Here is a 288,358-nt window from a genome sequence, read left to right as displayed (position 1 = left end):
CTGATCATGTGATATAACGGAGCCGTTAATCGGCTATTATTCCTCCTCGCGCTGACAGCGCCAGGAGAAAAAAAAAAGCCGATCACCGGCGGCCGTGATCGGGAAATCAGTCCCGATCACGGCCAGCCCTGCTAGCGACCAACTGCCCCCTGCCAGTGCCCACCTGCCCCCTGCAGTGCCCCACTTATTAAAAGTAAGTGCCCCCCGTCAGTGCCACCCAGCAGTGCCCATAGTGCCACCCAGCAGTGCCCACAGTGCCACCCAGCACTGCCCACAGTGCCACCCAGAAGTGCCACCCACAGTGCCACTCAGCAGTGCCCACAATCTGCCTCAAAGGTGCTGCACCCCAGTGCCGCCCATCAGTGCCCAGCAGTGCCGCCCATCAGTGCCCAGCAGTGCCACCTATCAGAGCCACCTATCAGTGCCCATCAGTCCCATCTATCAGTGGTACCTACCAGTGCCCATCCGTGCCACCCATCCGTGCCACCCATCCGTGCCACCCATCCGTGCCATCTTATCTGTGCCCATCTTTGCCCATCAGTGCCGCCTTATCTGTGCCCATCGGTGCCGCCTTATCTGTGCCTATTAGTGCCGCCTTAACTATGCCTATCAGTGCCCACCAGTGCAGCCTATCAGTGCCCACCAGTGCAGCCTATCAGTGCCCACCAATGCAGCCCTCTGGAGGATGTCGTAGTGACGAAACGCGTAGGGCGTGGCCACGTTGTGTGCACTCGTTTGAGACGAACGGCTGAGTTTTTCCATACGCATATGCTTTTAATGTCAAATGTGAGTAGTTTTTAAATACTAATAAACGAACGATCTGGTTAAGAATGTATTACACTATGGATATGTCTTTCCTCATACATAATTAATGTTGGATACCATACGGACGGAATAACGAAGCTTCACCCAGCGCACCAGCAGCAGCCAGAGAGCGGCACAGTGGCTTACATTGTGAAGGTCCATCCAGCCCCATAAGGGGCATTAACTCTGGTGAGAGCATTCACATACTATAAGCACTGAGTGACGCACCGGGGATGAAGTTCTCTAATTGAAAACCCGCACTATTTGCACGAGTGAATCAAATATTCCCTATTGACTTTATGCATCAATTACAACAATAATCTGAAGAGGCAGTATCATTAAGCCAAACATTAATTTTGGACTTACATTGGACATAGATGCGTCCTCATGCGATTATTGGTTGAATATATTTCTGATCCCTGGTTGTTCTGATCCTTAGTTGTTTTTTTGCACATATTTTGCGTCTTCATGCGATTATTGGTTGAATATATTTCTGATCCCTGGTTGTTCTGATCCATAGTTGTTTTTTGCACATATTTTGCACATGTTTGCACAGTCTGTTCTGAACTAGCACATTGTTGAATGCAAACAACATTTTCACCATTTTGCATACCTAAATGAATGTTTACATGTCTTTAGTATCCACCCATAGTAGGCTGATACGTATAAGATAACTTAATATCCACTTTGATTATAATTATGATGGAACACGAATGTTGATTCCACATTGACCACACACACATTTTTTAATTAGGATAAAATTATTGTTTGCACGCTACTGCCAACAGTTTTTTCTTTTTATATAAAAAATTAAACACCAGGTTTTGATAGGTTAACCTATCACATCACCGATAGGGTTTAGTGCCATAACCTTTTTATTCTACACTTTTCATTTCCCTCTCCTCCCTATTAAGGAAGTGAGGGCTTCAGGCACAGGCAGCTCTAACCCAGTATATTTTCTTTTCTTTCTCCACTTTTTATTTATTAACTTTTTTATATTTCTATCACATTGGAGATCTAGTTTTGTTTTGGTTTTTCCATAGCGCGACTTTATTTATTTATTTATCCATACAGCTAGAGAACTAACCACACTTCACTCTCCTGCCTAGTGGTCAGTTTTTAATAGGAAAGCAGAGGGACTGCCAGAAACCCCATGGATTTCACACAAAGGTAGCAATACAAAGAGAACAGGATACTTTTTCATACAAGTACATTGTATAGCAGGCACATCTCAGAAATAGTACATGTTGGGTTTACATATTCATTCTTATTCATTCTTTTTTTTTTTTTATTGAATTATACATAGATTATTGAACACCACAAAAAAGCTTCTACAAAGAGATTGAAGATGCTACAAGAAATTTTAGACTGTATTACAGCATGTGTAACTGTAAAAGAGGCTTGACAGCCTTACAAACAAAAGCACAAGTAAAGAGTTTCAACTGGTACAAGAATGGCAATGGCCAATAGCAACACTGGTATCACTTCATATGGGCAAAGCATATTTAGTGGGATACAGCATGCTGTCTGAAGACAATAGAAAGACTGAGAAAAGTAAAAAGAAATAGAATAGAGGAGAGGAGGAGGTAAGGGGGAGGAGGGGATAGGTGAGGGGCGTGGGAAAAGGGAAGGGCCAGATTAATGTAGGGGCTATTGGAGCTGCAGCTCCAGGCCCCTACCTTAATATAGGCCCAGCAGGGACAGACTGATCAATTGGATACTGCACTGCATGAGACGCTCCTTGTACCTCCTGCAGCAGAGGGAATCTGAAATTTGGGGGGTGATCGGTGCGGTGGGCAATCACAAGCACCATCACCATGACAGCCTCCCTCTATGGCACTCCATGAAGCAGCTAAAAGCCACTCTACCTCCTCTAGAGGGAGATCAGTGCTTGTAATTGCGCCCCCCTGTACTGATCACCCCAGACTGTCCATTAGATTCCCCCTGTTCTGGCCCCCCCCTGTGTATGCAGTACTGACACCTACCATTGCTCCATTCTCCCCAAAAAGTATTGTGAAAAAAAAAATGTAAAAAATAAAAAAACAAATAATAATAAACTAAGAAAATAATTAAAAAATGTAATAAATAATTAAAAAAAAAATTAAGGGCTCATTCACATGGGTTCTCTTGCATACAGTGTGAATGAGTAGCTTGAGTTTGTTTAAAATATTTAATTTACTTTAACAAAAAAAAAAGTTTTTAAAAATTGTATTTATTTCCATAAAAAGGCCCATCAAAATCCTCAGCACCAGGCCCATGATACTCTTAATCTGGCCCTGGAAAGGGGAGATGGTCAGGAGGGCTCTGAGGTAGAGCCTTGTAAGATAATGAGAAATCCAGGGGGCCCAAACCCGTTTAAATATCAAGATAGTTCCTTGCAATTTAACATAAGCTTCTCATTAACTCAGGACCAAGTGCATATGGGCTTTGACTTCAGCTATACGTTTTGTTTTATATAACCAGTAGGGTTGAGCGAACTCGAACTGTAACCTCCTGCGCTATCACCCTCGGAGCCATCCGCATTCTCGGAGGGGGCAATTGCCCCATTGCCCCCCCCCCCTGGATCCGCCCCTGCCTGCATGACCAGTCATCTAAGTGCAAAGCATGAGCTGCAGTGGAGTAGACACCTCAAAAACAAAGAAAGGTCTCTGGCTCCTCCTGCTTCCTCTTCTGCTGCAGTCTCAGCCTCTTCATCCACCTCTGTAGTGACAGTGGCACTTGCCAACCTGCAAACAGAGGATCTGCCAGCAACACTACCACCTGGGTCACCAACCATCTCCACAATGTCCCATGGAAGCATTCAGCTCTCTATCTCCCAAACGCTGGAGCGGAAGAGGAAGTACCCCCCTAGCCACCCGCGATCCCTGGCCCTGAATGCCAGCATTTCAAAATTCCTCGCCTTTGAAATGCTGTCATTCCGTCTGGTGGAGACACAGAGTTTTAAAAGCCTGATGGCATTGGCTGTCCCACAGTACGTCGTGCCCAGTCGCCACTACTTTTCCCGGTGAGCCATCCCTTCCCTGCACAACCAAGTGGGGGACAAAATCAGGTGTGCACTGCGCAACGCCATCTGTGGCAAGGTCCACCTAACTACGGATGCGTGGACCAGTAAGCACGGTCAGGGACGTTATATCTCCCTAACAGTACACTGGGTAAATACAGTGGCGGCTGGGCCTGAGGCGGATAGCAGTTTGGCACATGTCCTTCCACCACCGAGGATTGCAGGGCGCTTCAGTTTGCCTCCTGTTGCTAACTCCTCCTACTCCGCTTCCTCATCCTCTACCGCCTCCTCATCCGGTCAGCGGAATACCTTCACCACCAACTTCAGCACAGTCAGGGGTAAATGAAAGCAGGCAGTTTTAAAACTTTCCTGGTTTGGGGAAAAAAACCCACACCACGCAGGAGTTGTGGAGGGACATGGAACAACAGACCGATGAGTGGTTGGTGGCAGTGAGCCTCAAGCCCGGCCTGGTGGTGTGCGATAATGGGTGATATCTCATAACAGCTCTGGGCCTAGGCGGTTTGACGCACATCCCTTGCCTGGCGCATGTGTTTCGACATTCTCACCCTGCTGCTGTTCGCCTGTCAGCGCTGCAGCATGACTTCGGCCTTCCCGCTCACCACCTCATATGTGACATGCCCACAAGGTGGAACTCCACCTTGCACATGCTGGCCAGACTGTGCGAGCAGCAGCAGGCGATAGTGGAGTTTCAGCTGCAGCACGCATGAGTCGCTCTGCGGAACAGCACCACTTCACCACCAATAACTGGGCCTCCATGCGAGACCTGTATGCCTTGTTGCGCTGTTTCGAGTACTCCATCAACATGGCCAGTGCTGATGACGCCGTTCTCAGCATTACTATCCCAGTTCTATGCCTCCTTGAAAAAACTATTCAGGCGATGATGGAAAAGGATGTGGCATAGGAAGAGGAGGAGGAGGAAGAGGGATCATGTCCAAGGCTTTCAGGGCAGTCATTCACAAGTGGCTATGAGAGTGGGTTCCTGTACCAACAAACGCCAGGTACACAATTGTCCGGCAGCAAGGGCACAGTTCTGGAGGATAACGAGGTGGAGGATGAGGAGGAGGAGATGTAGGAGGAGGAACCATGTTCACAGCAGGGTTGCACCCAGACCAGCTCATGGCCATCACTGGTTTGTGGCTGGGGGGATACAGAGGACACAGACAATACACCTCCCACAGAGGACAGCTTTTCGTTGCCTCTGGGTAGCCTGGCACACATGAGTGATTACATGCTGCAGTGTCTCTGCAACGACCACCGAGTTGTCCACATTCTAACTGGTGCTGATTACTGGGTGGCCACCCTGCTGGATTCCCGTTACAAGGACAATGTACCATCCTTAATTCCCTCACTGGAGCGTGATCGTAAGATGTGCGAGTACAAGCGTGCGCTGGTAGACGCGCTGCTGGTGGCATTCCCACCTGACAGCGGGGGTACGGTGTAAGCACAAGGCAAAGGCAGAGGAGGAGGAGGTCGCCAACGCAGCCAGAGCACAGCCAGCACCTCAGAAGGCAGGGTTAGCATGGCCGAAATGTGGAAAAGCTTTGTCAGCAGGCCACAAGAACCAGCACCACCAGCTGAGATGGAACGTCTTAGCAGGAGGCAGCATTTCCCCAACATGGTGGAGCAGTATGTGTGCACACGCTTACACATACTGAATGACGGGTCTGCCCCCTTCAACTTCTGGGTCTCCAAATTGGGCACATGGCCTGAGCTTGCCCTTTATGCCTTGGAGGTGCTGGCCTGCCCTGCAGCCAGTGTATTATCTGAATGTGTATTTAGCACAGCCGGGGGCGTTATCACAGACAAGCACAGCCACCTGTCCAGAGCCAATGAGGACAAGCTCACGTTCATACCATGTGCAGAATAGACATGTATACCGGTGTTCTGACAAAAACTGTCTGGCCATCGGATAGTGTCCGGCCCGAGGACAAGGAGAGTCCGAAAATCTCAGAAGATGAGAACGGCGTCTGCGCAGTGAGTGCAGGTTCAAGCCCCACCATCCAAATGGACATATGGTAGCACATAGTAACAGGGCCCCTCATGGGCTCACTTCGCTCACCACGCTTCGGGCACAGCCTCGCTTCGCTCGACTTGAACCTTCGGATGGTGTGGCTTGAACCTGGACTCACCACGCAGCGCCGTTCGTCTTCGGAGATTTTCGAAATCCCCTTGTCCTACATACTGAGCAAGTGCAGTACAGGGTGGACACTATCTGATGGGGGACAGAATTCGACACATCACCGGCCTTACCCATCCATTGTTGTATTTTTGAACCAGTGTTGGCTACCTCATCCTCCTCCAACGCCGCTTCCACCTACACCGCTACATCCACCGCCACCTTCAACCTCCTACTCCATATGGACCTTGTCCTCCTAGGTCAAGATTATGATTTTATATTTTTAAAATTTTAAAGTATTTTATTTTCCCACCAACTTATCCATTAAATTGAATTTTTTTTTTCCAGAAAGGGCGTATTCCATGTCATTCCCACCATATGTGTGGCATCGTGCCGTTGAGTTTCTGAGGTTCTTAATCACTTCCTGTACCTCTTCTTCTGAGAAGGGGGCCGCCAGCATATATATATTTTTTTATTTTATTTTATGTTATTTTAAGTTATTTCCCTATCCACATTTGTTTGCGGAGCACTTGCCATGCTCTTAACATTTTGTTGCCATTTGCAGTCCTCATTGATTTCAATGGAGTTCAGGTTCGGGTCAAGTTCGGGTCCCGAACTCAACCCTTTTTCCAAAGTTCGGCCGAACCCGTTGAACCCGAACATCCAGGTGTCTGCTCAATGCTAATAACCAGGCCTTCGCGATCATCTGGACAGCCGCAAAAGAAAGAGGATGGGTATGCTCTAGCTCAGGGATCTTCAAACTACGGCCCTCCAGCTGTTGTGGAACTACATATCCCATGAGGCATTATAAAACTCTGACATTCACAGACATAACTAGGCATGACGGGAATTGTAGTTCCTGAACAACTGGAGGGCCATAGTTTGAAGACCCCTGCTCTAGCTATTCTGGCACTAAAAGGCAATAAAAAAGAAACTTATCTCAATCACTGCAGCCTGTCTAGAGCTGGATTTGGCAGTATGTCAAATTTCAGTCAACTCCTGGGATTCCATTTTTTTGTCCAGATCTCTCTCTCGGAACCGTACATAATAAAATGGGGTGAATGAGAGATTGGAGATAAAAGTGGAATGCAAAAAAAGATACTAGGCCCAAGGAATGTGGGTCCTTAAGACATTTAGACAAACGGAGTGAAGCTTGGCCTATCCCCTCAGAACATCAAGGTTGAGGAGATATAATATTTTACATGCAGATAGCAAAACAGTTCAGATGAGGGTAAATTGATTGGAGATTAGGAGATTGGTGAAGGACTTCACTCCATTGGAAGTTATCAAGGCATGAAAACAGGTTAATTTCAAAGCAGTCCAATGTCTGAAAGCCAAGGGAAATTCAAAACCAGATGGAAAGACTGGGTTATGCAGAAATTACAGTAAGGGGAGGTGTGGAGACAGCAGTCCCTCTGAGTAATTGAGGTCATCTCAAATTCTCAGACAGTGGCGCGAAAAATAAAGTTAAAGATAGAAGCTCTGTTTTACGAATGCATCCATAGCTGATTATAAATAGGTAACGGAGCACAGTCCTCTGCCTCTAGATAGACCCGCAAAGGGGGTCTCATGACTAGCATGATATTTGGTTATCTGGGAGATCTGCTGCCTGGAAATACCTTTGAAATGTGGGACTCCCAAGCTTCTTCAATTGTGAGACTGGTATAGAATTTGCTTGGAGATTCAGGGACTACAAAATTGTAGCACTTGTCTTTGGAGATCAGTCATGACAGGAGTAGGCACCCGGACATCCAAAAGAGGTATGTATGTCACACTACATGTTGGCATTCATGGTTCCCTCAATGAAATGTAGCTCCCAAGTGCCAGCAGCACTCATGCAGCCCCAGACCATGACACTCCCAGCACCATGCTTGACTGTAGGCAAGACACACTTGTCTTTGTATTCCTCACCTGGTTGCCACCACACACATTTGACACCATCTGAACCAAACAAGTTTATCTTGGTCTCATCAGACCGCAGGACATGGTTCCAGTAATCCATGTCTTTAGTCTGCTTTTCTTCAACAAACAGGCTTTCTTGTGCATCATCTTTAGAAGAGGCTTCCTTCTGGGACGATACCCATGCAGACCAATTTTATGCAGTGTGCGGCATATGGTCTGAGCACTGACAGGTTGACTGCCCCACCCCTTCAACCTCTGCAGCAATGCTGGCAGAACTCATACATCTATTTCCCAAAGACAACCTCTAGGATGCTGAGAACGTGCACTCAACATCTTTGGTTTACCATGGCGAGGCCCGTTCTGAGTGGAACCGATGTATGGTCTTGGCCACCGTGCTGCAGCTCAGTTTCAGGGTCTTGGCAATCTTCTTATAGACTAGACCATCTTTATGTAGAGCAAAAATTCTTTTTTCCAGATCCTCAGAGAGTTATTTGCTATGAGGTGCCATGTTGAACTTCCAGGGACCAGTATAAGAGAGTGGGAGCGATAACACCAAATTTAACACACCTGCTCCCCATTCACACCTGAAAACTAACTAGTCACTTGACAGCGGGGAGGGAAAATGGCTAACTGGGCCTAATTTGGACATTTTCCCTTAGGGGTGTACTCACTTTTGTTGCCAGTGATTTAGACATTAATGGCTGCGTGTTGAATTATTTTGAGGGGGCAGAAAATTTACAGTGTTATACAAGCTGTACACTCACTACTTTACATTGTAGCAAAGTGTAATTTCTTCAGTGTTGTCACATGAAAAGATATAATAAAATATTTACAAAACGGTGAGGGGTGTACTCACTTTTGTGAGATACTGTATATTGTTCAAATGTTGTTTTTTTACATTTTGCACTAAATATAAAACATCTGTATTTAACAACTAAAAGTTTGATATGAGGTGCACAAGATTCAACATCAGGGGTTTTCTAGAAAGAGAATACAACAAAGACTGTTATTTTTCAGACTGTCCCTAATTCAATCTACATTGAGCACCATCTAAACAAAGAAGACACAGAAGAATAGAGAGCATTGGAGATAAGTCACTTCTCTGACTTATTAAGTGGGAGTAAAATTAAACTTGAACTATTAAGCTCTGTAGACAACAGACCAACAGAAAAGCTAGGAAGAGACAAATAACTTTTCAGTAGGACCATAGAGCTACTACTGCTAGCTGTAAATGTAGAAGCATTAAAGCAGGCAGACTCATTTAAAGGGCGTTTAATGGGAAATGTGTAGTCCTATCCAATGTAGATTTTTTTTCCTGCCATAGCAACTGCAGGAATCTTGAAGCTTGAAACTTAAAGTGATTGTAAAGGTTTTTTTTTAAATAACCAATCTGTCATACATACCTGCTCTGTGCAAGGGTTTTGCACAGAGCAGCCCTGATCCTCCTTTTCTGGGGTCCCCTGGTGGCCCTCCTGGCTCCTCCTCCTCATTGAGTGCCCTCACGAAAAGCCGCTTTCCATGAGGGCACTCGTGCGTCCATTGCAGAACTCGGCACTGACCCCACTTAGATGTGTCACTGGATTTGATTGACAGCAGTGGGAGCCACTGGCTGCTATCAAACTATTCCAATGAGGATCAGAGGCTGGAGCTGCTGTGCTCATCCCCGTCGCTGGAATAATCATGTTAAGGTAAGAAATTAGAATTAGAAACTGAGAGATTGAGGGGGGTGGAGCACCATGAGGTAGGCGTGTGTAGTGGATGGCTGCCTCTTCCCCAGCCTCCAACATCCCCGCGTAACATCGCAGCCCCCGGACAAACGGTGAGCGTGACCGGCGCCAAGCCCATGGCCGAGACGCTCGCAAGGATCCAGCAGTAAAACATCCTGCTGTGGACAAGCCCACGTGACGGCGCTTCCGGATCAACTGCTTGGTGGAGGGGAGCGGAGAGAATGGATCGCTCCGGTGGACGGTGGAAGGAGTGACCGGCGAGAGCCAGCCACCCGGAGAGCGGAGCGAGTGTCCCGCCCGACCCCCTGAACACACCCCGCTGGGACTAAGGCATGAAAGGGAGCCCCGCCGAGTAGACAGAAGAGCGGTGAAGTGGAGCAAGGAACCAGGCTGCGGAGGACGAGGCTCCAGAGGAAAGGTACCTGACGGGGGTGGGGTGAACTGCTGGATACGGTGTGCATACAAACGGGCTTAAAACTGTTTTAAGATGGAAGTAATACATGGATGACAGACACAGAGATTCTGCTGTGGAAACGCTGATGGTTAAAAGTCAAATTGTTTGATCTAAGTAAACTAGCAGGAAAGGGAAAAAGTAATCACCCCCCTCCTCAGGTCACTGGAAAGGCAGCGGTAGAATTAACGCAAAGATATCCTCCTCAAGCCGGTGCGGCTCAGGAACATCAAACAAAAAGTAATAAACCTAAAGACTGGGGCCTGCCTTGACATCATTTAGGCTGACCCGGACGTATCGCCGGTCTCTGTATATGCACTTAGAAGACCTTAAATCCCATCCCGACTGGACACAGTCCCAAGAGTAAGGGTACTGCGCACGTTTGAAAGGAGTAAGAGGGATTGACAGTCGCAAGGAAGCGCTTCTCTGGGACCATTAAAGTGAAGGAGTCTGAGCGCCTGCACCCCCGCTGGCCCTTTCTGGACTGGAGGGTTCCCCTCTCTCGCATTACTAGGGACTGACGTGGAGGTTTTTTTTTTTTTTTTTTCCTTTGTGTCCATCTCCCTGTCTTCGCTCTAGAAGAGTATTTAAGTCCCTATCAAGAGGTAGCAGTAATAAAGCAGTAATAAAGCGGAGACCTGCGAGGGAGTCTTGTTCACAGCATAGAAGGACTCTACCCCTCTTCCCTAGCTGATGGTAGAGGTACTGAGGACAGGGGCAATAAAAAAACCCCATTCTAGGAGGAAGGAAACGTGAAGGGGATAGGAGAACCGACGGTTGGAAATAGAAGAAGCAAATGAAGATCTCGCTGCCCCTACATTTCTTAGAATAGTCCATTTGCATTGGCCTTCGGCCCTCCTTAGAAGACATTCACCAGTTCTCAGCCTGACTGCCCATAACGGGTTTATCCCCCCTTTTTTGTGTAGACATTTTTTTTTTTTTTTTTTTTACTTTGAATGTGTTGATCTTTATTATTCTGTATTTAGTTGCATTTATTTGTAAGGGGGTCACTGGTGGATTGCAGGAAGGGCACATCCCCAGAGGCCTACCCGTTTCCCGCTGAGGAGACGACTTGGTTATAGAAAGGTGGGACAGACTTAGAAATAGGTGGGGAAAAAATAGTAGGGAGGAAGAATGAGGGGGAAGGCAAAATCAGGAAAAAGCGCCCCACCTGCATCCAGCCCCGGAGGGATTCAAAGATACATGGCAAGTAATATCACTAATATCAGTGTGCTAGAAGAGGGACAGGAAAGCCCAAAACAAGGAGTGGGAAGGAGGTCAGGCCTGAACAGACAGAAGTTAGGAGAGGATGGTAGAGGAGCGAAAGCGAATGGGGCTAAAAGTGGGGGGACTAAAGAGACAAGTCCCATAATACAAAGCTCGGTCAGAGGCCAAAAGGATAAAGAGGGGGAGAGAAAATCAGGAGAGCCGGCGCTCGAAGAAGAGATCTTGCGACCAGGTCCCCAAATAGAACCTTCGCTGATAAAAGAGATGCTTGGGGAAATGTTCGCAAAAATGGAGGCGGCCCTAAAGATAGAAATAGCTGGAGTACGTGAAGATATAGGTCGAGTACTGGAGAGGGTAGAGGAGATCGAAGATAGAATTGACAACCAAGAGCTCAGGATAGATGTGATAGCAGAACAGGTACAGAGCCTCCAGAGAGCAAATAGGTCCCTCCTTTATAAATTAGAAGACCAGGAGAATAGGAGTAGGAGGAAGAATATACGCATTAAAGGTATTCCCGAAAAATATGGTGCCGCAGAGCTAGGTAAAGTAGTGCAGCAGGTCTTTAACCCGTTACTACAAAGAGAGCCTACTGAAAGCCTAAAGTTAGACAGAGTTCATAGGAGCGCAGTGGGGGGGGCAGCAAGTAGGGAAGCTACACGTGATGTGATAGTCAGGTTTCACTATGCAGAGGAGAAAGGGCAAATAATGGAGAAACTTAGGGCATTGCCGGAGATTTCCTTCGAGGGGGCGGAGCTGCGGGTGTTTTCAGACCTGGCCCCGGAAACGCTGAGGAGAAGGAGACTGCTAAAACCCTTAACGGAAGCCATGATCTCGGCGGGTATCCCCTATCAGTGGGGCTTCCCAGCATGCTTGAGGGGACGAAGAGATGGCCGCTTAGCGGTACTCCGGTTCCCTGAGGACCTAAGAAGGTTCTGTGAGAGTTTAGAGATTGCCCCCCCTCCGTTACCAGGCTGGCAGGAAGAATCCGACACGAACCTTCCCCAACGGAAACTAAGATGGCAGAGAGGGAGAAATAGAGAGACAAACGATAGGGAAGGAGACAGTTAGGGTGCAGCAATGTTGAGGGCTTGATGGGTCCGGGGAGGGAAAATGGGGGAGGGGGGTGGGGCGGAGGGAGTCGTCTTTGCTGGGCAGGCTTTACCAGGTGTGAACCCCCGGGTAAATATGAAGCACAGACGTTATCTGAGAGATAAACGTCGGGTTCATATACCCACAAATGAGAAAGGGAAGAGGAGAAAAGAGAAAAACGGGGGAGAGACCCCAACCAACGGCTGCAGTGGCAGAGTTGGGATGGAGGGACGGAGGGGGGAGGGGGGAGGGGGGGAGGGAGTGTGTGGGTGTGCCTTTCTTTTTTTTTTTTTTTTTGTGTGCAGTGCCCTTCACGTCCTCCTTGCCCCCTGGAAGGGTAAGCCCCCGCTGGGTCAGCACTCGTTGAACGATAGAACAATATATTAGTTGCAAATGGTTCTTATCAATGTGATAACATATAATGTGAGGGGGCTAAATACAAAAGAAAAAAGATATAAAATTAACAAGGAACTCCAATTTTTGGGGGGAAATGTCATGTGTCTTCAAGAAACATATATAACCAATAACTCAGGGATAAAATTGACATCATCTCAATTCCCAATGTGGTTCTATGGAGACACACCCTCTGCGCACTCCAGAGGAGTAGCCATTGGCTTTGACAAATCAGTAAGGTTTGAAATCGAGGAACGACTGGCTGACCCAGAGGGGAGATATTTATTCTTAAAGGGTAAACTGGGAATTATGCAATGCACCATTGTTAATATGTACGCTCCAAACAGAAACCCTGATACATTTTTAAAGAGAGTACTAAGGAAACTGGAGGAATTCAGAACAGGCATGGTAATTTTAGCCGGCGATTTAAACTGGTGTCTGGACCCTAAGATGGACTCCTCAGGGGGCGGTACACGGGGGGCAGAACAGCGATATAGAAAATTAAATAAAGCATTGATCAATGCCCAGTTACATGATGCATGGAGGATCAACCACCAAAAAGATCGGGACTACACCCATTTCTCCTCAGCCCATAAAACCTTTACAAGACTAGACTACATATTGATAGGACAACAATTAGTGGCCAACTTAAAAAAATCAGAAATTAAGTCAATCACCCTCTCCGATCATGCACCTGTAAAAATCCAACTAGATATACAGGGTCATATGGGGACAGGAAGTGCTTGGAAACTGAATGACTCCCTCATTCAAGAACAGGATGTGAGTATAAAAATCTTACAGGAATTAAGCGACTTTTATGAAGTAAATGATACAGGAGAGTGTTCAAAGGCTACTATTTGGGAGACACACAAGGTGGTTATTAGAGGGATCTTGATCGGAATTGGCGCCGGGAAAAAGAAAGAAAGGGATAAGGTGAAGGTTCAGCTCTACAAGGAGGTAGAGGAATTAGAACAAATGACCAGGCCTAGGGGGCTCCAGGAGACCCAGGAATTATTTAAAAAAAAAAGAGAGTTAGAGGAATGCCTGGAACAAGAGAGGAGGACAGCTTTCCATAAAATAAATAGCGAGAGACACCTTTGGGGTAATAAATCTAGTAAGTGGCTGGCAAGAAGGGTAAAGGAGCAGAAAAATAGGACCTACATACCGAAGATCAGGAGCAAAGAGGGGGAGATGAAGTTTGCAACACCCGATATTGCAGAGAACTTCCACGGATATTACAGCGCTTTATACAATATAAATACTAGAAGGGAGGACGGGGGGAAAAGGAAAGAAGCTTTTAGGGAATATCTTGAGAAGCTCGACTTCCCAAAAGACATGTGTGACGAGATGAAGGAGTTAGAGACCCCTATCTCAGTAATGGAAGTAGAAAGAGTAATTAAAGATACAGCTCTAGGGGGAAGCCCCGGCCCAGATGGCTACTCCATTTTATATTACAAGAAATTCCGAAGTTTCTTGGCACCAAAACTGTGTGAATATTTTAATGAGGTGGGAGAAGGGGGGGCCCTTCGTGAAGAGGCCCTGCTCGCACACATCACATTGATCTTAAAGGAAGGTAAGGACCCCGCAGCACTAGAGAGTTATAGGCCGATTTCATTGTTGAACACGGATGTGAAGATCTACGCAAAAATCCTGGCAGAGCGATTGAAAACACTCCTCCCCGGGTGGATCCATACCGATCAGGTTGGATTCATTCGGGGACGAGAGGGGAGGGACAATTCCTTGAAGTCAATCATGCTGATCCAGGAAGCTTCTAGAAGAGAGACCCCCACGCTGCTCTTATCTGTTGACGCCGAGAAAGCTTTCGACAGAGCAGACTGGGAGTTCATAATGGGGACGCTAAAGCATATAGGCCTAGGAGAGAGAATGATGAAGTGGGTAAAAGCGTTGTATAACAAGCCGACAGCCAGGATTAAGGTGAATGGTTCCCTGTCCCGCCCCCTTGAATTGTTCAACGGGGCGAGACAGGGATGCCCACTGTCCCCGCTTCTCTTTGTGATTGCCTTGGAGCCGTTGCTGGCAGCGATCCGGGGCAACCGGGATGTACGGGGAGTCGAGGTGGGAGGAAGAGAGTATAAGGTCTCTGCATTCGCCGACGACCTGCTATTATATATTACACACCCCAGAATATCGATTCCGGCTGCAGTGAAGGAAATGAAACAGTATGGTCGACTCTCTAATTTTAAAATCAACTCATCCAAAACAGAAATATTAAATTTGAATCTACCTGAAGAGGAGCAGAGAGACCTGGCCGCTAGCTTACCCTTTAGATAGAGTGGTGGGGAATTGAGTTATCTGGGGATAAAACTTACGGCACAGATGGGGAATTTGTACGAAGCTAACTATATACCTTTACTTAATAAAATCAAATTACAAATGAAAAATATGAAACACAAAGGAATATCTTGGATGGGTAGAGTGAACGTGATAAAAATGTTCATACTGCCCACGGTACTATATACATTACAAATGATCCCCATCTCGCTGCCGGGAGGTTTCTTCAGAAAACTAAAATCTATGGTCCTCGCATTTATATGGCACCCAAAAAAAACCCGCATTGCGCATAGGTCTCTTGTAAAGGCAAAGGAAAGAGGAGGAGTGGGTCTCCCAGACTTTAAAAAATATTATGAAGCCATAGTATTATCTAGGATAACAGATTGGATCCATAATTTAAAGGAGAAGAGTTGGGCTGAGCTGGAAACTAGATTAAGTGGGACGGAGTTGGCAAAAATGATCTGGATACCCGCTCAGGCACGGAACTTAGGAAAACGCATTACTATAATCACAAGAAATACACTTAGAGTATGGGATAAAATAAATAAGTTACACAACTGGACATATAATTCTCCACTCATGTCACTACTTGACACAAAACACTTTTTACCAGGAATGGAAGAGCGGCTGTACTACAGTAGATGGGCGCAGAGAGTAGAAGTAACACTAGGAGAGGTGATCAAAGGGGATAGGATTTTAACGTATAGGGAAATCACCCAAGAATGGGGACACAGACCATTAGATAGATGGAGACACAATCAATTATTGCACTTTACACAAGGGCTCCCACAGCCCCTGCGAGGAATGACTGCGTTAAGGCCACTAGAAAAGTTATTTAAGGACACACAGTGTACGGTGAAAAGGGTTTCTAAATTATATAAAATACTAAGAGGGGAGGGAGAGGGGGAGTTCCCTGCTTATTTAGGGAAATGGGAAGGGGAATTGGGGACACTTAGAAATGACGAACACAGAATGAAATTATTAAAAATGACATATGCACTATCAAAAGACTCAAGAACACACGAAATGGCATACAAATTAATAGCGAGATGGTATATGACGCCCATAAGAATGCAGAAGTTAAGAGGTGGAGAGGAACCAACTTGTTGGAGAGAATGTAAGGAATTGGGCTCTTTCAAACATATATGGTGGGACTGCCCAAAAATAAGACCCTTCTGGGACAAAATAATTGAAAATATATTCCTGATAACTGGAAAGAGGATTAAGAAATGCCCATGGGCGTGTCTATTCCACGACACAGACATGGGAGTAAGGCAATATAAAGCTACGCTCACCCCTTATCTCCTGAATGCAGCCAAAGCTTTAATCCCAAACCATTGGGGAGACCCTCAGGAGCCGTCAATCCTTGAGTGGGTGAGGAGGGTGGAGCAGATCAGGCTGATGGAAGAGTCAATCGACAAAATTGAGGAGCTAGAAACTGAAATTCATGGGAAGTGGCAAAAATGGCTGACATTCTTAGAGAGTGGGGGCGGCTATGTCTGATTAGTAGGTGAAGGGGACAGGGAGGAGGATGAAGGACACGGGAGGAGACAGGGGGGCAGATCTCCTCCCCCTTTTCTTTTCTTTTTTTTTTTTTTTTCTTGGTTTTTGCCCGAGGGGGGGAGGGGGGTTTGGGGTTTTAAAGGTATTTTGTAAAAAGAGGGGTATAAGGAGATTGTTGTATAATATGGCAGAATTACTTTCCCCTCAAGAACTGTATAAACGAGTTTGTATACTGTATTAAAAGGAAAAAATAAAGAATATATAAAAAAGGTAAGAAAAAGGGGGGCTCTGGAGGAGAAGCTGCAGTGCAGGAGGTATTTCACCTTAATATGCATTAAGCTCCTACTGGGAGAAACATTTTAGAAGGGGTTCTCCCATGGGTAGGAGACCAAGCTGAAGCCATTTTCCCCAAGAGGAGCTCACTATATGCCTAGGCATTGTGCAGACAGGTGCCATTTTGTTTTCATCCTCGATGTGTCTGACAAGACAGTATTCAACCCAACAAGCACCTGCAAACATTATGGCCTGTCAGCTGGGATAAAAGATTGAGGCATTCAAATGGTATCAATTTTATTTGGTGTTTGGTCTACTAAGGGAGAGGAAGGAAATGTACACACTGCAGTGTTAGCTTTCCCTTGCATTGTGGCGAGGACAAAATAAAGCTGTCTACAGAGTTCGGCAGTCATTGACGCTTTGCAACCGCCTCCATTGACTTCTATTGAAATGCACCACAAGTCCACCATAAACGTGCCTATTGCATTTTTAACATTTCTAAGATGTATTTGCAAATGTGTTTATTTACTAAAGCTAGAGAGCGCAAAATTAGTCACACTTCTGCAGAATTTCCAGGTTTTATTGCCAAAGCTTAATTGAACAAGCTGAGGATAGAAGTCGATTGGTTTCTCTGTAGAAGTATGACTAATGTTGCACTCTCTAGTTTTAGTAAATAAACCCCAAAGTGTCAAAAGGGATCATTTCTCATTTTAGCCTTGTAAAAAAAATGAAAAACCACATTCACAGGAAGTTTGAGGAGCATCGCCTGACAAGACTGGAACATTTCTACAACACATCCAAAATACAAATTGATGCTATAGGTGCACGTTAAGACCCCTTTTACACTGGGGCCGTCCACACATTAGTGGTAAAGCGGCACTCATTTTAGTGGCACTTTACCGCTGTTTAAGCAATGCTTTTTGGCCGCTAGACCCAAAAGAAGGGGTTAAAACACACATGTTGCGCTTCCTAAACGCTTTTAAGGCACTTCTGAAGTGCTGTCCATTCATTGCAATGGGCAGGGGTTTTTCGCTCCCAAACCACCCCAAAGATGCAGATTTCAGGACTTTTTCTACCGCCCCGCAAGCGCACCGTTCCGGTTTGAAAGCACTCCGGCTTTCACACTCGGTTGGCATGGGAGGCAGTTTTCAAGCACTTTACAGGCGCTATTTCTAGCACTAAAATGCCTAAAAACTGCCTTGGTGTGAAAGGGGGCTAAAGGCTACATTAGATTTCAATGCCTATGTGAAAAGGCCCTAAGAGCCCTTTCACACTGGGGCGGTTTTCAGGCGCTACAGCGCTAAAAATAGCTCCTGTGTAGCGCCTGAAAAAAACAGCCCCTTTCACTCCAATGTGAAAGCCGGAGGGCTTTCACACTGGAGCGGTGCGCTGGCAGGATGGTGAAAAAGTCTATACCGCCGGCAAAGCTTGGGTGGTTTTAACCCTTTTTTAGCCGCTAGCGGGGGTTAAAATCGCCCGCTAGCAGCCGCATACCGCCGCTAAAATTACGGTAAAGAGCTGCTAAAAATAGCGGCGCTTTACCGCCGGTGCCCACACCACCCCAGTGTGAAAGGGGCTTAACTGATCAGCGCAGGGGTGCTGGATTGCACTAAAAGGAGAATGCTTCTGAAACAGTATGTTAAGACTTTTTTATGGCATGTTCACACTAGCAAAGTTCACTAAAGAGCAGTCCGTGTCCAGATCAATCTTCAGAAAACATTTGACAAGTAATTGGGAGGTGTTGTTTCACCTCCTTTAACCCCTTGATTCGTGTAGAGTGGTGCCATTCATTTGAAGAGGTCATGTTCAACATGCAATAGCACCCACTGAAAGGATTTAATCTCTGCCATAAAGCAAAGCATCACAACCATGTCACAGCCATGCCATGTGTACATCACCAGCCACTGCCTCTGCAAATAAAGGTTAAAGGGGTAGCAGTTAGGGGGCATGGAGTTTTACTACCCCCCAACCACTAGGGTGAAAAAATTTACATCTTTACATTTTAATATGCAATAGTTTCCCTTTTATTTGACTAAAATTCTGAATACATGAATTTATTAAAATAATACAATTACCTTATAATTATATATGAGGAGCAGTTTTGTAAAATTATTTACGCTTTAAAATAATCCCTGTGATGCATTTTCTACAAGTGATGCTTGCACTTATCAGGACATGTCTTTTTATCTGCTGAAAGCTGATAGTAATCTGATACTTTAATACATTCTGGAGGATAAGCAATATTCTCGGTGTGCAGTTATTTCGTTATCCTGTTTGTTACCATGTACACCTGTTCATGGGTCAGCTGAATGATAGCACCGATACTCACTGCTCCTCATTTACTTGCTACTTGGGAAATGGTTAGATTTACAACAATTTTACCATTCTGACTGCAGAAATGTAAAGTAGCTGACACTCACACAAACTGTTTACCTGTGCCCACCCCTCCACTATGATGAACAAATACACAGCCCATGCTGACTCAAGCAAAGACAGCTGCCAATCCGTTCTAAACTGGCATCCTAGGAACTTCAGATCATACCTGTGAGTCTGATTTGTCTGAGTGTACTAGTGTGACTTATTTACAAATGACATGTGTACATATAGTAGCACAATGTATTAAAAAAAGCCTATACATACTGCATTGTTGGCTCCTAGAATTGGACTAATACTGGTCATATACTTAAATGTATATACCCGAAAGCAAGAATGATATATATTGCAGCTTACCAATCCTTGGCCATTTTGTGGGAAATTCCATTGTCCTGGTGCTCCAGGGCCTTAAAAAGTGTAATAGGTGGTTGAGAAATGAGATGTGCAATTTATGCTCGTAGAACGCCTGAAGGTGCTACTTCAATGTTGGGCCTCTGTATGTAGTCAGGCTGTGTAAAAATCCCACACATGTGGTATCGCCATACTCGGGAGGAGTAGCAGAATGCATTTTGGGATGTAGTTGCAATTTTGCATATGCTGTGTAAATATGACAAGTTTGTGCAAAAAAAAAAAAAAAAAAAGTCTTAATTTTCCCAAGAATTGTGGGAAAAAAAATTACAACTTTAAAAAACTCACCATGCCTCTTAGTAGTAAATACCTTGGACTGTCTACTTTCCAAAAAATGGTAATTTGGGGGGTATTTCTACTTTCCTGGCTTGTTAGGTTCTCAAAAAATGAGATAGGCTGTCAGTATATCAAATGAAATTAAATGTGATCAGATGTGATCAATTTTAATTTATTGGCACCATAGCTTGTAGACTCTATAACGTTCACACTGACTAAATATTATCCACTAATTTTGGTTATTTTTACCAAAGATATAAGGTATCTAGAAGTATAAATACATTTGGGCCCGAATTTATGAAGAGAAATTACTTATTTGCAAAATTTTACAATAGAAACTAAAAAAAAGTGTTTTTTTTTCAAAATTTTCACTGTTTATTCGCTTATATCGCAAAAACTAAAAAACCCAGTGGTGATTAACCCTTTCATGACTAAGGTTATTTTTGGTATTTGGTGTTTACAAGTTAAAATCCATATTTTGAAAATTACTTGGAACCCCCAAATATTATATATATTTTTTTAGCAGAGATTCTAGAGAATAAAATGGTGATTGTTGTAATATTTTATGTCACTCGGTATTTGCGCAGCGGTGTTTTAGACGCAACTTTTTGGGAAAATGGACACTTTCATGAATTAAAAAAAAACGAAACAGTAAAATTAGCCCAATTTGTTTGCATAATGTGAAAGATAATGTTACGTCGAGTAAATAGATACCAAACATGCCACACTTTATAATTGCACGCACTCGTGGAATGACGACACACTACAGTACCTAAAAATCTCAATAGGCAACGATTTAAAAAAAAAATCCGGTTACCAGGTTAGAGTTACAGAGGAGGTCTAGTGCTAGAATTATTGCTCTCGCTCTGAAAATCGTGGCAATACCTCACATGTGTGATTTGAACACCGTTTACATATGCGGGCGCGACTTCCGTATGCGTTTTCTTTGCTTCTCGGGCTCGCGGGGACAGCGGGCGCTTTAAAAAAAAAATGTTATTATTTATTTGAAAATGAATAAATAGTTTTTAAAAAAAATAAAAAAAATTTGATCACTTTTATTGCTCTCACAAGGAATGTAAACATCAATTGTGGCAGTAATAGGTGGTGACAGGTACTCTTTATGGAGAGATCGGGGGCCTAAAAGACTCCCGATCCCTCCTTTACACTTCACGGTATTCAGATTGCCATTTTCGGTGATTCTGAATAGTGTATTTTTTTTTAATCCGGCGCCATTGGCAGCCGAGTAAACGGGAATGACGTCGCTTCCATGTTTACCATTAGGAGACTGGAATGAAGCCGCTTACGGCCTCATTCCAGTCCCTGCCCAGCTGCCGGAGGAATCAGATGTGCGATCGGTGCTCCCGACTGAACGGGAGCACCGCGGGTAAGAGCGGCGGGAGGCGGCAAGAGGGGGGGATGTCCCCTCCCGCTCCTCCGGCATAACACCTGAGCGGCTAAAAGCCGCATCGGTTGTTATGGCTGGAAAGCCAATCGCCCGCTCTAAAAAACAGTACTGGGATGATGCCTGCAGGTGCGGACATCATCCCGGTAAAACCCCCAGAAGCCGAGTACGCACATCTGTGTACGTTCGGCGGGAAGGGGATAAATACCACCAAAAGAAAGCTCAATTTGTGAGAATAAAACTATAAAAATGTGTTTGGATACAGTGTAGCATGAAAATTGGTCTGGGTGGCAAGGTGCGCAAGTGCCTGGTATTGAAGTGGTTAAAGAGCCGACGTACAGCTACAACGGCTCACGCAGGGGAGCTAACCTGTTGCAGTATAACTGCGGCGGCTGGTCCGGAAGCGGTTAAACAGGGGGGATAGGAGCTTTTTATAGAAGTGGCTTAACAACCATTTTAATTATGTTTTCCCCATTGTTATTTATCGTCAAATTTCGATTTGGTTTTAGTCATAGTCTTTTTGACTAAAATGCCATCTTCGTTGTAGTTGTATGTTTGTCATCTTAATTGTTTTAGTTTTAGTCCTATTTTAGTTAAATAAAATCGAATTGGGTTTAGTTAAATTGTAATGCATTATGTAAAGTGGATGTAAATCAGATTCATGAAATTTGAACTAGGCACATATATCTGTAGTGTTTACTTATCTCTCTCCAAAGCCCTGAAACTCGTGTCTTTCTGCTGTTATGTTCCTCTGTTATCAGCATGATAACTTCTGACAAGTTCTCCAAGAAGGGATATAAAACCTGCCAGAAATTTGTGTCAGGATGGGTGCTATAAATAGAGAGCTTGTCTTGTCACGGCACAGCTCTGAAAGTATCTTCATTCTTCTGCCTAAGTGGCGGTGGGTGCCTTTCCTTCAATCAACTGTCACGCAGTGTAAGCCCAGGCACCACTCCTACTGCAGAATGAGGAATTAAAAATTCTAACACGATGTAAGAATTCTAGAGAATATAGCAAGCTAAAGACAATAGATATACATGTAAAACTTATGTAGGGCTATTTGTTTCATCTCTGTGTATTATCTGAGTCTGCTTATTGGGTATAGAAAGGATTTACATTCAAAATTGCCAAACTCATTATACATTCCTGAAGTAAAACGTTAAAAACATGTTATTATTTATGGTATTAAAGTGATTGTAAAGGCAGAAGGTTTTTTAGCCTCATCCATTCAATGGATTAAGATCAAAAGCTTTCTGTGTGCAGCAGCCCCACTCAGCTCCCCTTATACTTACCTGAGTTCCCCTCTCGATCCAGCAATGTGCACCAGTGTCTCGGCTGTCCAGGACTCTCTCTCTCCTGATTGGCTGAGACACAGCAGACAGGCCATTGGCTCCACTTGCTGTCAATTAAAACAAGTTAGCCAATGATGAGAGAGAAGGGACAGGGCCGAACCACGGCTCTGTGTCTGAATGGACACAAGGAGCTATGACTCAGCTCAGGTGCCCCCATATCAAGCTGCTTGCTGTGGGGGCACTCAACAGGAGGGAGGAGCACAGAAAAGGGACCCCGAGAAGAGGAGAACCTGGGCTGCTCTGTGCAAAACCATTACACAGAGCAGGTAAGTATAACATGTTTGTTATTTTTCTAGAAAAAAAGAACGAGATTTTAGTATCACTTTATGGTTTAAACACGCACTACAGACACAGATTTAGCTGTTGTGATGCTGCATAGAACGTCTTTATAAATGAAAACAAGTTTCATAAACAAACAAAAATATTGCTTTTTGACAAACAGAAGTGCAACTTTAAAATATATATAAAAAAAATTGACTGTAAACTCTATTTGCTGTAATGCCATTGCACATATAATGTGAATGTATTACCAACAATAAATATTAAAGTGGTTGTAAACCCTTACAATCCACTTTTTACTACAGTTCTATAATAAGGCTTACCTGTAGCTACCCCGAATATCTCCAAAACCTGCACGGTTTAGGAGATATCCCCTGTATCTATATCAGCATGTGCCAAAATCATTGGCACATGCGCACAGAAGCAACGGCTCGTTTGTGCTGTTGCTTCAGCTGATGTGCTGTTACCGGCGGCTCCTGCACGCGATCACAGCGATGGAGCCCACGATACCCGAAAATAACTCCAGGAGCAATGTCGCTGGCCTTTTTTTTTAGAAGAGTGGGTCTACAACCACTTTAAAGTGGTTGTAAACCATTACAAACCATTTTGACCTACAGGTAAGCCAAGAAATATCTCCTAAACCTACACAGTTTAGGAGATATTTACAAAAAGACAGGCAACGCTGTCTACGGCGCATACGGCGCATGCGACGTAGACAGCGGCGTGCATGCGCACTGAGCATGCCGCTGCTAGCGGCGTTATGCTGTTAGTGGCGGCTCCCTGCGCATGTGCGGGAGTGATGTTTTCACTGTTCCGGTGCTGTGAGTGGTCGGAGTAGCGATACCCGGAAGAAGATGGACGCTCTGTGCTACAGGGGACACCTGTGTCAGGTAAGTGAAACATAATGGACTACTATGCGATGCATAGTAGCCCATTATGCTTTACCTTTGCAGCTTTTATCCAAAAAAGATAACAAAAATGGTTGCTGTAATGGCTTAAGAGGTGTTAACTGGATTTGTTAAAGAAGTCCATCTAAATCTGCTATTGCGTCTAACACTTCCCTCCACACACTGACATTGCTGCTGTCCAGTGTCCACGGATATCTCTTGTTGCTCCTCTGTAGAGTGTAGCCACCCTAAGATAGGAAGTGAGTTATGAGGTGAAAATAAAGAAAGCAAGCCTAAAATGAATGCAGCCACCACATTTAAAGTGTAACTAAAGAAGGCATTTTTTTTCTTTTAGTTTTGGATAAAGTTTTTATTTCTGTCTGCCCGATTCACTTGCTCTATTTGTCCTGTTTATCACTGAAAATGAAAGTGAAATAAAATCCCAAATTTTGGATTGACATAAGAACACTAGTAGAAGGGAAATCCAATGGGAACACAAATTCCGGTGACATATCGGGGTTTCCCTTACTTTGGAGGAATTTCTTCTCACTTCGTTTTTTGGCTACGGGATAGGAAGTGACGGGCCATAGATGGCAAAAAAAAAAACTGATAAGGATAGTAATTCTCCTTTACTTTATCTAAAATGTAAAAAAAAAAAAAAAAGATTTTCTTTAGTTACACTTTAACCACTTAAGCCCCGGACCATTTGGCTGGCAAAAGACCAGAGCGTTTTTTGCGATTCTGCACTGCGTCGCTTTAACTGACAATTGTGTGTTCTTGCAACATGGCTCCCAAACAAAATTGACATCCTTTTTTCCCACAAATTGAGCTTTCTTTTGGTGGTATTTGATCACATCTGCGTTTTTTATTTTTTGCGCTATACACAAAAAAATAGCGACAATTTTTAAAAAAAAACACATTATTTTTTACTTTTTGCTATAATATATATCCCCAAAAAATATATAAAAAAACATTTTTTTCCTCCCTTTAGGCCGATACGTATTCTATATATTTTTGGTAAAAAAAATCACAATAAGCGTTTATTGATTGGTTTGCGCAAAAGTTATATCATCAACAAAATAGGGGATAGTTTTATGGCATTTTTAGTGTTTTTTTTACTAGTAATGGCGGCGATCATCATTTTTAATTGTGACTGCGACATTATGCCAGACATATCGGACAATTTTGGCGTGCTTTTGGGACTATTCACATTTATACAGAAATCAGTGCAATTAAAAATGCATTGATTACTGTGTAAATGTGACTGGCAGTGAATGGGGTTAACCACTAGGTGGCGCTGTAGGGGTTAAGTGTGTCCTAGGGAGTGTGGGGGGGAAGGGCTGTGTGTGACACAACACTGATTACCGCTCCCGATTACAGGGAGCTGTGATCAGTGACAGTGTCACTAGTCAGAACGGGGAGATGCTTGTTTACATTAGCATCTCCCCGTTCTTCCTCTCTGTGAGACGATCGCGGGTATCTCCACAGACAACGAGTCAGCGGGGTCCGTGATAACGGTCATGGAGCTCCCGGCGGGCACGCCCAAAAGCCGCCTCTTAAAGGGCAACGTACAGGTACGTTAATCTGCCTGTTTGTGCCCTTCTGCCGCAATATATCTGCGTGAGACAGATGGGAAGTGGTTAAAGTGGTTGTAAAGGCTAAAGTTTTTTTTACCTTCAGGCTACTTTCACATTGGGGTAGGGTAAGGCTTTAGCGGTAAGGCTTTACTGCTTTTATAGCCACGCTTTTTGGCCGATAGCAGGGCACTTTCACCCCCCGCTAGTGGCCAAATAAAGGGTTAAAAGCACCGCAAAGTGATGTTCTTCAGATGACTCCCCCACAATGCATGTAGGTAAAGAAAAAAGAATCTAAGTGCTCTCCGTTTAAAAGGTCAAGTGAGTAGGATATTTATTCAAATAAAGTATTGACCTACATGCATTGTGGGGGAGTCATCTGAAGAACATCCCTTACTTCCTGACTGCATTTACCCCTAAGGAGACACAATCTGTTGACTTCCTGTCAGGGGTCCAACTGCTAAGGTAAGCGAGCAAGCATCTCACAGGTGCAGGGATTGTCATTTCTTTGTGGTTCCTGGATCTCCCCGTTTCCACTTGTGGAGGATCTATGTTGTTTCTCTATGTTGTCTATGTTGTGTCTTGAACTTTTCATTTTTCATCATTTGAATTGATTTAATTTATTTTATGTATTTTGCACTGCACTTTCTATGTTTTGCATATTATTATGTTGTGTTTTAGTTACTGTACTTTCTAAAAGCATGGTACATTATTCCAATAGTCTATACTCAATATGTATGGCTATCCACGTTGCCTTGTGCCCCATTAATTATGGGCATCACACTGAGAGCTCAGAACATTTCTTGTCTAAGTCTGTCACAATCCAACGACAGTGGAAAGAAAGGATGTGTCACAAATTGACATGATAACCATTCACTCCAGAGGCATCACATTGAAATATGGATTTTACTATATTTAAATCCGACACAATGAGACCAAAGTGAGATTTTTGTCACTGGCACCTTTTTCATTATCCTCGGATATGTGGGCATTTAGTACTGCCACTAAAATATTTTTCATGCCACATAAACACTGCAGCTCGATATATGTATAACAGATAGTTGATAGTTATGCATAGTAAATTTTAGGTAAATCTTTTTAATAGGCATTCACTTCTAAAATATATTGAAAAGAAGGATTCCTTACAAATATGTAAAGGTGAAGTTAGCAACTGAATGGTTAACAGGTCCTAGAGTTCAACAAAAAATGTGTAAAGGAGTCCATACACACATCGATATTATCATTGATAATTCAAACAATCATTCAGTGTGACTTATATGATCAAATTGAATAAGACTGTAAACCACAGATCCTCCATTTGAGCAGTTTAGTAAGCTTTTGTTGATCAGCCATTGTGGAGATTTATCTGTCCTTTATAATTGATTAAACAAATATTTGCACTTGTGTCAGACAATCAATCATAATACAAATTATTTAACCACTTGTTTACTGGGCACCTAAACCCCCCTCCTGCCCAGACCAATTTTCAACTTTTAGCGCTGTCACTCTTTGAATGACAATTGCGCGGGCATACAACACTGTACCCAAATGACATTTTTATCATTTTTTCCCACAAACAGAGCTTCCTTTTGGTGGTATTTGATCACCTCTGGGTTTTTTATTTATTGTTAAAAAATTAAAAAAGGCAGAACTTTAAAAAAAAAAATACAAAACTGGTTTATATTTTGTTAATATATTTTGCAAACAGGTAGTATTTCTCCTTCATTGATGTACGCTGTTGAGGCTGCACTGATGGGCACCAATAGGCTGCATTCATGGGCACTGATAAGGGGACACTGATGGCCACTGATAAGGCGGCACTGAAGGTCATTGGTGGCACTGAAGGACACTAATAGGTGGCACTGATAGGTGGCAGTTATGGGCAATGATGGGTGGCAGTGATGGGCACTGATCGGCACTGATAGGTGACACTGATAGGCAGCACTGCTAGGTGGCACTGATGAGGCACTGATTGGCACCACTGGTGGGCATTGATAGGTGACACTTGTGGGTACTGATAGGTGGCACTGATTGCTGGCACTTATGTACTGTGGGCACTGTGGGCACTGATTTGTGCCACTGGCAGGTGGCATAGGCAGGCGGTATTGGTGGGCACATGAGGCTCTTCCTCTTCGGGACAGATGTCCCTGCAAACAGAAGCCAGTGATCTGCTTTTTTTCTCCTCAGGCCGCGTACACACGCGGGGACTGTTCGCCCAACTTTGTCCGTCAAACAGTTTCAGCGAACAGTCCGCTCAAAATTAGCATGGACGGACATGGCCACACACGACGAACGAACAGTTTGCTGAAACCGTGCGCGATGACGTATGTCACGTACGACGGGACTAGAAATAGGAGGTCCAAGGCACAGCAAAGCACCCTTTGGGCTCCTTCTGCTGACTTTGCGTTAGTAGAAGTTTGGTTAGAGACGATTCGCGCTTTTCAGACTCCAGCTTAATTTGTCCGTTCACTGCGGCGCAGTCTACCTGTGAGGTTTGTATCTGTCTTTCGATACGCGTGGATCAGTTGTACCTGTTATTAGGCGCTTCTGGTGCGCTCGTTTCTGGGTTTCAGGTCGTTCTTCATAGGTCTGGCTGTTCTTCAGTGCGTTCAGTTGAGCTTGTCTGTCCAGCCGACCGTTTCAAAGCCATGGAGTGTGGACGTACTCGGGAACGAGTTTGTGCTATATGGGGGCTTGGTGTTGGGGTTAATACTTTGACCCGAGCCCAGTCTGTGAACAGGGTGAGGAGGAGTTCATGGACAAAGAATTGGTTGCGCCAGCGTGACCAATTCTCTCATATGTCTTTACTCCGTGAGATCCGTGAGAATAATCCTGATGATTTCAGGAATTATCTCAGGATGACGGACCCCGTTTTTCACCGTCTGCTGGCTTTGCTGACCCCTTATATACCTGCATGCGGCAAGCCATCACTCCGGAGCAGAGGCTCGTCGCCACGTTGCGCTACTTGGCGACAGGGAGAAGCCTTCAGGACCTCAAGTTCTCGACAGGCATCTCCCCCCAGGCTCTGGGGATCATTATTCCAGAGACCTGTTCTGCCATTATTCGGGTCCTGCAGAAGGAATATATTAAGGTAAGTTTGTTATTTTAATATTGCATTGTATGTTTGTATTAATTTCATCATGACTTTTAATATCCATGACAGGAATATGATGTGAATGTCCCCTTTATATGAATGCATGCACTTTTTTTTTTTTTTTTTGGTGTCATTTTTTTTCTTTAAATGTTTTTTTTTTTTTTTTTTTGGTGTCATTTTTTTTCTTTAAATGTTTTTTTTTTTTTGTGTCATTTTTTTTTAGCTTTTTACCTTTTTTGTGTATACATCCTGTGTGTGGGGAGAGAGAGAGAGAGAGAGAGAGAGAGAGAGAGAGAGAGAGAGAGAGATAGAAAGAGAGATATAGAGAGAGAGATATAGAGAGAGAGATATAGAGAGAGAGATATATAGAGAGAGATATATAGAGAGAGATAGATAGAGAGAGAGATATAGAGAGAGATAGATAGATAGATATAGATAGAGAGAGATAGATAGATAGATATAGATATATAGATATATAGATAGAGATATGGATTGTCAACTCATTAATTTAATTATTCCCCCCACTCAAATTTGGTTCATGTGTTGTATACTTAGTAATTAGTCCCCCCCCCCCACCCCACTTACCCACCTAATTTATGTCCCCTGGTCCATCAGAGGGCTGATTAATCTGTGAATTGGTCCGCCTACTTATTTTTTTTTGGTGTCTTTCTTTTTCTTTAAATGTTTTTTTGTTTTGTGTCATTTTTTTTTCTTTAAATGTGTTTATTTTTATTTTTTTTGTCTCTTTTTTTTTTAGCTTTTTACCTTTTTTGTGTATACACCCTGTGTGGAGAGAGAGAGAGAGATATATAGAGAGAGATATATAGAGAGAGATATATAGAGAGACATATATAGAGACAGATATATAGAGAGACATATATAGAGAGAGATATGGATTGTCAACTCATTAACTATTCCCCCCACTCAAATTTGGTTCATGTGTTGTATACTTAGTAATTAGTCCCCACCCCACTCAAATTTGGTTCATGTGTTGTATACTTAGTAATTAGTCCCCACCCCACTCAAATTTGGTTCATGTGTTGTATACTTAGTAATTAGTCCCCACCCCACTCAAATTTGGTTCATGTGTTGTATACTTAGTAATTAGTCCCCACCCCACTCAAAGTTGGTTCATGTGTTGTATACTTAGTAATTAGTCCCCACCCCACTCAAATTTGGTTCATGTGTTGTATACTTAGTAATTAGTCCCCACCCCACTCAAATTTGGTTCATGTGTTGTATACTTAGTAATTAGTCCCCCCCCCACCCCACTTACCCACCTAATTTATGTCCCCTGGTCCATCAGAGGGCTGATTAATCTGTGAATTGGTCCGCCTACTTTTTTTTTTTTCTTGGCAGAAAACAAATTAGCAAGATTTCTGTTTAACTGTTGTTCCAAAATGTTTTTGAATTTTCTTTGTTATGAATTGTTTTTATTTAATGACTAATTTTTTTTTTTTTGTTTCAGCTTCCTTCAACGCCACAGGAATGGCAGACTGTGGCTTCCCAGTTCGCTGCCCGTTGGGACTTCCCCAACTGCGGAGGGGCCATCGACGGGAAACATGTGAGGATTGTGCCCCCACCCCATTCGGGGTCCTACTATTGGAATTATAAGGGGTTCCATAGTGTGGTGCTAATGGCGGTGGTGTCGGCACAATGTGACTTCCTTTATGTGGATGTGGGGAAGAACGGCCGGATGTCTGACGGAGGAGTCTTTAGGCAGACCGAGTTCTGCCACCGTCTTACCACTGGTGGCCTGGACTTGCCACCAGATGCCGAAAATGTGGAGGGGCTCCCGTTTGTTTTTCTGGCTGATGAAGCGTTTGGTCTGAGTGAACATCTCATGAGACCCTTCCCCCAAAGGACCCTCACCCCGGAGAGGAGGATTTTTAATTACCGGCTGGCCAGAGCAAGAAGGGTTGTGGAGAGTGCCTTTGGCATTATGGCCAGCTGGTTCTGTCTGTTGCTGACAGCCATCAACCTGGCAGAATATAAACTCAACTATGTTATTCTGTGCTGCTGCATTCTTCACAATTTTTTAAGGAAATTTTCTGGTAACCAGTACCTGCAGCCTATTGGGCCTGAGGCCGGACTCAGGCTTCCAGAACTGACAGGGCTGGATCATGCCCTTCCTGGCTTAGCCCCCCAAACAGCACGTGAGGTGCGTGACCGCTATGTCAGCTATTTTAATGGTAGGGGGGCTATTCCAATGCCAGCTGACCAATAAAAAAATTTTTTTTCTTGAAATATGTCTTGTCTGTTCAAATTTTTAAGTTTGGTTCTTGTTTGCTTTTCACGTTGCTTGTATCCTACATTGACCTAATTCAGGGATATGCAATTGGCCAACCTCCGGCTGGTGCAAAACTACAAGTCAATCATGCCTCTGGGTCTCATGCTTGTGGCTGTCAGTCTTGCTATGCTTCATGGGACTTGTAGTTCTGCAACAGCTGGATTTCCACTAATTGCATATTCCTGTCCTAGTGCATTTGTATAGCAAAGTGGTTTTTGACAATAGGAAATAAGGCCCTTTGTGACAGAAAACACAAAATGACTTTCCAAACTGGTATTGAGTATTGAAAGAAGTAGACACACACATATTTATTTATTTTTTTTGATTTTTTAATAGTGCACATTCCAACCAGTGCCTCTTATTTAGATCTTTTTTTTTGTGTTTTTTTTTTAATTCTTTTTTTTTTTTTTTTGTGAAATTGGTTTTTAAAAAATAATTTTTTTTATATTTTTTTTTTGTTTTTATAAATTATTTTTTTTTTTTTTTTTTTTTTTTGGTAAACATAGAAATATATAAATATATCAAAAATGCAATTATCACAAAAATTTAAAATAATAAAATCAGATTTTTAACTATTTACATAAAACAAGGGGTAAAGCCAAATTTTGAAGATGCTATGTACCATCATGAGTGATCAATGGACGTGTTTGGTGTGTGCAATCCCTTCCTCTCTCATACTAGAAGGAGGAAGGGTTTGCAAACACCAAATGCGTCCATTGCGATCCTCTGATGGCACATAGCACATGTTGACACACCGTGTGCATCTTCAAAATTTGGCCTCTAAAAATCAACTAAAAACCTTAAAAACTTTTTGGCAAGGAAATGAAGGACATGATCGATTGTGTTTTAGGGGAAAAGGGGCTTATATTCTCCCTAAAACATCGACCATGTCCTTCATTTCCTGCCTCATAGGGACCAGTTGTTGTTGAATGCCCTGGATTCGTTGTTGCGTGGCCAGGATTTGTTGTTGCATGGCCTGGATGTTGCTCTCCATTAAGTCGATCCTGGCATTCCAGGCCATGATCTGCCCTATCAGCCTCTGGGCACTGTCCGCTGAAAAGGGCTCCGCAGCTTCTCCTACCACCACCAGATCATCACCTAAAAACATGTGTAGATAAAAAATTGGTTAAAATATACAGCCATTAATTGTTTACCTTAGGCTGGGTTGTCAGACACTCACTTTCACTTTGTGGGGTGTGTAACTCCACCTGCTCTTCCTCCTCCACATCTAGCCCTGGGCTGGGCTCATCCAGTGGAGCTACGGAGCTTGGTCCAGCGGAGGATACCGAGCTTGGCTGCTCCCTCGAGGACACTGGGCTGGGCAGCTCCAATACTGACGCGGGGCTGGATGGCTCCATCACCGACACGGGGCTGGGGCTGGGGCTGGGGCTGGGGCTGGGGCTAATTGCCCAATCAGGCTGGCGAGGTCGGGGGGTCCTGGGCTGCTCCGCCTCTTGTCTGAGTCTTTGTTTCCCTATGAGAATGAAAAAAAAAAAAAAAAAAAAATACTTTTAAGCATAGTGATATTTGAGTTCAGAAATTTGAATATGAAACATTGGTTTGAAGTGGTGTAAAATTATTAGCTGGTTATTACAAGATCCTAGTTTAATACATCCTTAAAATGACTTTTTTTTTAGTTAGGCTGTGTTCAGACTGCTGCGATGTGTGAACGCTGCAAATCTACTGTGGTTTCACGCATCGCATGCGGAGTTCGCACTGCCCTATGTGACCTGCTGGGAGTATCAGTGTAAAGTTTTATTGACACCTCCAAATTAGTTCTCATTTCACAGTGCAATCTTTAAACTCGGACAGGAATCGGACCACATGGTGTGAACACCCATGTGATCCGATTTGGCTGTGGACTAAAAAAAGGGCCATGTACAAGTTTGGTCCGGATGCGATGTAAATTCAGCCATACTACATGCATGGCTGAAATCGCATCACACAGAGATCACATGTGATTTGCACTGCAGTGCAGTGCAAATCACATTTGATCTCGTACATTTCAGCAATGTGAACCTAGCCTTTAACCAAACTGTGATACTGTATATCTTTTGTCCAAGTTTCACAGACGGACACACTCGAATCAACGCCTGGAGTACCTGTGTGTGATTATGTCAAAAATGTTCTATGAAGGCCCAAACTACACTTATAAAAGTTTCCTAGTCCAGATGTTGAACCAGCATTTTATCTATCTATCTATCTAATTTTTTTAATTGAGTCTACATTGCACTGAATAAATTTATGAAACTTTATTAAAAATTTATATCCTATAAACTGAGCGTGACAATTCAGTTTATCATGAACAATACAAAAAAAAAAAAAAATAACTAATTAAAATCTAATCCAACACCAGATAAATTTACACCATACACAAATTCATGCTATTTACGCCCACATATACGAACAACCATATGCGCCATATTTTCATAAACTACCTACACGAACGATTACGATCTAATCCGCAGATTTACACCGCCTACACGAACGATTAATATAAATCCGCCAGTTTCAGTCACTATCTACATGAACGATTACGATCAAATCCGCCAGTTTTACATACATTATCTATACGTACGATTATGATCAAATCCGCCAGTTCTACATACACTATCTACACGAACGATTACGATCTAATCCGCCAGATTTACACCGCCTACACGAACGATTAATATAAATCCGCCAGTTTCAGTCACTATTTACATGAACGATTACGATCAAATCCGCCAGTTTTACATACACTATCTACACGAACGATTACGATCAAATCAAACGATTATGTCCGACAGTCACGAGAAACGCGGAGTTTACTCACTTTTTTTCAGGACCTTTTTGATGCGGTCATATTGGTCCGGCTCCCTGGACTTGATGTCCGACCATCTTTTCCGCAGCTGGTCCTTTCCTCTTCGTACCCCAAATTTTGTCTCCAAGGCTGTGACCACCTCGTCCAAGATGGCGCTTTTCCTGATATTCGGTTTTGGGTAAGGGCCATGTTCCCCATCATAGTCCTCCCTTTTAAGGATAGCCACCATCTCCACCATCTCTTCGAAGGCCATATTGGTGGCCTTGTATCTCCTCCTTGCTCCTGAAGCATGGGGCCCATGCCTTTCCTCCGCGCTGCTCACGCTGCTAATTGAACTTGCATCCGCCATTTTCTACTCTCATACACCCACAGCGGAAGGAGGGTAAAAGGGGCGGGGAAACACGGTCGCAAGGAACGTCAGGGGCGGGCGACGCAGGCGGAGCCTGAGCGCATGCGCCGTATATAAAGCGTTACCACGAGGCCGTACGCTTGTCCGAACGGGAGCAGCGAGTGCTACACGCGACGGTAAGATAGTTATCATTTTATTTTCGGTTAATTTAAAGCCTGCGTTAGGGATATGCATATTGAATTTTATTCTTATTGATGTTTAATTGATTTCTATGTGGGTTGGTGGTTGAGTGGGCTTGGTGTTTTGTGTGGTAGTGTGGGGGTGGGTGTATAGGGGGTGGGGCTAGTGTGGTGTGTGTGTGTGTGTGTGTGTGTGTGTGTGTGTGTGTGTGTGTGTGTGTGTGTGTGTGTGTGTAGAGTGTGTGTGTGGGGGGGGAGTGTTTGTGTGTGTGTGTGGGAGGGGTAGTGTGTATGTGGGAGGGGTAGTGTGTGTGTGTGTGTGTGGGGGGGGGTAGTGTGTGTGTGTGTGTGTGTGTGGGTTAGCGTGTGTAGTAGTGTGTGTCTCGCCTACATTGTCACAATATAGTGTGCATTTGGTCTGACTTTTTTTTATTTTTTGTTGTTTTTTTTTTTATTTATTTTTTTTTTTTTCAGAAAATGCAAAAGTATACTGCAGACCCCTTTAAAGAGGAGGCCTTCCTCTCCACCTTTCTAGATTTAGTGGAGTCCCACAGCAATCTGTGGGATACAAAACACCCCCAATATCCAATCCGTGCTGCCCGGAAGAAGACACTGGAGACAGTTTTGGCGTTTGTGAAAACCCGACTCCCCCAGGCAGACACTGATTTTGTGAACAACAAAATTAAGAACCTGCGTAGCGCGTATAGGCGGGAGCAAAGAAAGATCCTAGAGTCCCAAACATCAGGATCAGCAGCAGGTCAGGTCTATGTACCTAAGCTGTGGTATTATGACAGGCTGCGTTTTCTGGATGACACGTCAGAAGCCAGGCCGTCACTTTCGACTCTTCCGTCTACCCGTCCCTCCACCCTTCCCTCCGCCTCAGGTGAGCCATCCCTGGAAGATCCAGACCCTTCCTTGCTGGACGAGGTTGATGCGCCCAGCTGGAGCCAGGTATATTTTAGTTTCTAACGTTTGGATTGCTCAAATATTAATGATGTCAAGTTCAATGTTTGAATTGCTTCCAAATCTAGGATTTCATCACAAATTAAATTAGATAGAAGGATACAGTAGTTTACACAAATGTGGCTCAAATCTTAATGAACTGATGGAAAAATGATGGTGTCAAAATGATAGCCTTTTGTATTTCAAGACAAATGTATTTGCAAGTGAGAACTGTAAAATTGTTAGTGATTGATGATTTCTAAATATAGACATATTTTAGTTATTGATTGCTTTGTTTTTTTACACAGGATGAGCTCACCCAGGAGGAGGCCGGGACCAGTGGTATGGAGGAGGAGGCCGGGACCAGCCACACGCAGGAGCTAGCTGGGCCCAGCAGGAGTAGGACTGAGAGCCAGGTCCCTCCCCTCCGCCTAGCCAGCAAAAGGCCCAGGAGGATGTGCCGTACAGAGGAGGAGTCCTTGGTGCTGATACAGCGAGCCACACAGATTTTGTCCAAACCCCCCAATCCTGAGGAGGCCTATGCCACTTATCTGGCTAGCAAGCTCCAAGAAATGGACAAACCCCAAAGAAACATGTGTGAGGCAATCTTTTTTGATGCCATACAACTGGGTCTGAAGGGTGAGCTCACACCCACCACTAAGCTCTACAAAACAGACCCTACTGCTCCTCCTCCTCCTCCTCCTCCTCCTCCTACCACAACTCCACCACCAGAGGCACAGCCTCCAGCGAAGCGTGGAGGGAAGGCTAGACGGAAGAGTCGCAAGTGACTGCCTGGCTTCAGTCTGCTCTGAAAGAAGACGCAGGCTGTTGTAGTACCACAGTCTGGGGACATAGATCTCATCTGCTGCTGTTCCTGGTCTTTGGGATTCTAGGACCTGGTTGTGCTCCCTATGTACATGCTACGCAGGTTCGGAATTTTGGTGTCCACTCACTTGATGTGTGCCTGGGGGACAAAAGGCTTCACAAACGTCAAAATTGTCTCCAGTGTTGCCTCCCTTTTGTTTTTTGTTTTTGGTTCTGAGGAAAAATAAAAATTTATTATTTCAAAAAAATCTTGTATGTTTTCATTTTTTTTTTTTATCAATATTTTTGTATAATTTTGGGTTAAAAAAACAAAGTTTATTTGTGAGTAGGCAGATACATGTCAAAAGACTCTGGGGGTTATTTACAAAACACATGTTCATGTAAATATGCTAACTTCAAGTGCAATTTTTAAAGCACTGCAAGTGCACTTGGAAGTGCATTCGCTGTAAATTTGAGGCTTAACATTTGAAATGAGGGGAAGCTCTGCTGATTTTGAACATGCAATCATGTGTAGGCTAAAATGCTGGTTTGGGTATCTATCTATCTATCTATCTATCTATCTATCTATCTATCTATCTATCTATCTATCTCTACTTGCATAGTCCTGCTTGGCCCCAAAAAATGCAAGTCCATCTTGTTTCAAACCCCCCACCCAAAAAAAAAACAATAAAAAAAAAAAACAATAGTAGTTCCAAAAATATATAGTAATAGATATTTATTTTTTCTGAAATAAATAAATAAATAAATAAATAAATATATATATATATATATATATATATATATATATATATATATATATATATATATATATATATATATATATATATATATATATATAATGTGTCTATCTTTAAAAAAAAAAAAAAAATTTGACAATGGTAGTTCCAAAAATATATAGTAATATATAAATTCTTTTTTTTTTCTGAAATATATATATATATATATATATATATATATATATATATATATATATTTTTTTTTTTTTTTTGGGTTGGTTTGTTTTGTTTTTTATATAAATTGGGAATATATTTTTGCTATAATTGGAAGATTAATCATGGGATGAGGATGAATAAAAACATGTAGTATAACTCTGTGTGAATATAAGCAGCAAAGCTACTTCACTTTTCTTGCATTACGAAGAAGAAAAGAACGGGCTATATTAAAAAAACCACAAAATTAGCAGCATGACGAATATGCTAGCTTCAATACGAACACTAGTTTTACAAGACCGAGCGCTTCCGCCCTGTAAATTCTTTCTGAGTATGCGCGGAACTTAGTTTGACGAACAAGCCTACACACGAGGGGACTGTTCGCTGAAACAAAGTTTCAGCGGACAGTTTTTCGGAAATTCCAAAAAACCTTGTTCAGCGGACTGTTCACTGAAACTGTCCGCTGAAAGCCCACACACGGGCGGACTGTCCGCCGAAACACTGTTCAGCGGACAAAGTTGGGCGAACAGTCCCCGCGTGTGTACGCGGCCTCACTGTCAGCGTAGAATGGGCAAAAAACAATAAGGAAAAGAGATGGGTTAAGATGGAAAGCACAAAAATATGGTCACATTGGGGAAAATAATATGGATCCCGACACAATATAGATATCTTAGTAAAAACACTCACATCATCATGAGTAATGCATTACAAATATGGGGCAATATACACAAAAGAGAGAAACAGAAATACAACTCACCTTTAATACCACTGAAAAATACAGAATATTTCACGCCAGGAATAGAGACACTGTTTGGTAATTGGATAATACAGGAGAACGCACAACTAAAAGATATAATGGAATTAGGTAAAATATACACCTATCAGGAACTAAAAAATAAAGAGGAGCTGATAACTATAGATGTATGGCGGTATAGCCAACTGAAACATTGCCCCAGCCTATTAGATCGTTAATCTACTCCCCTTGGAAAAAATATGTGTGGATAAAGGAAAGAAGAGGGCAATTTATAGGATCTACAGAGTGTTGAATGATCGGATAGGTACCGCCATACATCGAGAAGTGGGAGAGGGAATTGGGAATATCAATAAATGAGATGGAGATCAGGAAAATACTGCGGCAGGTACATATTACGTCGGTCAATAGTAATACGGTAGAGTTCAGTTATAAGTGCTTGGCCCGATGGTACATCACCTCAATAAGGCACACAAATATCAAAGTGAAATATGGCAATTATGTTGGCGAGGGTGCAAAGAAATAAGAACTATGGCCCACATATGGTGGCATTTCCCTGAAATCAAAAAATGCTGGGGGGGAGAGTATTTTAAATAATTAGGGAGATAGCCAACTTATAGGTCCCAGATGACCCTTGGGGATGCCTATTCCATGGGATAAGAATGCCAAATAAGCAATATATTGGGAGCAATATAAGCTTATATATTGCTCCCACAGCCCTTAAATGCGACTAAAAGCCTCATACCTAGACATTGGCAGGAATCAGAAAGGCCTACCATGAAGAACTGGTTTAATAAAATAAATGAAATCCAAAATATATACCTCAGGTTTAGTAATGGATAGGGTATAGAGGAATTTGAAAAGAAATGGCAGGAATGGGGCGACTACAATTTAACAATAAGATTCGCTGAAGTAATGGGAGCATAAGGTAAAATTCACAGTAGAGGAATTAATAAGATAGACACACAGAGAGAGAAGAGGAATAGTGGAAAAGAACAGGAAAGATCTGGAGGGAGAAAGGTAGATGGGGAGGGTACAAGGATGGAGTGGGAGGGGGGGGTGGGGTTAGGTGGGGGGTTGAGGGAGGGGGTTTGTGTTAAGAATGTATTAAGAATCTGTGTATATTTATGTTACAGCGAGGTTGCACCTAGGCTATGTGTTATATTTTTTACAGATACAAACTAATGAAGAAATTGAAATAAAAAAAAAAGTTGTGAGGTATGCATTCACATTAGCCCCTGCCCTCCAGGAACTTTGGTTTGTGGTGCTCAGATGAAGTGTAGTGCAACTTGATGAATAGCCTTAATGAATAACCCAACGTCTGCTGCAAAAATAACATTTCTGTGAGTTTCAGACTCATGGGTCCCCCTTGGTGCTCAATAGTTCCTCCTTCTGACTCCACATCACTGTGGAGTTTTCCAGCCGACTTCTAGGAAAAATGTTACAACGTTGAGTGTTGTTTGATGGCACAGGTATTGAATTAAGTATTTTCTGCTTACTTTTATAGGTTAAAAAAGTATGTCATTATAATTTATCGGTACAGGGTCACTTAAAGCATTCAGTTGGAACATGGAGCAGTGGAATTTATAATGGAACACTATAAGGCAGGGCTTCTCAACTAGGGTTCCTCTATGGGTTACTAGGAGTTCCTTCAGCAATGAGCAATTTCTGACTCTCAGATAAGTTTCCACTGATACCATTGATCTTTTTAGCTATCTGTAAGGTGGTCATTTTTACCAATGACCACAAGTGTTAGGAGCATTCTTCCCACTCTCTATCACACGATAACAAGTAGATTTAAGCAGGGGTTCTGAGACCAGAACGTTTTTTCAAGGGGTTGAAAAGGTTGAGAAAGGCTGCAATAACGGAAAATTTGATTGGTTTTATTAATAATAATTCCTGCTACAGTCAATTTGTGAAGTGAACCATACAAAATTCTGATTTTCTATCCTAACTGAGATAATTATAACTAAGCACATAATCTACCATTGCCCTGACAGTATAAATATATGTGGAATCCAGCAAAAATGGCTTCTGCTGCATAATTGTATAATTAATGCAGAATAATATATTCCAGATACCTGGTTAGGGCATACATTTTGTTGGGATGTAATGACAAATGTATAAAATTCTGCATTATAACAAAAGATGTGTCATTATGCTAGGAGGTATGGATTAAGGGATAAATGTTCACTTTACCGAAAATTCATAATTGTCATTGAGAGTTGTGTTTTCCAGTAAGAACATAATAGCTTCCAATCACTCTGCACATTTAATTATTCTGAAGATATTTACAGCTTTTTTTATTTACTTTTTATTGTGTTACAATTCACTTTTAGCATTGTACAGTCACAGTGTTACTGGAAAATGCAGCAGTTACAGTCAAGGGAATGGAAAACCTATAGTACACTCTTCAGGGACCATACATTGGTACACATCTTCAAATACTATGGTTCTTGCCAGTGGATGATAGACAGGAAATATAAAGGGCTCTAATTAGAGAAGAAAGGAGATGGTGTACAGACAAAGCAAAATCACATTATCACAACTCACCAGCAAAACATAATTACTGAAAACAGAAGGTTCCTAAAAACTTCAAATTTAGTTTATTTTAATCATAGTTACATAGTTAGTCAGGTTGAAAAAAGACACATGTCCATCCAGTTCAACCAATAATCATGTTTATGAATTAGGATTTGGTTTAAATTGGTTGTAAAGGCTGAAGGTTTTTACCATTATGCATTCTATGCATGAAGGTAAAAAAACATTGGTGTGCTGCTCCCCCACACCCCCCCCCCAATACTTACCTGAGCCCCTCTAAATCCAGGGATGTGCACAGGAGGCTTGGCTGTCCCGGGTCTCTCACTCCTCATTGGCTGAGAGAACAGCGGGAGCCATTGGTTTCCACTGCTGTTAATCACAGCCAGTAAGCTAATGAGAAGAGCGGGGGCAGGGCAGAGCCGCATCTCTATGTGTCTTATGGATGCAAAGAGCAGGGCTTGGAAGCAAGCAAGCACCAGTGCCCTCATAGCAAGGGGCTTGCTATTGGGGGCACCGGTCAAGTTGGAGGGGCCAGGATTGTAGGCAGGGGCCCGAGAAGAAGAGAATCTGGGCTGCTTTGCAAAACCATTGCACAGAGCAGGTAAGTATGACATGTTTGTTATATAAAAAATAAAAAAACGTTAGTATTACCTTAAAGTGGTTGTAAACCCCAGTCATTGAATTTGAACTATGCACATATATCTCTAGTGTTCAGATATCCCTCTCCAAAGCTCTAAGTGCCGTTTCTCTCATGAGTCATGTCTGAGAAGTTTTTCTGACACATGAGATAAATTTGTGTCAGGAGGGAGGGAGGGAAGAGCTCAGAATGGAGATTATTCACAATACAATTCTTTTTTTTTTTTTACCAAAGATTTTTTATTGTTTTCGGAAAAAACAACATTCAGGGAAGAAGAAAAAATGACAACCAAGAACTGATTAACATAACAGCGAGTAAGTCAACAATACAGGCGATCAGATAATATTAAGCATCTCACTGTAAGCATAGATAACTGCAACATAAGGTTATCTGCTCAAGGTACCAGGCATATTGACAGATATCAGTAATTACGCTAGGCGGAAAGAAAAAAGGGTACAACTCCCTGATCAGTGATTATGGAAAAGGGTTCAACAATGAGCATAAGGAGAGAGTATCGATGCAAGGTAGGCAAAAACAGAAAAAAAAGGGGAGAAGTAGGTTAGGGAGGGGGAAGTAATAGATAGAAAGATAGATCGCTAGAGAGCTATATAGATAGATAGAAAATTAGAGTGGGGTTTTACAACTTGTGAGGATAGGGATATATAAGGCTTGCGAAGGGGGGGGGATGGGAAGGAAGGAGAAAAAGAGAGGATAAGGGGGAAAAAAGGTGCAGGAAGGTATAGGGGTGAGAGTGGAGACTGTATCCAAGTGGGTAGGCAAGTTAGGCTGTTAGGTGGGGCTACAAGTAGGTACTCCGCCACTCGCCGTCTAGAGATCTTGCTTGATGTGAAAGAAACTTTCTGAGGGCTATGTGGTAGAGGTGGTGGTACAACAGGTACTATGAAACCGGTCCATATAGAAAGGATCTAGGGAACAACAGGTTACGAGAGTTCCTATTACAGTATGATGGTTTATGTAGAAGGTTGTGTCAGACGGTGGAAGTCATCAGAAGTTCTGAAGAGCTGCCAAGGGGCCCATTTCGATGCATATTTGGTTGGTGTGTCAGTATTGATGTGAATGAGTTCCTCCAGTTGAGCTATTTTATCCACTCTCCGAATCCAATCTCTGGCAGAGGGAACAGTAGCAGACTTCCAATGAATTGGGATGCATTGTTTGGCTGCACTAATTAAGTGAAGAGTAAGAGACTTACAGTAAGAAGTTTGAAGGGAAGCATCATGGTGCAAAAGATAGAGAGATGGTTGAAAGGGCAGCGTTGTACCTGTAATTTTGGTAACAAGTGAATGAACGGAATTCCAAAAGGGTTGGATGGTCGAGCAGAGCCACCAAAGGTGCAATAGAGTGCCACGTTGATTGTGGCATCTCCAACACAAATCAGAAACTTGAACATCCCAAGAGTGGATCAGAGCAGGGGTTCTGTACCAACGGCATTGAAGTTTGAACCCATTTTCCTGAGTGGATACATTTAGAGTGCCTTTATGAATACGGAGAAAAATATTTTCCCAATCTTCACTAGAGATAGAGAGATTAAGGTCTTTCTCCCATGCCTTGCAAGCCAAAGAATCCCCGGGGATGTATCTTTGGTAAAGAAGAGAGTGAGTTAAGGATATGAGGTGTGTCAGAGGTGTGGTGGAAGAACAAAGTTTTTCAAAGGGGGTCAGAGGTCTATTACAGACCTTTTGTTTGTTACTGCAATGAAGGAAATGTCGAATCTGTTGGAAGGTCCACATGGGGATAGGAGGCATTTTCATGTCCGCGGCCAATTGTTGAGCTGTTAGGAAACGTCCAATTTTGTAGAATGATGAAATCTGTAGTGGTATTCGTGACCAGTGCTTAAGGAGAAAGGATCCGTGCAAACCCGGGGGAAAATCCGGGTTCATCTTGAGAGGGGTCAGAGGACCGGGTACGGATGAGATATCGTCCTTTGTACAGGCAGTAAGAAAGCAGAGTAAAGTCGGGGCAATGAGTGGATGGGACTTGATTGCGGGGGAAACGTGTTTGCGTTGGATCCAGGGAAGGGAGCAGAGAGGAGAGTCTACGAAAGATGCTTCTAAGTCGACCCAGTCTTTATACGGTGAGTGAATGTTCCAGTCAATTATCCTCATTAAGTGTGTAGCTTTGTAATAACTGGAAATATCTGGGAGGCCTATACCGCCTGTACTCTTGGGCAGGGAGAGTTGAAGATAACTAAGTCTTGGTCTATGTGTACCCCAGAGAAATTTTGAGCAGGTCTGTCTGTAGGATTTGAGGAAGGCTGGGGGGAGTTTTATTGGAACTGCCTGTAAGAGGTACAACATGCGAGGGAGAACATTCATTTTTAAAATGGATGCTCTGCCAAACCAAGAGAAAATGGGCTTATCCCATAATTTTAGGTCGCTTTTGATCTTATGTAAAGTAGGTATATAATTTTTGCTGTAGAGGTCGGTCAGGTTTTTTGTAATCTGTATGCCCAGATAAGTAATAGCATCGTCTGTCCAATTAAAAGGGAAGTTGCGTTTACACTGGTCTGTCGTGGCGCTGGGAAGGGATATGTTTAGGGCGTAGGATTTGTTAAAATTAATCTTTAGGTTGGATAACCTATTGAATAGCTCAAACGATTTCAAGATGGATGGAAGCGTGATCAGGGGGTTGGTCAGAAACAACAAGATATCGTCCGCATATGCTGCAATTTTGTATTCTTTTAGTTTGGATCGAATTCCAGCGATATCTGGGTTTCGTCTCAAGTGATTCAAAAATGGTTCTAGAGTGAGGACATATAGGATAGGGGATAGGGGGCAACCCTGTCTGGTCCCGTTTCGGATGGAGAAGGCATTCGATAGGGTATTGTTTACTCTGATTTTCGCTCTAGGGGAAACGTACAAGGCATTAATGAAGCATAACAATCGTGGTCCCAGACCAATGGCTTGTAGAACAGATTGCATGTAATCCCATGCAACCCTATCGAATGCCTTCTCCGCGTCGAGTGACAGGAAGAAGCCCTTCTGCCCAGTGGTAGTCATTAAGTGGTGCAGGTTGATTGCTTTGGTCGTATTGTCCCGTGCCTCACGTCCCGGTATGAATCCTACTTGGTCAGGGGAAATCAATGTAGGGATGAGTGGGAGGAGTCTGTTGGCTATGATCTTTGAAAAAAGTTTCAGATCGGCATTAAGTAGCGATATGGGTCGATAGTTTCCAGTCTGGGTCGGGTCCTTGTCTCCTTTCGGAATGACTACAATGTGAGCCTCTAACAGGTCTTGGTGAAGGGGTGTGGCGTCAGAAATAGAGTTAAAGGCCCTCCTAAAGGGGTCTTGTAGGACGTCTGAAAAGGTCTTATAATAGACCGCGGGCAGCCCGTCCGGGCCCGGACTTTTGCCGGATTTCGTCTGCTTAAGGGCTTTGGCCCATTCAAGGGAAGAGATAGGGTTATCCAGGTCAGAGATAGTATCTGGGTTTTGAATGGACGAGCAAAATTCATCTAGGAAATGTTTTATCGATAGTTGCCTGGAAAGAGTGGCGGATGGGGAGGTGTCAGAACGTTCAAGATTATAGAGATTAAAGTAAAATTTTTCAAACTCTTTAGCTATGTCCACGTTAGAGGTGAGTGTTTTGCCCGAGGAGGTATGCAAAGAGTGTACGTTATTTTTTGACTGTTTGACTCGCAAGGCTCGGGCCAAAAGATGGCCACTCTTGTTGCCGAACTCATAAAAGAGTTTCTGGGAAAGCATATATTTTTTCTTAATGGATTTGCCAAGCTCCTCTTGAATGGAGAGGCGAACGTTTTGTAATTCTTGGAGGGTCTGCTCGGCCAACGAACGTTTGTGTGCAGTTTCGAGAATTTTAAGTTTCGAATAAAGGTCTGATAAATGGCGTTTCCGTTCTCTATTAAGTTGGGCAGCAATAGACATCAATTTACCGCGTATTACACTTTTATGTGCGGCCCACTGAGTAATAAAGGAAGTATCTTGTGTGTTGTTTTCTGTGAAATAGTCGCTAAGACATTGTCGGATCTGTGAGGCTCGTGTAATATCAGTTAAGACGTTCGGATCTAGTCTCCAGACGGGTGTTCGTTCGTGTGGTACAGGGAAGGTCAGAGTGATCGCCGTGGGGTGATGGTCCGAGAGAACCATGGGTTCAATAGTTGCTTGTGTGAGAAACGGGAGATCAGACTGAGTCAAGAAAATATAGTCAATTCTAGAATATCTGTCATGGGGATTGGAATAAAATGTAAAATCCCTCCCTGTAGGATGGAGGGTTCTCCAGGAGTCGTGCAAGAGAAGGGATTGGAGAGAGAGTTTGATTTGCCTGAGGGCTCTATAGGGGAGGCGGGAGGAACCCGTAGAAGTGTCCAATTTAGGATTCAGGGGGACATTAAAATCACCCCCTAGGATCAACATACCCGATTGAAACGTCGCTAGTTGATTCGTAATCGACCTAAAGAAGGGAACTTGCGCCGTGTTGGGGCTGTATACGCTGGCCAATGTAATAGGTTTGTTGTGCACTGAACCTCTAAGGAAGACAAATCTGCCTTGGTCATCAATCACCGTATCCGTTATCTGAAGAGGGGTCGTTTTGGAAACTAAAATAGAGACACCTTTTGTTTTGGAGTCGGGGTTGGTAGAGTGGTAGCCAGTTGGGTAATGGTGGTTAGAAAATTTGGGAACCGTTTGAGAGCAGAAATGTGTCTCTTGGACGAAGACAACATCCGCTTTCATAGCTTTCATGAGAGTTAAAAGTTGGGAGCGTTTTTCAGGGGTGTTTAGACCTTTTGCGTTTAAGGACACTATCTTGAGGGAGTTAGAGTCCGGGGATCGGCGATTGACACGGGGGTGCATGATGATGAGGACGTAGTTTGGGTTAAAGGAGCGTAGACGACGAGTGGCGGAGATACAAACGGAGCAGCGGGAGAAGGGGTAAGGAAAAAAAGGGGATTACAGAGGGGGGAGGGGTAAGGGGGCTACCAAAAGAAGTCGGAGTAAACAAATAAAAGGGAGGCAGGTGAGTAGAAAAAGAAAAAGAGAAAGTGAGGAGGGTGAGGGGGGGGAGAGAGGGAGAGGATGTATTGAGGTGAGGTGAACACTGGGGTCAGGAGGTTTAATTAGAACCTACCTGACAAAACACAAAACCAGTGGAGGTCAGGGATATCTCACAGAGACACCTGTGGTGGAGGGTGATTGGTGGTCGAGCGAGGATGAGAGTGAACTCTATGTCCCTTGAGGTCAAGAGACGGGGTTGTGGGGGATACCCGCCAATCAGGCGCCTGAAGAATAACGGATGGGGAGTGGAGGGATGGACAGGGAGGCAGGGCAAAATTATGGAGGCAGCAGCGCATCCGCGTGTACGCAGGGAGAGAGGATCGTACCATTGAAGGGAGCCGATCGTACGGTGTGAAAATGGGCAGGGGTCATGTGGTGGAAGCAAGGGTAAATCAAGGGGACCCAGGGTTACCTATGTAAAGGGGGGTGTGGGGCAGAATTAACCTTAGTTGAATGGCAAGTGTTACGTATAACTGGGGGAAGGGATAGAAAGGACCCCCATAGGATGGTTACATAACCCCAGGGCAGTGACTTTAGCACAGTTTATACATACAGTTAAAACATCTGAATCTGAAACCCAAACATGTCAGCAAAGAACAGTAGAGAATCGTTTCGGATCTGTATTATATAAGCAAAACATGAAAAAGAAAACTGTGGGATCATCATGAAAGCAGTTATACCGTCACACAAAACAAAACGTAATAAAACAATCTAAAGAAAACACTCTAAAACAATGGTGGGACAGATCCTGATCGGCCACCAAGACATGAAGGTGGTAAGCTTAGTAGCAATAGCAATAGTAATGGCCAGGAAAAGTCCAGCGAACCGTCCAGTAATGCTAGAGAGGGGATCCAGCTGACAAAATGGGTTAAGTAACAGCACATGTATTATAACGCATTGTTATTAAGGCTGCTGGTTATCGGACTAAGCAGAGCTAGAGAAATGGAAGAAGTACAATTCAGAGCAGGATTACAATACCTTTACCATTGACGTATGTCCCTGGAGACAAGCCAGTGCTGGGAAAATAAAAGAAAAAATATAGAAGAACATAAAGATGCATAAAAATAGCCATAAAAATAAAACTAAGCAAGGAAGTGCAATGAAGGATGGCAGAGCACTCAAAGTACAATTGTGCACAGCTGGGGTATGAAGTTGTTCCCAGCAGTTATGGTGGTAAATTGGGGACATAAGTTCTGCAAACATGGAGCAAGGACGTGGGCCTAAGATTGCGGCAGAGGCAGAAGAGTAAAGTGTCACAATAACCGGTATCAATTGGGCAGCAGGTAACAAGTCACTGACAAACTCTAATAACAGGGGGATCCCCCTTTCAGGGCGTTAGCAGGGGAAGGTAAACAGGTGTGGACGGCATCAATGCAACTGAAAAACAAAGTGGGGACCAGTGTGAACATGGTTCAGGTGGTGACGGCAACGTTGTACCAAGTGCAGCTTACTGTGATCCAAAATACAGGAATGGCATCGGAAGAATCTTCATGAGCGTCTCGGTTTTCTATGGTCGGGAGAAGCGGTGGGGCTATGATTGCGTAGGTTGCCCCGGGCCCTCGGGGGAGAGGCAAGGGGGTGAGCTCTTCTGCGCCTGCCGATGTTGAAGTTGCCAGCTTCAGCTATTCCCTCCATGGAGTCAACTCTGCGGAGCAAGGGAAGGCGGAAGTCGCTATACCAGTCTGGTACTTCCATAGGTGGCAAGTTGAGAGTGTGGCAAAAATGTTCTAAGTCCTCAGGGACCCTGAGATTCACAGTATGGCCGTCATGTGTAACAGACAGGCAAAGAGGGAACTTCCATCTGTATGGAATTGCGCGGGCTCTTAGTATGTCCAGTATGGGTTTCAATTCCCTCCTTCTCTGCAAGGTAATCGCTGACAAATCCTGAAACAATTTGATCTCAGTACCTTGGTGGTGTATCCTACCCCCATTCCTGGCCTTTCTCATTATTTCTTCCTTTAGGAGATAGTCAGCAACACAGCATATGACATCCCTAGGGGGGTCCGTGTCCCTTCCCCTAGGTCTCAGGGCCCTGTGTATGCGCTCCAGCACAATAGGAGTGTCAGGGGGCCTTTCTAAGAGGCCATTAAAGATGGCCGTAACAGAGTGAGAAAGTTGTGAGGGTTCAATTGATTCTGGAAGACCTCTTACCCGCACATTATGTCTTCGTCCCCGGTTGTCGAGGTCTTCCAGGTGGCGATTGACGTCCCTGAGGTGGATCGCGTGGGATTCGGTGACTTGCTGAACATGGCAGAGAGTAGCATCATGGCGGGTCTGCGTCTCTTCAATGTCTTCCACCCTTAATACCATGGATTGAAAATCGGCGCGTAGTTCCGAAACTGCGGCTGCCAGGGCCCCTTTAATATCCGCTGTCATGGCCCGTAGGTCTGCTAGGCTGAGGGCCTGTGAGGGTGGTGGATCCAGGGAGTGATCCTGCGGACTTCGGCTTCTAGAGCGGAGGGCGCCTCTGCCATGCGGAGAGGGCTCGCGGTGAGCTCCGTGCGCGTCCGGCGCCGGGCCTCTAGGCCGCGCCCGAAAAATCTCCGGGATTTGCGGGCTGGTGTGTGCGTCCGAGCCCCTAGAAGAGCGGGGGGTTAAGCCGGAGGGGTTTTGCGGTGTGCTCCCCATAGTAAGCGTAGTGTGGGTATCCGCTAGAGTGATCGCAGGACCTCCGGGAGAGAGAGCTCTAGCAGCGTGCGTCCATCTTCCTCGGACACCAAGCCACGCCCCCCATACAATTCTTCTGCTGTGTGGAGATGGTGTGTTCCTTTCTTCGAATTAGCTCTCACACACTGCAACTGCAGTTTCTCCCCCCTCTGCTTTGTGCTGCTGACACAAGTAAGACCTTGTAGGAGGATTTTTTTCATCTCTGTGTATCAACTGGGGTTGTTGACTTCACTGGGTATATGTGAGGGTTTACAACCACTTAAAAGTGGTATTCAACTACTTGCTTACTGACACTTAAATCCCCCTCCTGTCCAGACCAATTTTTTAGCTTTCAGCGCTGTCGCATTTTGAATGACAATTGCGTGGTCATGCAACACTGTACCCAAATAAAATTTTTATAATTTTTTTGGTGGTATTTGATCACCCCTGCGGTTTTTATTTTTTGTTAATTTTTTTTTGAAAAAGACCATATTTCTAAAAAAAAAAATTTTTTTTTTATATTTTGTTATAAAATTTTGCAAACAGGTAATTTTTCTCCTTCATTGATGTATGCCGATGAGGCGGCAGTGATGGGCACCGATAAGTGGCAGTGATGGGCACTGATGGGTGGCAGTGATGGGCACTGATTGCTTACACTGATAGGCAGCACTAGCACTTATTGGCACCACTGGTGTGCATTGATAGGTAGCACTTGTGGGCATTGATAGGTGGCACTCATAGGCATTGATAGGTGGCACTGGTGGGCACTGTGGGCACTGGCAGGTGTCAATGACAGGTAGCACTGGAAGGGGGTACTGAATGGCACAGAAGAGGCAGATGTGCCTCCTTCCTCTTCAGGACCGATGTACCTTTAACATAGGCCGTTGTTTGGCTTTTTTTTCTTATCACGCTGTCAGCGTGAGGAGAAAAAAAAAGATCACTGAGCTTTTGTTTCATTGGCTGACAGCTGATCACATGGTAAGGGGCCGGGACATGGTTAAGATGGTAAATTATATGCAGATGATGGCAGCTCCCCTTTAAACAGGTACCTAATACACATATAAATAAGCAAATGTAAATGCAGACTGTTATAAGCTATATTTTTGTAAATAAAAGGTAAGAATTGCATTCGTGGGAATTACCACTGTGTGTTCCATCCTTGATGATGCAGGCTTCACCCAGGCTGTGCCGGCTAGTGGATTGGGCAGCTGGTGTAACGTGGATTGATGTACACAGTGTCTGTGAAGCAGGCAGCGGTTAGAAGAGGGTGTCCAGACTTCTGTGGTGGTGGCGGCTAAGGGAGACTGGAGCACAGGCTGTAAAGCTGCATGGTGGCTTCTGGGTCCTGTGTTCCTCGACCGGCGGTTGGATGGGTGGGTTTGGGAGCTATTAGGTTCCTAGAAGTTGGAACGCAAGGTATCCTACACTGTAGCAGTGGCGTACTCGGTATGGATCAATCCACGAGTTTGGGTGTTGTTAGGAATACATTGACACCTACAGCAGATCACATACCCAGGACACTTTGAACACAGTACAGTAAACACAAAATGTGTGTTTCTTGCACCGAATTCTTTTGTAAATGACCCCTTAACTATCTTAATTTTTGTCTGTGCTGCACACTCCCTTTCTCATTGTTTTTTTTCCTGTTAATCTTTTTCAATGTTTCGTGCAGATAAAAAATACCAAAGTAGAATTTTCTGTAGGATCTTCAACTTATATTATTTTTAAGGTAACAGAGATACAGTCTACAATGCAAAAACAGCATGCTTTTTTTAAATTTACAATATATTACAGTTGAGATGTTCCTAATGTGTAACAATAGCTGCAAAGTTGGGGGCTGTATAGGAGTATTTATAGTTACATTGTATAGGATTTCTATTGTTAAACCTAACCTGAGTCCTCCCAAAACGAAATTATCGGGTAAGGGCTGTCTTACCCTTTTATCATTGTACTGTCTGGCTTGCTGCAAGCTTTTATCCTAGGTCTTGTGAACAATGTGAAATAGTTCATATCTAAAATCTTTGAAAAGTCATTGAACAGGTCAGTTGCACAGAGAATTCTGATCCCATCTGTATTTCTATCTGTGATTATTTTCTTCGATGTTCATACCTGTCACAACTGTCCATGAGACATTGAAAACGCAAAAATTTAAAAAATGGCAATCCCTCTCCCTGAATATTCCATAATGGGGTCATTCTGTGCAAGGATAACAAGGTCACAGCAGTCACCTAAATGAGCTTTTGGGATAATTTGCCATCTTATATCTGCAGGTTGTTATCGATGTGTGGCTATATATTAGAGGATACGCAAGATGAAGGTGGAAGGTGCAGGCTCTCTGCATTCTGTAAAGATAATTGTGCTTACTGTTATATATATAGTATATTGTTAGTGGGATTATTCTGCTTTTCATGAGAGAACATCCACTCCAAGTTTAAGAAATAATATATGTTTATGAAAACAATGAACTGAATACAGAATAAATTAAACTACATTAAAAGGTGGATTAACAGTAAGTTACAGATTTATATTAAAAAAAAAAGAAAAAAAAAAAAGAGTGAAGAAAATATGAACAAACAAAAGGAAGCAAACCTGAAACTATTTATCTTTACTAAGTAATCAAACATTATTTAGATTTGTTTCTTTGGATACCTGACTGGGTTTTCTCAGCATACAATCAAAAATGCATGTTAAATGTATTTAAAGCATACAGTATCTCACAAAAGTGAGTACACTTCTCACATTTTTGTAAATATTTTATTATATCTTTTCATGTGACAACACTGAAGAAATTACATTTTGCTACAATGTAAAGAAGTGAGTGTACAGCTTGTATAACAGTGTAAATTTGCTGTCCCCCCAAAGATATAATAAAATATTTACCAAAATGTGAGGGTTGTACTCACTTTTGTGAGATACTGTATCTATTGTCAAAATCTAAAATGATATATTAATTTACATATTGTATTTCAATTATACAGGGGGGGGGGGGGGGCTTATCAAAGGATTGGATATAGTCTATGGACGAAACATGCCAGGAAGTGTCAGATGTTGAACCTGGCACTGGAAACACCCATTGCACCATCTTGAGTATTGCAAACCTGCATCTCTACCTATGTGAGCAGCTTTATTGTAACTAAAGTGTTTTTAATGAGGATTTCTTCTTTTATCCTTTTATGTCCTATATATCATTCATCCATTGGGAGTCTGTGCAATAAGGGAAATGAGAGAGTGACATCTAATAGGGAAGGAAATAGCTTAGGGATATAATGGTAGTAAAGCTAAATGTGTGCACCCTCTTGTTGATGTCTCTGATGGGAGATAAGAGATATCCATATCCTTCCTTGACATCTAATAGGGTTATCAGATGTGATATCACTCAACCTTGTGCCTTAGGGGCTGAGTTTGATAAGGAATTTTGTGCACATGGGGGGCGGTGTATGGTGACATGTATTGATGTATTTGCAGCTTTTGCACATTGTGGAGCATGGTTTAATGTGAGCACAATTTATCTAGAGAACATTAGTTGTGATGATACTACACTATTTTGCTATTTTCTTTTTGCGTGACACTGAGAAAAGGAGGATTCTGGGGAGTAGAATGTGAATTTGGAGTAAATTGATAAGCCTTTTAAAGTGAATGTTTGGTAAGAAAATAAGCAGGATGGGTGAGAAGTCAAGTATTGCTGGTGATATTTCACTCTTGATTGTCACACATACTGTTCATGTGAGTACAATATCATAACATTTTATGATTAATTTATTACTGCACTATATTAGCTTTTTACTTTATGGAGGATGTACACATTATGAGCTGAAGATTTCTGTGGAGGATGGAAACACTGAAGTAAAAGCACTATTGGAAGGAACAGAAGACACAGAGATGGGGTGTTGCAAAGCTTTATTAGACCCATTTTGCTACACGTGGGTCGGAAAATACAGTAAGAGACTGGGGAAGTATCAGGTGAGTTTCACCCTTGAGTGTCATCAGGTGAGTTTTCACCCTTGACAGTTAACGTATTCCTTAGGTGTTGGACTGTTTTTTTCATCTGCTAGGGTTTGACATTGGGAGCACTAGTTGACATTTAAAATTATTGTTTGTATTGTTTTTACAATACTGATATTATAAAATGGCTATAAAATAACTGAAATGCAGAGAAATAAAATAAAAGGAATAAATAAAAGGATTTTGGCACGCATGAAAAAAAATGGTATTTCACTGATCTTTTCTACAGGATATAACAGCACTTTAGCCACATTTTATACCCTAAAGGGTTAATTTTCCAATTCTGTGATCTTTTTCATATATAGGACTTCTGACACATATTGTCTTTAACTTGAAGAAGGGGCATGCCCTCGAAACACCTTACCATAGTAACAGGAGCATGCTATGTATCAGTGGCCACCGGCAGCTCTCTCTGCGTCTGATGTCCATTCTGTTTCCATATATATACATATTCACCAGCACACCACAGATCATCCATTACATCCAAATCTTTATTGGAGAATGATCACTTCACAGAAGATATAGTGCAACATTTCCGAGCAGCACAGGACCCCTTTGTCAGGCATGTGAAGGGGTCCTGCGCAGCACTATAGCTTCTGTGACGTGATCATTCTTTAATAAAGATTTTATGTATGTTTTCCAGTTCCAGCTGGTTGTTGCTGCGGCACTCCTAAAGCATTATCCAGGACAAAATGTGTGATGGGGATATCAATACTATCAATATCAATACTATTCTGCTTCCATGTAGCTTGAGAGCGAGGCTTGTTTCTCCTCACAAGCCATGTTATATTGTCATTGAGCACACTGCAAACCTCTTGCCTTGGTGCAGTGGAGGCCGCACAGTGCACTCCACATTCCCCTGGTTAACTACTTGCCGACCAGCCGCCATCGTTATACGGTGGCAGGGTGGCTCCCCTACGTGAATCTCCGTAGCTGTCGCTTTAAGCGCTAGAGGGGTCCATTGCGTGATGCCGGAGCATGTGGCTGGAGGCTGCAATGTCTGCTGGTGACCTGTGATTGCTCCTCAGAGAGCCAGAACAGGAATCTGTCAATGTAAACAGACAGATCCCCGGTCTGTCAGTGAAGTAGAGAGAGATCTGCGGTTCATAGTGATCAGAAACAGCGATCTCTCGCTACTCCCTGTGAGTGCACTCCACCCCACAGTTAGAAACACCTCCCTAAAACACACTTAACCCCTTCATCACCACCTAGTGTTAACCCCTTCCCTGCCAGTGACATTTATACAGTAATCAGGGGCTATTTTTAGCTCTGATTGCTGTATAAATGTCAATGGTCCCAAAAAAAGTGTCAAAAGTGTCCAATCTGTCTGCCGCAATGTCGCAGTCTTGCTAAAAACCACTGATCACCACTGATCACCACCATTACTAGTAAAAAAAAAAATTATAATAAAAATGCCATAAATATATCCCCTATTTTGTAGACGCTATAACTTTTTCTTTTTAACAAAAATATGTAGAAGAATACATATTTTCCTAAACTGATGGCATTTGTTTTATTTCATTTATTTATTTTTTTGGGGATCTTTATTATAGCCAAAACTAAAAAATATAGTTTTTTTTTCAAAATTGTCACTCTTTTTTTGTTTATAGCTTCAAAAAAATGCAAATGTGATCAAATTCCACCAAAAGAAAGCTCTATTTGTGGGGGAACAAATGTGTGGGTACAGCATCGCACGACCGCACAATTGTCAGTTAAGGCGACGCAGTGCTGAATGACAAAAAATGGCCTGGTCAGGAAGGGGGTAAATCCTTCCGGGACTGAAGTAGTTAAAGGAGGAACAAACGGGCATGGGGACGCTATCTTCTGTAAATTCAGGGAGTGCTTAGCTACATGTGGGACACTGATCCATTACCCGAGGGTGAGTTTATCTCATCAGATCTCATCTTTTGCTGACATGCTTGTTTACTAATCACAGAATGAGTTATTTTTACATTTTAATTAACTTACAATAACATAATTAACTGCACCAGGGTCTGCGCTTCCCTGTTTCTTTGCCTTTGTTCTTATAGTTTGTCCTGACCCACAGACCATCGAAAGATGCAAGACCTGTTTACTGTTGACTGCCACCATGTTTTTGAAGTGACTTTTCTGCACTATTTTCAGGAAGTGACCTAGTTGGTCTAGTGCTAAACTATGCTTTTTATATTTGGCTTTAACCATGTAGACTGCTCAAATACAAGACATTTAAAAGTCTAAAATGTTTAAAATACCATCCACCGATAATAATTTAGTCATAACAAATATTTCATCTATTTCTGGATGCAGACAGATTGAACCACCCGTTGGCTTTTCTTCTTGAGGTCAGAAGGAAAAGCCAATGGGCGACTTTTCTTTTTGAAAAATTATATTTTATATGTTACCTTTTTTGATCAAATGATCTTTAATGTTCAAAATCAATAAGCAACGCACCGAGTGACTTAGCAAAAGCCAATTACTTTTTTAATTTGCATTTCATACTTGTAGTGATCTGGGAATAATATGTGATGTGAAAAATACCTTTCAAATAGGAATAATCGTGTGTCAATAGTCCATCGATATTTTGAGCTTGTGATGGAATAATCTGCTCGAGCCTTCATATTACCATATGTTTCCTGGGTTATATTGATTTTCAGTGATTGTCATTGCAGATTGGTTTTTCAATTACATTTAATGGTAAATGAAGAGGAAAGACAGGAATTAGCCAATCCACTTGGATCTATTTAAAGTGGACCGTATGTATATATAAAAAAAATTACTAACAGTACAATCGGTTTTGCACACTCAGATGTGCCAAGTGATATATGGAAACATATTGACTGGATTATGTTCTGGTGCAGAAAGATTGCCCACTTACACGTATAGGGATTTGCCATTGCTGAGAAAATAACCCGTCATTTTTTCTAGTATGCATGTAATTATTGTAAATTGTATTGCCTACAATATGATAAGAGAATATTCTTTTTTCAGACCAACATATTATTTTTTTTTGTCAGAACTATGTAGGACAGAAAATTGTAAAAACAGATCAGATCCAGGAGAAAATGCACATTACTGTGTCTGGGATCCTTCTAAAATTCCAGAAGAAGGCTCAGTGACACCACCCTCACTTTGGTGAAGCAAGGTCTTAGGTAAGTATTTTACCTTTTATAGGTGATGTTTTTTTTTTTTTTGAATGTGGGGCAGGGGGCTGAAGAATAACAAATCGTACTTTTTGATGGAAGGTCCACCCTAAAGTGGTTTTAAACTCAAATGGCTAAAATTGATCTAGCCTCCATGTGTTTGTTCATTAAGCAGTGTAGTGTGCTTTATTTTTATTTTTTCCAGTCCTAAATACCTTTTTTTTGTGCTCATTTGTGGTCACGTCCTCCCTCTGCTCTGTATCCCGATCTAAGGGAGCCAAGTGGGAGGGGCTGAGATTCCAATTCTGCTTTACATAAACAGTATAGTCAGTGAATGAAGTCTGGAGGAGAGGGGAGGGGCTGCGCAGAGAGGGGGGGGGGGGGGGCGGTGAGATTGGGTTCTCATTACAAATTACGGAGCTGACAGGGAGAGAGGAGGGGGGAGCTGCAGAGACACACAGATACACAGGAGAGAAGCTAGATGATGGGGGTACATACACTGACCACGATTTCATGACTCAGCCGCAATGATAAATGGGGTCAGCTCACAGAGAGTAAATCAGGACCAGGCGGAATCAACCAGGTACCATAGAAGATACAAAGGGGTAACTGAGTAGGCAAAAGCACTATGTTATAGCTCGTGCCTAAGGCCGGGTTCACACTGGTACGACATACTCTCCGACTTTGGGAGCTCATGTCGCATGGTATGTATAAATCAATAGTTCCCTTTAAGAGCTACATTAAACTGGTCCGACACAAGTTGGCCAACTTTGAAAAAGGTTCCTGCACTACTTTGGTCTGACTTTGGTCCTACTTCAGCCCATTGAATATCATTGAAGTCGCATCAAAGTCAGATCATCATCTTAACTGATCCGACTTTGGCATGCGTGCTCTGAGGATCTTGAAGGGGAACTCCATATCAAAATTTTTTAAAAAAAGGGTGTAGGGTCCCCCCCAAGATCATACCAGACTCTTCGGTCTGGTATGGATTTTAAGGGGAACCCCCATGCCATAATTTTAAAAAAACGGCATGGGGTCCCCCCAAAATCCATACCAGCGCCCCCCTGACCATACCGGCCGATATGCCCTCAACATGGGGGAGTGGGTCCTTTGGGACAGCCTCCCCCCCAAAGCACCTTGTCCCCATGCTGTCCTCAAGACTCAAAGAGCCTGCTATTGTTGGGAGCAAAGTCGGATCCCATTCATTGACATTGGGCATGAAGTTGCAGGGTAAAGTCAGATCTACAGTCGCACAACTGTCGTTCATACCAGTGTGAACCCTTAAAGGGGCCTTAAAGGGACAGGAGCATGATTTATTTTTTGAAAATCATTTACAAAAAATCTGTACAGTGAACTTACACTGAACCACCTTGCATTGCATCTGGTTCAGCTAACCTGGAGTCTGGGGATCACCCGTTCTGACAGATTGTATTGGCACTTTGCCAGTCCAGGGATTTGAAATCCCCATGGCTTTCTCTCCTCTTCGCCTGTAGTGACAGGATGGTCTATGCAGGTTCTAATTGGTTGGCGCCACCCGTGTGATGGCACCGACCAATTAGAATGCTTCTAAACGTACCTCGTGATGACGTAAATTTTGAAAATTAAGCAGAGGAGATTTCTAAGCCCCAGTCCAGTGAGGCGGCTATACAAGGTCTCATAGTGGTTGATCACTGGGCTCCAGGTTAGTGGGGCTGGGGGGATGAGCAGAGGGTCCAGTGCAAGTTCAACTTACAGATTTTTCTGTAAAGGTGAACTTACCCTTTAAGTCTCAACAAGGGTGCATAATTCCAGATATTCTTACTTATGGACAGGTGGAGTGTCTTAGCAATCAATACAGTTTAGCTGCCTGTGTGGATAACCACAAATTACAAACTATTAACCAGGATTTGTCTTTTATTCATAGCCTCATACACACGGACATTTTAAAGAACGAGCTGTAAAGCTAGTACCGATGCCAGGAAAAAAATGGCTTTAAAAATGTATTTTTGTTACTTTTTTAGGTGAATGGGTAGGGGTATGATGTACCCCATACTCATTCACCTAGGGTGGGGGTGGAATCTGGGGGCCCCCTTGTTAAAGGGGGCTTCCAGATTCCGATAAGCCCCCGCCCGCAGACCCCAACAACCACCGGGACCTTGTCCTCATCAACATGGGGACAAGATGCTTTGAGGTGGGGAGTACAGAGCCCCCCTGCCCCAAAGCACCCACCCCCCATGTTGAGGGCATGTGGCCTGGTATGGTGCAGGAGGGGGGTGCTCGCTTGTTCCCCCCCCTTTCCTGACCTGCCAGGCTGCGTGCTTGGATAAGGCTCTGGCATGGATCTTGGGGGGACCCCCATGGCAACAAAATAGCGTGGGGGTCCCCCTCAAGATCCATACCAGACCAAAGGGTCTAGTATCATCTTGGGGGGGAAACCTCATGCAAATATTTTTTTTACATTTTACCGGGGTTCCCCTTCAAGATTCTCAAGATTCTCAGCACACAAGTTGCACCGCAAGTCAGATCATCTTGATCCTACTTCTGGTGCGACTTCTATTCAAAGCAATGGACTCCCATAGGGAACCACTGATTTTGAATAGAGGCAGAGAAACGCCGGACAAGGCTTAATGCCGTGTATACAGCGGTAAGCCTAGTTAAACCGCGTTTAAAACACCTTTTACCGGCATCTGACGTTTTTTACAGCTCTAGTGCTGGATCCTCAGAAAGCGCTGGTCCTGGGGGTTTTTTGGAGCTTAAAAACGCCAATGACTGTTACTGTTCAAAAACGTCATGGTGTGTATGAGGCCATTGAATAACATGGAGTGGTGTTTTTAAGCTGCAAAGAAAGCTCAAAAACGCTGCTGTTAAAAAAATGGCGGTGTGTATGAGGCCTTATAAATCTAAATTTGATTGGTTGCTACAGAGTACATTATTGAACTTTGCATTTCATCCTTGTATTTTCCACTATTTTAAACTGAACACTGCACATCATGAACCCTGCAATGTTATTATTTACTTTCCACTCGCTCCCTCTTTGCTAAATTCCTCTTATGGAACCAGGCACTGAGCACTGCATAGTTGGAGGAAGGGGAGGGAGATACATGTTTCCCCATTGTGTACTATCCGGTTTTTAGGAGGTCCTGATGTGTGCTTTGCGTAGTAATTTTCTCTTCATACAAGCCAATGGGAATGCAAAACCAACTTGGAGCAGGTTGATGCAGCTTGGAATAGGTCAATAAGTCTGAAGGAAATTGAATCAAAGCACCTAAAAGCAATAGTCTGTATTAGGTATGATAGTTAGTTGTAAATGTTGATATTCGCTCTTTCGTGTAACACACACAGTATAATGCAACTTTTTCGAGTAGACATTAACCTCTTGCCAAACACCCAATGCATATGTGAAGTAGCAGAATGCATGGGCCTTAACATTCAGGTACACACATTCTGTATGCATCCATGGTATGGCTGTTTTGTGCTGCGAATGTGCTCACTACAACGCTCTCAGCACACTGACCGAGCTGTCACTGTCAACTGTCAATGTTAGTGATCAGGAACTGTTGGGAAGGGCATCTGATCATATGGGGCAGCCAACCACAGTGGTCACATAACCAGGAACTCCACCTCTCATCATTTAAAAAGGCTTAACGGGCTGGTGGGTGGTATTGGCAAGGGGTTAAAGAAACATTTTTTATAGCTATGATGACTTCCTACATGAAAGACTGCAAGAAAACGTTGGCTTACCATTAAAAACTATTTTCTGCTGCAGCACTTTATTAGAAAGCCTCATGCACACTAGGCTTTTGCTTTTCTCCTTTTAACACCAGGGTTCCTGACAGGAGAGAAGTTGCTTAAAAAAAACATGTATTGCACATGCAAATAAGCACATCAAGTGTTTTGGTGTTAAAGCGTAAAAAAAAGCTGATCCTTAAAGCATGAATAACAGCACAGTGCTTGTGTTGTGCAATTTGCCCCCCTTTATCACCTGAAACACCTGGCTGATCCTGTCTGGTTCTGTCCTCCCCCTGTAAACTGACCACAGTTTACCATGGCTGCTGAGCCCTGACACCGTTCTCTATTTACGTACATCCACCAGCTGCAGCTCTCCTGTGTCCTCCTCCCCCTCCCCTTCCTGCCTGTCAGCTCATACCAGGCCCCCCCTTCTGTCTGCTATCATAAGTTAGTGTTGCTACTATCCTCTTTGTTATAATAAATGCTGTGCCCCACTGCATGCGTTTTATAAAAAAAATCCCTTATTTTATAGTGCTGCTCTGCACTCACGTGACCGGCAGTCTCTCTCCTCCTCACCTCTCCTCCTCCCAGCTGACATCAGCAGGGGTTGTTGGCTTCATCTGCTTTGCTCTCAGACCTGGATATATATATATAGATAGATAGATAGATAGATAGATAGATAGATAGATAGATAGATAGATAGATAGATAGATAGAGAGAATTGTCACTGCTAATTCACAAGCCTATAAGTAACTCGTCAATGAGCACCTGGCTACACCTAGTTCTGTTCGCTGCTTTCTGGATTGACATCAATGCCTCTGTTACTAAAACCCTCCAAGTGTGAGCTGCAGTGTCTGGCAGGGGGAACATGTGAGACACAATGAATGAGAATTTTGCTCAGTAAGGGAAGATTTTGTTTACTTTTTAAACCTTATGCATTAGAACTTGGCACTTTATTAGACTGAAATACCGTAGCCTTTAGATCTACTTTAATTTCCCCTTGAACATATTGAGTATATTTGCCAGCTTTGTCTATTTTTAAGTGACATGTGCTAATGCCTATAATATTTCAGTACTAGGACAACTAACACTAAATGCTGATATATCTCTTCTCGGCTTAATGGCAGGAAGGCAATCTTCTGGTCAACTGCCTTTCCACATCAAGTAAATTCCTGACTTATCTATGATGAACAACCCGAGTTTAATGACCCACATGTATGTAAGTCACATTGTTTTTCCACACCTACAGAAGCATTACAATGCTGTCCAAATATGTGTGCCTGTCAAAATATATTTTACAGAGGGAGGAAATGTCTCCCCTGGGTGGTTGTTATCTCTTTGATAGTCTCCATTCATCCTACAAGACAGCTAACCTTTCAGATGAAATACATCAGGCACAAATAATTTATTGTCTGTGACTTCCCACTGTATCTCTCACCTTATGAAACAATGACCTGGTTACTTATAAATCTGCTCAACATCAGCATGCAGAGATAACTTATAGGTTACAAGAGCGGTATAGTACGGTTTAAATCTGTCTTTACCTCTAAGGAAAAGCATACAGTGTGAGGAATACAAAAATTACCTAAAAGTCATTTCTGTTTTCTCAGTGTACAAATAGTTTATTGTAGGAAAGAGCTTTAAAGGTGTAGCCTTCTATACAAGGGGTATTGCATCAACATTCACAGAGGTATGGGCAGTAAAATGTTCTTCCAGCAGAAGTCTAAATCTCCTGTGTGTGCTATGATTACAGATTCTTTATATCATAGCCCCCCTTTACATCAGTAACCTCAATCTCCCCCTCCACAGCAAAGACCCCTTCACATTACAGGACCCCTGTTACATCACAACCCCTGCTTTGTCCTCAGTCCCCCCTTAACATCACAGTCCCTCCCCTACATCACAGCCCCTTTTTACATGACATCCCCCTTTTATAGGCTCCCCTTTAAAGCAGTGATGGATTAAGACTCAGATATGTTCATTTGGCCCCATCGTCCCTTTAAAAAATGCAGAGAAAAAAGAAAACCCATGTTGGGAGTATGGGACTTTATGGGTGCTTGTTTCAATAAAATTAATATATCACAACAAAGTATGAAAAAATACATTATTTTATTACAAAAACATGAAAAACAGACAAAGACAATAATCACATAGAAAAGAACAGGGGTCATTTTCTCTATGCACTATATCCACATATATGTTAAATCTTCCACACATGAATTCTACATGTTTCGCCTCGCGGCTTCCTCAGGAACATGCGCGGACATTCTCTAATGGGTGGATAAAAAAATATATATATTAAAGCGGAGGTCCACCCTAAAATGGACCTTCCGCTCATCGGATTCCTCCCCCCCTCCGGTGCCACAATTGGCACCTTTCAGGGGGGAGGGGGGTGCAGTTACCTGGATAATCCAGGTAACTGCACCCACTTCCGGGCTAGCTCTCTGCGGAAAGGGGCGTACATTACGCCCCTTTCCGCAAGTGTCCGCCCCCTTCCGCAAGTGCCCCGCTGCCTGCTGGGAAACACACAGATCCCAGAGGCAGCGGGGACCGTCCTCATTGCGCAGCGCGGCTCGCGCATGCGCAGTAGGGAACCGGGAAATGAAGCCAAAAGGCTCCATTTCCTGATTCCCATACCCAAGATGGCGGCGGCAGCACTCAAGTGTCGATCTAGAGATCGGCTTCGGGTGCCGACATCGCGGGCGCGCTGGACAGGTAAGTGTCACTATTTTAAAAGTCAGCAGCTGCAGTATTTGTAGCTGCTGACTTTAAAAAAAAAAAAAACGCGGAGTCCCGGTGGACTCCCGCTTTAATTATACAAATCTCAGACTTGGAAAAAAATACATATTCCAGCTCTTCCCTAGTCGGTCTCTTTCTCTATCACCTCCACTATCTTCTCTTCTTTCCTCTTCTTTCTATTCCCTTTCTCCGAGGGCCCACATCCACATTGACCCAGCCAATCCTGATGGTGGGTCAACTAGCAATAATTACCATGAAGTGTCCACATATGTTGTTTTGTGGTATTTCGGCAGGTACCGCTTCTCACCTATCCATCTGAATGATGCTATGCGCCTTGACATAACCTCTGAGCTAACTCTCAGGTTTTCATTGGACTGCATTAGACCTGATTACACCTCAGAGACTCGCCACAGCCTGATCCCTTTAGGGGTGGCGGGAAGGCTCTGCAGAACTCCTGAATCAGACTCTTTCCTTAAAGTTTTAAAGGATGCATGGCTCTTAGTTTTCGTAACACAAGTTACAAATTGGTGATGATATATTCCTGTTTCCTTCTTTCCATTTAAGTGAATCCCATTGTATTTTTCAACTGTTGGGGTTTAGACCCTCTTTTAGTCATGTTGGCTTTCGCAGGACAAATGGTCCTACATTTGCTTTTGTAACGTGTAGTCTATCTTTAAACCAATAAAATGTATTGAAAGAGGAAAAAAATACATTAAATACATTAAACCAAGTACATATATACATACATACAGTAGGTGCATTCAAGCAGTGTCCTTAGTCTAGACATGTGTGGTTCGTTTCGTTCCGAATTAATATTCGGACACATTTTTCGTTATGCGGAGATTCAGATATCTCCAAATACACGAATTACAACTTAATCAAATTTTACCGAATGTTCTGAATAATGTAACAAAATTTGTCAGAATTTCAGAAATTCGGACTGAAATTCAAATCAAATTTTACATTGAGCTCCAGTCGAATTCTCACTACACATATTGCTGAAATCAAAGACTGTGTGTGTTATTAGAGTACCATTTTGAAATAATGCTGTTTTTGTTAAGCCAAAGGTGATTTAAAGAGTCATTCTAATGATTTGATGAAGATTATTTTCTTTTGTTTGTTCACTTTGCTGCATCTTTGCTGCATTTTTTTTTTTTACCGATTCGATCTAAAAAATTGGTAAATTCAAAGAAAATTTGAAAATTTAGAATACGGATTGTGAAAACGAATTTAACGAATCAACCAAATTTGACAAAAAAAAAACAACTAGATTAACAAATCAAATGCACATGTCTTTCTTAGTCTCCCTTCACATCCCAGTCTCCCCCCTTGACATTATGGTCCCCCCTTTATCATCAGTGTCCTCAGCCTCCCCTTCACAGCACAGTCTCCCTCTTTACGTCACATTCTCCCCTTCACATTAGTGTCTTCAACCCCTCCAGCACATCACAGTACCGCTCTCTACATCAGTGTCCTTGTTCCCCTTAACATTACAGTCCCCCCCTTTACATGCCAGTCCCTTTCACCTAACATCCCCCTTCCCACATCCCAGTGCTCCAAACAGAACAGCTCCCTTCCCTGCACCCCATTCCCCTTTACATCACAGCACCCTCTTTTATCACATTCTCCCCTTCACATAATTGTTCTCTGCCCCTCCCCCACATCACAGTACCGCCCTTTACATATTTTGTTTACATCTTTGTTCTTGACCCCCCTTAGCATCACAGTCCCCCTCTTTACATCCCAATCACTGTGGTGTGCTGTGTTGTGGTGTGCTGCTATGCATAGGTGTTTGAGCTGTATTGCCTTAGTGCATTGGAGTGCCATTCAAAATAAATGGCACCACAACACAGTGAAGAAAGTAACATGAGTTAAAATGCATTGTGGTAATGTGTGCATTACCATGATACCCTGCATCACAAAGATGTACAACCTACTTCAGTCCTAAATCAGACCTAAATGAGACAAAAATGACAGTTGTAATTACTGACTTTCTTCTGAAAATACTAATTGCATGGCTGGTGTCATTGCATCCTGTGTCACTGATCTGGAACACACGTGTTAGGAAAGTTAGAAGTCCTCATGTGCATACTTCATCCAAAGGCATGGTTAGGTCATGAACCCATTGGGTCAGTATGAGAGCTAGACAAACAGCATTTTCAGAAAAAATGCCAGCCCTTATGATTCTTTCATGATAGGCTACCTTTTAAAACACAGTAGCATTTTTATATTAACCCTCACAATAAATATACCCACCTCTCCATGCCAAAATGTGGTGATGATGACAAGGCGAGTAGCTACAATTTTGCATAAAAAATTGATCTAAAATGGTAGTAAACTTTACTAATGGTAGTAGTGTAGCATACTGCACCAGACCTTCAGAGACTGTGATGTAAACGAGGGCAATCACATGCATGCACAGGAGTGACATCATTGCGGCTCCGGCCACTCAAGTAGCCGGAGGCCACCAACCCGGAAGTAAGACCAGATGAAGATGGAAGCCCTGTCAGCTGTGTTTTTTTTTTTTGGGGGGGGGGTTTCTTTATTCTGTTTATTAAGTTTTGTAACAACATTTACAAAGAAAACATAAAAAAAAAAATAAAATAGCCCAAAAACAGGCCACACACACAACATAACACAATTCTTCTGCACTTGAATCTCTGTATAACCCCAAAACTGAACATGTGAATAATACAAATAAGATACATGACTAATGTATATGGTTTATAGAACTTCACCCATCTAGTACAAACCAAATATCTTAAATATGAATCAACAGGCCCATGGATTGATGTACAGGCCTACACCCACCACAATGGGAGTGAGAAAGGCAGTTTTCCCATATCCCCAGATCAGATTTTACACATTTTATACATTACATCACATAGTCACTGTAGAGCTAGCCATTCATTTAGACACCATGGATGTACTGTTTATCCAGCTACCCCAATCTAATCTAAATTAAGTGGTATGCCACTGCTAGCATATGTAGCCTTGTTTAAGGGGGTGGCTTTGTTAACAAGTGCCTTCCATGCTGGAATAGACAGAGGAGCAGACTTCTTCCACAAAACCACCATTAACTTCCTAGCATAATAAAGTAATAACGTCAACAAAGTACCTGTCACTCATCTGAGCTAGGGCCTCAACAAGTCCTAGGGGACACACTTACACCCTTGGCTGTACACTGATGGCAGTAACCTCCTCTATACACTCTGTGAACTCCCTGTCAAAAAGTTTGGATGACCACACAATTCCAGAATATATGTAAAAAGTCTGCATTGGATTAAGTACACCACCAGCAACAGGGTGAATGGGTAGGGAATATTTTAGCCAATCTGGCCAGAGTAAGGTAGATGCGATGTAAAAAAATTGTTTTGAATAAGATGATCCCTGGCTTATACTAGTCTTGTAAAGTTAATTTCCCAAACATCATCCCAGTCAACTGCCTCCCAATGTGCTGAGGGGTCAACTGAGGGAACACTGCCTCCCAATGTGCTGAGGGGTCAACTGAGGGAACACTGCCTCCCAACGTGCTGAGGGGTCAACTGAGGGAACACTGCCTCCCAACGTGCTGAGGGGTCAACTGAGGGAACACTGCCTCCCAACATGATGAGGGGTCAACTGAGGGAACACTGCCTCCCAACATGCTGAGGGGTCAACTGAGGGAACACTGCCTCCCAACATGCTGAGGGGTCAACTGAGGGAACACTGCCTCCCAACATGATGAGGGGTCAACTGAGGGAACACTGCCTCTCAACATGCTGAGGGGTCAACTGAGGGAACACTGCCTCCCAACGTGCTGAGGGGTCAACTGAGGGAACACTGCTTCCCACTAGCACATCACGCATTTGTATCACAGGGGAACCTACCGATACCGCTTTAAAGACCAGACGACATATTCTTCCTTGGGGCTTACAGCTCTGATGTAGCTAATATAAATGATTTGTACCACTTTGTCGGGGAGTCTCACAAGCCACTAAATAATCAAAAGTGGTGATTTGAAGTTTTAGAACATTTATTGTTGCCAGAATGTGGCAGAACAGGAGGTGGTAAGTGGCATAGCTGACCAGCTTGTGCCCAAGGCTGCAGATAACAATAACAGATGGGTCTCTGATGTGTAATTAACCTTATATCTCATTAAAGCTTCATTTAGTTAACAACATCTGTATTAGAATTAGTACTCATGTTTTGTTTGGAAACAGCATGGAATTAATTGCAATTCTCTTTTAATGCTAGCTTCATTCAGAGTGTCTCTGCTCCATTCTTCTGCTCTATTAAGCAGGGTGACGTCCCCACTTAGTAACCGTCTCTATGGCGAATGCATCAGAGCACCTCTCTTTGATTTTTATTTGTATTGTCTGTCACAGTTGAACTTTAGCAGAAGCTGACAATCACAAATTGGAAATTGAGGAGAATTACATTTTGTAAGTCAGCTGTTGGGAAACACCATGTACCTGTTTCAAGAGAAAAATGAGATAACAATGAGACAAGCCATAGACATTAGATTGTTATCAGATCTTGAATGCATGATCAGATTGTGCTTTCCGTGAACAATATGTGCATAAACAAACATAATAAGTGGTAGTAAACTGCCACAAAAAAAAGTGCCCCCTGCAGGTCTCAGTCATAATATACTGGTATGTATACTAGCACACTATGACAGACCTACCTGGACTTAGTGCCCTCCGGCACAACACTGTCACAGCTCCCCGGTACTTCCATCTTCACTCGGTATTCCTTCCATGTCACGCCCATGAAGGTGTGTGGGAGCCCCAGCCCTGGTACAGAGCTTTGAAGATACGGCACTGGTATGCCGTTCCTTTAGAGCGCATGTGCTGGTGACATCACTGGCTGCATGCTGTGTGAATATCTCCTAAACGGCGCACATTTATGAGATATTCACTGTGCCTACAGGCAATCCTTATTATAGGCTTACCTATAGGTACAAGTTAAAAAATGTACTTAACTTTCATTTTAATAATGACTTTATGGGGTCTATTGATAAAATGTGCCACAAGCAGCTTTCCAGTTATCATGTTTTCTGATTACATTTTACTTAACCGCTTCAGATTGTACCCCCTTCCTGACCAGAGCACTTTTTGGGATTCGGCACTGCGTCGCTTTAACTGCGTGGTCGTGCGACATTGTACCCAAACAAAATGTACGTCCTTTTTTTTGGTGGTATTTGATCACCTCTGCGTTTTTTTTTTTAGCGCTAGAAACAAAAAAAGAGCGTAAATTTTGAAAAAAAAACAATATTTTTTACTTTTTGCTGCAATAAATATCCCCCAAATAGTCCGATATGTATTCTTCTACATATTTTTGTTTAAAAAAAAGATCGCAGTAAGCGTATATTGATTGGTTTGCGCAAAAGTTATAGCGTGTACAAAATAGGGGATAGTTTTATGGCATTTTTATTATTCTTTTTTATTTTTACAAGTAATAGCAGCAATCTGCGATTTTTATCGGGACTGGGATATTATGGCGGACACGTCGGACAATTTTGACATATTTTTGGGACCATTGGCATTTTTACAGCATTCAGTGCTATAAAAATGCATTGATTACTGTAAAAACGTCACTGGCAGGGAAGGGGTTAACACTAGGGGCGCGATCAAGGGGTTAATCGTGTACCCTAGTGTGTGTTCTAACCGAAGGGGGAGGGGACTGTGTAGGGGAAGAGATAGATCTCTGTTCATACGCTGTATGAACAGGCGATCTGTCACTTTTCCCCTCAGAGAACACCGGAAACTGTGTGTTCACATACAGATACAGATCGCGGTTCTCCGTGTGCCCCGAGCGATTGCAGGAGCCTGGCAGTGATCACTTGCATTGGCTCTGTGGGTGAGCAGGGGGCGCATGTCCCTAGTGACCACAGGGCAAAGCAACGTTACATAACGTCATTTCGCCCAGCTGTGCCATTCTGCCGCAGTACAACTGCAGTGGCCAGTCAGCAAGTGGTTAAAGCAGCATTCAACCCCAACGCAAACATGTATTATATTATTAGCATACCAATTCTTAGATGTGATGGCTGCATTCACTTTCTTTTTAGGTTTTCTGTCCTTTATTTTCTGCTAGAGATCCAGCCAGTGAGTCTGTTGTTTTTCAAAAGAGCAAGCTTTCCTGCTGATGTAGCAGTTAGAGGGTTGAGACAAACCATTTACCACTGACAGAGGTGCTTACAATGACAATATATTATCCAAAAAGAAAAAAAAAATGTTGCTGTAACTGCTTTAAAGGTGTTAGCTGAGATTTGAGTTTGTTAGTGTATCTAAATCTGCTAGTACATCTAACATTCATCTCCCTCTAGACTGACAATGTTGCTGCTCAAAGGTCTCTGCTACTCCTTTTCTCTCTCTTTTGCACCTGGTGATCACACTTTATGTATTAGAGTGCCTCTACTCTGGATTAAGCAGCACACAGGGCACCTTTGGACAGTAGCATGTTCAATCTTGGGGAGGGGGGGATGTGTTAGATCTTAGATTCACATAAATTATAGAAAAAAGTTGATCGTTGTAAGCACTCCTGTCAGTGGTAAATGTTTTGTTTCAACCCTCACTGCTAACTGCTACATCTGCTGGACAGCTTGTTTTGGTAAAAAGTAATAGACTCAGTGGCCGGATCACCATGGAAATAAAGTCTACAAAAGGAAACAAATGCAACCATCATATCCAAGCATTGGTAAGCTGTAATACAATAAATGCTCTCTTTTGGGTTTATTTACCCTTTAAATGTACAGTGAAGGCTTTAAAAATCTGAATTTTATGTCTTATTTCTCACAGTATGTCTGTCTACACTTACAATTAGAATTACTACTACTTTACTTTTTTTTTTTTTTTTCTTTTGTGCAGGTTGAAGTGAATCTTAGATATTCCCCAACTGATCTCAAACAATTTCTCCCTGGAAGCACAATGGCTTTAACTGGTGCTTGTGTATACATCAGAGCAGCCCATCCATTAGGGGCATATGGGTGCCGCCTCCCCCCATTTTTGTGTCCGGCTCCTTAATCTACATGCGTGGTGCCGGACGCATGGATTCCACTGTTTTTTTTTATTTTTAAGCATGTGATTAAAGCCAGAGGCTCTAATAGGCTTCAAGAAAGGGTGGGCTCCGGGAGCATTGCTCTGCGCCGGAGCCCATACCTCCCAATATTTTGAGATGGGAATGAGGGACACCTACTACCAAATGTATGTAGGCATAGGACACGCCCCCTGTCACACACCCTTAAAGGAGAATTAACCAAAAAAAAAGGTTAATTAAACCCACAAAGTGTTTATTTTTAACCACTACTATTCCTTTATATTGGCTTTTCAAATTTACAAATGCAGCAATTTAGTATTTGAATGAAAGGTTTAGCACTGGAAAATACTTTTTTAAAAGATAAAAAGTGCATTTTATATACAACTATATAGATCAGACCAAAATGAGGGACAAATGAGGGGGAAAGAGGGCCATAGAACATTGCTCCAAATCAGGGACAGTTGGGAGCTATGCCCGAGCCCACCCAGTTGTGTGACAACAGCGAATGATTATTCGCTATTGTCAGACTGATTCTCTTCCCAGAAAATCAGGAAGCGGGTCCTGAGACCCGTCAACCGATTGACTGAAAGGACAGGTGATCCTATTGGCTGCTTAGGAGCAGGAGAGAGGAGATGCACTGGCGCCATGAGAAGATGCATGAGAAGCCGCCACCCATTGCCTGGAGGGAAGCTGATGGGGTAACTACGGGACCGAGCGACCGACCCACAGGGGGGTGTCTGTGGGTGCACTGTTTGCCGCCGCACGCCAAAAAAAAAACACCAGCCACCACTGATATACATGCCTAAAAAAATTACATAAAAAAAAGAAAATAATAGAAAATGTCAGAAAACAAACGGTATGTTAACACACATGGCTTACTTTAAGGCAGTGGTAAAGACAGAAGGTTTTTTATATTAATATGCATTCTATGCATTAGGATAAAAAACATTCTGTGTGCAACAGCCCCCTTCAGCCCCCTAATACTTACCTGGGCCCCATGTAGATCCAACAATGTTGTAGGAGTGTCTCCGCTGCCCGGGACTCACCCATTTTATGGGTTCAGACAGCAGTGTGGCGTCACTGGCTTCCGCTGCTATTAACCAAAGTCAGTTAGCCAATGAGGAGAGAAAGGGGCCGGGCGGGCCATGGCTCTATGTCTGTGGCTCGGGTGCGCCAGGAGCACCGAAAAAGGTACCCGAGAAGAGAAGGATCTGAGCTGCTCTGTGCAAATCCACTTCACAGAGCAGGTAAGTATAACATGTTTATTATTTAAAAAAAAAATTAGACTTTACAACCACTTTAAACAGTGTATGATATTCCCTATGGCATTCTATTAAAGTGTTACTAAACCCAGGACCCTGCATTCACTATATCTGGTATCGCACAGTACACAGAACATATACATGCAATTATTATAGTAAATATAACTTGCTAAATATCTTTTCTCATCAGCAGTATATTGTAATTGTATGACTTCTATCAGTGTCTGGTTAAAGCTTGTAGGAGGATTTTTTTATTCTCTTCTTGATGTCCTATGAGGCTGTGGGACCCCTGGGCCTCTGTCTGGACAGTGCTGATTGGCCCTGTGCTGATCATATGCACTATTCCCAGAAAAAACAAAAACACTCTAGCAATACACACCCAACTGAGCATGTGCAGAGTGACTACAAGGCTCAGTTCTATCAGGATATGGACTGGGGACAGTAAAATAAGGGGAGGATCAGAGAAGACAGAATCAAACAGCCTTTTTTATACAAGGCGATGAGTAGCATAACAAGCAAGCTTTACTGCATATACAGACTGATTTTAGTGTTGTGGGTTTAGTAACACTTTAAGCCTGGGATCCCAGACAGATGCCCACTGTGCTCAAAATATAATCTGCCACTGCGTACTTGTATCTTTTGCTGTGATATTTAAAAAAATGACTATGTACTGTATGCTTTTGTGAGCTGTAAGTGACATAAAAAAATAACTGAAATGTGGACTGTCAAATGCAAAATAAGGTATCCGGTGCAATTTTAAAATTCTTTTTCAGTTGAGCCTTTGTCATAGAACAGAAATAGAAAACTGCAAACATTTAATGGTATTAGCTCTATTCCACACAATGATGAGTTTTGATGGCTGTTTTTCAAGCCACAACTGAACATTATTATTGAGGAGCAAAATTTGTTGAGATGGTAGTTTCACAGCATGAAAACCTATAATGAAACGGCAGGCAATTTAATATTCACTCACTTAGTATTATCTTTTTTTTTTTAAATACAACAAAAACACGCTGCTACCATTTTGATTTCTTTCCAGAAGGGTGTAATAAAGAATATCTACTCAGTTTCTAAGGGAAGAAATCTGAGGAATAAGGACATCCTTTACCATTGCAATACATGAATTATTCTGTTTATCCTGCAATTATATATTTCGGAAATATACTAATAGTAAAATGCTGCAAAACTTGGAGATGGAAGTGAAAATGATTTTTCTCATATGGATTCTAGGTATAACAGACAGCAAGGTGACACTGCCCTCTACTGGCTGACAACAGAGGTAAAGCCAAAATTTGCTGCAAAATTGTGTTTTAACAAAAGGGAAAAATATCATTCATATCAATGTTATACCTTGACCTTAGGTGTGTATAGCATTAGGGTGTGCATCCCAAAGATCAAACACATATATGAGTGTGTGGAGATAGAGATAGAGATAGAGATAGATAGATAGATAGATAGATAGATAGATAGATAGATAGATAGATAGATAGATAGATAGATAGATAGATAAATATATATATAGCAGATGACATTTGGACATAGTGTCATTCATGTGTAAATTTAGTTTTTGCCTCAGAACAGTAGTGGGGTTCTGAGGGTTAATTATGTATGTTAACTTTGACATCAGTTTGGCTGGGCTGTGTTAGAAGTTCTGCTGGCTCATGTGTACAGTGAGGTGCACATGACAAAACAGAACCAGGCCTGGTTGGACGTTTTGGGTATCGGCCTTCTTGGGAACCAATCAGTGGGTGCACTGGGCCCCGCTGAGGAGTCTGGGAAGGGGTACTTAAGATGTTGAAGTCACGTTCTCAGTGGGAGTTCGTGAGGCCCGAGCGGTCTATTCGTGTTTCCTGGACCGGGGTAGCCCCGCGAGGGGTCCCGGTCATGGGGTGTTCGACATCCCGCAACATGCTTCGGTTGGTTACCCCCAATAGACCCGCCTCGTCTGGGGTAGGGATCCGTCTGTTGCCGAGTCTGGTCCGAGGCGCAGTAACTGAGGGAGGATTCAAGGTGTCCCAGTGTGCTCTCGGCTTGGAGGGGCATTTGAGTCTCGGAACCGGCTGGTCCGAGGCGCAGTAACTGAGGGAGGATTCAAGGTCTCCCAGTGTGCTCTAGGCTTGGAGGGGCACCACAACTCCTGAAAGTGACCGGGGGAGGACTCTTCTGAGGAGGGCCAACAAGCTGGCATCCTGAGAAGTGCCTGGTTACTGAGTTGGGAAGGACATTGACGAATCCGTGCTTTTTCCAGTACTATCAATAAGACAGAGAACGTTCCAGGTACTGAGGAAAGGGGTTCCTGTTTACTTTCAGTTACAACTTGTTCAAGGTCAGAGATTTTACAAGTTCTGAATCAAAGTCCTGACTGCCATAATCTCAGGCTAGAGATTTGTTCAGCTTTGAAGCGCCCAGCTGCGAGTGGCTACTCTCTGGGTGATACTAGAGACTTTGTTATGTCTGCAGTTCAAAGTGCCTGAGTTCTTTACCCTTGCCCTCTGTTCCTATATGAGACTGTGTTGTTGGACATTACCCCTGCAAAATAAAACCTTTCAAAAGGACATTATTGGTATCAGTGTCCAAGTTGTTGGGTATCAACCCTGGGAACCCCTAGACACGGAAAAAACAGCCAAGCGGAGGTAACCGGTAAGCCCAAAAAGTCAAGGCTGCCCTACAAAGGGTTATGATCGCTACTGATGTATTGACAGTGTCAGTAGAGCAATTGATGGTGTCTAGTTTTTATTTTTATTATTTTATATTTTTATTATTTTTACAATTTAACCACTTAACAACCGCCCATTGCCGATTAACGGCTTCAGGGCGGTTGTTTAACTCTGAGAGGCCGTTAATCAACGGCCTCCCAGAATTCTGCTCTCGTGCGCCCCCTGGGGCGCGCACACGAGAGCATCCGTGACCGCTGGGTCCAGTGGACCCGGCGCATCACGAATCACGGTAAACGGCCGCTCATAGCGGGCGTTTACCACGTGATCGCTCCGTCAAATGACAGAGTGATAACTTGTAAACAAACCGGCGTCATGTTATGACGCCGGTTCCTCCCTCCCCCTCTCTGTACCGATCGGTACAGCGGAGGGGGAAGAGATCGGTCTCAGCAGCGATGTGGGCTGCATCTGCAGTGCCCACATCGCTGCTCACCGAAAATTAACCCCTCAATTCCCTGCCAACACTCTGCAATACCCTGCAACACTCTGCAATACCCTGCAACACTCTGCAATACCCTGCAACACTCTGCAACACTCTGCAATACCCTGCAACACTCTGCAATACCCTGCAACACTCTGCAATACCCTGAAATACCCTGCAATACTCTACAACACTCTGCAATACCCTGCAACACTCTGCAATACCCTGCAATACTCTGCAATACCCTGCAACACTCTGCAATACCCTGCAACACTCTGCAATGCCCTGCAACACTCCGCAACGCCCTGCAACACTCCGCAACACCCTGCAACACTCTGCAACGCCCTGCAACACTCCGCAATACCCTGCAACACTCCGTAACACCCTGCAACACTCTGCAATACCCTGCAACACTCTGCAATACCCTACAACACTCTGCAATACTCTGCAACACTCTGCAATACCCTGCAACACTCTGCAATACCCTGCAACACTCTGCAACACTCTGCAATACCCTGCAACACTATGCAATACCCTGCAACACTCTGCAACACTCTGCAATACCCTGCAACACTCCGCAATACTCTGCAACACTCTGCAACACTCCGCAACACTCTGCAACACTCTGCAACACTCCGCAACACTCCGCAACACTCTGCAACACTCCGCAACACTCCGCAACACTCTGCAATACCCTGCAACACTCTGCAATGCTCTGCAACACCCGCCAATACCCTGCAACACTCTGCAATGCTCTGCAACACCCGCCAATACCCTGCAACACTCTGCAATGCTCTGCAACACCCGCCAATACCCTGCAATGCTCTGCAACGCAATGCTCTGCAACGCAATGCTCTGCAACGCAATACTCTGCAACGCCATACTCTGAGATAACCAGCCATACTCTGAGATACCCAGCCATAGTCGGTGATACCCTGCAATACCCAGCCATAGACATCCCCCCCCCTCCCGCCGCCCTCCAGTGCTTCTACCGAATCGCTAATACGATCAAAGCCAGAATCTTTTTTTTTTTTCAGGCTTCCCAGCTTAGAGGTGAGATGTGGGGTCTTATTGACCCCACATCTCACTGTAAAGAGGACATGTCATGCCATATTCCTATTACAAGGGATGTTTACATTCCTTGTAATAGGAATAAAAGTGATCAAAAAAATTATTTTTGGGGAAAAAAATGTCAAACTAAAATAAATAAAGTAAAATGAACAATAAAAAAAATGTTTTTTTTTAAAGCGCCCCTGTCCCCATGTGCTCGCATGCAGAAGCGAACGCATACGTAAGTCCCGCCCACATATGAAAACGGTGTTCAAACCACACATGTGAGGTATCGCTGCGAACGTTAGAGCGAGAGCAATAATTCTAGCCCTCCTCTGTAACTCAAAACATATAACCAGTAAAAAAAAAATTTAATCGTCGCCTATGGGGATTTTTAAGTAGCGACGTTTGGCGCCATTCCACGAGCGTGTGCAATTTTGAAGAGTGACATATTAGGTATCTATTTACTCAGCGTAACTTCATCTTTCACATTATGCAAAAATTGGGCTAACTTTACTGTGTTTTTTTTTTTAAGCACAAAACATTTTTTTTTACAAAAAAAAGCATTCGAAAAATTACTGCGCAAATACCGTGTGAGATAAAAAGTTGCAAAGACCACCATTGTATTTTCCAGGGTGTTTGCTAAAAAAACATATATAATGTTTTGGGATTCTATGTAATTTTCTAGTAAATAAATTATGATTTTTACATGTAGGAGAGAAATGTCAGAATTGTCCTGGGTGCTCCAGAACGCCTGATGGCGCTCCCTGCATGTTGGGCCTCTGTATGTGGACACACTGTGTAAAAGTCTCACACATGTGGTATCGCCGTACTCGGGAGTAATAGCAGAATGTGTTTTGGGGTGTAATTTGTGGTATGCATATGCTGTGTGAGAAATAAACTGATAATATGACAATTTTGTGAAAAAAAAAAAAGTAAAAAAAATCTTGATTTTGCAAAGAATTGTGGGAAAAAATTACAACTTCAAAAAACTCATCATTCCTCTTACTAAATACCTTGGAATGTCTTCTTTCCAAAAAGGGGTCATTTGGGGGATATTTGTACTTTTCTGGCATGTTAGGGTCTCAAGAATTGAAATAGGCCGCCAGTACTTCAGGTGTGATCAATTTTCAGATATTGGCACCATAGCTTGTGGACTCTAACTTTCAAAAGACCAAATAATATCCACCAATTTGTACTTATTTTTACCAAAGATATGTAGTAGTATAAATTTTGGCCAAAATTTATGAAGAAAAAATTACTAATCTGCAAAATTTTCTAACAGAAACAAAGAAAAATTCATTTTTTTACAGAATTTTCTGTATTTTTTCTTTTACAGCACAAAAAATTAAAAACCGAGCGGTGATTAAATACCACCAAAAGAAAGCTCTATTTGTGTGAAAAAAAGGACAAAAATTTCATATAGGTCCAGTGTTGCATGACTGAGTAATTGTCATTCAAAATGCGAGAGCACCGAAAGCTGAAAATTGGTCTGGTTATTAAAGGTGTTTAAGTGCCCAGTGGTCAAGTGGTTAAAAAAAAAAAATGTTTTATTGCAATTTGTTTATGAGCCCCATTAGGTTTGGTGATCAGGGGTCTAAACAGAGGGAATCTGCACCACACAGGGTGATTAGGGCATTCCCAGGCACACCTGGCACACCCTGTGCGCACGTCTATGACCTCTACCATATTACTAAAAGCCTGTGCTGCTTCTGTATGTTAAAATCCATCTAAATTCTCTTGTTTTTTTTTTTCCTTTCATAATGATAAACAGGCAATTACACTGCATGTTGGCTATTTAAATTTCTTGGAAGAAATGTAACTTGCCTCTTTTTAATGGCAAATGCAGCTGGGAAGTAGGATCCCTCCTCTGGTAGACAGTGTTTGAAGGTGTGGGAAGGATTCAGTGGAGAGTTTGCATCAGTGGTCGTCAAACCTGTCCTCAGGGCCCACTAACAGGCCAGGTTTGCAAGATAACCATACCTACCAACTTTTTGAGATGGGAATCAGTGACACCTATCAGCAAAAGTATGCAGGCATAGGACACACCCCCTGCCACGTCCCCTTAAAGGAGAATTACAAAAAAAACAAGATGAGTAAACCCACAAGTACTTTTTTTCTACTATTTCTTTATATTGGCTTTTAGAATTTACAAATGCAGCAATTTAGAAATCAGATGGAAGGTTTAGCACTGGAAAACATTTTTGATAGATAAAAAGTGCATTTTATATACAACTTTATAGATCAGACCAAAATGAGGGACAAATGAGGAGGCATGAGGGACAGGGGGACATTGCTTCAAATCAGGGACAGTCCCTCGATATCAGGAACAGTTGGGAGCTATTTATATATATATATATATATTAGGTATAACTAATAATATTAGGTATAACTAACGCAATTACAATACTCACAAAACCCTTTACTTAACACTGCTGTATTAAGGAGACAACAAGAAAAGGTGATGAGCCAAGATTACAGTTCAGCAGTTGTCTGGTGTATTGTGGGAGGGATTGCATTTTATATGCACCCTTATCAGCCAATCATTGTATAGAACATGGGTGTGGTTAATACAGAGGCATACATTAAACATCATCATTACATATCATTACATATCATTACTCATGTCATCTGCTTCTGAATCACAATCATGGGATATGAGGCTCAGACATATTGTGACACAATTTCTTTATTTAGACAGCACAGAACAAAATTGCCTATGCAAGCTATATTTTCTTATATGCATGTCCACAGAAAAAATGCCATAGTCTGCAGATACAGAGTCTAAGCTAACTAGTAAAGTTACCCAAGTTAATCTTATATGAACTTACAAAGATGGAGTCACTCTGGTTCAGCCATATCACAACAGCCAGTAATCCATCCTCCAGCACAAAATTAATCAGCTGATTGGACTTTAAGATTTACTTTGAGCTGACCTTTTGTTTCATTAGATCTTTAAAGAATTACCGAATCATGTCAAATTCATTCGTTATATCCGCTATAATTTCTTTTGTATTCGTTGTAATTGGTTATTTTTTTATTCTGACATTCGGATGCATCCGAATGTCCAAAGATGCAAATTCGGCCGAATTTCGATTCGTTACGAAACAAATTGCACAAGCCTACTAGTCTGCATCTCCCCAAGGTAATACATAAAACCTGGCTTGTTAGTGGGCCCTGAGGACAGGGTTGATGATCACTGGTTTAAGTCATTTCCATAAGCTTCTGCAGCAATGTGCTGTCAATCTAACGGGCCAAAGGTAGAGCTAGTTGTAGCTATTCACTGATAGGGCTACCAACAGTTCTAAACAGTTGCAGCAATAGCAAGAAAATTTTAAAAAGAAGTGCTGGATTAAAAAAAAAAAAAAAAAACATTCATACTCACCTAGGTGGATTCAGAATCAATCTGCCTCTACACCAAGAACTGAGTGATTTAAGACCACTGATCACTCAGTTTTCAGGTTCGCTCTGTACTCTGCCCATCCAGAACTCACTGCAGCGCCAGGCTGTGGAGGGTGCAAGAGAGGGTTGCTTAGGCTCTCAGTGGCATGTTAGGAGGCTGAGCCAGCTGCCAGTCAGGCATTATTGCCAGGATCCCTGCAGAACCTGGACCGACTGAGTGACATCAACCGACAGTGGGCTAAAGACCTATAGGTAACAGGAGTGCAGAACTAAGTACACTCCTGTGACCTACAAGAGCTTTGGTCATACTTCTTCTTTAAGGAAGTGCTCCTCTAATGGTTCTACTGGTAGAATCAACAGGTATTTAGAAAATGTTCTAGGGGTACTGAGAAAAACAGAGAGCCCAGTCTCACTGGTATGGGTAGGAGACATCACATGTGTGATTTTAAAGTTTAATCATGTTTCTACTTTAACCAAACAACCTCCTAGAGATTAAAAAAGAAAACAATAAAAAAAAGGATAATAATGGTGTTGTGGTAAGTTGACACACAAAACACACCAAAAAAATTCCGAAGATGAGCAAAATGTCAAAAAAGGAGATCTTGATCAACCGGTTCCCAACCAGCGCACGCCGATGTACGTCGGCAGAATGGCACGGGCAGGCATATTGGCGTACAGGTACGTCCAATCTTCAATGCCGCCCTGCCATCGCGAGCACGCCGCCGGTGGCACCATGTGATTGAAGCAGAGATCAGTGTTCATTAAATGAAAGCCCAACCCTCCACAGTTAGTAACACACCCCTAGGAACACTTAACCCCTACACTGCCACCCACTGGTTAACCCTTTCACTGCCAGTGTCATTTACACAGGAATCACTGCATTTATATAGCAGTGATTACTGTAGAAATGACAATAGTCCCAAAAATGTGTCAAAAATGTCCGATGTGTCCGCCATAATGTCGCAGTCACAATAAAAATCGCTGATCGCCGCCATTACTAGTAAAAAAATAAATAATAAAAAATTATTAATAAAAATGCCATAAAACTATCCCTATTTTGTAAATGCTATAACTTTTGCGCAAACCAATCAATAATCGCTTATTGGGATTTTTTTTACCAAAAATATGTAGAAGAATACGTATCCGCCTAAACTGAGGGAAAAAAAAATGTTTTTTATATATTTTTGGAGGATATTTATTATAACAAAAAGTTAAAAATGATGCGTTTTTTTCAAAATTGTTGCTCTATTTTTGTTTATAGCACAAAAAATAAAAACCGCAGAGGTGATCAAATAGCACCAAAAGAAAGCTCTATTTGTGGGAAAAAAAGGACGTCAATTTTGTTTGGGAGCCACGTCACACGACCGCGCAATTGTCAGTTAAAGCGACGCCGTGCCGAATCGCAAAAAGGGGTCTGGTCTTTGACCAGCAAAATGGTCCGGTCTGTAAGTGGTTAAAAAAACCAACCACAAAATTTAAAACAAAAAAAAAATGATTGGGGAGATGTGACGAATTAAAATATTGTATTCATGAAATGAGTAAAAAGAATAAAGAAATACGTTTGGGAGAAGTGTGTGTGAATATGAGCAGCAAAACAACTTCATTATTGTAGCATTATAAAGAAAAAGAGAACGTGTTGTCCAGCAAACTAACACTGACAGGGGTGCTTAAATGGCCAGCATTTATTAATTTCAAACCCTTATCCCAAAAGGAAAAAAAAAAAAATCTGTCGCTGTGACTACTTAAAAAAAAAAAAAAAAACTTCTTTAAACATTTACCACAAACAGACAATTTAGGGCTACACCCTACAATAACTCTAGATGAAGGATAACATAGTGGGTATAGCGCTACCCAAATATTACAAGGACAGGATGACTCCCTCGGATCGTATGGTATATATAGGCTATAAGCGGAGTTCTTTTCGTATGCCATATTTTGTTACGCTTTTTGTATGTACTAAAATATTTACAATGTTGTCCATGCAACCATTTACTGTATTGTATGTGAAAAACTTTAATAAAATATGTATGGGGGGGGGGGGGGGGACATTTACCACAAATAAAATGTATGTGATATTCTTAAAGTGGTTATAAAGGTTGAAGGTTTTTACCATTATGCATTCTATGCACAATGGTAAAAGACGTTCTGTGTGCTGTTCCCCCCACAGTCCCTCTATTACTCACCTGAGCCCCCTCTCAATCCAGCGATGTGCACAAGAGCCTCAGCTGTCCAAGAACTCCCTTTCCTCATTGGCAGAGACAGCAGTGTGAGCCATTGGCTGTCAATCACAGCTATTGAGCCAATGAGGAGAGAGCAGGGGTAGGGTGGGGCTAAGCCACGGCTCTATGTGTCTTATGGATGCATAGAGCAGGACTCAGGAACAAGTATGCACCAGTGCCCCCCACCATGTTTGGAATTTTTTTTTTTTTTTTTTTTAAGTTGACCCTTTAATACCACTTTGAATACATGTTAGTGTGTCCTCAGTAAATCTCAGTAAATCACAAAGCTAATGACAGTATATCCCCAACCTTGAAAGGACAATCATGCTTTCCAAGCTGCTGCATCCATCACAGCTCAGTGTATTGTGCGGGCACGGGCAGTACAATGATCATTCTCTTCTATGAAAAAGGAACTAGAAAGCAGTGATGACAAGAAATTTTCCATCTCATACTATTTCTAAGCTCCAGACTTCTGGCATGCTGCTAGCCCTACACTATGCAATTGTCACAAGTGAGGCTGGAAGGGGTCATATTGATTCTTTGGTTTCCTCCATGTTTTTAGGTATAACTGACATTTCCAAGCTCGTCTTCAGATTTCAGGGAAATTCACACTACAATAGACATCTCAGTCATTTTTTTATAAATGTATGGAAGTCCATGACTGTACACAATTTTTTTAGCAGAGTAAAATGCCCTATCATATTATGAGCAAATAGAATCTTCCTTCTACAGACCCATCATTTTATGTCCTGTAAAATCAACATAGAGAGCCAAAAGTCTGGCTGCTATTTAAAGTGGTTCTAAAATCTAAACTTCTATTTCCCTTAATGCATTCTAAGCCCCACTACCTGCCCCCACCAAAAACCTTACCTGACTCCCTGGCTCATCCCACCAATCCAGTGCTGTACCAGCTGCAGCATCGCTCCTTTCATTTCCTGCTCTCACAGGACAACAATGGGAACCATATGCTCCTGCTGATGTCTGTCAAACTCCTAGGAGGTAGTGCAGGCGTGGCTTACCAGCACTTTGTGTGTCTATGGATGCACACAGCCCAGACTTTTCAATCATATTAAGGATAACATTTGGTCTGTAGTATGGGTTACTTTCTTCAGTAATTTCCCTCTTAACCTGTGAATTTCCTTGGAACGTTATTGGCATTCCCAAGAGCAGCACCATCTTTGCATTCCCTTCTTTTTTCCGCTAATGGAAGTTGAGAAAAATCCCTAGGTAAGGGGATCGTATGACTCACCTCTCTCCCATTTTCTTGTTGCATGGTTTCTCAGGCACTCATTTCTCTGGCATATGGGGGCAAGGAGAATATCCTCAGTCCTGCGTAGGCTCCAAGTTACAAATTGCAGTTTTCTATAGGCATCCACACGTTACTGTTGTGGTCTTTTGCTTTCAAACGGATCAGCATGGGAGGGAAGTTACATATGCGGTGGTAGTGGCATTGAGGAAAGTGTGTTGCTTTGCTCTGCATAAGAAAAGTATGAGTTTGCTTTGAGGGTCAATGCACACGGGACATAAAAAATGCTGCTTTTGCAAACTTTTTTTTTTTTTCAGTCTGTAGAAGCATCTCTATGATAGACTATGGGGTTGATTTACTAAAGGCAATAGAATGTGGACTTTGCAAACTTTGCAGCTGCCCTCTGCAACTGCAATTGCTCCAGAGCTTAGTAAATGAGGTAAAGTTTCACCTTGCAAAAATTACCCAATCAAGTGCAAACTGCATTTTTGCTTGCACATGACTGGATGATGAAAGTCAGCAGAGCTTCTGCTCATTTACTAAGCTCTTAAGCAAATGCTCTCGCAGAGTGCAACTGCACTTGGCAAAGTGCACAGTGTATTTGCCTTAGAAAAGGAACCCTATTTGTCCTTGCATATTAAAGCGGAGTTCCACCCAGAAATGGAACTTCCATAGATCGGATCCCCCCTCCCCCTCCGGTCCTACATTTGATAAATTTCAGGGGATTCAATGGATGCCTGTCAAATCTAGGTATCTGTTCCTACTACCCCTCCCCCTCCGGTCCTACATTTGACACATTTCAGGGGGATTCAATGGATGCCTGTCAAATCTAGGTATCTGTTCCCACTTCCGGGGAAAGATTGCCACAATCTTTGCTGCATACTATGCCATGTCCAGCCCCTCCTCCCCCCCCCCCCCCCCTGCTGCGTTCTGGGAGACACACGGGTCTTAGAAGACGACGGGGACCATTCAAAATGCGCAGAGCAACTAGCACTATCAGGTTGTGAAGCCACAAGGCTTCACTTTCTTTTTCCCTTAGTAAGGATGCCAGCGCTTGCACCCAGAGGGCTTTAGGTGCCGACACCGCGGGTTCCCAGGACAGGTAAGTGTCCATATATTAAAAGTCAGCAGCTGCAGTATTTGTAGCTGCTGACTTTTTTTTCTCCCAGGTGGAACTCCACTTTAAGAATTTTACAGGTATTTTTTCCGAGGAGAGTTAAAGGGTAGAAAAAAAACCTTCAGAATCCTGTTTTTTTAGAGGAGTATTTTGGGCAGAGAAAAATGCTTAAATAGATACAGCGTTTGGGAGTATTTGGCGTTTTCAGGTGTACATTGAAAAATGAGCGAGAGGAATGTTTTGGAAAAAAAACACTTGTAAAAGCAAATGCCCATAAACTCTCATAAACTGTTGTGACATTTAACAGTTTGAGAGTGATCTTCTGAGGTTCTGCTATTTTTTCTGCCACTAGTGTGCATGAGCCCTAAAGAACGTGTTTAGGAAATTCCCTATTACAGCACCTATTAATCCCTAGCTTGGAAGTAACGAATTTTAAGGTTTAAATAAAAAAATCTAAAAAAATAAGGCCCGGAGCAAGAGAATTTGAATGAAAGGATAATGAAGGGCCGGCATGACAGGATGAGAAGGGTAGGCAACTATGGGGTTAAGGAAGTGTAGGTGGAGAGAAGTGGAGAGGTAGGAATGGCTGGGAGCAACAGGTTGGGGAGGCTTTTTTAGTTTATTTAAGGGGGTGGTGGAGTCTCCCAGGCATCAGTGGAGGGACAGGTGACAAAGCAGGCAGTTTCCACGCTGCTGCTTGTCACAGCTACAAATAACATGGCCAATGTGGATAGGATCCTGCCCAGCTGCCTCCAGGGGTCCTGAGTGGCTGCAAAGCCAGGTGTCAGCCCTGTTAGAGGACCAGGCATCCGGGTCGGCAGTGGGGGGGCAGGACATCCCTCTCGCTCGGCGGTGTCGGGAAGCGGCCCCCCCTTCCCCAAGGCACCACCCATGTTGAGGGCACACAGCCTGGTATGGCTCAGGAGGGGGGCGCTCACTCGTCCCCCCTTTCCTGGCCGGCCGGGTAGCGTGCTCGGACAAGGGTCTGATGTGGACCTGGGGGGGACCCCCACGCTGATTTTTTCAGCGTTGGGGTTCCCCTTTAAGTCCATACCAGGTGGAGGGGCCAGTGACGCATCCTTCGCGGGCCCCGCCTACCTGGAGACGTGCTCAAAATGAGCGGACTTTTCTCCGGGCGGGAAAAGTCCGTTCATTTCAAAAGTACGGCGGACTGGCACACACACGGCCGGATTGTCCGCCGAAATGCAAGTCCGGCGGGAAGATTGGAGTGCAAAAATACTTTCTAAGTCCGCCGTACTTTCAGGTAAAAAAAGTCCGCCGGAGGCTACACACGGGGGGATTGTACGGCGAACTTGAGTTTGCCGGACTTTTCCACCCGATTGTTTGATCGTGTGTACGCGGCATTAGAGCGACTGCACTTCCAACTGCACTTGCAGTGCAAAGTGGATTTGCCTTTCGTAAATAACCCCTATTGCATATTGAAAGAGGAGATGAAGTGATACTTTAATCCAACGCATTTCAATGGGTAATGCCCATTATAATCTTCATCAGGGATATTGTATAACTATCTACAGAAAATCAAAAATACAGCATTTTAGAATTACATATAAGAATCACATTCAATGCGCATAGATATCATCCATGAGTATACAAAAATGATAACTTATTTTTCAATACATAATCAAATAGCAGGTGCATTCCACATGGTTTTCTACAGGAAGGCTGGATATAGTAAATCCCAAAAAATGTTGGCACTTGAAAAACATGCAATCCAGGTGCTGTACAAATGCAAAGACAAAAATCAGGGCAAAGCAAATTTGTCCTCAATTACCGTAGGCAAAAGTAGGGCACTTACTCTGCAAATAGAACCAAATTCGGGTCCTCTGGCACTGAAAAATCTTGAACAAACTCTCCGGTACTGATTTGACTCCTTCAGCTATCTAGCTGAGGAGAGGAATGGCGCCATTTACCGTTCTCGGTGTCCTTTTATTTGCTGTTCCGTGCGTCGTCCTGACGCATCCCGTGATCATGATGACGCTGCACACCTTGGAGTACCACGTCTTCAAAGATACATCGTGTGGTCATAGTAAAATACAAATAATGCAGCCAGGACATGATGCAATGCCGAGGCCACATCACTTCCCGTCTCTCGCATGTAAACATTCGGGAGACCAGGCGGGCATCCATGACCAAAGGAAAGGGGCGTGGGGGGGTGCAAAAAAATTCACAATCATGCGACGTAATCAAATGGGCAAAATCCTCTGTATTCCAGATAATATTATTCAGGGCAGAGGATTTGGCCATATTAGGACAAAAACACTTGTATTGAAGCACTTTTACCGCTGACACTGCTTAACTCTGGGGGTGGAAAAGCAGGGCCTTTTGTGCTGGGTAAAGATATAAGGGCCTATAGGTATAAAGGACCTGTCACCCTAATGCACAAAAGGGAAAGTTGGGTGCTATTTCCTGAGCGGATTTCACATGGGAAATGCCATTCTGCTGTACATACCGAATCACAATTCAATATAGTATAAACCTCTCTTCCTATGGAACATATATGCAAGTTATTGTCATTGGGGACATTATCAATGCAAAAAAAAGTTTTAAAAACTGACATTTTTCGGGAGCAGTGATTTTAATAATGCTTAAAGTGAAACAATAAAAAGAAATATTCCTTTAAATATCATGCCGGGGGTGTCTATAGTATTCCTGTAAAGTGGTGCAGCTTTTCCATTTTTAGAACAGTACCACAGCAAAATTAAATTTCTAAAGGAAAAAAGTCATTTAAAAATGATTGTGACTGTAATGAATTGTTGGGTCTCGGCAATATAGATAAAACTCATTGAAAAAAATGACATGGGTCCCCCCCCAGTCCATTACCAGGCCCTCTTGGGTCTGGTATGAATTTTAAGAACCAAAAAATAAAAAGTGGGGGTTCCCCCAAAATCTATACCAGGCCCTTCAGGTCTGGTATGGATATTAAGGGGAAACCTACGCCATTTTTTTTTAAATGGCGTAGGTGTCCCCCCCAAATCCATACCAGGCCCTTCAGGTCTGGTATGGATTTTAAGGGGAACCCTGTGCCAAAATGTAAAAAAAAAAATGGTGTAGGAGTCCCCCCAAAATCCATACCAGACCCTTATCTGAGCACGCAACCTGGCAAGCCGCAGGAAAAGAGGGGGGGACGAGAAAGCGCCCCCCCCCCCCCCGAACCATACCAAGCTGCATGCTCTCAACATGGGAAAGGTGCTTTGGAGTAGTTCCCCCAAGCACCTTGTCCCCATGTTGACATCTAGAAAATAGGGGAAAGATTTCTGGCATTTTTTTACTAGTAATAGCAGTGATTTTTAGCGGGACTGTGACATTGCGGCAGACAGATTGGACACTTTTGACACTTTTTTTTGGCACCATTGACATTTATACAGCTATCATATCTAAAAATAGCTACTGATTACCATATAAATGTAATTGTCAGGGAAGGGGGTAACACTAGGGGGCGATCAGGGGGTTAAATGTGTTTCTAACTGTGAGGGGATGGACTGTCTGGAGGAGGAGACCAGTTGCTGTTCATAATAAGTATGAACTGCAGATCTGTCTCCTCTCTCCTGATAGAACAGTGATCTGCCTGCTTACATGACAGATCTCCGTTCTGCATCTCTGAGGAGCGATAGTGGGGGCCGAACATTGCGGCAACCAGGCATGCGCAACGGCTCTGGTGTAGTCTGGATGAGCGGGCACCCCCTAGAGCTCTTAAAGCACCTGACGTACAGCTATGGCGATTCGCCCAGTGTGTCAGGGCTGAGATCAGCCTTTCCTTCTCTCAGCTGTCAGTTAATTGCTAGCACCTATCCCTCCACAGTGACTCACCTATTGATGATATCCTGCTCATCAGTCTGGCTTACTTAAGCCATCCAGCCCAGAGGATCTCTGTGAGATTCTCTCCTGCGTGCCTGTTAAAGACTTGCTTTCCTTCTGGCTCCAGATCCTAGTTGCTGTTCCACTACGCTGATTCCTGGCTTCCTCACTTTCTGGCTTGTCTGACTATCCGTTCTGGTTACCAAACTTTGGCTATGTTTTGACTATGTTTGTTCTATTTACTTTTATTATTAAACAAGTATGAATTAACTGTACTTCTGTCTTGGTCTGATTCATGGTTTCTGACAGTAAGCGAAGGCCATGAATTCAGAAAATGCAGTCAATCCACTTGTTGGTAATATTTTTTCCAGATTGGATGGGCAGGATCACCGCATGGATCAGTTTACCATGGCATTACACACTCTCCTGAGTCAGACAGCTCACCTGGAATCTCCCACTGTGGCTGCGTTGTGGGCCGTCCCTGTTGCTGCTGGAGTCTCTGTACAGGCACCCGCTTCAAGTATTACCTCTATAAGCGGTATGTCTGGTTCCGCTCCTCTTCCCCACCGATTTGGGGGCGATCCAGTCCAGTGCAGAGGGAATCTATGCAGAGGAAATGTGAAAAAGACGGTTAAAAGCCGGCATGGATATAGAGCTGTAAATGCAGGAAGGAGCCATTCATATATTCAGCTCTATATCCATGCCTGTTTTTAACCATCTTTTTGTAAGTACCGATCCCTATGCACATTAAATCAACTTTTATAACAGTAATTCACTATTAGTCCATCCTCTTTTCATTTCTGGGTGCCTGTATATCCTGTTGAGTGCCTCCTTTTGGAATCTATCATCTGATGTTTACACTGATCCACCATCTGATGTTTTGACACCAATCCACTTGTGTGGGATACCATTTACAAGCCTGAAGTGACCCCTGGACTGCAAAGCTGGGGTTCGTCCTGTTCTGGTGAGTAGGGATGCAAAAGGGGGTGTCACTGTACTCCTGCAAGTTTGTGCACCTACTTAATTGTGGACTAACACTTCAGTTGCATTTATTTGAATTTTTATTTGGACTTTTTTGTTGATTCCTGCTTTTTCTCTTGGTCTCTCGGATACCATCAAAGATGAGATAGCAGCCCGAGATATACCCACTGAGCTGGAGAAGTTGATCACATTTGCCATCCTCATTGACTCCAGACTCAGAGAAAGGCTCTCTTTTAAGGAACGCTTTCAGAAGCCTCCTGTACATTTGTCTCCTCCACCCTTGCCTTATTCACCTCCCATGCCTTCCTCACCTCCCATGCTTCCTGGTACCAAGTCTGTCAGTGAAGGTAAACCCATGCACTTGGGCTTTATGCGTCTCTCTGTGGACGAGAGAGCCCTTAGGAGGAAGGAGAGATTGTGCCTTTATTGTGGACAGACAGGTCACTTTTTGAAGTCTTGTCCTCCCCTTCCAGGCCCGAAACTTGAGGTCCTTACACAGACAGACCTTAAGCAGTGCTATTTCATTCCCAGTTATCCAGAAGGATAAGCCCCTGGTTCCCGGTTACCCTTACTATGGCTGAGTCATCCATCAAGATACAGGCTCCAATCGATTCTGGGGCTGCAGGCCTGTTCATTGATGCTGCCTTTGTATTGAAGGACTTGATTCCGCTGCAGCTGCATGCCACTACACTTGCAATTGAGGCTCTTGACAGAAGACCTCTACAGCCTGCCCATGTGACTCACGAGACTGCTCTATTGTCCATAGCCATAGGGCTCTTCACCATGAGATAATTTGATTCCAAGTTATTTCCTCACCTAAATTTTGCCTGGTTATTGGTTATCCTTGATTACAGAGGCACAACTCCTCTTTTGATTGGCTCCATACTGAGGTTCTCTCCCGGTCGCCACAATGCAGTAAGACATGCTTTCAGAAGGTGGCTAAGGTCCTCTGCACCTCTTCACTCACTTCTCTGCCTGAGGAGTACCGCGATTTTAGCGATGTTTTTGATAAAGGTCAAGCCGGTAGTTTGCCTCCACATCGGTCGTATGATTGCGCAATTGACCTTGCGGTGGTTTGTCTCGACGACATCCTTATATAAGTCCCTAGAGAGCCACCACACAGATGTCTGTCTTGTGCTTTGGAAGCTGAGCGAAAACAATCTCTATTGTAAATTGGAGAAGTGCGAGTTCCATTGTGAACAGGTTAAATTCCCGGGTTATGTAATTTCCACTGCTGGTTTTTTGATGGAGCCAGAGAAACTTTCAGCAGTCCTACAGTAGCATCGATCTGTAGGTACACGTCCTCTGCAATGTTTTCTTGGTTTTGTCAATTATTATCAGAAGTTTATTTGTAACTTCTCGTCCCTGGTCAAAACCCTGAAATGACAACCCACAGAGTTGGTCTTCGGACTCTGTTAAGGCCTTTGAGAGTATCAAGGCTGCCTTTGTTTCTGGTCCTGTGTTGGCACATCCTGATCCTACGTTACCCTTTATCCTTGAGGTTGGTGCTTCAGAGACTGCGGAGTGAAATTACGAGATTGGGGACAGTGAGTTGTTAGCGATCATTTTAGCCCTTAAGGAATGGAGGCATCTCCTTGAAGGTACCACTGTGCTGGTTCTCATTCTTACTGACCATAAGAATTTTTTTTCTAAATTACAGCTCGCATATGCACCGATATAGCATTCATGTAAATTTTTTGAAAAATATCAAAGCTTTCCATTAAATCTACAGTCACTTACTTTTATTGTCCTAATCCATATTTCCATATTTCCAGACGTTTCTATTAGTAATGTCTTTCCTCTTTACAGACTGTAGGTCATGACACAGGAAGGGGTTGACCAGCTGACCTCATTAGCACACACCCTGCATCATCCACCCACCCACCATTCACAGATGCACTTTTTTTAATGAAATGCAATCAATCAGTGATTACCCTTCTCACTAAACACACAATCAGATTGCATACTGTATGGCCATCTTTATACAAGTACATAGGAGGGAGTGGATGGAAACACTCAGCTGACAAGCCCCGTTCACATCTCTACATAGTGTGAACTTGCATTTTGTTTTTATTTTATAGTGAAGGGGGAGGCATTTTAAAGCATTTTCACTCATCCCACATAGGGCAGCCCATCCACACAGCAATCGCCCCAAAGAAGATTCAGAACTTTTTTTTAAAGTGGAGCTTGGTGCGTTTTTCTTGCGATTTTTGGTGGAGCGCATTTCTGAAATGCAAGGAAATGCACAGATGTGAATAGAGCCTCATTGTAATTGTGTTATCGTACCAATTTCACTTTCAGGCCCCATTCACATCTTGCATAGTGGGAGCACACATTTTGTGTCTCCTTTTTCCTGTGACACGCATAGAGTAGCCTTTTGATTTCAATTCGCTGCACTACATGTGGTTAATGGGACATTCTGGCGTTTTGTGGGTTGTGTCTTTTCTCCTGTTTGTTTTGCAGCATTTGCCCCTCGTTTTTTCACATGGCAAAATGTGTGTTTGCTTCTGTGTTTGGTGTGTCATTAACAATTAATGGCACTGAAAGCGCAACTAGTAATTTTAGGTGTATAAACATGGCCATACACTATGTAAGAGGCCATACCGGCTAATAGGGAGTGTGATGTAAGTCCCAGTCATTGACTAAAATTTTCAGTCATCTTTAAATGAGCTACAGCAATAATTGACCAGGGGAAGCTTTGGATAAATGGCTCATTCATGACCAGTACCATAGGGATAAGGGACGAAAAAGGATAATGGTGGGAAAAAGCTGTCCTGGTTGCATGTTAAAGAGTAACTCCTACATATGAAAGGAGGAGAGCCCAAGGCAGCAAAAAGGCATAACCTGAACATAATAAATGAATAAAAACATCTAATGAACAATTCTAAAAATAACAATACAACATTAATAACAACAATTAATAGCAACTACTCCAAAGAAACCAAATAGGAGCAATAGACAGCAAAAGTAAAAAAGACTTTGTGACAAGCAGGTGTTTCCTTAAATTTTGTCGAGAAAGAAGACTATGAAAGAAGGCCAAAGAACACCCAAATGAAAGAGAATATCAGAGTCTGCTCAGTAACTGAGGAAGGAAAGCACTTGAAAGCAATAAAGTACAGATCAGAAGTTACACATGTAAAAGGACATTGTGGAAACAGGAAACAAAAAAATAAATACTCCTCACTGTGATGGAAATTTCAGAAAACAGAATAGAATAGCAGTCCCAAAGTGCTCTATCAAAATATCTTGGTTTCTTGCGTTGTGGTGGTGTAGTTGTAGGTAAGTGTTTGTTTTTACCCTCCATTCTGGGGGTGTGCTGGAGTTTTGATGAAGCAGGGAGGGCTTCTTTAGGGCAAGAATGGCGAATCAAGTGGGCTTTACTTTCCCCGGGATTCTGGAAAGAGAAAAGCTGCCCATCTGGAGATTAAAATTACAGAGTTGCAGGGTAGTCCAGTGCAAACCTGATCTTCTGGCGAAATAATGTGGAGCAGACCCCACCAGGTGCCTTATGTCTGTGGCTCACCTCTGCAGAATAATCTGCAAATATGAGGTGCTTATTGCAATTATAAGGAATTCACTTTACGGTATAATTGAAGGATAAAGGTCTTGCTAGCAAAGTTGAGATATTTTCATTTTACAATCACTGGACAAGGGGATTTGCATCCTGAGCAATGCATCCACGCATGAATGTTCCACGCATTTCTAGTCTGTGGACCTTTTCCAAAACACAGGGGCCAGAAAGACCCAGAATCTCAGGAATATGGGACAAGCAGAATTCAGCCAAGGAGGAGGTCTTGAATCTTTCAGGCAGATTTATAATTCTGAAATTATTTCTGCATGAGTGGTTTTCCACGTCATCCAGCTCTGCTAGAATGGTGTTTTTATGCTTAGGCTGGCCATAGACAGTTGGAATCTTGGCCGGTTCATCATGCTTTAATGACTTCAAAAAGTTTAGCTTGTGTCTGCTCCAATGCATCTTCTAATGGGGATATCCTGTGCTCAGCTTCAATGGTTCTGTGTGGTACAATTTGCTATTCTTGTTTTATAACCTTATCAGCTTTCATTATAATTGTGAGTTTGAGCAGCTTGGCCACCTCTGCAGTGATCAAAACATAACCCCCATGCAGGTCCCCTTCTGAGGTGGTAAAGGAGTGGCTCTGATTCACCTCCATGGAGAGTGGTCTCTCCATAGAGGTGTCCAGGTGTATGGGGAAAAGGAGTTGATGTAAAGAAGTGGGAATGACCAGTTTTATAAACAGGTATTTCACCAGCACAGCAGGATCCCCTCTTAGCTGCTGTGCTTAGCTGCTGTGGGCACCAGAACTATCCAGGGTTTACTATGGTGAAAATGACCCCAACCCTCTTTGGACAGCAGAGGAAAAGTGAAGTTTTTAAATTTAAAAAAAACAAATGCAAGCAGTGATTTTCTATTTAAAACAAATGCTATGTAAATGAGAACACGTAACAAATATAAAGTAGCTATTATATTATTTTGGCTGCAAGAGTGGAAATACACTTTAAGTGAAGTAGATACTAATAGCGAGTGACAGCCGGAATTAAAGTTTTACAGGTTGGCTGTCCTTGGTGTAAAATGATTAGGTTTTCAGCCAGTCAACGATCACATCAAAGTGAATTTTATTGTGTTTGTGTTTGTAAATAAAATTTACAGTGTTGTTGTTTTAGAATGGATTATCCTGATTAATATTTAAAAAGTGTCAAGTTCAAACTGATATGCAAGTCAATGAGAACAAAGGTGAAGTTCGTATAGATTTTAGAGTCAACATCTAGATTTGTTGGCTGTGCAGCAAAGTGGAACTCCGGGCTCTTAAAATTTTAATAAGGAAAAAAAAATAATGCAATAACATTAGCCTTTGTCGCTAGCCTGTGACTTTATAAATATTGCTGTCTAAAATTACATTAACCTACCTGATTTAAAGGATCACTGCATCGCTGCAGAAATCAATAGAGTACATTGTGTAATATAATTATCTTTTTTACAAGCAGGATAACATCCTGTGGCCTCCTGCACTTTATATCCTTCAGCCAGAAAAAATACAAAAAGTAATCAGACATCAGAAATCACAACTGTTTAGTAATGCGCCCTGTACAATTACATTTGTCTTAGAAGTCAGAATAGATGGCTATCCCACACATCCTTACTATTTGGTATGTGGGTACTGCTTACCAGGGACCAGTTTAAAGGTAAATAGCCAGTATTTCTTGTATGTAACATATACAGGACCCCAAATCCCTCAATATATTAAGGGTAATTTACTAAAGGCAATGGGAATGTTCATCCAATAAATTGTATGAAAATTCACTTAAATTATCTAACCATGTAAAAAGCAAATCCCTGTTTACCTTATTTATCTGCACATGATTGGATAATCAAAGTAAATAATTACACAATTCGGTGAAGTTTTCTCAACTGCTTTAGTAATTTTCCAAGTGTAGTGCTACCCCTGTAGGAGCCTCTGCATATGATGGGCCCTCTGTTCTTTGCCTCAATCTTCTCAAGAACCCTCTGATACACCAGGATGAGTGTACAAACATACAATATCACAGGAAATCACTGAAAGTAATAGTTAGTACTCAATAGTAGTGCTATATCAAAGAAAACAGGCAACAAAACCAAGTAGTAAAGGCAAACAATATTTTGTCACCCAGTATGGTTAACAATGATAATAACACAATTTAGCATACAAAGTGATTGACAGTTCGGACTAGCCATAAGGTGACATTTGGGGTCCAGATTAGCATAAATAATAGCATGGTCACCTCAAGTGCAGTAGTGAGAAGTAGTAAACTATAACTATAACTGGAACTATACTGCCAGAGCACATTTATGGTGGCAATGCTAGTCCTAGACCCACTGGGTATGCACTGTCTAAAAGAAAAGGAGGATGGTAGCGGAGGTGAAAAAGGGGGGTAATTATTACAGAAGGGGCAAGCCTTTCAAATGTTCTTCTGCCAGCCGTCGTTGGGACCTTTTAAGAGCGTTGGCACACCTTACAAAAGTCCCAGTTAGGCCTCATACACACAGACATTATAAAAAAACTGTGTAAAGCTAGTAACAACACCTGTAAAAAATCTGCGTTAAAAATGCGATTTTATTAGCATTTTGATTTGGCGTCAATGCGCATTTAACATCATTTGTAAATGTTAACGCTAAGGCGCGTTTAAGAAAAAAAAACATCCTTCTGCTATTTTCCACTCCCAAATTACCTACAATGCCAATGAAAATGGATAAACAACGTTCAATATCATTTGACGGGCCATTTTGGTTGGAGAGAGTGGAGAGAGATAGTCTGTGGAGTTTTTGCGATTTTGTGTGCGTTTTCCTCGGATTTTTGCATTAAGGATCCTGTTGTCCAAAAGATTAATGAAGCAATCCTGCTTATTATCTTGCAGAAGATTCATAGAATGAGACAGTTGGAAGAGGATAGAAGCAGTAGACAATGTCGCTTCTAGACCCATCCACTGATATCCCAGTAGCTGTCAGTAGGGTACTTCACCCAGAAGTATGCAGAACTGCGCAACACCTGGAAAAGTTTTACAACTTTATCAGGATGTCTGTGATGCTGTTTGATGAGCTCTTGGAGAGACTCCGGCCAAGATTGAACAGGATGGACACTGTCATGCGGCACTCTGTGTCACCGGAGAAACAGCTGCTATTGACACTGAGGTAAGTGAAATAAGTACTCATATGGGATAGGGTTTGGTGGTTAGGGTTAGGTTTTAGAAAATAGGAATAGTGGTAGGGTTTATGGGTTATGAGGTAGGGTTGGCGGGTAGGGTTTAGGGAATAGTAGGTTGGGTTTAGGAGTAGGGTTTAGGCAATAGAAGTTTTAGGGTTAAGGTTTAAGGGTAAGGGGTAATGTTTATAATTAAGGGGTAGCGTTTAGGGAATAGTGGGTTGGGGTTAGGGGTAGGACTTTTTATTTGTATGCTGTTTTAATTAAATGTTTTAAAATTTTTATGTTAGGTTCCTTGCCACTGGACAAAGTTGTGTGTCCCTTCACCATTATTTTTTCCTTGGTGTCGCAACTGTCTCTGCAGTAACAAGGTCAAAATGTGTGGCAATTTGGGAGGAGCTACACGACTCAAGTCATGCCAGAGCCAACTGAAGAAATCTGGTAGTTTTTTGTGGATGGATTTTGGGAAAAACACCAATTTCCTAATTGCATCAGTGCCTTGGATGGGAAACACAACACATTTAATTATAAGAAATATTTTTCCATGGTACTCCTGGCATTGAATGATGCCCATCTAAAATTCCTTCCTGTGGATGTGGGAGCTTACAGCAGCCAAGGTGTCTCCTGCATATTCAGAGAGTCTGCATTCAGATGTCGTCTGCATGAGGGACGCCTCAACATACCAGCCAGTAGGCCTCTGCTATGGACACCTCCACGACCGTGTTGGCTGACGCTGGATTCCTGCAAAACAAAAAATATATAAATTGGCAGGCCTGTAGGTAGATAGACAGACAGACTGATGCCACGTACACACGACCAAACTTTCTGGCAGAAAGGGTCAGTCTGAATCATTCCTTCGGATATTATGATCGTGTGTTGGCTTCATCTGACTTTTTTCTTCAAAAATTCAGACGGACCTATAAATAGAACATGTTTCAAATCTGTCTGACGGAATCAATTTCTATCGGGAAAACCGTTCGTCTGTATGCTGGTCCGACAGACCAAATACAACGCTAGGCAGCTATTGGCTACTGGCTATTGAACTTCCTTTTCCAGTCCCGTCGTACATCATCATGTTAAAAACTTTGGTCCGTTCGTGTGTGGGCAAGTCAGTTCGTTCGGAAGTCTGTCGTAACTCCATCGAAAGTCTGTCGGAACTCCGTCGGGAAGACCGTCTGACCTTTTCTGCCAGAAAGTCCGGTCGTGACAGACCCACCACCAGTGCCACGGACAGCTCAGCCCACACCTCTCCCCGTGAAAGCGGTGTTGAAAGCCACACTGAGGAGACAACACATGAGGTAACTGTCCATCCATACCTCATGTGTTGTCTCCTCAGTGTGGCTTTCAACACTGCTTTCACTGGGAGATGTGTGGGCTGAGCTGTCCGGGGCACTGGTGGTGGGTCTGTCCACTGCCCAAACTTCCCCTGCCTCCTCTCTTCTCTCGCCAATATTGGATATCATCCTACAAAGAACAGAATTAAATAGTTAGTTGACATTATACATAGAAAAAGCATATTGCCTGCAAAGAAATGCACAGGGTTAATTATATAAAAAAAAACACAGTAACTTACTCTCTGGGGCTGTTGATCATTACTTGCCTTACGAACGCCAGGTTTTGGTGGTAGCCAAGTGGCTTCCTTTTGGACGCTGGTGCTCCGGATCAGGCTGACTTTTCCTCTTACGTGAGGTCCTTCCTCGCGCGATCACGGAGAGATTTCCACCGCCGCTGAAGGACTTTGCCTAAGAATAGTGGACAAGAATAGAAAAGTGGAAAGGAAGAGGTTAATTATGCATTCTACATTTATTACATTACAGAACAAACAGATCATGCATTCCAAGAACATAGACTTACGTGTTTGTTTTTAGGTACCATGTGACATATCTTCCCACCCCAGGGTGATCGATGCACTTATCTCCATCCACAATAGATTTTTTTAAATGTGGTCTCCATGCTGTGGGTGCGCAAGGTCCCACAGCTTGGGATGGGCCTCCACAGCAGTAATGAGAGCTGGCTGTGACACAGAGCTGGCCATGCCTTGTTCCTCCTCTTTATATTTTCCACAATCCCCCAGGTGTGCAAGGGACTTTTTGGGTAATTACTGACAAGAATTCCCTGTTTTTCCTTATATACAGTGACCAATCACATAATAAAAATTTTTACGTTTTTAAAACGCTGACGCTAAAAACCGTTGGTATATCGCTAATTCTCCTTTTTTCTGCTTTTTTCTGCATCAAAACAGCTCTAGCGCTGGAGCCTCAGAATGCACTGGTCCTTGGTTTCTTCTGGAGCTTAAAAACGACCATGCCTGTTACAGCTCAAAAATGCCATGGTGTGTATGAGCCCATTGAATAACATGGATTGGCATTCTTAAGCAGCAAAAAAAGCTCAAAGAAGCCACTGTTAAAACATCTGTGTGTATGAGGCCTTAAGCTGCATGCAGTAGGGTAGGTTTAGGGGAGCAATTGTTGCTTACTCTACATCAGTATTTTGAGCCCTTTACATGTTCACTATCCCATGTTGTTTGTCTGTGAGTGGTGTGGACTGGTTTGGTCTGGTTGTTTTCTCTAGTCCCGGGAGCTGCGATGTGCATCTGCTCCTGGGACTCTCTAACATATTGGCGTCAATGCGCAGGCGCTGTGTGATGACATTGGTGTTACTGTGAGGGAATTTTGCACCAATTGCAGAGCGGACTATCCTGCTCAGGTGATGGCACCTCCCCTCCATTTTTTCTCCAGCGTGACGTTTGTGGTCACCCTTGATTACACTAGAGTACATATACTCCTCTCCATTATAATTTTTATTTTTTCCTCAGCTTGCAGTGTCGTTTTGAAACAACTGCTCTCTCTTATGTTCAAAGTGCAGCCCTACACATAGGGGAAAAATACATCTAAGTATGGGATTAGGGGATGAGACACAGGTGCACACAGCACCTGGATATGCTTATTTCCGCCCCTCTCTTCCACTATATATATGTGGGCTGTTGAACACACAGTATGGAGCTCTCCCATTAGGAAGCAACAAGGATAGATGCTAGTCTGAAAGGCATGATGCTCTCTTTTTTCACTGCATAAGGTCACAGATGTTCTCAGTGGTAGCTGGCCTCTTTGGACATTGTGCACCAATCTGGACCATGTGTGTTGGCCTAGGAGTTCCAGGTAGTATTATGGTAGAATTTTCTTCCTTTCTCTTTCATCCTTTCCTTTGGTGCGTGGTTTCGATTACACATGTAGGCCCCATGGGTTGGAGTACATTAAGTCACCTTATATTTCCCCTTTACACTTAGTCATGACATTTTCCCATACAATCACATTTTCACTCACTAGCTCTCGGTGATAGCATTGGCCCATATTATATGTAATAATACACAAAATTTCAACACTTATTTGCAGAGGTTACATGGATATCCCATTCACATCACCCCTGACCATCTATAAAATGTGCATACTTCTGAAATTTAGTAATTACAGTGAACTGGTCAAACACAATTTGCATCATTGTCATCCCCCCAGTTGCATGCTTCATACAAAGTCCCAAACCTCTCTCTTCAAGTAACCTGCATGCAGTATAAGTAAAGTATAGGTATGGTAAGTTTTGACACAGGTGCAAGATAGATGTGTTTCAGATGCAGTTTAGGTTTGGAATAAGTATGGTATAGGGTGCAGTGTGGGTGCGATATGGATTGGTTACACTTGGTGTCTTGCTCTCAGTTTCTCAGTATTAGTCATGGGCGAATAGTCCTTTCACCAGTCCCTGCTGCAGTGCTTCAGTGACCTCTCACTGTAGAAGGGAGTCCCCTTCTGTCTGTTCCTAAAAGCCTCAGGTGATGATAGTTGTGAAGCAGAGGGTGAGTGGACGCTCCAGTCTCCCTGTGGCTGTAGTCATGGAAACAAAAGTGCAAGTGCGCTGCCTCCCCGTGTCCTGACTCCCAATCACAGACTCAGATCTCTGCTGGTATGGTTTCCCATGGCAGGCAACTATTCAGACGGAGGTGTTCCCTCTCCATCTCCCTCAGTGCCAAGAGGAAGAACTTTCCCAGGCAGTTTAATGAAAATCATATCTCCGCTCTTGCTACTGCATAGTACTGTAAGGTACTGTTAGTCCAGAGTGGAGCTCTGCCTAGGGGTTGAGGCATTAGAGTCAGACAGGCCGAGTCAGCAACAAATCTACGAAGGTACGAAATCAGAATCCAGAAGCATGGTCAGAGGCAGGCAGGGCCATACACAGACTGGCAGAGTAATATAGAATTATCAGGCAAAGAGACTAATCCAGGAAACAGGCAGAGGTCAAATTACAGAAGTTCAGTAGCTCAACAGTATATCACATACCCCGGGAAACAAATCCAACAAGCGGGCACAGTCCACAGGAAGTCCTGCAATTTAAGCTGATCTGATTGTGGATTAATTGCAGCTGGAAGGCAGGTGGAGCTAGAGAGTCCCAGGAGCAGATGTACTGAGCAGAGTATAGGCTGCAGAGAGGCAGATTCCCCAGTGGCAGAGTGAACAGGACCACAGTACACAGAGCTGGAAAAACCCAATTTGAAATCCAGGCACATGGCAAGTACATATTAGGAGCTGTAGTGTATGTTTCCCATTCATCCCATTATATGACTGCGGACTCTGACTAAAGCCCCTAGGATTCTCAGCACTCTGCATAGATATCTATGGGCTTGGTTTGCTTTAGCTCTCCTCCCGCACCTGGCTACACAAAGATCTCAGTATTCTAGTAACATTAGCAGCTATAGACGGAACACTATCCACCCACCCCACCCCCCCAAATGATTATATATAGAGCCTATCCCGCTAGCAGGATATCTATAACCTCTTTCTCTAAACATTATATTCAGAACCTCTTCCCTATAAATATAGATGGAAGCTCATGACCCCTACCTATATACAGCAAAGAACTGCCTCACTCACCCCATCCCAGGAGTATGTGAAAAACAATCTCCCCCCCCTCCCCCCAAAACCACAAGTATATGCAACACCTTCACCCAAATCCCTAGTCGTGTATGCATTTGATTTTTCACTCAAGCAGTATAGAATGAGTTTGAAAATTGTAGAGAAATGTTAACTAATGCATTACAATTTAATTACACCCATTCGATTCTAGACGACTAAAATAAATTTTAGTTGACTAAAATGCAATGGAGATTTTAGTTGACTAAAACAGACATTTTAGTTGACTAAAATATACTGGAGATTTAGTCGACTAAATACAACTAAAACTAGAACAATTGTAGAAGACTAAAATGGGACTAAAACTAAAATGCAATTTTAGTCCTAAAGGCCCGTACACACAATCGGTCTTTTTGACAACAAACATGCAAATTAGCTGTTTTGGAGCAACATCCGACCGTGTGTACGCTCCATCGGACAAACATTTTCGGTTTTCATCGGACTTTTGTTGGCTGTGCGAACGGACAAACTTTTTGACAACATAAGTCCGATGGAGCAAAGTCTGATCGTGTGTACACAAAACCATCGGACTTTTGTACAAAGTTCAAACACGCATGCTCAGAACCAATGCAAAAGATCAGACAACAATACAGAAGTTGACCAAAGGTGCCGCTGGAGTGTCTTTTGAAGTGTCGTCAGTACGTTGAAAGGTCACTATGTTTGTGTTTGTTGAATAAAAAAGTCCAATCATGTGTATGCAATACAAACTTATGGCCAACGCCCTTTGTACAAAAGTCCACGGGAAATTTTGCACAAAGTTTGGTCGTGTGTATGAGGCTTTAGACTAAAACTACATTGAAATTTGCTGCCAAAATTAACACTAGTATGGAGAACAGCATATCTTTGCCCTCACCAGTATATGCAGAATATCTGTGCCTCCAGCAATATATATAGCATATCTGTGCCCCCCCCCCCCAGCAGTGTATGTAGAATATCTGTATCCCCATAAGTATAAGCAGAATGCCGGTACCCCCAGCAGTAACTATAGAATGTCTGTACCCCCAGCAGTAAATATAGAATGCCTATAGAATATCTGTGACCTCAGCAGTATCAACAGAATTCCTGTACCCCCAGTAGTATATACAGAATGTCTGTACCCCCAGTAGTATATACAGAATGCCTGCACCCCCAGTGGTATATACAGAATGCCTGCACCCCCAGTAGTATATACATAATGCCTGCACCCCCAGTGGTATATACAGAATGCCTGCACCCCCAGTAGTATATACAGAATGCCTGCACCCCCAGTAGTATATAGAGAATGTCTGTACCCCCAGTAGTATATTAGGAATGCCTGTACCCTCAGTAGTCTATATACAGTAGAGTGTCTGTGCCTTCGACAGTATATACAGAATACCTGCACCCACTGCAGTATATATATATATATATATATATATATATACAGTATATATATATAGAATGTCAGTGCCTCCCAATAGTATATAGAATGTCTGTCCCTCCAGCAGTATATATAGAATGTCTCTACCCCCTGCAGTATATATAGAATGCTTGCACCCCCAGCAGTACATACAGAATGTTTCTGCCCCAGCAGTAAACACAGAATGCCTGTATTTCCAGCAGTATGTATAGAATATCTGTGCCCCCCAGCAGTATGTATGGAATATCTGTGCCCCCCAGCAGTATGTATGGAATATCTGTGCCTCCTGGCAATATACTCTATACATAAAGTCTGTGCCCCAGCAGTATATACAGAATGTCTGTGTCCCTAACTGTATATATCCAATGTCCATACAACACAAATATCTAATCTCAGTTGAAAATTGAGGTTAAATTAACACATACATTGTTGCTTCATAACTTCATAAATGATTATTTGGCTCTGGTCGTGCAGAGGAGAGAAAGATGGTTTATTTAAAGAAGAAAAAAGTAAGATCAGCGCTACACCACAAGAAAAATTAGCTGCTGCCAATAAAGGAAATACACAGTCCTTAATCAAACATAAAAAAAAAAAATTGCAGCGCTTTTAACGATAAAAAGTAGTCCGTACATGAAAGTCAATAAAGAGTGCGTTGCAAATAAATGTGCAAATAAGCGAAATGGCAACTCACCAGAAGTAGGTGCTTTCTCATTCAAGAGAACAGCCAACAGACTTTGTATAATCAAATGTAGATACAACTCCCAGTGTTCATTCACATGTGGTGTCAAATGTTGTCACCTTCTCAGAATCATGTGTAATGGTATCCAGTCATATAAAAGAAAAGTCTCCTAGTGTAGTAATTGATGGATATTTAATAGGATATTGATCACCCATCATTATGACAGACGTTATTACAACCATGCTTTACTCTACCTACCCCAACATGCAATGCAAGCTCACCAAAAGGAGAATATAGCCATGCAGTATGCAGGCAGAACTCTGAACATAGATGGATAGATGGACCTCAACAAAACCGCCTGTGTCCTCTATTCCAGATCTTTAACTCAGATGTCCACTAAAGGATCTACCACACAGTGTGCTCCGTATTCTGCCATTGGCAAGGGCTATCCACATATACCGTATACCTCAAAAGTATGAAAAGTGTTGATATGCCCCCGTTTCCACTTACCTTCACTACTTCTTCCTGAAGTGTCTGTTGCTCCTCCATGCCATTGGCTGTTGCAGCTACCCATGGCCAGTGAGAAGACCAAAGGAATCAGAAAAGTAGATGAAGAAGGAAGGACCCACATCTCACATGAGGTGCTTTATGTTCACAGGTAAATCTCCAGTTGAAAGAAGAATACTATAGTATTTAGAACACAAAATGATTGGTTTGACAACTCTTACTGACATCCATGGCTGAATTTACCATTAGGCTCAGTGGACCTGTGCTTCTAGTATATGACACAAAGGGACATCCACCACACAATTTTCCCATCAGAAATACAATGATGTCACCTAAGCATCTTTATACACTGGAACAACATTCTATGAAAACAAGTGTTTCTAGTGGAGGAGGGTTTCATTTCGCACCAAAGGCTGTGTGTCTGCAGTCTCCACTGATAGAAAGCCTGGCCCTGCTAACCCCGAGCCAGAAGAGGGTGTATCCTCATAAAATCCAGGACATGCTAAAGGCTTTTGGGCTGTGTTAAATTGGGGGCACGGAGCTGTCTTGGTTGCAAGTCATTAAGGGTGAGAAAACAAGGTTATCCTGACTTCTCTTTAATTAAATGACTGGTAATATGTTTTACAATAACACTGTTATTTATCAAATATTGTAATGGCTTCCTCTGTTGCAGATAAATGCATACATTTTCAGGATTTTTTTCTACTACATTTAGACAGCTGTTTTGTTCAGCCTGCTTCACAGTGTAGCTGTTGTCCATGGTGCTGATCCCTGGTACTGGGCAACAATAGGTGTATGCCCTATAGTGGGCATTTGTATATTAACAATTTTATAGTTTACTTTTTAAGAGATAGTAGTTTTGTTTTTTCCCTAAAATAAAACAAAAGAGGTTAAAAAAAAGAGAATATACAGTATTTAAATGCTCTGTGCAACGATATTGCAGAGAACAGTCCCTTACCTCCACTTCGGGAGTCCCCCTGCTATGGGGGCATCCATGTGTATGTGCTCTCGAGCCAGCTGTGTGCATCCATAGACACACACAGCATGGCTCAGCCATGCCCCCTGCTCTCACTTTACAGGATTTTAATGACAGTGGCAGGAGCCTATTTATCCCGCTGCTTTCAGAGTCTCCTGCACCACAGCCAGTACATCGCTGGATCAGTGTCAAGGCTGGGCTTAGCCCTTCCTTCTCTGAGCTGGCCGCTTAGCTGCCAGCTAATTGCCAGCTCCTATCTCTCCATAGTGACTCACCTGTTGATGATATCCTGCTTGTCAGTCCTGCCTACTTAAGCTGTCCAGACCAGATGATCTCTGCCTTTGCCTTGGTCACATCTCTAGAGATGCTCTCCTGTGTTCCTGTTAAAGACTTGCTTGACTGACATTCCTTCTTGCTCCAGATCCTGCTTGCTGTTCTACTACGCTCATCTCTGGCTCCCTAACGTTTTGGCTTGTCTGACTCTCCGTTCCGGATCCTGAACTCTGGCTATGTTTTGACTACGTTTACTCTGTTTACCTTTTTTATTTTTATTAAACAAGTGAGATTTAACTGTACTTCTGTCTCAGTCTGATTCATGGTTTCTGACAATCAGTAAGTGTTTAACCAGCTGACATCCAGGCTATGGCCGAATGACAGCCACAGCGTGGATAGGAATTCATGTGACGGCCTCCCCTGTGCACGCCCCCTACAGGGCGCATGCGGTGGGCGCTGTGATCACTGAGTCAGTAATCACTGACTCAATGGGAATCTGCAGATCACTGATCTGAGTAAGGGGCCAGTCCCGGCCCCTTACCATGTGATCAGCTGTCAGCCACTGACTCATGATGATAGCGGAGGAGAAAAAAAAATGATCACCGGCTCATCTTAAAGGGACATCGGTCCTGAAAAGGAAGAGGCAATTATGCCTCATTTATGCCATCTAACGGTGCCCACAAGTGCCACCTATCAATGCCCACCAGTGCCACCTATCAATACCCACCAGTGGTGCCAATCAGTGCCACTTAGAAAGTGCTACCTAGAAGTGTTGCCTATCAGTGTAACCGATCAATGTCCATCACTGCCACCTATCGGTGCCCATCAGTGCTGCCTCATTAGCGTACATCAATGATGGACAAAAATTACCCGTTATAAAATTTAAAAACAAAAAAATAAATTTAATTTGGTGACCAAATACCACCAAATACCACCAAAAGAAATCTCTATATGGGGGAAAAAATTATAAACATTGTAAGGGATCTTCCCGGGGTAGGGTGTGTTTGGACACAGTTCACAGCAGACTTGGAATTTATAAAGCAGATCTTGGTGTTTATTCGTGCTACAAACAGTCCAGCAAACAAAATATACAGCAACACCGTGCTTTCTAAGTACAACAAAAATAAAAGTCCTAGCCCGGCTGGGCGCTTACTAACAGGTTCTTCTCACCTATCTGACACTTACAAACACAGCGTCTTTCGCCTGGATATCGCAGGGTGAGTTTTAGCTCCAGCAGTGGCTGTGCTTGCAGCTTCCTTCAACACACAGATTGTTCATTCCCTGGCTGAGAGCGAACACCTGCAGGCCCAGCAGAGCCTTTACCTTCCCAGGCTAATTAGGATCAAAGCTCACCTGATCCCAAACCCAGAACTGGATCGGGGGGTGTGGAATGACAGGTCCCTCTACCAAACCTACCTGCCATTCCATATAAACCCAGGCCCGGCAAAATTAAATAACAACTCAGCAGCATATCGCTGCTGAGAAACTGATCCATCCTGGATTTACTATCTCACACTGTGTAGCAACCTAGGTGAGATGTACACCCCCTCGATCACTTCTCCAGTGACATGTCTACATATCCCCCCCCTCTTTTTCAGACCAGAGGGCTGAGCCTTTTGTCCCCACAGACAACTTACCCTTGACAATGCGTCAGCATTTGCCTGTAATTTCCCTGGCCTGTGTTCCACAGTGAAATTAAAGTTTTGTAGGGAGAGAAACCATCTAGTCACTCTTGCATTTCTCTCCTTGTTTAACTTCATCCATGTTAGGGGGGCATGGTCTGTCACCAACTTGAATTTTTCTGCCTAGCAAGTAATACTTTAAAGATTCTAGGGCCCACTTTACTGCTAAACATTCTCGCTCCACAATGGCATAATTTTTCTCGGCCGGGGTTAGTTTTCTACTCAAGTACGTCACTGGATGCTCCTCACCATTCACTACTTGTGAGAGTACTGCACCTAAGCCTGTGTTAGAGGCATCTGTCTGGACCAGAAATTCTCGCCTGAAATCGGGGGTAACTAAGACAGGTGGTTGGCACAAGGCAGACTTAAGGCTTTGGAAAGCCTTCTCGGCCTCTGGGGTCCACGTGACCATTGCTGTCTTTCCGCCCTTTGTCAAGTCAGTTAGTGGAGCAGCAACTGAGGCAAAGTTCGGCACAAATCTACGGTAATACCCCGTAATACCCAGGAAAGCTCTAACCTGTTTCCTTGTCAGGGGTCTAGGCCAACTCTGTATTGCCTCAATTTTATTTAGCTGTGGCTTAATCAACCCTCTCCCAATAATGTAGCCCAGATATTTGGCCTCTTCTAGGGCTAGAGCACACTTCTCGGCATTTATGGTCAACCCCGCATCACTTATGGCATCCAACACGGCCTGTACCTTACAGAGGTGACTTTCCCAATCAGGGCTAAAAATGACCACATCATCGAGGTAGGCAGCTGAGTAATCACGATGTGGTCGCAGAATCAAGTCCATCAACCTCTGGAAAGTTGCAGGCGCTCCATGTAACCCGAATGGCATCACTACATACTGGAATAGCCCATCAGGGGTGGAGAATGCAGTTTTCTCTTTAGCCTCACCAGAAAGTGGAATCTGCCAGTAGCCCTTTGTGAGATCGAGGGTGGTTATGTACCTGGCGTTACCCAACTTCTCAATCAACTCATCTACCCTGGGCATAGGATACGCATCGAACTTGGAGATCTCATTCAACTTTCTGAAATCGTTACAGAACCTCCAAGTTCCATTGGGCTTTGGGATTAGCACAATTGGGCTGGACCATTCACTCTGTGACACCTCAATTACCCCCAGAGCAAGCATACGTTTTACCTCGGCAGATACGGCTTCCCTACGTGCCTCCGGTATCCTATAGGGCTTAAGGTTTACTCTGCTTCTAGGCTCAGTTTCAATGTGATGATGGATGAGGTGTGTACGCCCTGGGAGGTCAGAGAACTTGTTTTTGTTTTTCTGTAAAAATTCCTGAGCCTCCTGTTTCTGTGACACTGATAGAGTATCACCTACCTTGACTGGAGGGATTGGTTGTGACAAATTATTAACAGTATTTGTCGCCACCAAGGATTCCCTGTCTTTCCAGGGCTTGATCAAGTTTATGTGATAAACTTGGAAAGGCTTCCTTCTACCTGGTTGGTGCACCTTGTAGTTCACCTCACTGATCTTTTCAACAATTTCATAGGGACCTTGCCACTTCGCCAAGAATTTACTCTCAACAGTGGGGACTAGTATAAGGACCCTATCGCCTGGGTTGAATGTCCTGATTCTTGCGGACCGGTTGTAAATTCTACTTTGGGCCTCTTGAGCCCTCTGGAGGTGTTCCCTTACCAGGGGCATTACAGTGGCTATACGGTCCTGCATTTGTGCTACATGCTCAATAACACTCTTGTATGGGGTGGACTCATTCTCCCATGTCTCTTTTGCAATGTCCAGTAGACCCCTAGGGTGACGACCATAGACCAACTCGAATGGTGAGAACCCTGTGGACGCTTGGGGCACCTCCCTAATAGCAAACATGAGGTAGGGTAATAAATGATCCCAGTCACGACCATCTTTTTCCACCACTTTCTTCAACATATGTTTCAAAGTTTTATTAAATCTCTCCACCAATCCGTCCGTCTGGGGGTGGTATACAGAGGTACGGATGTGTGAGATTTTAAATAGTTTGCATAACTCCTTCATTACTTTCGACATAAATGGCGTACCTTGGTCAGTTAGGATTTCTTTGGGGATCCCAGTCCTAGAAAACATATAAAACAACTCACGTGCAATTGTTTTAGATGCAGTGTTTCTTAAGGGTACAGCCTCAGGATAGCGGGTCGCATAATCCATGACTACCAAAATATACTGGTGTCCTCTAGCTGACTTTACAATGGGACCCACTAAATCCATGGCAATACGCTCAAAAGGCACCTCTATAATAGGGAGTGAAACCAAAGGACTGCGAAAATGTAACACTGGGGCACTAACCTGACATGTGGGGCACGACTCACAGTATTTTTTAATGTCATCATATATGGCCGGCCAAAAAAACCTCTGGAGAACCCTCTCTCGCGTTTTGTCAGTCCCCAAGTGTCCCCCAAGAACATGGTTATGTGCCATGTCAAGCACCTGACGCCGGTACGGCTTAGGTACCAGAAGCTGTTCCACAATCTCATCTTTAACCTTATTGACTCTATAGAAAAGATCATTAGTCACCGAAAAATGTGGAAATCTTTTTTCAGCATCTGGTTCCTGAGGTACCCCGTTCATAACAGCAACCTGTTCTCTCGCATTTTTGAGAGTGGGGTCCTGTAATTGTGCAGCCCCCAAAATTATCGCTAGACACCTCTAAGTCTAGTATATTTTGCTCAGTGGGAGGAGCCTCCTCCTCCCCAGCCAGGACCTGCAAAGGAAAACAATCATTTTCATCCTGTACACTTTTATCATTCACAGTGGACAAGGCAACCACCTTAGAGGTATCCTCACTCCTTTTGGGGATTTTTCTTTTTTTCCAGAGAGCCCAGAATAATGGAAAATCGCGCCCCAATATTACATTATGCATGAGGTTTTTAACCACACCCACTTCATATTGTACTGTGCCTTGTTCAGTCCCGACTTTAGCCAGCACTATAGGGTACACTTTTGTATCACCATGTATGCACACAACACTCATATGCTTTTTAGACTCTAAGTCCCCAGTCACCAGGCTAGCATGCACCAAGGTTACGAGGCTTCCTGAGTCCATTAACGCTTTAACAGGAAAGTCATTGATTGTGATGTTGCAGATTTGCGGTTCAGTCTCTAGTCCAGGAACTGCAGCACAAGATGGTTCCGCAAATAGCGACTGACGCCGGCTAGCGTCACACTCCATGGGTTCAGTGGTAAGGGGGCAATGGGCAGACACGTGTCCCGCCTCATGGCATCTCCAACACTGGATAGGGCCTGGTCCCCTTGGCAAGGAGTCCTTTTTAGAGCCCCTTAGCCACCCGGGACCATCACCAGCCTTTTGTCCCTGAGACACCACTTGAGCCCTTTTCCCCCCATCAGCAGCCCTCCACACTCCCCCAATAGATGGAAGTCTCTTACCAGCTGACGGTACAGATCTGGCGCTCCGGGGAGGTGAAGATGCTGCAGGAACATCACGGAGGTAGTCCTCAGTCGCCTGGAACCTCTCCACAAGGTTGACAAGTTCGTTTGCATTCTTAGGATCACCTTGTCCCACCCAGCGTTGCAGGTCAGTAGGAAGCGCTCGGAGGTAGCGATCCATCACGACCTTCTCTAGGATTTGTGCAGGAGTAGAAGTGTCTGGCTCCAACCACTTTCTTGCCAAATGGATTAGGTCATACATCTGGGACCTCGCTGATTTGTCCAGACTGTAGCTCCAGTTGCGTACCCTCCGGGCACGGACTGCAGTAGTAACTCCTAGTCGGGCAAGTATCTCCTCTTTTAGCCGAGTATAGTCCTTAACCTCTTGCTCACTGAGGTCATAGTAGGCCTTTTGAGGTTCACCTGTTAAATAGGGCGCAATTACCTCTGCCCACTCAGCGGCTGGTAACTTCTCTCGCTCAGCCACGCGCTCAAATACTGTTAGATAGGCTTCAACATCGTCCTCAGCAGTCATCTTTTGCAGCGCTTTCTGCACAGTCCTTCTCCCAAAAAAAATCTCTGGAGCGGCTCCCATCACTGTGGGTGGATTAGAAACCACAGGCGCCTCTCGATTTGCTATCAGGTGCTCGATAAGTTGTTGTGCAGCCATGGACTGTTCATGTCGTCTATTGACCTCTATCTGAGCCTGCTGTTGTTGCAAACTCACTTGCATAAACTGCTTCAGCATCTCCTCCATGTTGCTGGACTGTTCTTGGAGTGTAGTTGCAGCTTTCACCCAGGACATCAGCAGCTGTAGCCAAGTCTGTCCACACCGTTGCCCCTAGCAACCGTGTTGCCCGCTACCTCCACCAATTGTAAGGGATCTTCCCGGGGTAGGGTGTGTTTGGACACAGTTCACAGCAGACTTGGAATTTATAAAGCAGATCTTGGTGTTTATTCGTGCTACAAACAGTCCAGCAAACAAAATATACAGCAACACCGTGCTTTCTAAGTACAACAAAAATAAAAGTCCTAGCCCGGCTGGGCGCTTACTAACAGGTTCTTCTCACCTATCTGACACTTACAAACACAGCGTCTTTCGCCTGGATATCGCAGGGTGAGTTTTAGCTCCAGCAGTGGCTGTGCTTGCAGCTTCCTTCAACACACAGATTGTTCATTCCCTGGCTGAGAGCGAACACCTGCAGGCCCAGCAGAGCCTTTACCTTCCCAGGCTAATTAGGATCAAAGCTCACCTGATCCCAAACCCAGAACTGGATCGGGGGGTGTGGAATGACAGGTCCCTCTACCAAACCTACCTGCCATTCCATATAAACCCAGGCCCGGCAAAATTAAATAACAACTCAGCAGCATATCGCTGCTGAGAAACTGATCCATCCTGGATTTACCATCTCACACTGTGTAGCAACCTAGGTGAGATGTACACCCCCTCGATCACTTCTCCAGTGACATGTCTACAACATTTAATTTGAGTACAGTGTTGTATGACCGCGCAATTGTCATTTAAAGTGTGACAGCACTGAAAGCTGAAAATTGGTCTGGATAGGAGGGGGGTTTAAATGCCCAGTAAGCAAGTGGTTAAGGATGGGGGAGAGGGGCAATTATTGGAAGGTGTTTTTACTTTAATGCAGAAAATGCATAAAGGTACAGTAAATGGAATAGAGTTAAAAATCCATATTTGGATATACAGTATATATTTTTTTAACCAGAGTTTAGTGTCACTTAAGGTCTACATAAATTAGAATTTTAATATTTAAATAAAAAACACAATAATTTTGTTATAGCCATTAAACAATTTAATAAAAACAATTTAACAGATCCTTTCTTGCTTCCATTGGTTTAGCTATTTATGAAATATTGATCAGCTGATGCTTCAAAGATCTGCAAAATATTGTCAGCACCTTGTAAGTACTGCCTTTTAGTACACATGTAGTATAAATTGTATTGGACATCTTGAGCAAAGTACAAAAAGCCCTACAAGCTGCCTTTATTTCATGTCTTCACTTATGTCTGCAATAGCTGTCTGTAGCCAGCCAATAGCATGCAAGTGTCACGTCTTACTGAAAATCAATGAATCTTTTACAGTATTGACTGACATTGTGGTGTTTACATGCCTGAGTGAACATCTGCAGTGTTTCAAGCTGTCTGTTCGATATACTGTATAGACAAGGGTGTGGGGGAGGGGGGGATATGGAGATCCCAACATAGTGAACAATTTCTGTAATATACGGTACTGCAAATATGATATCCAGCTAAGTTGAGATCACAACAGACATTTTCATTAAAAGATAACCATCCGTGATTAATATTTAATCCCCAGCCCCCATCACTTCTCCTTCCCTTCAAACTTTGCAATTTAACCATTCCATAAATGTTACTGTGGAAAAACACACCAAAGTTTTGTGATGTTACAAGGCATGTAGTATAACTACTATATATGATAGAATAACTATTAAACTTAAACCTATACTCAAGAAAAAATTGGTATAAAATACAAAACATTTAGAAACCTAAGCAATACCCTGAAAATCTAGCCTTTCCTTACCTCTTCACATCCACGCTATAGCTGAATGACAGCTACAGCGCAGATCTACTTTGCCGGGAGGCCGTCAATAGACTTCCTCCCCTTTGCACGCTTCCAATCACCACCAGAAAAGTAGTAGCAACTGCACTGTGGTTGCACTGTATTGTGTAATGTGTACACCTCCGGAAAAGTAGTAGCACCTGCACTATGGCTGCATTGTATTGTGTAATGTGTATACCACCGGAAAAGTAGGAGCAACTGTACTACGGTTGCACTGTATTGTGTAATGTGTACACCACCGGAAAAGTAGTAGCAACTGCACTTCGGTTCCACTTTATTGTGTAATGTGTACACCACTGGAAAAGTTGAAGCAACTGCACTATGGCTGCACTCTATTGTGTAATGAGTACAACAACAGAAAAGTAGCAGCAACTGCACTATGGTTGCACTGTATTGTGTAATGTGTACACCACCAAAAAAGTAGAAGCAACTGCTGTACGGTTGCACTGTATTATGTGCTGTGTACACCGAAAATGGTGAATGGTGTAGCGCTAACTGGTCAACACAAATAAATGTGAAAATAAATGATACAATACAGTGATAATGACATGAAAATCAAAAGTCCATCTATAAAGTAAAAGGTGTCACTAATGCCGCGTACACACGATCAAACAAGCGGGTGGAAAAGTCCGGCAAACTCAAGTCCGCCGGACAATCCCCCCGTGTGTGGCCTCCGGCATACTTTTTTGACCCAAAAGTACGGCGGACTTAGAAAGTAGTTTTACACTCCAATCTTCCCGCCGGACTCGCATTTCGGCGGACAATCCGGCCGTGTGTATGCCAGTCCGTCGTACTTTTGAAATGAACGGACTTTTCCCGCCCGGAGAAAAGTCCGCTCATTTCGAGTGGGTCTCCAGGTAGGCGGGGCCCGCGAAGGATACGTCGCTGGCCCCGCCGCCTGGTATGGACTTAAAGGGGAACCCCAACGCCGAAAAAGATCGGCGTGGGGGTCCCCCCAGGTCCACATCAGACCCTTGTCCGAGCATGCTACCCGGCTGGCCAGGAAAGGGGGGCGAGCGAGCGCCCCCCCCCTCCTGAGCCGTACCAGGCCGCGTGCCCTCAACATGGGGGGTGCCTTGGGGAAGGGGGGCCGCGCGGCCCCCCCACCCCAAAGCACCTTGTCCCCATGTTGATGAGGACAAGGGCCTCTTCCCGACAACCCTGGCCGTTGGTTGTCGGGGTCTGCGGGCGGGGGGCTTATCGGAATCCGGGAGCCCCCCTTAATAAGGGGGCCCCCGGATACCGGCCCCCCACCCTATGTGAATGAGTATGGGGTACAATGTACCCCTACCCATTCACCTGTAAAATAAAGTACAAAAAAAAAACACAACACACAAGGGTTAAAATAGTTTATTGCACAGCTCCGGGGGTCTTCCGTCTTTGGGGGTCTTCTCGCCGGACTCCTCCACTATCTTCTTGTAGCTCTTTTACTAGCGGAGGAGCCTGGCTTTCTTCCTCGCCACCGCCCTTCTTCCGACTTCGGGGGTCTTGTCCCCCTCTTCGGTTCTTCTGCCGGGCCACCGCGCCTTCTTCTAGCTCTTTTACAGGCGGTGGCCCGGTCTTCTGCTTCTGCCGCCGCCGCCGCCTTCTTCCGTTCTTCTGTCCTTCTCTTCTTCTTCTTCTTCAGATGTTGCCTCGCCGAGTCCTCCGCTCACAATGACGGGGACCGGGCACGCGGCGACTTATATAGGGACAAGGGGCGGGGTCTTCGGTTGATGTCACATGGGTTGATGTCACATGGCGACAGTCCCAGCATCCTACGGGACTGTGACATCGTAAGGGGCGGGGTCACCATGTGACATCAACCCATGTGACACCATCCGAAGACCCCGCCCCTTGTCCCTATATAAGTCGCCGCGTGCCGTGTGTGGGCAAGTAGCCCGTTCGGAGTGCCGTGTGTGGGCAAGTAGCCCGTTCGGAAAGTTTGACGGACAGTCTGGCGGGAAGTCCGCCAGACTAAGTACGTCGGACAGACGGCTACGTGTGTACGCGGCTTAAGATGCACAAAACAATCTGACCAACCAAGGAACCTAAATCCAGTTGTAATGACGGCTACAGCGCAGATCTACTTTGCCGGGAGGCCGTCAATAGACGTCCTCCCCTTTGCACGCTTCCAATAACCACCAGAAAAGTAGTAGCAACTGCACTGTGTTTGCACTGTATTGTGTAATGTGTACACCTCCGGAAAAGTAGTAGCACCTGCACTATGGCTGCATTGTATTGTGTAATGTGTATACCACCGGAAAAGTAGGAGCAACTGTACTACGGTTGCACTGTATTATGTGCTGTGTACACCGAAAATGGTGAATGGTGTAGCGCTAACTGGTCAACACAAATAAATGTGAAAATAAATGATACAATACAGTGATAATGACATGAAAATCAAAAGTCCATCTGTAAAGTAAAAGGTGTCACTAAAGCCGCGTACACACGTAGCGGTATGTCCGACTTACTTAGACTGGCGGACTTCCCGCCAGACTGTCCGTCGGACTTTCCGAACGGGCTACTTGCCCACACACGGCACTTTTTGAGCGGACTAATACGGCGTACTAAGTCCGCCGTACTATCCGCCCTACTTTTGAAATGAACGGACTCGCCCACACACGCAGAGGAAAGTCCGCTCATTTCGAGCGTGTCTCCAGGTAGGCGGGGCCCGCGAAGGAGACGCCACTGGCCCCGCCGCCTGGTATGGACTTAAAGGGGAACCCCAACGTCGAAAAAAATCGGCGTGGGGGTCCCCCCCAAGTCTACAACAGACCCTTGTCCGAGCACGCTACCCGGCCCCCCTCCTGAGCCGTACCAGGCCGCGTGCCCTCAACATGGGGGGTGCCTTGGGGAAGGGGGGCCGCACGGCCCCCCCACCCCAAAGCACCTTGTCCCCATGTTGATGAGGACAAGGGCCTCTTCCCGACAACCCTGGCCATTGGTTGTCGGGGTCTGCGGGCGGGGGGCTTATCGGAATCCGGGAGCCCCCTTTATTAAGATACTGGCCCCCGACCCTATGTGAATGAGTATGGGGTACAATGTACCCCTACACATTCACCTGTAAAATAAAAGTACAAAAAAAACACAACACACGAGATAAAATACTTTATTGCACAGCTCCGGGGGTCTTCCGTCTTCGGGGTCTTCTCGCCGGACTCCTCCGCTATCTTCTTGTAGCTCTTTTGCTAGCGGAGGAGTCTGGCTTTCTTCCTCGCCGCCGGCCTCTTCTTCCGACTTCGGGGGTCTTGTCCCCCTCTTCGGTTCTTCTGCCGGGCCACCGCGCCTTCTTATAGCTTTTTTACAGGCGATGGCCCGGTCTTCTGTCGCCACCGCCTTCCGTTCTTCTTCTTCTTCTTCTTCTCCAGGAGATGTTGACTCGACGATCTCTCCGGCCGCAATGCCAGGGATGCGCTGCGCTGCCACTTATATAGGGACAAGGGGCGGTTTCACATGGGTTTATGTCACATGGGTTGGTCACATGGGTTGATGTCACATGGCGACAGTCCCAGCATCCTCCGGGACTGTGACATCGTAAGGGGGCGGGGTCACCATGTGACACCAACCCATGTGACATAAACCCATGTGACACCGCCCCTTGTCCCTATATAAGTGGCAGCGCAGCGCGTCCCTGGCATTGCGGCCGGAGAGATCGTCGAGTCAACATCTCCTGGAGAAGAAGAAGAAGAAGAAGAAGAAGAACGGAAGGCGGCGGCGGCGACAGAAGCCCGGGCCACCGCCTGTAAAAGAGCTATAAGAAGGCGCGGTGGCCCGGCAGAAGAACCGAAGAGGGGGACAAGACCCCCGAAGTCGGAAGAAGAGGCCGCGGTAACGAAGAAGAATGCCGGGCTCCTCCACTAGTAAAAGAGCTACAAGAAGATAGCGGAGGAGTCCGGCGAGAAGACCCCCGAAGACGGAAAACCCCCGGAGCTGTGCAATAAAGTATTTTATCTCGTGTGTTGTGTTTTTTTTTGTACTTTTATTTTACAGGTGAATGGGTAGGGGTACATTGTACCCCATACTCATTCACATAGGGTGGGGGGCCGGTATAGGGTGGGGGGCCGGATTCCGATAAGCCCCCCGCCCGCAGACCACCAACGGCCAGGGTTGTCGGGAAGAGGCCCTTGTCCTGATCAACATGGGGCCCCCCCTTCCCCAAGGCACCCCCCATGTTGAGGGCACGCGGCCTGATATGGCTCAGGAGGGGGGGCGCTCGCTCGCCCCCCCCTTTCCTGGCCGGCCGGGTAGCGTGCTCGGACAAGGGTCTGTTGTGGACTTGGGGGGGACCCCCACGTCGATTTTTTTCGGCGTTGGGGGTTCCACTTTAAGTCCATACCAGGCGACGGGGCCAGCGACATATCCTTGGTCAGATTGTTTTGTGTCATAAGATGCACAAAACAATCTGACCAACCAAGGAACCTAAATACAGTGGTAAGTGAATGTAAAATTTTAAATAGTGTCCGACCAACATATGTAAAAAATGTATATAAAAAAGTCCAACACCAAGTAATGGGAAAAACGCAGGAGTGGGGATGAAGATGAAACACTGTTCAGTGAAGAGACATCAAAAATGGTATATCATCAACAACAATGAGAAATGTGTATGCCCTTACCAGAACAGATGGACTCCAATGTCGGTGACATGGAGTCAAACGAGCAGAATGCCACAAATGGCAAATGTGTAGACCTCAGGGTGGTAGAATGCCTCTGGAATGAAATCCAAGAACACCAAATGGGGAGATCCCTTTTTATGAAAATAACTTGCATATTAACTCTTAAAATTAGCACTTTTGATTTTTCACATTTGTGTCCATAGACTTTAACCACTTTCTGACCGGACCAATTTGCTGGTCAAAGACCAGACCACTTTTTGCGATTCGGCACTGCGTCACTTTAACTGACAATTGCGCGGCCGTGCGACGTGGCTCCCGAACAAAATTGATGTCCTTTTTTTTCCACAAATAGAGCTTTCTTTTGGTGGTATTTGATCACCCCTACGTTTTTTTTTTTTTGCGCTATAAACAAAAATAGAGCGACAATTTTGAAAAAAACACATTATTTTTTACTTTTTGTTATAATAAATATCCCCCAAAAATATATAAAAAAACGTTTTTTTCCCTCAGTTTAGGCCGATACGTATTCTTCTACATATTTTTGGTAAAAAAAATTGCAATAAGTGATTATTGATTGGTTTGCGCAAAAGTTATAGCGTTTACAAAATAGGGATAGTTTTATAGCATTTTTATTAATAATTTTTTATTATTTTTTTTTTACTAGTAATGGCGGCGATCAGCGATTTTTATTGTGACTGCAACATTGTGGGGGACCCATCGGACATTTTTGACACATTTTTGGGATTGTCATTTATACAGTAATCACTGCTATATAAATGCAGTGATTCCTGTGTAAATGACACTGGCAGTGAAGGGGTTAACCAGTGGGTGGCAGTGTAGGGGTTAAGTGTTCCTAGGGGTGTGTTACTAACTGTGGGGGGGTTGGGCTTTCATTTAGTGAACACTGATGTCTGCTCCAATCACATGGAGCAGAGATCAGCGTCACTAGTTGCTAGGCAGAATGGAGAAATTCTGTTTACAACGGCATTTCTTCATTTGGCCGCTCCGTGAGACGATCGCGGGTATGCCCATGGCGATCGAGTCCGCGGGTCCCACGACCGGACTCACGGGGGTCCCGACCAGCGTGGGAGCGCGCCGCCGCCGGCGCGCTCCCGATGGCATACATGTACGCCCATTTGCCTGCCCGTGCCATTCTGTCGACGTACATCGTCGTGCGCTGGTCGGCAAGTGGTTAATGGTGTTCGAACTAATTTTTTGCCTGTTTGCATATTCTGCTGTGAACCGAACCGGAGGGGGGTGTTCAGCTCATCACTAGCGGTCAGCCTGTCAGTGCTCAAACCATACGCCTCATACTGCATCACATTGGTCCACATTGCTGTTGTCCCAGAAGGAAGCCTGTTCTAAAGATGATGCACAAGAAAGCCACAAACAGTTTTCTGAAGACAAGCAGACTAAGGATATGGATTACTGGAACCATATCCCGTGGTCTAATGAGACCAAGATAAGCTTATTTGGTTCAGATAGTGTCAAGCGTTTGTGGCGGTAACCAGGAGAAGGGTAAAAAGACAAGTTTGTCTTGCCTACAGTCAAGCATGGTGGTGGGAGTATCATGGCCTGGGGCTGCATGAGTGTTGTCGACACTGGGGAGCTGCAGTTCATTGAGGGAACCATGAATGCCAACATGTACTGTGACATACCAAAGCAGAGCATGATCCCCTCCCTCCAGAGACTGGGCCGCAGGGTAGTATTCCAACATGATAATGACCCCAAACATACCTCCAAGATGACCACTGGCTTCCTAAAGAAGTTGAGGTTAATGGTGATGGACTGGCCAAGCATGTCTCCAAACCTAAACTCTATTGAGCATCTGTGGGGCATCCCACAGATGGAAGTGGAGGAGCAGAAGGTCTCTAACATCCACCAGCTCCGTAATGTCATCATGGAGAAGTGGAAGAGGACTCCAGTGGCAACCTGTGAAGCTTTAGTAAACTCCATGCCCAAGAGGGTTAAAGCAATGCTGGAAAATAATGGTGGCCACACGAAATATTGACACTTTGGGCCCATTTTGCACATTTTCACCTAGGGGTATACTCACTTTTGTTGCCAGCGGTTTAGACATTAATGGCTGTGTGTTGAGTTATTTTGAGGGGACAGCAAATTTACACTGTTATACAAGCTGTACACTCACTACTTTACATTGTAGCAAAGTATAATTTCTTCAGTGTTGTCACGTGAAAAGATATAATAAATTTTTTTTAAAAATGTGAGTGGTGTACTCACTTTTGTGAGATGCTGTATATATATATATATATATATATATATATATATATATATATTCACACATACACACACACTAGACTACAGGCTATAGGCTGCTACAATGACTGGCTGCTGCAGAGTATATATATATATATATATATATATATATATATATATATATATATATAGAGGCATACCCCACTTTTAAGTGCACAATAGAGTTTATTTACTAAAGTTGGAAAGTGCAAAATCAGGCTCACTTCTGCATAGAAACCAATGAGCTTCTAACCTCGGCTTGTTCAATTAAGCTTGGGTAATAAAACCTGGAAGCTCACTTCACCTTGTATCTACTACGCTTTTCACTTTTTTCAGGCAATAATGGGTGTTGGTTTATAGTTCATGAATACTGTATGTATGTACTGGTACTATTCACACATATTGGTCCAATATCATTTACTCTACAGACATATTTGAATTTTTTCAAGCATGCCTATTACATTTGGAGGGTGCTCCAGGGGTGTGTCGGTGCACTCGCTTCTTCCTTGGGTTCATTCCATCAGCTCCCGGGATAGACTTGCCTCGCAGATCTTGACTTGCAACACTGCTTATTCAGAACAATTTACTATATTTATCGGCGTATAACACGCTCCCCAAGTTTAGGAGGGAAGTTTAGGGAAAAAACCTTACATTTAAATGCCCATCAATGCAGCCTTATCAGTGTCCATCTGAAGCTTGTCAGTGTCATATGCAGCCTGTCCATCATTGCACCCTTGTCAGTGTCATATGCAGCTTTGTCATGCAGCCTTGTCCACCATTGCAGCCTTGTCCATCAATGCAGCCTTGTCCCCTTGTCTGTGTCATTTTCAGCCTTGTCTGTTTTATTTTTAGCTTTTCTTTTTAAAAATGGCGCCGCCGAGATGTCCTGTGTATCTCGGCTGTGCTCGGTAGTTCTCGGCCGCCTTCGGCCATTTTCGTTGGCTTTCGGCCACCTTCAGCCCTTCCTGTCGGCTTTTGGCTGCCTTTGGCCCTTCTCGGCGGCTTTCGGCCACCGAAGGCAGCCGAAAGCCGGTGAGAAGACCTGAAGGCGGCCGAAAGCCACTGAGAAGGGCCGAAGGCAGCCGTAAGACCCCGGGAAGGGCCGAAAGCCACCGAGAGCAGCCAAAGGTGGCTAAAAGCCGCCCAGAGGCTGCAAAATGGTGGGGGGTCGGCGTATAACACACCCACGATTTTCCCCTGATTTTAAGGGGAAAAAAGTGTGTGTTATAGGCCGATAAATACAGTATATGTAAGTATTCCAGGGAGAAACACGTTTCCCCTTGCCCCTACCTTTTTTCTTACTATCAGTGCAAAACATTAGATCCTATTTGGTACCTTTGTTAATTTTTTCAGATATGCTATGTGTTTGCTCCTGATCAGGGCCAACAGGCCACTAAATGCGTTGAGCCTATCAATGTCATCATGTTCCCAACACATAGCTTGGCCTCAAATGTGATTCATTCCCATCCTATAACCCATTTGTATCCATTACTCAATAAGAATTTGGCTTTTTATACTAGTTACTTCCATAGAATACTATGCAATCTTTAGATGTGTGGGTATAATATATAATATATATATATATATATATATATATATACACACACACACACACACACACACACATTATATATATATATATATACACAAACCCAACACATCACATCACCCAAAGAACACCATCATGCTGTGGGGATGTTTTTCAGCAGTCAGGACTGGGAAACTGGTCAGAGTTGAGGGAAAGATGGATGGTGCTAAATACAGGGATATTCTTGAGCAAAACCTACTCCATGTGTGATTTGAGGCTGGGACGGAGGTTCACCTTCCAGCAGGACAATGACCCCAAACACACTGCTAAAGCAACACTTGAGTGGTTTAAGGGGAAACATGTAAATGTGTTGCAATGGCCTAATCAAAGGCCAGACCTCAATCCAATAGAAAATCTGTGGTCAGACTTAAAGATTGCTGTTCACAAGTGCAAACCATCCAACTTGAAGGAGCTGGAACAGTTTTGCATGGAATAATGGGCAAAATTCCAGAGGTAAGAAGAGGCAAGCTCATATGGACTTATCCAAAGAGACTTGGAGCTGTGATAGCTGCAAGAGGTGGCTCTACAAAGTATTGACTTTAGGGGGGTGAGTAGTTATGCAGATTGACTTTTTCTGTTATTTTGTCCTATTTGTTGCTTCACAATAAAAAAAAAACATCTTCAAAGTTGTGGGCATGTTCTTTAAATTAAATGATGCAGATCCTCAAACAATCCATGTCAATTCCAGGTTGTGAGGCAACAAAACACAAAAAATACCAAGGGAGGGGGTGAATACTTTTGCAAGGCACTGTATATAGCAAATGTGCATGCTAAGTGATATAAACATGTATTTTGATACTTCTTACAATGCTCACATACCTTTCTCTCCAGAAAATTGTAACATTATTGTTCAGGCATCATCCAGAGTCAACATCTACTTCCTGTAAAACAAAGCGAGGGCGGAAACTTCCTGTACTATAAAAGCTTGCTTAGGGATGACAAGATCATGTAAATCCTGGTACCTACGCAGTTTTTAGCTGTGTTCATAAATGGGAGATTGAGGAAATGCCTTTTTCTTGCTTGCAGAAGACTGAAGACATAATATTAGCCTCTGCAAAGTCACCTGACTGGAGCTTAAAGACTGCTTTTTGATAAGAGTGTTAATAAAGACATTGGCAAATTATTTTCTGCTCCAAGCTGCTCCTCTTCGCTACCACCTGAACTCTGGGTGCTGGAGGTGAACCAACTTGGACCATCTCCATGGTTTATGTATTTAACAACTTTTCCTTAAAGTGATATAAAGGAAAATCCTTGACCTCATCCACCTCCTTTCCTGGCAGCAGATACCCACGTTTCTTCACTCTTTACCCACTCCATTTATCTACTGGGAGCAAAGTGAAATACCAAGCATGGGAATTACTCCCCTTCTCCCATGTGACAACACGATTTGCTCAGCACTGTCACCTGAGAATGGATGGTTAGTCTTCAGCCCTTTGGGAGCTCCACCAAATATAAGTTGAGTATATACGTCTTTGGCGGCAAGTTAGAGTTAAGTGCCCATTTTACTTTCTCTGTATGGCCAAGTGAAAAGATGCCTTTAAATATGAACATTTGTCCTTACACGGCATGGGAAAGGCTGTTATTCTTATTAAAATATGCATATGTTAATGAGTGTAATTTAAATCTGCACCTTCTGATTTCATGTCTAAAAACTTTCTTCATAACAGGCAATTATTGCCTGCTCATTTGCCCTTGGAAGTGGGAAGGGTTTATTTTCAGCTTGACCAGTTTGCCCTTACCTGAGATTATTACAGCACTTACACACTTCTCCTGAGTGATTATCACTCTCATCTCAGTTATTTCGATTTCAAACGTAACCAAATCTGCTTCATCAAATAGTTTTAATAGAATGGTTATTAAGCTGAAAGAGGACTCATTTGGTTCTGAAATGTAATGCTGAACTCTAATCAGATTTGAATAACTCATTGTTCATAATTAGGAGGATTATCAAATTATTCAGCAGGAAACAGTAAGCTTAAAATTAGAAAAAAATTGTGTTTAATGGGAACCTTTACTCAATTTGTATTTGATCAAGAGCATGGTAAGCTCCCTCATGTTCTTGTTTTATGGAAAAAAACGATAATGGAAGTCATTATTTTCTAAGAACCCTGACTCGGAAGTTTTGTGCTCAATGGTTTGTGGGCTCTCTAAAGCCATTGAGTTTCTGCTGTACTGTTAAAGCTAAAGTTCAGACAGGAATGGAAAACCACACATTAAAAGTGTAAGTACCATGTAGTGATTAAAATGTAGACTGCCACAAACTTAGTTCTCAAAGTATTTGACAGTTGAAATATGCTCTTTTGATTCTAAGTCCATTTAACCTGTGTAAAGCAACTAGAAATCTTTGGCCGGGGGGATTGGGCAATTGTGACCAAGTGGTTGTTCATGTTGGGGGCTGATCACTGTGGATAAATTAAAGTGTACCAAGCAAAGTATTACAGGGATTGCTGGGCATGGTGTAAGGTGGGGGTTCCTAAAGGACATGGAGTTTTGTGATACACTTTTTAGATATTTCAGCATCAACACTATGACTATGACTAATTTCTAATGCTATTATTGGCATTCTTTTACAAGATATTTCACAGCGGCAATGGAATTTGGTGTTGAAACACTTACCCTGCCAGACGCTTTGACCACAGGTTTAAGAACAGAGTAGGTAGCTCTATATTACCTACCATGTGTCACTTCTGGTGGGTTCCACTCTGATTGATGTTCATACAGTGACATATCTCCACCAGCCCAATATATCTTATAAGTAATGGCCCAAAGTGCAAATGCCCCTCTGTCCACAAACCAGTCACCCCCTATATGAACTGAGCTTGGCCAAATATTGAATAATGCTGGGGGTGGAGCCAATGCTGTGTTACCCATTGAAATCTTTGTCCTTTAACTGGTATAAATAGTGTGAGCAACACCAGCAGTATTGTTGGCTCCCATAGTTCCACCCAAACACTACCCACAAGGGAACATCACTACGCTAGCATATGATTACTTGTCTGCAATGGCAGCTGTTAAAAGTAATCCAAGAAACAGAATTTACATCAGCTGTTGTCTTCCTTGTAATATGTTTCCACACATTTCTTTATTTCATATTACCCACATTTTAAAGTATATCTAAAACCATTTCTTGTTGTTTCATTTGTTTCATAGAGTAGGGGGTGGTTAATACCTCTGTTAGATTTTTTGTTTTGTTTTTTGCTATCTTTGTCCCAAAAAAATCCCCTCTTAGCCCTTGTACACACAGTTGGAGATTCTGACGGAATGTGTCCGATCGGACCGTTTTGTCGGATATTCCGACTGTGTGGGGTCTACATCAGACTGTTTCCGTCGAAGTATCCGACGGACCAAGTTTTCCAACTTGTTGTTAAAATTTTCCAACAAAATGCTCCGATCGGACATACTCCGATCATGTGTAGAGAATTCCGATTGGACAAAGTGCCACGCATGCTCAGATCAAATTACTACACCAAAGCTATTGGCTACTAGCCTGAACGTAGTCCCGTCGTAACGAAATAACGTAATCACGTCGGATTTTCCGACAACTTTGTCCGACCGTGTGTATGCAACAGTTTCGGACAAAATCCGACGGATTTAGTTGTCGGAATCTCCGACCGTGTGTACAAGGGCTTAGAAAGTCATCACCTGAATAGGGACACCAGTTGAAAGATTATGCCTTTAAACCTGTTTCAGTGACAACTGAAAATGTTAACATGTCCTTACTTCCTAGAGACAATGGTCTGCAGGATAAGTTGAGACGATAAACCTCCCTAGTAGGGACATAGGCAGCATGATATCTTTATCTCATTGGGGAGATTTCCTTTCACTTCCTGTCCTTGATACATAGCAGGAAATCTCTACAAATTGAAGGTAAATCACCTCTTACATTCCCTCTCACATAACTCTCATATGGACAAGTGTCCCCACTGAAAAAGTTGAAAGTGGTTCTAAAGGCAGAAGTTTTTTTTACCTTAATGCATTTTGTGCATTAAGGTTAAAAAACTTTCTGGGTGCACCCCCCCCCAGCCACCCCTTATACTTTCCTGAACCCCATCTCGATCCAGTGATGTGAATGGGAGCAGCGGCTCTCCCAGGTCTCTCTCTCCTCATTGGTTCACACAGCAACAGGAACCATTGATTCCTGATGCTGTCAATCAGAGCCAGTGAGCCAATGAGGCGAGAGCAGGGGCGGGGTCAAGCCACACTCTGTGTGTGAATGGACAATGTCCATTCAGAGGAGCGTGGCTTGGGAATGAGCCTGCCCGAGTGCTCCCATTGCAAGAGGCCTGCTACTAGGAGCGCTCGGCTGTGGAGAGGAGCCAGAACCGCCAGCAGGGGACCCAAAAAGAAGAGAATCTGAGCTGCTCTGTGCAAAAGCATTGCACAGAGCAGGTAAGTATAACATATTTGTTATTTAAAAAAATAAATAAAAAAACAAGCCTTTAGTATTTACTTTAAATCTACACCTGCTTTTTGAATAGAGGGCAATTCTCACTATTTGACAGATGTCATTAAACTGCAGTTAAATTATTTACCACTGTCTACACTTTTTGAAGGGGCGTGAGTTAGCAAGAAGAACTTTAAATGCTGTCTTCTATACAGACATTATAGGCTCATTTACAACACTTTTCTTTTTTCTTGAAGTGTTAAATGGCAATAGTATAGTAGCACACAAATGAAGACTATAAAACATAATAATAAAGATGTTTACAATAAACCCGTTAGCTATTTGAAACTCTTAAAATAAAAATCCTTCCTTATAGCATGGCATTAGTCAAAAAACATATTCTGTGCTCTGCTAGGATCCTACTATTCATCAGTTTTTATGCTAGTGGCACTGTGTCTCCGTGGATTAAACTTGTTGAATCGGCAACCATCAAGGGATGTTTAATACACTCCACCAAGACTCTTATTCTGTGACTTGGCATTCCAGGAGAGTAGAGTTCTCCAAGGGATAGCCCCTGTTAGACAGTTGTTATGAGAACTGATGTTCCCATTGGAAGAAAATTCTTAATGTGTTCTTATGGCAGCCTTTTGGATTTCACATCGCTTTCTATAGCAATGGACACCCCAGGACAAAGACAGTAATAAAAGTCTAGTCTCTGAGGAGCTCCACATTTTATCCAAAAAAAATAAAAATATTTACATACGCTGTACACTCTGAGGCTATAGAAGTTTTATAGTGAGACTATGTAGGATTCTATTATAAAACACCCCAAAAGGGATAGTCTTTGTACCGGATGCCACATTTGGTAGGTCTTTAAAAACAAATTTACTAAAACAACAAACCAATACATGTTTTATTGAACTAATGGATGCCTATATAGATAAATTGCAAGCTCGTTTATGTAAATAAAGGTTTTTAATAACTGATAAATAAACAAAAATTCTGAAATGATACAGATTTGAAGCCATTTGAGGTCATTGTAGTGTTCAAATGTGATATCTTTGCTAGTAACATGAAAAAAATGCATTTGGTTATATATGTTATCTATTACTTTTGTTATTGGCTCTTTTATATAAAACTTAGATTTTAGGTTTACTACCAAACTCCTTTTAAAAGTAAAATGTAATTATTGAGTTAACAATAAGCTATTCACTCTCTGTAAACTACTCATAGCTTTGTGACATTACTCTACACCAGGGGTCTCAAACCCGGTGGCCCTCAAGCTGTTGCAAAACTACAAGTCCCATCATGCCTCTGCCTGTGGGAGTCATGCTTGTAACTGTCAGAATTGCAATGCCTCATGGGACTTGTAGTTTCATAACACCTGTAGGGCAGCCAGTTTGAGACCCCTGCTCTACATCAATACAAATAAAGGTATTCTTTGTTAATGAATATCACCCCATCATATAGTATTTCCTTATGTACTTGAGTGCTTTGCAAAAGTTCATTTTCAGATGAACGATATTAAGACCTATATTATAAATTCAACAGTGGTAAGAGGTCAAAAAGCTTAGATGTTTAGGTCAAATTTAGCAGTGTTAGCATATGTCAACTAACCTAGCACCCACATTTCACTTTGTACACTATTTTGATAAAACCTTTTCCCATGTGTATAATATATAAATATATACAGTGCCTTGAAAAATTATTCATACCCCTTTAAATTTTCCACATTTTGTCATGTTACAACCACAAATTTAAATGTATTTTATTGGAAATTTATGTGATAAACCAACACAAAGTGGCATATAATTGTGAAGTGTAAGGAAAATGATAAATGGTTTTCAATTTTTTTTTTACAAATAAATATCTGAAAAGTGTGGTGTGCATTTGTATTTAGCCCCATTTACTCTAATACCCCTAACTAAAATCTAGTGGAAGAAATTGCCTTCACCAAGTCACCAAATTAGTGACTACCTATGTGTATTTAATCTCAGTGTAAATAGAACTGTTCTGTGAAGCCCTCATCATGAAGGCCAAGGAACACACCAGACAGGTCAGGGATAAACTTGTGGAGAAGTTTAAAGCAGGGTTAGGTTATAAAAAAATATCCCAAGCTTTGAACACCTCATGGAGCACTGTTCAATCCATCATCTAAAAATGGAAAGAGTATGGCACAACTGCCGGGCCGGGCAAGGAGAGCATTAACCATAAAAGCAGCTAAGAGGTGCACGGTAACTCTGGTGGAGCTGCAGAGATCCACAGCTCAGGTGGGAGAAACTGTCCACAGTACAACTATTAGTCGTGCTCTCCACAAATCTGCCATTTATGGATGAGTGGTAAGAAGAAAGCCATTGTTGAAAGAAAGAAGTCCCTTTTGCAGTTTGTGAGAAGACATGTGGGAGACACAGCAAACATGTGGAAGAAGATGCTCTAGTCAGATGAGACCAAAATTGCCTAAAAGCAAAACACTATGAGTGGCCTGAACACACTATATTCAGGCTGCTTTGAGGGGATTCCTAACCTGAGAACAACCCCAAGAGCAGAGGCAAACACTTCAACAATAACAAATTTAAATCAGATTAGTTACCTCTACATAAATTGGCCCGATGAGTTCAGGCCAGAGGAGAGCAGAGGAATGACCTTCTCTTATGTCAGACCTCTCTCTCCTATCCCCTGACACTTCAGGTCCAATTACCAACACTGTACCCAAATCAACACTTAATAGATCAGTTCCCAAGGTAGACTATCCCGCACACCCACTACATATACAGAGCCCTGGACATGTGAGTGTGTGGCCATAGAGCACTAGTAAATTCAGTTCCTTGGAAGAAGGATGAGGCCTTGGATCTTCAGCTAGCCACTTCTGTTGGTGCACCTAAACTCCTGAATGGCAGAGCAAAGCAATACAGCTATCCTGGATTATCAAACAAAGAATGCAGGATCTTCCTCAGCAAGGTGAAAGGACAATGGTGTCTGTATACATTGTCTCTGTATTTAGGTGGCATTGTGTCCTGTGGCACTACAGGTGTCAGCAAGGTGACTAAGAGCAATGAGGTCTTTATACAGTGTTCATAAAGCTGGATGGGCAAAGTGAAATAACTTTGTGTGCAGTGTCCTTGCTTCCTGCAAATGGGCAACTGCCCCCTCACCAATCCTGCGGTCAATGCCCAAACGAATGTCCTGGAACAGGCAGGGACTTCTAGTGACCCGACTGGTCATCTCACACTGGAATGCTCCATGCTGTCCACGCAGGTGGACCTGGATATGAACCTAGATTCCCCTATCTCAAGCTGGATGTCTCCGACCGGCCGTGGATTCCCAGGGCAACACAGTGGACTCACCTGTGAGGCAGCACCTCTCCACTGGATCTAGTCTCTCTTCCTGCCTCATGGAGACTGAATCCCCTTAGGCAAAAAATATGGAGTCTTTGGTTCCTTTTTTTTCAGAGCATGCTGGCTCTTGTAGTTCAATACAGTTCAATCTAAATGTGAAACTTGAGTCCTGGGACTACAATTCCCTGTATGCTTTGCTCCCTGATTGTAATCACTCTGTTGACAAGATGTGATGACACAGAGTCTTAGCTGGCACTAGAGGGAAACAGTCTCACCGCAGCAATGTTGCAGAGTGTCTTCTGATACTGCAGGTAAGATAGGCAGATCCATTTTATTCAATTGTTTATTTTTTTATTTACTTTTGTGTCAGTCAATTGCAGTTTTAATTAGAGGCATGCTGCCTTCTGCAGGAAACAGTAGCCTCTGCAAGCTAAAACCAACATTTTCTCACTGCAGCCCTCAGTTTTTTTTATGTAATGTCAAAGCTGACATTGTTATCACATGATTATCACCACTTTAAATGGTTCTCAATCATTAGTTGGGACAGAAGCTGAGTTTGAAAGATAGCAGCAAAATATTGGCTGTCAAAAGCAAGATATTTGTTATTATATCCTCAGCACATTCTGTATGTGTGTATGTCATTCTGTATGGAAGCATCTGACTTTGCATTAAGACTCATACACACTATAAGAAAATTGGGCAAACATTTTTGTCCGAGGATCTTTTGTATGATTTTCATACAGTGTGTACACAACTTTCGACAGCCGATTCCGACTTTTCATACGAAAATTTCCGAATGCACAAACAAGAAATGTTTCTTATACAGGAACAGAATGAACAATTTTCGTTTAATGTGTACCGGTTTTGTAAGATTTTCGTACAAGAAAAATCAGAAAAGAAAAATTACGCATGATCAGAGACAATAAACAAAAAAGCCTCTGTTCTATGAATTGTCATTCATTGGTTCCAATTTGCTGTGAAGCAACGAGGAAAATCGGATGGTCGTTTGCCCACTTTTCTTATAGAGTGTACCCCACATTAGACTTGCATCTGGACTAATATTACAGTGTATTGCTTCAATCCCAGATTTGATTTGTTCAGTCACAACACAGGTGGACTATGGATGCCCTTGTGGTATGCAGATGTTTAAACCCATGCAATGTCCATTGGTGGTAATAAGAAATTTACGGGGTAATCCAGTGTCATTTATCCACCTCCTCAAGTAACTTAAACTAAGGCAGAGCCAGGCAGATAATTAGTATTTTCCAAAGAAAGTCTACAATTCTAGCCTCTGTATTTATATCACTACAAGTTTCCTTTAAACGGTGACCAGTTTAATTTGTTCTAAAAGTTAAAATACACATTGATATAATAAAATTAATTAAATGTATTTAATTTATATGATCAGTCTGTTTCTCCATAACTTGAAAATGAAACACAAGCTGGTACTCTTGTATTATTAAAAATGTAACAAAACAGTTTATGTACATATGTAATGACATTTTAACTGAATATTAATTTTGTCTTACATAGAGCATTGTCTATCCCATGAGCTCTCTGAGCTTCTTAAAGATAATGCAAGGACAAATGGTGGCGTATAATCACATGACCCAAGGACTTCTAATTAATTCCATTTCTTTTTCTGTTGATGGTTTTTAACTGGTTATTGCATTTTTAGTGAGCTCCGCAGCATAGAGCAGTATGGATGGCACACGAAGAACAATAATTCCGCGTACACACGATCAGACTTTCCGGCAGACTAGGTCCGGCAGACCGGAATCCGTATGACAATTCGATCGTGTGGGGGCTCCAGTGGACTTTTTTTTCCCAACAGTCAGATGGACCTAGAAATAAAACATGTTTCAAATCTGTCCGCCAGACTCGGCTTTCTAGCGTGCAAACCGTTCGTCTGTGTGCTAGTCCGATGGACCAAATACGATGCAAGGGCAGCTATTGGCTACTGGCGAATTTAGTCTGGTCATGTGTAGTCAAGTCCGTTCATTCAGAAAGTCCATCCAACCTCTGCCGAAAGTCTGTTGGGAAGACCTTCGGACCTAGTCCGTCGAAAAGTCAGTCGAAAAGTCCGGTTGTGTGTACACGGCATTAGATTCACACAGGGATAAAATATTTTGTTGATATGTATACTGATAGTATGCACACATTTAATTTTTTTTTTTTTGCCTATATATAGTCATACTGTATTTTCCTGTGAAAATTTTGCCTTTCTTTGTTAGGCAAATTAAAGTGCAAATGACAGAACTAGTGCAAGCAATGAGTCAATCACTAATGTTATCTAGCAAACAATGCTGATCTGCTAAAGTTACAAAATGCACCCAGTTCTGTGATCTGTGTAACCCACTGTCACTAGAAACCCCAGAGCCCCTCATAGGTTCACTAGGAGTGTATGTTTCTATGTATGTGTTATGTAAATTCTCTAAAACCCTTACCAATCACATTCCAACTTTTGAATATAATTGGTGGTTGTGAGAAACTTGTTAGGACTGACATTCTTTTTTAAATATTTATTTCACAAATAGAGTTTTTAATCACCAGATCACCAACAGATATTAGTTGGGTTAACTGGTACAGTACAGCAATACTTGGATGAAAAATGACCAGGTACAGTAGGTTGTGTTCCCTATACCTTTTTCAAGGCTTTATTTTGCATTTAGATTTTACTTTTAACTCTCTGTATGGGTTTCTAAAGATTATTTTAACATGTATTCGTATATAGAAGATGAGTTTTTTAAAGTTAGTTAAAGTTAAAGTTAGCACATTTAAAACAGGGAGCTCCAGCCCCCCTCCAAAAATTAAAAGTACTATAGCTGCTGACTTTTAATATTAGGACACTTACCTGTCTAGGGACCCCACGATGTCAGCACCCCAGATGATTTTTCAGTCAGCTCTCAGGTGCTGCCGCTGCTGTTCCTTGTAAGGGAAGCCAGCAGTGAGGTCTTGCGGCTTCAAAGCCAGTTCCCTACTGCGCATGCGGAAAAGTACTCTGTGCTTTCTGAATGGCCTAGCAATGGTGGAAGGAGGAAGGGGACCTCACTGCAGGAAAGTCTCCCAGAAGTAGAGGACGAGTACCTGTCAAAAACAGGTACCCCCCCCCCCCAAAAGAGGCCAAATGTGGCAAAGGAGGGGGGAAGTAAGAAAGCAAGTGGAGCTCCACTTTAAGCAAATGTTCATTTCAAAATCATGCTTTCTGCAGACCCGTTTTAACCTGTTGGAAAAGTAAACACACCAACTCTAATGTATTTTCTACCAAGTTATAAATGGTTGAAAAATAAAAACTACTATTTTGTTTCTTTTAACTTTAGCTGTACCCCTAAAACTACCCCCCGAGCCAGTTTACCACTGGCTGAGATCCTCTGCCTTAACCCAAGATAATTACAAGCCAGTTACCAGCTGGTTGAGCCAACTATTGCAAGGCAAATGTTTGCACCGGGTCACATACAACTATTGTTTTTGCACTGATATATACACTTCTCTAAGTAACTATTTGTCCAGTCTAAATGTTTGATAAAAGCTTGTGAACACCAGCCCCTTGCAAAAGACCAAGATTTCTTTGCCTACACTTCTGTTTGCCACAAGCTAAAAAGAGCTGTTTTAGGGTCACTTGTACAGTTTATTGAACGCTGACATTTTGGGTCATAGTCAAAAACAATTTGATGTCAGTTGATTCAAGTTTTCTTCACCTTTCTTCACCTTCAGCTTGCATTCAGAACTACCAAAATACTGTAAGTAAAAATCCACATTATGTTGAGTTTCTTGAATAATTTTAGTTGCATAGAAGATTTTCATTTGCAATTAGATGAGTATGATACAAATGATGTTTCTCCTGATGTAATTGCTCATTTCAAAATGTACAAGTACCATTTCTTTTCCGATACTACTGATATCCTAAGAAAATAGATTTTTGTATTTCAGTTTATCTTCCTCCTCCTTCTCTTCCATCCTCACCTCCAGCTTTGTTATCTCTTTCTTGACTTGACGGCTCATTGTTGGGTCAAGTTCCACGACTTTCTCAAAATCTTTTTTTGCTTCAACTTCATTCCATACTTCAGCGTTAGCCTTAGCTCGAAGAAAATAAGCCTTTGTCAAACCTAGAAAAGAAATTATCAACTTTATATTCGCTTCATATTTTGTTCTTACACACTGCACTGAGATATTTTCTAAAGGAACATGACACTTAAAGCGAACCTAACAGCAGAGATGATCATAAAACTCCTTCTGATAATGCCTTCATCTACTTTTCTCCCCAGAAGTTTGGCACCATATTTTTCAACAACTATACAGGATCCTTGATCTAAATCTTTCCACTAAATGACGCAACCATTAAAGTCCTAGTGCCTCGGCAATAGCCTTTGGAGGTTATTTGCGAAAGGCAAATCCACTTTGCACTACAAGTGCACTGCAAGTGCACTGCAAGTGCACTTGAAAGTGCACTTGGAAGTGCAGTCGCTCTAAATCTAAGGGGTAGAGCTGAAATGAGGGGAGGCTCTGCTGATTTTATCATCCAATCATGTGCACGATAAAATGTTTTTTTATTTTCCTTGCATGTCCCCCTCTGTTCTTTACTTCCAAGTTTGCTTTACTTCCAAGTGCACTTTCAATGCAAAGTGTATTTGCCTTTAGAAAATAACCCCCATTGTGTCTTAAGTTATATGGTTTGTAAAACTGTTTCAATTTATTTCATACAAAGCACTCTAAAATGAAAAGTCTTAATATTGTCATGTTCATAGTAATTAATTACATAAGTCTGAAATTCTAAACAACCAACATTAATGTGTCTTTTTCTTCTTCTCTAATATAAAATATAGAATAATTACTATAATTAAGTGGATTACTAAAAAACATTTACTTGACCCAGCACATTATACAAAAGAAATATCACTTTAGTCTCTGCGGAGTAAAATCCTGTGTGCTAGTATATAGGATTCATTGAACCCTCTGGGACAAAGTACTCACCCTCCAGCCAGACACTGAAAACAGCTTCAATTGCTGTCATCCTCAGGTGCTTATGTGCATGGTAAGCATCAGAAATTCATTGAACCCTCCAGGTGCCTCAAGAAGCTTTGCTCTTTCTGCTTCAAACAAAGCTGAATGCAGCCAGATCTGGATGGGCTGTCAGATTGACTCTAAAAAGTCGTTGAAATGAGCTTCTTGTATCTAGAGGTGTTCATCTGTCCCTAATCGCAAGTATTCACTCCTTGGTTACTTCTAAACACAGGCAGACAGCTATGCATTGCTTTGTACAGGCCTTTTAGCTGACGCTATCCACATTCATCTAGAACCCTAGACGGAGTTTTCCATAAGATACTTCCTGCACCAATGCCACTTTGGTCGTGTGAATGAGGATTAACTGAAGTTTGTGGGGACTTCAAGATTCTTTAACCTTCCATATGTAGAGAATTTAGTGCTGTCCATACCACACTTATTTTTTTCCCACATTGGTCACTGGTTAAAGTAAACAGTTGTGGACAATGGATGTACTGCACATGCCCAAATAAACATTATGAAAGTACTCAGGGCATGTGTAGTACGTCCTGTTTTTCTGTCCCTCTCCTCCCTCACATTTTCTGGCAATTCTACCTTTCTGGTGTTTCTCTATAAGTATAGCACTCATAATAATTCCTGCTGTCAAAAACTGGACCACAGTATTTATGAACTCTCTTCAGACACATGGTAGAGAGATGCAAAGTAACATTGTTACTTTTGTATGTACTCAGTTTCAATCATCTGCAGATGAAATGGATGAACTTCGATCTGAATATGATGTCAGTTAAAGCAACCTGACAAGAAAATACAATTATTTAAAAATAGAAAAGTGTTCCTATTTAACTGCTTATTAACCCTTAAAGTGTATGTTACCCCAATATTTCATATTTCTGATATGTGTTTATGTTACTTGTATTTAAAGGTATCCAAATCCATTTGCATTGTTTCCCTTGTGTTGTGGTCAAGAGTACAGTCTGCCTCTACTCCAGTACTCAGACTTCGGTTGACATGTCTCTGCACAGCTCTTTACTTTGTAGGTCAGTGTACTGCTGTTTCTCTGCCTCCTGCTGCTACATTTCACCCACCCCCATCAAACACTTTACTGTGTATTTCTGTCTCTTAATTTTACAAAGGACTGTACCTGTGCTCAGTTCAAGCTGCTTCTGCGCCATGCCCCCCATTGTCACAAGCACTCTCCACCCCCACATCTTTATGCCCTTTATAGGTGACGGTTCACATACTGTGCCTTGAAAAAGTATTCTACCCCTTGAAATTTTCCACATTTTGTCATGTTACAACCAAAAACACAAATCTATTTTATTGGATTTTATGTGATAGACTAACACAAAGTGTGAAATGGAAGGAAAATGATAAATGGTTTTACATTTTTTTTACAGATTAATATCTGAAAAGTGTGGCGTGCATTTGTATTCAGCCCACCTGACTCAATATTAGACATGTGCACACTGAAATATGTTGTTTCGGAATTTCATTTTCGTCCAAAAAATAAATTTATTTAGTTACTCCCGAAATTCATTTTTATTTATTTCGTTTTTCATTAAAAAATTGCCTTAGTCCGAAAATCCAAATGAATTAAGGTCGAATCTGTCATTGAAGGCTTATGGTGTCTGACAAATGTTTAAAGAAGATTCGACGGAGCAGCGAAACTCAATGTATGATGCTGCAATCATACATTCCCGGTCGAATATTTCGACTACAAGCTATAGTAGGATTCTAATGTTGTACGTCTTCTAAGGTTTTTTTTTTTTTTTTTTTTTTTAAGGCTATTTGCATTGCACACAGGTCATGTTAGCATTAGAATTAAAAATTAAGAAAAAAAAATGCGTGGGGGTCCCCCGAATTTCCATACCAGGCCCTTTGGAGCCAGAAAGAAAATGGCGTGGGGTCCCCCTCAAAATCCATACCAGACCCTTATCCGAGCACGCAACCTGGCAAGCTGCAGGAAAAGAGGGGGGACAAGAGAGCGCCCCCTCCTGAACCTTCGCTCCAGTCTCAAGTCTTTTGCAGACTCTAACAGGTTTTCTTCTAAGATTGTCCTATATTTGGCTCCATCCATCTTCCCATCAACTCTGACCAGCTTCTCTGTTCCTGCTGAAATGCTGAAGAAAAGCATCCCCACACCATCATGATGCCACCATGTAAAGTTATGCACTTGGGGGCTAAGAATATGCATGCATCATACATGCTAGGGGGAGTACAACTGGGGGAATCCATAGTGGAGAAGGGTCTGGGGGAGGGAGATATCATTTTGCCCCTGTTCAAATCATTAGTAAGACCTCATCTGGAATATGCAGTTTAATTTTGGGCACCAGTTCTCAAAAAGGATATCGGGGAACTGGAGAAAGTGCAGAGGAGGGCAACCAAACTGATCAGAGGCATGGAGGAGCTCAGCTATGAGGAAAGATTAGAGGAACTGAATTTATTCTCTCTTGAGAAGGGGAGATTAAGGGGGGATATGAACAACATGATATAATACATAAGTGGTCCATATAGTGAACTCAGTGTTGAGCTATTCAGTTTAAGGTCATCACAGAAGAAAAGGGGGCATGCTTTATGTCTAGAGAAAAAAGATTTATTCTCCAAATATGGAAAGGTTTCTTTACAGTAAGAGCTTTGAAAATGTGTAAGAGACTCCCTCCAGAGGTGGTTCTGGCCAGCTACGTAGATTGCTTTAAAAAGGGCCTGGATTCATTCCTGAATATACATAATATAATATAACTGGGTACTGACATTTAAAGTTGATAAATCATTAAATTTGATCCAGAGAAAATCCAAATGCCTCTCGGGGGATCAGGAAATAATTTATTCCCCTGCTGTAGCAAATTGGAGCATGCTTTGCTGTTTTTTGTTTTTTTTGCCTTCCTCTGGATCAACTGTGGGTGAAGGATTGTGTATATGGGATTATATTTTACATTTTTTTGGTAAAACTAGATGGACTTGTGTCCTTTTTCAACCTGACTAACTATGTAACTATGTATGGGGGTCATTAGAACAAAGGACAGTGAACAGGGATCAGCAGGGCAGAGGACTGGGAGAAACAAGGGCAAAAGACTGGCCGTCACAAGGGCAGAGGACAAGGGGTCTAGAAGAACCTGTATGAGGGCCTCAGCATGGCACAGTAAAGGGGGTCAGGAGAATGCAAGGCACAGTGCAGGGAGTGAGAGCAAAGTACAGGGGGGTCAGGAGTGCGCACATCAGAGGGGTCAGAAGGGAAGAGTATGGGGGATGGGAGGGCACAGTATGGGCGTCAGGAAGGCACAGTACAGGGGATGGTAGGGGACACACCCAGGGCATCAGGAAGGCACAGTACAGGGGCTTTGAGGGCACAATACGGGTGTCAGGAGGGCACAGTATGGGCTCCAGAGGGCTTAGTACTGTGGTCAGCAGAGCACAGTATGGGGTCGAGAGGGCACATTATGGGCATCAGGAGGGCACAGTACAGGAGCTGGGAGGGCACAGTACAGGGGCTGGGAGGGCACAGTATGGGCATCAGGAGGGCACAGTACAGAGGTCAGGAGGGCACAGTACAGAGGTCAGGAGGGCACACTACAGACATCAGGAGGGCACAGTATGGGGGCCAGGAGGGCATAGTACGGGCATCAGGAGGGCACAGTACAGGGGTCAGGAGGGCACAGTATGGGCATCGGGGGGACACAGTAAGGGCATCAGGAGGGCACAGTATGGGCATCATGACGGCACAGTACAGAGGTCAGGAGGGCACAGTACAGAGGTCAGGAGGGCACAGTACGGAGTCAGGAGGGCACAGTACAGAGGTCAGGAGGGCACAGTACGGGGTTGGGAGGACACAGTATGGGGGCTGGGAGTGAACACACACACACAGGGTCAGGAGGACACACACTAGCTAGGGAGCAGTAAAAATATGGAGGCAGTGACAATGATTAATGAGCTCTTAAATTAACCCATTACCAGTGCTTCATGAAAAAGATGCAATTTTCCCATTTGTCAGCTAACATGCAGCACTTCTATGCTAAGCTGCAGTAACTAGAGGTGCCTGCAGATGAGTTTACCTTCGGAGTCCGAACACACTAGCTCAGGATTCAGCTCCGTCTCCTCAGCTCACTATCAAACCACATACTTCCTGGGGGGACCTGATCTCATAGGTCGGGCACATCCCCGTCCCACCCACTCCTACATCAATCAGGAGGCATCGTCTTAGGGAAGACATTGGCATGCTGTGACATGTCCCCTAGCATACATCCTTGTGGCACTTCTAAGATAAGCACAAGGGTGACATGACATGTAGAAACAAACTTGAAAACGCCATTTTAGCTTCAAATCTATAAAATATAAAAATACCTCAAGAGATCATGTAATGTTCATCTTTATCAGTTCTAATATTAATAACTGTATATATATATTTTGTGTTTATATATATATATATATATATATACCTTTTAAATTGTACTATGACGTAGGATTCTGCAAGGATCCTGTTGTTATCCTTATACAGTTCTATCAGGAAAGTACCTGCAAAACAACGGGGGAGCGAGGAAGGGGGTGGTGCAGGGGGTGGAGATTTCACTCACTGCGGACAGTGGAAAGCAATCCCCAGTACAATGATCTGCGATGTGATGTCCCAACTGCGGCTCAGATTTTTGGGAACTTTCTGACAGTTGGAGACTATGGGCAGCACGGTCTCTGGGAGAAGCTGCTTTGGGCCCCCCAACAATGACTGGACCCGGGGCAGCTGCCCCTTTTGCCCTGTGGTAAATACGGCTCTGGGTATGACTTCACATTTGCACCACCAATGTTTACTGCAATCTGTTCTTAAAATGATACTAAACACATACTGTTTCATTTACATTTTCCTATCTTTTTCTGTATGTGGATAATGACACTGTAATTATTTTAATTTAAAAAAAAAGTACCGTATTTATCGACGTATAACACGCGCCAGCATATAATACGCACCCCAAGTTTAGGAGGGAATTTTAAGGAAAAAAAACTTTTAGGAGGGAAGTTTAAGGAAATAAACTTACATTTAAATGCCCATCAACGTAGCCTTATCAGTGTCCATCTGCAGCCTTGTCCATCATTGCACCCTTGTCAGTGTCATTTTCAGCCGAAACCGCCGAGAATGGGCGAAAGCTGCCTTGAACGGCTGAAAGCTGACGAGATCGGCCGAAGGTGGGTGAAAGCTGCCTTGAACGGCTGAAAGCTGACGAGGTCGGCCGAAAGCCACCGAGAAGACCCGAAGGTGGCTGAAAGCCACCCACAGGCTTACAACGGCAGGGGATCGGAGTATAACACGCACCCACGATTTCCCCCTGATTTTAAGGGGAAGAAAGTGCGTGTTATACGCCGATAAATACGGTACTTTTTTCCTAATCGATATACAGCTGTCACATGATTTAGCTCTTTCCTAGCATGTTTGCAGGGAAACATTAGCAGGAGGAGCTTCTAGTCCTCTGTTGGTCACATGTTGAACATAAAAACAAAAACACCTTTCGGGATACAGCATAAAAATAAATAACTATTACCAATAAAATATCATACAAATACATACAGTATGTGAAATTAAATATTTATTCTTTTTTGGCAATAACGTGGTGTGGATGGATTTCTGCCAGTCACCAGCTGCCACACCCCTCCAGCCTGTGACTTAGAATAACAGGGAGGCGAAGCCTCCATCAATTAAGATGTAATAACCCACCCCATTGTATTTAGCTGGTTTGTGAGCATGGAGGAGGAGGGACTGTCATTTATCACTGTGTATACACCCGTGTGTGACTCGATAGTCACATGGGCTGCTCAGAAGTGATAGGGAGGAATTGCTCAGCATTAAAACTCACTGAAAACTGAGTGTGTGCACTAGCTGCCAACAATGCTCCGCAATATCCCCAAATGCATTGGGGACATGATCAAAAGGGGAGATAGAGAGGATCAACCAGGTTTTTTGCAGAATACAGAAAACAAATCTCATAGTGAGTATGAACAACATGAAATACAGCATTTTTTTATCGTTTTTTATGATGTGGGTTTAATTACACTTTAATACCACATATTTATTCTTAGTTATGGTTATGGTTATAGTTGAAGAAGGAATATAGCCTAATCACGTTAATACTGAGCAGAAACTTTAATATGTAAAAAAAAAAGAAAACAATGTTTAACCACTTAACAACCGGACCACAGGGCGGCTACAGGGCGGTTGTTTAACTCTGGGAGGCCGTCATATGACGTCCTCACAGAATTTCGCTCTCGCGTGCCCCCTGGGAAGCGCACTCGAGAGCATCCGTGACCGTGACGCATCACCCATACTCGGAGATACCCAGCCATACTCAGAGATACCCTGCAATACCCAGCCATAGTCAGTGATACCCTGCAATACCCACCCATAGACATTGCCCCCTCACGCTGCCCTCTGGTGCTTCTACCGACTTGCCAATACGATCAAAGCCAGAATCTTTTTTATTTTTTTTATTTCAGGCTTCCCAGCTTAGAGGTGAGATGTGGGGTCTTATTGACCCCATATCTCACTGTAAAGAGGACCTGTCATGCCATATTCCTATTACAAGGGATGTTTACATTCCTTGTAATAGGAATAAAAGTGATCAAAAAATTTATTTTTGGGAAAAAAATGGCAAACTAAAATAAATAAAGTAAAATGAACAATAATTATTTTTTTTTTTTTAAAGCGCCCCTGTCCCCATGTGCTCGCATGCAGAAGCGAACACATACGTAAGTCCCACCCACATATGAAAACGGTGTTCAGACCACACATGTGAAGTATCGCTGCGAACGTTAGAGCGAGAGCAATAGTTCTAGCCCTAGACCTCCTCTGTAACTCAAAACATATAACCAGTAAAAAAAAAAAATTAAAGCGTCGCCTATGGGGATTTTTAAGTAGCGACGTTTGGCGCCATTCCACGAGTGTGTGCAATTTTGAAGAGTGACATGTTAGGTATCTATTTACTCAGTGTAACTTCATCTTTCACATTATGCAAAAATTGGGCTGACTTTACTGTGATTTTTTTTTTTTTAAAGCACAAAACTGTTTTTTTTTCCAAAAAAAAGCATTAGAAAAATTGCTGCGCAAATACCGTGCAAGATAAAAAGTTGCAACAACCACCATTGTATTCTCCAGGGTATTTGCTAAAAAAACATATATAATGTTTTGGGATTCTATGTAATTTTCTAGTAAATAAATTATGATTTTTACATGTAGGAGAGAAATGTCAGAATTGTCCTGGTTGCTCCAGAACGCCTGATGGCGCTCCCTGCATGTTGGGCCTCTGTATGTGGCCACACTGTGTAAAAGTCTCACACATGTGGTATCGCCGTACTCGGGAGTAATAGCAGAATGTGTTTTGGGTGTAATTTGTGGTATGCATATGCTGTGTGTGAGAAATAAACTGATAATATGACAATTGTGTGAAAAAAAAAGTAAAAAAAATCTTGATTTTGCAAAGAATTGTGGGAAAAAATGACAACTTCAAAAAACTCATCATGCCTCTTACTAAATACCTTGGAATGTCTTCTTTCCAAAAAGGGGTCATTTGGGGGGTATTTGTACTTTTCTGGCATGTTAGGGTCTCAAGAATTGAAATAGGCCATCAGTACTTCAGGTGTGATCAATTTTCAGATATTGGCACCATAGCTTATGGACTCTATCCACCAATTTGTACTTATTTTTACCAAAGATATGTAGTAGTATAAATTTTGGCCAAAATGTATGAAGAAAAAATTACTAATCTGCTAAATTTTGTAACAGAGAAATAAAGAAAAATTCATTTTTTTACAGAATTTTCGGTATTTTTTCTTTATAGCACAAAAAATAAAAAACCGAGCGGTGATTAACCCTTTCCCGCCGAGCGTACGCAGATCTGCGTACTCGGCTTCCGGGGGGTATACCAGGATGATGCCCGCACCTGCAGGCATCATCCTGGTACCGTTTTCTTCAGCAGGCGATTGGCTTTCCAGACATAACAACCGATGCGGCTAAAAGCCACTCGGCTGTTATGCCGGAGGAGCGGGAGGGGACGTCCCCCCTCCCGCCGCCTCCCGCCGCTGTTACCGGTGCTCCCGTTCGATCGGGAGCACCGATTCAAGTTGCGCTGCCTCCGGCCACTGGGGAGGAACTGGAACGAAGCCGTAATCGGCTTCGTTCCAGTCTCCTCATAGTAAACGCGGAAGCGACGTCATGACGTCACTTCCTGTTTACTCGGCTGCCAATGGCGCCGGTTTTAAAAAAATATACGGTATTCAGAATCGCCATTTTCGGCGATCTGAATACATTGAAGTGTAAAGGAGGGGTGGGGGGTCTTTTAGACCCCCGATCCCTCCATAAAGAGTACCTGTCACCCCCTATTACTGTCACAAGGGATGTTTACATTCCTTGTGACAGCAATAAAAGTGATCAAAATTTTTATTTTATTTTTTAAAACAATTTAGTCATTTTAAAATAAATAAAAAATAAAATAAAAAAATAAACAAAAATTTTTTAAAGCGCCCGCCGTCCCCGCGAGCTTGCGAAGCAAAGAAAACGCATACGGAAGTCGCGAACGCGTATGTGAACAGTGTTCAAAATCACACATGTGAGGTATCACCGCGATCGTCAGAGCGAGAGCAATAATTCTAGCACTAGACCTCCTCTGTAACGCTAACCTGGTAACCGTAAACATTTTTTAAAGCGTCGCCTATTGAGATTTTTAGGTACCGTACTTTGTCGTCAATCCAAGTGCGTGCGATTATAAAGTGTGACATGTTTGGTATCTATTTACTCAGCGTAACATTATCTTTCACATTATGCAAAAAAATTGGGCTAATTTTACTGTTTTTTTTTTTAATTCATGAAAGTGTCCCTTTTCCCAAAAAGTTGCGTTTAAAACACCGCTGTGCAAATACCGTGTGACATAAAATATTGCAACAATCGCCATTTTATTCTCTAGAGTCTCTTCTAAAAAAATATATATAATGTTTGGGGGTTCCAAGTAATTTTCTAGCAAAAAATATGGATTTTAACTTGTAAACACCAAATGCCGAAAAATAGGCTTAGTCATGAAAGGGTTAAATACCACCAAAAGAAAGCTCCATTTGTGTGAAAAAAAGGACAAAAATTTCATATAGGTGAGAGCACCGAAAGCTGAAAATGTGTCTGGTTATTAAGGGTGTTTAAGTGCCCAGTGGTCAAGTGGTTAATTGGTTTTGACCCACTGTCAGCTTCTGTCTGTGAAAACAGAAGCCTTCATAACATCTACCACAAATGCACAGCTCAGAAACCATATCATATATTTTGTTTAGGAATATTTTTTCTTTTGCTTCTGTGGTAAAACCTTTTTACAGACTTGTGCTCATTATACTTAAGTGGACTACTTACAATTAGAAATGCGTTCAAGAAGAAGATTTTTTCCAATTTTCCAATTGTCCAATATGACTTTCATTTTTTTGCGATCATTACAAGCACATTATTCATTTGAAAATCAAATCATTCGGGAAAAGAAAATTTTTTTCTTGATTGTCTATCCACCTATGGCCAGCTTTGGACTGAGAAATCTTACTGTGACTTAAAGGTTAGATAGTACTGTTCATAAAAAAAATTCTATTCAAATTATTGTGTAATTGAGCCAGATGCTATCTTGCCACTGTGAGGCAAATAGCTAATATGCAGTGGAGTCTGAAAGTGTTTAATCCAGTCACTAGCTGTTTCTCTCGATTTCAATTTTTTTATCGTTAAAAGTTTATTTTTATGGTTGCTTGTATGTATTTGTAGACTTTATGCAATTGCATTTATTGGTATTTATATTTGTATTATATAATATAATGATGCCAGTAAATTTATGTTATCCTAATGCATTATTATTATGATGATGATTATTATTATTTGGGATTTATTTTTAATCCCTTCTTGAGTGGCATTTTTACTTCTTTCTGAAGTAAAGAAGAGAAAACCCTGAAGGTATTAAGAGAACCATTTGTTTCACTATAAGGAGCTAGAGTATATTAAATCAATTATGCTTGGAGACTTCGAAAGTGCTTATCATCGACTGTTATGTACACTGCATGATTTCATGATGTGATATTTGAAATAGTGAATCTTTAAATTGGGCAATTTTCTTTGAATTTGTGTCCTTCAAATACCCTGGCTTTGAAGTAGTGTTAATCTCCCAGCTCAAAAGATAATCTTTGGTTCTAAGAAACGTAGAGCTTTTTTCACAATTTCCAATAGAAACAAATAGCTTTGTGGGAATTTTGCTTTATTAATATAGAAAAAAATCTTGCAGCAACATTATTACTTTGGTCTGCATAATGTAGGACATGACCTTGCAAACACATACCTAAGAATTTTCAAAGAAATTAACTTGATAACTCAACTTTTATAAAATTCAGCTTGCAGCTTAGACCTTAGCTTTGCTATGGGGCCCTGGGGCTTAGAAGGTTGGGCTGCAATATAATTTTCCCTAGGTATACTGCTAGTAAGTTATTTACTGTCTACAGGAGATGTAGTCATTTCTGTGACCTTGGTCTGATACTAGAATGCAAATGTTGGCATCTACCTAGTACTTCAGCTTCCTAATACAATATGAAAAAGAAGGAAAAACCCCAAGCATTCAGCTTAACATCACAAAACTGAAACTATAGCTAGTAGAGACTCCAAAACACTAAGGGCTGTGTCGACATGTCTTGGGCATCAGTTTGACATTAGTTTGCTAAGCCTCTTACATTTTTTAGAATTAATTTCCAGGTGCATTTAACCTGCAGTTGGCCTCCTTCTAATCTGTATTTGACCTACTTTAAGTGGGTTTTGCATTCTCATAGACTTTGTCATTTGACGTGTATAGAAGCCCATCAACACATGCCCTAATACATTTAGTAGTGTAAGAATTTAGTGAGGGTCTTGTTTAGGTATCATAGTGCACGGGGTGCAGCTACCCCTGGCCTAGGAAGCTTGTTGCTTGTGCAGTTACAACCTTTGCACACACAGTAGTTAGTCAACAGGCCCTATATATGTTTTTATGCTTGGGAATAATTCAACCCTCATCTACAGCAGGAATTGTCAGACAAAAATGTAGGAAGAATCCCTTGTGACAGCAGTTACGCTGTGTGCAAGCTCTCAGCAGAAGGAATTACATATTTGCTTTAAAAGAAGAGACGCAGTTGTCATCAATGACTTATAACATATAAGAAAACTATATGTAACATATCATCCAATGGTTCAGTCTGGACTGTGGGTTCATCGGGAGACCTGGATACTTCTCTTTTCTGTCCAATCCACATATGGGAGATATATCCATTCATTTTTCAGAGATGTGAGACATCTTTACCCTTTATTTGTGTCATTGGTGGATGATATATTTCTCAATATTGAATAAGGATCATTTGATTGACTGAGCCATGTATCCTCTGATTGTAGCTGGATTTCTTTTCCTGTATGTTGGTGGCTAGGGATGAGCCGAACACCCCCCTGTTCGGTTCGCACCAGAACCTGCGAACAGACCTAAACTTCGTGTGAACTTTAGAACCCTATTAAAGTCTATGGGACTCGAACGTTCACAATCTAAAGTGCTCATTTTAAAGGGTAATATGCAGGTTACTGTCCTAAAAAGTGTTTGGGGACCTGGGTCCTGCCCCAGGGGACATGGATCAATGCAAAAAAAAGTTTTAAAAACGGCCGTTTTTTCAGGAGCAGTGATTTTAATAATGATTAAAGTGAAACAATAAAAGTGTAATATTCCTTTAAATTTCGTAGCTGGGGGGGTATCTATAGTATGCCTGTGAAGGGGCGCATGTTTCTGGTGCTTAGAACTGTCGCTGCACAAAGTGTCATTTGTGCAGGAAAAAAAGTCTTTTAAAATCACTTGCGGCTAAATTGTCGGGTCTCCGTAATACAGAGAACACTCAATGAGTGTTCTCTGTATTAGCCGACAATTCATTCATTCATTGATTTAAAAAAAAAAAAAAAAAAAAGCGTGGGGGTTCCCCTAAATTCAATCAAAAGGCCCTTCAGGTCTGACATGGATATTAAGGGGAACCCCGTGTCAAATTAAAAAAAAAAATTGACGTGGGGGTCCCCCCAAATATCCATACCAGACCCTTCAGGTCTGATATGGATATTAAGGGGAACCCCGCATCAAATTTTAAAAAAAAATTGACGTGGGGGTCCCCCTAAATATCCATACCAGACCCTTTATCCGAGCACGCAACCTGGCAGGCCGCAGGAAAAGAGGGGGGGACGAGAGAGCGGCCCCCCCTCCCTCCTGAACCGTACCAGGCCACATACCCTCAACATTGGGAGGATGCTTTGGGGGTCTGTGACCCCTCAAAGCACCTTGTCCCCATGTTGATAAGGACAAGGGCCTCATCCTCACAACCCTGGCCGTTGGTTGTGAGGGTCTGCCGGCGGGGGGCTTATCAGAATCTGGAAGCCCCCTTTAACAAGGGGACCCCCAGATCCCGGCCCCCCCCCTGTTTGAAATGGTAAGGGGGTACAAAAGTACCCCTACCATTTCACAAAGAAAGTGTCAAAATGGTTAAATAAGACAAACACACTTTTGAAAAATTCCTTTATTAAAAATAAAAAAAATAAAAAAAAAATTCCAGCGGTGCTAATCCACTCTTGCTATCCAGCGACGGGTCTCCGGGGTCCAGCGATGGATGATCATATCCAGCGACGGGGGATCTCTCAGTCCAGCGCTGTCCATACCTCCTTCTTCAGTCTCCACTGCGGAGACACTGCAGAGAGCCGAGCGCTGACATTTCTTATATTGGGAGGGCGGGGCCACCCGTCACCTGACCCCGCCCCTCTGACGCAGGAGAGGGAAGCCAGGGGTTCCCCAGTGACGTGTGGGTGACCCCGCCCCCTCTGATGTAACGGAAACCTGCGTTACATCAGAGGGGGCGGGGTCACCCACACGTCACTGGGGAACCCCTGGCTTCCCTCTCCTGCGTCAGAGGGGCGGGGTCAGGTGACGGGTGGCCCCGCCCTCCCAATATAAGAAATGTCAGCGCTCGGCTCTCTGCAGTGTCTCCGCAGTGGAGACAGAAGAAGGAGGTATGGACAGCGCTGGACTGAGAGATCCCCCGTCGCTGGATATGATCATCCATCGCTGGACCCCGGAGACGCATCGCTGGATAGCAAGAGTGGATTAGCACCGCTGGAATTTTTTTTTTTTTTTTTTATTTTTAATAAAGGAATTTTTCAAAAGTGTGTTTGTCTTATTTAACCATTTTGACACTTTCTTTGTGAAATGGTAGGGGTACTTTTGTACCCCCTTACCATTTCAAACAGGGGGGGGCGGGATCTGGGGGTCCCCTTGTTAAAGGGGGCTTCCAGATTCTGATAACCCCCCCTGCCCGCAGACCCTCACAACCAACGGCCAGGGTTGTGAGGATGAGGCCATTGTCCTTATCAACATGGGGACAAGGTGCTTTGAGGGGTCACAGACCCCCAAAGCATCCTCCCAATGTTGAGGGTATGTGGCCTGGTACGGTTCAGGAGGGAGGGGGGGCCGCTCTCTCGTCCCCCCCTCTTTTCCTGCGGCCTGCCAGGTTGCGTGCTCGGATAAAGGGTCTGGTATGGATATTTAGGGGGACCCCCACGTCAATTTTTTTTTAAAATTTGATGCGGGGTTCCCCTTAATATCCATATCAGACCTGAAGTGTCTGGTATGGATATTTGGGGGGACCCCCACGTCAATTTTTTTTAAAAATTTAATGCGGGGTTCCCCTTAATATCCATATCAGACCTGAAGGGTCTGGTATGGATATTTGGGGGGACCCCCACGTAAAAAAAATGTTTAAATTTGACACGGGGTTCCCCTTAATATCCATGTCAGACCTGAAGGGCCTTTTGATTGAATTTAGGGGAACCCCCACGCTTTTTTTTTTTTTTTTTTTTTTTAAATCAATGAATGAATGAATTGTCGGCTAATACAGAGAACACTCATTGAGTGTTCTCTGTATTACGGAGACCCGACAATTTAGCCGCAAGTGATTTTAAAAGACTTTTTTTCCTGCACAAATGACACTTTGTGCAGCGAAAGTTCTAAGCACCAGAAAAATGCGCCCCTTCACAGGCATACTATAGATACCCCCCAGCTACGAAATTTAAAGGAATATTACACTTTTATTGTTTCCCTTTAATCATTATTAAAATCACTGCTCCTGAAAAAACGGCCGTTTTTAAAACTTTTTTTTGCATTGATCCATGTCCCCTGGGGCAGGACCCAGGTCCCCAAACACTTTTTAGGACAGTAACCTGCATATTACCCTTTAAAATGAGCACTTTAGATTTCTCCCATAGACTTGTACAGGGTGTTCCGGCTTTTCGAATTTGCTGCGAACAGCCCAAATTGTTCACTGTTCGCTGAACAGGCGAACAGGCAATGTTCGAGTAGAACATGAGTTCGACTCGAACTCGAAGCTCATCCCTATTGGTGGCTGACTGGACGTTTTTTTTTTTGGTCTCCCCTTAGCTCGGACACGCCAGACAATTTTGTGAAGAAAAGGGGGAGATTTGGGACTTTGAGTGAGATGTGTGTTAGACAAAAATAAATAAATTGCACAATAATGAGAAAGTTTATTCACATAAATACACATGGGACATGGTACATAGCAGATATGATGAGCTGATGGGCATATAATAGACAAATGAGAAAATTCCATTATTACACATAATACATAAAATCAAAGAAAGGGTATAATATAAACGCATGATTGAATAAAAACTGCATTTAAAAGCTTGATGCATTTCGTGGATGAAGTTCCACTTCTTCAGAAGCAAGTGCAGAATGCGTATCTATAAAAAATATTACAAATTATTCCAATAAATTAAATAAGGATGTAGGGGGAGGAGAAAAACAAACACCCCAAAATTACTTACATATCAGCTCTAAAGTTGATCATGCAATGCTAAAACCTGATAGTTTAGGAAAGCCGGGAAATATCCCTGCCGGGAGCTGTGGGGATCTAAAACTGCAGGCAGCCAAGGCGGCGAACACCACACTCAAGGGGAGAGATGGAAAGTGTCCATTGTCAGCTGCATGATGATGTCTGAAAACAGCTCCAATCTGTGAGAAATGTAAAATTAATGTGGTCAATGGAAATGTGGGATATAACTAGCGAAGGGCATAGAGCCTATAGTGATGGGGCCAATGTGAAAGTGAAGGAGCAGAAAAAAGTGTAGTGAAGACCACCAGAGAACCTCACACCAAGACAAAGGTGGTAGAGTACAACATCCTGAGATCACGACAGACCAATCCTGTCTAGGGATTCAGGACTTGCAAAAGTGTAAAAGTAAAAGAGCAGAAAAAGTGTTGTGAAGGCAAGCAGAGAACCTCACACCAAAACAAAACAAAACAAAACAAAAAAAAGTGATAATGTACAACATCCTAAAATCATGACAGCCCAATCCTGTCCAGAGATTAAGGGACAAACTAGACTGATGAAAAAAACAAGAAACCCCAAGGGGGGGGGGGGGGGAGCTGGGGGCATCATGTGTAACAGCCCTGGCTAGGTATATAATGCAGTCTTGTGGGAGGCATGGTCCTTCATTTAATGCTGGACACTTCCTGGATCACACATGGAAGCCATATCATTAGCACTGGGATCACTAGGTACACTCACTTCCCTCAAACCCCCCTTTGGGGTTTCTTTCATCACTTTAGTTAGTCCCTGAATCACTGGACAGGATTGGTCTGTCACGATCTAAGAATGTTGTACCCTACCACCTTTGTTTGTTCTTGGTGTGAGGTTCTCTGGAGATCTTCACTATGACCAACCTTAGAGCTGATATGTAAGTAATTTTGGGGTGTTTGGTTTTCTCCTCTCCCTACATCCTTATTTAATTGATTGGAGTCATTTGGATTTTTTTATATATACGCATTCTGCACTTGCTTCTGAAGAAGTGGAACTTCATCCAAGAAATGCGTCAAGATTTTAAATGCAATTTTTTATTCAATCATGTGTTTATATTATACCTTTTTTTTTTTTTTTTATGTATCATGTGCAATAATCATATTTTCACATTTGTCTATTATATGCCCATCAGCTCATCATATCTGCTATGTACCATGTCCCATGTGCATTTATATGAATAAACTTTCTCATTATTGTGCAATTTTATTTATTTTTGTCTAACACACATCTTACTCAAAGTCCCAAATCCCCCCTTTTGTAACTTGTAACTCTTGTAACTATTAATAAAGATGGAGATGTATGCTTGTTGGACCATATACCTAATTTAAAGACCCAAAATTACCCCCTTTTTATATGCCAGACAATTTTGAGCATAGGTGTTGAGTTATACTCTTTGGAATGAAGCCCCGAGGAAGCGCCATTGCACTGGGAAACTGTTGGCAAGCTCCACACAATACCCATGTTTCCTTGTCAATTTTTAGAACTGGGATTCCCTGTTAGCTAACAAGCCTGTTTAGAGCTTGGGGCTCTGACTATATGTTCCTACAGCACTTTACACTTTTTAATATATTTTAAACATTTTCCCAAGAACATACAGAAAAGGGCGACAAAAGCTCAACCTGCTAGCTGTACAAATATTTATATTGTATTAAATTTTTTATCTTGACCACAATAAATGAAGAGAACATATACAAAATCATTATATGTTATCCTAAAAGAAGAACAAAAATGTGTGAGTCCTTTATTTCAGTGAGGCTTGTGAAATAACAAAAATGGGGAAAAGAGGTAACATAAGTTTTGTTCTGGTCATCATACAGTATATATTTACTTATTATATTTTGCTGGCAGGAAACTGTAGTATATTACTCCCACTTCCTGTTCAGCAGACATTTTGCTTAAACCTCCTGCAGTGAAGAAGCATGGCATTAGCTCCACCATTTCCTAAAACTGACCTTGGAAGCATAAGTCTGTATATAGGCTGTCATTAGCATTCAATCAAGTAGTATGTGTTCTACTAATTCCACTGCATTTTTTGGTGTGTTTGGTGGTAGTTTCTGCTAGGGAGTTCCTTTAGCTAGGCCTAGTTTTTGTTAGCAAATGCTTTACACCAATACAGCATGTCTGACTGTATTTGCATTTTGTAATGTTCAATGGTAATGTATACTTTATAATTTGTGTTTTGCAATTTTCCAAACAAAATTTAAGAAAGTTAAACTCAAACTTAAATCTAATTCTCAGTAAAGATTACAACTGTTAAGCCTACGGCCTCAGTCTTTATTGGGAAGTTGTTAGCTGTCTGCCAAGCCTTGTACTTCAGACACATTGTGAGGGCAGAACAGTAAAAAGACTTAACACAGCAGGTCTAGTCAAAGGAAGAGTGGATTCATTCTAATCAACAGCTAAATTCTGCAGCCACAGACACTACAGAGAAGTAATCTGTTTCATCATGCAGCATACAAATCAGGATACTACACCAGCCATCTCTCAGCATACACAAGCAGAGGAAAGCACATACAGTATGCCAAAGTCCAGGTCACGCTGCTCAGGCTCCAGAGTCTCTAGTCAATTGGATCAGACATCAGCTAGTGCGGAAGCTGCCAGGTCCAAGCACACTACCTCTAGACATTCAAGTTGCTCAAACCTGACGTCCACCAGGCCCGTGCAAAAGCAGAAGCCCCACATGCACTGGCTTCCTAAGCAACACGTGAAGCCAAAATGATAAGAGAACAGGGTCGCATAGATGAAAGTTGAAGCACTTAGTAGAAAAGCAGAGGTGAAAGCATCTTTACATATTCTCAAGCAAGAAAAAAACTGCTTCAGCAGCCTTAGCTGAAGCCGAGGTTCTCATGAGAGCTGCCGAAGAACAATACAGAGAACACTCCATGATACAAACGCAGATGACACCTCTCAGTGCAATCCAAAGCACCAATGAGTATATACAATTGCATGTGACCATGTACACTGATTAACAGTGTCACTGAGAGTGCACAAGGTAAGAGAACAGGACAATGGGCCACACAATGCACCATTTGCACAATGTCTTAAACTTTGCATGAGTCATCATTAGTGATGTATGTCTGAATGGAGCTCACAGCAAAATTGAATGCCTACAGAGACTAGTCAACCCAGTACAACAACAAAGAGTTCAGAGCTGCATGGAGGCTATAGCTTCAGCTGCAGATACAGATGAGCTAGGATGCAAGGTGTTTGATAGAACACGACATGATGACAAACCAGTACAATCTGTTGAAGATAGCCTCTTCCTTGAGATCATGGACAGAGAAGTCTTCAGGGATGAGTCAAACAGCTGGGTAGCTACCTTTCCGTTCACCCCCACATCAGCTTCCTAACAACAAAGGACAAGCAGTGAAGCGCCTCACCTCATTGCAACACACTCTGGACAGAAAGTCAGATATGAAGGAAGATCTTCGACAGTGGTCAAGCTGAAAAAGCACCACCACTGGAAGAAAAACAAGTATGTTTGTACTTGCCAATATTCGGAGTGTATCATTCACAGAAGCCAGGACAGATACGAGTAGTATTCGACTCCAGTGCAAAGCATGAAGGTATCTCTCTAAACAATGTCCTCCTTAGTGGACCCGACCTGAATAACACCCTCCTTGGAGTCCTCATCAGATTCTGAAAATAACTTGTTGCAGTAACAGCAGATGTACAACAAATGTTATACTGTTTCCTTGTCCGTAAGGATCACAGAGACTACCTGAGGTTCCTGTGGTATGAAAATAATAACTTCAACAGAGATGTCACAGAATACAGGATGAAGGTACATGTGTTTGGAAACAGCCCTTCTCCAGCTGTAGCCATCTACAAGTATAAACAGAAAAAGTGTTTCTCCTGCGCTCGTGCAGGCGGTATTAATGTAAAATAGTAGTAATTTTGAATGGTAAGTAGTATAGGACGATCATGCGTGTCTAGCTGCCTAAACTGACCAGGGGTGGTCTGAAAGAGGCTGAGTGGAAATGAGGGGGTGGAAGGCACGTGATCTTATGCATGAATCAAAGTGATATAGTTTATTCATAAACAAAATCATACAAACTAGGTTACAAGATATTCATTAAAAATTAGTTATGACAATACAAGGGCAAATGATCAAGGTAGGCTAACAAGTTGTTCCCTCTTCATCAGAGCCTTGGAAAGCAAAAGAAAGTCTGTAGGATGTGGTAGATATACACGGAGAGGGGTGGCTGATTACTAGATGTATCCCATAGTGGGTGATGTATTCTCCTTTATTTTGATTCATGCGTTAGATCACGTGCATTCCATCCCCTTATTTCCATGTAGCCATCTACAACTTCAGACGAGCAGCTCAGGAAGGTAAAGAGCATGGCACAGATGCCCAACAGTTCGTCATGATACATTTTAATGTGGCTGATGGACTTGCTTCTTTCTCCAGCAACGAAGAGGCTATCAACATTCTGAAAAGAACAAGAGATGTTAGTAGAATCTAATGTAAGGTTGCATAAGATAGCTTCCAACAGCAGCAAGGTCATGGAAGCATTTCCTTCAGAGGACCGTGCAAAAGACCTCAAGAACCTGGATCGAGGAACATATTCACTACCCTTCAAAGAAGTTTAGGGCTCAGTTGGGATCTGAGTTCACAATTCAGAACAACTTCACATTAAGCCCCTGTACACACGGTCGGAGATTTTGCCAACCAAATCCGTCGGATTTTGCCCGTCGGATCTTGTCCGAAACTGTTGCATACACGCGGTCGGACAAAGTTGGCGAAAAATCCGATCTTTCAGATCGTGATGACGTAATTTCGTTACGATGGGACTACATTCAGGGTAGTAGCCAATAGCTTTGATGTAGGAATTTGATCTGAGCATGCATGGCACTTGGTCCGATCAAAATTCTCTACACATGATCGGAGTATGTCCGACCGGCCCAGTTGGTCTGGAAATATTTCCAACATGTTTGAAAATTGGGTCTGACGGATATTCCGACAGAATCAGTCCGATGCATACCACATACAGTCGGATTATCCGACGACACGGTCAGATAGGACACATTCCGACGGATTCTCCGACCGTGTGTACAAGGGCTTAGAGTATCCAGAGAAGAGAAGCTGTTCACGAGAAGAGGTGTTTTGTCCACAATCAACAGCCTTTATGACCGCCTGGGGTTCATAGCCCCCATCACCGTGCAAGGTAAAGCTCTTATGAGAGAAATTGCCATTGAACATGAACAAAGTGAATGGGACACACCTCTACCCAAAGAGAAAGGAATGCAGTGGAAGTTGGGGAGGGACTCATTGACAGAGCTTGAACAACTCATCATCCAAAGGTCATATGTCCCTGTTTCTTTGTCTGCCACGAAGCAAAGAGAATTGTGCATATTCTCAGATGCATCCACTATGGCTATAGCCTACCTTAGAGTAGTGGACTTTGAAGGACAAAGTTATGTTGGGTTTATCTTGGGAAAGTCCAAAATAGCCCCACGTCCAGCTCACATTGTTCCATGCTTAGAACTTTGTGCTGCTGTCTTGGCAGTGGAAAGGGCAGACTTGATTGTTGCTGAACTAGACATTGAGATCCATGCAGTGAAGTTTTACATAGACAGCAAGATTGTGTTAGGATATATTCACAATGCTTCGAGAAGATTCTACATGTACGTGTCAAACAGAGTGACGCACATCAAAAAGACCACACACCCAGAACAGTGGCCCTACATCAGTACAAATAAAAATCCAGCCGATCACGGGACTAGACCTGTACCAGCGGCTGTCCTCAAGCACACTAACTGGTTCCCAGGTCCATCTTTTCTGACTAGATCAGGACCTGGAGAGACTATTCAATTAAATACCTTTGAGCTTATAGAACCAGACAACGACAAAGAGGTACGGGCTCAAGTTACAGCGTTCAGTACCAATCTTGGTGCACGCAGATTTGAAAGATTCTCCAGATGGAAATCACTTCTTTGAGCAATAAGAAAGCCTATTCACTTAGCCAAATCCTTTTGTAGATCTATCAACACTGACAAGTATAATAGCAATCATCTTACACAAGCCAAAATCATCATCATCAGATGTGTTCAGCAAAAAGTTTTCAAAGAAGAAACCAAGTGCCTTCTTAAAGGTGTGCTTTCTTGTGCATCGTCTTTAGAAGAGGCTTACTTCTGGGACAACAGCCATGCAGACCAATTTGATGTATTGTGTGGCGTATGGTCTGAGCACTGACAGGCTGACCCCCCACCCCTTCAACCTCTGCAGCAATGTTATCAGCACTCATATGTCTATTTCCCAAAGACAACCTCTATGAACATGTGCACTCAACTTCTTTGGTCGACCATGGCGAGGCCTGTTCTGAGTGTAATCTGTCCTGTTAAACAGCTGTATGGTCTTGGCCACCGTGCTGCAGCTCAGTTTTAGGGTCTTGGCAATCTTCCTATAGCCTAGGCCATCCTTATGTAGAGCAACAATTTTTTTTTTCAGATCCTCAGAGAGTTCTTTGCCACAAGGTGCCATGTTGAACTTCTCTAGTCACACCTGAGACCTTGTAACACTAAGGCCGCGTACACACGGGCGGACTGTTCGCCCAACTTAGTTCGTCAAACAATCCGACAAACAGTCCGCTCAAAATTTGCATGAACGGACTTGACCACACACGATGAACGAACAGTCCGCTGAAAGCGTGCGCGATGACATGAACGGCACGTACGACGGGACGAGAAATTCGACGTCCAATACACTGCAATGCAACCTTCGCCGTGTAAATCCTTTCTGAGCATGCGCGAAACTTAGTTTGTCGAACAAGCCTACACACGAGCGGACTGTCCGCTGAAACCAAGTTTCAGCGGACTGTCTTACGGAAATTCCGAAAAACTTTGTTCGTCAGACTGTCCGCTGAAACAGTCCGCTGAAGCCCACACACGAGCGGACTGTCCGCTGAAACACTGTTCAGCGGACTAAGTTGGGCGAACAGTCTGCCCGTGTGTACGCGGCCTTACGAGTCACATGGAGGAAAAATGGCTAATTGGGCACAATTTTGACATTTTCACTTAGGAGTGTACTCACTTTTGTTGCCAGCGGTTTAGACATTAATGGCTGTTTGTTGAGTTATTTCTAGGGGACAGCAAATTTGCACTGTTATACAAGCTGTACACTCACTACTTTAAAATGTAGTAAAGTGTAATTTCTTTAGTGTTGTCACATGAAAGGATATAATAAAATATTTATGAAAATGTGAGGGATGTACTCATTTTTGTGAGATACTGTAAGGGATATTCCTATTATTAACAGAGACCAGTCAATAGGGATGGTCCCGATGTTTGAGTCGAACATAAATTTGACTCGAACATCGGGCGTTCGTTTGTTCACAGAACAACATTTGGGGGATTCATGGCAAATTCATGCTCCTCAGAGCACCCTATAATGCACTGCGAGAACGCAGTGCTTTGACAGCTGCTGATTTTTTTTTTCACTTTTTTTGACGGGAAGCCCATTGACAGCTGATGGCTTCCTGGCCTCTCTCCTTAACAACCAGCTATTCCCTGCGCCCTGATTGGGCAAAGCTTTAACCAATCAAGGCTTGAAATGCACTGTGCAGTATCCAGTGCATTGCAGGGTATTTGGCGGGGCGAACACCAGCCGACCGCCCTGCAAATTTGGGTTTTTGGCAAACAGGCAAACAGGCGATGTTCGGGCCAAACTTTTGCTTGGCCCAAACCATTCGCCCCAACTTTACTATTTTGTGTTCTGCCACGTACACACGACCGGACTTTTCGATGGACTTGGTCCGGCGGACAATCCGACGGACTTTGCAGCTGAGCTCCACCAGACTTTCAAAACGAATGGACTTGGCCACACACGATCACTCCAAAAGTCTGACGGATTCGAACGTGATGACGTAGAATAAGGAAGTTCATAGCCAGTAGCCAATAGCTGTCCTAGCTTCGGTTTTAGTCCATCGGACTAACATACAGATGAACAGATTGTCTGCTAAAAGCCATGTCCGGTGGAAAATTTGAAGCCAGTCTTATTTCTAGGTACTTTTTCTAGGACTTTTGGGGAGAAAAAGTCCGCTGGAGCCCACACATGATTGAATTGTCCGACAGACTCTGGTCCGCCGCAAAGTCCGATCGTGTGTACGCGGCATTAGTGTGACTCTTTTAGGTTCAATAAAAGTAGAGACTTTGACTCAACTTGGGTTCCATGTACATCTTTGGGGCTCCATAGGGGCACAGCAGTTTGAAAACTAATACAGATACTTGATGACACCATAACCTTTCAGTACTTCAGAGCTATTGTTACATACTAAACATTTTAGGGCAGGTCAGGTTCACTTTAAAAGCAAAACAGGAACAGGAAAGAAAGTAACTTTTCCCATAGAAAGCTACATCCAATTTATAAACAGGGTATGTCTTTTCTTTAATTTATCTTCTTAGTCTGTTAATAAGAGTTAAGACATAAATAATGCCAACAAACCAACTTAGACATCCAGTAATAGATTGAATCTCTGTGCTGTCTTTGCAGACGAGCCGAAGGTTAGAGCCCCCACCACATTTGCTCTAGTCTCATTGACTAGCAGGTTCTGCTATGTCAGGTTTTATTAGGGTGTTGGAGATCAAATTGTCCGGAGAGATCTAAGCAAATGAATGTGTCTGTACAGAAAACTGAAGTAAGAGAGACAATTTAACCGGGAAGAGCAGAGGGGGATAACATTGTTAACAAGGAGAGAAGATTCCCAATGCAAACATGATGCACAAACAATAAGTAGGAAGAAGGAAATCAATGCAAGTGAGAAACTGAGCATGGTGAAGCTTTGAAACCATACCAAATGGGAGTACAAGTAGCGTCACCCTCTGACCTTTGAAAGGAAATGAAAAGAAAGCAGCACAGAGCTCTTTCCTCATCTGCAGTCATTCTGCAGCATCTCCATCTCTATAATCTTATCTTTGCACTGGCTCTGATCCAAGAACAGTGGCAAACAACAGACAGGACTGATGGTTAGCACACTATTTTCTTGCTAACACATGTTATTTTCTATGCCTGCATATGGCACAGAGTAATCATAATGTTCAAAGAAATTGATGTTTTCTCCTGCTTTATTTTTAGATGTTTACAGTCTGTTTTTGTTTGTATGCTGGAGGATGAATAGGTGAAAATGATCCTGCTTTTCGGAACTTTACATAAAGAAACCAGATCTTTTTGTTTGCCTGTAACCCCTCAGTATCTTACTGAATAATATGTTATACATTGTACTGTATATTCATTAACCTCCCTGGCGGCATGATTATTTCAGATTTTAGGTGCTGAAAGCGGTACCATTATTTTGCTTGGAAATGGCGTTTTATATTGTAGGCCTGTAATTCTTAGGAATAACACACTTAAATCTGTCCAATCAAGAGTCTAGTAGACATCTCGGGTATGATAAAGTTTGAAACACAAAATCATAAATTATAATATAATAAATAACTATAAATAATAACAAATAATAATATAATAATAATAATACTTTTTATTCAATACATTTTAGTAAATAATATAATCCAGGCATGTCCAAAGTGCGGCCCGCGGTCCGGTTTTGAACGGCCCGCCTGGTCTTTCTCAATTTATTGTGCTGCGGGATCAGGGCTGTCAGATGAGCGGATCCCCGGCACTGTGAGAAGCTCCGTGAGCTTCAAAAGTGAAAGTAAAGTGCAGAGGATTGTGCTGTGCTCTCTGCTTCCCCCTACAGTGCAGTACCCGGCTGAATGAGGAAGCTGCAAAGGTACTGTACTATGCTACCAGCTAAATTAGTGTTAAAAAGGGCTTTATTCATATGTGTGTGTGTGTGTATGCATGTGTGTGTGTGTGCACATGTGTCTGCATGTGTGTGTGTGCACATGTGTCTGCATGTGTGTGTGTGTGTGCACATGTGTGTGTGTGTGCGTGCACATGTGTCTGTATGTGTGTGTGTGCGTGCACATGTGTCTGTATGTGTGTGTGTGCGTGCACATGTGTCTGTATGTGTGTGCGTGCACATGTGTCTGTATGTGTGTGCGTGCACATGTGTCTGTATGTGTGTATGTGTGTGTGCACATGTTTCTGTATGTATGTCTGTGTGTGTGCGCATGTATGTGTATGCTTGTCTGTATGTATGTGTGTGTGTGTGTGTGCACATGTGTCTGTATGTGTGTATGTGTGTGTGTGCACATGTTTCTGTATGTATGTCTGTGTGTGTGCGCATGTATGTGTATGCTTGTCTGTATGTATGTGTGTGTGTGTGTGTGTGTGCGCACATGTGTCTGTATATCTATATCTGCGTGTGCACATGTGTCAGTATGTATGTCTGTATGCATGTGTCTGTATGTGTGTGTGTCTGTATGTGTGTGTGTGCGCGTGTGTGTGTGTGTGCGCACATGTGTCTGCATGTACGTCTGTATGTGTCTGTGTGTATGTGTTTGCATGTGTCTGTATGTATGTATGTGTGCACATGTGTCTGTATGTATGTATGTATGTATGTATGTATGTGTGCACATGTGTCTGTATGTATGTCTGTATGTGTGTGCATGTATGTCTGTATGTATGTATGTATGTATGTGTATGCATGTGTCTGTATGTGTGTGCGGGGTGCATTTGTCTGTATGTGTGTCTGCATGTGTGTGCATGTGTCTGTGTGTATGTTACTTTTAATCCGGAACCCCCCCCCCATTCTTATACCATCAAAACTGCTTTTGTAGGGCTTGTGTGTGATATTAGCCAGGACTGCTGCTCCTCTGAAAAGCAATCCATGCACAGATCTCTTTTCAGAGGCATTTGAATGGTGGTAAAGAGGCATTATGTTGCCGCCTCACCACCTGTTTTAAGCCCGTAAATGCAACATCTGTGTGGCTGCGTACTGTGTGTAGGGCAGCCCATTAATTTCAATGGACTTCCCTACTCACAAAAATGCAGGGAAAGAAGTTCCCGAGCTTTTTTTTTTTTTAAATTGCACTGCACCAAAAGCACCCCACATTTTCCAATGTGTGGGATACCATTAAGAATTAACGGTACCCCCTAAAGTGCACTGCAGAGCATTCGCTTGTGTGTTGGGAACGAGTGCGGCAAAGGCAAGAGAATTCTTGTTGGGCCGTGTATTAGTGCTCGGATGGACACACTTAGACCGAATTTTAAATGGTTCAAAGAATGTTCAGGCAAAATTTGTCGGCCCTCAGGCATGTTCACTTCATCAAATCTGGCCCTCTTTGAAAAAAGTTTGGACACCCCTGATATAATCAAAAACACTGGCATTTTTTTGGTCAAATAAGGGTGCAATAATAGTAGTCATGATGCATGAGTAAACATCCCGGGTATGGAAAATTTTAAAACATGGTACAGCACAAAATCCGACATCACAGTCAGGACAGTAGAACCTTGTTTCTTTTCTTATTTTCCTTCCAGTGTCGTCACGCTTAGAGCAGCAAACCACACACATCCTTGTGGGTGCTACCTTCTTTTCCGTTGGTGGAATGTGGTGACCAGTAAAGCGTTCCGGGTTCACAATGCCAGCAGCACGACATCCAGATCTTTTTAGTCAGTCATTGGTGTTTGGTGCTTTCAAAGTTTGTCAACTTTCCAAACAAAGTCCGCATGAACCACAGGCTTGTCACTCTTTTTTTTTTTTTTAGAAGAAGAATGAAAGCATTCCACAGGCACTGTTCAAGAAGATGCCTGAAGACTTTTTAGTAATATTTTTTTTGTTGCTTTATCATGGCTGGATAAAATGTCAAGGCCTGGTCAGCTCTGTTAACGCCTCCCAGTCCATCACAACTTGTGGTTTCATTCCGTCTTTTCCACCTTTTGTGTGTACCATGACAGTAGAGGTGTTGTGAATAGTGATGGCCGAACGGTTCGCCCGGCGGTCGTTTCGCGGCGAATTTCCGACTTTCGCCGTCCGCGGGTTCGAACGCCTTTTTCCGTCGTTCGCCCCGGCGGACTTACGTGTTTAATGTATACAAGAACTTTAACCTTTCGTGACACGTTTATCATGTGTTACAGGACAACCAATTGAGACATGACAGCTCATGGACACTTGGACATTCCCCCTAACCTATAAATACACCCGATCCGGTGGCCATTTTACATTCTTTCTTCTGTCACTGTAGGGAAAGGATCCTGTGTGGAGTAGGGACAGAGAAAACGCTAGCTATTTGGTACACAAAAGTTCTTTTCAGGACTGGTATAGGTGTTAGGTCAGCAGCCTGAGTTTCTTTTGTCAGTTTAGATAAAGGGACAGAGCGCTGTATGCTGCTATTTTAGGGACAGCTCAGCCAGATTAGTCTTTCTTCATCATCATCATCATCATCATCATTAGCTGTTACTATCAGGTCCACAAAAGAGCTGTTCCAGCTAATCGTTCCAGCCTACTCTTTTTTGCCAATTTGTATAGGGACAGGCAGGAAGCAGTGTGTCAGGCAGTGAGGATAATTTTAAAGACTTGCTGTTACTATTAGTTCCACAAAGGTTCTTTTCAGGACTGGTATCAGTGGTACGGTAATAGGCTTGTACACGTATAATATTCTTTCTTCCAAATATAGAAAGAATATTATACTTGACTGCTGCCCTTCTGCTGCAGTCTGCTAATCATTCACAACTCACTTGTTCCACAAAAGTTCTTATAAGGACTGGTAACTTGGTCTGTCTAGGGTGCTACGGTACATAGGCTTGGGTGCGGTACAGTCTGCTGTTCTGTAAGGACCGCTATCGGTCCACAATAGATAGGGTTGCCGTGCACTACTGCTGACCGCTGCCCTATACTGCAGCAGTCCTTCAGCGGTATAGGGACTGACGCACAGTCTGCTAAACACTAATACACAACCTGCTTGGTCCACAAAAGTTCTTATAAGGACTGGTAACTTGGTATAGGGTGCTACGGTACATAGGCCTGAGTGCGTTACAGTCTGCTGTTCTGTAAGGACCGCTATCGGTCCACAATACATAGGGTTGCCGTGCACTACTGCTGACCGCTGCCCTATACTGCAGCAGTCCTTCATTGGTATAGGGACTGACGTACAGTCTGCTAATCACTAACACACAACCTGCTTGGTCCACAAAAGTTCTTATAAGGACTGGTAACTTGGTATAGGGTGCTACGGTACATAGGCCTGAGTGCGTTACAGTCTGCTGTTCTGTAAGGACCGCTATCGGTCCACAATACATAGGGTTGCCGTGCACTACTGCTGACCGCTGCCCTATACTGCAGCAGTCCTTCATTGGTATAGGGACTGACGTACAGTCTGCTAATCACTAACACACAACCTGCTTGGTCCACAAAAGTTCTTATAAGGACTGGTAACTTGGTATAGGGTGCTACGGTACATAGGCCTGAGTGCGTTACAGTCTGCTGTTCTGTAAGGACCGCTATCGGTCCACAATACATAGGGTTGCCGTGCACTACTGCTGACCGCTGCCCTATACTGCAGCAGTCCTTCAGCGGTATAGGGACTGACGCACAGTCTGCTAAACACTAACACACAACCTGCTTGGTCCACAAAAGTTCTTATAAGGACTGGTAACTTGGTATAGGGTGCTACGGTACATAGGCCTGAGTGCGTTACAGTCTGCTGTTCTGTAAGGACCGCTATCGGTCCACAATACATAGGGTTGCCGTGCACTACTGCTGACCGCTGCCCTATACTGCAGCAGTCCTTCATTGGTATAGGGACTGACGTACAGTCTGCTAATCACTAACACACAACCTGCTTGGTCCACAAAAGTTCTTATAAGGACTGGTAACTTGGTATAGGGTGCTACGGTACATAGGCCTGAGTGCGTTACAGTCTGCTGTTCTGTAAGGACCGCTATCGGTCCACAATACATAGGGTTGCCGTGCACTACTGCTGACCGCTGCCCTATACTGCAGCAGTCCTTCAGCGGTATAGGGACTGACGCACAGTCTGCTAAACACTAACACACAACCTGCTTGGTCCACAAAAGTTCTTATAAGGACTGGTAACTTGGTATAGGGTGCTACGGTACATAGGCCTGAGTGCGTTACAGTCTGCTGTTCTGTAAGGACCGCTATCGGTCCACAATACATAGGGTTGCCGTGCACTACTGCTGACCGCTGCCCTATACTGCAGCAGTCCTTCATTGGTATAGGGACTGACGTACAGTCTGCTAATCACTAACACACAACCTGCTTGGTCCACAAAAGTTCTTATAAGGACTGGTAACTTGGTATAGGGTGCTACGGTACATAGGCCTGAGTGCGTTACAGTCTGCTGTTCTGTAAGGACCGCTATCGGTCCACAATACATAGGGTTGACGTGCACTACTGCTGACCGCTGCCCTATACTGCAGCAGTCCTTCATTGGTATAGGGACTGACGTACAGTCTGCTAATCACTAACACACAACCTGCTTGGTCCACAAAAGTTTTTATAAGGACTGGTAACTTGGTATAGGGTGCTACGGTACATAGGCCTGAGTGCAGTACAGTCTGCTGTTCTGTAAGGACCGCTATCGGTCCACAATACATAGGGTTGACGTGCACTACTGCTGACCGCTGCCCTATACTGCAGCAGTCCTTCATTGGTATAGGGACTGACGTACAGTCTGCTAATCACTAACACACAACCTGCTTGGTCCACAAAAGTTCTTATAAGGACTGGTAACTTGGTATAGGGTGCTACGGTACATAGGCCTGAGTGCGTTACAGTCTGCTGTTCTGTAAGGACCGCTATCGGTCCACAATACATAGGGTTGCCGTGCACTACTGCTGACCGCTGCCCTATACTGCAGCAGTCCTTCAGCGGTATAGGGACTGACGCACAGTCTGCTAAACACTAACACACAACCTGCTTGGTCCACAAAAGTTCTTATAAGGACTGGTAACTTGGTATAGGGTGCTACGGTACATAGGCCTGAGTGCGTTACAGTCTGCTGTTCTGTAAGGACCGCTATCGGTCCACAATACATAGGGTTGCCGTGCACTACTGCTGACCGCTGCCCTATACTGCAGCAGTCCTTCATTGGTATAGGGACTGACGTACAGTCTGCTAATCACTAACACACAACCTGCTTGGTCCACAAAAGTTTTTATAAGGACTGGTAACTTGGTATAGGGTGCTACGGTACATAGGCCTGAGTGCAGTACAGTCTGCTGTTCTGTAAGGACCGCTATCGGTCCACAATACATAGGGTTGACGTGCACTACTGCTGACCGCTGCCCTATACTGCAGCAGTCCTTCAGCGGTATAGGGACTAAGAGTTTTGTCACAGGGTGATTTAAAAAATGACAGGCAGAGGAAGAGGCAGGCCCTTCCGCAGGGGTGGTAGGGGTAGGGCAGGAGCAACAGCCTTGAGCCAAAGTGGGAAGTTGCAGAAGGTGCGTTCAATTACTTTAAAGGACGCACCAGACTTGGTTGAGTGGCTCACTCAGCCTTATTCTTCTGCACCCTCCTCATCCTCTCGATCTGCACCCTCTTCTTCACTCTCTGCTATGTGCACCCCCAAAGACACTACCACCAACAACACCACCACCACCACATACCTTCCGCTTGAGTGCAAATGGGGGCCTTCATGCTCCAGTGTTTTAATAGGGACCCCCGTATAAAAAGCATGAGGGTCAAGGACCAGTACTGGGTGGCAACGTACTTAGATCCCCGGTACAAACACAAAATGGCGGAAATGTTACCGCCGTCGCAGAGGGCTGTCAGAATGCAGCACTTCCAGGCCTTGCTTCGAGAAATGCTGCATTCTGCTTTTGCGTGCGCTGGCAGAGGAGCAATTCCCACTCCCAGAGAAGGATTTGCGGGTACCAATCCAACAGCGCCTGCAAGAAGAGGCCGGTTTGAAGATGTGTTGGTGACTTCGGATATGAGGTCATTCTTTCAGCCGACCCATCGACAGGTGTCATCCGGATCCAGCATCAGGGAACGCCTAGACCGTCAGGTGTCCGACTACATTGGGTTAACGGCCGATGTGGACGCTCTGAGGAGTGATGAACCCCTAGACTACTGGGTGGGCAGGCTTGACCTCTGGCCAGAGCTTGCCCAATTTGCAATCGAACTGTTGGCTTGCCCCTCATCCAGTGTCCTGTCCGAAAGGACGTTCAGCGCAGCAGGGGGGATTGTGACCGATAAGCGTACTCGCCTAGCTCACGACAGTGTTAACTACCTCACATTTCTAAAAATGAATGAGGCATGGATCTCGGAGGAATTCAACACATGTGATCAGTAGACCATGTATATGTCTATAAACAATTTTTGGAATCAAGCACACAGACCTTCTTAATTCATTTGGCTCACTTCCCTGACCCAAAAAAGCACACCGTACTATATGCCCCTACCCTCCTCTTTGAAGAGGTTGAGCGGTGTCATATTTCTACTGGGGCTGCTTATTATGAGGGGTTCCCACCATCCCTGTGCTGTGCTGACTTCCTCCTGGGTGTTCTTATTATGAGGGGCTCCCACCATCCCTGTGCTGTGCTGACTTCCTCCTGGGGGTTCTTATTATGAGGGGCTCCCACCATCCCTGTGCTGTGCTGACTTCCTCCTGGGGGTTCTTATTATGAGGGGATCACACCATCCCTGTGCTGTGCTGACTTCCTCCTGGGGCTGCTTACGGTGCTGCTGTCAGCGCTGTATGTCACGGAGCTGCTGTCAGCGCTGTATGTCACGGAGCTGCTGTCAGCGCTGTATGTCACGGAGCTGCTGTCAGCGCTGTATGTCACGGAGCTGCTGTCAGCGCTGTATGTCACGGAGCTGCTGTCAGCGCTGTATGTCACGGAGCTGCTGTCAGCGCTGTATGTCACGGAGCTGCTGTCAGCGCTGTATGTCACGGAGCTGCTGTCAGCGCTGTATGTCACGGTGCTGCTGTCAGCGCTGTATGTCACGGAGCTGCTGTCAGCGCTGTATGTCACGGAGCTGCTGTCAGTGCTGTATGTCACGGAGCTGCTGTCAGCGCTGTATGTCACGGAGCTGCTGTCAGCGCTGTATGTCACGGAGCTGCTGTCAGCGCTGTATGTCACGGTGCTGCTGTCAGCGCTGTATGTCACGGAGCTGCTGTCAGCGCTGTATGTCACGGAGCTGCTGTCAGTGCTGTATGTCACGGAGCTGCTGTCAGCGCTGTATGTCACGGAGCTGCTGTCAGCGCTGTATGTCACGGAGCTGCTGTCAGCGCTGTATGTCACGGTGCTGCTGTCAGCGCTGTATGTCACGGAGCTGCTGTCAGCGCTGTATGTCACGGAGCTGCTGTCAGCGCTGTATGTCACGGAGCTGCTGTCAGCGCTGTATGTCACGGAGCTGCTGTCAGCGCTGTATGTCACGGAGCTGCTGTCAGCGCTGTATGTCACGGTGCTGATGTCAGTGCTCTGTATTACGGTGCTGCTGTCAGTGCTCTGTATCTCCTGCACCCTCTTGTTTGCCTACCCTGGTCCCTGACCTTCCCTCTCCTCCATTGCCTTCATTAGCTCCATAGTCCTGAATTGTCAGAACAATTTCCCAAATAAAAAAAAAATGCTTGTAGTTATCGATCCCAAATTCACCTCATACATGTATTATGCTATTGTCCAGGTGGTGGGACTGCGTGCTACCCCCTAATAATTACCCCGTGGCCGCAAATTCGACCTAAAGGTTTGCGAAATTCGCCTCCCATTGAAGTCAATGGAGCCCGCGGCGAACGGTCGTTTTCGCGAACGTTTGTGCCCGTTCGCGTTTCGCGTTCGCGAAACGTCCCGTCGGAAGTTCGTCCATCACTAGTTGTGAATAGTACTCATTCGGCACACATGTTTTTTGTCACGCCATTTCAGTGCCATCATTTTGCCTTTCTGCCAGGCAGGTCTGCTATTTCTCCTGCCTTGAGCTTTTTATTGCCAAAGGTTGGTGGCATGTCACGCCGGTTAGTTGTAATGGTCCCATATGCATCCATCTTGTGCTGTAGAAGAAACTCATAGAGTTCTGGAGAAGTGTAAAAATGATCTGTGGTTACACAGTAGCCCTGATTCGGCAATGGTTCAATCAAAGTAAGAGCGAAAGCGGTTGCCATTCCATAATTACTGAATCTTTAGTTGAACTTGGTTCCTTTCCCAGTGTAAAGGACCAAATTCCATATGTAACCAGAGCTGGATTCACAGAGCATGAATGATTTTATGCCAAATCGTGCTTTCTTATGCCACGTACACACGATCAGACTATCTGGCGGACTTGGTCCGGCGGACCAGAGTCCGCCAGACAATCCGCCCCTGTGTGGGCTCCGGCGGACTTTTTTTTCCCGGCGGAATAATTTTGACCTTAAAAATTGCCCGACGGACTGCGAGTCTGGTGGACAATCCGGCTGTGTGAGCGCTAGTCCGCCAGACTTCTGAAATGAACGGACTTTCCCGCACACGGAGGAAAGTCCATTCATTTTGAACATGGCTCCAGGTAGCCGGGACTAGCGAAGGAGGTCAATGTCGCTGCCTTTGGCGGCAAGATGGACACATCGCTGGCCCCATTACCTGGTATGGACTTAAAGGGGAAGCCCTACGCCAAAAAAATGTCGCGGGGGTCCCCTCCAAGGTCCATATCAGACCCTTATCTGAGCACGCAGCCCGGCCGGTCAGGAAAGGGGGTGGGGCAGAAGACCAGGCCACCTCTAGTAAAAGAGCTAAAGGAAGAAAGCGGAGGCCCAGCAAGAAGAACCGTAGAGGGGGACAAGATCCCCAAAGTCGGAAGAAGACCCCCGGGTGGCGAAGAAGAAGAAAGCCGGGCTCCTCCGCTAGTAAAAGAGCTAGCAGAAGATAGCGGAGGAGTCCGACGAGAAGACGCCCCAAGACGGAAGAAGACCCCCGGAGCTGTGCAATAAATCAATAAATTATTTTAAACCCTTGTGTGGTGTTTTTTTTTTTTTTTTACATTTTTTTCACCAGGTGAATGGGTAGGGGTACATTGTACCCCATACCCCATACTCATTCACATAGGGTGGGGGACCAGTATCTGGGGGCCCCCTTATTAAAGGGGGCTCCCGGATTCCGATAAGCCCCCCCACCTGCAGACCCCGACAACCAACGGCTAGGGTTGTCGGGAAGAGGCCGTAGGGCTTCCCCTTTAAGTACATATTCCCCTTTAATCATATTCGTGATTTGTAGTTAGGAAAGTTGTGTGTTTATTGAATCTTTTAACACACACAATGACAATATCTCTTCTCCTCTGCTCAAATACAATACAACACCCTTATCACTCAGTTCTCAGGAATGTACTTTGCCAGTAATCCAACCTCCAGCACAAAATTAATCAGCTGATTGGAATGTAAGATTTACTTTGAGTTGACCTTTTGTTTCATTAGATCAGGGATATGCAATTAGTGGACCTCCAGCTGTTGCAGAATTACAAGTCCCATGAAGCATAGAAAGACTCCACCAGCCACAAGCATGACACACAGAGGCAGAGGCATGATGGGACTTGTAGTTTTACAACAACTTGAGGTCCGCTAATTGCATATCCCTCCATTAGATCTTTAACAAATTACCAAATCACATTGAGTTCATTCGTATCTGCTATAATTTCTTTTGTATTTGTTGAAATTCATTATTTTTTTATTTGGATATTCGGATGCATTTCCGAAAGATGCAAAATTTGGCTGAATTTCGATTCATTATGAAACAAATTGCACAAGTCTATTCACAATCAAAGACAGGATGGAGCAGAGGTAAGAGAGGAGGAAGAGGCCCCGATTCACATATATGCGGTGCAGGAAACACAGTGAATCCTGAGCGTTTCCCACACTGGGTTGAAATCGCACTCTGTTCATGCGATCTGCCACCAGTGTCAATGTTAAATTGATGACACCCCAAAACAGATTGAAAAACGCAGTACGACTGCAAGAATTGAATGGCATGGGTGTGAACACCCATGCCATCCGATTTCCGGTGCGGCAAATAATAGATGCCTGTACCTTTTTCAAGCAGTGCAGTACGAATTGATCCTACTTATACAGAATGAATGGGCTCAAATTGCACTGCAAAGAATTGCATGTGATTCAAATAGGAATGCAGTGTTATCCCTATCCGAATCACCTGCGGTGTCCCGAACTGCACAAGTGTGAACCCAGGGTCAGTTAAAATGAATGAATTGATCAGCTGCTGCTGACGAGGAAAGGGAGAGAGTTATGCCCCATACACACGGTCCCACATTCCGACCACAAAATCCGTCGGATTTTTTCCGTCTGATTTTGTCCGAAACTGGTGTTGCATACACACGGTCGGACAAAGTTGTCGGAAAATCCGATCGTTCAGAACGTGGTGACGTTCGTTGCGTACGATGGGACTACATAGAGGCTAGTAGCCAATAGCTTTGGACTCTGATGCATGATCATTTGATCTGAGCATGCGTGGCACTTTGTCTGTCGGAATTCTCTACAAACAATCGGAAAAAGTCAGATTGGATTTTTTTGTCGGAAAATTTTAGATCCTGCTCTCAAATTTTTTCCGTCGGAAAAAGTCCAATAGAGCCAACACACAATCGAATTTTCCGACAATATAATCTGATCGGACCTTTTCGTCTGAATTTCTGACCGTGTGTAAAGGGCATAACAATGTAAACTGTAGTATTTTATCCCTGTGATTGGTCATCATTTGTATCAAGCTGCTCAGTTTAATTTAGTACACTGGGTCTGTGAAATAAGCTGCCCAATGGTTACCCAGTTTACAGCAATTAATGAGTGCAAAAGCCATACCTGGGCATCTAGAAATGACAGTGGGTGATTAAAAGTCCACCAATCCACCGTTTATAAATGTGCTGTGGTAGAAAAATATTAAGCCCCATACACACTATCAGATTTTCTGCAGATTTACCAAAACCATATAATATGAGGTCAAACCTTAGGCGTTTCAATTTGTATGCAATCAGACAGGCCCTTGCACTACATGGTTTCGGTAAATCTGAAGACAAAAATCAGCAGAAAATCTGATAGTGTGTGTGGGACTTTTGAGGGAATCTCTTCCAATGGAGCTACCCTCTTTCCCCTAAAATAAGACCTAGCCTGATTGTCGGTGTTGGCTGCAATATAAGCCCTACCACCCAAATAAGCCCTACCCTGTTTCCTCAAAAATAAGCCCTACCCTGAAAAGAAGACCTACAAGGACTTTAACTAGGGCTTATTTGGGGGGTAGGGCTTTTATTGCAGCTATCACCGACAATCACACTAGGTCTTATTTTAGGGGAAACAGGGTAGCTGTAATGCTCACACAGACACAGTTGGAGGGGGATTTACTAAGACTGAAGCACACTGAATCTGGAGCTGTGCATGTCAACCAGCAAGCTTCTACCTTTTTTTATTTTTAGACAAAGCGTAAAGAAGAACTATAGTCACAATACTTCTCATCTTCAAAGATCCGATGCCTGCAAGGGGTCATTTGCAAGCATTGCCATCTTCTGCGTGCTGGTCTTCGGCAGTCTTGATTGACTGATGTGGAATGACATAACTCCTGCACACAGGGACCATGCTGGCAATGTAAATTGAGCTACGCATACACAACCCAGTATATATGACACACAAGACTTAAAGCAGGCAAGTAGGGTTTTTTTTTTAATTAAAGGGATATTGTACAATTAAACATAAAAAGTTTAGACTATACATACACTTTGGGGTCTATTTATGAATATTTTCATGCAATATTCACATAATATCGTGCAGAAATATGCATGATTCTTGGGAGAACGTTATGCAACTCTTGAATAAATACATTGATAAAAAGACTCCTTTGGCCCTGGTTCACATCAATGCGATTTGACACGTCAAATCGCATGCCAAATCGGCGGCAAGCTCCAGAATCAGTGTGTGACGCCGCCTTTGCGGAGCGGCACCAATTCTCAAAAGTAGTTTCTGTACTACTTTTGGTGATTTTTGGGTGTGATTTACATTGACATCTGTGCAGAAACCCACACAGATGTCTCTGAAATCACACCCAAAGTCGGGACTGACATGTTAAATTCGCACGATTTAATTCCCACAGTCAGTGTGAACCAGGGCTCAAAGTGGTTGCTAAACTCTGTTACACCACTAGTACCTACAGCTAAGCCTATAACAAGGCTTACCTGTAGGCACTGTAAATATCTCCTAAACTTGCACAGTTTAGGAGATATTCACTATATATGCTGCTGCCGATGTCATCGATGCATGCGCACTGAAGAGATTGGCCTGCTGGTGCCGTTTCTTCAGTACCAATGGAGTGACTGGTGACACCTGCGCACATGCGTGGGAGTGATGTCACAGCGGTTTTGGCAAATCACAGCGCCGAAGCCTGCAAACCCTGAAGTATTTCCGGTGAAAGATGTTGGCTAGGGATGAGCTTCGAGTTCGAGTCGAACTCATGTTCTACTCGAACATTGCCTGTTCGCCTGTTCAGCGAACAGTGAACAATTTGGGCTGTTCGCAGCAAATTCGAAAAGCCGGAACACCCTATACAAGTCTATGGGAGAAATCTAAAGTGCTAATTTTAAAGGGTAATATGCAGATTACTGTCCTAAAAAGTGTTTGGGGACCCGGGTCCTGCCCCAGGGGACATGGATCAATGCAAAAAAAAGTTTTAAAAACGGCCGTTTTTTCAGGAGCAGTGATTTTAATAATGATTAAAGTGAAACAATAAAAGTGTAATATTCCTTTAAATTTCGTAGCTGGGGGGTATCTATAGTATGCCTGTGAAGGGTCGCATGTTTCTGGTGCTTAGAACTGTCGCTGCACAAAGTGTCATTTGTGCAGGAAAAAAAGTCCTTTAAAATCACTTGCGGCTAAATTGTCGGGTCTCCGTAATACAGAGAACACTCAATGAGTGTTCTCTGTATTAGCCGACAATTCATTCATTCATTGATAAAAAAAAAAAAAAAAAAAAAAAAGCGTGGGGGTTCCCCTAAATTCAATTACCAGGCCCTTCAGGTCTGACATGGATATTAAGGGGAACCTCGTGTCAAATTTTAAAAAAAAATTGACGTGGGGGTCCCCCCAAATATCCATACCAGACCCTTCAGGTCTGATATGGATATTATGGGGAACCCCGCATCAAATTAAAAAAAAAAAATTGACGTGGGGGTCCCCCTAAAAATCCATATCAGACCCTTTATCCGAGCACGCAACCTGGCAGGCCGCAGGAAAAGAGGGGGGGGGACGAGAGAGCGGCCCCCCCTCCCTCCTGAACCGTACCAGGCCACATACCCTCAACATTGGGAGGATGCTTTGGGGGTCTGTGACCCCTCAAAGCACCTTGTCCCCATGTTGATAAGGACAAGGGCCTCATCCTCACAACCCTGGCCGTTGGTTGTGAGGGTCTGCAGGCGGGGGGCTTATCAGAATCTGGAAGCCCCCTTTAACAAGGGGACCCCCAGATCCCGCCCCCCCCCCTGTTTGAAATGGTAAGGGGGTACAAAAGTACCCCTACCATTTCACAAAGAAAGTGTCAAAATGGTTAAATAAGACAAACACACTTTTGAAAAATTCCTTTATTAAAAATGAAAAAAAAAAAAAAAAAAGATTCCAGCGGTGCTAATCCACTCTTGCTATCCAGCGACGGATCTCCGGGGTCCAGCGATGGATGATCATATCCAGCGACGGGGGAATCTCTCAGTCCAGCGCTGTCCATACATCGTTCTTCTGTCTCCTCTCCGGAGACACTGCAGAGAGCACAGCGCTGACGTTTAACGGAAACCTGCGTTACATCAGAGGGGGCGGGGTCACCCACACGTCACTGGGGAACCCCTGGCTTCCCTCTGCAGCGTCAGAGGGGCGGGGTCAGGTGACGAGTGGCCCCGCCCTCCCAATATAAGAAAAGTCAGCGCTGTGCTCTCTGCAGTGTCTCCGGAGAGGAGACAGAAGAAGGATGTATGGACAGCGCTGGACTGAGAGATTCCCCCGTCGCTGGATATGATCATCCATCGCTGGACCCCGGAGATCCGTCGCTGGATAGCAAGAGTGGATTAGCACCGCTGAAATCTTTTTTTTTTTTTTTTTTCATTTTTAATAAAGGAATTTTTCAAAAGTGTGTTTGTCTTATTTAACCATTTTGACACTTTCTTTGTGAAATGGTAGGGGTACTTTTGTACCCCCTTACCATTTCAAACAGGGGGGGGGGCCGGGATCTGGGGGTCCCCTTGTTAAAGGGGGCTTCCAGATTCTGATAAGCCCCCCGCCCGCAGACCCTCACAACCAACGGCCAGGGTTGTGAGGATGAGGCCCTTGTCCTTATCAACATGGGGACAAGGTGCTTTGAGGGGTCACAGACCCCCAAAGCATCCTCCCAATGTTGAGGGTATGTGGCCTGGTACGGTTCAGGAGGGAGGGGGGGGGCGCTCTCTCGTCCCCCCCTCTTTTCCTGCGGCCTGCCAGGTTGCGTGCTCGGATAAAGGGTCTGATATGGATTTTTAGGGGGACCCCCACGTCAATTTTTTTTTTAAATTTGATGCGGGGTTCCCCCAATATCCATATCAGACCTGAAGGGTCTGGTATGGATATTTGGGGGGACCCCCACGTCAATTTTTTTTTTTAATTTGACACGGGGTTCCCCTTAATATCCATGTCAGACCTGAAGGGCCTGGTAATTGAATTTAGGGGAACCCCCACGCTTTTTTTTTTTTTTTTTTTTTTAATCAATGAATGAATGAATTGTCGGCTAATACAGAGAACACTCATTGAGTGTTCTCTGTATTACGGAGAGCCGACAATTTAGCCGCAAGTGATTTTAAAAGACTTTTTTTCCTGCACAAATGACACTTTGTGCAGCGACAGTTCTAAGCACCAGAAACATGCGCCCCTTCACAGGCATACTATAGATACCCCCCAGCTACGAAATTTAAAGGAATATTACACTTTTATTGTTTCACTTTAATCATTATTAAAATCACTGCTCCTGAAAAAACGGCCGTTTTTAAAACTTTTTTTTGCATTGATCCATGTCCCCTGGGACAGGACCCGGGTCCCCAAACACTTTTTAGGACAGTAACTTGCATATTACCCTTTAAAATGAGCACTTTAGATTGTGAACGTTCGAGTCCCATAGACTTTAATAGGGTTCTAAAGTTCACACGAAGTTTAGGTCTGTTCGCAGGTTCTGGTGCGAACCGAACAGGGGGGTGTTCGGCTCATCCCTAATGTTGGCTATGGTAGCTGAGTGCGGGCAGCACTGCAGAGCATCGTCCTAAGATGCATACTAGCTCATTATGCCTTTGTCTTGCAGGTTTTTTTTTTTTACAACCTCTTTAAGTCTATATTTTTAATAAGCACTAATAATACTAGCATATGCAAGGATAATAATTACTACTAAATGTAAAACAATAAACTCTGAAAAGTTCATATTTAAAATACATATGTACATTTAAAATTGAGAATGATAGGGAAATGATGAAAACAAATACAGTATCTCACAAAAGTGAGTACACCCCTCACATTTTTAAAAATATTTTATTATATCTTTTCATGTGACAACACTGAAGAAATTACACTTTGCTACAATGTAAAGTAGTGAGTGTACAGCTTCTATAACAGTGTAAATTTGCTGTCCCCTCAAAATAACTCAACAGTTGCGTTACACAACACACAGTTGAGTTACACACAAGGCACCCTGCCTTTGGCCAATTATGGCTGTCACTGAGGAGTGTACTGTGATTTGCCAAAGCATGCAGATCAGGTGTATGCTTTGGCCAATCATCATACAGAAATGCACTACGATCTTGCAGTGCATTATAGGGAACTCTAATTTTCTGCGAACACCCCATAAAATTTGCTGTTCAGCGAACGAGTGAACACCTGATGTTCGAGTCGAACTTACGTTTGACTTGAACTCGAAGTTCAGAGCTGGTGGATGTTAGAGACCTTGCGTTTTTCCACCTTCTGTTTGAGGATGCCACACAGATGCTCAATAGGGTTTAGGTCTGGAGACATGCTTGGCCAGTCCATCACCTTTACCCTCAGCTTCTTTAGCAAGGCAGTGGTCGTCTTGGAGGTGTGTTTGGGGCTGTTATCATGTTGGAATACTGTCAAAGGTGAGTTACTGCGCTGTCTGTTAGGGATGAGCCGAACACCCCCGGTTCGGTTCGCACCAGAACTTGCGAACGACCCCCGCGTTCGGTACGAACGTTAGAACCCCATTGAAGTCTATGGGACTCGAACGTTCGAATTGGAAAGTGCTAATTTTAACGGCTAATATGCAAGATAGTGTGCTAAAAAGGGTTTGGCGACCTGCCTCCTGCCTCAGGGGACATGGGTCACTGCAAAAAAAAGTTTTAAAAACTACCGTTTTGGCGGGAGCAGTGATTTTAATGACGATTAAAGTGAAAAAAAAAAAGTGAAATATTCCTTTAAATATGGTGCCTGGGGGGTGTCTATAGTATGCCTGTGAAGTGCCACGTGTTTCCCGTGTTTAGAACAGTCCCTGCACAAAATGACATTAAACGGAAATAACACCATTTAAAACTGCTTGCGGTTTTAATGTTATATCTGGTTCCTGCAATATGGTTGAAAATCATTCAGAAAAATGGCATGGGTAGCCCTCCCTGCCCATTACCAGCCTATTTGGGTCTTGTACACATATTAAGGGGAACCCCGTACCCATATTAAAAAAAGGAAATGCGTGTGGCCCCCAGGCCCTATATACTCAGAACAGCAGTATACAGGCGGTGCAAACAAGACAGGGACTGTGTAGGTTTGTTGTGTTAAGTTGAATCTGTTTGTCATTTTCAACCGGTACATTTTTAAAGTGTAGCTCCAGTCAAAAAAAATATCTTTAAGCTTTTTGGAAAACATAGGGAAGGGTTATCACCCCTGTATAATTTTGTTTTGTCGTCCATCTTTTTTCATCTCACTTGCTGCTGTCTCCTTGCGTTTGCAAGTAGAAGATGTTTGTAAGTTGGATGTTTGAAAGTAGGGGCCTGCCCTATATTATAGCGGTATGTACTGGGTACAGAGCACGCAGACAGCACGCACTATCTCCTAACACTACTGACTGCAAGCTCTATTATTAACCACTTGTTAGCCCAATGTTTGCATAAAGTGAAAGATGAAGTTATGCTGAGTAAATAGATATCAAACATGTCACTCTTCAAAATTGCACATGCCCGTGGAATGGCGCCAAACGTCGCTACTTAAAAAATCCCCATAGGCGACGCTTTAAATATTTTTTTACTGGTTACATGTTTTGAGTTGCAGAGGAGGTCTAGGACTAGAATTATTGCTCTCGCTCTAACATTCTCGGCGATACCTCACATGTGTGGCACATGCGAGCACATGGGGACATGGGCGCTTTAATTTTTATTTTATTTTTTTATTGTTCATTTTACTTTATTTTAGTTTGACATTTTTTTTCCCAAAAATATATTTTTGATCACTTTTATTCCTATTACAAGAAATGTAAACATCCCTTGTAATAGGAATATGGGATGACAGGTCCTCTTTACAGTGAAATCTGGGGGGTCAATATGACCCCACATCTCACCTCTAGGCTGGGAAGCCTGAAATAAAAAATTAAAAAAAAGATTCTGGCTTTGATCGTACTGGCGAGTTGGTAGAAGCACCAGAGGGCGGTGAGGGGTGGGGGGCGTCTATGGCTGGGTACTTCAGGGTATCACCGAGTATGGCTGGGTATCTCTGAGTATGGCTGGGTATGGCAATTTATGGCAGGGTATTACAGAGTATTGGCGGGGTATTGGCGGGGTACTACAGAGTAATAGCAGGGTACTGCAGAGTATTGGGGGTACTGCAGAGTAATGGCGGGTACTGCAGAGTATTGGGGGGTACTGCAGAGTAATGGGGGTTACTGCAGAGTAATGGGGGGTACTGCAGAGTAATGGCGGGGTACTGCAGAGTAATGGCAGGGTACTGCAGAGTATTGGGGGGTACTGCAGAGTAATGGGGGTTACTGCAGAGTAATGGGGGGTACTGAAGAGTAATGGCAGGGTACTGCAGAGTAATGGCAGGGTACTGCACTGCAGAGTAATGGCAGGGTACTGCACTGCAGAGTAATGGCGGGGTACTGCACTGCAGAGTAATGGCGGGGTACTGCACTGCAGAGTAATGGCGGGGTACTGCAGAGTAATGGCGGGGTACTGCAGAGTAATGGCAGGGTACTGCACTGCAGAGTAATGGCGGGGTACTGCACTGCAGAGTAATGGCGGGGTACTGCAGAGTAATGGCGGGGTACTGCAGAGTAATGGCAGGGTACTGCAGAGTATGCACTGGTATTGCAGAGTATTGGCAGGGAATTGAGGGGTTAAATTCGGTGAGCAGCGATGTGGGCACTGCAGATGCAGCCCACATCGCTGCTGACACCGATCTCTTTCCCCTCCGCTGTACCGATCGGTACAGAAAGGGGAGGGAGGAACAGGCGTCATAACATGACGCCGGTTTGTTTCCAAGTGATCACTCCGTCATTTGACGGAGCAATCACGTGGTAAACGGCCGCTATGAGCGGCCGTTTACCGTGATGCGCCGGGTCCTATGGACCCGGCGGTCACGGATGCTCTCGAGTGCGCACACCTCGGGGCACGCGAGAGCAGAATTCTGGGAGGCCGTTAATTAACGGCCTCTCTGAGTTAAACAACCGCCCTGAAGCCGTTAATCGGCAATGGGCAGTTGTTAAGTGGTTAAAGCTAGATCACTAGCTATATAGGTGAGGTGAATATAGTAGTGTATACTGCAGTCAGGGCACAGACAACAACCACTACACAGCAGCAAGATAGGAAATCAGCCAAAAACGATTGGTGTGTACTGTGTTGAAGGTACACAGAACACCCACTGCTTCAGATGCAAAGTAACACACTACAGGAGGCCGCCTTAAAGGCGGCCTTATATAGTGTGGGGCGTGCACTACACAGTCTGAGCTATGATTGGCCACAGGCAGGATGCCTGTGGCCAATCATGGCTCTCCTCGCTGCCGGCGCTGCGATTGGCCAAGCATGCGGGGTCACAGTGCATGCTTGGCCAATCATCGGACAGCAATGCACTGCGCCAACGCAGTGCATTGTGGTCCGCGCGCGCGTCACTCGAATTTTGACGCGAACGGCCAAAACGTTCGGAATTCGCCGAACGCACGAACAGCCAATGTTCGAGTCGAACGTACGTTCGACTCGAACACGAAGCTCATCCCTACTGTCTGTAAACCACTCCACATTGATGAGTGGAGTGATAAAAAATAAATAATGAACTGCTGCAACTTCAATGTGAGATACGCACAAATAATTCAACTGTAATAAAAGAAGCTGCGCTGAAATAATAATGAATAGAAAATATATAGTGTATAGTGACGTATATCATCTGTAGCAGATGACATTTGTCACATGCATTGTAAATTTAGTTTTTGGCCTCAGGACAATAAAGGTTCTGAGGGTTAATTATTGTAGGTAGGCCTAACACCAGTCTGGCCAGGCTGTGTTAAGAAGTTCTGCCTGGTCATGTGAATGGTGAGGTGCACATGACAGGCCAGAACCAAGTCTGGTTGGATGTTTTGGTATCGGCCCTCTCGGAGCCAATCAGCGGGAATGCTGGGGCCCGCTGAGGAGTCTGGGAGGGGGTACTTAAACAGGTGTGGGTCACTTGTTCAGGGTTCTGGAGTTGTTCGTGAGACCCGTGTGGTCTGTTCTGGTTCCAGGACCGGGGTAGCCCTGTGAGGGTGTTTGACATCCCGCAACATGTTCCTGTCAGTGTCCCCTGATAGACCTGTCGGGTCTGGGGAAGGGATCCGTTTGTTCCCGAGTCTCGGAACCTGCTGGTCCGAGGCCCTGTAACTGAGGGAGGATTCACAGTGTCCGCGTGTGCTCTTGGCTTGCAGCTCGTGGAAGTGACCAGGGGAGGACTCTTCGGAGGAGGGCCATCAACTGGCATCCTGAGAAGTGCCTGGTTACTGAGTTGGGAAGGACATTGACGAATTCACAATTTTACAGTACCATAAAGGAAGCGTGAAACGTTCCAGGTACGGTTGAAAAAAGGTTCCTGTATACCCTTGGTTGATTGTTCAAGTTTTGAGTCAACGTGCTGACTGCCATGATCTCTGGCTAGAGATTTGTTCAGCCTTGAAGTACCCAGCTGCGAGTGGCTACTCTCTGGGTGGAAAATAGAGACTTTGCTAAGCCTGCAGTTCTGAGTTCTTCACCCGTGCCCTCTGTTCCCTAAGAGACTGTGTTTGTGAAAGTTCTACTGCAAAATAAACCTTTTTGAAAGGACTTCATCTGTGTCAGTGTACAAGTCGTTGGGTATCAACCCTGGGAACCCCTAGACATGGAGGAGCAGGCCAGGAGAAGGTAACCAGTAAGCCCATTAAGTCAAGGCCGCCCTACAACGGGTTATGGCCACTACACATCTATCTCGCATCAGAATCTGTGAGGGCTACAAACCTTCCCAATATAAAAAGAATGATGCAATACCAAAAATTTGTAACAAAATCAAGACATAAATATGTGAATCACACAAAATCACAAAGGACTAGAGTAGCATATGAGTGTCCATATCACTCTGTAGTAGCTATGAAGGAAAGTGTTCCACAACATGCACAATTTGAAGAAACGGTTCATATGGAAGTTCCTCAACCGACTCATCCACAGTGCTGTATAACAAAAACACCCAAGAATATGTGACAGGATATATTAGGAAAATTCCTAAACCTTAAAACACGCTGCCGCTTACCAGCTGGATAGATCTCTTTTTTAGGGAGGTAGCATTCGCTTGTGGCATATACCCCAGACCCGGGTCTCTGTGCCTAGCGGCAGGATGCCCCAGATCCTCTACTCTAGGTGTCATTGCTGTTATCATCAGTCAATGTTTCCCCATGTAAGGATAAAAAGGGCTTCCATGGTGTAATTCCAAACACAATTCTAAAAACAAATTAAATTAAAAGACAAGGTAACACTTACAATTTGTTGTAGTAAAAATAGTGTGTAAATACATTCGAGCTGGCCGGCTCTTGATAACTGCCGCAGGACAATGTCATCTGTAATAAAATGGCGTAGGGAGGAGCGGCGTGCTGACGTCACCACGAACAACACAAAGTCCCGGAAGGAATGGGCAGTTTTCGAGAGCTTTATTTTGGGAAGGTTTGTAGCCCTCACAGATTCTGATGCAAGATAGATGATATATGCCCCTATACACTATATCTTTTCTGTTCATTATTATTTCAGCGCAGCTTATTTTATTACATGTTGGAATACTGCCCTGTGACTCAGTCTCCGAAGGGAGGGGATCATGTTTTGCTTCAGGATGTCACAGTACATGTTGGCATTCCTGGTTCCCTCAACGAACTGTAGCTTCCCAGTTCTGGTAGCACTCATGCAGCCCCAGACCATGAAGCTCCCACCACCATGCTTGGCTGTAGGCAAGACACACTTGTCTTTGTACTCCTCACCTGGTTGCCGCCACACACGCTTGAGACCATCTGAACCAAATACGTTTATTTTAGTCTCATTAGACCACAGGACATGGTTTCAGTAACCCATGTCCTTAGTCTGCTTGTCTTCAGCACACTGTTTGTGGGCTTTCTTGTGCATCATCTTTAGAAAAGACTTCCTTCTGGGAACAACAGCCATGCAGACCAATTTGATGCAGTGTGCAGTGTATGGTCTGCGCACTGACAGGTTTAGCCCCCCACACCCCACACCCCTTCAACCTCTGCAGCAATGCTGGCAGCACTCATATGTCTATTTCCCAAAGACAACCTCTGGATATGATGCTGAGCACGCGCAGTAAACTTCTTTGGTCGACCATGACGAGGCCTGTTCTGAGTTGAACCTGTCCTGTTAAACCTCTGTATGGTCTTGGCCACCGTGCTGCATCTCAGTTTCAGGGTCTTGGCAATCTTCTTATAGCCTAGGCCAGGGGTCTCAAACTGGTGGCCCTCCAGCTGTTGCGAAACTACAAGTCCCATCATGCCTCTGCCTGTGGGAGTCATGCTTGTAACCGTCAGCCTTGCAATGCCTCATGGGACTTGTAGTTTTGCAACAGCTGGAGGGCCACCAGTTTTAGACCCCTGGCCTAGGCCATATTTATGTGGAGCAACAATTCTTTTTTCAGATCCTCAGAGAGTTCTTTGCCATGAGGTGCCATGCTGAACTTCCATTGACCAGTATGAGAGAGAGAGAGCGATAATACCAAATTTAAAACACCTGTGCCACATCCACACCTGAGACCTTGTAACATTAACGAGTCACATAACACCGGAGAGGGAATATGGTAATTGGACCCAATTTGGACATTTTCACTTAGGGGTGTACTCACTTTTTGTTGCCAGCAGTTTAGACATTGATGGCTGTGTGTTGAATTATTTTGCAGGGACAGCAAATTTATGCTGTTATACAAGCTGTACACTCACTATGTGCTAAAACAGCACTTGCAAAAAAAAAAAAAACCTTAAATATTAGTAAAAAAAAAATATGTGATAATGTCAATAAATATAAAGTGCTCAGTCCCAATAATATTAGTAATGAAATCCACAGTGAGGATCTATATAATGTGACAAAAAGTCCATTCAATATGCTATACAAATTGCGCTGTGTCATTACACCAAACAATTATCCCCTGGTGCTGCTGTGTCCCCACGTGCTCAAGTGAAGGGCCACACTTACCAGATGTTGTTGACCCATTTGTTATAGAAAAAAAAGTTCAATCACGCTGGAGATTGAGAAACACTGGCATAGAGGAACCAATCTCACAATTTTCCTCCTGCAGCTGCTGAATGCCTGCAAGAGGGAGAGGAGGAGAAGCGGGGAAAATGGAGAGATCGATTCCTTTATATGCAGTCACCCCCACAGCTTCCCCCTATGCAGTTTTTTTCTGTTGCCCCCTGTGTGCTCTCCAGCCCCTCAGTGCTTTTTCACCCCCCCCCCCCCCGCCCCCAGTCGTCCCTACATCTCTGCAGGGTTCTCCCCTCTCCCGCCGGCTGCTGCTGGGGATCTGTCAGGATAAAGCCTTTTCTGAAAGGAGAGTCAGTGATCGGTACAGATCACTGACTCTGTCTATTCATAACTGAAACATAGGAAACTGTGTGAATGGGACATCTGGTGTCCCCAGCGGAGCCAAAGTCCTTACATCTGGTTCCCCAGTGAAGACTCTCCTTACCTATGGTCAGAGGCGGCTCTCTAATTAGGCAAAGTAGGCGGTGGCCTATGGCCTCGCCCTCCCAGGGGCCTCGTGGACCTCCTAGTTTGCCTAAAGAGCCTCCTTTGGCTATCCTCATACATCAGTCCAAGGTCCAATCAGCAGAGGTTTGTGCCACCTCATTCAGAGTACAGTCCAGTCAGTCTGCCTCCTTTCTGCTCAGAAACACCCTGCCCCACCAGGGCACTGCCCAGTCTCCAATCCTGTTAAGAAAACTCCTGTCAGAACACTGGTAGACACACACACACACACACACAGACCGTCAACTGCCCTGCCACCCCGCCCCACCCCACCCTGCCAGCAAATCATGTCCCTCCATTCAGCCAATATCTTGCAAGGGCACAGCTAGCACCTCAGCACAGGATTGCAGAGTTCACCCTCCTTCCAGGGAGGGGCTTCCATGGTGGAGGCAGAGCCAATTCCAGTACGCTGTGTGCAGCCTACTGACTGAGCTGTGAGGGGACAGAGCCTTGCTATGTGTGAGGTACATGGGCGGCGGGGGGGTGTATGTGACTGGAGGGGTGCATGTGACTGAGGGGGTGGTACATGTGACTGGGGGGTGATATATATGACTAGGGTGGTATATGTGACTGGGGGGGTGGTACATGTGACTGGGGGGGTGGTACATGTGACTGGGGGGTGGTACATGTGACTGGGGGGTGGTTCATGTGACTGGGGGGGTGGTACATGTGACTGGGGGGTGGTACATGTGACTGGGGGGTGGTGCATGTGACTGGGGGGTGTGGTACATGTGACTGAGGGGGTGGTATATATGACTAGGGTGGTACATGTGACTGGAGGGGTGGTACATGTGACTGGGGGGGTGGTACATGTGACTGGGGGGTGGTACATGTGACTGGGGGGTGGTTCATGTGACTGGGGGGGTGGTACATGTGACTGGGGGGTGGTACATGTGACTGGGGGGGTGGTGCATGTGACTGGGGGGTGTGGTACATGTGACTGAGGGGGTGGTATATATGACTAGGGTGGTACATGTGACTGGAGGGGTGGTACATGTGACTGGGGGGGTGGTACATGTGACTGGGGGGTGGTGCATGTGACTGGGGGGTGCGGTACATGTGACTGAGGGGGTGGTATATATGACTGAGGGGGTGGTAGATATGACTAGGGTGGTACATGTGACTGGGGGGTGGTACATGTGACTGGGGGGTGGTACATGTGACTGGGGGGGGGGGGGTACATGTGACTAGGGGGTGGTACATGTGACTGGGGGGTGGTACATGTGACTGGGGGGTGGTGCATGTGACTGGGGGGGTGCGGTACATGTGACTGAGGGGGTGGTATATATGACTAGGGTGGTACATGTGACTGGGGGGATACATGTGAATGGGGAGTTCAGAGCACTGACAACAGCGCACAGTACTAAGTATTAATTCAAATTAATTGCATATATTAAGAGCCCTGGTGTCAGTGTGCTCTATCTCACTGCTGGTGTCAGTGTGCTCTCAGTACTGGTGTCAGTGTGCTCTATCTCAGCGCTGGTGTCAGTGTGCTCTCAGTACTGGTGTCAGTGTGCGCTCAGTGCTGGTGTGATAGAGCACACTGACATCAGTACTCTTAATATATGCAATTCATTTTTATTGCTTCAATTATTTTTTTCCTCATTTTAGAGGTGAGTGGGGCCTCACGTCTAGGTTATGCCTAAGGCCTCACAAAGCCTAGAGCCGCCTCTGCCTATGGTGTCCCCAGCAGGGCCCCAGTCCTTACATCTGGTGTCCCCAGCAGAGACCAAGTCCTTACATCTGGTGTCCCCAACAGAGCCCCCGGTCCTTACATCTGGTTTCCCCAGCAGAGCTCCGGTCCTTACATCTGGTGTCCCCAGCAGAGCCCCAGTCCTTATATCTGGTGTCCCCAGCAGTGGAGCCCCGATCCTTACATCTGGTGTCCCCAGCAGTGGAGCTCCTCCTTACATCTGGTGTCCCCGGAAGCGGAGCTCTTACTTACAGTTAGTGTCCCCAGCAGTGGAGACCCTCCTTATATATGGTGTCCCCGGAAGTGGAGCCCCTACTTACATCTAGTGTCCCCAACAACAGAGCCCCTCTTTACATCTGGTGTCCCTGGCAGCGGGGCCCCAGTCCTTACATTTGGTGTTTCTGGCAGTGGCGCCCCTCCTTACATCTGATTCCCTGGCAACCGAGCCCCTCCTTACATCTGGTGTCCCCGGAAGCGGAGCCCTTACTTACATCTAGTGTCCCCAGCAGTGGAGACCCTTCCTTACTTCTGGTGTCCCCAGAAGTGGTGCCCCTACTTACAGCCAGTGTACCCAGCAACAGAGCCCCTCTTTACATCTGGTGTCCCTGGCAGCGGGGCCCCTCCTTTCATCTGGTGTCCCTGGCAGCGGAGCCCCTCCTTACATCTGGTGTCCCCGGAAGCGGAGCCCTTACTTACAGTTATTGTCCCCAGCAGCGGAGACCCTCCTTACATCTGGTGTCCCCGGAAGTGGAGCCCCTACTTACATCTAGTGTCCCCAGCAACAGAGCCCCTCTTTACATCTGGTGTCCCTGGCAGTGGAGCCCCAGTCCTTACATCTGGTGTTTCTGGCAGTGGCGCCCCTCCTTACATCTGATGTCCCCGGCAACAGAGTCCCTCCTTAAATCTGGTGTCCCTGGAAGAGGAGTCCCTACTTACATATAGTGTCGCCAGCAGCAGAGCCCCTCCTTACATCTGGTTTCCCGGCCAAGACTCAAACCATTAATGGGCAGTCTGAATGTACCAAGTTGGGTACAGCCAGCCTGCTGGATTTGCTTCAGATTATCGCAAGTGGATGCCAAAGCCACTAGGGATGATCACTGACTTTTCCCGCTGGGACGGCTTCCCCATGTTGCCGTAAATAAATTCACACAGTCTATGGGCTGCCTTAGTCATTTGGAGTTTTGTTGTTTGCATATACATTCAATTAATATATTTATTGATATGATTAAAGGAGCAGGGATAATAGAGATTGCAGATCTAACATTGCTTTCTCACCGGTGTGCTGGATTAAACCACTGGCTGAACAGACTTAAAATTCTTTTGATGGTTAAAACAATTTACATGTATCATCACATACTGTATTGACCTGTTTGTCTCTGTTTTACGACTACGTGACTGTACTATGAATATACCTGGGTGGTGTTGGATCAGGTCAGTTGTTTGTTCCAGCACTTCATAAAATTCCTCCATGCGGAGCAGGCACTGACAATAGTTCAGAACCAATGTGTTAATCATCTTTTCCAGTTTCATCCAAGGTACCTCCCATGGCTTTTCCTAAAGGCAAAAATCAGTATATCAAATATGCTACCAGACTGAATAAAACTCTGGCCTGCTAGAGTTTTGTCTGTTCAAGAATTTTGATCTTCTCTGCATTTAGTTAAAACTTTTGAAGCTTTTCTAAGAGGCCTGATAATTTCAGTGGTGCTAATTAGGGATGAGCTTAAGGTTCAGGTTGAACATGAGTTCGACAAGAACCAGGCCTGTTTGCAGTTTGGTGAACAGGTGAAGAAAATGGCCATATTTGGACACTTTTCCCAAAGGAACACCTGACTGTAAATAAGGCCACCACCACTAAACAACAGATCCCTGCCAACTTCTGTGTGTAAACAAAGAGGCCAACCATTCTGGGAAACACCACTGACCAAATATGGCGATTACTATTTTTGGTCAATGACACCACCCAGAATCCCTGACCTGTTTGTTTACAAATAGAAGCTGGAGAGGATCTGTCATTTAGTGGTGGCAGTCTGACTTACAGCCATGGATTTCTGTGGACAATGTGTCCAAATATGGCCATTTTCTTCACCTGTTCACCAAACTGCAAACAGGCTGGGCTCTGGTCAAACTCAAGTTCAACCTGAACCTTAAGCTTATCCCTACTACCACAAAATGTTAAATTCCTGGTTGACTACAATGTTTACATAGAGGAGATGTCTGGGCAGTGGGTAATCATCAATTACATGGATGTACACCACTGACATAGAATTTACATCAGAAGACATTTCTTTTATTTTTCTAAAAAAGTACTTTTTATTAACTTTTTGACTTTTTCTGGAATGAGTAACAAGGTTTACTAATGTACCCCATACTTATTCACCTGAGAGGGTGGAAATCCAGGATCCCCCTTAATCTACTAAATATGCTAACTGTGTATTTAATTATTTGTTTAAACTTCTGTTTTAACCCTAAATGTATACACATAGTGGTCTATTTATAAAAAATTTAAGTGGTTGTAAAGCACTATCTTAATGCATTCTATGCATTAAGATAAAAATCCTTCTGTGTGCAACAGCCCCCCTCAGCCCCCCTAATACTTACCTGAGCCCCATCTTTGTCTAGCGATGTCCACGAGTGTATTGGCCGTATGAGACTCTCCCTTCTGATTGGCTGAGACACAGCAGCGGTGCCAGTGGCTCTTGCTGCTGCCAATCAAAGTCAGTTAGCCAATCAGGAGAGAGAGGGGCAGGGCTGAACCGCAGTTCCGTGTCTGAATGGACACAGGGAGCTGCAGCTCATGTTGGGTGACTCCATAGCAAGCTGCTTGCTGTGGGGGCACTCAAAAAGAGGGAGGGACCAGGAGCACAGAAGAGGGACCTGAGAAGAGAAGGATCTGGGCTGCTCTGTACAAATCCACTGCAACAGAGCAGGTAATTATAATGTTTGTTATTTTTATATATAAAAATAAACAAGACTTTACAATGAGTTTAATTGGACGAATGTCACAGACATTCATGCATGCCCAACAAATTGTGGCTGTAATTTATGTAATGGATTACTGTAATTCCTATATCGACAGTGCAAGCTAGTGGTTAGAATGCTGTATAATTTTCTGAAATATTTCTAATATACTGCAATTTGGCCACTAGATGGAGCTGATAATCATAGGAATTAATCTGCTACAGCAGGGATATGCAATTAGCGGACCTCCAGCTGTTGCAGAACTACAAATCCCATGAGGCATAGGGAGACTCGTGACAGCCACAAGCATGACACTCAGAGACAGAGGCATGATGGGACTTGTAGTTTTGCAACAGCTGGAGGTCCGCTAATTCCATATCCCTGTGCTACAGCGTGTGCTTCCTTCAGACCCGGATGATCACAGAACAGGGTAAATTGCCAATCACAGTGGGCCCTTTACCACGTGATCAGCTGTCAGCCAATGACAGCTGATCAGGAAGTAAACAGAAGTCGGTTATTGGCTTTTTTTTCTCCTCATGATCAGCTTGAGGAGAAAAGAATAAAGCCAGTAAATGGCTTCTGTTACAGGGATGTTGGCCCTGATCTGTGCCACCTATCAGTGCCCACAAGTGCTGCTAATCAGTGCCCATGAGTTCCGTCTTTTAGTGCCCCCCAGTGCCACCTTTCAGTGCCAACCAGTGCCACCTTTCAGTGCCATCAGTGCTGCCAATCAGTCCCACCTATCAGTGCTTCTAACCAGTGCCCAATCATTAGTTTCACCTACCAGTGCTGCCTATCAGTGCCCATTAGTGCCCATCAGTGCCACCTATCAGTGCCCATCAGTGCCACCTATCAGTACTCATCAGTGCCGCCTATCAGTGCTCATCAGTGCCGCCTATCAGTGCTCATCGGTGTTGCCTCTCAGTGCCACCTATCAGTGCCCATCATTGAAGCCTCATCATTGCCACCTCAACAGTGGCCATCGGCGTAGCCTATCAGTGCCCATCAGTGTAGCTTCATCAGCGCACATCAATGAAGGAGACAAATTACCTGTTTGCAAAATTTTATAACAAACTATATATTTTTTTCAAAATTTTCGCACTTTTCTTTGTTTATCTAGCAAAAAAATAAAAAACACAGAGAAGATTAAATATCACGAAAAGAAGGCTCTATTAGTGTGGAAAAAAAATGATAAAAATGTTGTTTGGGTACAGTGTTGCATGACTGTGCAAGTGTCATTCACAGTGCAACAGCGTTAAAAGCTGAAAATTGGCCTGGACAGAAAGTGCCCAGTAGACAAGTGGTTAAAGACATTACAACTAAAATTCACTGACACTTGCTCAATGATTTTTATAAATAGACCCCATGCTTGTTTATTATGTTAGGATAAAGCACATCAAAAATCACCCATAACTTAACATTTTCGTGTATTGGAACTGTCTACATTGCTTCAAAATAATCAGATTGCACTTTAATGTTTTAAGAACACATTTTGAGAACGTACTTTAATGTTTACCTGGAAGTACAGTATTATTGTTTTTTTATTTTAATTGGTGATTACTTGGCAGCACCGTTCTCTTTCCCATTTGTTGCAATCCTTTTTCCTGGCTATCTCAGGAGGGGGAATGAGTAGGGAGGGAACAGCATGAGGATGATATATGGTAACGTTGGGTGCAGCAGTTATGTGCACGACTCACTGCACAGGTAGAGTCGGTGCTCAGCGCCTGAATGTACTGGAGGTGACTACTGTACCAGATTATTGTACTATTTGGCCATTAAAAGGGCATAAAGGGTGAGATACCTTTTCTGCTCAGCTTTAGTTTTGTTTTGCTTTACATGGTTACTGGTGCATTTCTAGCAATATACCGTATATGTTCCTTGTGACATATAATGCTAAATAAAGAGCAAAAGGGCAAGAAGATCTGAGCTTAATCCACCTTTCTTCTACATACAGTACTGATTATTGGACTGCATTCAGCTAATCATTTGCAATATATATATATATATATATATATATATATATATATATATATATATATATATATATATATATATATATATATATATATATATATATATATCGTATTTATCGGTGTATAACACGCACCCCAACTTTAGGAGGGAATTTAAAAGGAAAAAACTTTTAGGAGGGAAGTTTAAGGAAAAAAACTTACAGTACATTTAACTGCCCATTAATGCAGCCTTGTCAGTCATTTGCAGCCTTCAGTTTAGCCTTTGTAAATCATTTGCAGCCTTGTCAGTCATTTGCAGTCCTGTCAGTGTCTTTTCCATTTAAAAATGGAGCCACCGAGATACACAGCGGATGTCCTGTGTATCTCGGCGGCACTTGGTAGTTCTCGGCGGGTTTCGGTATTTTCCGCCGCACTCGGCCATTCTCGGCTATTTTCGCCCGTTCTTGGCTATTTTTGACCACACTCGGCTGTTCTTGGCGGCTTTCGGCTTCCGAAAGCCGCCAAGAATGGCAGAGTGCGGGCGAAAATACCTGGAAGCCGCAGAGAACGGCAGAAAGGGTTAGAAACAGCAAGGGATTGGTGTGTATGACACGCACCCTTGATTTCCCCTGATTTTAGGGGGAAAACGGTGCTTGTTATACGCCGATAAATACAATATATATATATATATATATATATATATATATATATAATGACTAGGAAGCACTCCACAGGAGTGGCCCCAATCCTATTCTATCCTATTCCTAATCACCTGAGGGCAGAGGCGGCTCTCTAATTAGGCAAATTAGGCAATTGCCTAAGGCCTCGCGCTCAAAGGGGCCTCGCTTGCAGCTGCTTAATTTGCCTAAGAGCCGGCTCTGAGGCTGGCTCACAGAGTACCCATGGTCTGGATGAGACAAAGCCGTGCCTGTAACTCTCTGGCTCCTGTCACGTTTCTAAAAACACGGCCGTGCACGGGCATGGATTATCCTCTCTCCCTCTCTCAGCTCTTTCTGGCGCTCCCGCTCAGTGTACTCCTGCACTTTCAGAAAAAAATCTTACCACAAGGGAGGGGAGGAGGCGGAGCTGCAGCTGAGCTGACAAGTGCTGAGATGGGAGTGAACGGGACGCTGAGAGCTCATAGCGCCGTGATCGGAGATCCCACGAGGAGGGATACAGCGCGAGTTCATTCTGCATGGTGGATGCAGGGTGGTAAGTTGGTGGGGTTGTGCAAGTTTCCGGGAGTTATTACTGTGGTTGAGATGACCCCGGGATGAGAGCAATGTCTGCAGGGAGGTGCGAGGCCAGTTCTGGTGCTGTTTGTGTGCAGCTAGCTTCACTTCCTCACTGCATACCAGTGGTCACTCTCTGCAGTGCTGGAGCAATGCATTAGGGCTTGCACACAACATGCACTTTCAACCCATCTGCAGCCCCCTCCTGCACATACCACCCACCCCCATTCACTACATGCCCCCCTCCTCCACATACCACCCACCCCCATTCACTACATGCCCCCCTCCTTCATACCACCCACCCCGTTCACTCCGTGCCCCCTCCTGCAAATACCACCCACCCCCATTCACTACATGCCCCCCTCCTCCACATACCACCCACCCCCATTCACTACATGCCCCCCTCCTTCATACCACCCACCCGTTCACTCCGTGCCCCCTCCTGCAAATACCATCCACCCCCATTCACTCCGTGCCCCCCTCCTGCACATACCACCCACCCCCATTCACTCCGTGCCCCCTCCTTCATACCACCCATCCCCATTCACTCCGTGCCCCCTCCTGCACATACCACCCACCCCCATTCACTCCGTGCCCCCCTCCTTCATACCACCCATCCCCATTCACTCCGTGCCCCCTACTGCACATACCACCCACCCCCATTCACTCCGTGCCCCCCTCCTGCAAATACCACCCACCCCCATTCACTCCGTGCCCCCTCCTTCATACCACCCATCCCCATTCACTCCGTGCCCCCTCCTGCAAATACCACCCACCCCCATTCACTCCGTGCCCCCCTCCTTCATACCACCCATCCCCATTCACTCCGTGCCCCCTCCTGCACATACCACCCACCCCCATTCACTCCGTGCCCCCCTCCTGCAAATACCACCCACCCCCATTCACTACATGCTCCCCTCCTGCAAATACCACCCACCCCCATTCACTCCGTGCCCCCTCCTGCAAATACCACCCACCCCCATTCACTCCGTGCCCCCTTCTGCACATACCACCCACCCACATTCACTCCATTCCCCCCTCCTTCATACCACCCACCCCCATTTACTCCATGCCCCCTCCTGCACATACCACCTACCCCCATTCACTCCGTGCCCCCCTCCTTCATACCACCCACCCCCATTCACTCCACTCCCCCTTCCTGCACATACCACCCACCCCCATTCACTACATGCCCCCCTCCTTCATACCACCCACCCCGTTCACTCCGTGCCCCCTCCTGCAAATACCACCCACCCCCATTCACTACATGCCCCCCTCCTCCACATACCACCCACCCCCATTCACTACATGCCCCCCTCCTTCATACCACCCACCCCCATTCACTCCGTGCCCCCCTCCTTCATACCACCCATCCCCATTCACTCCGTGCCCCCTCCTGCACATACCACCCACCCCCATTCACTCCGTGCCCCCCTCCTTCATACCACCCATCCCCATTCACTCCGTGCCCCCTCCTGCACATACCACCCACCCCCATTCACTCCGTGCCCCCCTCCTGCAAATACCACCCACCCCCATTCACTACATGCTCCCCTCCTGCAAATACCACCCACCCCCATTCACTCCGTGCCCCCTCCTGCACATACCACCCACCCACATTCACTCCATTCCCCCCTCCTTCATACCACCCACCCCCATTTACTCCATGCCCCCTCCTGCACATACCACCTACCCCCATTCACTCCGTGCCCCCCTCCTTCATACCACCCACCCCCATTCACTCCACTCCCCCTTCCTGCACATACCACCCACCCCCATTCACTCTGTGCCCCCCTCCTGCACATACCACTCACCCTTATTCACTCCATGCCCCCCTCCTTCACATACCACCCACCCCCATTCACTCTGTGCCCCCTGTTGCACATACCACCCAGCCCTAGTCACTCTGTGCCCCCTGTTGCACATACCACCCAGCCCTAGTCACTCTGTGCCCCCTGTTGCACATACCACCCAGCCCTAGTCACTCTGTGCCCCCTGTTGCACATACCACCCAGCCCTAGTCACTCTGTGCCCCCTGTTGCACATACCACCCAGCCCTAGTCACTCTGTGCCCCCTGTTGCACATACCACCCACCCCTAGTCACTCTGTGCCCCCTGTTGCACATACCACCCACCCCTAGTCACTCTGTGCCCCCTGTTGCACATACCACCCACCCCTAGTCACTCTGTGCCCCCTGTTGCACATACCACCCACCCCTAGTCACTCCGTACACCCCTCCTGCACATACCACCCACCCCTAGTCACTCCGTGCACCCCTCCTGCACATACCACCCACTCCCATTCACTCCATGCCCCCCTCCTGCACATACCACCCACCCTCATTCACACCGTGCCCCCCTCCTGAAGATACCACCCACCCCCATTCACTCCGTGCCCCCTTCCTGCACATACCACCCACCCCCATTCACTCCCTGCCCCCCCTCCTGCACATACCACCCACCCCCATTCACTCCATGCCCCCCTCCTGCACATACCACCCACCCTTATTCACTCTGTGCTCCCTGTTGCACATACCACCCACCCCTAGTCACTCTGTGCCCCCTGTTGCACATACCACCCACCCCTAGTCACTCCGTGCACCCCTCCTGCACATACCACCCACCCCTAGTCACTCCGTGCACCCCTCCTGCACATACCACCCACCCCCATTCACTCCGTGCCCCCCTCCTGCACATACCACCCACCCCCATTCACTCCCTGCCCCCCTCCTGCACATACCACCCACCCCCATTCACTCAGTGCCCCCCTCCTGCACATACCAACCACCCCCATTCACTCCGTGCCCCCCTCCTTCACATACCACCCACCACCATTCACTCTGTGCCCCCTCCTGCACATACCACCCACCCCCATTCACTCCGTGCCCCCTCCTACACATACCACCCACCCCTAGTCACTCCGTGCTCCTCTCCTGCACATACCACCCACTCCCATTCACTCCATGCCCCTCTCCTGCACATACCACCCACCCTTATTCACTCCATGCCCCCCTCCTTCACATACGACCCACCCTCATTCACTCTGTGCCCCCTCCTGCAATACCACCCACCCCCATTCACTCTGTGCCCCCTCCTGCAATACCACCCACCCCCATTCACTCTGTGCCCCCTCCTGCACATACCACCCACCCCCATTCACTCTGTGCCCCCTGTTGCACATACCACCCACCCCTAGTCACTCCGTGCTCCTCTCCTGCACATACCACCCACCTCTATACAATCTGTGCCCCTCTCCTGCACAAACTACCCACCGCCACACTACCTTTTCTTTCCTTCCTTTCTTTCTCCTTCCCTGCCAGTCCATTTGCTTGGATTATACAATGGCTATTCCTCAGCATCCAACAGTATCCCCCCCCCCCCATGCCAGCACAAAGCCTTCTCCTTTTTTATCCCTATACAGACCAGAATCTCCCAGTTTCACTCCAGTTCTCCTCTAAGCATCCCTCATCTCCTACCCACTCCCCCCTTTTTACCCCTCCTTCTTCAGGGGCTAAGGAAGGACTCTGAGGCAGAGCATCTTACTACTGCTGCTGCTTTTGGGGGTGGGATGTGTACTGGGCCAATCTTTGCTGACCCTCCTCTCCTATCCATCCCATGTGATTGGCGCAGTACACATCCCACCCACACAAGTAGCAGCAGTAATAAGATGCTCCACCCTGGGGTTCTTCATTAACCCCTGCAAAGAGTGTGAGTAGGGCCTCATGTGTAAATTTTGCCTAAGGCCTCACAAAGCCTAGAGCCGCCTCTGCCTGAGGGATCTCAAGCTGGGCTGTGTGCGTCTATATACGCTCCCCGATCCTTCCTTACAGGATTTGATTGACAACAGGGGAGCCAATAACACAGTGCTGAATCGATATAGGACTAAGGAAAGCATAGAGGGAGGTAGAGGGGGTGAGTTGTTTTTTACTTTAATGCAGGGAATGCATTACAGTACAAAATGTCTTTCCTTTAGAACCTTTTTAAGCCGTGATAGATGATGTTGTAAAGTTAGTCATTGGTCATTAAATCCAGCTTCTCCTATCACAAGTCCTATGGGGTGCTCCCCATTCACTTAATCAGACACATTATTATTATGAGATGCACTCAGGCTTTAAATCTGTATAGATTAGCCGTACTATTCCTCATTGCTATAAATACATTTTCCAGCATCATTTAGCATGTTCTGCAATATTCATCTATTCACCTCTCCAGCTCTATCCCCTGCAGATACTCTGCTCCATAGTCCAGCACTGATCCTGTGGCGCACCATTTAAAGTGGTTCTAAAGCCTTAAGTTTTTTTTTTTACCTTAACCTCCCTAGCGGTAATCCCGATTTCAGTACCACGTGCGGTAACCCCGACCAAGACTCGGGATCGCATCGCTGGATACAGGGAGGACACAGGGAGAGTTACTTACCTTGTCCCCTGGATCCAGCGATGTCCTCCACGCTGTGTGTGTGTGAGCCGTCCTCTGCTCGATTCACACAGTGCCCGAATGCCACCGAGCTCCGTTCCCTGCGACGTTACGACGCACGGGAGTGGAGATCGGCGCCAAATTCAAAAAAGTAAAAACACACAAAACACACACAGTATTGTAATCTTACAGATTACAGTACTGTATAAAAAAAATACACATCCCCTTTGTCCCTAGTGGTCTGTCCAGTGCCCTGCATGCACTTTTATATTATAAATACTGTTTTTTTCTGTCTGGAATTTGGAGATTGTCCATAGCAACCAAAAAGTGTCCCTTAATGTCAAAAGTGGTTTTAGACCAACTAGAAAACAGCGATAATAAATTATAATCACTGTAATGAATAATCAATCGCAGAATTGAGCGATAGCGATTTGTGGGGAAATTTGTCATCAAACACTAAATCTAATGACAGTGACAATTCTGCAAATGAGCAAATTTCAATGTTTTTGGATTTGATTACATTATTGAATAATTTTTATTATTATTTATTATATTATACATTTTATCATACCCGGGATGTTTGCTAGACTCTGGTTTGAACAGATTTAAGAGAGTTATTCCTAAGAATTACAGGACTACAATATAAAACGCCAAATTTCCATGCAAAATAATTGTACCGCTTTCAGCACCTAAAACCAGAACTAATCATAATGCTATGCATTATGGTAAAAAAAACTTCTCTGCTGCAGGATAAGTCCCCCTAAAGCCCCATACACACTATCAGATTTTCTGCTGATTTTTTCCTTCAGATTTACCAAACCATATAATATGAGGTCAAACCTTAGGAGTTTCAATTTGTATGCAATCAGGCAGGCCCTTGCCCTACATGGTTTTGGTAAATCTGAAGACAAAAATCAGCAGAAAATCTGACAGTGTGTATGGGCTCTCGCCACTTTCTCCCTCCTCATCGGGCAGATGCGTCCATAGGTAGAGTTGCTGTCTCTGTCAATGGACGCAGCAGCAAGGCTCGGAAGTGGGCAGCATGAGTTCCCCCATGGGAAGTGGGAGCTGGTGGGGAACCTAAGAAGAGGATGATCTGGGCCACTCTGTGCAATTCGACTGCAAAGAGCAGTTAAGTGTAGAGATGTTTGTTATTTTAAAAAAAATGCTTTATAATCGCATTAACCTTCTTCATGTGAGCCTGGGCTGCCGAAAATGAAAATCAGGTCAGTAAGAATGTGCCATTTCCTGCAGTAGTCAGGACCACCAGACTCCAAAGCAGAAGGAAGGACCCCTAAAGCATTTCTTCAGTTGCTTCCTGGCCTCTGGCCTAGGCCAAAATGATGTCATATATCCATATTTCACCTGGGGGATGAATCATATTTCATGTGGGGGAGGGGTTTTCTCAGGTAAGCACATGGATTCCAGGCTTATAGCTAATAGCAGATGGATTCCAGGAAGTAAATGCTACATGAATAATCTGCCCTTACTTGAGATGGCCATGGCCGGAAATGCTGGGGGGTCTTTTTCACAGTGATTTCTCAACAAAATAAAGCATGGAGACATGGATGGGTGGGTGAGTTTGCTTTGATTGCTAAACATGAAATGAGTAGTATTTTTTAAGTTTATGGTGCTCACTGCTCAGATAAAGTTTAGTTCCTCTTTAACATCAACTTGAGATTATTTTGTGGTTATATTCCCCCATACTAGTCAATGTCTGTATTGCATAGCAAATGCATGACAAACACACTGTTGTCAGACTGGGTTCACACATATGCAAATTGGTTGTAGGTTTTCTCTGCATCCAATTCGCATGACAGGAATGTGTGACCGGCTCTCATTGGAGCCAGTTCATACAGCTCCGAAGCGGCCGCTGTCCACATTTAAGAAGGGTCCTATGCATCCTTGGTTCCGATTCAGGTGCGAATTTAGGCAAAAATTAAGACCTGATTCACACCAGAATCTGAGAATAGGCACGCACGGGACCCCATGCTGTGGGCTGCAGCCGCAGCATGTGTCAACCCAGCCTATTTTATACGTTGTACATTGTATACATTGTATACATTGTTATATATAGTTATACATTGTACACTAGCTCTTAAAATCCAGATCCAGCATTATTTTTTTTTAATGCTTTTTCTATGCCTGTTTAAAAAGAGTTTTCAAAGTGATACCTACCCTCCACACTGCATTGCTGCCCTATGAATTCTCCTCTGATCCTGGTGGCCACTCATCAATGATGCCATTCATTTAACCCACTTACTGTTAGCCTACTGTTATTTACTGTTGCCTCCTCTGGGGGTGCATCCTTACGTGACTTGGACTTGAAGGAGATTGCTGCATAGGATGGCACTCATACCACATAGCGCGGGTACAGTTCTACCCCACAGTGAGGACTGAGGACACCAGGGAAACTATTTGTCAGGTGATTGGCCAAAAGACAGCTGAATTTAAAGTACTGGATGAACTCTAAAACATAATGACTGCAAAATGATACCAAATCAACCGCATATTATAATGAAATTACCTTAGTCTGTATATTTTTTAGACAGATAACGGCTTCTCTGTATTTATTGGTAGCGTCCTCATAGCGTCCAAGTTTAAACAGTCGGTTTCCTTCCCCATGCAGAACTGGGACTGCTTTCAGCTTTTCATCATTACTCAAGGCCCAGGTCTCTCTTTTATACATGCTGGGTGATTCGACCTGCCATTCAAGAAGAGTCTTTTATGAATGAAGGACGGTTGAGATAGATACATACATACATACATACATACATACATACATACATACGTAGAATTTAATCACAGACAGACTAAAGTACAGTTTCTTTCCCAGAGCTGCACCATCCATTACTCCATTTTATATAAACTCCCAAAAATGTTAATGTACCCTGGTGTTTTAGCTTTCATATCTAAATATTGCATTCGTATCTTTTTTTTCTTTTTATTATTATTTTTATTTCTTTGAATACATTTGTATAATTTTCATGGGATATTGCTTATATTTTATAGTTATGTGATGTACAGTATAAATGTATATTGTTGCGTATGTATGTGTGGATATGTACAATATATGCATGTGCTGTATTTATTGCTATTCTCAAAGAGTTATCATGTAATATTTAGTTGTAGATGAAGGATTAGGTAGGTTGGGCACTTAAAGTGGACTTAAAGTGGACTTTCCCTCAAAAGTTAAAGCTTTTGTTAGAGAACGGTTCTTAGAAGGATTGGCACACCTGCAAATGCCCAGCAAAATCAAAGATTGGCACATAGAAATTTGCTGATGCAAATGTGCATGAGTGCACAGGCGCGAACGGTCGGGAGGATCCATGTGCCAGTGCGCACGCAATGCTTGACAGATTCTGGTGCCAAGTAGACTATTTAAAGCCAGCAGTATGATCTTCAGCTCCCCCTGTGTGCACCTGTGTTCCTGTTCTTGTTACTATTGGACTTCCTGTTACCGACCTGACTTCCCTTTGACTAGATTTGTCTCCATCCCTTACTTTGACCCTTGGCTTGTTCCAGTGACCCCGCTTCTGCCTGTTGATCTGTACTTGACCCCTGGCTTGCTCCTCTGACTTTGCTACTGCCTGATTACCAGTGAATGACCCCGGCTGACTCCTGACGCTGCTTGCTGCTTACTCCTGGCTGACTTTCCGTGCATGACTTCTGGCCTGGCTCCTGACTCTGCTCCTGGCTTACCCTGCTGCCAAGTCTCACCTGGTGTTCCTGCCCAGCAGTGCATTCTGATCATCATCCACAACTCTTTATCACCTCAGCCTGTTGTAGCTGGCAAACCTTGCTTCTCTGAGCAAAGCACTCCCTGTTACCACCTTCAGAGGCGTTTTGCACTTAGCCGCAAGGGAAGCCCAACCAGGTACATGGCACTTTGCTTATCCAACTCCCCACCCCAATCCCTAGTACATTTAACAGTTTTTTTTGGGGGGGGGGGGGCTGGTATGGTTTTGTATGTACCTGCTCCCACTTTCTCGATTTTGCCTAGGCGAGAATGACATGCACTTAGGCATGTCCGCTGCCCACGCCCCCTACCTGTAGGCTCCTGGGACATGTCACAGGTCCCAGGAGGATACAGGACTAGTCTCGTGAAAGCAAGTGGTCTTGCGTATGCACAGTGGGGGTAAAGCTATTGTTTCTTAGGAAGTCACAGTTGGTTCCCATGTCCAAAATGGAGGCCCTTTGGGACCCGCAGCGGTAAGAAGAACCAGCTGCAGGAAGACAGCGCTGGACCCTAGACACTGATAAGTACCTGATGTTTAAAAGTCAGCAGCTATATTATTTCTAGCTGCTGACTTTCAATAAAAAAAAAAACCTGAAGTTCCTCTTCAATTGTTCAACTATATGACTTTCTCCTCCTTTTTTAGTAATAGCCTGCTGTTTGGGCAATGAAGGAACAGGCACACACTGAAAAGTCATCAGCTGTGCTCACTGTGCACTCTCATTTGCATGCAGCACATTTGACTGGCTTCCAGTAATGCCCCTCTCTCTCCCAGTCTAAGTGCTTCTATCAGAGGCTGGCATTACCAAACATCCAGGTACTTATGTAAGTTGTATGTAAAAAAATTAAAATTGTTTAAAAATGACATTGATGTGCATTGAGTTATGTTTCTGTCTGATGTTTTGCTTTAAGGCGAATCTGTAATTTTCTGAGGTTTACCTACCCATAGGCATATATATTGACTTTTCCTTCACTTCACTGAGTCTCCAAAAACCATAAGTATAAAAATGTAATGTACAAATATTGTTCACAAATCTGTTTAAATCTGTGTTAATGAGCGCTTCTCCTTTGCCGAGATAATACATCCACCTCACAGTCCCCTGCCCCACCCCTAAGTCCGCCCCTAAACATGCAGCCTCTCTGTGCCTGTGAACACAGCCTCAATGTGCCTGTGAATGCAGCCTCATTGTGCCTTTGAACGCAACCTCATTGTGCCTTTGAACGCAACCTCACAGTGTCTGTGATTGCAGCCTCACTGTACCCGTGAACGCAGCCTCCCTGTGCCCGTCAATGCAGCCTCACTGCGCCCCATCAAATGGGGCATTAAATGCCACTGGCAAAATGCGAGCAAGCAAGTGGAATTTTTGAGGGCTGTTTATATATATATATATATATATATATATATATATAGTGTTATTTTCAGCTGGAACTTGGTGGAAGTCAGTTTCACCACCTCTGGCTCAGGCCCTCTGGTCCCTGCTCACCACTATTACTCCCACTGAGTGCAGGATTGGGACAAGGGAGATGCAGGACCCCAGGGTGCAGTGCGGATGTTCACACCCTCACTGGATGATCTCCCAAGTGGGAGGGGCGGAGCCATTTACAATGTGAGGGGAGGTACTAGAGCCAGCTGGGTAGTTCAGCTTAATAAAGCAACAATTATAACACATGAAAAATAAATTTGAAACAAATCTCATTCGGCCGGATTGTTAAACTCCAAGTTCAAGTTTTATTTTTAAGTTTTAGTCTGTGTCCCAATTCGGAATTTTTTTTTGTCTCAACAAGAGAGATGGTGAGATAAAGATTGCAATAAAACACTTTTGTTTGTAAAACAAGGTAAGTTTACCACTTCTGCCTGCCTTTGCTTTGCTGCCTTATTTTTTTGTCCTGCTTTTACAAGGACAGGAAGTATGGTGACATCTCACAAATGGGGTCAAGTAAAGCAATACAACTTGGCAAACAGGTCTATCTGATTAAATTGAGCTTTATTAAAAAAAAAAAAAAAAAGAAAAAAAAAGAAAATTGTACTGCCAATCCAACCTACAATAAGCAACATTTTCTACAAAAATGGAAAATCATTATTTTCAGTTTAGAGACATTTACTGTAACCCCATCTACTTTGATGGGGTCAGGGGCAATCTTTTCGCAATGACTGTCAACATTTACAAAAGTAGAAATTGCCAACTAAGTTTACATTTTGAATATCTTGATAAAAATGATTTTTTTTTCATTAAAATAAATGTAGATGTTGACGTTCTGAAAAGTTATTTAATAAGTAAAGAAATGATTTGGTCACAGCATAGGCTTTCATTTTATAATATCAGCATTGTAATAACACTACGAAGAACTGTGAGTTTCTAAGGACTATGTATCCCATGGTACCTTGCTGCCTGCAAGCAGGGATTCTTGCACTGGCTCTCCTCCTGAAACTCCTCCTCTTAGCACCTCTATAGTTCAGAAGGCAGCCACTGTGAAATGTGTGACACAGCAGTGCCTACTGATTACAGCAAATAGTGAATACGCTAAGAAAGTAAGGCCCCATGCACACGGGGCGCCACTGCAAACTCTGCTGAACACATGTTTTTAAAAGCTGAAACCGGCTTTTATAAATGCCCGTTTTGCCGCTATTTTTACTGCGTTTTAGCAGCGTTTTACCGCGTTTGCGCCTAGAAGCGTTTAGTTAAGCTAACATCATAGATCCTCCCCAAGCTCAAAAAACAGTATTATTAACAATTTCAGCCATTTTGTGAGACCAGAGTGAGTAGAAGCAGCTGTGAGAGCAGCAGTGTACTTGTATTTAGCATGTCACTTGCCACGTCACCTGCCACAAGTTGGGGATTGTCCACTTGCCACATCACCTTCCACGTCACTTGCCACGTCACTTGCCATAAGTTGTGGATTGTCCACTTGCCGTATCACTTGCCACGTCACCTGCCACATCACTTGCCACGTTATCTGCCACGTCACTTGCCACGTCACCTGCCACAAGTTGTGGATTGTCCACTTGCCACGTTACTTGCCACATCACCTGCCATGTCACTTGCCACAAGTTGTGGATTGTCCACTTGCCATGTCACTTGCCATGTCACCTGCCACGTCAATTGCCACGTCACCTGCCACAAGTTGTGGATTGTCCACTTGCCACATCACCTGCCACGTCACCTGCCACAAGTTGTGGATTGTCCACTTGCCATGTCACTTGCCACGTCACCTGCCACAATTTGTGGATTGTCCACTTGCCACGTCACTTGCCACCTGCCATGTCACTTGCCACAAGTTGTGGATTGCCCACTTGCCACCTGCCATGTCACTTGCCACAAGTTGTGGATTGTCCACTTGCAATTGCAATTGTTTAAAAAAAATTTAATGGTTTTTCATCATTTGAGATTTTTAATGTAAAAAAAATAGGTCACCTCGCGAAGGTAGGTCTTCAAGGTTTCCTGCCTTCTGTCCCTCTCTGTTCCATGGCTAACCCACCCCATAACAACCCAACCCTACGCATAGCCTCTCATAACGTTCAAGGTCTTAATTCCCCGGTAAAACGGAAAAAGATTTTTCAACAATATCACGCCCAAAAAATTTATATCTTATTCCTTTAAGAAACACATTTCCCTAAATCGTATCAGCCCTCTTTCATTCATGCCAAATTCCCCAATTTCTTTTTAGCCAACTCTGACAACAAAACAAAAGGGGTGGGACTTTTCTTTTCGAGTAGGGTTCAGTTCTCCTTGGTATCCAACTTTAGGGACCCTGGAGGCAGATTCCTTCTTGTAAAAGTTCTCATAGATGAACAAATCTATTCTCTTATCTCTTACTATGCTCCCAATAAGGGATAAGCGCAGTTTTTTCAATCCATGCTCAGTACCCTAGCTCCAATAACAGAAGGTATAGTCATTTACGGTGGAGATTCCAATCTAGCCTTTGACTGTGGTATTGACAAAACACGTCCCCCAGGAAGGAACAGAATTAGTCCGACCAAGCAGAGTCTAAAAGTAGCTAGACAACTATATCATTATGGCCTAGTAGACATTTGGAGGGAACTTAATCCCAAAGTTCGGGATTACACTCATTACTCTAGCCCTCACCAAACCTTCGCTAGAATTGATCACTTCTTTATTCTCCAACAACATATTCCGCTGGTTCAACGGTCGGTTAGTAAGGACTCTGCTTTGTCGGATCACTCCATGGTCCTTCTCTCCCTTCAGGGTGGGCCGATCCCTCGGTCCGGGTTTCATTGGCGCCTGAATACCTCCATACTTAGTAACCCAGTCCATGTAACGGAAATAGAAAAACACATACAAGATTATTTCCGCCTCAATGATGTGGACGACATATCCCCCTCTTCGCTCTGGGCGGCCTACAAGGCCACCATCAGAGGTACTCTCATTCAAATCTCTACTAGACTGCGCAAGGCAGACATAAACAGGCTAGATAGGGAATTCTCCTCCTTAAGCAAATTGCATAAAGCCCATCCCTCTCAACTTACTGCTGACAAACTTAATGCAACCCGCATTGCTTTAAACCTAGCACTTACAGCTGTTGCGGAAAAGGACCTCAGATGGGAAGGGGGACGCTTCTACCACCACAATAACAGACTAGGTACTTTGCTTGCTAGACTACTAACCCCTAAAACCAGACTTTTTACGCTTCCCAAAATAAAAATGAAAGACGGTTCCCACACTCAGAATCCCCGGAAAATAATGGACGCATTCCATGACTTTTATCTTTCCCTTTACGGTAACAAGGAAGCCCGCTCATCTCCCGGTGCTATTCACTCCTTCCTACAGTCGACACAAATCTCCACTCTAAAAGGCCACCATAAGGATGAAATGGACGCACCAATTTCTGCTGAGGAAGTAGAAGGGGTCATCAAAAATCTTAAGACTAACTCAGCTCCTGGACCGGACGGATTCTCAGTCCCTTACTACAAACATTTTTCTCATACGCTCGCCCCTTCCCTAGCACGCTTCTTTAACCATCTCAGGTCTGGCTCTTCCCTGGATAAAGCCATGAACTCGGCTTTCGTTACAGTCATCCCTAAACCGGGGAAGGATCCTGGCTGTGTTTCTAACTATAGACCTATATCCTTGATCAATAACGATCTCAAAATCCTGACAAAACTCTTAGCTAATAGACTCTCTAACTTCATCAGTCTTTATGTTCATGCAGACCAGGTGGGCTTTATCCCGGGAAGACAAGGCCCAGATCAGATTAGGAGGGCCGTAGACATAATCTCGCTCCTGGGATCAAGGTGGGATGGGGCCCCCCCAACAGGGTTGCCTTCTTTCACTTGATCTCATGAAAGCATTTGACTCGGTCTCCTGGTCTTTCCTGGTCCCTACACTGGAAAGATGGGGATTCGGACAGTCATTTATGAACATTATTAATGCTCTCTACTCAAATCCAGAAGCCCAAATAAAGATGCAGTGTTACTATTCTAGCTCCTTCCCGATCCTCAGGGGTACAAGACAGGGATGCCCCTTATCGCCCTTGCTCTTTGCCATGATCATTGAGACTCTAGCTGTAGCGATTAGAGCGAACCCAGACATTAAAGGTATAAGATGTGGTCCAAAAACTCACAAATGTGCCTTGTTTACTGATGATGTATTGCTTTTTATTGCCTCTCCGACCACCTCGCTCCAAGTCCTATGCAAACTTCTCAATGATTTTGGTGAAATTTCTGGCCTCCTTTCACACGGGGCGGATCAGTTCTGATCCGCCCCGTGGATGTCCGTTTGCTCAGCGGGGATCACTCCGCCGATCCCCGCTGAGCAGGGAGATGACAGGTCTGTCTCCGCACACTGTGCAGGGACGGACCTGTCACAGCGCCGCTCTCCCCTATGGGAGATCGGATGACGACGGACCGCAGTGCCCGTCGTCATCCGATCCGATCCGCAGACGGATGGAAAAATAGCTTTTTCCTCCGTCACACTTTTTCGGATCGGAGCGGGTCGGATGTCAGCGGACATGTCACCGCTGACATCCGACGCTCCATAGAGCTCTATGGAGCACCCGTTCAGGTCCGCCTGAAAAACTGACAGGCGGGCCTGAACGGGACGTTAGTGTGAAAGGGGCCTTAAGGTCAATTATGCTAAATCCTCAGCGCTTAACATTAACTTACCCTCTTCTCTTGTTTCACAACTTAAATCTAGCTTTAAGTTCGGTTGGTCAGACTCGGCCCTCCCTTATTTGGGGATACACCTGACGTCATCCATTGACAAATTGTACGCTGCTAACTTTCCCTTGACGTTCCGCAAGTTGGAGGCAGACCTCGTTTTTTGGGATTCACTTAAATTATCTTGGCTAGGCAGGGTGAATTCAGTTAAAATGACACTTCTCCCACGTATATTGTATCTTTTTCGGTCTTTGCCTATCCCTGTCCCCAAGGACCGTATACGTATCTTTCAGTCCAGAATTATGAACTTTATTTGGGGATCCAAGGGACATAGAATATCAAAGGAAACTCTTTTCCGCAACAAAAATCAAGGGGGTCTAGGGGTCCCTAATATCCTTTGGTATTACCAGGCGGCGCAACTTTCCCAACTATCTACTGTCTACTTAAAAACTGCACACCCGGACTGGGTTCATATGGAGAGACAAGCAGTTCCCAACTTTACTCTTGATTATCTTTTATGGTGTGCACCTAGGACTAGACCAGCCATATTAGCACCAACTCTCTCCCACTCAATTTCTCTCTGGGACTCTTTGAAAGCGAACCCGCACATTACCTCCAATTGGAAGCCCCTCTCCCACATCTTCAGGAACCCCCTGTTCCCTCCGGGCCAGGACATTAAGGCTTTTCGTTGGTGGTTGGACAAAGGGCTATATAGGATCGGCCACTTAGTCTCCCCCTCAGGTCCTCTCTCTCTAGGTCACTATCTGAGGAAGCTTCACATGCCAGATTCGGAAAAGTTCAGATTCCTACAAATTTCTAATTTCCTCAAATCTTTAGGATCATCAGCCGGCTCTCCTCTTTCTATCATTGAATATGAACTTTGGGGTGGCCAAGCCATGGAGCAGAGAGGGGGGATTTCGGTGATCTATCGTGCGCTTGCCCAAACAGATTCTAAAACGCTTTTCATGCGAGAATGGGAAACTGACCTCCAACAGCAATGGACCTTAGGGGATTGGCATACGGCATCACGTTCGGCCTCAAGAGGCTTACTTAATACAACTCTAATTGAAGCTAACTTAAAGGTTATCATGAGGTGGTACATGGTTCCTCTGAGACTAGCAAAAATCTACCCGAATGCCTCTCCCCTTTGTTTTCGCAACTGTGGTCATATTGGTTCTATGGTACACATTTTGTGGGATTGCCCAAAAATCTGAAATCTATGGAATAAGGTGTTCCAAATCATCCGGAAGATCACAGCGTAACCCATCCACAAAACGCCTCAAATTGTGCTACTAAATTTTTCCCTACAGGGTGTCCCAAAATTAACACAAAACCTCATTAGATTTATTCTTATCGGAACCAAACTTACCATTGCTAGAGCCTGGAAGCAGCCCACTGTATCTTTGAGATTGGTTAAAAGAAAAATATCATGGATTATGGTTCAGGAAAAAACGGTGAGCATCTTCCTGGACAAGGTAGATAGACACACAGCGACGGGGGATCCTTGGATCAGATACACCTCCAAGTGTCTACATACACCAAGGATACAAACGTGAGGCCAGGTGAGAGTGGTCCACTTCGACAGCGGCTACTATTTCACTCGTCCTTACTTCTCTCTTCTTCTCTATTCCTCCCCATCTTTCTTCTATTCTTTCTCTTTACCTTTTATCTCCATCAGTGCTCTCTATCCTGCCTTATGTAGGATCAACATGGTGTTTCTGCACTCTATAGGAGTACAAAACTACAATTGTAAATTTGTTAAGCGGCTCATTCTTGGTAATTGCTCTCCATTTGCTCGATTGTTCCTTTCAATTACCTGATACTTGAGGGTCTTTAGTAATACACCGGCTCAGGAAAATGTTCCTTTTTGCCAGGACCAGTCGATAGTTCAATAGAAGTTTTACGTTTTTGGGAGGGGTAGAGCCTTTGGGTATTCGGCACAGTTAGATCCCATTTGGGGTGCCGGGAGTGGGGGGCTCGCCGCTCTAGTTTTATTGAATGTATAACGTGTCCAAAATCCCAAGTGATATTTTGTTACCAAGGATTGGCACTCGATATGTTGTGCCTACTCTCTTATTGGCTCACACCAGTTAACGACATTATGTTAGCTACTCCTAGTGGAACTCATGGTTTGTTAACTGTCAATATGGAATTCTATGTTGTGTGCTGTACATATGAGCACTGTTCATTTGTTAATATGTATTTCAGTGTATTCTCAATAAAAAACTATTTAAAGTAAAAAAAATAGGTCACCTTTAAAAACGCTTATAAATGAAAACACGGCAAAGCACGGTACTGGGGTTTTGCCGCATTTTGCCGTGTTTGGCGTCTGAAACGTGGAAAAGTTTTGCGTCTGAACCCATTTTTTTGCTTCTGGAAAAACTAGGTTAAACGCAAATGCATAAAAACAGCAAAAAATGAGTCTGTGTACTTGGACACATAGGATAACATTGAATGAGTTCAGGGGCAGTTGAAAAAAGTGTCCAACTGCCTCTGTGCACGCGTTTAACAGCGTCTCATGTGCATGGGGCCTAAATGTGTGGGGATCTTAAGTAAGTTTACAAACTTCAAGAGTGTTTAGATTAGAATAGGAAAGACATGATTACATACAGTGTGGAAAAGATTTTATGATAATACATTTTGACAATAGATGCTTTAAATACAAATAATTATTTGCACACGCTACTATCCTAATCACTTATCTAGCAATTTAGGGAACCAAACATGTATACCAATGTAGATTGTTACCTTCAAGAGTTCAATGACAAATATTAAAGGCTGAGGCTCTTTCTGAAGCTCATCCAGATCATCATAACCCAATGTATGGTAGGCAAACATGTTCGCCAGCCCACAGGTGTGTATGTGCCAGTCTGTTGGGTCCTTTCCTTCAGCTATACGTCGTAAACTTTTGGCAACAATTGGGTACAATCCTGTATGCTGTAAAAAAAAAAAAAATACACAGGTCAGTAGGCCATTCAGAACAGAAACAAGTTTTATGTAGTATACACAATACTGTTAGATAAACCAAATATCATTTCTAAGGACCTATTCACATTGATATCTGATAATGTAATTGAAGCTGTCTGAACACATTCACAATTACTCAAAGACCTTAAAAAAAGTTTTCTATACTCAAATGCAAAAAAAAAAAAAATTGAGCATTAGTACGTTTTGTTCAAGGACCTTGGTCCAGAGTTTTCCACAGAATAGAGTTCATGTAATAACATGGACGTGTTCTCTGCAGCATTCTCCTTTAAGCCTAGGTTGGCTTGATAGTATACCATAAGGGGGGGTGCTCATGGTTCCTTGGGCTTGGTGTCATACAACCCCAAAGAGGACAAATGCTAGACCTTGAAAGAATGAATGAGTATGGGGGGCAGCACCTAAGATAAGGTTACCATTGCAGAGAGACATGTTTTGAATTTTTTTAAAAGCTGGATTGGGGCATTAACAAGGGATTCCATTTGTGAAATATGTCTATGGAGCATATTTGTATAAAAAACACAAAAAAAATGCAATTAAATGTAATTGATTTAAAAAAAAAAAAAAAAAAAAAAAGAGGGATTTTAATTTATAAACGTTTTTTATGTCTTCATTTGGGGGAATTTATTCTCAACCTTTTCCATTAATAGTGAGTACAGGAAGTGGGGGAACACAAAAGGCTATAAAAAAAATATATAATTTTCATAACAATGAAGAATGGTTAGAACTGCTGTCTTTTTTTTTTTTTCTCTGAATTTGTGACGTGTGTGTAAATTCAGTGTTTAATTCTTACGGCACCATAGGTGTGGTCTGTACCACCTATGACACCAGCCCTGCAGGTATAATATTTACCAGCACTGGTGTTGTGTCTCCATCTACATATGCCTGTTACCATTTACAAAACACAAGGCTCCAGCACTATCCCGGGCAGTACAAACAGTCATGGAGACACATGGAGACACAATGGGGGTAATTTACTAAGATGAATGCGCTGCGCTGGTTCATACCTTAATTTGTGCACCAGATAAATTATTAATTGAACGTATGAACCGGCGCATGCATAAGCGCAACAGATAATATGCCGGTGCATGATGATATGCCATTGATAATAGCGCACGCTGTATCATTAACAGTCCATTCACACAGGGCCAACATGACTTCCAGTGCAAGTTTGGGAGGCAACTTGGACATGACTTGAATATGAATCACAGTGCGACTTGGGGCGACTTACAACGCGACTTTAAGTCGCTCTCAGGCCGGACGACTTTAATTAAAAAAAAAACGGCATGGGTTCCCCTCCAAGAGCATACCAGACCCTTCAGGTCTGGTATGGATATTAAGGGGAACCTCGCGCCAAAAAAAAAAATTGCGTGAGGGTCCCCCTCAAAATCCATACCAGACCCTTACCTGAGCACGCAACCTGTCAGGCCGCAGGAAAAGAGGGGGGACGAGAGAGCGCCCCCTCCTCCTCCTGAACCGTACCAGGCCACATGCCCTCAACATTGGGAGGGTGCTTTGGGGTACCCCCCAAAGCACCTTGTCCCCATGTTGATGAGGACAAGGGCCTCATCCCCACAACCCTGGCCGGTGGTTGTGTGGGTCTGCGGTCGGGGGGCTTATCGCAATGTGGAAGCCCCCTTTAACAAGGGGACCGCCAGATCCCAGCCTCCCCCCGTTTGAAATGGTAAGGGGTACAAAAGTACCCCTACCATTTCACCAAAAAAGTGACAAAAGTTTTAAAAATTACAAGAGCCAGTCTTCTTCTTTTCATCTTCTTTGGGTCTTCTTCCCTCTTCTTTCCTTCATCCTTTGGTTTCTTCCTCCATCTTCTTCTTCCTCCACGGCGTCTCTTCTTCCCCGCTTCATTCTCGGGCCGTTCCGTGCAATGGGAGGCTCCCACTATGTAATGCTTCTCTCATTCAAGCAAGGACAGCTATCCTGATAAAAGCATGAACTCCTTTCTCCAAGGCTTTCTGACACTCCTTTGTGTATATTTTTCGTGAAATAGAAAAGATAATAGAACTATGTTTATTTCCAGTGGCTTCGTTTCACATTTCAAAATGTTAAAATATCTCAGATTCTTTGTAGTGCACAATATACAGGATTTAAACACTGAATCAAGGTTGAACAAAATGGTATTGCATTGGCAGTAATATATTTCCTATGATTTAAGGTGCGCAGTTGTCTATTCCACATGCATATCTGAAAAGCTTTTACAATTACTGTCATGTCTTTTACAATTTTTATTGCTTCTGCCTCATTTCTTTTATTCTGGTTTACAATAGAAAAAGTTTTAAAATACAGAATGTTAGCTTACCATACATCGGTGGATTTTAGAGCCAAACTTCAGGCAGCAAAAAAAAAAAATCACTGAAAAGCATTCCTTAATAGCCACTAAGCATATACTGTAAATCCACTTTGTGTACAAAAATGCAAACCCAGTAATTACATTGTAAAAGTATCAGCGACACCATTACTGTGTTATTCCTAGCCTGTATGGACAACAGAGCAGTGGGAAGAATCCGGAATGTCACATCCACTACAGACTGCCTACTGGAGAACTACTGGAGGGGGAGGAGACAAGACCAGTCATCCTCCACACAGAGGTAGAGCAGGAATGACCAGTCTTTATTACAAGAAGCTCCCGCACAATTAGGCCGCGTACACACGGGCGGACTGTTCGCCCAACTTAGCTTGTCAAACAATCCGACAAACAGTCCGCTCAAAATTTGCATGTGCGGACTTGACCACACACGATGAACGAACAGTCCGCTGAAACCGTGCGCGATGACGTGAACGGCACGTACGACGGGACAAAAAATACGACGTCCAATACACTGCAATGCAACCTTTGCCGTGTAAATCCTTTCTGAGCATGCGCGACACTTAGTTTGTCGAACAAGCCTACACACGAGCGGACTGTCCGCTCAAACCAAGTTTCAGCGGACTGTCTTACGGGAATTCCGAAAAACTTTGTTCGTCAGACTGTCCGCTGAAACTGTCCGCTGAAGCCCACACACGAGCGGACTGTCCGCTGAAACACTGTTCAGCGGACAAAGTTGGGCGAACAGTCCGCCTATGTGTACGCGGCCTTAGGACTGTTCGCCCTAGACTGTTCGCCCACCAGTCCGCTCGTGTGTGGGCTTCAGCGGACAGTTTCAGCGGACAGTCTGACGAACAAAGTTTTTCGGAATTCCCGTAAGACAGTCCGCTGAAACTTGGTTTGAGCGGACAGTCCGCTCGTGTGTAGGCTTGTTCGACAAACTAAGTGTCGCGCATGCTCAGAAAGGATTTACACGGCGAAGGTTGCATTGCAGTGTATTGGACGTTGTATTTTTCGTCCCGTCGTACGTGCCGTTCACGTCATCGCGCACGGTTTCAGCGGACTGTTCGTTCATCGTGTGTGGTCAAGTCCGCTCATGCAAATTTTGAGCGGACTGTTTGTCGGATTGTTTGACAAACTAAGTTGGGCGAACAGTCCGCCCGTGTGTACGCAGCCTTAGAGTTAGAGATTCAGACTGGATTACAGCACAAAGAAATTTAATGTACTTTGTGTGTCTTGAAGAAACATACAAAGCACATCAAAGCACATCAAAATTCAAGTAAGAATACACATGACTCCTGTATTTAGACAATTTTGTTCACCCTGAGGTTCAGTTTTTTAAAAACAGAGATGAATGTAAGGAAATAACTTTGCTTTAGAGCTGGGGTCTCCAAACTTTCTAAAAAAGGGTCAGTTTACTGTCTTTCATACATTAGGGGGGCTGGGCTGTGACCAGTGAGAGTAGAAAATGTCCTGGAGTCAGTGGGAGTAAACAATGCCTCATTATTGGTATTAGGGGAGGAATAGTGTCCCATCATTGGTATCAGTGGGAGGAATGGTGCCCAATTTTTGGTGTCTGTAGGAGGAACAGTATTCCATCATCGGTATCAGTTGGAAGAATAGTGTCCCATCATTGGTATCAGTGCAAGAATAGTGTTCCATTATTGGTATAATTAGGAAGAATAGTGTCCTGTCATGGGTATCAGAGGGAGAATACAGGCATGCCCCCACTTTTAAGTACACAATGGGGTTTATTTACTAAAGCTGGAAAGTGCAAAATCAGGCTCACTTCTGCAGAGAAACAAATGAGCTTCCAGGTTTTATTACCAAATCTAATTGAATTGAACAGGCTGGGAGTTAGGCGCTCATTGGTTTCTATGCAGAAGTGAGCCTGATTTTGCACTTTCTAGCTTTAGTAAACAAACTCCATTGTGTACTTAAAAGTGGGGTATGCCTGTAGTGTCCCATCATTTGTATCAGTGGGAAGAATGGTGCCCCATCATTGGTGTCATTAGGAAGAATAGTGTCTCAACCCTGGGCAGAATAGTACCCCGTTTTTTTGTGTCAGTGGGAGGAATATTGTGCCATCATTGGTGCCAGTGGGTGAGCATGTGATGCTTTTTTTGTTTTAACGATAATTGTGTTCTACTGTTACTCATTTGCCAGAATGATAGATTATGATGGGCTTTTCAGTAGAATTTACATAAATGTGGTTGTGTGACTGAGAGCATAAAATATATCTGAACCTAACAAAAATGTTATATGAGGTAGCTTACTAGGCCTAAAATTGGTGGCTGCTTTAGTTTGATTATTTCAGGAATTTTGTGCTAAATAAATGTTGACCCCTTATAGAATACGTGAGTCCTTGCAACTCCGTTCAGTAGAGTGACACGGCTGCTTCTCCATGAATAAAGTTCAGCTAGTGAGCATTGTCACAAACAAAAATTTCCCAGTGCACTTACTAGCTAGCCTGCAAATAAATCAAATTTTGTTGCACACATTTGCAAATATACTTGGAAGCCTTGACATGGACAATGCAGCTACCATATATATTTGCCAATATGTGCAACAAAACTCTAAAATTTTTAGACAGGGTGAATTTGGTTTGTTTGCAGGTCAACTGTTAGGTGTGTTGGGAAATTTGTGATGTGTGTTGCCCTTCTATGTTCACCTTACTGCAAAGGCTATGTATTAATTGGGGTAGTTGCCATCTTTTTATAGACATTTTTTGCTGATCTGGTATGGAGACACATTGGATGCCTTCAGCTGCCATTGTGCTCTCACTGGGAGTGCAAATTGTCCCTGTGCCTTTGAGGAGTAAGCTCCCTCCAGGCAAACCTGCCTTTAATTTATTCACTGCTATATAAGCTCTAACGTGGAAACTCTCATAAATATGGTGTTAGGACCACAGTATACAAAGAAGCCTTAACGTGAGCACCGATCACATTTATTTGCCAATATGTGCAACTAAACCTTCTGTTTTTAATGTTAGTTGTTAGACAGGGTCAATGTGGTCTTTTTACCAGCTAGCTTGTAAGTGTCCTGGAAATTTTTTGTCTGTTTGTGATGTGCATTGCCCTTCCATATGCACTTTGCTGCAAGGAATAGTTATAAATTGGGATGGTTTCCATCTTTTATGTAGTGAGCATTGTCACCCTAAGGCCCCTTTCTTTGTATGACTTGTCCTACAATTTGGGACTGCAAAATCACAAGACAAGTCATTCCCCATGATTTCCAATAACAACCATTCATATTAGTACGACCTCAAGCCGTGCCAACCTCACAGTAATCCCTGCACTACTTTGATCCGACTTTGATCCTACTTCAGCCCATTGAATATCACTGAAGTCGGATCAAAGTTGGAGCGCCGTCTTAACTGATCCAACGTTGGCATGCGACTTGTGCTCTGATGATCTTGAAGGGGGACTCCACGGCAAATCTAAAAAAAAAAACAGCATGGGTTCCTCCTCCAAGAGCATACCAGGTCCTTCGGTCTGGTATGGGTTTTAAGGGGAAACCCCCAAGCCGAAAAAACAGCGTGGGCCCCCCCCCTTAAAATCCATATCAGACCCTTATTCAAGCACACAGCCTGGCAGGTCAGGAAAGGGGGTGGGGGGGTCGGACCTGCCAGATTGTGTGCTTGGATAAGGGTCTGGTATGGATTTTGGGGGGACCCCATGCTGTTTTCTCAACATGCAGGTTCCTCTTAAAATACATACCAGACCGAAGGGCCTGGTATGCTCTTGAAGGGGGAACCCATGCCGTTTTATTTTTTCAAATTTGGCATGGAGTTCTCCCTAAAGATTCATATCAGACACAAGGTGCCTGCATTGTCGGGGATCAAAGTCAGATCCCTGTTCATTGAAGTTGGACGCATTTCGGACTTCAAGTCGCAGGGCAAAGTCGGATCTACAGTCATATGACTGTCGTGTCATACCAGTGTGAAAGGGGCCTAAGACAGCTTAAGACAGGAAAAGTATTACTACCAGAATTAGTAGTAAGGAAAGAAAGAGTAAAAACAAATGCAACGGAAAGGAAGCTAATGGAGTCACACCATCTATGCAATGGCAAGCTGAAATATATAACATTTTTGTTTTTGGGTTTAAGAACACTTTCATTCAGACTACTAAAAGTCAGGAACATACTTCCAGTTGGCTCATTACTGTCTTGCAGCAGTTGGTCAGTAGGGGTGCATACAGCGTTGTCTAACTGCCAACTGCTCATAGGAAGACTAACTATTTATAACTTATAAATGTATAACTTACAATTATATAGAGAGAAACCAGAAAAAAAACTGTGGCACATCAAGCATGTAAAATGCAGAAATCACATTGAAGGTGTATTAAAGAGGAAATAAACCCTGATGGGTTTACTTCCTCTTTGTCTCCCTCCAAAGGTAAAGCATAATGGGCTACTATGCATCTCATAGTAGCCCATTATGTGTCACTTACCTGACACAGGAGCCAGGGATGTCACCGCTGTCCCCTGTAGTCCGGAGCATCCATCTTCTTCCGTGTATCGCTGCTCCAGCCACTCACAGCGCCAGAGCAGCGATGACGCCACTCCCACGCATGAGCACGGGAGCCGCCACTAACGGCATATCGGCAATAGAGCGTCTGACTGTCTTTTAGTAAATATCTCCTAAACTGTGTAGTTTTAGGAGATATTTCTTGGACTTACAGGTAAGCCTTAATCTAGGCTTACCTGTAAGTCAAAGTGGTTTGTAAGGGTTTAGAACCACTTTAACAAGTAATACATTTAAAGTAAATTAACCAAAAATGCAAGATATCTACCCTCTACCATAATTTTATTAATTTTATCATTATCATTCTACTCCAACTTTAGAGCTCTTTTGTAAATTTCAAGCAAAGAACAAGCCAGCAAGAACCTGAATTAAACAAGATGTTGCTATCTACACCATTAAATGTAGAGATATTGTCATTGTAATTAAACATGCCATCAAGGTGAAAAGAAGATAACATTTGTGGATGCCCTGGCAAACATACAGCCAATTATTCTGCGACAAGGGTCGTGTACAAGCTTCGGTCAGTAAGTAAAACAAATGAGAAATGAAAGGTGCTCATACACAGATAAAGATTGTTGTACTGTACAATAGTAGCATACCTAACATATCTGGCACCTGAGGTGGAACATTTTTTTAACTTCTCCCCGTACATCAAAATTATTTTCAATAATGATTGCAAAATTAAACATCATGCATGCCTGGGGTAGGAGCTGAATTAGTTGGAGGGCAGGCAGCAGCAGCTGTAAGTACAGTGGGAACTTTATACAGAGATGCTGAACTTACAGGGCAGCACAGTGGTGTAGTGGTTAGCACTCTCACCTAGCAGTAAGAAGGGTCGCTGGTTCAAATCCCAACCACGACACTACCTGCCTGGAGTTTGCATGTTCTCCCTGTGCCTGCGTGGGTTTCCTCCGGGTACTCCGGTTTCCTCCTACAATCCAAAGACATGCAGGTAGGTTAATTGGCTTCTGTCCAAAATTGGCCCTAGTATATGAATGGGGACCTAGGATTGTGGGCTCCTTGAGGGTAGCGACTGGTGTGAGTGTGCAGTGTACAGGGATGAGGACAGTTGTAGACACTCACTCAGGTTGAACTGGATGGACTGGTGTCTTTATTCAACCTTACTAACTATGAAACTATGAAACTATGAAACAATGCTCGCGTCATTCATGAGCTCAGAAACATGATTTTCGGCATAGTTACTATTATTTGAAAATAGTTATGGTGGGTGCATTGATGGTACTAAGAAGAAAAAACGTGGTGTGAAACCCTGAAGGCATAGCCAATAAAGTGGCTTTAGCTTCATGAGATGTGGTGTGTAGTGTGGAAGTGAACTAAGTCCCAGCATTGGTAAAATTGGCAGCAATAATAATGCCCAGCTTTGGTGTAGGTGGCTGCAATAATCCTCCCTTAATTCGTAGATACTGATAGTAATGTTAAACACCCCATCATTGGTAGTCAGTCTCTGACTGTAAAAATCTCCTTCCTTGCATTAACTGTCAGCAACTGGCTGTAAAGATACCCCTCCCTGCAGTGGTGTTCAGTAGCTGTTTGTAAAAATACCACCCCTCATACAAACTCATTCCTGTAGCATTGGTGGTAAGTGGTGAGCCAAGAAACCCGCATTGGTGGTCAGTGGAAGTCTGTAAAAATAAACCCGCACCAGCATTGGTAGTCACTAGCCAGTGATAGGCTGTAATAATATTCCCCTTCCCAGTGGCGGCCCACTCATTGGAGGCGCAGGGGCACTGCCCCCCCCCCCCAATCCATGCGCCCAGCCCCTAATCTCCATGCAGGGCCCTGGACGCAATGATTTCAATGTGTTGTTTTTTTTTTGTTTTTTTTTAGAAGCATGTGATGAGAGCCAAAGGCTTCAAAAAGGGGTGGGTTCGGGGCACAGGGGACTGTGCCCCGAGCTCACCCACTTGTGTGATGTGTGCGGTGGTGGTTGGAGCGGAGAGGAGGAATAGAGGAGTGGAGGAGGAGGGGGGGGAGCAGCCAATGAAAGTGCAGTCCCCAACCATGACATATACAGAGGCAGAGTTGCCTGGAGTCACTTGAGGACTCTGGAGACACACTTGACTCCTCTCCGGTATATGGAGATGACATGGATATGAATATGAATATCTCTCCCATATCACACATAGCGATCTATTCTCTGATCTTTGTATCATGCGGGCGTGGGGTCAGGTGTGGCAGGGGGCAGGGCCAGACAAGTCACACCTGGCTCAGGTGAGGCAGCGGACCGAGCAGGGACTGGGAGGGAGTCGGAGGAGTCGATGATCCACGATCATAGATGGGGTAAGTTCGAACCCGGTGTTGGGGGGGTTGCTTGCGCCCCCCCCCCCTAAAAAAAATGGAGCACCAGCCGCCACTGCCCCTTCCCCAGAATTAGTGGTCAGTGGCTGGCTAGAACCATAAACCCCACACACTATTGGTGGTCAGTGGTGGGATGTAAAAATAACCCCCCAGTATTGGTGGTCAGTGGGTGGCTGTAACTATAATTACAGCTTAGGTAATAATTGGCTGTAACAACTCCCAATATTGGTGGTCAGTGTCACTCAGGAGCAATAACACTCCCCCACCAAAATTGGTGGTCAGTAACAGACTGTAACAAAAACCCCTCCATAGCTTTGATGGTCAGTGGCTGTCTGTAAACCCTACCCCCTCCCCTCAGATAGTCATAGATTACTTACTTGAGCACATGCTCCCACACCCAAATCTATCTCCAACTTAGGGAGTTCTACATTCAGATGTAGAGCATTCTGCTGACAGTGCCAGCTTCTTTAATTGCTGGGTGTGTTCCAGCACCCAGCATACCACTGCCACTTATGCATGTTGCAGCAGCCATACCAGTGCACTGGCAGTATGAAAATTCCTCCCACAAGCTTTCACCAGACACTGATAGAAGTCACAAGACTGCTATATCCTGCTGATAAGAAAAGGATAAAGAACTGGATAAAGAGAGAGGCGATATTAAAGGTGTTGAGTGGTGACCATTCCTTAAAGAGTTTATACATCTGAATACCCCCAACATTGGGGAACAATCATTTCTAAACCTATGCTATAGGTCTAGGGTACAGATACGTGTCCATTCTTATTTTTTCACTAGTTGGTGGGGCACTAGAGAAGATACATAAGTCCTTACAGCACTGGGACTTGGGTCATAAAAACACCAGCGGGGTTTTTTTCTTCCTTCAAATATCCCAGGTGAAGGACATGTTTATGGTGGTATTCACACTGAAAAAAAGAAGACACAATGAGTGGAACATTTCACTTATTGAACACTGGAAATACACTTTTATCTAATAGTGTTTTGGACTCAAAGCACTGGATAATATTGTGTTAATCTAGCCGCACTAGTGAAACAGTTGCTACTTTTTCTTTAAAAAATATTACATATATATTACTTCTTGAAACATTTTAACATGTTTGTGTTTTAAAAAATGTATCTATTTTAATGTACATGTTAATGTGTATTGTGGTTTATTTATTTATTTATTTAAAGCACATTGAAAGCACACATCAATGCGCATCAGGACTCTAATTACCATTGATGTAAAAAGTGGCCTATAAAATGGAGAAATGCACAATAAACTGGACAAACATCAAGCTGTTTTGCTTGAATCTGAATAATCGCACAGCTCCCAACTGTCTCTGAGTTCAAGGGACTGTCCCTGATTGGGAACAAAGTTCCTCTGTGTCTCTTTCCTCTTCATCTGTCCCTCATTTTGGTCTGATCTATATAGTTGTATGTAAAATGCACTATTTATCTTTCAAAAAGTGTTTCCCAGTGCCAAACCTTCCATCCAGTTTCTAAATTGCTGCATGTGTAAATTTCAAAAGCCAGTATAAAAGAATAGTAGTGGTATAAAAAAGCACTTGTAGGTTTAACTGATAATATTTTTTTATAATTCTTCATGTCATCAGATGTTATTTAGGGTCCTTCCTAACTGTAGTGGCCATAACCCGTTGCAGGGCGGCCTTGACTCAATGGGCTTACTGGTTACCTTCTCTCGACCTGCTCTTCCACTTCTAGGGGTTCCCAGGGTTGATACCCAACAACTTGTACACTGACACAGATGAAGTCCTTTCAAAAAGGTTTTATTTTGCAGTAGAACTTTCAATGAACACAGTCTCTTAGGGAACAGAGGGCGCGGGTGAAGAACTCAGGCACCTTGAACTGCAAATCTAGCAAAGTCTCTATTTCCACCCAGAGAGTAGCCACTCGCAGCTGGGTACTTCAAGGCCTAGCCAGAGATCATGGCAGTCAGCACGTTGACTCAAACTTGAACAAACAACCAAGGGTAAACAGGAACCTTTTTCCACCGTACCTGGAAAGTTTCCAGTTTCCCTCATGGTATTGGAAAAATGTGAATTCATCAATGTGCTTCTCAGCTCAGTAACCAGGCACTTCTCAGGATGCCACTTGCCGGCCCTCCTCTGAAGAGTCCTCCCCTGGCCACTTCCACGAGCTGTGGTGTCCCTCCAAGCCGAAACCACACCCGGACACTTTGAATCCTCCCTCGGTTACTGCGCCTCGGACCAGCAGGTTCCGAGACTCTGGAACAGACGGATCCCTACCCCAGACCAAGCAGTTCTATCAGGGGCCACTGACAGGAACATGTTGCGGGGTGTCGAACACCCCGTGACCAGGACCCCTCATGGGGCTACCCCAGTCCTGGAACCAGACTAGACCACATGGGTCTCTCGAACCACTCCGGAACCCCGAACACCTGACCCACACCCCTTTAAGTATCCCTTCCCAGACTCCTCAGCGGGCCCCGGCACTCCCACTGATTGGCTCCGAGAAGGCCGATACCTGAACATCCAACCAGACTTGGTTCTAGCCTGTCATGTGCACCTCACTGTCCACATGACCAGGCAGAACTTCCAAACACAGCCTGGCCAGACTGGTGTTAACGCCCACCTACACAAGTAACTCTCAGAACCTTTACTGTTCTGAAGCCAAAAACTAAATTTACAAGCGTGTGAAATTTGATCCCAAATGTCATCCACTACATAACTATACTCAAAAAAGTGCGTTATTTTAAATCTTAGCTTTTACCACATATTCTTTTAATATAGTAATCAAGACCCACACCACTAGTGAAGATGAATTGCCAAGGAATAATACTTACAAGGATCCATTAGATCTGTCTGGCTTCAAAATTTGATGTGAATAGCCAGATATTTGCTGGGGCTACGACAACTGCTACAGAGGTCCATTGGAGCCCTTAATATTTACTTCCCTTATTGGCTGGATCTGGATTTTAAAGTATTCAAAAATTCTGCTTCGAGAAAATCTTCCCATTTCACTGTAAATCCAGACTTGAGTAGATTGGTTTGATGTTACCTACACTCACATTGTACATATTAATGGGTATCTTTGCTTTAGCATGGATGCTCCCTGGTAAATCACAGGCAGATTGGGCTATTTTGGAATCAGATGGAAATATTTGGGTCGATTTACCTAAGGCAAAGAGACTGTTTACTTTGCATTTTGCAGGATAATTTTCCATTATTTTAGTGAATGGAGTGAAGCTCTGCTGACTTCCATCTTCCAAATATGTGCAAGCAAAAATGCATTTTTATATATTTTACTTGAACATGTTTGGGTATTCTTTGCAAAGTGGATATTTAAAGCTTGTTTGAGTTGTCAGGAAACAGGGGATGGAGAGCTGAAATTACATTCAGCAAAGCTCAGGAGAGCTCTGAGAGCTGATTGGAGGGAAGGGACGCCCTTTACACAGCACACAGGAAATGGGCTGGGTCTGTCAATCTCAGGTTGTTTGCTAGAACTCCGTCACCTTTTTTCCCTTATGCCCCATACACACGAGCGGAGTTTCCGTTGGAAACAACTTGGATGGATTTCCCGATGTAATTCTGCTAAAGCTTGGCTTGCATACACACAAAAGTCCTCTGAACTTTTGACCGTCAAGAACGTGGTTACATACAACATTATGGCGAGCCGAGAAAATTAAGTTCAATGATTCCGAGCATGCGTTGAATTGTTTCCAAGCGTGCGTAGGAATTTTGTGTGTCGGAATTTGTACAGACGATTGGAACTTTTTCTGACTGAACAATAGAGAACCTGCTCTCAATCTTTTGCTAGCTGGAATTCTGCCAGCAAAAGTCTGATGGAGCATACACATGGTCGGAATTTCTGACCAAAAGCTCACATCTGAATTTCTGATCATGTGTATGGGGCTTTAGTATCAGGAAAATTTGGCAGAAGTGACTCATTCAGATAGCAGAGGAAGGGGACAGCAGACATAAATGACAATTACTGCTCTGGATTGAGGCAAGTACACATCATAAAGGGATATGTTCCTTTTTCATATCTGAAGTTTACAACCACTTTACCAGAATAGTTTTGATTGCCCAAAATGCATTAGTCAGACCACAATGACATTCGGGCCAGGTGTGCACAAGTGTACCATAGCATGTTCTGTGCATTCCAGTGCAGGTAGTCCCATTTATGTCAATGAGGACACATCAGTTGTATGGACATAGCCCCTGCTCCCAATTTGACTGCCATGTCGGTGAAGCTGCACAGCCCCAAGTGGGGCTGTGCAAGTCGGCTTTTGAGGCCGTAGACTCACACAACTATCAAATTTGCGCTAGCGATCATGTCCAGCCACTGCATCTGAATGGACATAAATGGAATTTCTGGATGACCGGAATATCTGTGTTAAGAAGGCCTTGCATGTGTTCTCGGTGCATTTACAATGTGCATCTATAGACCTCTATTAGAAAAGATTACCTGAATATATTATACATTGAATATAAAATACATTGCACTATATTCTTGTATTTCTTGTGTGAGCTTACACGTAAAAACACACTGGTAATTGAGCAAATATTACAATACACTCAAATACATAAAAATGTTTAGGAGCCTCAATAATGTCTCCATACCCTGGAATGGTATTTTGGAATTTGCTATTCTCAGTGGCCCATTATCATGGAGGGTTTCCTCACTGGCCAATAGAAAGGTGTGGAAGCTGTGTGTCAAAGCTTTGCGCAATTAGAATGGCCTACCATTGGGCAGAACAAATTGTGAAAATCCCTGCAGCTATGTCCATGCATATATACCTATATTTTATAATATCCAATGGTTGCCACTACACACATATCAGAGATAATTAATAATAGTTGGTCCCGGGTGCGCACCAAAGACTGTAGTACATATAATCCAAGAGAGAGAGAGCTGCACTCATGGATCTTGAAAGGTGAACGCACAATGAAGGTTTTATTTCAACGTTTCGACGAGGCAGAAGTTTGTCTTGCTGAGGAAGACGAAACGTCTAAATAAAACCTTTAAGACCTGTGAGTGCCGCTCTCTCTTTTGGATTATATGTACCTGTATTTTATAGGTATGAGCAGGCTTTTTTGATTTGTTATTAATGTTATTATTTTTCTTTTCTTTTTTTTTTGGATGGTGCAAGTTCCTCTTACCTCCTATTCTGGGGACAACTGTAAAGCCTCGTACACAAGATCAGATTGTTGGCAGGGGATTGTCTGTTGACAGACTGTTGTGCTAAAATCTTACCGTTAGTATGCTCCTTCTGACAATTGTTGTCCAACATTCGGCCAACAAATGGTGGATGGCAGACTAGTACATTTTCGGCGGACAGCGGTCTGTTGTCTGATTTTCGTATCATCAGTACACAAGTCCGTCACACAAAAGTCAAAAGTACAAACATGCATGCTCAGAATCAATGATCACCAAACAGAAAATTAGCAGAAGGGGCCCAAAGGGTGGCGCCCAAGAGTTGAAATTCCTCGTAGTACGCCACTACGCTCGTGTTTTTTGGCCAACAATTGTGTACCGTAATGCCTCGTACACATGATCGGACTTTCCGACAACAAAACCGTGGAATTTTGTCCGAAGGGCATTGTCTCAAACTTATCTTGCATACACACAGTCACACAATTGTTAGCCGACAATTACGAACGTAGTGACTTACTATGTGTTTTTTCAGCTCTTTAGCGCTACCCTTTTGGATGCTTCTGCTAATTTCATGTTAGTAGATGTTTGGTGAGTGTTGATTCGTGCTTTTCATTTCGTGCTTTTCAGTTTGTTTCTGAACATCTGTTCGTCAAACAGACATGTTGCGGAATCGGAGGAGATAACATGTTATTTATTATTGGCCTTGGAGTTATTGCTTTGACATTATTTTTTTGGTTGAAAAATGATTTGATTTGGTATAGTTTCTATATTTTTGGATGCATAGAATGCACTTTTTGGTTAAGTTCTATTGGCTGATAGCATGTCTAATTTTATTTGTTTTCTTTTTTTAATGCACAATAAAAAAAAAAATTAAAATTAACAAGGGACACCGACATAGTAGTTATCTTTGATCTTAAAAAGTATGGGATAATGGTGTTGTGGTAACTTGCCCAAATAAAAAAAAAAAAAAAAAAAGCATAATATTATTCTTGATATCACTAGAAAAAAAAAGTCTCCATCAGTATCACCAGCAAAGCAGCTTCATTATTATCCCATTAAAGAAGAAGAGAATTTGCGCTGCATTTGGAGATTTCATAATTTGCCACGTCACGAATGTTAATTCTCCATTATGAATACTAGTTTACAAGACCGACCGCTTCTGGCTCATTCTTGCTTCTGAACATGCGTGTTTGTACTTTGGACTTTTGTCCGACGGACTTGTGTACACACGAGTCATTGAACATTTCCCATCGGAAAGGCTTTAGTATGCAAGACAAGTTCCTGGCACACGCCCTTTCAACAAAAATCAGACACTCAGTTGGCCAACAATCTGATCGTTTGTACGAGGCTTTAGGCTGGGTTCAAACCATCGCTGCATGCGGCTCCCAGCAGGGGTCCGGTGCATCCTGGTTCACCGTTTCAGCTCCAATTTCAGCCTGAATTTTTGTCTGAATTCGCACCAGAGCCACAATGGAGATATGTAAACCGCCTCCATAAAGAGCCAGCCAAAATCTCCTGCTATTGCGAATTGGATGCGGCGAACCCCATCCAATTCACAATGGTGTGAACCCCGCCTAAAATTTTAGATGTCCCATTTTTGTCTGTCCCAGTACCAATGAACACTAGGTCTATCCATTGTTAAAAAAGTTTGGACTTTAGACAACAACATTTTAAACTAAATTATGTATATCATTTATATTAAAGGAGTTGTAAACCTTCTTGTTTTTTTGCCTTAAAGCGGAGTTCCACACAAAAATGGAACTTCCGCTTTTTGGAACCCTCCCCCCCTCCGGTTTCACATTTGGCACCTTTCAGGGGGAGGGGCGTGCAGATACCTGTATAATACAGGTATTTGCACCCACTTCCAGGCATAGGCTCCCGCGGGAGTTCTACACCACTTCACCCCCCCGCTGTCTGCTGGGAGACACAATGGTCCAATAGACAGCAGGGACCATTCGGATTGCGCAGCGCGACTCGCGCATGTGCATTAGGGAACCAGGAAGTGAAGCTGCAAGGCTTCACTTCCTGATTCCCTTACCGAGGATGGCGGCAGCAGCACCCGAGGACTGAGGGACGGTTTGGTCTTGGGTGCCTACATCACGGGTGCCCTGGACAGGTAAGTGTCCTTATTTTAAAAGTCAGCTGCTGCAGTATTTGCAGCTACTGACTTTAAAAAAAAATTTTGGCCAGATCTCTGCTTTAATGCAGTCTATGCATTAAGGTGAAAAAACACCTGGCAGTGACCAACCCCCAGCTCCTCCATTTTACTTACCTGAGCCCTGGAACCTGACCCACTGGGACGCGCTGTCTCTCTGCCTGGGGTTCTCAGCTCTTGATTGGATAGATTGATAGCAGCACAGCCATTGGCACCCGCTGCTGTCAATCAAATCCAATGATCCGGGCGCCAGGGGACAGGGGCCGAGTCCTGCATGCGGCCTCTATGGATGTGAATGCTGGCCATGGATGTGAATTGCGCCCGCAAGGTACCCCCCCTGGAGAGCACTTCTCCCAGGGGGTTATTTGATGTGGGGTGGAGCCGCGAGAGCCACCGGGGGACCCCAGAAGAGCAGGTTTGGGGCCACAGTGGAAGTAAGTATATGTTTGTTATTTAAAAAAAAAAAAAAAAAAAAAAAATGAACCCTTACAATCACTTTAATTATATAAATGTCAGTTAATAAAATAAAATAAAAGTTGTTGCTATATAAATCCTGTATAACAATAATAATAATTCTAAAATAAAATTAACATAAAAATAAAACTAAGAACAAAATACACTTTCCCTTTAAGAAGAGATAGGTCAACATTATAAGATCCAAAGATCTATTTAAACCCATAACTGTTTAGTATATATATAAAAAAAATATATATTACAAGTATAAAAGCTTAAAACTTGGGTCTGTCTTTGTAAATTAGGAACTTTTGGCAACTGTGTATTACTTTTGCCAAGGAGATGTCAGCCAAGCCCCGGACCCCACTTATCACATGAGTCATTTGGGAGGAAAGAAAAGTTCCAGTGAATTATTGCTACCCGCCTAACGTTAAGAACACAAATGTCTTTATTCTATTTAGAACAAAAGCTGTCAGGAGCTGGGTACACAAGACTAGACTGAATATTTATTGTGTTTTACTGGAAACTGTAAATGACTTTAAAAACACACACCACAAGCCGTTTACATTCTCTACAGAATCATGGCCACTACCAATCTGTCACATAAAAATTAAATTGCAACAGAAAAAGTTTCATGATTTTTATTAATGTTCGGAATGTTATAAAACAAAAGCCTCTTATTTGATTCTTTACTTTTCAATTTAGTGCTCAGTAGAGATAGTGATAAAGTTTATTGACTTATTTACTCTCCTAATTTACTTGTATGGGTTTTACTTTCAATTAACCCCTTTATGCTCTGCGCGCGCTTTCAATTAATTTTACTCCATAGTATATGGCATTGAGTGTGTGTGTTGAAGATAAAATTAATATTCTGTTAACTTCAAAGGCAATTGCGTTTTTGTTTGCTATATAAATTTTACACCCCATTGTAAAGAAATGCATTGGTTTGTTACAATCTTATTAGCTGCTCTCACTCTATTGCTTCAAAATGCTTGTTAATAATATTTATTTTACTCTAAAACATGCCTTGGAGAAGTTGATTTTTTTTTTGATTTTTTTTAAGTAGCTCTATGGAGCGTGTTTTTAAAACTAGGACACCTGAGCAAGGCGACGACAGAAATCAGCTATAGAAATTTAGGCGCCCATTTGGACTTTCTGACCACCAAACTTTCATTTGCTTTAACAATAGTTCCTTTAACTTCGATGCTCCATTTTCATAGTTGTGTAGTTGGTAAGGCTGAATAAAGACACAAGTCCATCCAATTCATCCTGTGTGTGTGTGCATGTGTCTATGTTGCCATCATTTCCCATATTCCTGTATATTGCATTCACTAAGACCCCATACACACTATTAGATTTTCTGCACATTTTTGTCTTCAGATTTACCAAAACCATATCATTTGAGGTCAAACCTTAAGAGTTTCAATTTGTATGCAATTAGGCAGGCCCTTGCACTACATGGTTTTGGTAAATCTGAAGATAAAAATCTGCATAAAATGTGTATGGGGCTTATGAAACACATTAAAAAGTGTTCAACACTCCCCACCGACACCACCAACTGTGGAACGGAGCTCCATATCTTTACCACTCTGAAAGTAAAGAACCCTTAAAGTTAAACTGCTTTTCATCAAATTACATCGATGGCCATGTGTCTTCTTAAAAGACAAGTATGGTCAAAGCTCTTTTGGCCATATTTCTCTTCTGGGTCACAGGAGTGCACTCATTTTTGCACTCATGTGACCCAGATTTAGCCAACAGCAGGCTAAAGTACACTGTCAGCTGACATCAAAGAGTCAGTCCAGGCTCTGCAGGGATCCCAACAAAAATGTCAGGATCCAACCAGATGCCTGAACGGCAGCTGATTCACCCTTCTGCTCCTTTCACAGCCAGGTGCTCCAGTGAGCACTGGAGGAGCAGACAGTCACCACTCTGCTCAGTGAAGATTGAAAACTGAGTAATCCGTGGTAATGTGATTGCTCAGTTATTAACTGCTTCAGATCCGTGCAATAGTCGAATGACAGCTACAGCGCAGACCTACTTTGCCGGGAGGGTGGCAATAGACATCCTCCCATGCTTGAATATCCTGGGCACCCCCCTGTAGGGCGTGCATGGCGCTCCCCCCAGCAGGGTGTGCGTGGCATGCTCTGTGATCAAGGAATCTATGAGACTCGCTGGATCACAGATTGGACCACTTACCACATGATCAGCTGTCAGCCAATGACAACTGATCATGTGATGTAAACAGAGCCGGTAATCGGCTATTTTTCCTCCTCATGCTGATAGCATGAGGAGAAAAAAAAGCCGATTACTGGGGGCTGTCAGATGGACATCAGTATCAATCAAGGAGAGCAGCCGCCTGCTCATCTGTGCCACTTGCCAGTGCCACATACCAGTGCACAACAGTGCTGCCTACCAATGCCCACCAGCGCCACCTACCAGTGCTTACAGTGCCACCTATCAGTGCCACAGTGCCACCCATTAATGTCACCAATCAGTACCTCATCAACAGTGCTGCCCATCAGTGTCACCAGTGCCTATCAGTGCCACCTATCAGTGCCATCTATCAGTGGTACCTATCAGTAAGACCCATCAGTGCCACCCATCAGTGCCCATCAGTGCCATCTTATCTGTGGTCATCAGTGCCACCTTATCTGTGCCCATCAATACAACCTTATCTGTGCCCATCAGTGCTGCCTTATCTGTGCCTATCAGTGCCAGTTTATCTATGCCTATCAGTGCTGCCTTATCTGTGCCTATCAGTGCCCATAAGTGCAGCCTTTCTGTGCCTATCAGTGCTGCCTCATCAGCACATATCAATGAAGGAGAAAAATTACCTGTTTGTAAAATTTTATAACAAACTATGAAACATAATTATTTATTTATTTTTTTTTCAAAATTTTCTTTTTTTTTTGTTTGTTTAGCAAAAAATAAAAAGCTCAGCGGTGATTAAATACCACCAAAATAAAGCTCTATTTGTGTTAAAAAAAATTATAAGAATTTCATTTGGATACAGTGTTGTATGACCACGCAATTGCCATTCAAAGAGCGTCAGCGCTGAAAGCTGAAAATTGGTCTGGGCAGGAGGGGGGTTTAAGTGCCCAGTAAGCAAGTGGTTAATCTTAGGTGGGGGACTACTGCAGCATAGGATTGATCAGGGCCGATCCTGGGTGAGTGCACCGCGCCCAGGCGTCGTGAGCTAAGCAGTGTTGCCAACCGCCCTGTGACCAGCTCAGCTCGAAACTGCACATGCACAGTTCCCGGAGATGCCCGAGATGATCCGACCCCAGCCTCTGCAGCTACAACAATTGATCTGGCCCCACCACCTCTCACCCAATCAGCATTAGAGCTCTACTGTAACCCACCCCCCTCCCTTCCACAGCCTGCTACATTTGACAAGAAGATGCGGGTAGCTGGAAGACAGTGTGGCTGTACAGTATGGAGGTGGGTAGGAGTCTGCTGTCCCCAGTAACCAGACCACTAAGTAGGCAAATCAAATAAACAGATTTGAAGCTCCTGCAGATGTGGGCTGGGAAGGGGAAGCACTAGCAGTGAGCAGCAGTTTCTTTATTGTGTTTGCTGGGCAAGCTGAAGCTGGCAGCAGATGACACCCACAGAGGGATGGGAGGAGGAGGTCACAAGGATGGATTTCAGTGATTCGTGCTGGGACTTGTAGTTCCTCACTTTTGGGGATGTGACCCCCCCCCAAAAGTGAAGGACTACAGGTCCCAGTATCACACCTTCCCTCCCCCCAACTAGTGAAGGACCCTCTGTCCCAGCATGAACCCATTAGAGCTGAAGAGGTGCCCCCCAACTAGTGAAAGATTATGGGGTCACATCCTCAGCTCTGAGGGGTTCATGCTTGGACTTGTAGTCTGTCAATTTTGGGTATGTGAGCCTCCCAAAAGTGAAGGACTGCAAGTCCTAGCATGAACCCCCCCCAGAGCCGAGGATGTGTCACCCGCCCTCACCTCCAACTAGTGGAGGACAACAAGTCCCAACATGAGCCCCTGATATTTAAGAATATGATCCCCTCAAAAAGTGAAGGACTACAAGTCTTAATAGGCATATACTGATTGATTTGCGCAAAAGTTATAGCGTCTACAAACTATGAGATATTTTTATTTATTTATTTTAGTAGTAGTGGTGGCGATCAGCGACTTATAGTGGGACTCGTTGCCATAGAAACATTTGTAAGAAGTTTGGGGAGAAGTTAGTAAGATGACCACACCCATGTGGGGGCGCCAAAAATATTTCTGCACCCAGGCGTCTGTGACCCTAGGATCTGCCCTGGGATTGATTCTGCAGCCACATAAGTGAGTATACATATACAGTATATGTTTGTTTTTTCAATATCCTATACTTCTCCTTCGAGAGACCTAAGATTGAATCATTTTCTACCTATGCTAGAATCACCATTTAGATTATAGTTTTTATCTCTTGAGTAGGTACCCTTTTAATGCATGCTAATAGTCTGCTGTCCTTTTCTGCTGCGGCTTGGGGCTGCATGCGTTTGCCAAGCCTTTGATGTACTAGGAACCCCAAAAACCTAATTATTTTTTCATGATTTTTGAGACTGGAGAAGCTGTACTCCATCATCTACTTGTCGTTTGCTACTCTGAAAACCACAAGCCAGAAAAAAGCTAAAATGTCAGTGGCATGTGAAATATAGAAAATGCCAAAAATACAACTCTCAACAATCTTCTTTGTGCTCAGAAGCATTAAAGCAAATCTAGTCAACAAATAATAATACGTCAATGAAGAGCCCATCAAAATATAAAAGTAATTAAACCATCTTTTGCTGTAATATTCAACTTCAATCCAGAGATTTCCCCCACAGTACTTGTTTCTGCTTCTAAAACTCCTTAGCCCCTGTACACACGGTCGGAGAATCCGTCGGAATGTGTCCTATCGGACCGTGTCATCGGATAATCCGACTGTGTGTGGTATGCATCAGACTGATTCCGTCCGAATCTCTGTCGGACCCAATTTTCCAACATGTTGGAAATATTTCCCGACCAACCGGGCCGGTCGGACCTAATCCGATCACGTGTAGAGAATTTTGATCGGACCAAGTGCCACGCATGCTCAGATCAAATTCCTACATCAAAGCTATTGGCTATTAGCCTGAATGTAGTCCCATCGTAACGAAATTACGTCATCACGTTCTGAAAGATCGGATTTTTCGACAACTTAGTCCGACCGTGTGTATGCAACAGTTTCAGACAAGATCCGACGGACAAAATCCGACGGAGAAAATCCGACGGATTTGGTTGTCGAAATCTACGACCGTGTGTACAGGGGCTTAGACTGATGGCCAGCATCATTCAACCCACCTTCTCTGAGCCCCCAGGCTGTCCTTTACTCACCCCAGCCTGTAATTGGACAGTGAAAAGAAATACAGCACAGTGATAAGCTCATCTCCCTGTATCTCTGCTTTCTCCTCCTATCATTATGCGCCTTACCAACATATGAATTGATTGGCTTATTATTCGGCTACAGTCCAGCTGAACAGGGACTGCAAGGGGCTGACACCAAATCATAATTAGGTACATACATGGCTAGCATTTGAAAATGAATGTGCCTATGGGAATGTTTGACCATTCTTCTAGAAGTGCATTTGTGAGGTCAGGAACTGCTATTTATGAGAAGGCCTGGATCAGTGGCGTAACTAGAACCTTCAGGGCCCCGGTGCAGGAAACCATGGCGGGCCCCCCCCCCCCGACCTCCGGACAGGGCTCTTTTCTCCGAGCCCGATGGTGGAACACCAGGGCCCAGTCCCAAGTGCATGGCTGCATATAAAGGAATCGATTTAAAAAACATCAATTACAGCCACTGTGCCCATCAAACGTCACCACTGTACCATCTAATGCCACCACTGTACCATCAAATGTCACTACTGTGCCCATCAAACTCTGCTGCTGTGCCCATCAAATGCCACCGCTGTGCCCATCAAATGCTGCCAGTGTACCCATCAAATGCTGCTACTGTGCCCATCAAATGCTGCCACTGTGAATCCCCACCGCCCGCTCACTGTCTGCCCGCCACTTACCCTGTCTTGGTGGGGCAGCGGGTAACGGCCATGAGCGGGGTCCTCCATGCAGCTACTGCCATCCTCATCTCCCGTCCTCTCCTCCTGATGGGCGTCCAATAGCTGCACCTATCGTTTCAGCCAATCTGGTGATGGGTAAAAGACCCGTACACCTGATTGGTGGAGAGGTGGTTCAGTGTTAGGAAAGTGAATATTAATTCACTTTTCTAACACACCTGGGTAGACTGTGAGCGTCAAGCATGGCGCTCGCAGTTCACCTATTTTGAAGCCTATTAGAGCCCATGGCTCTAATCAGGTGCTGCAAAAACACCCCCCGCCGCTGTAATTCAGGCACCCGGCACCCCAAAAGGGACCAGACACCTAAATATGGGGGTGGCAGCGGTGGCCATGGATAGATTTCTGCTATGCTATGCATGAATCTATCCATTGGTCATAGAGGGGGTGGAACCTGTGCACCCTTTTGGATGCACCGCCACTGATAAACACATGCACACACACATGCATACATACACATACATATATGAACACACACACACATACATACAAGCATGCTCACACGCACACATACAAGCATGCTCACACACACAAGCATGCTCTCACACACACACAAGCATGCTCACACACACACACATACATTAATGCTCACACACACACACACATACATGCATGCTCACACACATACAAGCATGCTCACACACACACAAGCATGCTCACACACACACACATACATTAATGCTCACACACACACATACATGCATGCTCACACACACGCACACACATACATGCATGCTCACACACACACATACAAGCATGCTCACACACACACATACAGGCATGCTCACACACACATACATGCATGCTCACACACATGCACACATGCATGCTCACACACACATGCATGCTCACACACACACACACACACACACACACGCATGCTCACACACACACATACAGGCATGCTCACACACACATACATGCATGCTCACACACACGCACACATGCATGCTCACACACACATGCATGCTCACACACACACACACACACACACACACATGCTCACACACACACACACACACATACAAGCATGCTCACACACACACACACATAGAAGCATGCTCACACACACACATACAAGCATGCTCACACACACACGCACATACAAGCATGCCCACACACACACATACAAGCATGCTTACACACACACGCACATACAAGCATGCTCACACACACACAAGCATGCTCACACGCACACACAAGCATGCTCACACGCACATACAAGCATGCTCACACACACAAGCATGCTCACACACACACACGCACACACAAGCATGCTCACACACATACAAGCATGCTCACACACATGCACATACAAGCATGCTCACACACACATACATAAAAGCATGTTCACACACACATACAAGCATGTTCACACACACACACATACAAGCATGTTCACTCATACAAGCATGCTCACACACACACACACATACAAACACAAATACAGTAGATAGTTTTATTTAAAAAAAAACAGCAGACATTTACCTTTTGCTCTTCCTGCCGGGTACTGCACTCTAGGGGGAGACAAAGAGCACACACTGTGCTTTCACTAAGCCTATTGTGAGGAGCTCCCGCACAGTGCCGATTTCAGTTCGGCTGATGATCAGGGAGCTCCTCTCAGCCTCCCCTCCTATCGAAGAGTACAGGGGGCCCTCGGGCCCCCTGCAGCTAGGGGCCCGGTCGCCATGGCGATCTTGGCGACCCCTATAATTCCGCCACTGGCCTGGATCACACTCTCTGCTCTAATTTATTCTAAAGGTGTCCTATCAGGTTGAGGTCAGGACTGTCAAGTTCCTCCACCCCAAACTCACTAATCCATGTCTTTATGGACCTTGCTTTGTGCACTGGTCTAAATCATATGGTGGGGGGATTATGGTGTGGGGGTGTTTTTCGGGGGTTGGGCTTGCCCCCTTAGTTCCAGTGAAGGGAACTCTTAAGGCATCCGATTACCAAAACATTTTGTTGATGCACCCAATTTGTGAGAATAGTTTGGGGATGGCCCCTTCCTGTTCCAACATGACTGGGCACCAGTGCACAAGGCAAGGTCCATAAAGACATGGATGCACAAGTTTGGGGTGGAGGAACTTGGCCTACACAGAGTCCTAACCTCAACCCAACAGAACACCTTTGAAATGAAATAGAGTGGAGACTGAGAACCAGGCCTTCTTGTCCAACATCAGTGCATGACCTCACAAATGTGCTTCTGGAAGAATGGTCAAACATTGCCATAGACATACTCCTAAACCTTGTGGACAGCCTTCTCATAAGAGGTGAAGCTGTTATAGCTGCAAAGGGTGGGCCAACTCAATATTGAACCCTATGGACTAAGACTGGCATGCCATTAAAATTCATGTGTGTGTAAAGGCAGGTGTCCCAATACTTTTGGTAATCTAGTATATATGCATAGAGTTTTGCTTTAACCACTTGCCAACCAGCCGCTGTGGTTATACTGTGGCAAGCTGGCTTGACTGCAGGAATCTTCATAGGTGTACATCGGCTTGTGCACGGACCTCTGTGGATGCACGTGCGTGCCCATTGGCCAGCGGGGGAGCCAATCAGCAGGTCCGGCAGACTCGATGTCTGCCAGCTGCGCGCGATCATTCTGCATAGAGACAAAATGGGGATCTGCCAAAGTAAACAAGGCAGATCTCCATTCTGACAGGGTATTACACTGAGATCTTGTCTTTCTGCTATACAGGAATACAAATCTCTGTGTAATCCCAGGCAGCCCATCCCCCATACAGTTAATAAACACACTGAGGGAACACCGTTAAACCTTAGATCGCTCCTGATGTTAACCCCCTTCCCTGACAGTGTCATTTTAGTACAATGTCAGTGCATATTTATAGCACTGATCACTGTAATAATGTCACTGGTTCCAAAAAAAGTGTCAAAAATGTCAGTTAGGTGTCCGATCTGTCCACCGCAATGTCGCAGTCCCGCTAAAAATCACTGACCGCCACCATTACTAAATAATACAAATGCCATAAATCTATCCCCTATTTTGTAGACGCTATAACTTTTGCGCTAACCAATTAATATACACTTGTTTTTGTTGTTTTTTTTGTTACCAGAAATATGTAGCAGAATACATATTGGCCTAAATTGATGAAGAAATCAGATTAAAACATTTTTTTTGAGAATGTTTTGTAGCAGAAAGTAAAAAATATTGTCTTTGACAGGTATCCTGTTCCCACTTCCGGGAGTCTGCGCTGTGGCCCATGATGTCACCGGGGCTCCCTCCTCTTCCCCCTGTTAGTGGGCCAGTAGGAGAGAGGAGCGGGACCTCGCGCATGCGCAGTAGGGTTCCCGTTGTGAAGCCGTAAGGCTACACTGCCTGGTTTACTTACCCTGTCATATATACAGATATATCATGTATCTGTATACTGTACCTGTCATGAGAAATATAGATGGACTGCCACTGTTTGCCTCCCCTTAATAAAATGGCAGTTGTTTAGTTGTGCTGCATGTAGCATTTCTGAGTCACTGATCCAGGACAAGCATGCAGCACAGGAAAGGCAGAGAAAAATGTCGGATTTCAACAACTTTATAAGGCTTAATGTACACGGGACATTTTTACAACCTCTCCTGAACGATTTAACTTGACAGATAGTAACTCACATTTAAAACGTCTGTTTTGCCGCGTTTACATGCCACTTTTAGTCGCATTTGCGTTTAGAAGCGTTTGACAAAAAAAAATGTTTTCTTCAAAATAGCCAAAAATTTAAAACGCCTGTAAACGAAACGCAGCTAAATGCGAGTTACCACGCTTAGACGCATTTAGCCACATTTAGCCGCCTTTGGCGTCTGAAAAGTCAGAAACTTCGGCGTCTGAACTCATTTTTTTGCCTTCAAAGGAAAGCATATAAATGCACCTGCTTAACCACTTCAGCCCTGACCAAAGACCAGAGCACTTTTTGCGCTTCGGTACTGCGTCACTTTAACTGACAATTGCGCAGTCATGCAGCGTGGCTCCCGAACAAAACTGACGTCCTTTTTTCCCCACAAATAGAGATTTCTTTTGGTGGCATTTGATCATCTCTGTGGTTTTTATTTTTTGTGCTACAAACAAAAAAAGAGCGACAATCTTGAAAAAAACACATTATTTTTTTACTTTTTGCTATAATAAATATCCCCAAAAAATATATAAAAAAACATTTTTTTCCTCAGTTTAGGCCGATACATATTCTTATACATATTTTTGGTTAAAAAAAATTGCATTAAACGTTTATTGATTGGTTTGCACAAAAGGTATCGCGTCTACAAAATATGGGATCGTTTTATGACATTTTTATTAATATTTTTTTTTTTTTACTAGTAATGGCGGCAACCATCGATTTTTATCGTGACTGCGACATTATGGCGCACAGAGCAGACAATTTTGGCACATTTTTGGGACCATTCACATTCATACAGCGATCAGTGCTATTAAAATTGCATTGGTTACTGTGTAAATGTGACTGGCAGTGAAGGGGTTAACACTAGGTGGCACTGCAGGGGTTAAGTATGTCCTAGGGAGTGATTCTAACTGTGGGGGGAGGGGCTGTGTGTGACACATCACTGAGCACCGCTCCCGCTCACAGGGAGCTGTGATCAGTGACAGTGTCACTGGGCAGAACAGGGAGATGCTTGTTTACATTAGCGTCTCCTCATTCTTCCTCTCCATGAGACGATCGTGGGTATCCCTGCGGACATCGAGTCCGCGGGACTTCAAGCAGCGGAGCCAACCTGCCACAGTAAAACTGAGGTGGCTGGTCCGCAAGCGGTTAAAAACAACATTAAACGAACCTGTGTACATGTACACATAAGATAAAATTGGATGAGTTCAGCTGCAGCTGAAAAAAGCATCTGAACGTCCGTTTACCAGCAGCAGTGTACATGGTGTAGAGGTAGACATTAGTTTTGTGCAAATCAAAAATTCGTACGAATTTCCATAAATTCGTACATTCGGGAGGATCCGAAATACGAACTTCTATGCTTCCGAATTCTGTACAAAATACAAAATTTTGTTTACGAATTTCGGATCCAAATTCCTAACGAACATTCGTAATTGTTAGGAAAAGTTAACAAACCTAAAAGTTAAAAACCCCGGAAGTCGGCGCAGCACAGGGATGGTGGGAGCCCCTCATAATAATAACTACATCATAACGAATATTCGTATTTTGTACAAAATTTCGGACAAGAATTACGAATACTAATTAATTCTAATACGAAACGGAAAGGAAGGAAACAAATGTATTGACGGCACCCATGTCTAACATGGGGCCTAACTGTTCCTTGACCCAAAGTCATAGTAACACCAAGACAGCCAGCCAATAAACAACATGTTTATAAGGAGGTCAATGATGACAGCTTATTCATATTTTGCCATTGGAGGTTATCTTTTATGGTTAATTAGTATGGAGATCACTTGCTTTGACTGTCAGAAGTTTTGCACTGATAACAGAAAAAAAGCGAGTCTTTTTGTCTCCAGTGAAGATAAATGAGAGGTATGCTGGCCCTTTGGCATTGTGACTATATGCATACTTTTATATAGAAGATAAGATCTAGAGCAGATAATTGTTTAATTGCTCTGGGATGGGAAACATTTGCTGTTCATTTTATGAAGACTCTTATTCCCTACATGCCAATGTGCCTTAATTACAATTTTAATTACTCCAATCATTCATTATAAGCTTACCTAAACAATCATTGAATTACCATGCATGGTTACCTGCACATCCACTAGAAAATCATGTTATTTTGGAATCTTCTTACAGTACACGTGTTTAGCATAATATTAAATATAAGCAAGCTTATGCATGAATATTTCCCAGTGACGTGCCTACAAGATTTCGTATGTCCATTTCCAGCAATCAGTAGTATACAGTCATGGCCCGAAATTGTTGGCACCCCAGAAGTTTTTCCAGAAAATCGATTTCTCACAGAAAAGTATTGCAGTAATACATGTTTTGCTATACACATGTTTATTCCCTTTGTGTGTATTGGAAAAAAAACAAAAAAAAGGGAGGAAAAAAAGCAAATTGGACATAATTTCACACAAAATTCCAAAAATGGGCTGGAGTCATTGTCCTGCTGGAAGACCCAAGATCTCGGACGCAAACCCAGCTTTCTGACACTGGGCTCTACAGTGCGACCAAAAATCCTTTGGTAATCCTCAGATTTCATGATGCCTTGCAAACAACCCCAAAACATCATTGAACCTCCACCATATTTCACTGTAGGTACTGTGTTCTCTTCTTTGTAGGCCCAATTCCGTTTTCGGTAAACCGTAGAATGATGTACTTTACAAAAAAACTCTATCTTGGTCTCATCTGTCCGCAAGACGTTTTCTTAGAAGGACTTTGGCTTACTCAAGTGCATTTAGACAAATTGTAGTCTTGCTTTTTTATGTCTCCGTGTCAGCAGTGGGGTCCTCCTGGGTCTCCTGCCATAGCGTTTAATTTCATTTAAATGTCGACGTATAGTTCGCTTTGACACTGATGCTCCCTCAGCCTGCAGGACAGCATTTATTTGGAACTTGTTTGGGGCTGCTTATCCACCATCCGGACTATCCTTCGCTGGAACCTTTCATCAATTTTTCTCTTCCGTCCAGGCCTAGAAAGATTAGCTACAGTGCCATGGGTTGAAAACTTCTTGATAAGTTGCGCACTGTGGACAAAGGTAAATCTAGACCCCTGGAGATGGACTTGTAACCTTGAGATTGTTGATATTTTTGAACAATTTTGGTTCTCAAGTTCTCAGACAATTCTCTTCTCCTCCTTCTGTTATCCATGCTTAATGTGGTACACACAGGCACACAATGCAAAGACTTTCCCCTTTCACACATGCAGACAGTATGTCCGTATTTCATCCATCCATTTGCCGATGAAATACGGACATAAATGCATTCCTATGGGATAGCGGGTGTCTGCGGATAAACATCCGCAGACACCCGCAATCGTCCACCTCCGCAATTGTCCGATTCTGCAAACGGAGGAAAATCCTATTTTTCTATCCGTCTGCAGAGCGGATCGGATGAACACGGACGGACGGTCCGTGTTCATCCGATCCCCCATAGAGGAGAATGGAGAGCTGACGCTGGCTCAGCGGGGACAACGGAGCGATCCCCGCTGAGCAAGCGGATCATCATGGGGCGGATCTTTACTGATCCGTCCCGTGTGAAAGGGGCCTAAGGGAACTTCTCTCTTTTTTATCTGCTTTCAGGTGTGATTTTTTTCATATTGGCCACACCTGTTACTTGCCCCAGGTGAGTTTAACCACTAGGGATCCGCGCTATAGCCGAATGACGGCTACAGCGCGGACCTGCTTTGCCAGGACTACGTCTATTGACGTCGTCCTGTGCACGAGCGGCCTGCGCGCCCCCTGAGGGACGCGCAGCGCGCTCTGTGATCAGCGAGTCTATGAGACTCGCCTGATCACGGATCGAAGCAAGGGGTCGATCCCGACCCTTACCACGTGATCAGCTGTCAGCCAATGACAGCTGATCATGTGACACAACAGAGCCGGAGGAAACAGAGGAAAAAAAAAAAGCCGATCATGGCCAGCTTATCAGTGCCCACCTGCCCCCTGCCAGTGCCACCTAGATAATAAAAACGTGCCCCCCATCAGTGCCACCCATCAGTGCCCATAGTGCCACCCATCAGTGCCCAGAGTGCCACCCATCAGTACCCACAGTGCCACCCATCAGTGCCCATAGTGCCACCCATCAGTGCCCAGAGTGCCACCCATCAGTACCCACAGTGCCACCCATCAGTGCCCACAGTGCCACCTATCAGTGCCCACAATCTGCCTCAACAACAGTGCTGCACCCCAGTGCCACATATCTGTGCCCATCAGTGTCATCTACCAGTGCCCATCAGTGCCACCCATCAGTGCCCAGCAGTGCCACCTATCAGAGCCACCTATCAGTGCCACCTATTAGTGCCCATCATTCCCATCTATCAGTGGTACCCATCCGTGCCACCCATCCATGCCACCCATCCGTGCCACCCATCAGTGCCATCTTATCTGTGCCCATCTTTGCACATCAGTGGCGCCTTATCTGTGCCCATCAGTACTGCCTTATCTGTGCCTATCGGTGCCACCTTATCTGTGCCTATTAGTGCCGCCTTAACTGTGCCTATCAGTGCCCACCAGTGCAGCCTATCAGTGCCCACCAGTGCCGCCTCATCCGCGCATTTCAATGAAGGAGAAAAATTACCTGTTTGCAAAATTTTATAACAAACAATGAAACATGATTTTTTTTTGATTTTGCATATTTTTTTGTTTGTTTAGCAAAAAATAAAACTTCCAGCTGTAATTAAATACCACCAAAAGAAAGCTCTATTTGTGGGAAAAAAAATGATAAAAATGTCATTTGGGTACAGTGTTGTATGACCGCGCAATTGTCATTCAAAGTGCATCAGTGCTGAAAGCTGAAAATTGGTCTGGGCAGGAGGGGGGTTTAAGTGCCCAGTAAGCAAGTGGTTAAAGGAGCATCACATTCTTGAAACAATCTTATTTATCCACAATTGTGAAAGAGTGCCAAGAATTTTGACCAGCCCATTTTTGGAATTTTGTGTGGCATTATGTCCAATTTGCTTTTTTTCCTGTTCCAACACACACAAAGGGAATACACATGTGTATAGCAAAACATGTGTTACTACAATACTTTTCTGTGAGAAATACTTGATTGTGTGGAAAAATTTCTGGGGTGCCAACAATTTCAGCCATGACTGTATGTATTAAATGTGTCTGTGTAGCACAGAGCAGCCAATCATCTTCTTCCCTGTTATTCCCTAACCAGAATGGGGTTTGGGTGCTTCCAACACATATACTTTTTATTAATTTAACTCATGATACATGCTGGATATCAGCATGGAGAATGGGAAAGCAATGGATTGCAAATGTGAAAGGTTAAAGGTCAGTGGCAAAAGAAATGACATGCTAGTTGTATTTTAGGTGGATTATGACCAGCAAAAGCCAAGTTAATGCAATAATCAATGGTATACTCAGAGATGGATTAATTGTACCTTGGGTCCTGGCTTTTATTTTTTTTTGTTTCTGATATGGGTTTGGGTAACGATTCTGTAGGATTTGGAATAAACCATTTTAATAAGATCTTATGTAGTCATACAGACTTGCAAAGTAGTCATATGTTGGTAAAAGAAAGTATTGAAATGATGCTTCCAGGTACAAGGAGATGTACAAGGAGCACCAATAAATATTTAGCTTGATCATTTGATAATCTGATAAAAGGACATGTTTATTCTGGGCTAGGGTTGCACCGATACTAGTGTCGGTACTTGTGCAAATGCACCAATACCTGAAACCGATACTTTCAGGCTCAGCTCTTTGAGCTGTCAGTGGGTCTCCCCAGCGTTAAAGAAATCCGATAATTGGAGCTGTCTTAAAAATAAAAAATAAAACAGCCGTTATGTTTATTACCAACATTGCTCAGTCATGAAACACTAAAATAAAAAGAAACATTGTTTCTTTTTCTATATTTCTGTTTCTTCATCTTCAGATCTAAAGTTCTTCTGTTTAACCCCTTAATAACCCTTAATTTACTCTAATCCGCCTTAATTAAAGTGGAGTTCCACCCCAAAAAAAAATAAAAAAATTAATGTGCTTAAAAATAAAAAATAAACAAATTTGGAGAAATTATTGTTTTTTTTACTCACCTCTAAAAGCCTGTTGCTAGGGGGTCCCTCGTAGTCTGCCTCCTTCAGCGCCTGGGCTCCTGATGTCACTTCCCTCGGTGCAGGAAGGGAGATCACCTCTTCTGCCTCCCTCTAGGCGATCATCTGGGACATGTAACAGGCCAGTCACTCCAAACGGAGCAGCTCGTGAAGCCACAGCTGGGCGCCCACAGTTAAAATGCCGGCGCCGCTGAGCGGAGGGGGAAATGACCGGGGCTTTGATCCCCCACATCGCTGGTCCGTGGGACAGGTAAGTGTCCGATCATTAAAAGTCACCAGATACAGTATTTGTAGCTGCTGACTTTAAATTTTTTTATAATGGAACTCCGCTTTAACTCCCTTTTCTCCTCCATTTAATTATTATTTTCCTGTTTTGTTTCTTTTGTTCATGTCTATTTTATAAACGATAAATAATTAAAACTTTTTTTGTTTTCTTTGTTAGTGAATATTTTTACACATATATATTAACATATATTGACACATTTCACATTGAAAAAGCGCTAAATAAAAAAATATTAATTTATTTCATTTGTAAATAACTTTTCAATACTTTGTACCATTGCTGACAGCTGAAGTCAAAACAAAACAGTTGCAGTAGGTATCGGTAATTGGTATCCGCAAGTACTAAAAAAAGTATTGGTACTCAGACTGATTGTAAAAAAAATGGTATCGATGCATCCCTAATTCTGGGCAATACAAAGAATGACATTCGTGATCAGTTTCTGAAAAAGTCTAAAAATGTACAAAGTTGAAAATGACTTACTGAACTTGTTTAGCATTCCTGCAGGCTCCCATGAAGTCTAGAGTCTTGGGAACTCGCCAGCTTTGCTCTATTACAAGGGCTGAGTCAAAAGTAATGCAAAAGTAGATATAACTTTTTTATTAACTTACATAGGTCATTTAAATTTTACATACTGCTATAGTAACTCTTTCTCTATATTAACTCTTCTTTTTTTTATTGCAGTCAAATAATGGTTCCAAGCAGAAGCAATGTGCTGACAGTGAGTTCTTGATGAAGGAAGGATGAAGGCCGTCCCACATCCACAGAAGGCTACAGAATATTTACAGAGATGACACCATTAATCCCTCTTCCTACCACCCTAGAGCCACCACATCCTCATGAAGCTTTTTGGTGACCAAAGATTTTTTTCTCCGAAACAGGCAATTTTTATCGTTGATATTATTGTTGTTATGCCATTCTCTGAGACTACCACTAATGCCGCATACACGCGATCGGACTATCCGGTGGACAAACCAGTTCTTCTGCCGGGCCTCTGCTATCTTCTTCTAGCTCTTTTACTAGCGTTGGCCTGGTCTTCTGTTGCCACCGCCTTCTTCTCTTTTTCTCTTCTTCTTCTCCCTTGCGATGTTGACACGACGCTCTCTCTACCCGCAATGGCAGGGACGCGTTGTGTGGCGACTTATATAGGGACAAGGGGTGGGGTCACCGGGTGATGTCATGGTGATCCCGCCCCCCTACGATGTCACAGTCCGAGAGGAGGCAGCCACATTGACTTCCTTTGCTAGTCCCGTCTACCTGGAGCCGCGTTCAAAATGACCACAGACTTTTCTCCATGTGTGGGCAAGTCCGTTCATTTCAAAAGTCCGGCAGGCTAGCACACAGACGGGCGGATTGTCCGCCGGACTGCCGAGTCTGGCGGACAATTTTGAGTCAAAACTTCTTTCTAAGTCTGCCGGACTTTTGTGGAAAGTCCGCTGGATAGTCCGATCGTGTATAAGGGGCATTAGATACACCAAACTTTGCTTCCACTCCTGATGGTACTAATGTTTACAATGTTGTTTTGCTTTGAAATGTTATGCCATATTATTGTTTATGGGTAAATATGCATCCCCTGTCACCTTCCCCCTTCCCCTCCTCCCTTCAAATTTTGCTTTTCTTTTTTGTTTGAGATTTTGCATCAGGGCTATTACGCTTGAGGTTATGTACATGTATCTGTTATTGTACTGTGAAAATCTCAATAAATGTTAAAAAAAAAAAAAAAATCCATTATTTACCTGCAATGAAAAGGAAGGAAAATAAAGCCCCATACACACAGAAATTCTGCCAGCAAAAGTCGGATGTGAGCTTTTGGTCCGAAATTCCGACCGTGTGTATGCTACATCGGACTTTTGCTGGCAGAATTCCAGCAAGCAAAAGATTTGAGAGCAGGTTCTCTATTTTTCAGTCGGAAAAAGTTCTGATCGTCTGTACAAATTCCAACACGCAAAATTCCTACGCATGCGCGGAAACAATTTGACGCGTGCTCAAAAGCATTGAACTTAATTTTATCGGCTCGTTGTAGTTTTGTACGTCAATGCGTTCTTGGTGGTCAAAGGATCGGAAAACTTTTGTGTGACCGTGTGTATGCAAGCCAAGCTTGAGCGGATTTCCTTCAGGAAAAATCATCCGAGTTTTTTTCCGACGGAAAATCCGCTCGTGTGTATGGGGCATTAGAGTTAATATAGAGGAAGAGTTACTATACCAAGATGGGAATTTGTATTTCCTATATAAGTTATTAAAAAAGTTATGCCTACTTGTGCATTTCTTTTTGTCCAGGCCTCAAATAATGCACTACTGGTAATACTGCACAAGCTGCAACTCCTTGGAAAATGTTCCATCCAAGTCAATGGCAAACAAGAAATTCATTAAATACAAAGTGCCAAATATCTTAGCCCTTGTACACACGGTCGGAGATTCCGACGGAATGTGTCCGATCGGACTGTTTTGTCGGATATTCCGACTGTGTGTGGTCTACATCGGACTGTTTCCGTCGGAGTATCCGACGGACCAAGTTTTCCAACTTGTTGGTAAAATTTTCAGACAAAATGCTCCGATCGGACATACTCCGATCATGTGTAGAGAATTCCGATCGGACAAAGTGCCACGCATGCTCAGATCAAATTCCTACACCAAAGCTATTGGCTACTAGCCTGAACGTAGACCCGTCATAACGAAATAACGTCATCACGTCGGATTTTCCGACAACTTTGTCCGACCGTGTGTATGCAACAGTTTCGAACAAAATCAGATGGACAAAATCCGACGGATTTGGTTGTCGGAATCTCCAACCGTGTGTACAAGGGCTTAAAGTGTTTGTAACGAGAACTTATAATTTACATGTAACATAAGGGATTCTTCACACCCACTAAGTGCTTTCTGACACAGCTGACAGAAAGCATATATTTCGCCATCTGAGTTTATACTTTAACGCCATCTATAAGCAAACGATTCGGTTCTTTTGCGGCATGTCACAGCAACCATAAACCACAGCATTTGGATATATTTGAAGCTGAAATGCCATTTATTTTAATTGGGATCATGGACAGACCTCCTTGCCCAGGAAAGCATCTAATAGTTGTCAGAGACAAAAGGTTACGTTTACCGGCATAGAATTCATCTGTACAGTCATTGCCAGCATGCAATGTTGAGTCATATAGTAAATACATTTGCTTACTAATAATATAAACAGTAAAAAGTATAACAAAAGGGCCTTGTAACGTGAAGGTTTGTATGGTTTACAATAGGTGACCATTAAAGGCAAAAACTTCAATAATTTTTATTACTATATTTTGACAAATAGTTATAGTTAATCACTCATATGCCACATCCGTAAGATTCATTGGAAGAAGAAACAGGTCAGACTTTGGAGGCAGATTGGAACAATAATATGCTTAGGACTTATTCATATGACGAAACATGTCGGGGGCGTGGCTATCTGGCAACTACTATTGATTGATTCAACACTGCAAACAAGGCGGAAGTGTGTGTGTTTGTAACACGAGGAACAGGGCTGGAGAGAGAGTGTCATTGGGAACCTGGCTGTAGATCATCATACAGCAGAAGGAGGGGTGAGAGATATCTCTGACACTGCTAACTTTGACCAGTATCCACTGTGACCACCAATGCCTTAGAGTGAAGTTTTGCTGTTGTGAAGGATTGCATAGACTTTGAAGTGCTTGTTCCAAGTTTTACACATGTGAGTGCATTACTGAGTGGTTTTTAAAGTGTGCTATTAAAGATATTTTATAGTGTTCCACTATGGGGGGCCTCTTTTTTTCTCTTTGAGGAACTTTGGGAGATAATCTTACTGGAATCTGAAAAGAGGACAAAATATTTGCTGAATGCTGTGTGCTGAACATCTACGATCCTCAATTGAGTGATTTAAAACGCCTGTTGAGCCTGGTGCGAGAGTGCCAGGCGTTATAGTTGGTGAGTGCTCCATCTAAAGGGGGGTCACTGTTGGTGTGGTGAAGGTTTTCATCGTTTTGGGGACACTGATAAGAAACCACACAGGAGAATTACTTGTTGATCTTTTATATATCACTATTAGTCCTTTTCTCTTTTTTGGACACTTTTTTGAGGACTTGTCTTTATGTCTGTTTTTTGTTTTAAAAACACATATCAAGATGTGGCTTACACATTTGTATTTTGCTGTTTAATGTACTGTGTTTCTCACTAGCATTTCAAAGGAAGGGATATATATATATGCATTTGGATTGATACATAATTTGTTGTATATATATTCATTGGGTGAATTAGGGGGATCTGATATCGAATTTTTTATATATATTTGTACACATTTATTTTTAGTTAGATAGAATAAGGGCTAGATATACTAAAAGTAAACACTTTTGTAAGAGTATATAGGGGGGCTTTATATATTTACTTAGCGCCACAAGGTAATATTGATTTGACAGAGTGAAGTCGTCAGGCTATATTTACTTTTCGATTTATTCAGTGATATATATATAAGTGGCAGCTGGGGGAGGTTGGGTGCAGGCGCAGTGTTGACACACGTAGGTGGCGGTATTTGAGGTGTGTATTGGATGTGGCATCACTTGCATATTAGCCTTTAAAATTAGCACTTTAGATTTTGAACGTTCGAGTCCCATAGACTTTAATAGGGTTCTAAAGTTCACACAAAGTTTAGATCTGTTCGCAGGTTCTGGTGCGAACTGAACCGGGGGTGTTCGGCTCATCCTTATTCCCTACCAGTGTAGTCCATTGTACCTCGCACATACATTTATATATATTCTGTAAACTTTGAGATATTTTTCCTTTCGTCTAAGTTTATAACGCACATAAACAGTGCTGCTTTTAGGTTTGCTGCATATATTAAGATGTTTTTTCTTCATTTACAAAGTACAAACAAGGTGCAGTACAATAAATCTTTATAGCTGAACAGACAAGCATGTTCACAGTTGTCTCATTTTGTCTCAGGGGTTATTTCTGAAAATAAATCCTTTATAGTTTTTATAGCCATTGTACCTGGCTGCGCTTTCCAGTATTATTTTGTGTTTCTCACAATGTACCATGTCTACAGAGGCCAGTTTCTTCCCCTGTAATTCTGTTTTGAATGATGCATCAGAAGGGGTAAAATAAGGTTAGAATGCATGATAGGAACATGTCAGAGATGAATATACAGTTAAAGGCATAGCTATTTACAAAGCTCCAGGGAAACCTAAAACTAAATATGTGTGGATGCCAATGCATTATTCATTGTGCCTGTGAAGGTTCTAGGTAGAGCAGAATTATCTAGCTTTATATTATCTAAGGTTCCACTAAGCTCATTGCACCTCTGCCATGTATTTCCTCTAGCCTGCCAGCAAAGAAGAGGCATATCACCATATGTTATGTGTGTGATCTGCACAATCACTCAAGGACTGCTCTAATCTGCTTAGGAAATTATGAGCCTGCAGCTAAAAGGATCCTGAAAAGGGCCCTGAAAAAAAAACAGGCCCCGTAAACAATAGGCAGCTAAATGGCAAAGCCCACAAAACCTGTGCAACTCACTTTCACCTTCCTGGCGTTGAAATAACTAAGTAAGTTACTGTGGGAGCAAGTATGGAAAATAAATTTGCCCAGTTTAACACTTTACTGAATCATGTTCTTCCCATCAAAACAGAACTGGCAAGAAGAGCTGCAAGTGATTGTGCTACATAGTTTACATAGATTACATAGTAGGTGAGGTTTAATAAAGACACAAGTCCATCAAGTCCAACCTACGTGTGTGTGATTATATGTCAGTATTACCTTGTTTATCCCTGTATGTTGTGGTCATTCAGGTGCTTATCTTATAGTTTCTTGAAACTATCAATGCTTCCCCGCTGAGACCACCGCCTTTGGAAGGGAATTCCACATCCTTCCCGCTCTTACAGTAAAGAACCCTTTACGTAGTTTAAGGTTAAACCGCTTTTCTTCTCATTTTAATGAGTGGCCACGAGTCTTGTTAAACTCCCTTCCGCGAAAAAGTTTTATCCCTATTGTGGGGTCACCAGTACGGTATTTATAAATTGAAATCATATCCCCTCTCAAGCGTCTCTTCTCCAGAGAGAATAAGTTCAGTGCTTGCAACCTTTCCTCACAACTAATATTCGCCAGACCCTTTATTAGTTTTGTTGCCCTTCTTTGTACTCGCTCCATTTCCTGTACATCCTTCCTGAGGGCTGGTGCCCAGAACTGGACAGCATACTCCAGGTGCGGCCAGACCAGAGTCTTGTAGAGTGGGAGAATTATCGTATTATCTCTGGAGTTTAACCCCCTTTTTAATGCATGCTAATATTCTGTTTGATTTGTTAGCAGCAGCTTGGCATTGCATGTCATTGCTGAGCCTATCATCTTCTAGGACCCCCAGGTCCTTTTCCATCCTAGATTCCCCCAGGAGCCCCCCCCCCCCCCCCCCCAATGTATAGATTGCATTCATATTTTTGCCACCCAAATACATTATTTTAAATTTTTCTACATTGAACCTCATTTGCCATGTAATTGCCCACTCCATTAATTTGTTCAGATCTTTTTGCAAGGTTTCCACATGTTGCAGAGAAGTTATTGCCCTGCTTAGCTTAGTATCATCCACAAATATAGAGATTGAACTGTTTACCCCATCCTCCAGGTCATTTATGAACAAATTAAACAGGATTGGTCCCAGCACAGAACCTTGGGGTACCCACCCCTGACCATTCCGAATACTCGCCATTTATCACCACCCTCTGAACTCACCCTTGAAGCCAGTTTTCAATCCATGTACTCACGCCGTGGAGGAGCAGGAGCGGGAAGATGAGGAAGTCGCAATGCTGGATGAATTCCCAGGGGGGCTACTCTATCTGAGACAAGTCAACAACAGGAGTCTGAAGAGGATTGTCCCGGGGCGAATGAGGAGGAGCAAGAAGAGCATGCTTTAAACCTTTCTGGGATCCCTGTTGTTGTGCGTGGATGGGGAGAGGAGAACAAGGAGGATGGCATTATCCTAGATGATGAGCAGGAGCCAGGCCACCACACCGCTTCCAGTTTAGTGCAAATGGGGGCCTTCATGCTCCAGTGTTTTAACAGGGACCCCCGTATAAAAAGCATTAGGGTAAAGGACCAGTACTGGGTGGCAACGTACTTAGACCCCCGGTACAAACACAAAATGGCGGAAATGTTACCACTGTCACAGAGGGCTGTCAGAATGGAGCACTTCAGGCCTTGCTTCGAGAAATGCTGCATTCTGCTTTTGTGTGCGCTGGCAGAGGAGGAATTCTCACTCCCAGAGAAAGAGTTGCGGGTACCAATCCAACAGCGCCTGCAAGAAGAGGGCGGTTTGAAGATGTGTTGGTGACTTCTGATATGAGGTCATTCTTTCAGCCGACCCAACGACAGATCTCATCCTGATCCAGCATCAGGGAATGCCTAGACCGTCAGGTGTCCGACTACATCGGGTTAATGGCCGATGTGGATGCTCTGAGGAGTGATGAACCCCTGGACTACTGGGTGGGCAGGCTTGACCTCTGACCAGAGCTTGCCCAATTTGCAATGGAACTGTTGGCTTACCCCTCGTCCAGTGTCCTGTCCGAAAGGACGTTCAGCGCAGCAGGGGGGATCGTGACCGATAAGCGCACTCGCCTAGCTCACGACAGTGTTGACTACCTCACATTTATAAAAATGAATGAGGCATGGATCTCGGAGGAATTCAACACATTTGACCAGTAGACCATGTATATCTCTATAAACGATTAACTTAATTGAGCACACATACCTTTTTTCTACCTTTGGCTCACTTCCTTGTACAAAAAAAGCACACCGTACTATATGCCCGTACCCTCCTGTTTGAAGAGGTTGAGCGGTGTCATATTTTTGGGGCCCAGCAGCGAGTTGCTGGTATCAGTGCTGCTGTCAGTGCTCTATCTCGGTGCTGTTGTCAGTGCTCTCTATCTCGGTGCTGGTGCCAGTGCTCTCTATCATGGTGCTGGTGTCAGTGCTCTCTATCACGGTCCTGGTGTCAGTGCACTCAATCACGATGATGGTGTCAGTGCTCTATATCACGGTGCTGATGTCAGTGCTCTATATCACGGTGCTGGTGTCAGTGCACTCTATCACGGTGCTGATGTCAGTGCTCTATATCACGGTGCTGGTGTCAGTGCACTCTATCACGGTGCTGGTGTCAGTGCTCTATATCATGGTTCTGGTGTCAGTGCACTCTTTCACAGTGCTGGTGTCAGTGCCCTCTATTACGGTGCTGGTGTCAGTACTTTATATCACGGTGCTGGTGTCAGTGCTCTATATCACGGTGCTGGTGTCAGTGCACTCTATCACGGTGATGGTGGCAGTTCTCTATATCACGGTGCTGGTGTCAGTGCTCTATATCACAGTGCTGGTGTCAGTGCACTCTATCACAGTGATGGTGTCAGTGCTCTATATCACAGTGCTGGTGTCAGTGCACTCTATCACGGTGCTGGTGTCAGTGTTCTATATCATGATGCTGGTGTCAGTGCACTCTATCACGGTTCTGGTGTCAGTGCTTTATATCACGGTGCTGGTGTCGGTGCTCTATATCACGGTGCTGGTGTCAGTGCACTCTATCACGGTGCTGGTGTCAGTGCTCTAAATCACGGTGCTGGTGATCATCTCCTGCACCCTCTTCATAGCCTACCCTGACCTTTCCTCTCCTCCATTGCCTTCATGCACTCCTGAGTCCTGAATTGTCAAAATTTCACATATAAAAAAAGAATGCTTGTAATTGTCGATCCCAGATTCACTTCATACATGTGTTATGTCAGTGGCCATGTGGTGGGACTATGTGTGCACAGCTAGTAAGTATTTTGTGGCTGGAAATATGACCTGTAGGTTTTTAAAGTTCGCCTGCCATTGAAGTCAATGGGGCGCGCCGCGAACTTTGCGGTTCGCAAACTTTTTGCCACGTCCACGGTTCGCGTCCGCGAAACGTCCTGTCGGAAGTTCGTCCATCTCTAATTTCTAGTTGGTGCGTCTAACATCTTATCTATAAAATTGTCCTGCAAGACATTTAGGAACTGGCGAGCCTTAGATGAATGTGTTAGGATGCATTAAGGTGAAAAAACATGAAGATTTACAACTCCTTTAATACAGCTTGTTTTCATGCACAGGGTAAATACTTTTTGATTGAAAACAAGTGTATTAATGAAGAATTCTACATCTTGCAAAAAAATAAAAATAATAACTAAGCTAATAATAAATGCATTAATTTAGCAAAGAGTAAAAATGCATTTATTATTTTTGTATGCATCTGTGCCTAAAATGCATTGGAACCACTATCTGTGTATTGTGTGTATGATGCTCTGGCTTCTACAAACTCTTCCTCCAGCCCCACTCTGTACAGTGGTATAGGTGTCACTTGCCACATCTCCTGTCACCAGATGCATCATGTCACTTGCCACCGTCACCTGTCACCAGATGCAGCTTTTTAACTTGCCACTGTCACCTGCCACTAGATGTGGATTGTCACTTGCCATATAGCCTGCCACCAGATGTGGATTGTCACTTGCCGAATCACCTGCCACCATTTGCAGATTGCCACGTCACCTGCCCCCATTTGCAGATTGTCACTTGCCACGTCACCTGCCACCATTTACAGACTGTCACTTGCCACCATTTGCAGATTGTCACTTGCCACCATTTGCAGATTGTCACTTGCCAAGTCACCTGCAACCTGATGCAGATTGTCACTTGCTACGTCACCTGCCACCATTATCAGATTGTCACTTGCCACGTCACCTGCCACTAGATGTGGGTTGTAACTTGCCAACTGATGTGGATTGTCTCTTGCCATGGCAGCCAGTCCCACCAAATATGCATTGTCGCTGCATTGGTGGCAGGCTGCCAGCACTGGTCCATTTAGTGAGGGCAGAAGAGTGGACACCTCCGACATTTAAGAGGCCCACGTTGTGAGGGCGGAAGAGCGCTGATATGTGGCAGGTAGTAAGAGATGATGTAATCTCTCTGCTCCCCGCCGCGCATCGTTCCCATATTGAAGTGGCCCGGCTGTGAGGGTGGAAGAGTGGTGACGTGGAGCGAGCAGAGAGAGATGATGTCATCTCTGTTTGTCCGCCCGCTTGTCTCTCTCCTCCACCTCTAATGCTGCCCGCCCGCTGCAACTGCAGCCGCAACCCGCAGGTTAGGCAGGGACACAAGAGTCTTGGGGCTATGGGCTCCAGATTCGGGGCTCCAGCCTCGATAGCCACCCCCTGGCGACAATTATGGTTGTGACTAATCACAGCACAGCCGGCACGCCCCTTACCCAGAGGTGCTGGATTACATATCTAGTACATGGACCAGTGCAGGAGAGCCGCTTTGCTGCCTTATTCCTACATGGGGAGTTTGGCAAGTATATTTATTACATTTTAGCTTTTGGGTTTAAGGCCTGGTTCACACCTATGCATTTTTTAGTGCGTTTTTAGTTTTGCAGAAACACACTACAGTCTATATAACATAGTTTCCTATGGATGTAGTTCACATCTGTGCATTTTATGGAAAGGGCCAGGGACTTTTTTCAGTTTTTTTGTTCTATAGACTTCAATGGATCAAAAATGTGTATTGCAAAATGCACCTGGAATATGTAAACTGCTACCTGCATAGGTGTGACCCAGGCCTAATACCACATTAAGTTTTTCTCCCTCTGTTTTCACCTAGCAATCTGGACAGCAACACACCTCCTATATTAGATTGCCCTCATTTAGGATGAAGGAGCAAGAGAGATACCTTTGGACAGCAGTATTTTTAGTCTGGGGGGGAGGGAAATATTAGAGATACTAGCAGATTTAGATACACTAAACAAATTAAAGTCAAACTCCGGCTAACACTTTTTAAGCACCCACAGCAACAGTTTTGTTCTTTTTGGGATAAAGATTTTACATAAATAAATAATAGGCAATCACTATAAGCACCCCTGTCAGTGGTAAATGGTTTGTCTCACCTCACTAACATCTACAACTGCAGGACAACTTGTTCAATTGAAAAACAACAGACTTACTGGCTGGATTACCAGGTGAAAAAAAAGAAAGAAGGCCTAAAAAGAAAATTAATGTAGCCATTACATCTAAAAATTGGATTGCTGACATATATGATGTAATGTATGTTTGATTTTTGCTTAAAGTGTTACTAAACCCAGTAATATGGAAATAGTTAATCTGCAATCTGCTCCCTCCACCACCCACCCCCCCCCCCCCCCCCCCCCCGCAGTGCCCACAGCTTATAAATCTTTTTATTTTAAAATACTGCCACTATATACCTTTGTGGCTAATTTGTATACCACGGTCACGTGATAAACTACAGGGTCTGCCTAAATCCTGGGTGTTCAGGTAGGAGATTTCCACTATAGCCTGTGTCCTCGTGCTGTTATGGGGATGCGATGCTGTGTATGGGAGGTGATCATCCATCAATCAATCAAGATGTGTTCTTTTTTTAGTTACTGAGCATGGAGGAGGAGGGAGGAGGGAGGGAGGGACTTGGGTTGTAATTTAGGAACTGTGTACACACCCACAGGTGTGATTTCAATATCATGTGATCAGAAAAGCTCAGCTAAAACAGGAAATATTCTCTCCAGCAATGGAGAGCAAACTGAGCATGTGCAGCATGACTCCTCTGACTGTGTCTTATCTGACCCAGAGTGACCCTGCAGGAGGGGGAAGGACTGTCCTTACAGGGTAAAAAAGCCTTTATACACAATGCAGCGGATTAACCCCTAAGTTCCACAGTGATTATAACAAGCATGCTATTCTGCATATACAGACAGATTTTATTGTTGTGGGATTAGTAACACTTTAAAGTGCTACTAAACCCAGGACCCTGCATTCACTATATCTGGTCTCTTACAGTAAACAGAACATGGAAATGCAATTATTTTAGCAAATATAAACTGCAAAATACCTTTCTCATAAGCAGTTAGAGCAGTCTGGTGACTTCTATCAGTTCCTGGTAAAGCTTGTAGGAGGAGTTTCCATACTGCACAAAGCTGTCCTTTTAGGATCAGGACACCTGACTCTCTGTCTGGACAGTGCTGATTGGCCCTGTGCTGATCACATGCACTCACCCAAAAAAAAAAAAAACCTTCTCTAGCAATGCACACCAAACTGAGCATGTGCAGAGTGACGCCAAAGGCTCTGTATTATCCAGACATGTTCTGGAGTCAGTGGAAGAAGAGGAGTATCTGTGCATACAGGATCAAACAGATGCAGATGATTAACCACTTCGGTTCCACAGTGAGTGTAACAAGCATGCTTTACTGCAGATACAGACAGATTTTACTGTTATGGGTTTAGTAACACTTTAAGTAAGTAAGTTCCTCTGTGCAAGTTAAAGCAGGCAAAGTTTGGCCATTTTATAAAGCTAAGTATGATAAAAATACAATTACTATGCCAATCTTTAAAAAGAAACCCTTGAAATATGCAGTATATATGACAGGCGATCTTATGCTAGAGATGCCTGTAGATGTCGCCTGTTGATCGCACTTCATAACAGTAATTTTTTATATGTAATACGGTAGCGCTAATGTTGAAATTATTGTATTGTCCAAAATATTTTTGCCATCCAATATTTATTTTGCAACTAATTTTCCCCATTTCTAGCAATTTCTTTTGTATCCAGGGATATCAGCTTTTTATTACCTCACATTTAAGGTGCTTTTTTGTGTACGCTTCTGCTTCTTCCTTTATATTTTGTTTGTATTATCTCTGAACAAAAAATACATGTTGGCTCCAGTAAAAAGCTTTTACACTCTTAGCGATACCACTTACTGTGTACTTCTTCCACTTCTGCTTGAAAGACAGCAAGGTTCTTTATATTTATGTACTGCAGACAATAAACGCCTAGAAATATTATTGGATTGGTGACCTTTAAAAACTGTCTGTCCAGATAATGGGATCTGCACTTTATGCGTACTACCGCGTGACTTTGAACTTTCCACTACTTAGAAATCACAACAGGCCCACATTTTTGAAAATGTTTTTTTTTTATTGTGAAGCAAACAACAAATAGGACAAAATAATAGAAAAAGTAAATTTGCAGAACTATTCACCCCCCTAAAGTCAATACTTTGTAGAGCCACCTTTTGCGGCTGCCACAGCTACAAGTCGCTTTTGATAAGTCATTATGATCTTGCCACATCTTACCACTCTGATTTTTTCCCATTCCTCCTTGCAAAACTGCTCCAGCTCCTTCAAGTTGGATGGTTTGCGCTTGTCAACAGCAATCTTTAAGTCTGACCCCAGATTTTCTATTGGATTGAGGTCTGGACTTTGACTAAGCCATTCCAACACATATACATGTTTCCCCTTAAACCACTCAAGTGTTGGTTTAGCAGTGTGTTTGGGGTCATTGTCCTGCTGGAAGGCGAACCTCCGTCCTAGCCTCAAAACACACACAAAGTGGTACAGGTTATGTTTAAGAATATCCCTGTATTTAGCACCATCCATATTTCCCTCAACTCTGGCCAGTTTCCCAGTTCCAACTGCTGAAAAGCATCCCCACAGCATTATGCTGCCACCACCATGTTTCACTGTGGGGATGGTGTTCTTTGAGTGATGTGATGTGTTGGGTTTGTGCCAGACATAGCATTTTCTTTGATGCTCAAAAAGTTCAATTTTAGTCTCATCAGACCAGAGCACCTTCCTCCATACATTTTGGGAGACTCCCACGTGCCTTTTCACAAACTCAAAATGTACCATTTAGTTTTTTGCTGAAAGTAATGGCTTTCTTCTGGCCATTCTGCCATAAAGCCCAACTCTATGGAGCGTATGGCTTATTGTTGTCATACGTACAGATACTACAGTCTCTGTTGTGGAACTCTGCAGCTCCTCCAGGGTTACCTTAGGTCTCTGTGCTGCCTCTCTGATTAATGCCCTCCTTGTCCGGTCCATGAGTTTTGGTGTGTGGCCGTCTCTTGGCAGGTTTGCTGCTGTACCATGTTCTTTCCATTTGGTTATGATACATTTGATCATGCTCCTAGGGATCATCAAAGATTTGGATATTTTTGTATAACCTAACCCTGATTTGTACTTCTCAACAACATTGTCCCTTACTTGTTTGGAGAGTTCCTTGGTCTTCATGGCAGTGTTTGGTTAGTGTTGCCTCTTGTTTAGGTGTTGCAGCCTCTGGGGCCTTTCAAAAAGCTGTGTATATGTAATTACAGATCATGTGATACTTAGATTGCACACAGGTGGACATCATTTCATAAATTATGTGACTTCTGAAGGTAATTTGGTTGCACCAGAGCTTTTTATGGGCTTCATAACAAAGGGGGTGAAAACATACACACATGCCAATTATCGTTTTTTTATTTCTGAAAAATTGTTTTATGTATATCTTTTTCTAATTTTACTTCACCAACAGACTATTGTGTTCTGATCCATCACATATAATTCAGATTAAAAAAGCATTGAAGTAAAAGGTTGTAATGTAACAAAATAGGTAAAAAGTCAAGGGGGTGAATACTTTTGCAAAGCACTGTATAATAGTAAATATCCCCTATTAGTATAACTCCTATCAGTAGGATATGTCTATTCCTGCAGTTTCATTATAAAAAAAAGAAAATCCACTCCAGTTGTATTATGTTACAAAAATATTACTCAGAACTGTAATAATATCACAGAAATAGCAAGCAAGCTTATGGCAAGGATTCAAGGGGGAAAAACTAATCTTTGTAGTAAAGCACAATTTAAATTCTTAAAGGATATCCAGCCAGTCATTAATTTCAACAAGATACCAACCAATAGTCTGCACCATGTGAGAAAAAAAATATATTATTTACAAACAAATATCTGAAAAGGGGAAAGCTGCTGTCACTAAAAAAAACTCTCAAATATATAACCTATAAATGGTAACTGCACTGTCTCCATTTAGCAATACCCAACATGTAGTTTCCTGAAATGTGTGCAAATTACAAAAAAAAACAATAAATAGTCCAATTGGTAAAGTGTCCCAAAAAACTGAAAACAATATGCAAATATTACAAATATCATGCGAAAAAATGAAAGACATTGCATAAAAAAATTCATAAAGTGTCCAGTATTATAATTCCATGTATTAAAGTGTTCCGTGTAATTAAATTCATATACCGTTTTCACTAAAGTGTCCAGAGCATTTCAATGAATAACGTTCCCCATGCCATTAAATGAGCTCAAGTGCAACAAAATGTATGAGAAAATAAAGTTCATCCAGGAAAAAGTAATTGTGTTCCAAAATAAATCTGTGTCCACATTGTGATCTCACTTCAGGAAAAAATATTCCAATAAGCTCACACATGCGTTTAACCACATCAGCCCCGGAGGATTTGGCTGCTCAATGACCGGGCCATTTATTGTGATTTGGCACTGCGCTGTTTAAACTGACAATTGCGCAGTCATGCAACGTTGTACCAAAACAAAATTGACGTTGCTTTTTTTCCCACAAATTGAGCTTTCTTTTGGTGGTATCAGATCATCTCTGTGATTTTTATTTTTTGCGCTATAAACAAAATAATAGTAAACATTTTGAAAAAAAGCTATATTTTTAACTTTTTGCTGTAATAAATATCCCCCAAAAATATATAAAAAAACTATTTTTATCCTCAGGTTAGACCGATATGTATTCTTCTACATATTTGTGGTAAAAAAAAAAAAACGCAATAAGCGTATATTGATTGGTTTGCGCAAAAGTTATACCGTCTATGAAATAGGGGATAGTTTTATGGCATTTTTATTATTTTTTTTATTTTTTTATTAGTAATGGTGGCAATCTGCGATTTTTATTGTGACTGCAACATTATGGCAGACACATTGGATATTTTTGACACTATTTTGGGACCAGTCATTTATACAGCGATCAGTGCTATAAAAATGCATTGATTACTGTGTAAATGACACTGGCAGTGAAGGGATTAACCACTAGGGTGCGGTGAAGGGGTTAAGTGAGGGAGTGATTCTAACTGTGAGGGGGCTGGGCTTGAACACACAGGACAGGGATCGCTGCTCCTGATGACAGAGAGCAGTAGATCACTGTCCTGTCACTAGGCAGAATGGGCAATTCTTTGCTTCCAAAACATCTCCCCGTTCTACCTCTCTGTGACACGATCACCGTAAGACTGGCAGACATCGAGTCAGCGGGACCTGCGGGCACGATCATGGAGCACACAATGGGGCGCGCCAGCATGGCGGGAATTTCAAAGGGATATACGGGTACGCCCATTTGCCCAGCCGTGCCATCTGCCGTCATAAATGTACATGCGGCGGTCGGCAAGCGGTTAATATATTTTATGTGTGTTATTTACCTGTAAATGCATCCTTTGTGTAGGCATCTAAATGCCTTGAGGCTTTTGCTGAGAGCTACCATCTTGGATGAGATGTTAGCAGCTCCAGCAGACTCAGAGCTCTCACTCAAGTGACACTTTTTAGCATTCCTCTTCATTCCACCCCCCACTGACAAACAAAAGTTTTTTAGAGAAGGGAGGGTGAAAGAGCTGGGCCAGCATAGAGAATATTTAGACAGACCCAGAAGAAGACAAAGCTACAATGTGCAGAGAGGGAAAGGCGTGCTTGGATATTTACTCTTCCTAGATTAGTCACATTTCCTAACAGGTGAAAAGACATATTACAAGCAAAGTAAAACTTTCATAAAGAAAAAACATTTTTCCCATTGGTGACAGGGTCTCTAACTAGTTTTGTCAATCCGGGTGGACGTCATATGATGTCCTCCCGGATCACATCTTGTGCATGGCCGCAGGGTTGCAATGCAGCACGATCAGATGCAGCTGATGACTGATCAGTGTACCAGCCCGCTGACAGTGCCATGGCATCACTGTGACCAATCACAGCAGATCACATGATGATTGTAAACAATGGATGGCTTCCTTTCGTGCCATCCATTGTGTAAAATTGTGTGGCTAGCTGTGACATTGATGATATGGTACAGACAGGGCCAGTCTCAACATCTGCACCATGTGATTAATTGTGGCCAATCACAGCTAATCAGAACAAAAAACACACTGAATCAGTGGCAGCCGGTGTTTTTTATTGGAGGGGGTGGCAAACCCCCTGGTCGGCCGGCTGGGTCATGGGCAGAACCCCTCCTCCAGTCCGGGCCTCGTACTTACCCCATCTCAAGGGCAGTGCGGCGGGCGGTGTCAGCTTCTCTCTGGGCTGCGAGCTACGGGTTGCTTTTTGGCTCGGTTTCTGTCTTTTCCCTCCTCTCCTCAATGCGTCTCCTCCCTCCTCCTCCAGCCGGCCAGTCAGATTGGATCTTCTTTCGGCCTATCAGTGACGGGTCTCTTGACCTGCTTCCTGATCAACTGGGAGGAAATTCAGTATTACAATAACGAATATTCATTCGTATTGTAACACAATTGGGTGGGCTCAAAACGCAGTGCTCTGCGCCCCGAGACCACCCTTTTTTGAAGCCTATTAGAGCTTCTGGCTCTAATAGGCTTCCACGTGTGGAATCCATGTGTCTGGCGTCCCTGCATGTAGATCAGAGAGCCAGATGCATGGAAGGGGGGGGGGTGGCGCCCTTGCGCCCCTAGTGAATGGCCACCACTGCACTGAATGAATTAGTCTCATTCAGTAAAAAATTATTATTATTATTATATTTTGCATACTGTCACCAGTCAGTGACCCTGATCACTACCACACCTGTTATGTGATAATGCTATACTGCACTGGTGACAGTATGGAAAAAAAAAACATTTAAATTTCTTAATTTTCCAGAAAATTGACAAAAGAATTACAACTTCAAAAAATTTACCATGCCTCTTTTAAATACCTTAGACTGTATAATTTCCAAAATGGGGTAATTTGGGGGATATTTGTACTGTCCTTGCATTTTTAGGCCTCAAGAAATGAGGCAGTGCATCAGGATTGATTTACAGATATATAACATAGTTGGTGGACTCTATAACTTTCCTACAGACTAAATAATTTACACTGATTTTGGTTATTTTCAGCAAAAAAATGTAGCAGAATATATTTTGACCTAAATTTATGAAGAAAATTCTATAACAGAAACGAAGAAAAACATGTTTTTAACCACTTGCTTACTGGGCACTTAAACCCCCCTCCTGCCCAGACCAATTTTCAGCTTTCAGCGCTGATGCACTGTACCCAAATGACATTTTTATCATTTTTTTTCCCCACAAATAGAGCTTTCTTTTGGTGGTATTTAATTACAGCTGGGAGTTTTATTTTTTGCTAAACAAACAAAAAAAGACGCAAAATAAAATAAAAATAAAAAATCATGTTTAATAGTTTGTTATAAAATTTAGCAAAACAGGTCATTTTTCTCCTTCATTGAAGTGTGCTGATGAGGCGGCACTGATAGGCTGCACTGGTGGGCACTGATAGGCTGCACTGGTGGGCACTGATAGGCATAGTTAAGACTGGCACTAATAGGCACAGATAAGGCAGTACTGATGGGCACAGATAAGGCGGCACTGATGGGCAAAGATGGGCACAGATAAGATGGCACGAATGGGTGGCATGGATGGGTGGCACTAAGGGGCACTGATAGGTACCACTGATAGATGGGACTGATGGGCACAGATAGGTGGCACTGATAGGTGGCTCTGATAGGTGGCACTGCTGGGCACTGATGGGCAGCCCTGATGGGCACTAATGAGCACTGGTAGATGACACTGATGGGCACGGATATGTGGCTCTGGGGTGCAGCACCGTTGTTGAGGCAGATTGTGGGCACTGATGGGTGGCACTGTGGGCACTGATGGGTGGCACTGTGGGCACTGCTGGGTGGCACCTTTTACCCCGTAAGGTCCTGACATGCTTACAAACACATACAACACTGACATACACATACACATATTAAGGCCAATTTTTTTTTTTAGACAGGGTCTAATTAACCTACCAGCATGTCTTTGGAGTGTGGGAGGAAACCAGAATACCCAGAGGAAACCCATGCAAGCACAGGGAGAACATGCAAACTCCAGGCAGATGGTGTCGTGGTCAGGATTTGAACCAGCGATCCTATTGCTGCTAGGTGAAAGTGCTAACCACTACACCACTGTGTGCCAAAAATGATAAAAATATCATATCTGCACAGTGTCGAATGACTGCGCAGTTGTCATTCAAAGTGTGACAGCTCTGGAAACTGAAAATTGGCCTGGGCAGGAAGGGGGTAAAAGTGTCCAGCATTGAAGCGGTTAAACCTATTTTGCTGCTGAAAAGTCTGCTGCTGTTGACAGATGGGAAAGGGCTCCACAGTGGAATGGCTGAGCAGTCCCTCTCGCAATGAATAACAGTTACTCTAAAGAATATGTTTTAAATACACTGTTCTTGTCAAGAAAGAAAGTAGTGTTTTTTTATAAGGCTGAAGGAAGAATGGGCACTTAAAGAAAATGCACTATAAGTGCAATTATCCTGTAAAACAGAATGGCTTTAAAGGATAATCTTCCTTTTTGTTCCAAATATAAAAACAGAAGGTTTAGTTTCAAGGGTCCAATATCTGGAAATAAGCACACATTCTGCCGGTGGAACGTGAACATTGTCATGGCAGCAGAACACATGGCCTTCTCCAAGATCATGATCTGTGTTCAGCCACTGGTTGGCTTTGCATGAACTTCACCCTCTAGCATTTTCTTTTGTAAAAGGTCATAGGAAGAATGGGTAAATAAGTGTCTATAATCTTCACTTCCATCGCAAATATAAAAAGTAGTTTATCTTTCAAAGGTTTGTTTGCGTAATGCTCTTCACCGGCATCTCTGGGCTCCCTTCTGCATGCAACAATTGAATATATCCCTGACAGAAGAATACACGGCCTCCTTAAAGATGGAGATCTGTTTTCAGCCACTGGTTGGATCTATGTGAACGCAACCCTGTAGCAGCACCAACATGACTTGATGCCACAGTTCTAACCAGGTGGCATTAGCTAAAGTGAGCCTGCACCTGCTGGTAGCTAGGTATTTGCTTTACTGGTTGAATAAGGTTAAAGGGTCATTTCCTTTAACACCATGTACCAATAAATATACTTCGGAACATTGGATTTTTAAAGTTTTATAACAATTCTGTTTGAAGGCATTGAAAGAATAACTGCGCAAATAGTTCAAAAATCAACAAATGTCTGAAGATCAATAGCATTATATGCAGTATTTGAAACTGAATATAAAGATCACAGCAAAAATAAAAAATAAAAAATAAAAGTCTGGAGAATACTCACTGTGACATCACACCAGAATTCAGCCACTTCACCAATCCTCATAGAGGCGAGCAGGATTTCCCAGACCTCCAGCTTAAACATGTTTCCAATAACTATTTCCATAGGGACCCCAACTTTCTTGCTGTCATCAATCACTGTTCTATCGCTGTCACATTTCAAGGTCCGAAAATGAAAAGTTACCTAACCAAAAAAAAAAAAAAGAAGAGGTCACAGTTAAAGGCTGTCAAATTATATATCATCAGTTTTCCAAAAGCTCTCTTTGCCTCTATCTATGATATTACCAACAAACAAAAGGGAATGTATGATGCCTAGTGTCTAGTGAATGCCAAAACTACATAATATATTGCATTTCATGATTATTTTCTATCTGTATAAAAGCACGTTATATTCACATTTAGTCCTCCCCAAAGGAGCACTTCCCAAGTCACAAACACACAAACACCCGTATATACATTGAAAAAAAAACTTTCTTTGTAGAACCAATTGCTACAGAAATTAGGAAGACATAAAATACCTACAAATTATGCAGCTAGTTTCTCTGATGGGAAACAAACCTTGGACCCCAGTGTGGCAAAACTACCATCCTGCCCTTAAAATAAATTTGTGCTTTGTTCATGCAGCATCAGGTAATTTTTAATGCAGCCCCCTCCCAACCTCCTCAACTCAGATCTGAAACTGAGATCTCTTCCCGCCACCATATGCAGGGTCAAACCACCGTGCTGTAACATGGATTGAGCTACATGATCCTCCACACATTTGAAGCACTGTGTCATTTCTTCATTCCGGAGAGCTAAACAGAGTAGTGGGGAATAAAGGAAAGAAAAGACGGCAAAGGCTTTCTTTAATTAATTGTAGCACCAGCTCCTGAAGGGCACTCGCTATGTTTTTGAAATTTAAGGTTACACCTGAACTGTAGTTTGGTTTGGGTATGATTATTCCAAATTTTGACCTCAGCATCAGTCTGACTGGACTATAGGGTGTTCAGCCTGGCCACCGGAGGCACTGTCTCTTCTGGCAGGCATGGAACCACAGTCTGGTTGGGTGCTTTAAGGTTACTTTCTCTCGGAGCCTGTCCAGTGGAAGTGTCACTCATGCTGTGCTTTCTGGGAGAGGGTACTTAAGATGTGGACTTCACGTTGTTCAGGGGTTCTGGTCCAAGAGTATGTTCTGACTCAATGGTCCTGGTCCTCCTGACCAGCCCCCAGGAAGGCTATGGCCTGGGGTGCAGATCCACCTGACTTCATGTCTCGGGGCTGGCTAGCCCAAGGCAAGGAAACTAAAGAAAGGATTCTGAGGTGGTCCGGTGCTGTCTCCGGTCATGAAGAGGCCCAGCGACTTCGTAGCTATCCAGGGGAGGGCTCTTCAGAAGAAGGCCACGTACGGGTTGGCTTCTTAGCAAGAGCCTGGTGAGGCTGAAGTACCTAAGGGAATCCAGTCTCGTGGCTAAACTGGCTGAAAGATCCAGGTATCACACGAGCGTTCTACAAGTTCTAGTTTCCTACATGTTCTACAACAACGTCTGTGGCAGAGACTTATGTCTACATGTTCTACAACAACGTCTGTGGCAGAGACTTGTTCCTGATTTACCAGCTGTGAATGGCTATTCTCTGGATTTAGTCAAAGTAAGAGAGTTCTTTATTATTGACTTTGACACTAAGCCCTTGTACACATGATCGGAGATTCCGACGACCAAATTCATCTGAGTTATTCCGACGGATTAATTCCGGGCGAGGTCCGGAAGTGATTTTGCATACACACATGGTCGGACCAAGTTGTCGGAATTTTCGGTTGCCAAGAACGCGGTGACGTAAGCCGCGTACGGCGGGCCTAGAAAATGGAAGTTCAGCACCACGTTGCGACACCCTTTGGGCTCCTTCTGCTGATCTCGTGTGTATTGCGTGTTAGTAGAAGTTTGGTGAGAGACGATTCGTGCTTTTCAGATTAGTTATTCAGATCGCTACTGCTCTTCAGTTTCTGCTTGTCTTTCCGTATCTGATAATCAGTGCGTGTAGTCAGTAAGTATTTGTTTCTCATTGTGGACTATATCTTGGTATAGTACACTTTGATTTGCATTTCTTATTGTCTGTTTGCTTCTGCTATTCAGTTCGTTCTTTCAGGCATTGCTGTTTATCGGTGCTTTCTGTTGTCCGTTCTGACCAGCCGACCGTTTTCAAACCATGTTTCGTCTATGTACTCGTTGTAGAGTTTGTGCTGTGCAGGGGCTTCGTGTTGGGGTTCTTACTTTGACACAAGCCCAGTCCATGAACAGGGAGGGGAGGCGTTTGTGGACCAAGAATTGGTTGCGCCAGCGTGACCAGTTCTCGCACATGCCTTTGCTCCATGAGATCCGGGAGAATAATCCTGATGATTTCAGGAATTATCTCCGGATGACGGACCCCGTTTTTCACCGTCTGCTGGCTTTGATTACCCCTTATATCAGCAGGCAGGATACCTGCATGCAGCAAGCCATCACTCCGGAGCAGAGGCTCATTGCCACGTTGCGCTACTTGGCGACAGGGAGAAGCCTTCAGGACCTCAAGTTCTCTACAGGCATCTCCCCCCAGGCTCTGGGGATCATTATTCCAGAGACCTGTTCTGCCATCATTCAGGTCCTGCAGAAGGATTATATGAAGGTAAGTTTTATCCTTTAACATCACATTCTATGTATTTCATGATTGCTAATGTCTTGCATTTCTTTCCTCATTCCCTAATTACCATCATTGCAATATGCATTATTCATATACTCTGCCCCTTTGTCCTCATGCATATTTGCCTCACTAACTTCCCCACCATGCTCTTCTTGGCCCATAAAACTATAGTCTAGTCACTTACCAATGTCTTTTGTCAGCTCCATAGTATTGCTTTCCCCTAAACACCCCCTAAAATGTCTACAAATGTTATGTGTGTGGTTCAATTCATGCAGAGTGACATTTTTTTTTTTTTGGTTGTGCCAAACTCATTAGGAACCCCCCTCCCCCCAACTGCTAGCTCAGCTGATAGCAACCCTCTGCTGACTTTACCAAACCCAATACACACTATATCTACCTTTTTGATGCTCACATTTATGGATGAATTCACCAAAGCATGTAGTGCAAGGGACTGCCTCAATACTTTCAAATGCTATATTTTTTATTTTTTACCCTATTATTATCTTGATATGTAATAGCAGAATGTCAAAATGTGCTTCCATTTTGGTTTATTTTTGGTATTATGACACTTCTTACCTGTCCGGTGGGCTGCCAATAGTGTAAGTAAGGAGGGGCTTCCCAAAGTATCACACATTATTTAGGCATTCAACTCTCAATCAAGTGGAGAGGGTTACCTGTCCAAAACATCCCCCCTTCATTTTTCAGCAAGGGCCCATCAGATGGGGGGGATGGGGGGGGGGGCGATGACTCTGATAAGGGGACCTTATACTTTAGGCTTTAAATACTCAGTTCCCAAAATGTTATACTAATCTTGGCCAAAAATGTTTGTGTCTAATCTGCTTGCAATGTTGATTTTTAAAATGATTAATTTTTGGTCTTGTTTCACTCCACAGTGTCCTTCAACGCCACAGGAATGGCAGATTGTGGCCTCCCACTTTGCCAGTCGTTGGGACTTTCCCAATTGTGGAGGAACAATTGATGGGAAGCACATCCGCATCATCCCACCACCCAACTCGGGGTCGTACTATTATAATTATAAGGGGTTTCATAGTATCGTGATGTTGGCGGTGGTGTCTGCAACCTATGAGTTTTTGAATGTGGACGTGGGGTGTTCTCCCGGACGGAGTTCCACTGGCGTCTCCAGAGTGGCAGTCTGGGCTTGCCACCCCCAGAGGAGAATCAGGAAGGACTCCCGCTCGTCTTCGTCGCGGATGAGGCGTTTGCCCTGGCGAACCATCTGATGCGGCCTTTCCCGATGAGGACCCTCACCCCAGATCAGAGGATTTTTAATTTCCGCCTGTCCAGAGCCCGAAGAGTGGTGGAGAACACCTTTGGAATACTGGCCAGCCGGTTCCGCCTTTTTTTAACGCCAATCCACATGGCGGAATATAAACTCAATCACATAGTGCTGGCCTGCTGTGTTCTGCACAATTTTCTAAAAAGACTTTCTGCGAACTATGCGGTCTCAGTTGTCCAACAAGAAGCAGACTTGCTGGAAAATGATAACCTCACGGGCCTTGAACCTGCTCATCCTGGATTGCCCCCCCAAAGCGCCCGTGAGGTTAGAACCCAATACATGGACTACTTTGTGGGTAGGGGGGCCATTGATATGCCAGACAATGTCTGAGCGGCATTTTCAGAATACATTTTTCTTTGAAACTCCTTCATTTACTGCTTGGCTTGCTTTTAGGTGTCTCCTATGTAAATTTATGTATTTTCTTGTTGTGCCTTTTTCCCCAACAGTGCAAACCCAAGTTCAGAGCGAGATGAGGGGACAGTCTCTTCTTCAGATAAGCTTATTATGTTGTGGGTCTGCTACACACACACCTTGTTTTTGGTAACTAATGTATGTAGTGCATTACTGACCAAAATCATGTTAATTGTCAGCACCATGGCAGGAAAATGGCATGATTGTCCAAATTAACACATCACTGTGGGTCTTTTTTACTAAAGGCACGTCCACTATGCACTACAAGTGCACTGCAAAAGTACACCCGAAACTGCACTTGGAGTGCAAAGTGGAGTTACCTTTAGTAAATAACACCCATTCTCACCGCAAACAAAAATTTTACTCCAAATACATCTTTGGCGCAATGAAAAAGGAAGCCACACATTGTTGATAATTTAACTTTTTAATCCAAGCACATTCACATGTGCGTTTAGAAAAGGGTTTTACAACAAACCAACAAATTGTGTGTATCAAAAACAGTCTTTAAGGTAATTTTTTATACACTTTGTGTTTTTGTGTAAACAGGCATGTATCAAAGCATAACATACAGAACACAGGAACTTACAAAGTTCAACTTTGAAAAGTGAAGACAATTTCAAACATGAGTATGTACAAACTGGGCTGATATTGCCTTCATCACATGGGGTGTCACCCCTGGAAAATCCAAATTTGGAAAATGCACACAGTGTGTCAACATGTGCTATCTCCCATCATGGGGGATCAATGAACATGTTTTGGGGCTGCAACCCCTTCATCTCAGCCACTTTCCACAAAACACGTACATTGATCCCCCATGATGGGAGCGCATGTTTACACACTCTGTGCATCTTCCAAATTTGGATTTTCTAAAAATACAAAAGTTGCGGTTTAAAATACAAAAAATAAAACCCTAACTAGTTTGGGCTGTTTCACACTCTCCCCAAAACATCAATGATGTTCTTCATTTTATTTTTAACATTATTGATGTTTTGCTGTATATTTTCCAAATCCCGATTGCACCCCATTATCTCCCCAATCAGGATCTGGGCACTTTCACTGGTAAAATGGGATTCTTCTTCCACATCACCTATAAAACAAATCAAAAAAACACACCATGTATTAAAAATATTGTGATATACATTGATGAGCTTACCGGAAGCTGTGTTCTCCGACACTCACCTGTTGTGGTGACAATTTGTCCAACTTCAACGATCTCTCCTTCCTCCTCCTCCTCCTGCTCCTTTGCTTCTGGTTTTGGAATTTCGCCTTCTTTGGGAGGGGTGTGGTCCCTGGTGTCCTCATACTTGCCGAGTCTTCTCTCCCCTATGAGAATGTAAAAAAAGAATAATTAGCACACAGAGGGCAGAATTAGGAATATGAAACATTGCTTGGAAGTGCTGTACAATTGTGTTTTTTGGCCGAGTTCAACGGTGAGAACATTATTGTGAACACTTTTTTAAGCTGGAATACTTACCTGCAGAACGATGTTTCTTGCGAACGAATGAAACCATGAACTTGAAAGTGGCCATTTTAAAATGCACAACATGAAATCAAAGCACATAGAGCAGTATGCAAGCAAGAATAATCATATGAACACGCGACAACTACTTACTTTTTTAAAAAACACGCTTGATCCTTCTGTACTGATCGTGCTCCCTCAGTTTTAGGTCTGACCAGCGTTTTCTCAGTTGATCCTTGGATCGGCGTACCCCAAAATTCTTATGAAGACTCTTCACAACTTTAGTCATGATCTTGGCCTTTCTGATATTTGGGTTTGGGTAAGGTCCATACTTCCCATCATAGTCGGTCCTGTTCAATAGACTTGTGCAATTCGTTTCGTAACTAATCGAAATTCGGCTGAATTTTGCATCTTTCGGACATTCGGATGCATTCGATTGGGACGAATGAAAAATGCTGGGCTCAGAATGATAGTCTGTTCTATTTGGTAACATTCAATTTGCAAAAGTCCTGAGCTAAAAATGGTGTGATTGATGAGCAAAAAACTAAAACTATGTCCCATTTTCATACACAGGAAGACCACAGTCGGGGGGAGGCTGTGGCAAGTGGCAGCCAGGAGGTCGACCAACGGCCTCCTTCTCCTCCTCCTGCCACAACTACAGGAGCCCAGCCACAGCCTCAAAGGATGCCTGGCGGGAAGTGCCTAAGGAAGACGAGAGAGTGATGGCCTGGGTTCAATCTGGTCAGCCAGAAGATGCAGCCTCTTGAAGAACCACATCCTGGGGACATAGATGGCATCTGATTTTCCTGATCTCTAGGACTTCTGGACCAGACTTCTCTCCCTGAGATATGTACTCCTCAGGCCACCAATTTTTCTTATTCTAATTTGTTCATGTCTGCCCTGGGGGCCAAAGGCTGCACCAAAGTAACAAGTTTCTCCAGCGCTGCCTTCCTCTTTTTATTTTATTGAGACTTAAATAAAGGTTTTTTTTTGTTTGAAGAAATACTTGCGTATGTGTTTTCCTTCCAAAAGGCCAGTTTATTTGTGAGCAGGCAGATACATTTCAAAAATACAAAGTGAAATGAATAACAAGGGGTACCAAAAGAAAATCTAAAAAATATAATAATGTTGTTGTGGTGAGTTTACACACAAAACACACCCCAAAAAATGGAAAGATGAGCAAACTGCCAAAAAAGGAGATGTTTATGAAAAAAAAAATGCAGCCAAAAAAGAATAAACAAAATATAAAATTGTGTAGATGTGACAAAATCAAAAATTGTATTGCCGAAATTAGTAAAAAAGAGTCAGGAAATACGTTCAGGAGAAGTGTGTGTGACTATGAGCATCTAAAGAAGTTCCTTCTTGCAGCATTGTAAAGAACAAGAGAATGCGCTTCATGAAAGAATTTTTAACATTGCAGCGTGACGAATGTGCTATATCGATTACGAGCAGTAGTTTTACCTGAGCAAGCGCTTCAATGTCGGAATTTGATTGTGTGCATGGGTGGCACCTTGACCATCGGAGTAGGCTGCACATGATCGGAGTATGTCCGATCGGAGCATTTTGTCGGAAAATATTTCCGGCAAGTTGGAAAAGTTGGTCCGACGGATATTCAGACGGAAACAGTCCGATGCAGACCACACACAGTCGGAATATCCGACAAAACGCTCCGATCGGACACATTCCAACGGAATCGCCGATCGTGTGTACAAGGACTAAGAGTACCTGAACTTGTCCTCCTCCTAACCTATACTATCCTCCTAACCTGATCCTATACTAAGAGACTGTTCGTTAACTACATTTTTTGCAAATAAAAATCCCTTTAAGCGGATCTGTCGTCAGTCTCTAAAGTTTCTGGGCCATCTACCACGGGAACCCCTAGACGCAAATTGAGTTGAAGAAGGTAACGGTAAGCCCAGTCAAACGAGCAGCTCCTTCAGGGGTTAGTGCTACATGATTTTTTAGACATTTAATAGACAGCAGATATACATTTATGTAATTTGTGTTTAAATTATTTTCTGTGCATTGTTTTTGATTACGTATGAAAACTGGGCAGACATATTTGATCATTGCTCTGCAGTGGTTTACAACTTCTTTTAACAATGCCACTGTATGAGGCAACTGACAGATTGAAACCAGTGCCCTCCCTGGGTGGCTGGTATCTTATCTCACCACTGCAGGTGGCTTCACATGATATTGTAATGCATTGGTTTGTGATCAAAATATTGTTGCTTTAACTTTAAAGGGTAACTCCACTCTCATGAAAAAATACAGCAAATAAAAAAACTATAGCATATACAATTGCAACACAAATCATATTGCAATTTAATGTTATTAAAAATGTCCTTTCAGCAGCGCTGCAATTTTCTGTAAAATTCAAAGTAATATGGCAACCTGCAGGCCTTCTGTACATAGTTGGTGTACATAACTTCCCTAGAAATAAAATGTCTTACCTGTGTGATTGGCTCACTGATTTTCCCAAACGTCTGCATTAAGATACAGGTAAAAATGTTGTCATCCTCTGCAATAGGTATTACAGTTAGGTCATATATATTTGGACACAATTTTCATACAATAAAATTAAATTGAAACAATCCAGATTAATTTGAAGTGCAGACTTTTAGCTTTAATTCAAGGGGTTGAACATAAATATCAAGTACAAATTTTAGGAACTACAACCATTTTTATACACAGTCCCCCCATTTTCAGGGGCTCAAATGTAATTGGACAAATGAATATAATCATAAATACAATGTTAATTTTTACTATTTTGTTGAGAATCCTTTGCTGGCAATGACTTCCTGAAGCCTTGAACCCATGGACATTACCAAAGTCTGTATTCCATCCTTTCTGATGCTTTGCTAGGCTCTAACAGCAGCTGTCTTGTTGTTCTTTGTTTGTGGGTCTTTCTATCTTTAGTTTTCCCTTCAGCAAGTGAAATGCATGCTCAAGTGGGTTGAGATCAGGTGATTGACATGGCCATTGCAGAATAATCCACTTCTTTTCCTTCAAAAAATTCTGTGTTGCTTTTGTAGTGTGTTTTGGATCTTTGTACATCTGTACTGTGAAGCGCCGTCCAATCAACTTTGCTGCCTTTGGCTAAATCTGGGCTGACAATACAACACTAAACACTGCAGAATTCATCCGGCTGCTTCTGTCACCTGTCACATCATCAACAAACACCAATTACCCAGTGCAACTGGAAGCCATGCATGCCCATGCCATCCCACTGCCTCCACCATGTTTTACAGATAACCTTGTGTGCTTTGGATCATGAGCTGTTCCAAGCCTTCTCCACACTTTTCTTCCCGTCATTCTGGTACAGATTATTCTTAGTTTCATCAATCAAAAGAATGCTTTTCTAGAACTGGTCTGTCTTTTTTCGATTTTTTTTGGCAAAGTCTAATCTGGCTTTTCTATTCTTCAGGCTTATGAATGGTTTGCACCTTGTGGTGAACCCTCTGTATTTGCTCTCATGAAATCTTCTCTTGATTGTAGATTTTGACAATGATACGCCCGCCTCCTGGAGAGTGTCTTTCACTTGTCTGGATGTTGTGAATGGGTTTCTCTTTACATAGTTGATAAGGTTGAATAAAGACAATAGTCCAGCTAGAAAAACCTGTGTAGGTGTGTGTATAGAAAAATAGTTTCCCATAATCCTGTATATTGTTTTTGCTAAGATGCCCATCCAACAGTCTTTTAAAACTATCCATACTTCCTGTTGACCTCCCTGACAGTGAAAAAACCCTACACAGCTTAAGGTTAAACTGTTTCTCTTCCAGTCTCATCATGTGTCCCCGTGTCCTCTTACACTCCCTAGGACTAAAAATCACCATTGAGATATTTGTATAAATGCTATCATATCTCCTCTGTAGCATCTCTTCTCCAGGGAGAATAAATTTAGCGTTTACAGTCGTCCCTCATAATTAAGGTATGTCATAGAGAGGATCCTGTGATCATCCACCATTGTTGTCTTCCATGGACGTCCAGGCCTTTTTATGTTGCTGAGCTCACCAGTGCATTCTTCATTCCTCAGAATGTACCAAATTGTTGCTTTAGCCACTCCTAATGTTGCTGCTATCTCTCTGATGGATTTTTTTTTTCATTTTTGAAGCCTTACAATGGCCTGTTTCATTTGCATTAACATCTCCTTTGAATGCATGATGTAGGTTCCCAGCAATAAATTCCAAATGCAAATACCACACTTAGAATCAACTCCAGACTCTTAATTGATGAAGAAATAACAAAGGAGTAGCCCACACCTGGCCATGAAACAGCTTTTCATTCAATTGTCCAATTACTTTTGGTCCCTTGAAAAAGAGGAATGGTTATTCTTAAGAGCTGTAATTCCTAAACGCTCCCTCCGATTTGGATGTACATACCCTCAAATTATACCTGAGAATGTGCATATATCCATTATATAACTATAGCTTGAAGATGTTTTGGTAAATACCTGAAAAAAAACTAAAATTGCACCTTATCCAAATATATATGGACCTAACTGTATATTTTTGGTGAGATAATCAATAAGGGTTAATTATTAATTATAATGAACACAGAGACTCTCATTCAAAAATCAGTATTCCTAGGATATAGTTAAACATACAGCTTTTTTTTCATGCCGACCACCTCCTGCCCTTTAGTTCTAAAAGCCCGGAGGTGGAGGAGGGTATTCAGGTCATGTGACCACTGTGATTGGCTGACACAGTGGTCACATGATCGGTAAGCTCCGATTGCAAGTATGCATTGGGAGCATGTACGGAGCATGCTCAACACAGTAAGTTGTTTTAACAGGGCTGCATATATGCGGCCGCTCGGCATTAAGGCCCACCTGTCAAGCGTCCGCATATTTGTGCGCGCCCAGCACCAAGACGTTATGAACAGGAACAAGTAGGACTCTGCTGCTACAAAGTTTGTTAAAATCCTTGCAAAATACATTGATCACCCAGACGGGATTGTTTTTTACTCTTTAACCTAATGTGATGGGTATATCATTTAGAAAGATGTCTGAAAACAGATATATCAAGATGCCTATCACATTTTTATTTTTTATGGAAATGCCATCTATTAACACCAATTTTATTTTGGTTTCACTTTCACTTCACATTATGAAATTAGTTTTGTTTATTAAAGGACTGTTTGTTTTGGTAAAATAAAACAATATGTTATATTTACCTGCTCTGTGCAGTGGTTTTGCACAGAGCAGCCCCAATCCTCCTCTTCTCGGATCCCCCGCCGGTGCTCCTGGCCCCTCTCTCCTGCCAATGGCCCTCACAGCAAGCAGCTTGCTATGGGGGGGGGGGGCGCTGCTCTGTGTGTCCATTATCTCTCATTGGCTCACTGGATGTGATTGAGAGCAGCAAGAACCAATGGCTCCCACTGCTGCCTCAGCCAACGAGGAGGGAGAGTCCCCCCCAATACTTACCTGAGTCCATTACCTGAAGGGGCTCAGGTAAGTATTGGGGGGCTGCTGTACACAGAAGGATTTTTACTTTCATGCATAGAATGCATGAAGATAAAAAACATTGAGCCTTTAGAACCACTTTAGGGGCTCCAAGGCATCAGACGAAGCCCCTTTATCATCCATCCCAATAAAAGTGCTTTACTGACCAAAAAGAATGTTCTGGATGAAAGGTGGGTGGGCCATACAATGTCAGACAATATGAGCCATTTGTAACAAACTGAAACCAGTATTAAAGGGATGAAAAGAAAAGTTTAAAATGTCTGAAAGGCTTAATTTAAGACAACCATACACAACCTGATATTTGCAATTCATGCCTTTGGAACCAGTTTAGAAGACTACTGGTGCTTTCATTCCAAACGTTACTCCATCACTCAATATTTCAACATATCTTATCTTCTGAGACCTGCTTGCCATCAGCTGTAAGAAGAAGAAAGGGACCCAGCTGTTGCCATTAGCCATCAACACAGACCAATCAGGTTTTTATATTAAGATATTATGATAATCCCCATATTGCAGCTCAGCCTTAGGGCATTAGGGTATAAAGGTTTAGAAATAAATGAATATAATGCTTTTATGACCAATCTCATCGAATAAAGAGTGAAAGGAAGCTATTGTGGGTTGTATCTCACTATGTCCTGGTGGTAATGATTGTGATCCCATGCTGATTTACAGTGCTTATAAGTGCATGTGACATTTGTACGACGATACACTACCCATACCTATTTTTCTTTCATCCTTGTTAAATCATTTTTCATTCCTTATCTGTGTTCTGTAAAGAACATTCTGATTGCTTATGATGCTCCTTTACGATAAAGTTAGGACTATAAAAAAAAGACATTTAAAAAAGTCCCAAGATACAATCATCTCTAAGTAGTAAACTTACAAAGATCATCTTATGCTGTCTGAATGTCATCATGGGTATTATTGAACAAACATTGCTTTTATTATCTCTGATAATTAAAAAGTGACATTTAATTTTCATTAAGACACAAAGCAAACAGATATATTCATGAGAAAATATGAGACTAAATTGCAAAAATCTATGAAGTGTTCAGGACAGGAACATATAATGCAAAAGCTTAAAAGATGATCTATGGAAGTTCTATTATACTGTCTCCTCAGATTTACACACTGGATAAGTGCAGCCAAAATAATTATTGCCATTAATTGGCTTTACCTAAATATACCTGTAGCGGTACCCCCATAGAAGCTGCTGAGAAGTGTGGTATGTCTGTCAACCTGCCTAGCCCTGCATTCGCTCTCAGGCACTCCAAGACATAAAGCAAATACCCTTTGTAGGCTGGGACCACGGGCCCCTATGGTGTAGCAGAAAAGTCTTTGTGCTAGCTGCCCTACTATGGCTAATTATCACAGTTAGCCTTCTTCAAGCCCTGCCAGCCCTCCTGGCTGCAGCTGCCTCTTTCCACCGCCCCTTCCATCACAGTCCACACTTCTGGTTCTGCACCCATCTCAGACTGCAAGATCCCAGTCCTTTTAGGAATGCCTCCCAGTCCTCCTGACTGTGCCTCACTCACCAACCCTCCTGGCTGCAACTAGTTGTCCTCCCAGAAATCTCTTAGTGCTCTCTCCCGTTGTCCTCTCTTTGCTCTCTCTTGTGCCTTCAGTCTGGGACCTGTTCATGTGTCCCTGAAGGTGGTCCTGACTGCACCCGAGCCCAGGTCCAAGGTCCCACCCCTCCCAACTGGGGAGCTCCCTCAAAGGTCCCAACAGTCTCCATACTCTCTCACTCCAGTTCTTCATCCGACAACTCCTCCCCAGCTGGGCTGACCCTGGGTATTAGAGATTGGTTAGGGCTCCCTAAAACACCCCAGGCAGCTCCGCGTCTTCTCTCCTCCTCTCTTTTCAGATCTTTCTAGCAAACTCTGGAAAGAAGAGGGTGGTCTCAGTGATGCTGATTTTTTTTTTTTTTTTTTTTTTTAGCACAGGAATAACTGTTGATCCTGTTAGAAATCTAATTTCCTTTGAACGGAAATGCCAATGTTCTCAGCAATCTTCTGTGAACTAAAAGCACCTCCTCCATATGTAATGGAGATGAGGGGAGGGGAGGTGTTTATCCTTCATATCAGGAGGGTTGTCCTAGGATGACAAAGGCTTTCCTTACAGTACAGCATAATCACTCTGGGACAGAAAGTGTTTTATTGTGAGAATCACAAGGTGGAAATAAAAGCTAAAACAAAACCTGAAAAAAAATATGAATGTACCTACCACAGCTAAGAGTGTTTTTGGGTTCAGTTACACTTTACCATAGGTTTTAATTCTTTCCCAAAGCAGAGATTTCCCATAATTTTATGTCCCCATGACACTCATTTCCAAAGTTAGAGAGAGAAAATATTTCTGAAGGGGTTATAGACAACAATAATAGATTGTTGTCTAGCATTCTAATAATTGTGCCAGGATTAATATTCCTTTTGTTAACCTTTTGTATTCTCAAAGTCCCTAAAATGTTAAGAGTTACCAAAATATACATAACACTGTGTGTGTGTGTGTGTGTGCGTGTGTGTGTGTGTGTGTGTGTGTGTGTGTGTGTGTGTGTGTGTGTGTGTGTGTGTGTGTGTGTGTGTGTGCGCGGTTTTTGCTTCCACTTAATAGCACTAGGGTTGTCAGTTTGAATCCCACCCAAGGTACTGCCTGCATTCAATTTGCATGTTCTCTCTGTACCTGTGTGGGTTTCCTCCCACAATCAAAAGATATGCTGGTAGGTTGATTGTTGGCTCCTGTCTAACTTGGCCCTATGTACAAATGTGAGCTAAGGACCTTCGATTGTAAGCTCCTTGAGGGTAGGGACTGATGTGAATGTACAGTATATACTGTATATATGCAAAGCGCTGCATAAATTCTTGTGCTAAATGAATGCCTGTAATAAAAAAAATAACATATATACAGTATATGTGGCCTTTCTCAAGATGAATAGAGATAGCAAAGTGCAACGCTAAATACAAGTCCTAACAAATAAAAACATTCTTTCTAAATACTACATTTTTAGCAAACTTATAATAGCTTTTGGAATATCAATATGTAGGGGGTTTCAAATGAAAAACCCATAGCTGCCCAAACTTTAAACTACAGGCGTGAGTTTACTATAGCGTAAAGCATAATTAGATTAATTTCAGCAGAAAAAATAGACACTGTTTTATACATTATTGTTGACTATTTATTACCTATTTATCTACCTACTACCTTATATCTTTCTCACGCTGACTCAGATCATATCCTTTGCACCAAGATATCAGTTATAAAATCGGTCTAGCAACTAGGTTAGGTTCCTAAAATATACTACTGCTGAGTGTAGAATGTCGAGTACCAGTAAGCAGATCCGCAGGATTTTTACTGAAGCTTCCTTTTTACTGATATGCCAAGTTAACAGCAGAGAGGACATCACATACAGTACTGTAAACCATTTCTACATGTGCCCAGTGGTATTCCAAGAACATACTGCATGCAGAAACAAATCCAGGAACTATAGCATAGACAATATTTGATTCTAGCCCAGCAGACCCTACAGACTAACTGAAACCATAATTCCATGTTGGGTTGGAAATGGATAGAGGAACTGTGACAGAAATTTCCTACCACTGGAGAAAGTAAGAGTTGTAAGAATCTAGCAGGTGACTGTGCCCACTGCATTCCATAAATATTTATTTTGGGTGGACTAATCCTTTAATTCCCAAGGTAGAAGCAGCCATCCAAAATTCCAAGGTGGTTGGGAAAAAGGCTCACTAGTCATGGCAGGAATTTCTTAATGGTGAAGTCTCTAAAAGTTATGAGAAACTCACCGGTGACTCCACAGGTAACAGAAAGTCAGTTTTGGATAGACTGACCCACTGACTTAATTAATGGAAATATTTTGACAATTACAGAAAACAGATGTGTACCTGGAAAACATTTTTACTGGTTTTCTATAAGATTCAGAGACTCCATTGATTAGATTTTACCATGGTAATTTGTGTCTACCTTTTCTACAAGTCCATTTTGATGGTGTCACTCACAGCGGGCCTACCCAGTTTTATAGACAATTCACTGGGGGAGGGGGGGGGGGTTCATGACACTATATTAGAAACATGTACTGGTCATTTTCAGCTGGGTGAAATTGTAAATTCAGTTGGGTATATCTTACTACTGAAGTTCTTGAGTGTTACAAAAAACAAACAACTCATTGTTCACTATTCCAAAAACCATGCAAAATGAATTAAAAAAATGGGTGTATTAGACCTTAAACAGAAAGTGTTAATTAAAATGCACACAATATTTTCTAAACAATGGTTGACTTCCATGTTTCTCATCCCATGAGCTTTGTGGTTTCAGTTGCCAATAGGGCATATTCTCCTTTAATTTTGTAAGTATAAACAAGATTAATTATACTGTGCAGCTTTGTGCTCCCTCTCTGGGCCTATATAACTCTGGCAATGAAACACAATTAAAAATGGTAGTGATCAAGGGAGTTATTTCTTTTTGAGCATAATTAACTTAGGAAATATGCTGACTTGTTCTAAAAGTTATTTAGATCACGAAAAACATATTTGAGGATAATTCCACAGAGGTTGTGGTTGTAAAACAATCACGCCACTACCTAAGTGACAAGCACAGTTATTATTCCTCACTTTCTAAGACTTAATGGAAAAAGGAACAGCTTTCTATCAGCATTATAAGACTTGTACTTAGAATTAATTGAAAAACTGGTTGGTAGGCTCAGGTCTATCCTTAAGCCAGGTGCACACAGTCGACATTCGGGCCCATGAGTATGACGGTCTGTCCGGAACATCTGGTTTCTGTTGGACATGCATGCTGAAAAACCCGCAGCCGACTGACTCCCGATCAGCACTTTCAGCCAATGACAAAGAGCGCTGATTATAGTGTTCTGGCGGGGGGCCTTCCCTCTGTCAGAACACAACAGCTCAGCGGGGGAGATTGATGCACTAATGTTGGAGCATTAGTACAGCGTCTCCGACTGGAGCTGGCAGTTTTTGTTTGTGCAACCTGCTGGGTTGCATTAAAAAAAAACTGAAGTTTGTACCGGCTTTAAAGAGGAGGGCCGGTTTTGAAAAAAAAAATGTAAAAGTCAGCAGCTGCAAACACTGTAGCTGCTGACTTTTAATAAGCACACTTACCTGTCCAGGGCGCCCGCGATGTCGGCCGCCCGAGGCTGACCCGTCCCTCGTCTCGGGTCCTGGCGCCGCCATTTTGGGTAAGGGAAACAGGCAAGGCTTCACTGCCCATTTCCTACTGTGCATGTGCGAGTCGCACAGCGCTTTGTGAATGGGACGCGCTGTGTTCTGGGACACACAGTTCCCAGAACACAGCGCGATCCATTACCCAGAAGACGCCGCACGGAGGAGAGAAGAAAGAAGATCTCCGTGGAGGAGGAAGAGGCAGTTTAGGATGATGTGCCTAGCAACAGGCATTTCTGGTAAGTAAAAAAAAAATGTTTTTTTAATTTTCTTTTTTATGATTTATTTCTAATTTTTAATGTATTTTCTTTTTTCAGGGTGGCTCTCCACTTTAAATTGCATGCGCAAAAATTTCACTGACCAAACCAATTTCACTTTCTAGGACAACCAGTTGAAAACTTGCTCTTATTACCTATCCTGAAGTAGATAAGTAATAGGCTGATTTGTTGTAGTGGTAGCAAATATTCCACATGAATGAATCTTTTCATATTCATTGTGACACCATTATTAAAGAAGAACATATAAGCTCAAGAGCTTCTAAATTAGTGGAGATCTACCTCCTTCCATCCCTTCAAGACTCGATATGCAGAATAAGGTTCCCTTGCATGATGTCCCATAGAGGAGGAACAATTGCAAACAATATTCACCTGCAATGGAAATAATATACTCACCTCTTCTGGCTTGTGCCCACGCCATGTATCATGGCTCCATACTGCGACTCCTGCATCACTGCTGAGTACTGTAGTGACATAGGGGATGGAGGATTGACCCACAGCATGCGGCAGGATACACAAGAATCTGAAACTCTCAGAAGTGTTAAATGCAAAGTCAAAAGACAAAGGCCAATGGAGAAGGACAGGTGCCGAGGCAGAATAGTAATTACTGACAGTGATAGCTACTAAAGTATTTATTTCTGCGTTCACTCCCTGTGCAAGAAGACAGCAATGTGTTTTAAAATAAATTAGTGATAAAAGCTTAAAACAGTTTAGCGAATTGAATAAAGTAGTTATGACACATTTGTGGTGGTATGTCCCCTTTAAAATGGCCATGCCAGATTAAAAAAAACCTTCCATCAGTATTGGTAGCTTGACCAACACATGTGGCATATTGAGGTAGTTCTTAATAGCACCACTTTAACAGAAAGGTGCTATGACTGTCCTAAATTCAAAAAGTATTACCTCGGATTCATAGTTAACAAAACTGGAGTCAATTAAGACCAACTCAAACTTGGTGTATAGATGCAGGCAGAATGCAAAGCAGTATGTTTGGAGGCAGGTAGAGGGCAGGGTAGGCCCCTTTAAAGGTTACTCCTCCTACGTAGAGGATTCTGAAAGTCCCCATATAGTCTCGAGGGGGAGCTGGCAGAAGCCTGGAGAGAGCAAGGAAAGAAGACAAGGCTGCTGTGCTCCTGCTCTCTTTCTTCCCTGGTAAAGAGCTAGGCTCTCTGGAAGTTCCCTTTTCTGCACTCCTGGGTGAATAATGTAAAGCTCTACCGCATCACAGCTGAGGAAGAGGCAGTAAGGTCTCCTCCTTGGGTCCCCCCTTCAGGGGGAAGGAAGTATGGAAGGCAGTAGAGGGAAAGTTTAGACTAATCACTCCAGCCAAACCAAAGCTAAGGAACGAGCATCTTCTAGTTGGGTAGTTATACACTACCTCTATTGTTGTTGAGAACAGCTTTGGATTAAAGAAGTTGGAACTGGTATGCTCCCACTCAACTTTCTACAGTAAAGAAGTTATTGATCAATTCTTTCTTTTGTGCGAATGTTTGCACTATGGATATGATCCACAGCCAAACCTGGGGAGATCATAATATGTAATATGTATCTATGTAAATCTGGCTGTCGAGCCCCAGAAGGAATGAGGGCCAACATTTAGATACCCCTGAGAGTGAGGGGGTTGAACAGGCACAGCTAGGAGGGTGGAAGGGCCCAGTCTCCAGCCACCATCCTCACACACAGGGCAGTACAATCTGGACTAAGAAGAATTTTTACCCTGGAAGTCAGTACAACTTGTGATGTGACTGGACTACTCACTATGGACACACGAGAGGTTGCCCTGGCCCTGCTGTTTGAAAACTAGTGACAGGTGGGAGAGGAGGAGGTAGCAGCGGAAAACACGCTGTCAGCTTTTCAGTAGACAGGTGCCTGGCACCCAGCGATGCTGTTTCTGGGCGGAGCCTGATGGCAAAGCTGAGGAACCAGTTCTCCATCCGGTTTGCTCTTTCTTTGCGCTTGACAATGGGCAGTGGTTGGATACTGTATAGGCAATAGCAGGTTGTCTATTAGACCTAATGGGGAAACTATGGTCTCCCCATCAACCTCTGCCCACCCAGCTACAAAACTCATTGCCACTGCACTGTGTAACAGCTATAGAGGAGGGGAAGGAGCTCAGATGTAGTGAGGATACAGTGTCCATATAGACACTCCAGCCTCAGTGACAGTGTGCCTCCCCACATGGTGCTTGCCCCAAATTCATACACATACATGAATATTTCACCGGCACCAACATCATGTCATGCGGAAGCTCAACTGACTTATGACTTATCACTCTCCTTATGAATGCTCCTTTTTTTTAATTTCTCAGTCTATAATAAGAAATCTGAGCAGGGACTTAATGCCAAGTTATCATCTATATTTGGTCTGGACATGTTTTGGCATGTTTTAGTTACGCCTTTAGTATGCATGTGCTGTCTTTGCTATAAATGTATGATGCTAAATTCTTTTAGCTGAAAAAAATAAAAATATCCAGCCCTTCATATTCACTCTACAGTTAATTAGCTTGTATGTCAAGAAAACAAAAGACATATACCACCATCTGTTGTGTGTAATCCTGCTGCTTTAATTGATAATGCCACTGATAATACTGGGGACATTCTCAGAGGCCACAGATTATACAGCAACGTATAGAATGGCATGTCATAAAATATAAATGTGCTTGCCACTGTGTTAATTAAAGTCAAATATATCTGCTAGGCATATACCTCAACCTGCTGTTGAAAATATAATTTCTGAAATGATGCTCTATAGATTAAAAGGGCAGACACTGGATCTTACAGTAACGAAACGATGAAACATGCTGTAAAAAACAATCATATAATTATATGATTTGTTGTAGGCCAATACACGGTAATGGCCATTGTTTGGAAACACTGTTCATATATAAGCAGATTCTTTGATAAAAGATCCAAAAACGTGTCACTCTAAAAAAAATTGCTAAGCTCTGACTATAGTTATAAAAACTGCTTCTGACTCCAACAACGTTACTGTCATCATTCGCTCCGTAACATTATGCTTTAAAGTGTATCTAAATCCATGAAAAATAAATATCATATTGCAGTTTACCAGGTCTTAGATGTAGTGTTGCATTAGACTTATTGTTTAAGGCTATGTACATTTTTTTGGCAAGTGCAGAACATTTTCTTTTACTCCTACTTTTTTTTTTGGTGGGAGGATACAACATATTAGAGTGTATGTTAAGGCAAAACTTCAATTTTGAATCAACTGTTTTGAATCAACTGGAATGGGGTAAGAACCCTACTCAGGTTTTATTTGCTCTTTGTGTCCCCATTAGGCAAATTCAATTTTCTTCCGTGTCCTGTGACAGTTATCTCTGGGTCAATAGAGGGGACACCTGTTCCAGTGACAACTGTCTAATGCCCTGTACACACGGTCAGACATTCCGACACCAAAATCGGTATGATTTTTTTCCGACGTATTTTGGCCCAAACTTGTCTTGCATACACACAGTCGCACACAATTGTTGGAAAATGTGATCGTTCTGAACGCGGTGACCTACAAGACGTACGATGGGACTATAATGAGGGCAGTAGCCAATAGCTTTAGTCTCGTAATTTATTCTGAGCATGTGTGGCACTTTGTCCGTCGGAATTGTCTACACACGATTGGAATTTAAACGATCGGATTTTGTTGTCGTAAAATTTTAGATCCTGCTCTCAAACTTTGTGTGTTAGAAATTCCGACAGGAAAAAGTCCAATGGAGCCCACACACGATCGGGTTTTCCGACAACGCGATCCGATCGCACATTTTCCATCGGAAAGTCCGACCGTGTGTACAGGGCTAAAGAGTTGATTTCCCTAGCTTTGAAGAGATTTTCTCTCTCTCCTGTTGTGTCTACAAGACAGGAAGTGAAAATGTATAGGACAAAAAAAAAAAAAAAAACTCAATACAAAATTGAAAAAAATTGTTTTGGATATACTTTAATCTGCAATATCTATCTAAAAAAAAAGGGAAAAATATATTTTTTAGATTTGATTTTTTTATATACTAAACTTAATAAATAAAATGAAATTGTGCACACAAACACTACACGCTGTACATTACCTTTAAAAATGATATTAAACTGCAAGAATGAAAGCTGAAAATTACAATCACTGGGTGAGATACTATTCAATTAATAGTTACGTACTGAAGGTACTTAGGTTAGAAAATAAGTTCAACCTCTTACAAACTCCAGGTATCCAGGTAGACATGTAATTTGTGCTATAATTCCATATAACTTCCTCTTATACTGCACTTACAACGCTGGTAGTAGTAATGTTACAGGAGAAACAATGACATCTAGACTTGGCAGTGCTACAACACAAGAGGAACAAACCTTTGATCCACTGATACAATTCGGTAGCTCTCCTGTTCCTCCATGATGAATTTTCTTCTTCACTCCTTCAATGTTCAAACCTATTGCTTCCTCCATTGTACCTGCTATCTGCGGATGAAAATGGATTCGGACTGAGAGATTAACCTTTATATAGAGATAAAGAAGGATCTACAAAGCTGCCTTCAAAGCATAAGACCTAGGGATTGAGGAGTCTTAGGACAGATTGGTTGCCTTAGTCAGGAATCCCTGTATACTTATATAACCAATTTTTCTGCACAACCTAGAGGTGACATATAAAAATAATATATGTGCAGACACGCCACATAGGATTCTAAAAATTGTTTTTATTTATATTCCTCAACTGAGAAATAATGACTTGTAATGCTGTGTGATTTATTTCAATGCAATCTTACAGAGAAAAAGTTTAAAGGAGAACTCCAGGAGAAAAAAAATATATAAACAAAATAAAGATATCTATATCAAAAAGATATCCATATAGATCTATCTATCTATCTATCTATCTATCTATCTATCTATCTATCTATAGAGATAGAGATAGATAGATATATATCTATATATATATATAGATATATATTTGTATGTATATCTATATATATATATATATATATATATATATATATATATATATATATACATACATAGATATCTAGATAGATATATATCTAGATATTTACATCATTTATACAAAAACGGTGAAAAAATATGATGCTTTTTGGACCAAAATGCCTGTTTCCTTGAGAATTTTTTTTTTAGAATAAATAGAAACAATGCAAAAATTTTAGCAAACTATATTGCAGATCCATACCTGCTTTTGTCCTGTTAAAACAGAACTAAAGTTAGAAGGAAATAATGGTGAGCAGACAGGCACTTTATTGCAAAAAAAATGACATTCAATGTCTCTTCTGCAATACAATAAACTTACTTTCCTGTTTATGAATTTCTATAGAATATACACCTGCATGGATTAGTATATGTTTTCGGCAGTAAAATCGAAATAAGTGCAGCGCTAAATACAAAGTATCCCTTGAGGGATATATAGTGCATTCAATAAACAATATATAAAGTGCAATATGCACTTTATTTATATATCCTTTATTTATTTATTGTTTATTGAATGCACTATACAGTATAAATCTCTCATGGGGATACTTTGTATTTAGAGCTGCACTTATTTTGATTTTAGTTTGATTATTCACATGTTTAGGAAGCGTGTTTAGTGCTGGCAGCTTTAATTAGATTAACATAGCAGCTCACAAGATTTCACATACCGGTATTTATGTTTTAGACAGGCCCCAGTGTTGGGGTGAATAAACTCCCCAGGGCATGAATGGAAATTACATCATCCCGTGTAGGCCAATTAAGACAGCAAAAGACCCAGAACCTGGAAGAAGCTGGGAGAGCATTATGCAGCCAACCGGAGAGCTTTTTGTAGACTTTAGTTACACTTTAACCCTGAGATAGGCCATTACAAAAAAGAGTTGTGAATGTGGGGTTTAGCCATTAGTATAATCACATGATTGGTCGTCACAAAATTGGAATAATTAATACAGGGTGTAGCAATGACCTCTGGTTGTGCAGCATCTTATGCCATCCTCTATCTGGGGAGTGGGAGCAGCAACTGTTTGGATGCCTTGTCTACCTGTGTCTCACCTTATGGTGGCACAAATATATGGGGGATGTGTTCATCATCTGGATAAGCCATGCAAAGCATTGGATGACCTAATGAATTGTCTGAATTGTAATGACCTGAATATATACTGGGATTAATCATGTATCTGAATTCCTATGATGGGATGATGATATCATGTGATCGCCATCATATTTCCTTCCTGGGTATACCAATTCTTGTGAGGTACACTGCACCAAGAAAACTTATGGCTTATAAAATGCTCAAACAAGCAATTGTTTGGCTTTAGATATTTATAACTGTAATTATCAGTACATCAGCAGACTTTTCTATATAGGTTGGCAGTGGTGAATACACAGGCTGCTGAAATTAAAAGAAAAAAAAAAAAAGAGAAATGAAAATAAAGAGCCAGAACCGTGTAAATTGACAGAACGTATCTCTACGCATTTTCGGTAGTAACATAATGCAAGCATTGGTGCAGTATAGGGCAGGTGTATGGACAGCAAGAATTGGAAGAATTCATACATATTTTACAAAAAAGGGTTGATCTTCATTTTCTGTGATAGCCCACAATATTACACACCGGAAGAATTAATGACTTGCTGCAGAAAAAAACTGCAGATTAGAAAAAGATTTTAGAGACTGGGAATGGCCATTTTAGCAAGAGAATTATACTCTATAATGTGCATGTAATTAGAAGTGCCTATTTATATCCCCTGCCGAATCCCAGACAATTCTCACAGGCAGAGCTTAGACCCCTTTCACACTGGGGCCAGGCTGTGGCCACATTCCGGGTAAAACGTTGCTCGTTTTAGCAGTGCGTTAGTGCTGTTTAAGTGACGCATTTTGGCCGTTAGAGGGTTGCTTTCAACCCCAAAGAAGTAACTCTTGTGTTGCTGCTCTTCTGAATAGCTTTTCAGGTGCTTTCAATGGGCAGGATGATTTGGGAGCGCTAAATACAGCGCTTCCAACCCACCCCAAAGATGCTGCTTGCAGAACTTTTTGGAACGTCCCGCAAGCGCTCCGCCCAAGTGTGAAAAGTCACACTTGAAAGAATGGGAGGCAGTTTTCAGGCGCTTAGCAGAGCCTGTCCCAGTGTAAAAGGGGTCTTAAAGTAGAAGTTTAGTTTGTTGATTCTTTTAGGGAGCTGAAGGGGGTATGGCAGAAAACACATAAGATATATGGAAACGCTAGTATCACATCCCCTGGGGCCCCTTGTTAAAATCTTACTTTTGGTGTCTTCTTCATAGACACTCGCTATTGTCCTGTCTGTCTTCTGGCATGGTTAGTGTTCTTAGCAGCTGCTGCTACTGAGAAAAGTTGCACCACCTGCCCCATTCCTCCCTCTAAGCCAATCATATTGCTCATATCACTCTTGGCCCACAGTGCATCATGTTCTGTGAATACCTGATGGATATCCTGTCATTCAACTGCTCCTCCTTCATATACAGAATGCAAATCATTATGGGAGAATAGTGATATCAGCTCTGTGAATGGGCAAAAAGTAGTGGGCGAGTGGTGCAACTTTTCTCTGTAGCAGCGGCTGCTGTTAATCTTCTTAGTGCAGGAAGACAGCCACTCAGGTCAGTGTCAGGTGGCTCTGAAGGGGCCAATGGAGGGTAGATTTTTAGCAGAAGCTGGTAGTGGGATAAACACTAATAAATATAACTAATGTGCTTGGTGCTGTATGCCCCCCCCCCTTGAAATAAACTTCAACCAAGCTCCTCCTCCTTCTACATACACCTTCAAACATACATCAACATTATTTTAACCAATAACACACCCTAAAACTGAATACTTTTATTACTGGCACCAAACGAGTCAGTTGCTATATCATTAGTTACCTACACTGAGAAAACTGAACAATATTTTCAGAATATTTGTGTGGTCAGCTTAAATTAAAACTATAGGCAAAACATTTGTTTTCATTTTGGATAGAGTAACAGAGGGTTATAACACCTGTAAGGTTTATTTTTGCCATCTCTGTCTCATTAGTGTCACGATCTGGAGTCAGGCTCAGAGACCAATAGCTATAGCAGCAGAGCAGGTATTCACACAGGTCACCCTGGCTGATGGCACGGGTTCACCTGAGGTGCGGGGTCTAAGCACTAACCGGTATTCACCAGAGCTCCCAAAGGTGGAGATGGGCTTGGCTGCGTGTTAGTGCCAGGTCGCGGTCCTCAGGATAGCCCCACCAGGAGGTGAGCAAGCCGGGGTTCAGTAGCGGATGAACAGGTAAGGATCAAACTAGAGCGTGGTCAGTAAGCAAGCCAAAAAGGTCGGTAACGAGTTGTTGCAGATTGGGATCAGGCAGAAGCGTAGTCGTGGAACAAGCCAAGGGTCGATAACAAGCAGTAGTAAATATAAGCGGCAGCAGCAAAGACGGGAACGAGATACAGGCTGGAGATGGCACAATATTCTGGCAAGGAGGAAGTGCAGAGACATGGCTTATATAGGAAGTTCATGGGAGGAGCAAAGGGTTCAAGGTTCAAGCAAACAAGATTCAAGACAAGATCACTAAAGGAATTGTCCAAGGAGCTGTCCAAGAAGCTGTCCAAGGAGCTCAGTAAGCAGAGTCACTGCCAGACACACCAGAGGTCCCAGGTTCAAGCCCAGGTCCTAACAATTAGGGAGATTTCCCTTCACTTTCTGTCCCATAGCCAAACAGGAAGTGACAGGAAATTGCAAACTAAGGGATTCTCTTGGGGAGCCCCAGGTCACCAGAACTAGTGTCCCAATTGGAAGATTGCCCCTCTATTACTTTTCAGGGGACAACCCAAAATGTGGGATTTTCTTTTACTTTCACTTTGAATGATAATGGTAAATAGGACAAATAGAGAGCATGAATCCCCCTAATGGGAGCACAGACAGCAGTAAAAACTCAGATGTGTTATAAAACCTCTCCATTCTATCCAAACCCCCCACTCCCCAAAAAAAGTTTTGCCTTTAGTTATACTTTAATAAAGCTGGGTAGGTCTAAACCAGGCAGACACGTTTAGCTCATTAGATACAGTGACGTTTTTTCTAGTGCACTCCAGGAATTCCACATAAGCTCAATTGGGCAGCATGATAGAATAAAGAGGGTGGTCAGTAACAAAGTACGTGTGGTGGGGGAGGGTCAGGTTATGGGTGTGCCTGTTGGCTGTTTTCACATAGAATAAACAGGCATCAAAGAGTGAAACTGTCATGAGAGAAGTATTGAGGCTACCAATAATGACCTCTTACTGAAAATGTCAAAGAGCCGAACCAGCAATGCCTTTTAATATCCTAAAAGTCCTTAGTTCCACGGGATCTTAAAAATCTTCTGATCCTATTGGTGTTGTTATTCAACAGTATTGTAATGGTGCTGATGGTCTGGTTACTAGGAAGACAGTTTCTCCACCACAGAGGATCTGCACAGTGCCCTTTGTTTTCAATATACTATAATATAAATAAGAATTGAAGTGCCACATCACTGTTCCAGATACAATTTTGTTCCAATAGGGGTCAGACGAACAAACTAAAAAGTAGCCAACATGTTTTGGGGGTCCAAAAGTGCCCCTTTCATTAGGACAGGAATAGAAGACAATACATAGGATTGAATATTAACTGGAACTTCAGTGGTACTTTCACAAATGTGAAGGTCTGCACAAAGTTTATTCGCCAGCTGGTTTGGCAGCCAAAACAACAATTGCAGACATTTTTGCAGACCCTCACCACCCAAAACCATAAAATACAACTTTTTTTATTTCCAGAAACCACTGTATTTTTATGTCAGAAACTGCCAAGCAAAGTGGTAAGTGGTAAGTATGGTAAGAAAAGAAAAGCCCAGAAGGGTGGATGCAAAGGAGGACTGGGATCCTTTAGCCTGGTGAGCAAACACAAACAACTAGCCCTTACGTGGAAGCTACAGACTTATGTGAGTCAAAGCTACAAATTTTGCCAATGTGCTCACTAATTGGTTGACATGATGAAAGGTGGGTGTTCCTAGAGGACATGTGTTTTTATGATACACCTCTTCACATCATTCAACTTCCTTGTAGCTTTTGGCATTCAGCCTCTTGATATATCAGAGCCACAAAAAAAAATCCCCCTCTTCCGGTTGCTGTAAATGAAAATAGATATATACAGTGCCTTTAAAAAGTATTCAAACCCCTTTAAATTTTCCACATTTTGTCATGTTATAACCAAAAGCGTAAATGTATTTTATTGGAATTTTATGTGATAAACCAACACAAAGTGGCACATAATTGTGAAGTGGAAGGAAAATGATAAAGGGTTTTCAAAATGTTTTACAAATAAATATGTGAAAAGTGTGGGGTGCATGTGTATGTGGCCCACTTTACTCTGATACCCCTAACTAAAATCTAGTGGAACCAATTGCTTTCAGAAGTCACCAAATTAGTAAATAGAGTCCACTTGTGTGTAATTTAATCTCAGTATAAATACAGCTGTTCTGTGAAGCCCTCAGAAGTTTGTTAGAGAACTTTAGTGAACAAACAGCATTATGAAGGCCAAGGAACACACAATACAGGTCAGGGATAAAGTTGTGGAGACGTTTAAAGCAGGGTTAGGTTATAAGAAAATATCCCAAGCTTTGAATATCTCACGGAGCATTGTTAAATCCATCATCCGAAAATGGAAAGAGTATGGCACAACTGCAAACTTCCTAAGACATGACCATCCAGCTAAACTGACAGGCAGGGCAAGGAGAGCATTAATCAGACAAGCAGCCAAGAGGCCCATGGTAACGTTGGAGGAGCTGCAGAGATCCACAGCTCAGGTGGGAGAATCTGTGCACAGGACAACTCTTAGTTGTGCACTTCACAAATCGGGCCTTTATGGAAGAGTGGCAAGAGGAAAGCAATTGTTGAAAGAAAGCCATAAGAAGTCTGTTTTCAGTTTGTGAGAAGACATGTGGAAGAAGATGCTCTACTCAGATGAGACCAAAATGTATGATCCTAAACATACAGCCAGAGCTACAATGGAATGGTTTTGATCAAAGCATATCCATGTGTTAGAATGGCCCAGTCAAAGTTCAGACCTAAATCCAATTGAGAATATGTGGCAAGACTTGAAAATTGCTGTCCACAGGTGCTCTTCATCCAATCTGACAGAGCTTGAGTTATTTTGCAAAAATGTCACTCTCTAGATGTGCAAAGCTGGTAGAGAGTAGAGACATACCCAAAAAGACTTGCAGCTGTAATTGCAGTGAAAGGCGTTTCTACAAAGTATTGACTCAGGGGGGCTGAATACAAATGCGTGCCACACTTTTCACAAATACTTTTGTTAAAACATTTTGAAAACCATTTATCACTTTTCTTCCACTTCATAATTTTGTGCCATTTTGTGTTGGTCTATTACATAAAATCCAAATAAAATACATTATGTTTTTGGTTGTAACATGACAAAATTTGGAAAATGTCAAGGGGTGTGAGTACTTTTTCAAGACACTGTAATTCCCAATGCATATCACTGACTGTGGATCCAGCTCTGAATGGTGAAGTGTCTGTACTTGCTACACCAACCCAGCCTAGCTCATCAGTACTGGCCTGAGGGGCAAGCGCCCCTCTGTCCCCCAGTCATGCTCCGATACAGGACAATAGAGATTTTAGATTTTCTTGGAAATCCCCTTTATTCTGACAAGTTTGCACTCACTTCTTACTGTGAAACTGCTTTACATAACAGTAAAATTTCAGCAGTTGCAATAAGCTATTATTTTCTTAGAGACTCATTTCCTTTAATTAGTATAATTAACTCTACTGCACATAATTATTTAACCCATTTATTATCCCACAACACAATACAAGTTTCCTTGTGATAACAGCAGTAACTGAATAAAAACAGTCACTAGTAGAATATGCGATGTTCTCTAATGACAGGAAGATGTGTAAAGCTATTATAAGTGACCAACTACTTCAGCTGGCAGTTAGAAAAACAAAGCCTTGTTTCAAACAATGTAAAGGCACTGCAAGCATGAATGGAGCATATCAATGCTGCAGCTTTGTATTACAAAGTCAGATGATGGTACCTGTTTCCTAGAAGTCAATTTTTCAATCACAGATGAATAGGTATCAGTTCCATTATTGTAGTAATGCTAATGCAGTTACTAGAGGTGAAATCGGGACATAGACTTGTTAAAAGTCTCAAAACAATCAAATGGAATTTGATATGTAAATGTTCTGCAAACCGTTCCTGGCACCAACTAGTCTACCGGAAACCAACAGCGGGATGTGTTTAATCTGTTGGGAATTTTATATAAGAAAACCTGATAAAAGCCAACAGCACACTGAAACTCACAACAGCCCATATACGGATCATTTTTTTTTTTTTTTCTGCTGATGGTAAATACCAGAATTAAAAGAATGCTGGCCCAAACTGAATTTTTGTACACAGGCCAAAGCAGGGTTAACTGAAATCTTCCTTAAATACAGGTATAGGTGGCAGAAAGACATACAGGTCCCCAACTCAATACTGAAGATACAGTAGGTGCTGCAGCACATCCAGCCTCATAGTCCTGACATATAGTGAGCATTAGCTTACATCTGTGTATGTGACAAAACTTTTGAAAGGAAAAACATTAACATTATAACCACTGACAGGTTAAAGTGACACTAAAGGTTCGAGTTTTTTTTTTTTTTAAACAAACATGTCATACTTACCTCCACTGTGCAGCTTACCTTCTGTGGCATTGACAGAGTGGAGGGACATTGGAGAGGTGGTAATCTGAAGCGAGCCATCTTTTGTAATGAGACCCAGTGGATCCACCATTTCAAAATGATGAGCCCTCAGGGGCTGAGCATCGAATTAGATCTGAATTGTTTCCTGTCCAATTTTTAATATTTTAAACATTTTATAATATACATTATTTGTATTGCTTTCATTGTATATATATATATATATATATATATATATATATATATATATATATATATATATATATATATATAATTTTTTTTTTATCTATTTTTAATTAATTTTTATTTCTTTTTATTCCTTTTTATTCCTATTTTATTTTATTATTTTTTATGTATTTTTATGTATTTATTATTAGTTCCAATAGTAAAAAATCCTTCCTGACCCCTAAAGGCGATCAGATTATTCTCTGGATCAATCATCTGTGGTAAACTATCAGTGGACACATGGCCTGTGCAGTAGCTTTGAAATCCCTACACTTCTACTCTCTATGGCACTTGCAGGTTAGACGTTTATGGTTTCCTTGGAAATTGTTTGATGTGATCAAACCAGTAACATGGCGTTTTTGTCTCTCCTATGGACACTTTTTGATCCTTAGGAGCGACACTCCTCCGGCCTTTATTTAAACTGGCTCAGCCTACCAGAAACTAGGTCCTTGATGATGCCCTGTGGGAGGGCAAAATGTTGATGCTGTTTCCGGGACTACTACTGACATCAGTTACGGTCGTTTGGAACGCACATTTGGAACACACACTACTAACGATTGTTTCATACGATCTGTTTCATGCTTAATGCTTGTTAATCCCTTCGTTTTGTAAGTACCTGTCAGGATGCTCCCACCAGCAGACAGTCTTATCCTCCCAGAAGACCTCTGAGGCGCAGAAGAATGCGCATTCCTGTTGCGCATAGAAACTGGGCTGTGGCGCATAGATGTGCGCAAGCGCAAACAGGAGCGCAAACAGAAGCCGTCGCGCACCCCCAATGCACGGCGGCGATTGTGCGCAGCCTATTTAAGTTCAGCCAACACCTTGCCTGGTGCTGCTTTGTCTTCAGCTCCCGAGTATCATGTCCTCTGTGAACCTGTGTCCTGATTACCTGTTACCTACCCGGCTCATCTGACCATCCTTGAACGCTGCCTGTACCAACCTCGGCTCGTCCTGTGACCTATCTCCTGTCTCTTCCCTTGCACCTGCACCTCTGATCCGGTTTTGACTTGGCTTGCTTCCTGACTACGATCCTGCCTGAACCTTGTACCCGATTCTGCCTGATGTGTATGACCCTGCCTGTTTGACCCTGCTCTCCGGTGTCTCCACCAACACTT

The 288,358-nt window shown here is 43.4% G+C and overlaps 1 protein-coding gene across 7 annotated transcripts; it reads right to left on the bottom strand.

Annotated features, from left to right (window-relative positions):
- Positions 1 to 127,861: 127,861 nt before the first annotated feature.
- AIPL1 (AIP like 1 HSP90 co-chaperone) lies at positions 127,862 to 278,858 on the bottom strand. 7 transcript variants are annotated; one of them, XM_077480462.1, is made up of 7 exons: positions 278,715 to 278,820; positions 269,208 to 269,330; positions 257,635 to 257,814; positions 204,275 to 204,463; positions 194,203 to 194,379; positions 182,533 to 182,674; positions 127,862 to 130,590 (listed from the first exon to the last, which is right to left on the bottom strand). In XM_077480462.1, exons 2-7 carry the CDS (start codon positions 269,223 to 269,225, stop codon positions 130,388 to 130,390), a joined length of 909 nt encoding a protein of 302 aa, XP_077336588.1. In that variant the 5' UTR covers positions 269,226 to 269,330; positions 278,715 to 278,820; the 3' UTR covers positions 127,862 to 130,387. The 7 variants fall into 7 exon arrangements, with proteins under 7 accessions (XP_077336588.1, XP_077336586.1, XP_077336587.1 ...); XM_077480460.1 differs by lacking the exon at positions 269,208 to 269,330 and having other exon boundaries at positions 278,715 to 278,858; XM_077480461.1 differs by lacking the exons at positions 269,208 to 269,330; positions 278,715 to 278,820 and adding an exon at positions 265,903 to 265,975.
- Between the last annotated feature and the right edge of the window lie 9,500 nt (positions 278,859 to 288,358).

Source organism: Lithobates pipiens, unplaced genomic scaffold (assembly GCF_037356315.1).
Source record: "Lithobates pipiens isolate NorthernLeopardFrog02 unplaced genomic scaffold, aLitPip1_a1.2 Scaffold_16, whole genome shotgun sequence".
Taxonomy (NCBI): Eukaryota; Metazoa; Chordata; class Amphibia; order Anura; family Ranidae; genus Lithobates; species Lithobates pipiens.
The sequence above is the reverse complement of the archived record's forward strand: the minus strand, read 5'-3'. Positions and strand labels throughout refer to the sequence as shown.

Excerpts from the sequence above, each read along its gene's own strand:
- AIPL1 (XM_077480460.1), bottom strand. The coding sequence starts at position 278,810 with ATGGAGGAAGCAATAGGTTTGAACATTGAAGGAGTGAAGAAGAAAATT. Across the intron at positions 257,815-278,714 it reads ATTGTATCAGTGGATCAAAG|GTAACTTTTCATTTTCGGAC; the intron begins GTTTGTTCCTCT and ends TTTTTTGGTTAG. Across the intron at positions 194,380-204,274 it reads TTGTCATTGAACTCTTGAAG|GTCGAATCACCCAGCATGTA; the intron begins GTAACAATCTAC and ends CTTGAATGGCAG.